Genomic DNA, 207,423 nt, shown 5'->3' with positions numbered 1-207,423 from the left:
CTGCAGAAGATAGAAATGAAGGGGCAACAGAGAAGGGGAAATTAGGATGTGTAGAGCGGTCAAGATTGGAAATTGATAGGGGGCATTTGGATAATTTGGTGTGAATTGAAAGGGGTAAGTCTTAGATTTTTTTGAGTTTCTTGTCTAGGTGGAGATTTTTTCTTTTTATCTTTTTGATGAATAATTTTTTGTAGTTATTATAAATAGAATTTAAAATTAAAAGGAGAAATAGGGGGAGATTGATTGGGCTAAAAGGAAATACCTTCTAGGATTATCTGCTTGTAATGTTACATTTATATATTTATAGGAAATCTATCAATTTAGCTCCTGTAGTTTTATCCAGTCAGCAAATAAGTCCCTGTGAAACAAAATTGGTTGATTTGACTTTGTATTTGTCAATTTTAGACAATTGGACCCAATTAATCAAATAATATAGTTGTCAAATCTTCTTTGCCACCACCACCTTTTAGGTGAAAAGTATAATCCTTCGATTCATGAAGATAGAATGGATGATGTCTCCTTTACACCTTTTGGAATCTGGATTTCTTGAATTGAAACAACTTATTGAGATTTCCTTTCGTTTCTCTTGCAATCTTTGTGCAAGTTGCTTGCATCTAGTACTGTTGGGAATAATTCCAACAATTCCATTTGTTCCTCAAGCATGTAATTCTTCCTTATATTTCATCAATATAACTAAAACTTTCACATAACAATCTCATTGTTTGAGATATATCATTTGACCAATGTTTTTAAAACCGATTTAATCTGACATATTAATCTAATCAAAATTAGTATTGAATCAGATAAAAATTGATTTAGTTAAATTTAATTGTCCCGGTTAAAACCTGAATAAAGCCTAATTTGATTTTTTTTTCTCTGAACAATGTTATTTCAATCTAAAATAATATTAAAAAGATATATTGACCCGTGAAGCCTTGACCGAGTCTTGAGCGGTTATTATAACTTATGGATTTGAGGGGTGTTCATGAGCTAGAGTGGGAAGATGAAAAAAGATTAGAAAAAGAAGTATAAATGCCACTAGAAAGAAGAACTTGAGGAGATACTGCCTCAGTGATATGCCTCCTCCCTCTTGAACACTAGGGTTCAAACCTTTGAAGTGATAGATGGCTTGTTTTGTACAGTATCCAAAAGATGGACTTATATAGGTGTAAAAAAGCTATTTAAAGGATTCTATGGCCATAAACTAAAGAAAAAGTGCTACTCCGAAGACAATTTAAGGGCTGAGCTCGAGAGCGCAGCGCTGAATAAGGTCATGGGCATTTTTAAGGGGTTTACTACCTAGAACTCGGGAGGCAATTTGCAGGTTGGCTTTAGCATTTTCAGAGGCTTGGGTTCTAAGCTTTATCGATCCCCATAATTGTTTGGTTGTTATAGGCTTTTAGCTGTTGAAAAAACGAACATTTGCTTTCGAAAAGCATTTCATTACGTCCCCTGTCCAAGTCCAACCGAGGATTGTATTCAGTGCGATCACAATTCACAAGACTTTGGGACGAAACAGAGCTCAAGTCCTGTTTTCATGGCCAACATTTCAGTGAAGCTCCAACGGTTATGATATTTCAACACAATTAAGTAGACATGTTACTACTGGCAAACTTATAGTCTTTATCTAATACAAGAATCGTTTCCTCAAGTTTTCTAAAATATCAAGACCTTCTGTTCTAAGTTTGAAAAATAAGCAAAGCAGCAAAAGTAGGCTAGCAAAATGCATGGAGTTCAAGTAACCTAAACTCATTTAAACCTTACGTTAAGACTTGGGGTTTCCGCCTCGAGGTTACAACTTTCAAGCTCAGATCTTATGGATGGGGTGGGGATTTGGGAATTGGTCCATTGGACCTACAGTTCAACCACACAAAAAAGGAGGTGCTATTTGTATGTGGTAATGTCGCGTTTGAAACCACGATTGGAATGAAAAAAGCACCCACACTTTGAAACGTCGAAGACAAACAAACTCGAAGAAGAAGGGAGATTACACATCCCACAACTATCATCTTCTGCATTAGATTAGAGTTAATTAAACAAAGCAAACTTCATTTAAAATGAAGTCCTTGCGCTTTCATGTTTGTATTAGATGAAATGGACAGAACTAGCACACAATATAAAAAATACACATCTTAATAGTAGATGAGAAAAAAGAGAGAACCACCTGATGATATATTCACACGCATCAAAACAGGTGTTACTACTGCAGCATCAAGCCATCCTCAAAATACTGGGTCGGTGTTTTTGTTAAAATTTCACTTTCATCAAAAAAGATCATGAACAACGTTATACGATGACTTTTATCACTATTTTGTCACTATACTACTATAAACATTCTAGGTCTGTGTATGGAAGGTCATTGAGCTCTCTAGCTGATGTGTAATAACCTCCTCTCTCTTATCTCAGTGCTCAATTCCATAAACTTGGCTTGGTGCCTCCGTTTATTCTTTTAAGGCAGCCACGTCTCTTCATTCTCTTCAGTTGGAGGGTTTTTGAACTTCAACTTCAATGGTCCCCCTCCCCCTTTTGGAAAATACAAATAACTTGATGATAGATTTAAACTGGCACCTTGAATGTTCAACTACCATAACATAAGAACTGAAGTCTTTGTCACACTATGAAAGCCATCCAACGATGGAAAAAACATATTCTATAGCTTAGTAAGATCATCTATATCTTCTGCACATCATTTTCCTTTTTTGAGCCTACATAGCACCTTTCCAAAATAGCACCATTTTACGTAGATTTTTGCATCAGTAGTGTTGTGCTTCAATGTACTCAATTGACTTTATCATGGTTATTAGGGTAACTGTAATATTATCTCTCTCTACTATATGATCCTAAATCTGTCAGATTTTAAAATGTCAAAGCGGGTTCAATTTACATCAAAGTTTGCAACTACCAAGACCTTAAGAAACCTGCATACTTTATTTCACTACAGCAGACAAATGGATATAGCAAGAAAGACATCTACAAAATATATTGATCTCCCAAATCATGGCTTCCCAGCAACAAAACAAGAAAAGGGTTGGCAACAGTTAATGAGGCCTATAGCAAAATTGGTCTTACTCAAGAAGTCGGATTATTGGCTTCAGTTACCCAAGAAGTCAGATTTTTGGCTTCAGTTACAGCAGCGCTGGCAGCATATAGTGCCATCTTTTTCACCTACAAAAATGGGATAGTGTTTTTGGAGTGAAGAAAACTCATTTAAATTGAACACATAATTCATAAATTCACATGCATGGCATTGATAAGCTTCCATTATGAAATGCAACTTAGTAGCAATCTCTTTTGAGAAGGATGACAAAAGGTATGCAATATTGAATAAAACATATGCAGCTAAAAGTCAATTTGGCGAAGCATATCATCAAGATAGCCATACAGTTCATGCTAGAAGTGGACTGGAGCATTTAAGGCTTGATTATTTTCCCAGCCCAAGGCATGCATATTTATCTATATGACAATATGCTTATTTAACAAACACCTAAGCTAACCATCCATGTGAATCAAGGATTCAAAAGCATGGAGAAAACATCTGACGTAAGCTTTTATAATCATACAACACTTTTGAGATAGAAAAGGAATGAAAACCAACTGTTGCATGCATTTTAAGGAGGTTGCATAACCACATCAGGGAAAATTCACCTCCAATTTGTCTTCCTTGGCTCTGTGGGTCTTTGGAAGCAAACGAAACTCCTCTGTCAACCGAATGCATTCTTGAACATTCTCAGGGGATACAAAATCAAGGGCCACTTTTATGCATGACTGAGAAAAAGCAAGTGTAAGATGGTGTTAGCCATGCATGCAACAAAATCTAGATCAAAACATTCAGTATAGCCTGACCATAGATGCTGAAAACATCCTATGTGACTTTCACGTTACAGGTTGTAATCTTCCTCAATCTATTAATTTAGAGTGTTCAAATTTAAAAATGCAAATCCATATCAATTTTAGTAATATATAGATAAGCTCATAAGTCTGCGACTACATGTCACTGTTTATGATTTTGACTTGAAACCTAACATATACAATTACTGGACTATTGAATAAGATATCCAATAAGGGAAGCTAGAAATATTCATCATCATATATATAAACGCTTAATGCAAGAAGAGCACAACCTGTCTATTCCTCACTTGATGAGGACATCCTGCAGGTATGAAAACAGCCTCACCAAGGTGCTGCTCAAATGTCCAAGGTTCAACATCTGCAAAGAAGATATAGTTCCACAATCTTGAAGACACCTTTGTATAACTAAACAGCTAATTCAGAAAAATAGTTTCTTACTGAACTCCTCCTTCAGCTGCCTTTTGTGTTTCTCACTTAGATAAAAGGTTTGGTCATGGATGGGATGAATAACCTGAAGCAAGTGCAGCACGTGAAATTAATAAATGATGTCAATGGAAATAATATTAGTTATGATTACTGTAGCAGGCAAAGATACATACAGTATTTACAGGCAGGCTACTGACATGGCGAAATTCTTTCTGATGCCTCTTCAAAAATTCAATTAACTTGGGCACATCTTGCCGACGGAAAATGTCCCAAACAGCACCACCATATACAAGTTCTGAGGTGTGGTTTCCTTCAATACAATCTCTGTTCACACTTTCATTTAAATCAGCAGAGCTCGTATCATATTTTTGCACCCTTGCATTCATTTTTGCAACTGGCTGCAAATTGGTATCAGCAGTCACCTCTGATTTAGTTGAAGAACATCTTATCCCACACACAATGCCATAAAATTCCCCCAACTCTTGGCACATGCTTTTTTGTTCTTCCAGTTTCTGTTCCTGGACATACAACCGCTCTAGTGAGGAGTCACTCTCGATATTTTCATCTTTTTTAGGTAATTCAGGATCCATTTTCTCAACTTTCCAGTGTCTTTTTCGTGGCTTCCTTCCAGATTTACTAGTCACTTTCTGTATCCCACCACAAACCGGATTCATATCTTCAGCTTCATGTTGCTTTTGTATTTTTTTTATAATTTTTCTTTGCCATCGAGGAACTTTCACTTCTGTCATATGAGTAAGTATATTGACCTAAATGCAAATTCGTTAGACAGTATGAATTTATGACATTAAGTAGCACAGACTATTCACATAAGGAGTCTGCATGAAATATCATGGTCAAAGACCTTGATCAGTAATCTACATTGAAGAAAAAGCTACGTGTAGACAGCTAGAAAAATCATCCAAAAAATCTTGATGTGAAAAATATTCTGAAAAAATGCATCAGGTATTCTAGCAGCTATGATTGGAACATCCCACAATCTAGCATTACCATTGGTTCTAAACAGAAAAAAAAACACACACAAATGAACACATGAACACAAGTCAATAACATTGAGCTTGAAATTCTAATCCAAAGGAGGCATACGAAACCCTCAATTGTTTATAGGTCATGCATTGCGTTTAAGAAATGTTCAACTTGAAGGAGAGCATTTGAAAAAATCTATATATGAAAAATGCATCAGGTATTCTGGCATCTATGATTGCTGCATCCTGCAATCCAACATTGCAATTGCTTCCAAACAGGAAAATTCAGTGAACAAAAGTTGGGAATGCAAATCTAAAGCACACATGTAAAAACCCTTGATTGTTCATAGCATGCAAAACTAGGAAGACAGGACATATGCAGAAATACCTTAAACATAAACATCAAGTGCAAGTTATCGGACAGAAATGTTGCATACCGCGTCAGACATGTCACAATGCAGTTTCGTCACTGAATCACCTCTACCAAGTTCTTCCACAAATCCATATGCTATGTAAGTTTTAGGCCCCAAGTCTGGCTTCAAAACAGCAGGAAGCTTTGTAGCCATATTCAGAATGCCAGATTTTGGATGGGTATACTCACTGAAGGGGAGCATAGAAACATACTCAGCACCATGCCTTGGCAAACATTCTTCAAAGAAATTTGATGGGGGCCAATCCTTCAGCTTCAGCATCTCTGGCCAACCATTCCTATAGCTACGACCCTCTAAATAGCCCTTGAAAAACTGGAAAATATTAACCTGAACCTGCACTATTAAGAGTTAATTACATATTATAATCCATATGCTATAACTAACAATTTTTCATTATTTAAACAATTATGTTTTAGGTGAACATATGACCCAACTGTCTGTCAGAACAGCTAGTAACATTGATCAATGAACACTCATGAAAGTGCTCCTGCAAAGGGACCTGTTATGACATGGAATGTAGAAATAAATTTCATTAGCAAAGTATGTATTCCAGAGAATTGTCCTTATCCACAATGGCCCATAGAAGGATACTTCACAGATTGAAATGAACTTCTGTGCTGCCATAAAACTCTTCATTTTTTTTTACCAAAATGTTAATGCCATAGGAGTACATATAAATCATGAGTGCATGCTGCTACCAACACTGCTTTCTTCAAACAGGAAAGAAAAAATTATGAGATCTCAAGAAAATCTTCATTTGTCGAAGCCCGAAGTGAACCTACCACTCTAAGCTACATGCAATAGACTCTTAATTGGGATACTGAAGAAAAACAAAACCCAAAAACTATCCAAATGTTAGTTCATTGGACAATGCCAGTATACATGACAGAAATTGTACAATGACACTTGCTGAGATCTATAAGTGGGGCCACCAATTTAATGCCCGGATTTTTCAAGCACCCCTTCCATGCAAATTCTGTCAGGCAAAAATCACTCTAATGCATTTAACCCAAATGCATCAATCAGAAAATGCAACAGAAACTGCATTCCAAAAAATAGTTTCCTCCAATCCTGATCTAGTTCTTAATCAGGGGGGAGGCATATCTGATGGACTGTTTAAACTAAGATAGGGAGTCCCTCCAAGTTTTCTTCAAGTAGCATTCAGCAAAGTGCATTACTAGCTCGAACTGTTTTAGCAATGAAAGAATTTTGTAAGATTGTAACAATCTCAAATGTTAAATTACATCAATCAGTCCTGAAGTTTGTTTAATTACAGAGCACCCCTCTTGTTTCTTTCCCCGCCATTATTGTTACTGACTACCACATGAAAATTCCCCAAAATTTGAATTTCAGGGGCAATTGATGGTCAATGTGAAGTGAGGTACAAGAGGGATGCTGGATGCAATTATAATAAACCTTTTAACAATGCTCAACCTAACTTACTCTGCAAACTTAAAATTGCAGATGGTTTTCCCATCAAACTTAGTCTAACGTTGAACTAAGAAGCTGTGGATTGAAAGTTTCATTGTTTATCTTTCTGATAATCCATAAAGGCATGTCTGTTAGAACAATACACAAAATGAAGATCAAACATGATAGCAGATTCCGCTAAAGGAACTCACTAGGCATTGCAATGAGGAAAAGGTCATTAATAAGCAAAACCAACAATTGCAAAAGCAGAAAATGCAACTTCAACATGCAAATAAGGAACCCCTACCTCGCACCAATCCAGGCAATCAATGGCTTTAACCCTGTGTGCTTCCTCTTTTATAATCTTTTCTGCACCTTTAAAAGCCCTCCACATGACCATTGGTTCCCAGCTCAGACCAGAAGTCCTTTCAAGTGCATGGCTAACTATAACAGGCTCACCTCTCATCCAATGCAATTGAAAATGTTCAAAGTCATCATCACACAACTGAAGTGCATTTGGGCAGTACAGAAAGTTATCATCACTGTTCTCCCTATAAGCTGCTTTCCTCACTGCAAAATCTTTAGATCCATTTTCAGTGGAACTGGTAGGATGGCACAAATAACATTCTTCACAAAGTCTTATATCTGGGGACTGATAGTTAAGAGTAAGTTCCTCAGAACTCTTAATCATCTCTTCAACAAAGTTAGCATCAAAGATACGTCTCAGGTTGAGTATCTCGGTACCACAGCCTCCCAGTTCTTTAGGAGGGCAAGGAATCCTTCCATCACTCTCTGCTCTCCAATCAGGAAACTTGCATGACATATCAGCTGTGCACTTACTTTCCAAATCAGACACTTGAGTCTTGCTACCAACTCCTTTTCCATTTTCATTTATCTGGTCATGAACAAGTGCACCTTGACTATCTACTCTTTCAAAAAATCGTTGGTGAGAAGATTCTGCTTCATTACCTCCAGGCTTAAATCCTATTCTGAGTTCCGAACAACAAGTGAGACAGAGATCATAGGAACAATCAGGATTGGGACAGCTTCTGTGGAAATTAACAATAGATGTACTGCAATTGTCACTGTTCAACAAGAATAATTACATAGTTACAAACTTTAACACAGAGAATATAGATAAAAGACACAAAGTGCTTGAGTTCTGTTGCTATCAGTGAACTTTAAGATGCTAAAGATAAAATAGATGGTGGTGATGTCCTATCCTAGCAATAATGTTAAACCTAGCAAATAAAATACACAATGAAGAAAGCAGAAGTTCAATTCATAAATGGCTCAAGGTCCAGTTCCAAGATATGGGAGGATGAGACAATACCAATATACTCGATCATCATCGTCAAGTAAAGATTTTGTTACATGCTCTTCTGTTAATTGGCTACCTACAAAACAAGAACAAACACGCCATTAAGCAACTTGGACCATCCATTTGTATACCAAGACTCAACTTTAAAAAACCAATAACCGCATCAAAATGTAATACCACGGATCCTGGAGTCTACATATATTTCAGAGTTCTGTTCCCTTTGAATATGCCTGAGGAGAGGTAAAGTCTTGTGTAGCAGGTAAAGAAGCTTTTGCAATTTGGCATTTGCATCAGCTTTATCATCACCAGCCTGTCAAAACCACATATCATTTGGCATCATGAAAATCTAAAAGTAGAAGCACATCAACAGAGACAAAATGAAGAAAACTTAAAGAAGAGAAAAACAAAAGGCACTCACGAGCACAACTACATCTTCCTTGAGGCATACTCTGCAATTGCAATTACCACGACAAAATGGGCATGCAATCTCTATCTCCTCGTGTGTTCTCTTAGGGTACCTAAACATTATTTCAAAATCAAATTTAAATTGCTAACCAAGAGTTAAATAGGATTAAATGAACACAAAAGTCATTCATTTCTATTTTGAACTGTTTCAAACTAAATTCTAATGTTAACTAGAAGAAGTAACTTCTTGACAGGAACATAAAAAATACTTCAAACATCAATTTTTTCAACTGTCCTGTTTATGAGTGAAAGAATCCCATTACCACTTCGCAAGGCACTCATAGCAATAGCGCTTTCTTTTGCAATTAGAACAAATGACAACACCACTCCTATTATTCCTGCAGCATTGGTGGCACATCAAGGTCTTCTGTTCGTTTTTCTTGTTGGCACCCTGATACATAAACCTCGTTAGAATGGGCCAATCTAAATCCTTCAATGATCACAATGTTGGTACACTGTAATTTCACATTAACAAAAAAAAAAAAATGGAAATTTTAAACTGTAATACTCTTCAGGACATAACTTCAGAATCTTTAGAAATCCCGCATGCAACAAACCACAGATGAGAACAGGAAATAGAATATTGGTATAAGGCTAGAATTAAAGCTGCTGCTATTATATTTAGGTGCTTTCAGTTCTTTATAGTATGTAAAATCTGCTTAAGAAGGTTCTGCGTACAGCATTTTAGAAACTAGCAATTTAATTATGTGCAGAAAAATTTAGGCACTCTTTAAAACAGACTTCAACATTCATATTGAAGCTCTCTGATTCCAAGTTAGAGCCTATGAACTTACACTCTATAAAAGAAGTCAATCCACACAACACTAAAATGAAAATGCAGAAAGCAAATTTTATTACCAGATATATCATTACTAATTCCAATGCTATTCTGTATTTCACAACTTGGTCCTTTACATTCCACTTTAACTGTAAATAAAAAAGGCCAATGTTTCATCAAGCATTTCAAATAGCTTGAATATAAATTGGTAGCCTCACCAAGCATTTTCCTAGTGTCTAAATATCTGGTAGCTAATACATCCATTTCAAATAGCTTATGGAACATGAATTTGGAAGAACTCACTAGTAAATTTGAATTTTCTGATCGGTTGTGCTTTGGTGGCCTTCCCCTAGGCCTCTTCTTAATATTGGTCAAGTGACCAGTTTGCTCAGCCAGAATATCCCTGTCCATTCCCAAATCTTCCCCACTTTCCTTCTTCATTCCATACTTCTGCCTTAATATACGGTCAAAAGATTTAGCTAACAGAATAGTTCTCTTACTCTTTAAGACTTTTCGTCTGACTTGCTTATTGTTTGGCCTTATACTTTCACCATCACCTTTGCCCATAAATTCTCCATTCTGTCTCTCTTCTTCTTTAGCAGCAATACTTAGCTTCTTTCTCCTTGAAGCTTCAGGTTGAGCACACTCAATCTTAGACTGGGGATTCGCAGTGCCAGCTTCAGTTGCTATTATCCTATCTTCCTCGCCTTCAAGCATACTCCCTTCACTCTCAGAACCTGCTAGACAAATAATACTATCCTCACCATCACTTTTACACTTGATTTTGCACTGGCCTAAAGGAGCTGCCCAACCATTATCTATACTAGTTAGCCTCAGTGTTTTCTCACCAGCATCATTACCGTGCATGGTTTCACCAGGCAATCCCTGATTACAACCTGCAAGAGTTTTCTTGTTCTTTGACCCCTTTGGACGGCCTGGCTTACGCTTAGGAATTCCCCCCTCTTCACTATGGCCAGTGGCCTCGCCAGTCAGTGCTCTATGTTTTTCTCCAATAAGAGTAGTCATCCCATTCCCTAAACCCATCCACCTAACAGCATTCTCACCATCATTACCATACATAACTTCACCAGCCAATTTCTGATTACCACCTGCAAGATTTTTCTTCTTGTTCCCTGAGCCCTTTGGTCGACCACGACCACGCCTAGACTTTATATTATCATACGCCTCTCCACTATGGCCAGTGGCCACGCCAGGCAATACCCAGTACTCTTCACCTAATCGAGCAGTCATCCTATTCTCTGAACCCATCAGACTAACTGTGTCCTTGCCATCATTACCACTCATAACTTCCCCAGGCAATTCCTGGTGACCACCAGCAAGATTTTTCTTCTTCACTGAGCCCTTTGGTCGGCCGCGTGGCCTGGGCATTCTAATTTCATTACCCTCTCTGCTATGGCCAGTGACCTCAACAGACAATACCCGATGTCCTTCACATGAAGAAGCAACCATCCTATTCTCTAAAACCACCTCCCTGATTACGTTGCCCGCATCTCCATTTCTATCCACAATGTCACTAGGCAATTCCCAACCATCACCTGCTGGATTTTTTGGCTTGTTCTTGGAGCCCATTCTGTCAAGACTAGGTTCTATGATTTCCTGACCATCTCCACTAACACCAGTGGCCTCACTAGGCAATTTCCTAGCTTTTTCACCCACAAGAGCAGCCATCCCATTCCCTAAATCGATCAGACTAGCTTTGTTGTCAGCACCTTCAATAGTGGCGTGACTACACAAGGCTTTATATCCATCAAAAGTAGCAGTCGTCCAATTCTCAAAACCCATCAACCTAAATTTATTATCAGCCCCATCATTGCTAACCATGATATCACCGGGAAATTGTTGCCTGTCACCAGCAAGAGATTTTTGCTTATTTTTCGAGTCCTTTGGTCGCCCTCGCTTACGCTTAGGTTTGCTTTCATCATTCACTCCAAAACTACTGTCAATATTATCATCAGCCATTGCCCCATCATTTTCCCCTAAACAAGTAGTCATGTCATTCACACAACCTGCCAGCCTGACTTCGTTATCACGACTTTCATTATAACCCACAATACCACAGGGCAATTCATGACTGCCTCCATTTTCTTCTTCATCTAAAAGAGTAATCCTCTCATTCCACAAAACCCTTGGTATATTAGTCTTATCACAACTATCAACACTCACCTTGGCTTCACCACTGGCAAGATTTTCCTTCTTCTTATTCTTTGAACCCTTGGGTCTGCCACGCCTATTTGGTGTGATGATCCCTTTACCACCAGTGACTTCATCAGGCAATTCTTTGTCCTTTGCATCTTCGAGTGTAGTCCTCTCACTCTCCAACTGCATTGATCTAGTAGTCCTATTGTCACAGTCAGTTGTATCCTTGGTTTCACCGGGCATTTCTCGATTATCTCCAGCAAGGTTTTCCTCCTTTTTTGAACCCTTTGGTCTGCCACGCTTCTTTGGTGCGATGATCTCCTCTACTTTCCCATTAGCACAAGTGCCTTCACCTGGAATTTCTCTGTCCTCTGCCCCTGCAATAGCAGTCTCACTCTTCACACCCATTAGTATCGTAGTCCATACAACACTACCAATACAACCCTTAGCTTCACCAGTCATTTCTTGATTCTCACCTGCAGTATCTCCATTATTCTTATTTTTTGATCCCTTTGGTCTCCCACGCCTTTTTGGTGTGACAGTCTCAGTTCCACCCTTGTTACCAGGAGTTTCATCGTCCTCTGCGCATAGAAGAGTAGTCCTCCCATTCTCCAATGTTGCCGGGGTAACAGACTCAATGCCAGCATTGTTATTGCCCAGAAAATCACCAGGCAAGCACTGTTTTTCTTCAGGTGCAACATCTTTTTGCTTCTTCCCTGAACCTTTTGGTCGGCCACGCTTTGCCTTTGGCCGCACAATCTCATTTCCAACTGATCTCTCAATACATTCTCCAGCACCAAGGATTTGCTTATCCTCCACTGAGTTATTCCTATTTCCTTCTCCATTGACACCACTGGTTTCACTGAACATTTCCATTTCAATCATCCCAACGTCACTACCATTTCCGATCACATTATCACCACCTAGGCCAAGTTTTACTTGACCTCGAGGATCATTCTTCTTCTTCGTTAAACCCTTGGGTCGCCCTCGCTTGCGTTTCACTGGAGAAACCTCTCCACCCTTGTCGTCACCACCAAACTCACTTGAATCGTCAATACCAACTGCTTCAACACCAAAAACTTCCTTCTTGTTCGTTTTCCCATCATCTTCAACATCATCTCCACCTCCATTCCTATGACATCCACTTTCAATCCCTTCACCCCCATTTTCACAAGCAGTTTCACCAAAAAGGCCCTGAATTCCCTCACCGTCAATACTAGCACACCCGGCTTCACCACACCAGCATTGAACCCCTTCACCACTAGCAGCCATACCTCCATTTTTACATTCACCAAATAGTCCCTCCATGCTTTCACCAGAGAGGGTTATATCACCATTTTTCCCATTGACTTCACCAAATACCCCGTGTATTCCTCCACCACTAGAACCCACGCCCACATTTCCAACATTAGCAGGACTAACTTGACAAAATAGGTCTGGGGCCCCTTGATCACCTAGACCCACAACACCATTTTCACTAGCACCCAGACCAGACTCGCCCAATCGAAATCCTTCACCATCCCAAACCTGAAAAACCTTACCATCCAGACCCAAAACCTCAGTACCACCACATTCTCCACCAAAACTATCTTCAAACCCTTCACCGCCAAGAACCTGCCCATTATTCCCACATGCAGTAGCTTCATTTTGCCAAAGCTGAAAGCTTTCACCAACATTACCAGCACCTACATCATCAAACCACTCCAAAACATCTGAATTCCCAACACTAAACCAGTCATGAACCCCTTGATCTCCAAAACCCACATGATCACTAACCTTCTGTTCCTTCTCTCCCGCCAAAATACCTGAATCCTCTTCACTTCCCTCCCTCTGTCTCTTCTTTCTCTGAGAACCCACTTCAACCCCACCTCCATTTCCACTCTTCTTCTCCATGCTTCTCTTCAAACCCCTCTCCACTGAATAAAGATGGTGTTTTTCACAATACGCTTTGCCACTAAAAGCTCTCTCCTTACACCTCCACTTGCCTGCACTTCTTGAACACCTCCTGTACCCATCATCATCATCAACCATTTATCATTCTTTGAAAGACAATAAAATCAAGAAACCGAATCTTGCAAGTTACAGAAAATCAAGGGTCTTTACTGCTTTCATTTGAAAATTGAAATTGACAAAAGTAACGCCCTCCTGTAGTAGCCTGTTCCTATCAGTACTGAAAAGTAAGTAACAGGTAATAATAAAAGACCTGTGTGTCCAACTGTTTTGGCAAAGTGGTATCCGTGTGTTGCAAAAACCAAGGTAGTGGCTTAAAATCAGGGGACTTTTGGTATTTTCGCTGTCTAGTTTCTCACAGTGTGACAAATGAAGGCAGGGACAATGAGGAGACAAGGTTGCTGTTTGGTAACACGAACATAAGAGAAAGACTCGGTGCTACTTCATTCCTTTTGATACTTTATTTCTTACCATGAAAATAGCTTGTTTGCATATATGTTTTTTTTAAATAATAAATATTAAAAAAAATTAATTGTTTTCATAATACCAAACGAGTTCTTAAAAAAGAAAAGGGATTTGATTTTATTGGAGAAAGGAGTGTAAAAGGAAGGATGAGGCGATCTCTACATTTTTGCAAGGTGGGTTTCAAAATTAATTGATTTGACGATGTTTTGGAGTAAAATTGATAATCTTTTCTTAAAAAAATGCTCATGGGATTAGATTTTTCTTCTCTGTTCCTACTTCAAATGGAAAGTGAACCCCGCACATGGCCCTTTATGATTCTCCAAACAAACAGGAAAGAGATGAGAGCATAAAGTAGAAGCATATGAGCTTAGGTTTTCATTTGTGATCCGTAAGGGTAGCTGTGGTTATTTTTTATTTTTATTTATTTAAAAAATTATTTTGATAACAATGTATCAAAATAATCTAAAAATAAAAATTAATATTAACTTAAAAAAATAAAAAATTTTAAATTTTTTTAAAACAAAAAATAAGTGTGAAACACAGGTTTATTGTTTTAAATAAAAATAAAATATTTGAAATTAGCCTGACTAGACGCGCTTTGATTTGCCCAAGCCGGTCTGATTCGGAAAAGTTAACCTTCGAACTAGTTGTGACTTGTGAAAGAAAATATAACAAGAGCTAAGGCCCTAGTCTACAAGTCAAGCGATGCTGCCCCACATGTCAATCCTTGGTTGGTCAGTGACTGACTCATTGAACGCCATTAAGGGTACTAGTTTGTTGTATCTGCACAAATCGTGTCGCATGATTTGACCTCCCACAAGAAGCCTTGACTAGTCAGCGGGACCTTTTTACAGAGATATATCTATATATATATTTAGGTGAACATATTACAAGATGGTTCCATGGTCTAGTGGTCAGGACATTGGACTCTGAATCCAGTAACCCGAGTTCAAGTCTCGGTGGAACCTTCATTTTTGCTTTCTTCTTTTATTGGTTGGAAAAACTATATTATATAAACCTGAATATAAACAAGCTTGATGAATTAGGAGAGTTGGCTCACAACTCAAAAAAACAATGATATGTCATTTTTTTTTTATTTTTGAATAAGTTCAAGTCTAGTTCCAGGTTGATCATGTAACATCCCATATCAAAAAAACAAAAATGTCGAGAGTCAAGACATATTAATGTAATTGGATACTTAACCTTGTAGAATGTGTTTTGAAACATGTAAACTGTCAAAAACAAAATAAAATCGTGAGGCATGAAAGTCAAGTTGTGCTGAGTCATAAAGAACAATATTCTACAAAAGAGGTGAGTCGGGCTTGCAAATCATGTCGGTTAGACCAGGTTTTAAAATAATAATAATAAACTATTAAAAAGAAAAGGTCATAGAAATTTAGAGAAAAAAAATAAAAAAAAATAAATTTTTTTAAAAAAACAGTACATTTTTATCCCAGCATCTCAGAAAATGTTATTTTAAAAAGTTAAATTAATGAAATAATATTTTAAATAATATAAATATAATTAACTTTTTACCATATATACTATTAGAGTGAGATAAATAAGTGTTTTATATATTTTTAATAAATTTGATGTTATTTTTACATGATAACATTTAATGATTTATTTTTTTTGGTTCATTACACTTGGATGGTTTTGATTCTTTCTAGAGATATGTAGTAATATTATTTTTGGGGGTGGGGGGGGGGGGGTTTGATATTTTATTTATAAGAGCCAAAATGATATTTTTAACTTTTTAAACAATGGAATAACATTGAAGCAATACAGAGTTGATGTAAATTTCCCTAAAATCCTTTCAGGAGATGAAAAAGCTCCAATACAAAGGCGATTTTTTTGGAACATCTACTACAAAAGCAATTTGAGAGACAATGGTCGAACGGAAAGTGTTTATTTATTTTTGTCTTCTTCCTTCATCTTCTTCTCCCACCTTCGTTTCTTATATGCCAGCAACATTTCAGGCATTTGCTCCATCAGTTTGGCAGTCTTTGCCCGTCTCTCTGCAGCAATCCTATCACACTTGTGTCCTTTCATCTTGGTTCTCATTTCTTTCCTCTCTGGATCATATGGCCAGTCTTCCCCTGCGAGGAGGACTTCCTTGCGAAGTCTAGCTCGTCGGCGACCGCTGATGTGGAGCGGTGTCCAGGCCCCGAGTTTCCAGTAACCCCACACGCCTTTGGTTAGCTCGTTCTTGTGCTTTGCCAACTTCTCTTTCCATGGATACTGGTACTCTGCAACTGCCTTTGCCACAGTTTTCACAGCTTTGCTTGCCATTCTTCCGGTTCGATAGCTTACTGCCACAGAAAGAAGAAACATCTGTCACTGTAATGGATATATACATTACTCTAAGATGCAGAAATGGAAAAAAGGGACAGGACAAAACTTGTGGAGAATCCACAAGGCAACTGAATTCTCTCTGGTAAAGTTCCAAGAATCGGTTTATTCATCAAATCTCAAATCATTGCTTGTAATTGAACAAGTAGTTTTTCCCTCAAATATCACTCTCATACCAACTAGATATTTAAAGAAGTACGCAAATGCAATTGAGGAGAACAATAGATATCACTTCATCAAAAAATAAAAGATTTTTAACTCGGCCTAGAAGCAGCAGCTCTGACAACAGAAGGATTGGCAATTGATACTAGCAGGAGCCAAACAACATCCATACTAAAGTTTCTATCAACAATGATTATTTTAACTACAAGATGAAAAAGAATCTATATTTCCATGCAACAACAAGAAGTTCCAAAATACAATTAAAAAAAAAAAGCTCATATAGTATCAAAAAATCAGCACATAACATCTAATACAGTTTTACCTCCTTTTCCTAGGCAATTAGATATAGCTAATAAGGCACACCAAGCAAGACGAATTACACCAATCAAATCCAATACAGAACCAGTTCATTTCATACTGAATAAGCAATTGAAAGTAATGCGATGGTTATCTAAAACACTTTCTTTCTTTTAAAAAATACTAGAAAGCAATTGAAAGTTTTTTTTTAAAAAAGGCTGTACGATTCAAGCCTGAAATCAAATACTAGAAAACCTATTTTTAACCCAACCTCTATGATATGCAGCTGGAAATGTAGACTAAATTGCTGACTTCCTTACTGATTTCCAGCAAGATCTAGAATGGTGAGCAGCAATAAATATAGACTAAAATTATGGTTTCCTTGCTGATTTTCAGCAGGATTTGTGGGCTGAATGTGGCCGGATTTTGAGCCACAACTCTTTGACTTTAATCTCTTTCAATGTCTAAGTTATGGCAGCAGTATATATATATACACATACACTATTGTCGTTGGTTGTTTACAGCTGTTGAAACATTATAAATTAGGCCCTAGAATGTATTCCTGGTCAGTCTTCAATATCATTTTGTAATCTCAATTGTTAGAGAAGAGTTTCTCTCTAAAGTTTTTGTATTTGTTCTTACTTCCTATGAATTCCAGCATTTCAACTTCCAGCTTTCCTTTTTATCCAAACTAGGATCGCATCACTCTAATGGGTCAATATAACTACACAAAAGCAATTACTAGCACAAAACAGTGACATGGATGCACTTCAAACCATTTAGCTGTATCAAATCTGTACTTTTCTTTTTCAGAAAACCAAAAAACTTGGGATTAACAACAAAAAATTAATAAATCATCAGCTAAAATTCTAAATCCACATTAGAAAGAAAAAGATATATCACACCCATTTCAAAAGTGATAACAACGTAATTCCAAAATTCAGTAAAGTAGAATATTAATCGTGGTTTTAAAAAAACTTCCATTTCATTTCGTTTTCCTTTGTTTTGTTTCCTCAGCAATAGAACAGAGTGAAAATAAAACACAATTAAGGAAAACATCGCAATGAAGAGCAAGAGAAAAATTGTGCAGTATCCATCAGGGAACCAAATATTCTCCGGTAAAATCTTCCAAGAACCAGTCCATCTGTAATCCTAAATCGACACTTGTACTTAAACACGGAATTAAGTTAACTGACAAACATCACTCCCATCCCAGCTAGCACTTTACATAAGCATGCGATTGAGGTAAATAACAAGAAGATTTTTAGTGTGTATTTTTAGCTCTATCAATTCTCTAGTTTTCATTTCCAGAAAACGGAAAAACATGGAACTGAGAAAGAAAATCAGAAGAAGCAACTAAATCAAAGCAGTAAGCAAAAATACAAAGCAAACCCATTTTAGAAGAGATAAAATCCATGTCAATAACCTCATAAGGGATTCAAAATTCAGTCAGTAAAGAAAGCGAGAGGGAGTGGAAGACTTACAAAGGAGTAACTGCAGAGTGACTGTCCCTGACCCCAAAGCTTTTTTCTTGTAGTCATAAGACAGAGATGATGTGGTTCTGCTACATACGGCGTCGCTTCAATGTTTTATTGTGTTTAGGGCTAAGCTGTTATAGACACGTGCCCGGAATTGAACTTTGGGTGTTTTTTCAATTTTGTCAATTTAACATATTTTTGACTTATTGTTTTATTTAATTTTCTACTAGATAAAAAGTTAAAATAAAATACAATATATTAAAATTCTAATATTTTTTAAGACTTAATTCTTAAATATTTTCATCGTCGAAATCAATTAAAAAAAATTAAATAGTTATAATATATTAAAATTCTAATATTATTAAACCTTAATTTTTAAAAAGTTTAATCATCAAAATCAATTAAAAATAGTTTATAATTTATTTATTTTTTAATTTTCAAAAGTGATAAAGGCCAATAAAAATGGTACAGAGGAAATATTTAATTGGTTGTTATAATTGCAAGGTCATTTGCCCTTTTTTATTATTATATTGACGATGATAGTTTTTTTTTTATCATAAATTTGTTTATTTAATTGGTTAATTTTTTTAAAAAATAATTTAAAACAAACCCTTAATTTTCTTACTTTCTCCAGACGAAGAAGTAATGAGAAGTTGATTTTTGTTTCGCTTTTCTCTTCAAGTTATTCCAGAAAGAAATTTATTTTATATATTTATTTTTGTTTTCCAAATAAATATATATATATATATATATATATTTTGAGAAAATAACCAAAAGAATATTAAATAAACACGAGGCAAGTGAAAAAATACTCAAAAAATTGGAGATTTTTGGCTTGGAAGTTGTCGCTTTTTTCATAGCATCTCCGGTCAACACTGATATCTCAGATTTGTAGGAGACAAAAATGTGTGAACAGAGGAGTGAGGATTATCGAACTCAACTCTGAGGCATCTCCAAGGATGTAAGCTTGAAACATGACAAGATCAAAAGCATAAATTGTGTTGTTTACAAGGCAAAAGGAGCATCACAAGTCAAGAAACAATAAGCACTTAAAAATGGATATCAACCTTTTTGTTCCTTTTTTTTTGGGGGGGGGGGTAAAAAAAGGGGGACTAGAAAGAGAAATACAATAAGCACTTGAAAATTTTCAGGTCAAGAAACAATACAGGATTAGCAGCCTTTGATGGGCAAATGACCTAAACTGCATTATTATGAACATGTACATACAACTTGGAGGATATAAAACAGACATCTACCAGTAAGAGACCAATACAAGTTAATGCTGATTGCAGCTTTTCCTAGTACAAGGATCTGCATCCCATGGACAATCGTGTGCTGGGATTTTCCTATGAACAAACAAGGGATTGGGAGTGACTCTCAATTACTTGTGATCCAGCACAACAGAATTTGCAGGAGCAATTGCTCTCAGTGAATCAAAAACTTCATGACTGTTCAGTCAAGATATTCTTTGCCCAGAAATAGGAAGGAAAATGTTTGATCCTAACAAGAGCTCGCAAACATGTTCACACTGAAGGTCATCCCATTTCCTCCATTAGACCTGAACTTTCTTCAACTAAAAAGTTATCTTGGTGTAAATCCTGTCTGCATCTGTTGATTCCATTGAAGACCATATCTCAGATTTATTAAACACAACTACTCAAGATTAACATTTTCCTTGTAAAAAGGACCTAAACTATGAACATGAACGCATGATCATTGCCTTGGAAGTTCATTCAACTGTTTTCAATATAGATAGAAGACAATGCAATAGAAGATGATTGATGTCCTACTTTTATCAGTCGAATAATTGTAATTTCATTAAAATAATAGTCAAGTGAAAATATTAGTTTCATTATTTGTTCCCCTAAAACGCAACTATCATATTTTTCTCGCTTTCTGGGGGGGCATTTCAAAGTGCAACTAGAGCTTGACATTAAATAGCACATTTTTGGTTTAAACTTTATATCTTACCAAGCCATGTGGCTGCACATTCGATGACACATGCACACGCAAAATCAAAGCATCTAAATACAACCGAGTGATATGTAGACTGTCAAATTTTGGATGATAAGATATGTTCAAATCATTACCTGACTTGCATATGCTGAGCTTTGAGCCAGAAATTTAACAAACTCTTCCTTCTTTCTCTCAAAACTTTGCTTTGCAGCATCTAATAGTGCTTGTTCTCTCTTCATATCCTCCAGCATTTTTTCCCTTTTCCATTTGGTCTCCTTGAGCTGCTTCTCGGTGTCAATGTAGTTGTCAGGCAGGGTTGATGTCACAGACAATTTTGGGAATCTTACATCCACATTATTCCTATAGATCATACAAGTTCCAGAAAAAGTATATTGCAGAAAATGAGAGTTCATTCATATTAACCAAAGACATATCTACAATAACAAATCTAAAACACAAAGCTTGGATGCGGTAGAAAAGGTCAACAAATTGAATTATGCATCGTGTATGATGAAAAAAAATCTTAAATTTTACTGTTCAAGCACACCTGGCATCGATAGTAAAAAGAACCAAATAAAGATTCCATGCACGTCATTTTCAGTCAAAGAAACACCCTTTTAAATAAAGAGTAGACATGTTTAAAACTAGTGATGTATTTAATATCATTTAAGAGAACGTGAAAACATCAGAATGAGAGAACCTAAAAGCTAAAATATACCAATGACACGAGTACTAAAAAGAATGGATTTGTTCTGGAATGATAAGACCCCACAATTTACAAAGCTGTAGAAGCATCATGCACACATTGGTGCTTCCACAAATCATTAATTAACCTTTTGAAGGCCACATAATAAGCCAAACTCCACAGCTTAGACAGCATAATTCAATTGTTATTTCATAATCCAGCATGATTCATGGGGAACCAACCACAGATAATGGGATTATAATTGATTACCTCAGAGTTTTAATGATATTGAGGATCTTTATTTTATTTCCTATATATTAGTCATACAGTTCTCTTCTTTCTTTTATTACTTATCTTTTTAGTTTTAATTATGACTTCTAATTTTCTGTTTCTTCTATTTTATTTTTTATTTTTTTGTGTGCGTGTGGATCTAGTTACGGTTGAGTGGTTATATATAAGAGCTGACATATTGTGTTTAAAGAACAGCCATTATGGACAACTGACTAATGAAAAATGAGAATTTGACAGACAATTTTTTCTCCCTGTGGTTTTTCTATTGTTTTCACCCTTTCTTTTCATCTTGTTTTTCTTATTTTCCTCTCCCTTTCTTCTATACCTTCCGCTTCAATTTCTTCTATATTGTCCTATGTCAACAATCCAGAAAAGAGTTCCCTTCATATTACCAAGATCCATTGTGAAGAGAGTAAAATGATGAAATTCACCATAAGATGCAATCAGGTAAAATTGCCTATTCAGGTATGACAGCAGGACCACTTACCGATTACCTAGAGAAAAGATACCAGTACCCTTCATCATTCCTCCATCCAGTGAAATGGCTCCATCACTTATACAAGGAAGAGCGAGTACCATGTCTTCCCTTGTTTTATAAACTTGCAGACGGGAGAACAGGTTATAAAATAGAGTCTCTCTAAGACCATATCCGCTGCCTGTGAGATAAAATAGGTTTGTGAATTCCACATTGATCATATTTACAGCAAAGCCAATAAACCCAGGTGGGCACTCCCCGTTAGGTAATTTTGGCTTAAGGAGATCAAGCCTCCTTTGTGGGTCATCCACCACAAATTCACCGCAATAGGGTCTGCAAAAGGGAAAGTGAACTGATAACGGAATTTTTACAGACTACAATACTGGATTGACAAAAGATGACTTTTGAGATTCATGCCTTAGATTTTCAAGACAAAAGACAAGAAATCGACCATCCAATTCCTTCCCATTAGAAGCACCAAGGCCGTGAAGGCCGGAGTCTTTATTTATCTGGCCTTCCTTGTCATATGTTTCTAGAGCTTTTACACCTTCATATGTCTTACAGACAATTGCCAGCATAGTCTCCACACCCAAGTACTCGGAAAAAAGCCTACATTCATTTTAAACACGGAAAAAGATAAATCAAGCATTGTGCACATTTCCAAGGATAGATCAGCAAGCAGAGAGGTCATTTTCATGCCATTTAAACTCCCAACCAGCATTGGTTCTCCTGTAATGATGTAGAACCTAAATTTCAACTTCTAAATCAAAGAACAGAAACAATATACTAATTCTGCATAAAACAGGAGCTCACAGATTGTTCTGAGATGATGGGTGATGATTCTCTTTCATTGTACTTGAGAACTCATATTTGGCATTTTTTTAAAATTAATTGGCACTATAAACATTAACCTCAGCTATAGTGATGCTGTAAGCAGTGTACAGTTCGCAACCTGATAAACATGCATAACAGATAGCAAGTAGATTCAAACTGACCTGCCAAGGTTATCATCATCTACCTTGCAAGCGTAGCAACAACACCAAGCACATCGTTGGTAAATGACAGATGTGAAATTTGAGTGCCATGGCTCATTTTCAGCCGGCACAAAATGCCCGCACCAGATTTTTCATGCTGTAGAATTTGTTCCATTGTTTCATCCTCACTCTGATTGGAGTAATGGGCATCATTTTCATTATTTGGCATTGTTGAAGAATGATATTTGCCAAGGGTAACTGGGACAAAAACCATCCGTAGAGAGAATGTGATGAGAGAGAAAAAAGGATAAATAGTGATAAATAGAGAGCCAATGTCCAAAATATTATATCTGTAGACTGTATGCACAATTTTGGAGTTCACAGCAACCAAAAAAAACAAATGACACAAGAACACAAGAATGGCAGATCCCATAGGTCTCATGGTATCTGGAGAACTCAAAACCCCAAGCAAGTGTTATTGTTCAATCTAATATCTTGGATGCAGCGTACACTCATAAATTGATTAAATTTTGAAATGGAAATGATAATATATGCTCAGAAGTACTTTCATCCAGGTTAGCAGCGTGGTGGTGATAGATACTTTTTAAGCCTTTTCACCAGCTTTCCACAGTCCAAGAAGGATTTATATTTCAAAATCCATGATGAGTGTGCAGAAAATAAGAAATTAAGAATACCTTGCAGATCAAGAATGGAATCATCTAATTTGTTTTTGTGACTCTTCAGAAACTTAATGTTGTCCTCATGATGTTTGATTTTCATACCCTAGCACATGCAAATCTTCTTGAAGTTTCTGCAGGGTCATTCCAAAGTTAGTACATAGACCATTCTCAATTACAAGTATCAAGAGTGAATAATTGTAAATATATTACAAGTGAGCTTAAAAAACATAAAAAATTCTGCATCTTTTTCATGAAACCTTCCTTTTGTAAGACATGTATGAATGTATATACTTGCATGCACGCACATACACAAGCAGTAGACAGATCCTAACCACAAGTAATAGTGATGATCATCATGAATCTTTTCAATTCTTTCACTCTAACTAATATGGCATCACTGTTTCTCCTTAGTTCAGAATTAAAACTCATAAATAACATTACTGTTTCTCCTTTGCCAGAATTAATTTACTAATTCCATTCACCAAACAGACCTGCAGCCAAGAATATTACAGCAGAATAAAATTTTACTTGAGAACCTTAGAATTGTAGTGAGGATGGTTTGGGCTTGTGGGAATCTTCCATCTTTTGCATCTCATCCCTCACAACAATACTATTTTCTTTTGATCCACTTGCATTAATGCAGATGATGCATCCTTGAAAAAAAAAAAAAAAGATGCCCTTGGTAAGAAATTGAAACCAACAATAAGAGGAATTTATTGTATTTGCACAGATTGTGAGAAAATTAGAGGACAGAACAGTCTGCCCATGAGCAGGCTCGTTTTTCTTCATAGGAAGATTGTCTATACATGATGTGAGGGCATTAACTAGCATCACTCTAAAAACAAGAAAGATGGAAGACAAAAACATTTTCTCCAATCAAGTAAATTAAATAAATTACAATTCTAGTATTTATAAATCCACTGAGCTATTTCCTACAAAGATTTTCAAGCTAAAAAATACTGGAATTTTCTCACTGGACTGATTAAACTTCAGAATGAGGAAGAGTAAAATGATAATATACAATTGACCATTGAAAAAGCTTTAGCTCCTCTCAATTTCCACAACAATACTCTAATTATTGAAGGAAATAAGTTGCATACCTAAGCAACAACAATTACAGGGAATGACATGAGTGCAACATTCATTTACTTTCTACTCCTCTCGTCCAACAAAAACTTCCCCCAACCTAAATGAATTTTCTTGTTTCAAATTTATACAATCTTTTCCCCCACCCAGTAAGGTTCAGTATGTTCTTGTTAAAATAAAACGTATCACTAACACAAACAACAACAAACCACTTGAATTTTTTATAATGTCACCTTGCTCTGCGAAACACCCTCAAAAACACAGATTCAACAAAAATTTTTTTTTTTTTTTAAAAATAACACTACAATTGAGAAGCAGGCAATCCCAGTTGATAGATTAATTAAATAAATTCAACAAGCTAGAATTTCACCAGAAAACTGTGTATAAAAACCAGTCAAGACCACATTGTAAAATATCCACATAAACGCAACTCCTAAAAAACAAATCCCACCATCGTAAACAAAATTCAGAAAAAATCGTTCTTAATAGCTTCTTTCAATAATCTAGTAAATGGGCTCTCTTTCATAATTTTTAAGCTTTTCAAGTCTCCGGTAAAGGGGTTCTTCTTTCCACTCAAGAAACTAGTAAAAAGAAAATAGCGATACAGAGAGAAGACTAAATTTAAATACAACAGGATTGTCTTTTTGGACCTTCAAATTGCTCAAACCACTAAAACATGTTCATGCATGAGTAGAAACCTTAATTAGGTTCTTGTTTGGTTTCCAAGAAATGTGGCAAAAAGACAAGGAAAAAAAAATGGAACTTTACACTGAGAAATAAGAAAGTTTAAGAACTTTGTTTAACTTTCCTACATTTTCTAGAGAAACAAACAGAAATTGAGAAGTGAAGCAGACCTGGGAATGGTTGCTGGGTTGAAACATTTTTTCGCTGAGTAGAGCTCTGACGACTCGTCACTCTCTGTCTGAGTTCTTCTTTTTTTTTTTTTTCTCTCTCTAGGGTTTTTTATTTATATTTATTTGGAATCTTTTTGGTTTGTGGCTATAGTACGCACAATCTCATTTACAAACGCATTTTCAGCCGATGATCGGTTAGAACATCCAATGATTTTAAGAGGATCGGGTTTTGACCGAGCAGACTAGTTCAATCAGCTTCAGTGGGTCAACCAGGATTTTCAACTGAGTCATCCTAGTTTTTTTATCTATTTTTTCTTCAATCTTGACCGATACAGCATCTGAGAAATGTCGAATCTCGAATCAACACGTCAGACACACACAGTGAGTTTAAATATTAAAAAAAAGGTTCGAATTTATAGAGTTTGATATAGCACAATGGGAATGCAACGCACCAAGAGTCTATTTCGGGGGTATATTTTGCTCATTAGTGGGCCATGGGCGGTGATGCGCAAAACATGGTTTTGAAGCATTTGGGCTTCCCTTGAGTTTGTATTTCATCAGGGCCGTGATATTGGCCTATATAAATATTAATCTAAAGTTTCTCTTTTTATCTACCAGCAAGTGTGTTTGTTTTGTAATAGCTGTTGTGATTGCGATTTAAAAAAAAAATTATTTTATAAAAAGTATTTTTAGTTGAGGTTAGTTTGAAATATGTTTAGTTAAAACTATGGTTGAAATTGAGGGTTGAAACAAAAAGTTAGTTTAATGTGTTTGGTTTAAAGACTGTTTTTTCAAATTAAGGTTATAAAATAAAAAAAGACATATATTAATATTAATGGTTTTTAATTGAAATATTATACATTTAACTACTGGTTTTTATTATTTCATTAAACTATTTGCAATTTCATCACGTACGAAATCTGGTGGCCGACAAAACTATAATTTCCATGGCTTTCTGAGCCGTTGGCAACAACTATCAAGTAAAATATCATCAGAAACAAAATTGGGAATTGCGATCAAATTCTTATAAATGCTACATTATCATGTAATCTCCTTCTAATATAATTAATGTAGTGTCATTAAATAATATTAGACACTAATTTTTCAATAAACACAATATTTAAAGATTTTTTTGGATTTTTTTTATTTTATTGGGTAAGACCCAGATACGCAGGTATTTAGATTTATATCGGACGGCGATCTTCAGCCATAAATAGGAAATACCTCCACTATTCACATACAACATGAAATAATTGGCATGCATGAATGAAGATCCAAACGGAAGAAAGGATGTATGAGCTTAAGTTAAAGTATTCTCTTTTAAGAGATGCTCTCCTACTGTGTTGGATGAATGGAAAAAACAAAAAAATACCACTGAGCACGGGCTTTAGAAATTTTATTTAAAGGGCCAAGTAAATCATTTTACAATACACAAAGAACGTAAAAAGACGGGTCTATCCCCACTTCAATTATAGTAATGATTAATTGACCACTATGAAAAATAAACCATGATACCCAGTACAGTAGCAGAACACTTGGTTTGGTTTGAAATGGCCAAAAATATAAAAAGAATACTGTGGATTATCCCAACGTTTTTCCACACAATTTTCTTTTAAAATTTTTAAATCCCCCTACCGTGCTTGATGAGGAAAAAAGGAACAAAAGACAATATATACCTTGATTTTGTTCCCATGTACCAAACTTAATAAGATGTAAAGAAAGTTAGCATCTCATGATTACATTTAGTTGTTGGAATACCTCGATCTCGTTTTAATAATTATAAAGTGGTTAGAAAATTAGTAGGATGCATTTTAATTTGTTGCTTTGTAATTCACAATCTTAAACAATATTTTTTAAGATTCAGTATAAACTACAAGGATTGGAAGTCCAACATCACTGTCCTACTTGTAATCTTGTGTTCTTTCCAATATATATGTATAATATATATATAATTTGAATAATGAAGTTTGGGATTCATTAATAAAAAAAAGATCTTATGGTACGTTGATCCATTCTTAATTTTATATATAATTATAATTATTCAGTATATACGAGACACTTTTTTCTTTACTTACACTTATATTTAAGGAGTCTTCAGTAACTTTTCCCAAAATCTTCTTTAAAATATTAAGTTTTTATGGTGTATAATATTTCATGTCTTAACTTTATATATTATTATATTATTTTAATTAATATGAATATTTGAATCATGTTTGCGCGTATCTTAACTAATATTGTTTGATTCTAAAATTAATAATTAATGTTAAGTTTTCTAGTGACTTTGAAGAAACTCGAACTCGTAATTAATTAGGAAATAAATTAACGGCCTGATCAATTAAGCTATTTATCATGTTATATTATATATATTTTTATAAATTATTTTGAATGGTGATTTTTTATTTTTAATAAGTTGAAATAATCAAAAATCTTCTCTTTCGATTAAACACCCTAGCTAGCTAGGGCAAATGGGCCCTTCACATAAAGGGGAATGCATCGTAAATAAATTTATTTTTTATTTATTTATATGGGTATCCGGGCCAGCTTGTGTGGTATCACGAACTAATCTCACAGCTTACTGAACATCCTGCAAAATCCAGTGAACATGTAAGGCACGCAGGATGACAGACGTACACTGAGGTTTGAACCTAGAAAGCAGAGAAAGGAAACAAGTCCTTCAACCGCTGGGTCAAAGACCTTAAATGCATCGTAACATAAATATTTAAAGAGAAAGGTTCTTGTCACCAACTCATCAATTTCCCTCGTCAAAGAGAAAGGTACACAGACGAGACTCGTCTCCTTCTTGTGAATTAATCCTCGCCTTGCTTCAAGATTTCTTTTAATGCAAAGCAATAAGCTCCATCTAACTTTGGATCTCTTCTATCCTCCATCATAAACTCAACTAGCTAATAATTAAGTCTAGTGGCTATGGATCTCTAAAGTTGGTGTTCTTAAGGACTTCAGCCAGAATATAGCTCAGTAGCAAAAAGCTTGAAAGCTACTCATGTGGTGGATCCATGTGCCCCTTAACACAGGTCAACTAGATAGCAAACTTGAATTATTATCAAACCTATATATATATATATATATATATATATATATATATATATATATATATATATGGAGAAAAAAAAAACCCAAAAAAAGTGCGTGCGAATTTTTAATTAATAATCTTCTCTTGAGTATGCAAGCAATCAAGCTTAATTTTAGTGGAAATCCAAAATTTAAATTTCAAGACCTTCAATTTTATTTTAGCAACAAAATCTAAAATGCATTGCTTGGTTTTTACTCAAAACATTGTTGCGTGAACGAAGGGAGGAAGCATTTTAATGAGATGGGTCGGCAAGTTCACTGTATTTGCCAAATGGGTCGGCAACTTCATGCAAGATCATGGTGTCAAATGGCTGCTCCAGATTTTCCTGTGGCAAATTCTTTGGTTCGGATCTAATATTGGCACGAGACTTTGTGGTGATCCGAAGGTGTTCCAGGTGACCGTGAGAAGATTTTCGGCTAGTTTGATACATTTTGGTTGCTTAATTGCTTAATTCTATCATTATTTTATTTTGGTTGGTTGGGTTTGGATTAGTGGATTCCGGTGAGGAAAGAAGGAGAAGTATAAGGGTGGTTTGCCAGGTTTTTTTTTTTTTTTAAAATTTTGATGGTAAAGTTGTAATATTTGAAATATAATAATAATCTTATAAATAATCTAATATCTTTTATTGATTTTTTTTTCCTTACACACATGAATTAAGATATAAAATTGTTATGAACTTAATTATATATTTGAGTTGTAAGCATGAAAAAAAATTACTAAATTATAGTTGGATATATATATATATATATATATATATATATATATAAGATTAATTTTCATTATTTAAAAGTTAATAGCTACATACTTTACCATTCACATATCTAGAAATTATATTGGTATAAAAAATTAATATGAAAAGTTTGTTTATAATTTATTTTTTAATAAAAATAAAATTAAAACAATGTTATTGGTAAATTTTCTTTTTAAAAATAAAATAATATTATTAATTTGAATTTCAATGATACACCAAAATTTCAATGGATTTCTCATTAATTTCAATAACAAAAGGGTTCATCCTAATTTCTTACATGATTATATCTATCTGATCTATCAAAAAATTCAAAGACAAAATAAATTCCTTCCGCTACATAGATATAAAAGACCATCATATAGTACATAATATTCATCAAACACCAATTTTTAAAATGAAATAGTAACTACAATCAATAATTAATTAGAGTACTCATAAGAACAAACCAGTCAAAACGTGATCAAACAATTTAATGCATGGTAAAAGAAAGATCAAAAATATGCAAAAAATACTAGCTTCACATTTAAATTTATATTTTTCTATGAAATAGTGTCAATTACATCTTTTTCTCTCCCTCATAGAACTTAACATCATGCTGTATAAGAGTATTTAAATCTTTTCACCAAACCTTCCATTTTTTATTTGTCATTATCAAACCAATGATGAATAAATAATGATTTTTTGATTTTTTTATCTTTGATTGTATAGTAAAACTGACCCTTAAATATTAGCCTTGAAGCAGCGATACGGCTCTCCAAAGGTTCAAACATTACTTGTTGTGTTGTTGTTGTGCAACCCATGTCACCAGTAATAAATTCGGTTTGTGTCAATAGACCTCTCCTTCCTTCAGTCCTAAAAATCAGGAAACTTGGCCTTTTTAGGTTGTTTGTTATTTTTGGTTTCTTCTATCTTTGCTCTTTGAATTTAATTTTTTTTGTTCTTGATTTTTTATAGATAATTTTTATTTGTTTTTATTTCATCATCGCTCAATCTCATTTTAAAGATATTATATCCTTCATGCGATCCTCTAGCTTCTTTGAATTTTCTAATTTTTTTTATTGGTCATTTTTGGTTGAAAAGTCTTTAGTTAGTTTGTTTTCATTCATTTATTTCAAGTTTAAATTGAAGATATTATATTTTTTTAATTATCATGCAGTGTTTAGTTTTAATACTAATCATTAGTAACTTCTTATTGATTTTTATTTTACCCGGTCAATTTGACTTAAGGTGTTTTTTTTTCTATAATCCCTTTAACTGGGATTGATTGAGATCAAGGCCGTCGATAATTTATTTTGAGGGTTGGATTTTTATAGTATTATCCCGGTTTCATTATCCATGTTATTTAGCAGGTTTAACTCCGGGTATCAACTCATTGTTTTAGTTGAATTTTATTTCAATTTCATCCTTCAAATTTAAGTTGATTGAGAATCAAGTTTAATATTTTTTTTTAATTTGTTTTCTATAGGCATTATCAAAGTATCATGACCTGAGTAGCAGATTTAACAAGTTAACTTGAGTTTACCACGAGTCGATTTAATATGTTGTGTCATTTTAAATTTTTTTTAAATATCGTCTTGATTTTTTTAAAAGTCGAACTATATTTTTTATCGGTTTTTCAAGTGATTTTTAGTTATGACAAGTTGATTATATCATATTAGATTAATTCTTATATAGTTTTTTTTTTTTCTAAAAAATGCATTACAAAACCTAAATATTTTTTTTTTTAATAATCCAACCGGAAAATAAAGCTTGGGCGATGGTATAGTATACTCTTAAAATTTTGAGGTGGTTCTTTATAATAACCTCAAAAAGGCGTTACAAAACCCGTGCAAATGAAAGTATGAAACCAAGAGAGGACCCATGAATTTTCATAAATACCAGCGCGTATTGCGCTGGTTGTAGTTATTACTCTCACAGTCTCACCCCCATCCCCCACATAGCTCCTCTCTCCGACTCTCTCTTCATCCATGTGATAAACTAACCCGTGAGGATTCCTCCTCCTCCTCCTCTCCTCCTCCTCCTCTCTTCTTCTTCTTCTTTGAACGAACAAAACCCTTCTTTCAAATGAAAGTGGACAATGAAAGATAGAAAATGTCAAATTAGCTTCCCTGCTAATCACTCATCCAAGTTTTTCTCAAGGTTTGGTTTCATATATATATATATATATGCTTTGTCTTTGCATGCGTGTGCACGTGTGATCTTCTTTTGTATGGCTGCTGAGTTTGTCGTTATGTTCTTGCATGCTTCATTTGATCTTCTCTTCTTCTCTGGGGCTGTTGCTAATCGTGCATTTCCACAGAAAGCATACTTAGTTTAACGGAAAGACTCTGTTTTTGGTCCTAATAACTAAGTTACGCAATTAATTTGCTTGTGTTCTTATGCTGTTCTTGTCTTCTTGTTTTTTGGGTGCTGAAAATTTGATCGATTGACCAACATGAAAGCTGATCATTCGGTGTAATCGGAAATGGGGAAGAAAGGAATGTGGATGTTACATCTGTGAAGAAAGTGTTCAGATCATCTCCCAAGGAATTACCAATAGAGAAAAAGGTAGTCAACTTTTTATTTTTTTTTTTATCATAATGTATGTACTTGCTTTTTGAAATATTATGTGGTGTTTTTTTGTGTATGCTTAAGTAATAAGCAAAGTTAATTATTATCAAGACTTGTTTTATACGATCATTTGGTACACCTAATTGAACTATAAACCTCGTGATCTAATCTGATAGCCTGCCTTTCAAAATTTTCATCATACGTTTTTCTATTATCCATAGTTAAATATTTCATTATTGTGTGTTCAAACCATCTCCTAATTAGCAAATAATTAAGAGTGTCCTAGATACATAGAGACCACCCACATGAGCAATCTTTCTCGACTCATTTGTTGTCAAAAGGCAATGAATGTTTGTGCTATATGAGCTATGTTCAGCTACTAGGGCATATTTAAAGGAAGACCTACCCTTTTAGTACTGTATCGAGGACATAAACTTGAAGGGAGCAGAAATGGGACCATAAAATGTTGCAATCTTTCATGACTTATTGTTATCATGCCACCGATGATATCCTTCTATCCATCTCCACCCACATGTGCACGGCCTGCTAGACCCTCTTCATGCCAAAAAAAAAAAAAAAAAACAAGAAGAAGAATCTTGCTGTGTTGCATTATTAATTTCTTTGTTGAAAAGGAAATTTTTGTTATGTCTGAAGTTAATTAATCTTAATAACTAATCTTGTTAGTTTATATGCTAGCTAGCTAGGTCATGATTTTATGATAATTGAGCACAAATTTGACATCGATGTAAAATGATGGGTGGCATGATATGTGTTTCAGAAAGACAATGTAGAGAAATGGCAACATGAGGCCCCAGAAGTTGTTTCATTTGAGCATTATCCTGCTGAAAGTTCTCCTGATGTTACACAATGATGAGAGCAATGCATCAAGTCCAGTAACTGAAGATAGAAACCATGTCTTGCTGTGGCAGTAGCAACTGCTGCTGCAGCTGCTCAAGCGGCAGCTAACGTTGTTCGCTTAGCGGTTATGGTCGATACTCTAAGGAAGAAAGAGCTGCCATCCTCATCCAATCATACTATAGGGCTACTTGTAATCCCTCTCTTCATTTCACTTTAATTAGATCGAAATAACATGGTTAATCAATGAGTTAACTCTCGTTGAAAACAGTCTCATATTTTAGCTGGTACTTTGAATCCTACGATTATATATATCCTATTGGTCCGACGAGCTCAAAAAGATGATGATGAGATTAAAACTCATCTTACAATATGTTTGTGTAATTATTTTTGTTTTACGAGTTAATTGGCCATGTATATTTTGCAGGCTCGGCGTGCCTTACGTGCCTTGAAGGGATTGGTGAGGCTTCAAGCACTTGTTAGGGGCCATAATGTAAGAAAGCAAGCACAAAATGACAATGAGATGTATGCAAGCACTTGTTCGAGTGCAGGCAAGAGTAAGAGCAAGAAGGCTTCAGTTAACTCACGAGAAGCTTCAAATGAAGGCCGAGGAAGAAGATGAACGGAGACTATCGGTGGTTGAAGAAATTATGAATCCTAAGAGTCCATTGAAGAGCTATAAATGGGATAGTAGGAATCGAAGTCCAGGTAAAATATTCAAGAAAATGCTTCAAAGAAACATGATGCTGTCATGAAGAGGGAAAGAGCCCTTGCTTATGCTTACGCCTACGAGGTGTGTAATGCATGTGTTCCGTTGTAATTAGCCCTGGCTAAAATTTGGCTACTTTTTCAACGTTTTCTTGACAATTTGAGAAACAAAAACAAAATAAAAACCTCATCAATGACTTGTTTGTAACTGGTTTTGTATTGCAGCAGCAGCAGCAGCAGCCATTACTCTCCCAAAATAGTCCAAACGGTAAAGAAATAGGACATTTTGTGGATGGAAGTGATCAGAAGGCTCAATGGGGTTGGAATTGGCTTGAGGGATGGATGTCAGCACAACCATATAATGTGCGTCAATCGGGTCCAAATGAAGGCTCCTATGTGACATTAAACACAACCACTGCCACAGCCACCGCCACGACCGATGACATGTCCGAGAAGACAGTGGAGATGGACATGGTCACCCCAACAGGCACGAGCAACTCTAACATGGGCATGCTAGATCCCAATCTGTCTTCGAATCGACACCAACGACAACTGAGTTCGAGCAATGTACCTAGCTACATGGCTCCGACCCAATCCGCGAAGGCAAAAGTGCGTAGTCAGGGCTCGACCAAGCAACAATACGCCCCAGGTACACCTCTGCGGAGTCCATTCACCAAGAAAGGATCAAGCATTAATGGTGGTTCAGGTTGTGATTCTTCTAGTTCAGGTGGCGGCACAACTTACCAGGCTCCGAGGAGCCCGAGCCCAAAAACAAAACGGGATGCGTCTCCATTCTAAAAGACATGCTGGCGGGTATAGTCCTGATTTCAATGGTGGTGGTGGTGGTGATTGGAGGGTGCCTCCCCTTGATGGTCATGGATGGAGGAATGATTTCGGTTGATGAGTGATATGAACTATGTATTATGGTGTGTTTATACAGTATTTATTGTGGATGTTTTTGTTAATGATGTCATAAAAACTCCAGTCCTTGAGGCTGTGTAATGGTATTGGGTTAAATATTTGATTTTTATACATAGAGTCATGGACTCTTGTGTCTTCAAATGAATAGTCCAATGATCAAGACTTGAAATTTTCAAATGATTCATTGAATAATTTAGATACTGAGATGAATTCTATTTATTATTCAATATAAAAATAAAATAGTAATTACAAATATTATATAAACATGTTTTGTCAATATGTATATATTACATTGAATTAATATATATATATATATAGTTAGTTAGTTAGGGTTAATGATATTTATGGTATTAAGTTAATTATCTAAAAAAAACACTTAAATATCAAGTTAATTATCTAAATATATAGTTAGGGTTAATGATATTTATGATATTAATTTAATTATCTAAAAAAATACTATATATATATATATATATATATATATATATATATATATATATACTAGCTTTGATAACCCGTGCGATGCCGCGGGTTATTTTTTTTTTTAATAAAAAATATTAAAAAAATAAAAATTTAAAAATCTTGAGTTTTTCTTCAAAGTTATACTCAAGAATCTTGGGTTTGGCTGCAACGCCTGACCTAAGAGTAATATTTATAATATTAATAATAAAATTAAACTTGCATGACCCAAGTTTAAGTAAGCTTGACTGTAACACCAGACACAAGAATATTGGATGTGGGTCTAGCTATAAGGTCATATCATAAAAGTGTGATAATTAAATAGATTAATTAAAAAAAGAAAAAAATCATCAGAAAGGAAAAAACTAATGAAAAAAAAAGAAAAAAAATTGAATTAATTGGGTTAACCCTTTAAACCAGGTTATCTCGTAAAACCTGGGATTTGCATCATAAAAGTTTAATAACTAAATACAAAAAAAAAAATGACTGGTTTACCCAGAATTAACTGGGTTAACCTATCAAACCAAGTTAACATGTCAAGCCCGAGATATGTGTCATGAAAGTCTAATAATTAAATAGAAATAAAATTAACTTTAACAAACTAAACTAAATGAAAAAAATAACTCGTCAAATCAGATTAACCCATCAAACCAAAGATTCGTATTATAAAAATATAATAACTAAATAAAAAAATATTTAACATTAACAAACTAAATCAAACAAAAAAAATTCATTAAAAAAAATTAAAAAGAAAAAACTAAAAGAAAAAAACAGTCATTTAATATAATACAATATAATAATAATTATAATGAAAAAAACATGGGGAAAGCTAAAGTTAAAGCTAAATTCTCAACCAACTCAATATTAAAAAAAAAATTAACAAAGATAATTTAAAAAATAAACATGTGGGAGAAATACTGCAGCCAAACAAAAATCATATAAGGGAAACACTGTAGTAATCCATAGTGTTTTTTTTTTCTTTTTAAAAAAAGTTACAAAACTAAGTTCTCAACCAACTTAATATATAAAACAAACCAAGATCCGTATAATGAAAGTATGATAACTAAATTAAATTTTTTTTCACATTAAAAAATTAAATTAAACAAAACAAATTCATTAAAAGAAAAAAAATACAAAAAAAGCAAAAAAAAAATCAATGGGCAAAACGGAAAAAAAAAAAAAAAAAAAAAGTCAAGTGTTTCACTGTGTGCACAATAATACATTAAATGTAAAAAATAGAAGAAACAAAAGTGAGGAGAAAAAAAAAACTACTATAATGAAAAACCACGCATTAAAAAATATATATAAAAAAAAAAGCTACTACAATGAAAAAACATTTTAAAAATAAAAAAGCAAAAGCAAAAGAAAAAAAAAAAGGAAAAAACAGCTAAAATAAACCAAAAACAAAACAAAAAAAAAGCTTAAATAAGTAAAAGGCGTGGGGAAGCTACAGTAGTTTCCCCACACCTTTTAGTATATTACTTAATAAAAAATAGAAGAAACAAAAGTGAGGAGAAAAAAAAACTACTATAATGAAAAACCCACGCATTAAAAAATATATATATAAAAAAAGCTAAAAAAACATTTTTAAAAAAAAAAAGCAAAAGCAAAAGAAAAAAAAAGGAAAAACAGCTAAAATAAACCAAAAACAAAACCAAAAAACAAAAAAAAGCTTAAATAAGTAAAAGGCGTGGGGAAGCTACAGTAGGTCCCCACACCTTTTAGTATATTACTTAATAATATGTTAATAGCGAGTCCATCCAACCCCACCCTTTTTCACGAGTTAAAAAATTATATTTTAAAAATAAAATCCTGTAGAATTAAAAAGAAATGTTAGGATATATATTGGGGTGAATTAATATCACTATTTTTAGTTCCAGAATAATGGAATTGAAAAGCAAGCACATGGGGACTTTAAATGCAATAATTTCTTAAAAATTAAGTAAATACTTAATTCTCTAATTTAATTAATGGAAAAAAGGACGATAATATAATAATGACAAGATTTACAAGAATTTTGTGGATTGTGCAAGTTTTTTACTAGTATTTTGGATTAAAAAAAATAATCCACGGGAAAAAACTTGACCAATAGAATACCTACGAATTGCAGGTGGTAGGGGTAACTACCATGTATCCACGTGTCCTTGTTCGAAGACAATAACTCTAGTGGGAAAGAGTTAGAGTTAGTTCAGAGATTGTACTGTGGTACTTGTAAAATATGGGAGGGACTTTTGTACTGAATCTTGGGGACATGAATTTTTTTTTTTTTTTTTTTAATTTTACACGGGAGGGAGGGAGGGAGGGATATTGTTACCGTCGTAAGTTAAAAACACGTGGAAAAACACATATATATTTTTATTCATAGTAAATAAAGGAGTTAAATATATATTTTTTGATTTATTTGTTATTTTAGAATTATTAAGGGTATCTTAATTTTTTTATCATTTTATACGGTAAAATTACTTTATTACTGTTAATAGTAAATAATCATTTAACTATGTTATAATTTTTTTTTTTTGTATTTCATGTTTTTTTCTATAATGTAATAAGCCTATATTTTTGGGGTCCTAGGGATAATGTAGTATTTTTAAAATCTTACAAAAAATACCGAAAAGCTATTAACATCGATGGTAAAAAATGTTATTTTACCGTGTTATTCAATTTGTCTAACCTCCTCTACTTCCTTTTATGACACATGTAGTTTTTAGATTTTTAAGGTGTCCCTAACATCTCTTTTTTTCTTTCTCTCTCTTTCCTCCTGTAAATCCTGGCATGACCCTACACATTTTCATATCATCATTTTCAAGTTATTTTTCTTTTGATTTTGTTTTTTATTTATTTTTTTATTTGTTTTATTTGAACTCATTTATTAAATTTTATTTTGTTTTCAATTGCATTGTTTTTTAATTTCTTAGTTTGTTAGATTTGATCTTTATTTTTTATTTTATTTTTATTTAAGATAGTTTTTTAATTTATTTTTCTTTTTAATTTCACCCCTTTATTTTTTTTGTCCTTTCATGTTCGTTTCTTTTGCTTTGGTTAGGTTCTTAATTTAGATTTTTTTTAATTTCATCGTTTAATACTAAATTTATTGACAATTTACATTCTTAATTATACCCATATTTTTAATTTTACAGATTGCAAATTTAAAATATTAATACATGTTTAGAAGATTCACCTTAATCAATTACTATGGGTTGAAACCATAGTTTTAAAACCCGGACCGGCCCGGTGGGTCAAACCGGGACCCGGCCAACCCGGGCATGGGACCGGTCCAGGTGGAGGCCAAAACCCGCTTGGGAATTGGCCCGGCCAGACCCAGCCGCCCCGCGCGGGTCGACCCGGCAAGACTCGGTCCCCACCCGCCCCAAACCCGTTGACTTTTTATTTATTTTTTTGCTACAACGACGTCGTTTTGATTTTTAAAAAAAAAAATTTGACCCAACCGACCCGGCGACCCAGTCAAAACCCGAAACCCGAGTCTTGGACCGGGCCGACCACCGGGCCGGGTTTTAAAACTATGGTTGAAACAATAAATTTACTAGTTGCTACAATGGATTTTATACTTATCCTCCTTCAATTTTTATGGATTAATTGTTTTTTGATTGAGCGAGTTTTGCTTTTTTAAAAAAAATTAAGTTACTAGAATTCTCGTAAATGCAGAACAACACTTAATTTGGGTCTAAGTTTATTTTTGTAAATTCAGTTTTAAATATTGATTCTAGAGGCTTGATCATCATCTTATGAGCAATTTGATCTTTTATTTAATATTGATAATAATTAAAAATATATTTTTTTTATTTTATAATTTGATATTATATTAGTTGGGAAATAAACTTTATAAACAATTTTTTTCTACCTTATTTAGAATTAATACAGTCTCAAACAAATATCCATTCTAGAAATAATACTCGAAATTAAAAACATCTAATTTTTACCATATAATTAATTAACAAATTAAAATTTAAACATAAACTTATCATGAGAAAAAATATACTAGTAAATTAATTTAAATATTATTTATTTGGAATCTTCAATTTCATATATTTTTATGTTTTTTTTTTTACGTATAAATAAAAGACCACACAAGCAGAGCCAAGATCCTAGAACACCATCAATCTCCATCTCCAAATTCAAAACATTCCCTTTTCACATCCATCAGAACACTTACCATCATTATTTTTAAAATCTCGTAAATATAACATCGAAAGTCAAAAACAAGATAACGAATTTATTTATCATTTTCCACATACTAAGTAATTCTTTAAAAGACGTGAAAAAACTAATATAGTTTTTCTACATATTTTTCTAATATATTTACTTATTAGTATATTATATTATATAACGTTTTTTTTCTTTTTATTTTTTTTTTAGTTTTTTTAATGATTTTTTTTGTTTGATTTAATTTGTTAATGTTAAATTTTTTTAATTTAATTATCAGATTTTCATTATACGGATTCCATGTTTGATGGGTTAATCTGATTTGACGAGTTAACCCAAATTTTTTTAATTATTTTTTTCATTTAATTTAGTTTGTTAAAGTTAATTTTTTTTCTATTTAATTATCAGACTTTCATGACACGTATCCTAAGCTTGATAAGTTAACTTGGTTTGATAGGCTAACCCAGTTAATTTTGGGTAAACCCATTATTTTTTTTATTTAGTTATCGAACTTTCATGACGCGAATTTCAGGTTTTACGAGATAACCTGGTTTAAAGGGTTAGCCCAATTAATTTAATTTTTTTTTCCTTTTCTTCATTAGTTTTTTTATTCATGTTGATTTTTTTAATTAATCTATTTAATTATTACACTTTTATGACACGACCTTATAGCCAGACCTACATCCAATATTTTTGAGTTCGGTGTTGCAGCCAGGCTCATTTAAACTTGAATCATGCAAGTTTAATGTTATTATTAATATTATAAATATTACTCTTACATAAGGCGTTGCAGCCAAACCTAAGATTCTTGGGTATAGTTTTGTAGAAAAACCTGAGATTTTTTAAATCTTTATTTTTTTTTATATTTTTTTATGCAAAAAAAATAACCCGCGATATCACGCAAGTCATGTAACTAGTTATAAACTAAGAACATGTAAATATATTTAAAAAATTATAAATTACAGACTATTAACTTGGTAAAAAAATTCAATTTTGGTTTTGGTTGTTGCAAGTAATATATATATATATATATATATATATATATATATATATATATATATTAGTGTTAATAAGCTAACTAGAGTGATTTCATTAAAGTATTTTTAAACCTCCATCTTACTTGAAAATATAGATTGGAGTTGAGAGGAAAAAAAATTCAATTTAATTTTGCGTTTTAAATTAATTTTTAAGCTTAATTTTTTTTAATTTGAATTAGATTTCAATTCAAATAAAAAATTATATCGATAGGATCAAATTTGGTTTACTAGAAGAATGATTGTTAAATTATGTTTAAATCCTCTTAGATTAATTCAAAGAATCTTAAAAAAATAAAATAAAAATAATAAAGATTAACTAATTTGAGTTAATTTAATAAATTGTAAATTAACTCAACTTATCCAAAATATTTAACATTTTATCCTGGATAATTATAATTTAAATTTTTCACGTGTAGAGTATGTCCATCTTGGGAAAGGATACATCACTGGGATTTGTACTTGCCTTTGAAATTCAATTAAATAATTAAGGGATTGTTTAAGAATGTGGTTATTTTTTAAAATATATTTTTTTAGAAATATATTAAAATAATATTTTTATTATTTTTTAAAATTAACGTACTAAAATGATCTAAAAAACCAAAAAAAATATTAATTTAAAATAAAAAAATAATTTTTTTTTAATTTTTTCAAAAGTATTTTTAAAATGAAAAAAATAAATAAGGCTTAAAGCGACAGTGTTTTAGGCCCCGTTTGTTTGTTGAAAAATAATTTTTTTTATAAAGTAAATTATTTTTTTATGTTTGGTAGTGTAATGAAAAATAAGTTGGAAAACACTTTCTAGTATTTGGTTATGTCATGGAAAATGAGTTAGAAAATAACTTATTAATGTTCTATTTTTTCTCAAGTTTATTAAAATAATAAGGAAAAAATCTAACAAATTAAAAAGTTGAATGAGAATGAAATTAAAAAAGAAAATAATTTCATACATTATATCAAATAAAATAAATAACGATTAAAATAATAGATATCAAATTTAAAAAATAAAAAAATAAAAGATGAAGAAATTAAAATAATAATAATTCACATTTCATAAGTTATTTCAAATAAAATAAGTAACAATCAAAAGAATGAGGACCAAATTTGATAGATAAAAAATTTCAATAAAAAAAATAATAAGAAAAAACAAATAATAATTATAAAATGAGGGCCAAAGTTGATATAAAAATTAAATTTTAAGAGGTGAAATTGAAAAATAAATATTCAAAACAAAAATATATATAGCAAATTTAATTTAAAATTTTGAGGATCAAATTTGATATAATCAGCAAATATTATGATAATTCTAAATTTTTTACAACTTCGGGAAAGTGTTTTTAGTCCAAATTGTTTAGGAAAACACTTTTTTGAAAACCAAACTAAATTTTTCTTTAATTGAAAAATATTTTTCGTTAATTAAATTTTTTAATAATAAAAAATTTAATTAAAATTTAAAATATAATTTTTTAAAAATAATTTTTCAGGAAACAAGCAACTTCATAAATTTCTTCAGAGTTTTAAACTTTTCCTTTTTATGGAAATTCCTTAATTCCAGAACTCAAACCCTGACTCCTTCAATGACTGCCACGTTTACACCTGCAGCTATACTTTTCTCCTTAGACCCTGCCACGTCTCTTTGGGACCCACACAATAATTGGTCCCACTAAAATTGTATACATTACTCAACATCACAAAAAAAATCCTCCCCAGCCACATTCCACCAATAATAATTGCCGCATTTCTTTTATACTTATGTGGCTAGATCATGATATTCAATTTAGGTGCTGTGTTACTTTTAAAAGTATTTTTTAAAAATATATATAAAAAATATTTTTATTTTTACTATTAACATAGCAAAATAATAAAAATTATTAATTTAAAAATTTTCAAAAAAATTCAAGAATTAAAAAAAAAACACCATCCCATTACATTTCCAAATAATGCATTAAAATATTTTAGGTAAATTTATGTTATGTCGATGATTTTGAATTGAGTTTACTAAATTAATATATTGCTCAATTCAATAAAAAAATGTATTTGAATATTATTTTTTATTGTGATAATTTTAATATTTCTAAAATGTTTTTTTTATTGATTTTAATTTTCTAATATTATAAAAAATATATATAATTTGATTTATTTTCCAGTTAAAAAAAATATATTTTCTTTAAAAAACAACACATTACAAAATACATTCTTAAATTAATTTTTGAATAGAAAATTTTCGGAACAATCCGTCAAATAAAATCGAATCCAAGCGTAGCATCAGATGCTGCCACATTTTATAGAAATGTGGACTACACTACTTAATGGGTCCCACGTATGCCATAAAGTTGGCCCCATTATCCTATTCAACACCCACGTCCACCGCATCGTCTTACTCTCACTCTGTCCAACCCATGCAAGAATTCCACGTGTGGTGTTTGTCAACGTGGCAAGCTCTTGAATTTCCATTTTTAAATAAATGCAGGATCCTATTTCGGGTTTCGCGCTTTTTCAGGACATCTAATCCCTCCCCACCCTCTCTCTCTCTCTCTCAGAATCTAAAAAATCTAACACTGCATGATACCTTCTCTTGGTATCAAAGTGTGACGCTTTATGACTTTATTCAGAGATTTTACTTGCCGTTTCAACCACTTGCATACCCCTTCTCTCCTCCACTCTTTAAAAATCTGATCTTGGTAACCCCCCTCTCCCTCTGTCTTCATTTTTTGATGGAGTCTCTTTGCATTGTTGGCAATGGAGGAGTGTCGACATGCCAAGCATTTACTAGATTAGATACTAGGGTTGGTTTTAGGCCAAGGGCTCAACTGGGTTTTGGTTGTTTTGTAAGGGAGAGGTATAAATATGGAAACTTGGTGATTGCAAGATCAGGGAGAAGTGAGGTGGGTAATTCAAAAGATGGAAACTTTGCTGTTGAAAATGAGAAAGAAGAGAAGCGTGGTGGTCTTATTCTAGGTCCTGAAATGGATTCTTCTGGTTCCGTTATTGGTTTTAACTTGATTCCTCCTTCTGGTATGGATACTTCTTTTACAGTAATCTTATCACAACTCAATTTTTATGGTTTTTAGTTTTTAGGATTGTGGGATCTTTAAATTTTGGATCTTTTTTCCTTATGGTGTTTCTTCATAAATTTTGAGGGTTTATGCCTAATTCTTTATTTTGCTTTTGGTGTCCTTTATTGATTATTATAATAAGTTATCGATCATTCCATATCCTTTTATCTTTTTAACGATTGCTCTTGCTTCTTCTTCTTCTTTTTTGCCTTTTTGTGATCAATATTTTATACGAATATATGGTATGTAGTTACTGAAGCAAGGATTGGGTAAAGTAGCAAGTCGCTTGATTGGTAGGGAAACTCTTATGATCATATTTGATGAGAAAATTGAGTTGCCAACAGCAATTACATGCTGTCATATTAAAGACTTTGTGAAACTGATCTAATTGATTTGGTTCTTGTGGTTTTCCAGCATGTCATTTTCTTGCATTTTTTATTTATTTTAAAATTAACACACTGGCATTGTTTGGTATGTGAATATATGGCAGAAATTTCAAAAAAAATAATAGTAACAATGGTTTCGTTTCTTTTCTAGAATTGCAAGAGTCATGACAAAATTCTCCAGTCTTTTGAAATTTCTCACGCGTGTGCTCAATTGTGCACAACTTCATTAGGAAATAGGAGTTGAACATTATACTTGGCTATCACTAATGTATTTTGAGCTGTCTGTGATTTTTTTCATTTCGTACTAAACTCGGAGGATATGGAACTCCAAATTAGTAACTTTCCATTATTGAACGCCCTTTCTTCTTTTCCATTTTGTTCCAAAGTCTCCTTTTCATATAATGCCATTCTTTGGGCCTTCCAAATACTATTTCTTTTTCTGGATTATAATTTTGTATGCTGAAGACCTGTCCTATAGCTTATTGCAAGATGTATAAAAATTGAACTGCAGGTGATGGTGAGGTTTTAGAGTCTCATGAAGATGCAACTACTGGTGGAACAGAAGAAGCTGAGGACATTGAAGGAGTGGAGAAAGTCAAAACCAGAGTAACTTACAATATTGTTTTTGTTACCTCTGAAGCAGCACCATATTCAAAGACTGGAGGATTAGGAGACGTGTGTGGTTCTTTGCCTATAGTGCTAGCTGCTCGTGGACATCGAGTGATGGTTGTCTCTCCTAGATACCTGCATGGTAGTCCGGCAGATAAGAATTTTGCTGGTGCTTCAGAGTTGGATTGTCATACAAAGGTTTATTGCTTTGGAGGGGAACAAGAGGTTGCTTTCTTCCATGAGTACAGGGAAGGTGTTGATTGGGTAAGAATTTTCAGCTCCTTCTTGATTTTAAATTTGTGGACCATTTTATATTTGTGCATAAATATGCAAAAGTCTTTCTTTAAAAATTATGTAAAACAGGAGAAACTTCATTTTGTGAAGTTTTTCTTGTTCACTCTTATTCAATTCTAAACTTCATTTTGTAAAACTTCTGTGATAACGATGAGTATTACACATCTTCACTTTAGGTGTTTGTGGACCATCCTTCATACCACAGACCTGGAAACCCATATGGTGATAGCCGTGGTGCTTTTGGTGATAATCAGGTAGCTTCATGATTGTTCCAGCTATTGGGTGATGTTGATTATCTTTTGGGCCCTAGATTCACAAACAATGACAAGCTTTCTTCTTATTTGGTTTTACAGTTTCGGTTCGCTTTACTTTGCCATGCAGCATGTGAAGCTCCATTGGTGCTTCCACTTGGAGGGTACACCTATGGAGAGAAATGTCTGTTCCTTGTTAATGATTGGCACGCTGGTTTGGTTCCAGTGTAAGTGATCCTGCTGTTTATCATTACATTTAAAATGTATATTGTACATTAATTCTTTGGCAAATAATCTCCTGTCATTTTCTCATCTCTTTCAAAACTTCCAAATCCAATCCCTGCAAGTTATAGATGTTCCCAATCGGATTTTTGTATTTTGTATTTTTTTTTTCTTTGGGACTGTTGGAAATTTTATTTAACATTTGTTGTGAGTGCAGTTTTTAATTTCGGAAATGGTAACTGGATTTTGATCGTTATATGTGTTCAGGCTTTTGGCTTCGAAATATCGTCCCTATGGAGTTTATAAGGATGCACGAACTATCCTTGTGATACATAACCTTGCACATCAGGTAGGTGCTCCTTTGATGTTTTGAAGTGATACAGAGCATGCGTGTTATTCTGCCTCTTGGGCTTCTTCGTAATGAATTCTTTTTATACAATGAGGAAGGTTTGTTACACTAATTCAACAAATTCATCTACATGTTAGGGAGTGGAACCTGCAGCAACTTACACAAATTTGGGATTGCCTTCAGAGTGGTATGGGGCCTTGGGATGGGTGTTCCCTACTTGGGCAAGGACTCATGCTCTTGACACTGGTGAAGCTGTTAATCTGCTAAAGGGTGCAATTGTCACAGTTGATCGGATTCTCACTGTTAGCAAGGTCTGTGATGTTAAGTTATCCTTTGCGATCATTTGTAGCTATAATCATTTGTCTGGTGGGCTGTGCTTTTGGAATAACTAAATTTTTAAATGTTGAAGTCATTGAACAGGTCACTTCTATGGTAGTCATGGTCATTTTCTGATTTTCTCTTTCCTTTAAAATAGTAATGTTGGTTTGTTTAGTGCAGGGTTATGCCTGGGAAATAACAACTGTTGAAGGTGGATATGGTCTGCATGAGCTGTTAAGCAGCCGAAGGAGTGTTTTGAATGGTATATTTACTAAAAATGTTTCCCAGGATTACTTTGTTGTGGATAAGTTCTGTATCAGTCAATTAACACATTTTAGTACACTGTAGTGCATTTCATGCTTGAATTTAGTAACACAATTTTTTCACCAGGGATCACGAATGGCATTGATATTTATGAATGGAACCCATCATCAGACAAGCACATTGCTTCCAATTACTCTGTGGATGATCTTTCTGGGAAGGTAGTGACGTCACATTTCCGCTATCAGCTGTTTTGGAACACTGTTTCCTTACCTGCTACTTTACAAGTTGCAGGTTCAGTGTAAGATTGCTTTGCAGAAGGAATTAGGTCTTCCTATTAAGCCTGATTGTCCATTGGTATGATATTTTTTCCTTATGCACTGTTCTGTAACAAAAATAGAAACTCCTCTACTGTTACTAATTGGAGTTGGATTTTGTAGATTGGATTCATTGGGAGGTTAGACTATCAAAAAGGAATCGACCTGATCCGCTGGGCAATTCCAGAGCTTTTGGAAGATGATGTTCAATTCGTATGCCAGATTTTCATTTATTCCATTTTTGTCTCATCCCTTGAATGCAGCATTGCTATCTCTCTACTGGCTGTTGTCATTTTTTTTCTTGCATAAATTTCATTTCAAACTCAAAGGCGTGTGGGAATTATATTTAGCATGAATTTCAGACCTGAAATGCCCTCAATCTCTAGTCATATCTTCTCGTTCTTCTAGGTTTTAAAACTGACATGCCTTTATTTGAATTGAAGGGAGAATAAATGCTCTCTTAAACCTCATTAGAGGTGCGCGATAGCATAGTTAATTTGTTTTTAAGATTTCTTCAGCATCAAATAGAAACGAGTTTGGTGTTTAGCTAAGGAGTGTATTTTCCTTCACAACTACTAAAGATGTACGGTATGTGTCAGGTGATGCTTGGGTCTGGGGACCCTTTGTATGAGGACTGGATGAGAGCAACAGAGTCAACCTACAAAGATAAGTTTAGAGGTTGGGTTGGATTTAATATTCCAATTTCTCACAAGATAACAGCTGGGTAATCCTTCTTTCCTGTTCATGTTTTACATATTGCTCAAAATATCAATGACACTAATTCAAGTCTGGAATAAACAGTGCTGACATACTATTGATGCCCTCGAGATTTGAACCCTGTGGGCTAAATCAATTGTACGCAATGAGATATGGGACTGTACCAGTTGTTCATGGCACTGGAGGGCTCAGAGTGAGTGAAAACCTGAAAAGAATTCTGTATCAGTTGTCCTTTTTTAGAGCTTGTACTAAATGGCTTGTACTTTGTGTATATCAGGATACAGTACAGGCTTTCGATCCTTATTCTAAAGGAGGTCTAGGTGAAGGGACCGGGTATGTGCTTTTACTTGATACTCATGCACTGCATGGTTTTCCTGGAAATTCTTAGTTGCAATTCTCAGTAGTCAGAGTTAGCCTTTTCTTACCCCATAGATAAGGAAGGAAAAAGGCTAGAGAAAAAGAAAACTATTCTGTAATTCATTGATGTAATTCATTGATTCAGAATTGCAATTTGTTTCAATCAGGTTCTGATTTGATCCCTCAAACCTATAGCCAGAAAGAATTGCCCTTGGTGGAGAAAATTTATATTTTCAGGAACTGAAGACTAATTAAAACTGGCAATTGACATGATTTCTACAAGAATTCATGTGCAAAGACTTCATTTTCCAAGCACTGTTCAATTGGATTAACCTACTTTTACTGATCATCCCCAAGTTTTGTGGCCAAACTTGAATTTCAGCTGCAAGTGGGGTGTTGAAATAGATCAATAGGTGTACTATTTCTTTTCAAATTAGGGAAGAAATTTCCACGTGTCTTCAAGATTTTTACCATCTTCTCTGTCTCTCCAAGGGTCTTTTTGCCCATTCCTTTATATTTTCAGCAAACTTTAACATGTTAAATTTTAGTGACGCCCCCTAAAAATAAACTGATGTGCATGTCAAACTGCACATGTGCCTGTCTTTCACTCATTTCTTCCTTTGTTAGAAATTAGAGGTTGACGATTTTCTACCATTTTCATGCATCAGTACTTAGAATTAGCTTAACTTTTTGTTTCATAAAGTACTCACACTTGCATGTGTTTATGTACCTGGGGAAAAGGTGAAATGTTACAATAGGCTTTAGAAAGTTGCGAATATTACTCGAAACTAGGAAAGTAAGATGCATGTATCTGTTATAATTAGGAAAGTAAATGAACAAATATTATTTTGTGCTATAGCTTCTGTTCTCTCATGGTGTAAATAACATCATTCTTTGAAGAAAACAAGTACTGCAATTATCTACATGAATTTAATTCTTCATTTCCCTGAATGTTGTCCAACTTAAACAGAAGTTGTGTTATGTTGACAGGTGGATTTTTTCTCCGCTATCAAAAGAAAGCATGTTGGCGGTAAGTTAATTTAATTTAACATTTTTTGGATATGGAAGTTGATTTTATTATACTTGCATAGCTCTTTAATCCATACCTGTATGTTTCTTTTCCTCAAAGAGTTCAACTGAAATCACCGCTTTAATGATCTGTTAATTTCCCAAGTTAAAATCACCTGCCATGCTTTGTTTTCTGTTGTCCATCGAACAAGGTCTGGTCTACGACAGATGGTGATAATCATATTCTTTTGGAACTTGAGGGTGGGAAAATTTGCTTACATGGTTGTATTGAGTAGATTTATAAGGGCTTCCTCTTGTTACCTTGTCCATTCTATTCGTTCTGTGGAACCTCATCTAGTCACAATGATGAAACAAAATTTTCCTCTCTCTAACTGTCTAACTGTCTCTGACAATGCGCGGCCGATTCTTGACAGGCATTAAGAGTTGCTATGATGACATACCGAGATCATAAATCGTCTTGGGAAGGAATAATGAAGAGAGGCATGGCGAAGGACTCCACATGGGAGAATGCTGCTGTTCATTATGAACAGGTTTTCGAGTGGGCCTTCATCGATCCACCATACATTAAGTGAGGGTACATAAGAGAAACATCGAATGACATATGAAAAGGAGACCAGAAACACCATTTTCGTGAAGAAATCAACCCGGCACTTGTCGAAACATGAACACATCAACCGACGATACCCCGGAAGCAGTTTTTTTATGCCACATGCTATGTGTGGGCAGTTATTTTTATGGTTATCCTTTCTCTTGAGTGATTATATTTTATTCTGCATGTGCACCCCATTGACAAATAGTTAAGTTTTGCACAGCTCACAGCTTCTTGTAATGTACATTCTGATAAAAACAGGAACTGATATAGATAGTTTTTGTTTATTGGCAAATAACATCTTAAACCAACAATAAATTATGTTTCAGTTGCTGCTAACTGTTTCTTGGAACCATCAGAAAAGAATCCTGTAACATGGCATTCGCTGCCTGCAGTCTGGATCTACCAGATGTAATATTAAACAGGCCAGGCTGTTGATTTTAGGGTTTTTTTTTTCTCCCTCTTGTCACAAGCATTGTTTATCAGTTTTACTTTGAGTTGGCTACTGGGAGGAGAGGGCGATTTGTAGCCTCGAGTGACTAACTTTATGTTGCTGACTGGCCAGGCAATAACAAGCACAGTTCATCCCTAGCTGTCATATTCTCCAATGTAGCAAGGCAAGTAGGCACCTGCGTTGCCTTGTGTTTTGCATGTATCTCTTAGAAAATGAGGAAAATCTTGGATTTCTTCTTCGGGATTCTCAAAATATGTTATGATGATTATTCTTTTCTTTTCTTTTGATCATGTTTTTGTGTCTGACTGACCTAACAAGTCTATATATATATATATATATAATGTAGTCGACTGTATTAAACCTGACCTAAATTTACCTAATTATCATTTATTCTTTCTTTCTTAATAAAAATTTTATAGTACTCGATGAAAATAAAAGGTTAAATTTAGAACTATAGAAAGTGATATTCTTACCCTAGTTGAAAAATATTTTTTTCTTTCTCCACATTTATTTTTTTTCAGAAAAATTACGAGTACTTACTTTCGATACTCCATTGGTAAACTTATCACTCAGGCAATTAGATTTTCTTCTACCAAGCTTTCTAATGAAATCAATATTCCCCTTTTCCCATAAGGTGAATGATTGCTCTGAGAGTAACTCTTTTTTTCTTTTTTTTTTTTTCATCTGATAAAAAAAATTAATTTCTTTCAAAACAGTAGATGAGACGAGGAATTTGTGCCAAAAAAAAGGGAGGAAAATGGTACAAAAACTAACTAATTAATGGAGGAATTAATGGAAGAATTTATGGGGACGAACAGAAAAAATAGCTTTCAATCATTGACCAGGTCACTGCACAAAGCCACAAACAATTCCTCTACACATAGCCTATCTGGCATCTTATCCCAAGGCTGTGAGGCCATCAAGTTCTTCAGCCCTTGATTAAGAAATTGACATGCCAGTTAAAAAAATAATAATTTGGAGGTTGAAGAGCAATGGGAATCTGTCAAGTTTGAATGTCATCTTCAAGAATTCTCTCTCTCTCTCTATATATATATATATATATATATATATATATATATATATATTTTGAATTTAGCAATTGAGACTTAATATATGATTGTATCTCTAAATAATACTTGTAGTTTTCGAACCAAGAGTTTTGAAATCCAGCCTGATGGTTGATCCTGCTTAATTCGGGTTATCAAGTTTTGACCGAATTCCCAGATCAATCATATTTTTTTATATAAATTAAAAATAATGTTGTTTTGGTAAAAAAAAAATAGTCAACGGGTTACAACCAAGTTTTTTTTCAGGTCGTCTTGGGTTGTGACTTTTTTTTTTTTTTAAAAAAAAACCCGGCTCGGTTGCATCTCTAGGTCAGTAAGAACTCCGTGTCGACCCGCCTAGGTTAAGTTTTAAAATTATAATCAAACCTATCTAATCATGTCAGGTTGATCGGATATACTACTAATATAGAATTTGATTTAAGCTAGATTTGCTTTTAACTTTTTAAAAAGCTAACTCGATCAATTCTGAGTGATTAACAAGTTAATTGACAGCTTGATTAACTTAACCAAGTGCATGTGAGACCTAATTAAGTCAACCCCCAAGATTTTATTTTTTTTTTCATCCAAAACAATGGTTTGTCTATTGTTTTTAAAGAAAAAATCTTTATATCCAAAACAATGTTATTTGTTAAACAAACTTTTATTAAAAAGATATCACTTTAATTTTTTTATTTAAGCTGCTGTAAGATAGATTTTTGCTTATAAAAAAACAGATCTTTATAAATAAAAAAACATGTTATTTTAATTTTTATAAAAATCAAAGGTTTGAAATATAATTATATACGAGATTAGTGCAAATAAATAGAAATTATTTGACCAACCAAATAATTTTTTTCCCATGATTAGATAAAAGACAGAAGACCATTATACCAACCACAATCACATGAACAAAAACAAAACTAATATTATATTAATATTAGTTTTTTCTCAATGAAAAAAATTGCAAATAACTCATCTTTATAATACATGGTACATAAAAAATAAACCAAACATATTATTACATAATAAATCAGTCATCTCTTGAATTTTTACAAGAGATGTGATGATTTATCTTAATAAACTTTCCCTGTGTGTGTTCTTTTTCTTAAATTTTAGCTTTGTATGTTGTGCCAAAGATTTGCCCAAACGAACCACAAAAGGAATATTACCATAAAAGTACATTGCTTGCTCTGTTGCATTTAATCATTTATAATAAATCTTGTTTTATTAAAAATTTATATGATTTTTAATTTTAATATTTATAGAATTAGTTGAGATATTTGTAAGTTGATTCAAACATTTATAATAATAATAATAATAATAAAAATAAATAAATAATTCTACTCTCTCTCTCTCTCTATTTTTTTCTTACCCTTTTGCTTGTTTGCAAAAGAAGAATAAAGTGATTTTCTGAAAATTCTATGAAAACACATATTTTCTTTTAGCAATTGAGTAAAATTTCTCTCAAGGCACTTTTTTTATGTATATAAAAGTATAATCTTTCTCTTTTTTTTTTTTTTTTCCAAGAAGATTGGAGACTTCCATGAAAGAATCCAAAAGAAAATTCAAATTCCCATCAAAAGACATGAGCCTCTCTCTAGTTTGCTCCATCTACTCATTTGGTGATTACTATGACACCATCTTGTGCTCATTGATGTATAGTATAAAATATTTTTTAAGAGTATATTTTAATTAAAAAATTTTAAAAACATGTTTTATTTTTATATTTTGACACCATTATATTAAAATCATCATAAAACATAAAAAAAAAATAACTTAATATTTTTTTATGTAAAAAAAATAAAAAATATTTTAAAAAGTTAAAAGTACCGCAGTGCCAAATATACATTTAACCATTAACAAATCATAATTTTTATGATCAAAACCTAAGAATTGCTAATTTATCAAGAGGTGAAAATTATGACATCATATTTCAAGTCTCACCTTACATGAATATGTAAGAATTCTCAGTTTTTTTTTTTTTTTTAATATCATTGTGGACTATCAACCAAGTCAATAAATGTTGTTATCCTTGTTTGAAATTTATCTTATCTACACTAAAAAAAAAAAAAAAATCATTAGCTCGAATTCCTTGTCGTGAAAGAAAAAGAAGAAGAAGGTTGCATGAATAACAAAAAGCCATACATATTTTGTAAAAGCAATGTCAAGGTCCTCATTTTTTTTTGTTATAGCTTAAAAGAAAGATGCATGTGCATGGTTATTAAATTCAATTCAATAAGAATGATCCGGGAACTTGACTTGAGTGAAATTTTAAAAAAAAATAAAAAGGAATTGATTTTATGTGATCCGTTTTATTAAAATCCAGATTAATTTCTTTTTATAAGGATATTATTTTGACTTTTAAAAAATTAAAATAACTATGGTTATTAAATTTGGTATAATAAAATTAATCTGAGACTTGACCTGAATAAAATTTAAAAAAATAAAAAGAAATTGGTTTTGTGTAATTCTGTTGATCTGAAACTCTAATAAAATTCAAATTAATTTTTTTTTAATAATATTATTTTAATTAATTTAAATTAACTAGAATTGATTTAATTAACTCAATGGATTTCATTTCTATGGGCTTGTGAAGGACTTTATTGAAGAATAAGGCTTTTTTATTTATTTATTTTTCTTTTCCCCTGTCATCAAGTCAAACAAGATGCAAATGAAAGCACCAAGTCACAAAATTGCTACATCCAAATAAGAGTTGAAAGGGTATTTATGTAATTAAAAAATTCAGACAGGGAAAGTTTAACGAAGATAGCAGCCATTCTATTTCTTGTACATATCAATGGTTTCAATTCTTTTCTTTTCTTCTCCATTTCCAAACCCTAGAGAGAGAAGGGAAAAACAATCAAAGCAAACAGGCTAACAAAAATCCAAATCTCCAAAAAATGAGAGAGAGATAATTTTTTAGAGATTCCTAAAGGAGAGAATTCCTTTAGAGAGAAAAAAAATACAAAGTTTTCAACTTTGCAATGCAAAATTCCTCTTTTTTCTTCAATTCAATTCCTTCCTCTTGAAAAGATCCTTCCTTTTCTTTTTTCTAAAGATCAACAAACCAAAAACCCTTCAATGATTTCCAATCCAAATCATGTTTTCTATGCTTGCATTGCTAAAGGACCTACAGTTCTTGCTGAGTTCTCATCATCAAAAGAATCAGGAATTGAAATCATTGGTCAAAGATGCATAGAGGAAACCCCACCTAACCATTCCATGTTTTCCCATACAACCCGCAACAAGACTTACACTTTCTTAATTGATGACCCTTTTGCCTATTTTGCTATTTTTGATGAGAATCTCCAGAAGTCTGAGTCTTTATGGTTTTTGAACCGTGTAAAGGATGCTTTTGAGGAGTTTTTGGGGGCTAAGATGATGAAAGATGGTGAAAAGATGGGTTCCTTTTGTTTCCAAGGTGAATTGCGGTTTGTGTTTAGACAGATATTGGCGCTGGATGCTGACTTGGTGAATGCTTTAATGGAGGAATCAACAAAGGATAGTAGGAATCCAAGCTTGGATTCGACGAAAGCGAAGGGAGCTGTGATTAGACCTTTGCTTCCGAAGCCAAGTAAAGTCTTGATGAAGAAAAAGAAGAGATCACCAGGAGAGGCTAATGGAGATCATCATGGTGGTGATTTGGATAATAACAAGGCGAGTGGTGTTGGTGAGAATGGAAGTAGGGAGTTTTCGGTTACGATGATGCAAAAGAGTGGTGGGTTTTATACGGGGGATGGCAAGCAAAAGGCTAAACAGATTTGGAAGAAGCATGTTTGGGTGGTTTTGATATTGGATCTGATTGTTTGTGCAGTTTTGTTTGGGGTTTGGTTGTGGGTTTGCAGAGGGCTTAAGTGCATTGATGGTTGAATTGGAGGTATTCAAATCCAAAGGGGGATACTATTGATATGCTAGTATATTGGGGGTGTTCTGCTTGTATATTGGTTATTAACATTGGAGCTGGTTAAGGTTTCTACATCAAAGACAGGGAAGAAGATATAATTGGATTCTAAGAATAATTATTATTGACCGGCTCGCAAGTTCCGTAGTGGCATCAATTGGTAAGTTCTTCAACTCTTTGTTCCATCAATTTCTGGAGAAATGACAGAGCTCCAATGTTTTATATGCACATCTTCTTGCAACGGCGGGGTGTGTATGTACAAGCCACATATATAAATTGTGCAGGCTTTTTTCCGATGGTGTCTTCTTCCCTTCGTTTTTAGTTGTCAATGATTCTGCTGATGTTCTGTTGCTCTCTTTGGTTGCCCGAGCAGAAGTTATTTTTTTCAGAATGTCTATGTTTCACTGGAACTTCTTGGATCTGGCTGCAATATATTTTTCTCTTCTCGTCTTTCATTGTTCTTTTTACATTGCCAAGTTTTCTCTTATTGTCTTATATCTTTTAGATTACCATTTAAATGTTTTTTATGGATGTTTATCGGCTGCTTACGGCAAAATGACAGAACAAGCTAGTTCTAAGTTTGCGTGTCTCGTTTGGCTATACATGTTGGATTGAACAAAGAGGCCAGAGCTTTACCTCCCTGAGTTTTTTTTTGCTCTGGGAGTTAGGTTAGAAGGGGTGTTGCAGTTTTCCACAATCTCATCCATGGAGGTATGCATGTTTTTCTTCTGTCAAAATGCAAGGAGTCCATCTATTACTGTCAATTCTCGAACGAATAGATTAAAGAAGTCCATAAACTAGCCTTGCAAAACTCTCGTCCTAATTCTCTTCGCCATCCATCTATTCTCTCGATGTCATCCATCTATCATGGTTTTTCTTTACTGCATGATGCAAGGAAATCGATGTTTAAAGTTGAAAAAATATGTTTCACGATATAAAGGTTGGTTCTTTTGAGACTCAGATGTCAGACACGAGCTGCCACTTTGGCAGCTTCCCATTCAATTTTTAGGCAATGGGAGATGAACATCTTATTGAAGTTGACATCAGACATTTTAAGCTCATGCAATGTCCTTGTAAACTTAAAAGGATTTTGGCATATTCACAGACAAGGAATTAAAGCTGTTCTTATCATTATTTCTTGATAATAACCGCGTGATTTCTACTCTCGGCGTTCTGGTACTGGTTCCCATCATTTAATTTAGCCACTATCAACAAAACCTTGGTCATTGCTAGGCTTTATTATTTCAGACTAGCCTCATGGTTTGACAAGGGGATTTATTCTTCATTGTTTTAGCTGACGAACTCGTAAATACACTGACAAATAACTGCTTGCAGAGAACCAGCTTTTTGTACTATTCTATTAAGATCCAAGGCAATTTGCAGTTCTACTATTGTCATAGGGTTTTTGCATTTCATAGAACTGTCGGGAGCGTGCATGGCAAGGTCATTTAGCTACTGTTATCCTTGACTTCATTAGATATTGCTTGTTCTGTTGTTCATGATGTCTTCCTGTATGGCTGAGATGCCCAAAACTCTTGCAGATATAGCTAAGAAACTGAGTTGATTGCATCCTTTTTCTAACCCCATGCATTGAATGACAGGGATGCCTCTAGGCCAGTTCTTGGTTAAAATTCCTGATCCCCCATTCCCATGTCCTAGTCAATGAGATAGATCTCGTCTCTGCACCTGTATTGTTGACACTTTCATGCGCGTAAAGCTATTTCAAGTTTCTTTCTGTGTATTTTGAGAGTCTGTTCTGTCAAGATCTATGGCATAAAACCATTCAAGTTTTTGGTCAGTTAACCCTAATACATATCAAGCAGTTGAATTCTTCTGTCTGCTTTGCTGGTTTCCTTCTCTAATTAGCATCCATACAGCAGCTAATAAAAGCTCTCCTCAGCAAGTCCATCAAACTTCGAAGTAGTGGTTGCTTATGGCTTTGCTGAGTTGTATTTTCTAATATAAGCATTCCAGCTTCTTTGGAAACGCAATAGTTGGGGTACGTTCATGTTTTATCATTTTCCAGTGCTGAGATGTTTCTTAGGTGAAAATGGGTTGTGTTTACTAATTAAATTTATCTTGCAGTTCTGATGCCAAGATAAAACCGAAGAGAAGTCAAGGAAATTCAAATAATTCTATTAACATATTACTGGAATTCAAATTAGATTAAACTAGGACAAAAGAAAATGTTACTTTAATACAATGTGACATCAAATCACTTAAAAAAACTGAAGAGATGCATTTGAGAAGCGACATCATCTTATTGCAGTATCTGCTTGTCCATATCCTTCATTATATAAGATCGTTTTGAAATGACCATGTCTTTGGGACCCTACAAGTCATAATACACCCAAGATACTTGAAAATCATCTGACAAATGTGCTGCTCTCTCCATGCCTTCTTGAGGCCTAGAGGCGACAAGAATTCAAAGATCCGGTGATCTAACCACCAAGCCATAACATTAATTACTAACCACAGTTCTCCATTGAAAAATATGCTATATTCAATGCCCCTCTCTGAGAGCTATCAAATTGTAAGAGGAGAGAATCAAATGAACAGTGACAGAAAAATCATAGGCATTACCTTCACTATATCTTACAGCACTATTGTGACAAATTGGTTTCTGCATACGAAAACATGCAAGTCACAGAGATGGGGATTTAGATTTATGAATTGGGCAAGGACGGACTCCATCCCATTATCCAAGACAAGAAATAAACTCAAAAAGAAAAGCCACTTTCAACAACACGATTGGCAGAAACTGCGTGAACACAAGTTGTTCTCATTTGTATCGAGATAAATATAATACAGTGTAAACTTTTCAACTGAACACCAAAACAAAAACAACGATCCAAAATTTGTAAGGGCAATATTTGAGGAGCAAAGGATGAGTTTTAGCTGTGTTCAAAAGAATACATCACCGATACAGAAACCACTTGCCAAATTTAACCACAAGGGGTGAGCTTCTTATTGCCAGCACCGCGAGGATGATCATCTTTCCAGTCATCAAATGCTCTTGCCTTCTCTACAGCAGCATCGTCATCATCTTCATCCTCTTCTTCGCTTGGTTTTAATTTCTGATCGTCCTTGTACCATGCAGAGTTTGCTTCTTCCATGAATTTAACGTTTCTCTCTTGCCATTTATTCATAATCTCCATCTCCTTCAACCCAGCTTCTTCTATACTCATGGTTGGCAACCTTCCAGATAATATTCAAATTATTATATCAGAATAAGAGGCTTATTATGAAAGCGAAAGGGCCCAACTATTCCCACTTGATACTTAAATATTTAAGTAATTAGAAAGGAAGGGATCAATGTTGGAAGTCTTCCCTCCTCCATTCCTAAGCGACAAAACCAAAAACACTATCTTTTGATGACAGGCATCCAATTTAAGTGTTAATAATCAGGGCATGGAAACACACCTATGGCCAGGTTGGAAGACCTGTGCTGTCATCCTTTCCCTTTCGTTTGATAGGCTTCCACCCACAATACTTGCTGGTCCGAATGTCACTGGCAGGTGCTTGTGATCATGTGCTTCTGAAACCTTTGCTCTCCCTTCTAAAACATCTTGAGCAAAAGTAGCACATGTGATAGGCGGTGCCGGTTGAGTATACCTTGCTTTTACTGCAGCATCACGATGCCAATCTTCAGCTTTCTTGGCACGTTCATCAAGAATCATCTGGGAAAAAGCTTTGTCCCCTCCCTGAAATATAAGTCAAGATAATTACTGCATCCATGTTAATGCAATAAACTCATCATCATGGACAGCTGGATGAAATAGGCATAAAGACTGAATTATACAGTGCTGCTAACCATGATTACAATAAAATACACAATAACACTATTAGGAATACTAACTTTCATGTCAGAAAAACCTTAATATTTGATGATGGAGAAGTAAAGAATCATGGCCACCTGATGATGCAAAAGAATGGAACGAATGCAACCTAATGATGAAATGGTGCAAATCTTTAGCACCATTATACTTTTCCAAGGAATAATCTCTACAATAATCACTAGAGCTGTAAATCTGAGAGTCTTCATCCAGTGCCTACTGAAAAAATAAAAATATCCTCTAAGGGATGATCTCTGCGCTAAAAAAAATAATTGCTGGTAGATATGTTCCATCACAGCTATTTACAAATAATGAAAACTCACAGGACAGTGGTACAGCGTATAGATCTCCAAAAAACACAACTACAAAAAACTCTGCCACTTCAGATTTAAATGTGCTAATACCTTTAGTTGTCTTTCCTTTACAGCTGAAAGCATTTCTTCCTCCTTCTTTAACATTTCCAGCAGATCAATTGCCTGAAGAATGGTAATACAGCAGTGTGAGAGTTGGATATATGAAAGACAAGTAGAACATGGCAGAGACTATAAAGAAATATAGGACCTACCTTACTGATAGCCAAAGAGATGGTAATAATCCAAGCCTGCAAAAAAAGAACAGTGTGATTTCAGCAACACTTCAACTTTGCGAAAGAAAAAAACTACAAATTACATGTACAGCTGCTTCTTTTTGTGAATATATGTAGAACTGTTAATAAACATACTACAACCAATTAACTCCATAAATTCTGTCAAGTTTTCAAGCATCTACTATTCAAGTTTGATAAAAAAAAGAACAAAATGAACACCTAGAAGCCAAACTACTTTCTTCATCATGGGGAAAAACTTATTTGTGCAACCTATCAATGTGAAAGTTGCATTAGCACGAAACAAAAGTGTACAATAATGGAAATACAAAACCAGGCTCTACATCTTATTCTCTGAACAATGCTAGGAATAATAACACTTTCACTAACACACTTGTGTGGCGATTATATTTCAGGAAAGCTTTTCCAAATCACAGTAATCTGACTAGTTGCATTTAACAACATTTCTATAATTTTGAAATGCAATAACTAATAAAACATCATTGGTTAGTAATGAAAATGATTAACATATTGGTACCATCAGCATTATTGTATTTCTTTAGAGCTGAGGATAATTATAAATGAAGTAGTTAAATTAACTGGTGCAAAAATGGGTGTACTGGACTGTTAGAGAATACACTGCATGAGCAAAACTACATTTTTGAAATCAAACAAAAACACTAGCATAGGGCTCACAGACTCAAACAAGCTACGACCAAGTATAACATCAAAAGCAAAGGCTCACAATAGTGAGACATGATGAAGTCATTATTTCTAGTTACAAGGCTGTCAAACCAATAGTCCAGAGAAGCATAAACATAATGAGTTGATTATACTGTTAATTTTCCTAAAGAAAACTTAGAAAGACTCGAACTTCAAATTAACATGTCAGTGTAAAAATTACCCTAGTGAGTGATAGGAAATTGGTTCAATATTGAACAGTTTAGAAAAAGCAACTACAGATGAGGTAATTATGGAAAAGTAATTTTCAATGCTACTTATACAGGCACACCCCTCCCACCAACTGCATGGAATCAACCCTTAAGCATAAAAACAATGAGTTAATTATACTGTTAATATCCCAAAGAAATGTTACAAAGGCTTGGAACTTCTAACAAATAGGCCGGTGCCCAAGTTTCCCAGGGGACTGATAGGAAATTGTCTCAACAACTACTAATGAAGTGCTCAAAAGCACAATTACAAGTGATTAATGTGCTAAAACAATATGTTTTAAGACTCCATAGTCACACTCCTCTCATCAACTATATTGAATCAGACCCTTATGCATTCAGCCACTCCAAATCTGAAGTGGTGGAAGTTAAAAATAGACTACAAAAATTTAAACTACTGTGCTAAAGTACTTCAGGTCACTTTTACAGCTTATCCTGTAAAGGCATAGATAACAACTAACCTCCCGCTCTTCTTCTCCATCGTCATCCAGCAGGTCTTCCTCCCCGGCCTCAACCAGAGTTGACACTGCTGCAGCTTTAGTTGAATGAAAACGCCGCTCTTTCTGCTCCTTTATTTTCTCCAGCTTTGCTTCTGCAGCTATTTGGCGTCTGTATCTGGCAATCTGTATAGAGGCACATGATGGGGTTGTGAGTGCAGGAGCTAAAAAAGCCCCATGTTGCAAAGGAAGCTCAACAAAACTATGATGCATCAGAGTAGTTTTGATTGTAAGAAAGTATTGACAAAGACTTGAAGCTACCTTTAGAGCCCTTCGATCTGCAAAAGTATTTGGAGTCCCTTGAGAAAATGTTTGCAACTCCTCCTCTGGTACAAGTTCCATTGCCTCACAAAATGAGAGGAATTCCTAGAACAAGTTGCCTTCATAAATATCAACTGATATATAACAAAACCTCAAAACATGCAGAAAACATTAAGTACTGAAGAAAAAATATATGCCCAGAAGCTCTGCTGGCAGCTGCTATGTTGGCAAGCAAACTTAAGACTATGTACTTCAGACAATGAACAGAAGTCACCTTTAACTTTGCCTGGGAAGCCTTTAAAATTTGTATCCTATCATCCTGAGCAATGTTTTCAGTCAGCTCTGCCAGATAAAATGGAACCTGCAATTGTGATAAGCTATCAAGTTAGAAATCAATTTTCTTACTGAATTCTTTCTGATGTAAAACTAGCAAGTTTACAAAGTTCATAAATCCAGCAGTTACAACAGCCATTTACATGTAGATTTCCAATTTGATCCCAGAAAATCATTTCCATCACTGTCAATTAAATGGAAAAAAAAAAAAAACCAAGCTTCAAAGTCTACATTTGACATTTAATTGAATGGGAATGAAAAGGGAAATTAACCAGCAAAAAGCCATTAGGTTATAAAAGATTCGAGCTTTGAGGTTCATTTCAAGACCTTCCTAATTCACCCCACCCACCCTACATAAAACATAAAAACTATCAACATTATAAGTTACCACATTTTTAGACTTCTCCTGTCTGAGCTAAATAACATTTCCAACAACCGTTCCAAATTTTTTGTGTCCCCAATTTAATTCCACATAGCACCATACCATAACAATCATCATACAACACAAAGCTAAAACCACTGCACCAACTTAGAACAACACTACTTCCTTCACTCCCTCAAGTGTTAAAACCTAACCACGAGTCCCTTGTATTTCAACCTAAGAAAGTAACTTCATGATATATTAACAGTTCCATTTTGATACTAAAAACTCATCATTAGGGATTATTTCCTACATTTAGTTCATCCAAAATTAATAATTCAAAAAGCAAGAAAAAGAAAACTTTCTCGTTTTTTTAACCAGCCCATCAATTAGAAATCTCTGAAGTTTCATAACTTGTTTTTTTTTAAAAAAAAACTAAAATAAAGAGAGAAAATGAACAAATTTAAACATTACCAGAATATACTTGAGATTGGTAGTGCTAATATCCTCTTTAGTCTCATTAGAAGAAAATAAACCCAATTTACTAATCATTTCCTCACAATTCTCCAGTGCTTCAATTCCCTTCTTCACCAATTCCTGTCAAAATCAAATCAATCAATAAAAACCCTAAAATCAATTAAAAAAAGTTACAAACTTTGAAAAAAAAAATCTAATGAGAAAATGTTATACCTTATCATTGGAACCAGATTCTGTTGCTTTTAGATGGATTTTTGAAGCTTGATCGAAGAGAGAAGGAAGGGGCAAGTCTTCCATTATCAATTCACCCACTAGAAAACGAAAAAAACTAGAATTTGATTTGGGGTTTGAATTTGAGGATTTTTATGCCAGGACTTTGAAGGGTAGAATTAGAAATTTGTTGTTGTAAATGATTAATTTCAAAAATAAGGATGAGAAGCCAGAGAGGAGAAGGGGCAGCTGCAAGAAATATATATAGAGAGAGAGATCTTGATTCTGTGTTCGTGCCTTAAATTGCATGTCATTGGAATCTCCACCCAGAAACTGCCACGTCATATTTTAATTAAAGTTTTAATCAGCAAGAATTTTTAGTTAAATTTCGTTTACTTATATTTCTATCACCCCAAAAAAATTTTTTATCAGATATTAGACAGGCCATCAATACTTAATGCACCCATGGAAATATTTGGAAATAAATTTAATTTTTTTAGGCCAGGAATATAAATTAAAAAGTTCACATAATAAAATTTGCTGTGTAATATTTTAGAAAAAAATAAAAATAATAAATTTTTAAATGTATTGTAAAAAACTTATAAGAAAATATAAAAAGTATAAAAATATTTGAAAAAAAAAAGAAAATTGATTTTATTGATCTAATAAATATATTATAGAATTATTGATCCTTTGTTTTTTTAAAAAATAAACTTATCATTCATTTCAGAGTGTGGCTAGGGATCTACAAGATTATATATAAATATTTTGATACAAACCAGATTGTGAGATGGATGGTAATATTTATTAAATGTAGTTAGATTTTTATAAATTAATGTTTTTGGGACCATGGGAATTTATTAATTAATCAAAATATTATTTAAACTTTAGATTTCAATTATAATTGAAAACAGTATTATTTTATCAAAATTATTAATTTATAGTGTATTAATTATCAAAGTTATATACAAAGGGTGATCTAAGTGAATATATCATGTTGCGTGTATAATCTTTTCCTAATTGACTATCTGGTGCTTATGAGGTCTAGATTGACACCGTTTAAAAATATAGTGCAAATTATATTTTATAAATTTTTATTTAAAAAGTTAGGTTTAAATTTATTTTTTATTTTATGTTTTAGATTATTTTAATGTTCTGATATCAAAAATAATTTTTTTTAAATAAATTTTTTTATTATTTTAATACATTTCTACACACCCTTAAAATGTGTGGTGTGCGCTTGATTTTCTATTATAATATAGCTTTTAAATTGTATTTTGTCCAAAAAAATATTATATTGATATTTTTAAATGTTTTTATATGATTTTGATATTAATGTTAAAAATAAAATAAAATATTATTTTAATATAAATTAAAAGCACTTTTCAGAGTCTGCTTAAGAACACAAAACACAAGAGATGTTGCTTTTCAAAATATTTTTTTATTTGAGAATAAATCAAAATAATATTTTTTATTTATTTTTAACATTAATTTATTAAAATAACAATAAATAACCACTAAAAAAATATTAATTTAAAATTATAAAAAATAATTTTTTATTAAAAAAAAAACATGATCTCATCACACAAATGCATCTCAAATTCATGCTTGAAAAGCCATGAGGTCCCCTTGTCGCTTCTTGTCTTCCACAAATATAGTTGTCTCATTGCTTGTCTAGCTATGTCTTTGTCTGTCTCGTGCTCAAGTTCAGAAGTACATTAACTTATTTTTTGGTGTGTTCACTTGTGGTCCAAGAGCCAGGGTGTCAAATATCATAGTACTATAGTTATTAAATGCTCCACAAAATCACGACTAAATACTTTAACTAAATCAAGTTTTAATTTCAATCGATTTTGAATTTGATCAGTCACGAGTAACTCCATAAATTGAATGGATTAAAACTCAAACTAGATTAGGTCAGAACTAAGAAATTTATTTTGAATAAAAATGATAAACATAGTTAAACTAGTCAGGAGTGAGTAGAAAAAAAAATTAAAAAACTGAATAAATTGAGAAAATAACAAAAATAAGCAAAAAAAATTGAATAATGAAAAAAAACCGGTAAATTGATTAGAATTTTTAAAAACCCAACCAGTTTGGTTTGGTTTCGGTTTTATAAGCCCGAAACAAAAAAAATCAAACCGAACCTAAACCAAAAAACCCTAGCCAAACCAAAAAAACCCGAGAAAAATCAGAAAAAAGCCAGGCCAAAATCCTAGTCAAACTGAAAAAATCAAGCCAAATAAAAAATTAGTTTTTATTTTAAAATAACCGAACCAAAACTGGTCAGTTTTGAACCGATTTCAGTTTTTTAAAAAAAATACCTAATTTGATTATACCTTTTTTTTTAATAAAAACAAAACCAATTAAAAATAATAACTCCTAAACCTAGTATTTCCATATAACTAGTAATTCATATATTGACTAATAATCCATTAATCCGAGCTTTTTATCGATACCATGAACTCATTATCACATCAGTTCACCGTATTAATATTATTTTCAAATAATTTTTTATATTTTTAATTTAAAAAATATTAGATAAATGTTTACATTTAAATTAGTAGAGTTATAAGAAATTGATTTATTACGAATTGGAATCATTAAAAAAAAAAACTTGGAAGTAAATATCCATTTACTAATCAGACTAAACTCTTAAAATAAAAACATTAACTACCATTTGGATTTGTTTCCTTACATCATAGATTAAGAGAGAATTTAGAAATACAAGCTAACTCATATTTTTTTAAAATTTAATTTTTTAATAAAAAAATAATTTTTTTTTTTTTAGATTGTTTTGTTGCGATGATCTCAAAAATAATTTTTTTAAAAAATAAAAAAATATATTATTTTAATACATTTCAGTATAAAAAACATTTTAAAAAAACAATTACACTCACACTTTCAAACAAACTTTACTAAAACAAATTTATGACATATTAGATACGCGGCTTAAGCTCTATCATGCCGATCTAAAATAGTTTTACGGCAAAAAAAAAGTTTTTTTTTAATTTGTTTTCTAATAAAAACTATTGTAAAAAAATTGTTAAGTCATTGTAAGTATTTTTTTTAAAAGTTGAGATTGAAGACGTGATTAAATTTAATAAAATTATATATTTTTATAATAAAAAATAAAAAATATAATTATAATAAAAAACATTGAAAAAAAAAAACTAACAAAAAAAAAAAAAAAAAATCACATAAACAACAAACAACAACAAAAGAACAATTACAAATCACATAAGCAATTATCATAACCCCGCAGGAAAAGTAAATGGCGACACAGTTTTTTTAAAATTTAAAATTTTTTAGTTTTATATGAATTTTTTTAATTTTTAATTTTTAATTTTTTTTTATGATAAAAATAAATTTTAAAAATAAAATATTATTTTAATATATAAATAATCTCTATCAAGGAGAAAGTATATTTTTCCACGTCTAGAACTAAAGAAGGCATGATTTTGTTGACTTTGTAGCTTGTTCTCTGCAAGGTCTCAATCACAGGCACAGTGGAAGAAAAACAGGAGAATATATTTTTACCTTGACTTGAAAGCCCCCATAACTCATACCGGTAATTCACAGTTGTAAGGTTGTTCTTTAAAATATTATTTATTTAAAAATATTTAATTTTTTTTTTAAAATTATTTTTGATATAAAAATTAATTTAAAGTAAAAAAAATTAATATTTTTAAAAAACAAAAATAATCATACACTTGTTCTTGAAATATTGAATGCGGTGATATAAAGGACATTCTTCAAATAAGATTCAATGTCTGGACTTTCTTGTGATGAATTTTTATCTTCCAAACTGTTTTTTATTATTAGTTTTATTCTCAAACTAGTTTGATTTCTTAATTAATTAAGATTTTCTGTTAGAATAATTTAATTAAAAAAAGTTAAATTTCTTATAAAATGATATCGTTTTCTAGAGTACTATCAGATGAAAATATATATTTAAAAAATAGATGAAATTAATTAGTCTTTAATTAAGATTTTTCTTAAGATTTTAAGAGTAAAGTTAACAAAAAAAATAATAATTCGAGAGCAAAAATCGAAACTATGTAGAGGCATTTTTGAAGCCTACCCTTCATCATTTAAGAAAAAAGAAAAAATCATGCTCAGCCTGTTTGAGGAAGACGGGATATTATACAAGCACTAGGATTAGTTTAATATATTCTAATAAATCATAAACACAGTATCAATATTTCAATGATAATAAGACAACAGAAACTAGCCAAAATGTCGTCGTCTTTGAGGCTGTTATCCTTCTAATGCAGGCAAGTGGTAATTTCCAGTGACTATATATCTGCAAGAGAGAGAGAGAGAGAGAGGTTGCTTGGTATACAATCAAATTAATGAATCCAAGAACATGAAGTCGAGGTTCCAATGGCGGATCTTGGAATGGACTTGTACAGCTTTTGTTGAGCAAGTTCATGCATGCTTTACAGGTCTCAACCAGGGAAGCAAATTGAGGAGGCGACCAATCCTTTTGGCCCCATGAAGACTTGGCTTCTCTTAGGTGGATTGATCATCATGATGACAGTGAAATACGTACTGAAAGTGATATTTGCAGGAATTGCCCCTCACCGAAAAAACAAATCTTATTACATGATTCTTTATGTTTCTTTAAATATCTATATCAAGTGGGTTTTTTTTAATAAAAATGGGAGGCGGGGTTTTCTTCTTCTTATTTTAGGGTAAGTTAGGGGCAAAGAGGTTTGACTTTCTGGTTCTAGCTAAAAAACTACTTCAAATTCGCAGATGCAAGATACGAATGGTAAAAAGGACATGACAGTGTGCTCCCTGTCAAGGTATTGAAGCTTCTGTGGTTCATATTTCTCGCGTTGAAACCATACAGGATATCATTGACTGATCTGTTAGAGGTTGGTGAGAGTTGTCATCAACTTTGAAAAAAACCATTTTCACATTGGAGGAATCGTATGATAACTGAAGAAATAGCTTTTTTTTATTTTTTTTTATCTCTCTTTTGTATTTTTGTAATGTACTGTACTGTATTGTATACTAGACAGGCAAGCCACATGGGATAAATACTGTATTCCAATGACTTTCTTGATGCAGATACGCTTCTTTTTGTCTTCTTCAACTCTTGGATCTTACTATATGGAAATGGTGAAAAGCTACTAGGAGTCCAGGGCTTTGGTTTCGCATGACGTTTGTCACATGATTTGAAGAAGGATAGAAAGGAAAAAGGGTACTGAAAAGTAGTGGAAGTGGGGAGTTCTTGGATGATCAGTTTCTCTCTCAAAAAATGGGAAACTTTTCATTGTTTTCTTCTATTCTGTTACACTATATCCCTTTTTAACTGATTTTGCAGCCTTGTACATGTGTAAGGATACAAATGCTTTTGGCATTCTCTGGTCATTTATTGTTCACATCATAATTGCAGTACAGGTTTTTCTGCAGCTGGGTGCAGGTGGTCCTTGAGGTCTCCATTGGATCATAAAGTTGCTGTCTTTGAGCTTAAATTTCTTTCCCAGAAGTCTTTGGCCTGTGGTTTTGGAGCTGAGGAATCTGTAATCCTTTACAGAAGTAAGTTCATCTGCATGATTTGTTCTTGAATTATGGAATTTCATGTTTCCTTTTGTATCTCTAGAAGTGTGCCACTGTGCATTACTGTTTCTCAATTATTGAGATGCTTTTTGCCTCAATTATTTGTGCTAGACCACCGAGTATATATGTGTTTTTTATTAGAACTTATCTGGGATTGCTTCTAATTAAAGTTGTTTCTTAACTTTTAATTCCCCAATTAGCATTTTGAAAGGAACAGAAGGGGATTTCTCAGAAATGGATGGAAAGGAGGTTTCTGGTTCTTATTTGATAGTCTCAGAAGGGAAGAGTGACAGCTTCTATCCAATGTATTTTGGTGTTTCTTGTGCTCTCTTTGCTCTCAAAGTCTTGACAGAGCCTGTTAAGGAAGACGATAGATGGTCAGAATTGTGCGATGAAATGCTTCGAGGAAGTGCTCATCTCTTGAGATTGCTTGTTTGGAAAATCCAGAGAGAAGGAGCAGACGGCGAACACTGTGAGCTTCTTCATAAGCTTGAGACTGCTGAGAAAGAGATCATGGAGCTGAAGAAAACAAGGAGTGACGATGCAAAAGCGAATGAGAAAGTTGCTGTTAGCATCTCTGCATCGCAAGAGCAGAGCTGGTTGATCGAAAGGAAGGAGCTTCGACAGCACATTGGAGGTCTTATGAGTGAATTGAGGGTTCTTGAGAAGAAGAATGAAGAAGCTATTTCTGAATTTAATGAAGAATTGAACGATATGAAACTTCTGGTGCAGTCCAAGGACAAGGCCGTGGAGGAAGAGGAGCATAAAAGGAAGGAGATCGAAGAAAAATTAGCGAAGACTGAAAAAATTGCAGAAGAATTGAGAGAAACAGCAAAGCGTAAGGCTCAAGAGCATTCTACTGATATTTTGAAGCACAAAACTGCCTTCCTTGAGCTCGTATCTAACCAACGGCAGCTTGAAGCTGAGATGGGTAGAGCACTAAGGCAACTTGAAGCTAAAAGGAAAGAGCTTGATGCAGTCTTGGAGCAAAAGGAGGAGTCAATGATGTTGACCCAAAAACTATCCATGGAGGTTGTGAAGGTGAGAAAGGATTTGGAGCAGAAAGATAAGATCTTGTCAGCAATTCTGAGGAAATCCAAGCTGGATGCAACTGAAAAGAAAATGCTCTTAAAGGAGGTTAAATTCTCGAAGTCCAAGAAGAAGAAAGCTGAACTAGAAACAACAGAAAGTTGGAAATCTGTTTCAGAGTCTAAGCAGGAGAAGCATTCATTGAGAAGTATGTTTTCTCTCCATACCAATCTGATGAGGTCAGGAGATCCTCCAACTAAAAGAGGGGCATCCCAAGTTGTAAAGGGCGGATCACAGTCAATTGATTATGATCTTGAGTATGAGAATCCTGAGTTTCAAAAGAGCTCGGAAGCTTCTTCGCCACTTTCTAACCTCTATTCACCAGAAGGATGTGATGAACTAGGTGAGAAAGTATCCTTGATTTAACATGAAACTCTAATATTTTGCTAGCATTGGGTATACATAGCTGAAATACAGTCCTAATGCTCAAGTTATGACATCTTTTTTTTTCTCCAGATCTCCTCTTTTCAATGTTTTCATTCCTTTCCCTGTTTTTCTCTTGCAAGCAATTGCAGGTGACGGCAAGCGGTCGGAAGGATGGGCTCGCTCGGAAGCAGGAAAGCACGCAGCCACCATTGAGAAGAGGCATCGTTTAGAGATAGATGCTTTTGCGGAACAAATGAGACTTAAAGATGAGAAATTAGAAGCTTTTCGCTGGCGAATGCTGAGCATGGAAGTAGAATCAAAGCGTCTGCAGTCTCACATTGAAGGGCTGAACCGGGATGTTTCACGGATCAGCCATGAAAACATGAAACTGGAAGCCTTGTTATTGGAGAGGCAAAAAGAATCAACCGACTTCAAAGACCAGCTCAAGGCACAAATAAAACCGCAGTCTCACCAACAGGCCAACTTAAGCTCATCTCTAGATGATCCAGCACTAGTCCATGATTCCATTTTGTCCAGAGCCAAGAATGTAAAGAAAGAACCAACAGAGAACAATCAAGAGGAAAGGGTACATCTGACGGAAACATCTCAAGAGAAGAATACTGAAAAAGAAGAAGAAGAAGAAGATGAGGAAGCCCTTCATAACCAGTCCAGAAATGTCAGCAAAACTGTCCAATCTCCAGAAAACGAGTTTGAGGAAGAGAAGGACGTCTCCACCCAAGGCTGCACTCAAGACGCAAGTGCGAGTCCAGTGGTGGTTGATACTGTAGAAAAGACAGCATTGACTAGCCAGTCATTGATGAAGACAAATAATTCAACATGGGGGATGGACCTCCATGCTCTTGGAGTTTCTTACAAGATCAAGAGGCTGAAGCAGCAACTTCTAATGCTCGAGAGATTGACAGGAAAGCAAGACAGTGGTGAACATTCAGGTAACAGTGATGAGGCAAAAAATGGGATGAAGGCCTTCCAAGCATTGATGTCTTTGCTCAATAAACAAGTCAACAAGTACCAGTCGCTCCAAGAGAAGACCGATGAACTCTGCAAACGCATGGTAAGCCCTACACAGCTGCTCTGGTGCATTTCAAGAGTTTCTGCATATTTTGGCTAAACTTCCTTTTATTTTCATTTCTCTCACTTGTAATTGCAGCATGATAATGATGCAGACGTTAGTCGCAGAGATTCCGGCACTAGCACTGCTAGGAAGAAGGGAGAAACTAAAACATTAGAGCAGTTCCTAGAGGAAACGTTTCAGGTTCAGAGATACATGGTGGCGACAGGACAGAAACTGGTGGAAGTTCAGTCCAGGATTGCATCTGATTTCGTCAAGGTCCCCGAGGAGCTTGAAAAATCTGCCGGCAGCTTTGACATGAAGCGTTTCGCTGACAGCATTAGAACTCTTTTCCAAGAAGTTCAAAGGGGACTTGAAGTTCGGATTGCTCGAATTATTGGTGATCTTGGGGGCACTCTAGCTTGTGAGGGAATGATTCGTATGAGAGGGTTGTGATATATAGCAACTATAAATGTTTATAAATATATATATACATATATTAGTTATATCTCCATGAGTTTAAGTTTTTCCTTACCATAATTTTAAAATCTTGCTCCTAAGTTATGGTTTTTGATTAGGCTATTAGATTATTCTAAATCCACCTTTAATTTTTTTTTTTATAAAACAAAACAATATTGTTTTTGTTTTTAAAAAAAGCAAATAATCAATGAATTATAACTGGATTTTTAAGATCACTAGATTAATCTAGATTTTTTAACCGAATATTCAAGTTTTTTTCTTTTCTTATCTTTTTTTTAAACAATATTATTTTAATTTTAGTTAAACAGGGTTTTAACCTGTTAAATCTACTGGATTTTAAAACCATACTCTACACCGGTCATGTGCCTATTGGCTATGCTAGCTTGCGCATTAGCAACTTACATACTAGGTCCAGCATACATATCTCTTTTGTTCCCAAGTAGGACCAAGCCCACACCATTCTCTTTTTTCATTTAGAGACGATTATAAAAATAAAAAAATTATATGGCTAATTATATAATTTTTATTTTTACACCAGTTTTTATATATAAATTTTAAAATTTAATTCTAGAAGTTAAAATAACATCATTTTTATTCATAAAGATCTGCTTTTTATTTATTTATTTTATTTTGCCCGTAAAATTTTATCTAAAAAATTTTAACTAAATAGTAAATACATTCTTTTAAACATATTTAAAAAATCGAGATCCTTGGGCTAACACCGGATTTTCCTCCTCCATGGGCTCCGACATCTCCGGGAAGATCTTGTCCCAATTAATTACTATCACTGATATTCTGTCGACCTGGTTTCCTCCGCCATCCTTTCTTCCGGTGAAATAATCCGTTTCTTTTTGTAAATTTCGCTATGAAAAATTCATCGCCAGGATATGTAATAGTGATACTACCAAATAGGTTCAATCCATGACACAATCATAGTTAGCCAGATCAACTAATCCGGGATTAATTCAGAAAAAAAACTTGGATTGTTGGTTTAATAAGTCAACCGATAAACTTTTTTATATATTTCTTAAATCATAATTTATATATACATAATCATTTATATTCTTATAGAAAAGTAGTAGTTAATTATTTAAATCATAAGTTTGTTCTCTACAAGTTATCTGTTTGAGTCTCACAAATCTCAAAACTATTAAAAACTTATATGGTTATTAATTTTAAAATTCATAAAATTAATTGAAATATAAATATATAAATAATGCGAAAAGAAGAGGAGTTGTGATGCTTTCTTTTGAAGAATTCTAAAAACCATGCGAGACTATTCAAATAGGAAGCTATATAGTGATTTAGAAAGGCACCAAAAGATGCCCCACCATGTCATAAACTTAGTCCATAGTCTCCATGAAAATGAGCAATGAATCAGTAGATGCTCTATTGTTTCCATATCTATTTTATACGAAGGATTTACTGAGAGCAGACCTGACTTAAAAAAGTTTTGGTATACATTTTGCCTTCAGCCACCAACCAAATAAAATTAATTAATTTGAATTGACTTAATAATTTATAAATTTATACATAGATTCTAAACTAGGTCAAATTCAGGTTAGGTATGACATCTTTTCATAGCACTATTCCCTCTTGTTATTAAGAACTTGTTTGATATTATAGTAGTAGTAAATTTTTATATGTTTCTTAAATTATAGTTTTATATATATATCATCTAGAGTTAATACATAATTAAGGGCCAATATAAAGGAAATTAAAAAAAATATAGAGATCTCTATTTCTTTAATTACCTTGACTTAATATATATTATTAGACTATGCACTAATATATACAAGTTGAACTATCTTTAAATCATAACTTGAATTAGTGAAATGTACACTTCTCGCTAGCCTGTAATCAATAAAAAAAAATGAAACAAAGTTGTAGAAAAGCATCTTTCCATGTAAGGTCGAACTTCATTAATTAAAAACTGAGTCATTTCGAGTTAGCCAAATACTGATGCCAAAAGCTGTGAGTTGCCATATTTTCTTTTGAAAATTTCTAAAATTTAATTAGAAATGCCCCACCATGTCATAAACTGAGTCCATATCTCCATGAAAATGAGCAATGAATCTGCAGAAGCTCTCTGTTTTTTCTATATCAATTATATATATACAAAGAGCATACTGCAGAAAGCTCTGTTGGTACAGATTATGCCTTGAACCGCCAACCAAATAAAATTCTGTATTTTTAATGAAGTTGTAGATATCCAGACGAAAGAACAGACACCATTGAATTCAATTTTGTCAATAAAAAAAAAAGAACATTCCTTAAATCATAGCATTATTTCTTAAACACTACACCATTAAACAGCTTTAATGATGGATTCATTCCTTCATTTTAAGGCACTTAATTCATCTATAACATTTTTATTGATGGCATCAACAATGGAATCCGTCTATCAGAATATTGATCGTTAGTAATTTTTCGTTCCATCGCTATTTTTGTTGGAAATAAAAAAAACAAAACACAAACGGAACACCGACGGTTTGAATCCCTTGATCATTCCATTGGTAAAATCATCTGGAAAAAATCAATGTCATCACATCGTTGCAACTTTTCAAAAAACTATATAGTCTATTAGCAATATCATCGGTATGGTATATACCTACATAAGTATTTCATCTGTGTATACTAATTATATTACCGACGGAAATGGATTATTTGTATATATCAATAAAATTAGAGGCAGAATTATTTTTGTAGGTAATTCTATTGGTTTTCGTTAATTTTCTGATAATGAAATAAAAATCTGAAAAATATATAATTTTAATATGTTTTTAATTTACAAGTTAAAAGTAAGGTTTTATCTTTATGTGAAGAGGCCAGAGGGCATGGTAGCTACATGACCAAAGTGTAACCGTCCACACCATTCTCTTTCACACTTTATTTCACCATATTGAACACAAATTTGCATGATGACTTTTCAGAAGGAAACAAAATTGACAAATGACGTTAATGGTCGTTACAATAATCCAATTAAAGCCCTAGATTTCTATAGCAGCTGGGACCCACAACCTTGCCCACCAATGTGAGAAAAATGACACTAGCCATTATCTCGTGAAGTAGTAGAAGCGCCAGCAGCAGCAGGAGCGTTTGATAGCTGTGACTCTCACCATTCACATTATTCAGTCAGTCACCACCACCACCACCACCACCCACCACACCACCAGCTCCCCCGTACATCTTGCTTTTACCGAACCCCAAAAAAACAAAAAAACCATTTTTCCAGCTATAAAATTATGATCTGGGCTGGTCTTATTTCTTAGAGAAATTTACTTTGCATCCATAGATATTTACATAAAAGAAACAGCTGGTACTGAGATGGGGTCTGGTGATGATCAGCTAGGTTATGATCCGAGTCCTACACCAAAACTCTCCTTGTTTTCACTTTCAGGCAAGCAACATGAGTCGCCTGCAGGGATGTTAACGCCGCCAATCCATACACTAGCCTCAGTTCCGTTCAAGTGGGAGGAAGCACCAGGCAAGCCCAGACCTTCTTGCGCCGCTCAATCCAAGCCCAAGTTTGCCAGGTGCTTGGAACTGCCACCAAGGTTGTTAAACGAGGCCAAGGTTAGCAACATGCCTTCTCCAACAACTGTCTTCGATGGACCTTACGTGCCTGCTCGCTCCTTATCTCTTGGAAAGGGAAGTTCATTTAGAACCCTAGAGAATTTGGGCTGCGGGGAGGTGAACAGCAAAGAGAGGGTTATATTTGGGTCTGGTAGGTGGGGGTTCTTCAGGAAAAACAATAAAGAAGTTGCTGCTCCTAGCCATGGAGATATCGGTGTTAATCATGGAGGTGAAGCTGTTAGAGTGAAGATCACAAGAATTAGAAGAAGATCAAGTTTCCTGGGGCTTTCTCATACAAGATCACATTTTTGGGTAAGTATACATACCCAACCACCTAAAAGTTCAATGATTTTGTCCTTTTTCAGACACCAACTGGATATTGCTGCTAAATATGATCACACATACACATGGATGCGTAATTAATATGTGCAGAAGTAATATAACTTTTGTTAGAATTCACATCAGTACTCTTTAGATTTTCTGAATTTCCATGTTTTTGCTTTATCCTTTGTTTTTGGGAATTGGAGGAGTAGCCAGGATCTTTCTGGCAAATAAAGCCATGGAGCTTGCTTTCTGATGCTATAATGTACGTAAATGCAGACAGACATCTATGAAAGCTTCAAGCATGCGGTCCCATGGACACGAAGGTAGACAAAGAAGATAGGAAACTGAGAAAAGAAGAAGAGCACGCCTTGTCAGTAGCAAAGTTCAATTTCTCCTTGATGAATTATTAATTGTGCAATCAAGTCACTGCTACCTCTTAATTTCCATGTGGTAGATCTAATTTTCTTCTGGGCCGTTGAATTATTTGTGTATAGAAAGATATCAAAACCAATAATGTAACGCTTGTTACTATCATTTGATTATGACTTGTTTCCTCAACTTAATTAACTTGATTATTACACATCAAATGTGAGTACCGTCCTTTGATTTGTCTTAAGCCCACTTGAACACTCTTCTATCACGAATTAAATTGGAGGGTCACGCGAGGATTTTTTTTTTTTTTTTTTTGTAGTGGAAGAATGATTTTAAAAAAGTGATTTTTTAATACTTTTGATGTTAAAAAGTTAAAAAAAAATTATTTTAATATATTTTTAATTTAAAACAGTTGAATTTGTTAGGCAAACCATAACACAAACAACATATCACCTGCTTTTATTTATTTATAAAAAAAGATGGTCTATCCCTTAAAAAAACAAACATAGCCCAATCAAGCAAGTCTAGGCTATGAAGCCCTCAACGACTAGCTTTATTTTTAAAGGTCAAAGTTAGACCTCACTTTTTTTTTTTCTTCAATATTTCTCTCTCTAATTTATCTTTCAACTTTTTTAAAAAATTTTATTATAATATAATTAAATAAAATATAGTTTTTAAAAAATAAAGTTATTATATCCCGTGAGTCTATGAACCAAGTCATGAGTTGAATCATGAAACATGAGTTAATCAAATATGTTGTCGTTTTGATATTCTTAAAACAAAATATCATTTTAATTTTTTTAAAAATATTAAGTTTAGTTTTCGACCTTTATTATATTTTTTTTTTATTATTATCATAATTACATTACTCAAATCAACAAGGTCGCTAAAGACATTATTATATCCATGTTTGTGCTTAAGTTTCTTTTTTTTTTTTTTTTTAATTTTTCTTGCATAAACAAAATATGGTCCAACAATTTATATCTAAAGAAAAAAAAAATTGAAGCAAACAAAATGATTTAATGATACACAAGAAAATAGATATAAAAAACAATCAAATCTAGAGCCTAGATGTAGGGTCATTGAAATAAAAAAAACATTGACAAAATAGACTGAAATAACATGTTGAAAATAGAAGCGGCAGCCCCAGTCTTCAGCATGGTAATATTGTTGACCCTAGCTCATTTAATAAAGGGACATGGCAATTTTGGTCAGTCAATAGACCGGGCTAGCAATTTTTTATTATTATTTATTTTTACCATAAGATCAGACTATAATTATATTTAAGTTCGAGTTAAATTACTATATATTACAGCACTATTAATTAAATTCTACTATTAATCATATTGCAGGGGCAGAACGATGAGGACAGTACTATGGAAATTAAGCTAAATTGATTAAATAAGTTGTTCTTATTATTATTATTTTGGGTGCAAAATAAATAAGCCGAAGGATTTATTTAAAATTTAGAGCTAGGATAGAAAACTTCACACAGAGTTTGTTGACACGTCACTTTCACAATACCTTGATTCAAGTGCTCATGAAAAACTATGTGCTGTAAAATCTTTGACTAATTTTTCATTTCAAAGAAACTTAGCTTTTCCTTTTACTCTTTTAGAATATGACTAAAATTAATTTTTAAAATATTTTTTATTTAAAATATATTAAAATAATATTTTTTTTATTTTTTAAAAATTATTTTTAATATAGTGCATCAGAATAATATAAAAACATAAAAAAAAAATAATTTTTTCAAAAAACATTTTTTTAAAATACAAAAAATAAATAAGTTCTAAACTCTATTTAATTATAATGCTGAATTCGGGTTTAATTAATGTATAAATTGAATTCATAAAAAATAGAATTCAATTATTTCTTATATTTCTCTCATTATCTACGCAAAAGATGCTAGATAAATATTAAAAAAAAAATTAACATTAATTTTTTCTATTTAGTATAATAACAGGAGTGGTTGGCCGATTTGTCAATTTTTGACATTCAAGGTTGTTTGAAGCATGAGATTTTATGAATTCGGACAAGAGTATTCCAAACAATGAGTGTGATTACATTAAAACAGAACATTTGTACGACAAAAGAACTTCATCAGTGCCATTTCACTTTTCTCAGAGGCAAGATAAACACGAAGAACACCGTAGCTAGCCCTAAAACACAGTAAAAGTGCCGACCAAGAAGAAGAAGGAATTAGAAATTAGCCCTAAAACAAAGGAAGTCAAGGATACGCTGCCGAGAGCCTTCTCTTCTTGTAATTGGCCTTGAAACAAGCCTGCCTGAGCTTCTTTGTTCTTTCGGTGAGCTCCAAGTCCGGCAGTTTTTCAATAAGCCTTTTGTGCTCCTCCAGCATGATTGTGTCGTGTTCGCCCAGCCCCATTTCCTTCATCACACCAAACAAGCTCACACTGAATCCTCTAAGAGAAAAACTTTGAAAATGATACAGAATTTAATGGAGATTTATTGATTAGAGGAAGCGCCTGTGTGCAAGAATTAACCATGCACGTACCTTGACATTGTTGATAAGAGAATTCAAGCTCTTGATCTTCCTATGAGGCCACCTCATAATCTTAAGTTCTCTGCATCTTTTTTTCAGCACAGTTAGTCCCACCTTCATTTCTCTGGCCGCTTGAGTGATTGGCATGTTGAAATGCTTTTGGATTTCTTCCAACTCCAGAGCAACCGACCTCTTCCTCCCGCTCATCTTCCTGCTTTCCTCCTCCTCCTCCTCCTCCTCCTCCTCCTTCATGCTTGAAGAGCTAGCACAATCGCTTTGGACCAAAAACATGGAGAATCCTTTCAGGTGATGATCACCCTTGATGACATTGTTGTCAAGATTTTGCCCAAATATTGAAGCATGGATGCCAGGGTTTAGCACTGGCTTTGTGTCGATGTAGGCATTTTCTTGATTATACCAAGACTCAAGATTACTTTCAGAAAAAATATCATCACTACTGATATCTTCAAGGTGTTTGAACTGATTGATGTTCTCGTCACAGGGCACCAAGGGTAGCAAAATCGACGGATCAAAAAGGCTTTCGAAGGAGGGGAGTTCTGAAATTCTGTGAACAGATAAACAAAACACAAGAAGAATGATTAAGGATCATGATCAGAAGTGATAAGAGGAAGAGCCTGAGATTTTAAACAAGAAGGCAGCATAAATTAAATTAATTATATAGTGAAGTACATTTTCGACAAGAAAGGGGAGAGAATCTTACTTTTGGAAGGTGTCTTGATCATCAACACCAAGATCCCAGACAATATCGAAGTCAGGTGGATTCTCCATTGTTAATGGAACAAGGAGTGTTGTTGCCTTGTTGAATTTATTGAGAAAAGGAATAATGGGGGAGGGGTTAATGCATGGGAGAACAGTTCAAGGATCAGAGGGTTATAAATTATGGTGGAGATTAGAGAAGTGATTAACATTAATTGAAACAATTAATTAAGCGCACCACGTCCATGAGAGTTACAAATCCAGTAGAATGAAGTTAATGATGAACAATTACCAATAATCACTATTGGGGGCTGCATGATCTATCTCTATTTAATGACTTTCTTAAGAATCATTTAATCTATTACGTGCCATGGCTATCATGCCCCAGTACATTCTCATTCATTCATGCATGCATGCATGCACAATACCAGCCCAAAAATATGTATTTCTTATAATATTAGCCCCACGATAATTTATTAATTTCATCTAACCTAATGTTTATAGTGTAGTTATTAAACATGATCCGGTCTAGCGAGTTAATTTCAAACCTGATTGACTTGCCTTTAATTTTTGAGTTGAGTGTAAAAAAATTAGCTAAAATTAACTTGACCGATCTGGCATGTCAACTTATAATCAATCAAAATTCAATTTAAATTTTTTTATATAAAAAAAATATTATTTTAACTTTTTTAAAAATAATAATTAAAACAACATGCCAATGTCAACTTACCTATTCCATGATCTTGACCAAGTTTATTATCTGTGGTTTAATTAGATGAATTGTTCATGATTGTAATCTTTTGGAAGATGGGTATATATAGGGAAAAAATTAGAAAAATTTGTATTGCATCATTTTGATTTCTTGAAAAAAATAAAAACTGTGATTTTGATAATTAATAGGCGTTAACAAAGGTTAACCCACTCAATCTGTCACTAGAGATTTAGATTGGATATTGGGTTTATTATCTACGGTCTAAATGTATCAATTGTTCATGATTATAATTCTAAGGATAATGGTTATAGAAAAATAATTAGTATTACTCAAAAAAAAAAAAAAAAGATTTATTTTTTCCCTTCTTTTTTAACATTCTCAAGGTAAGATTATGCATGGCATGGATAAAAAAACAGTAGATGATAATGATAGCAGAAGGAATCAATTAATTAATGAAAGGAAGTTACATGGAGATTAACGAGATTGAAGGATCATGAATTCACTGTTAAGATTTTCATCATTATCATCTTCTCTTCGATTCTTCTGGGATTTGGTGATTATTGACTGCTAATTATGGTCTCAGCCGTCACTGCCAGTAGTGGCCCAAGCCGTTACTTTCATCTGTACCTATCTCTTTGGGCTTCCTAAGCCACCTTTGTCAGAACGGAGTGCCTGTAGAGGGCTGGCTGAACCCAGGAGACCTTACAGCTAGCCACACCTGGGCTTGCCCCGGCTAGGGTTTCTTGATTTTGCTTTCGTTTACGAAGAAAAATCATTGTGTTTTGCCCACACGAGACTCGGCTACAATGGGCAGTCATTTCACCTTCTTTTTGGGTCGCCGGATTGCTATGAATCACGGCAGAGATCTGCATGCAAATAATACACAGATCCCACTGATGAGTGATGTGTGGGAAATCGAAACCCTATCTGAAAAGGGATCAAGGGCTAGGATCTGCCGTGTCAAGATCCGTTGTACCTTCCATGGAGTTTAGATCAATGCCCTACACTTCATTAGCATAATGAGATTGCATAGCCTTGAGCCCTTGACTGCTCTGGGTTCATAAAGTGAATGACCAAACTGCAATGAGTGGCATTAAGGTCACGTTCGTGTGGATAAGAAGACAGCAGAAACGCCACTCTTTTATCAATAAAGTGGAACTCATGCTCTCCATTTTGCCTGCATGGCTAATTATATCAAGTTCATCCATTTGATTTTATACAGTCTCATTGAAAAATTGTAAGAATCTGCGATGGAGTTTCAAAAATTATATTTATAATCAATTGTTATTGCATAAGACTCTAAACTTTGGTTATGTTTCGAGTATAATACGGAGTGATTGAAATTGTGTTTTACTTCAATCATAGTTTTAAAAGTGTCTAGTTAATTAAAACACACCATAGATTACAAGAATTTCATATTGAATGTAATGTGGTATGATTAAAACTGTTTTGCTATTGAAAGTGTTTAGATAATCAAGATACACCATAATTTGCATTGCATGAATCCCATTCAAAACTCTCTCTTGAAACATGGGTTAAGAAAAAGCTACAATTTTTTATATTTTTAAAAATAATATTTGAAAAACTGTAAAAACTACCACAACACCAAACATCCATTTTGTTAAGAATCAAGATAATATATTTTGTAGATGGTACAGAAATAACAATGTTTCGAGATTAGGCAAATTATTTTTTTGCAGAATCAACTATCCTCCTTGAGCTTATCAGGTTCTGGCTTTGTGTTAGCATGGGAGCCTGGCCATGTCTTTTTGGACAAAAATGAAAATATCTCACGGTTTAGGCATGGCCAGCAATGGTTAAAATTGGAATGCTTCTATCATGTTGTATGAATCGTACAATGATGCCTAAACACAATGGTACAGAAAACATCTGATGATTGCTAGGTGGGTGGCCAGCAAGGGAGGAGGAACATTGTTTAAAGAAGGAAGTTTGGAGCCCGTTATTGTTTGTCTCCAACAAGCACTTTGATTCAATTGCTTTAAATTCTTCTTTTGCACCATGCCTCGTGCATATTAAGGCAAAAGCAAAATAATATCTGCCATGCTCAAATAACAGCTCAAACCCAAGGATTTTCAAGATCCTGCATATGGATTAAGTTTACAAGAACATTCTACAAATGTTTGTGAATACTATCTCATTTCACGATGCCATTCCCTTTCCAAATTCCTCAATTGTTTTTGTTGAGAGTGTAAGGATGTCGACAAAAGCAGAAAATGATGCTCGGAGAAATCGCGCCTCAACTGCTTCGAAGTGCCTATTATCACAAGAAAAAACAAATGGTTGTAAGGTGAAGGGCTATCAAACTACAAGGTACTAGGCAATTTCATACAAGAAGAGAAAGGCATACAGTACATCAATACTTCAGAGACACCAAGTAAACAAAAGGTATGAATAGAAAAGGATAGCTAATTTAAGGAAATGTTTGAAGAAAGAATTATGGTGTAGTTTTATTGCTTCAAAAAATATATATAGTGAAGAGGATATTGTTGTATTGCTACAGCTATTATGGACCAGTTGCAACGAAAAAAGTGGTGGGGTTAGCTTGGCAGCAAGGTATAGAGCATCCAAAAATATATAGCAGATTGGTTCATGAGGACAGTTCATTTGTCTCCATGATTCAAGCAAATGAAATTCGGTTTTTACCAAAGTTACTCGATGTTTAATTGCATCTTCAAAGCAACAAACTGGACAATTGCCTGCTCCATCACCAGTTGCCAAGGAAGAGAGAGTGAAATACATAATACACAACTGCTATAATATGTGCGCGCGCAACACAGAATCACATGACTGTTATGCCTAAAGAGCTGAGTGAAGTAGTTAAATCTGATAAATTCCACTTCAAAGAGATATTGGATTGCCAACATGAAGCAATTTTACTCCAAAGTGCGATCTTGATTAGGAAAAAAAAAAACTTATTTATCAATTGGCAGTATACAGTGAAATTCTTTTAATTGGCAAGGAAACAAGTTTCGGAAGCTCCAAGTTCATATAAGAAAAAAATGAATAAACCTTAATTATCTTGCACATAATTAAAAGCAAAGGTTAAAATCAGTAAATGCCCAAAGTATCACAAAATTCTGAAAGCATTTCATTCTTGCCATCCTAGCAAATCCAATAGATTCAAACAATAATCTGAAAGCAAATAAGGATAAATGCCAACCATCATCATGGAAACAAACTTACACCGACAACTTCCCATCAGAGACTGACATCAGCCTCTTCACTTTATCAGGCTGCAACTGCAATGGGAAAAGAGCAAAATAAGGATCTAACTAAACAAAAATCAATGCAGAGATGAAAGAATGCAACTTATTCTAGAACATCAAACAGTATCTTCACCTCCTTATCGACAGCTAATGCTGCATAGATTATAGAAGCATTCTCCTCGGACCCACAATCTACTTCGAAGTCACTGCAGAAGACAATTTATTTTAGAACATCAAACAGTATCTTATAAAGAAATTTTCAAATGTAAATGAACCACTTATGACCACTGGTGCCACTTGAATAGAATAATTTAGTACGACACGATAACAAAACAGTTTACACGAGAATTCATCATATTTCCTTGGAGATTATTTCCTATATGAATTCATTCATCAAAAGTATAGCCATTACCTGATATTCTCAGTATCCTAGTATTGTTTGCTCTCATTCTTCAAACATGTTTAAGTCATTTATTCTTAAACATCAAAGATTTACAAACCACAATATAGATTTTGGAAATTTTGCAGAATTATGAAAATGCAATAGCGCATTAGCCATGTGCTATTAAAACTTAAATAACTTATCAATCATTGTCAAAATGCTGCATTTTTTTGCTCCTGATTTCTAAAAAATTGTTATCATAATGGAATCCACACGCTTCAAAATTAGAGAGACTCATTGACAGGAAAAAAAACTTTATCTGCTTCCACATTCTTCCTTTGGTTTCAAAACAAGTTTCCCTCCATGTAGCTAAATATATGACACCAAAATTACTTCAAGCAACAGAAAATTGACCTACTTTGAGCACCAATGGTAAAACTCAAAACTGATAACTATAAATCACAAGTTTTTCACAGTTTTGATGGCAGTTCTGCTCTATAAATGAATTTTGAAAAAAACCCACAAACAAGAAAGAATCACTTCACAGACCATGTCATTCAACACTACTCATATACAAAATACAGCACCAAAGATTCAGACTTTATTTACTTTACATAATTAACATGAAATATGAAAAAAACCCTAATCAATTCTCAAGTCAATGAATGCATAAGTAACAAAAAATTAATGAAAAGCATGACTATACACAAGATATTGCAAGTATAAGTATGACTTAGATGTATTGAGATAGAGAAACCAAAAAGAATTCCAAGGAACTATAAACACAGAACAAGAATTTAGTGAAACTCAAAAGGTTATGGTAACTAAAGAGAAAGAGAAAAGAGAGAGAGAAAATAACAGCTGAAATCCCATTGGGTATCCAAAGCAGCAGCAGCCATTACTTCTTTTTGCAATCACTCTCTCTTCAACACCCCCGTCTTTTCACAACGGGAAGAAACTGGAATTTTATGTCCAGCAGAGTTAGTCAACGTTGTCGTTTTATGTCCTAACCAAAAGAGGGGGAGACCGCGTTAAGACTTTGGAATTCGTACCATGTAATTTTCTTTTCTTTTCCTTTTCATTTTAATTTTATGATAAAAATATTCTCAATGAAAAAAAAATTAAATCATTTTCTAAGATGAATATTAATATAATTTCAAGTAATGTAATATTTTTGTTTTTCAGGAGAATGATATGAAAACATATTTAAAATTAGAATTAAATTGAATTTTTTTAAAAAATATTTTTTTTGAAGAAACACAGCACTGCCTTATACAAACTATGTAATTAAAATATTTGGGTATGTTTTATATATCTATATATATATATGATAAAGATATTTTTGGATTTATTTGTAAATCAACCTAGATTAAATTCCTCTCTAAATGGTTTTAATATTACATCTCTCCTATCAACCCTTGGGTTTTAAATTTTTTTAATACTATTTCTATAGATACTAACTTCAAGATTTGAACTTAAAAAGTCAAAAAATGGAGCAAACATCCTGACCATCAACTTAATCACTTGAGGTTGATGGTTGAGTGTAATTAATTGTTGGGTAAAAGGGTTTTAATGTGTTTAGGTCCTTTAGGGATGTTCTAAACCACCCTTTAATGAAAATTTAAATATTTTATTAGATAATATTTTTGAAGTTTTATTTTGGTTCTAGGGTTTTAATTTGTTGGTATTTTAGAAGTTTTAGATTAGTTTTAAGGTTTTTTTTGGTTGCTATAGTTTGTGTTAACTTTTTAATTTTTTTTTATAGAAATAATAACATTTTGTTTTATTTGCTTTTTTTTAGATTAACGTTGATGTCCTATCTAACTTGTGTGCTTCTCGACTAATCTCACGGATCCTAAAATTAACGATGATATAAATTTTCAATAACCTTGAGATTTGTAGAATTCAAATAGATAATTTTTAAGAAACAAACTTAGAGTTTGAACAATTAAGCTATACCTCTTATAGTTTTGATTTGCATTTTTATTTTTAGTAGTTGAGTGGTGAGAGAATAGAGGAGAGAGAATGCCTTGTATGGCTACAAAAATTGCTATAAAAAAAATTTGCATATATATGCTCATTATTTTTATATTTTTAAAATTCTAAATTTGACTCATTTTTAAATCAAACAATTAATGTAATGATTAAAAAACATATAAATAAGATAAGAGTATTTTATTGACCTCTCGAGTCAAGTTTTGAATTGATCCCTAAGGAGTCTAATTTTATCATAAAATTGAATAAACTTGTTAAGGTGAAATTATGAAAAGGGCATATGAGTATATTCCAGCAGAATATTTGGTAAGGCTGGTCCATCTCTGCCTTTGTAAGCTTATCATATGGTATATTACTTCACACACAAAAAGAATATTTTCTCTTTTACTGCATAATATTTTGTCTGGCCTTTACTATTTGCTTTCCTTCCTTCTTCCAAGCTCTACTTCTGAACCCAGAGAAATGGACACAAGATCCATCTTCATTTCAGGATTCAGAAACAACTTCCAGCCACCAAGTTCTTTTTTCTCTTTCAAAAGGTAATTAACACACACTCTTTCTCTAATTTGTGTTCGTTTTCTTATAATAATTCTATAACTATGGGCAAGAATTTCCTCTTTTTTGTTTTTGTATTGAGGGGATAAAGGGACATGAACTTGGCATGAAGCTTAGGTAGACATGGTTTAGCATTTCATGGTATGATGGTAGGCTAGTCTTGATTTGAAGTTTATTGGTAAGAAGAGTCTTCAATGCATATGATCGCTTGGCTTGAATCCTAATCTTGTTTGCTAATTTAGTTGCCTCCCTTTCTTCAAGTATAGACAAGAGAAATGTTATAAGAAGAATTATGACCCATTAGTCAAACCCATCAATCCATTCCATGTTCGCACTATGTGATCAAATGACTCGTAATCTTCTTGAAATCTTTACCCTTTAGGGCATGATCTTCATTGTTTAGGACTCTCTTCTTCTCTGTATAGTTTCCATGTCTGCCTTGCTTGGCTTGCATTTTCCATGTGTTTACTTGTGTCTGGAATGGAGCATTGCTCTGTGTTTGATTTTTTTTTTTTTGTTTAATGGAGCATTGCTCCCCAGCTCTTTGAATTAGCTAGCGCCTTATCATGATACCTTTGTTAAATGTAGAATTGAGATGGTGGTAGTTACTTGTCAAATAAATTTAGGCTTGCCTTGGCCATTGTTTCCGCTTTAATATACATCCCTTACAACTGGGTTAAAGGAAAATTTCTGAAAAACATGTGAGTCCATGAATCCATTGAATCCAATCCACTCACAAGTGAATGTGGATGCTCATGAACTGCGTGAAAGATAAAGTATAGAAGGGATAAAAAAAAGAAAAAAAGTTTGATAAGAGAAACGGAAACAAAAATATAAAAACAATTGATCTCTGTGACGGTTTTAAAATGAATTTCTGGAGAAGATGTTCTTCTATCTCAACTATCTTCATCAACCAGACGCTGTCATGGTGAACCGAGCTCATATAATAATTGTCAAGTGAGATGGGGATAAGTTTATTAGCAAACTTAATCAACTTTTACGCTTCTAGTTATGTAGCCATGCTGTGATATACTCAAATTTAAGCTTTTTATATATCTCAAAAAATAATTTGTTTGCAACATGGTGCACACACGGGAAAATGGAAAAAAGAAAAAGGGAAATCTTCTCACAAGGGGCTGGCATTGGCATGCAAAGCCAAATGGACCGTCACTTGTTTTGTGACTTCTCCATGTTGTTCTTTGCTCACCCTCTATTGTTTTTCGTACTCTTTAGTGGCTGATACAAGCCAATTTGTTAATACCATTGTTGCTCGAGAAAGATGATCCAAGGGCTTGAGATATTCCTTGATGGTGGCTTCAGGTCTCTCTATACAGCCTCCTGAATCACACTCGTAATGTTAATTTATGTCATAACAAGGCCATCTTTGCCTTGCTGCTCTTTATTCTGAACGTATAGTGCCCATGTTATGGTCACATGGAGCCGCAGCGCTGGGGGCACAAGTCAATAAACCCTGCAAAATGAACAGGAAAAAAGACCGTTTTTAGGTTTTACCTCTTCGAAGAAGAATGCCTTCAACAGAGACAGTGAGAAGCCAAGTTAAGTTACCGATAAAAAGGGGGGTTTATTGTCTGTAGCTCATGCGAGGGAAGGTCCAACTCTGGCAGGCTGCAGACTTCTTATAGCCCTTCGTATATACTCAAACATGAGCATAAAGAGACCAAAGACGGATGATATGCTCAGATGCAGCTTTTCAACTACGCAAACTGTCGAACAAGTGTTGTTTTTACCTAATAACGCTCCTCTCCCTGACCACCCTGTACCAGACAAACAAACAGAAAATATCAGCTAATGATCTTAAAAAGAAATGCGTTGCATAGTATCTGTGTGGATAGGACCAAACATTCTCTCTTCCACCAGGCTGTAGGCACAAAACAAAACCATGAACTTTATCAGTGAAGTCTTATCACTGGATTCTGATCACGAAGGTTTCTAGATGCATTCGCTATCTTCAACTGCTTTAATGAAAAGCAAGTTGAAAATTCATTGCCGAGGATATAGGCATCCCTACTAGAAGGGAAGTTAGGATGGTGCAGGCCAGGAATCAATGGGAATTCAGGAGTTGGCTATAAGGTGCCCTTCGGACCATCTCCCTTTTCTTTCCTCATCCACAGAAAAGAACAGGGGAAATAATATACTACAGCATGCTTATGATGGTAATCTCAACCATGGCTAACACAAATAGAAATTGAATGTGGATACTTACGAGAGCTTTTCCTGGGAAAATTACTCCAATCATGTGGGCTCATCTTTGTTTCTGATGCGTTAATCAGTTCATGAAGAACTTGATTGACCTGAAATTTTTTAAGAAAATCAATATTTGGATTTTTATATGTAGTCAAACATGATTAAACAAACCCCAGAATACAATCTCAGTATCCCTCGTGATGTATTTCTGACAGTGGTGAAATATTACAGACTAATTTGTTTGTTTACGTGGTATGTCCAAATTCACATAAAAAGTTATTTAGCATTCAAACAAATTCGTGAGTCATTAGCAACATGTATGCATCTACTGTTGTTCTTAATCCATTGCAATGTCATAATATTTCCAGTTTCACCGGAAAAAAATAAAAACTATTTCCTGATCAATGTTCATATTTTATTTGTTAACCTCAAATAATAATAATTCTCTATTGCAGAACTGTCACTGTTGCTGTAATGAAATGGTGAAGTCATTCCATATCTCTACATAAGATAGGAGGAATACCTCTTTGGTCCTCTCATGACTCACTAGATGCCCACCGTGGAGATCAACCATTCTAGCAACAGGCTGCAACTTCTCTGCAAGCCTCCTTGCATAATATATCGGAGCAATGATATCATGCCTAGCCATTCAGAGCACCTCAAATTAGTCATAAGCAGGTACAAGTTCTCAAGGATGTAGTTATTAGAATATCATTACTACATATATATGACAAAAACTATCCATCTTCTATTCTAACATGTAAATATTAAGAATCTACTAATGTATACACCTAGGGGGTACCACTCATTTAAGAAAAAACAAAATAATCTACTGGCTAAGACCACTAACCGTGGATTATATGAATTAGCTATGTACAAAATAAGTTATCTAAAAAGCTCCAGGACTCGCTAAAACATTGTCAAGTATGCTGCTTGTGTATGGTTTTGAGTTTTGGCATTTCCTTCAAAGAGGTGAGATATGCATTCTGAAACGACATGAAATACATGAAAAATGATTCATTTCCCATAATTCTTTCTTCAACTACAAGCTCATTTCTAATGAGTTAGTAGCTTTAAATATTTCATTTCCCCGCATAAAAAACATCTCAAAACACAATATGTAGGTAATAGGAATATTAGATAAATGATTTGGCAAAATAGTGTATTCCAAAGCAATAAGAAAGAGTGGCAGCTCTGCTTTCAGAGGATCACTATTACCTGCCATGTATGACTGATACAAGAAATCCAGCAGATCTGATTAATTCAATTTCTGTGCGTGTCATCTTATGTGTCCAGCAAGCATTGACCTGACCATCAAAACCATAACTAGACTGCATCCCGGTTGATGATATACCTTTGACGTATTCCTGAAACAAACAATTTTTAAGGTCCAGCTAGAGACATCCTTGTGAAATAATGGAGGGTCAGGACAAGCAGCGCAGAATTTAAATAAATGGATGATCAGAACAAGTAGCACAATCACAAACAATTAGCTGCGGGTCTTGTGCTGACTTGATATTAAAACAAAATCATTTAAAAGATTAAAAGTCTGTGGCTAAGGCTCATCTCATCTTGAGGTGAAACATCATTGCAATAACGAGCAGGTGACAAAACTTGCTAGAAGCAGGCTAACATGTATGTATAGGATCAATGCATCTACGGAGTTAGCATGCACCCCTGGATCATCTTGCATAATAAATGCTTTATTAGGGCTTAATTCAGGAATGTTAATGAAAAATAAAGAATGATGGTTTGACAACTTTCTTACATGAACAAATATTATCTGAGATTCGTAATTGTTTAGTTCTATGGTGTCAGTAACATTTATATAACAATATGACAATCAAACACTCAGAAGAAGCAAAGACCAGCAACCTCTACAGTAGTGAATGCAAGGTAAGAACAAATTTTAAGATTTAACTTTCCCATAAGATCATCATGCTTTTCTTACTTGATGCAAGATTGCTCTTCTTGTGCTAGACCCAACATACTCATCAAGATATTCCTGCACATCAAAATAAACATCATGTGAGTTCTTGCAGTCACAAAACTGACTTGAGAAATTATCAGAGAGTAAACAGCACAGAATCTATTTCAAGATTGTCTTCATACATTCCATTTGATCTTTCTAAAGGCACTCCTGATTTGAAGGAAGATATAGCTCTTTTTATTTTTTAATGTAGCAATAACGGCCAATATATAAATTTTCTAGAGCTACCAAATTCCTAGTCTGGACCTGATTATTTACCTTTGTGTAGTGAGTGTCCAAGTCAACGGCAGCCCTTTGCTCAGGAGTCTTTGCCTTGAAGAAACGGATAGCAACAGATATTGTTTGACGGTCAAGCTGCAACATAAAAATAATTCATCACTTCATGGTTCTTCAGAAAAGAAAAATGCACTTTATGGCTGTTGACCAGTGATTTCAAATAAGGTTGAGAGTTTATAAAACCAACAGATGTGAATTACATCCTGTTAGGAGAAATCCCCAGTACATTTGAGCATAAGAGATCCCTGACAATGCTATACATCTTGCACACCTCACAGACAATCTATAGAACTAGAGGAGACACAGTCTCTCCGTGTCCTCACAATATTGTAGTAACAAGTTTATCAATTGATGATCAGAACATCAAAGGTTTATCATATATTGTCATAAAATAAGTATCCGATATTAACAAACAGTGTTGTGAATGGTGTTATAAGCAGAAGGACAAGTGTTTGTTGATTCCATGATCTAAATCCCAAGAAAAGCTGTTATATCATTGGTTAATTCGCCAGAGGCTCAGTAGCAACAACGGATCTTCTTCAAACCTAGGTTAGGATGGGAAGAAAAGTTAGCTGCTAACTTGATTGTAATTTATTATCGTCAGCAAGTAATCCTGTATCAATCTTAATACATTACGATGTGTATATTAAATAAATTAGGTCGTTTTTTTCCTTTTCTCCTATAGCAAAGCAGGGGTGATGCCAAGTTGCAGGCCGTGGATTGTGACTTTTGAAGTGATTAGTGCACAGAAGAATAAAATAATAATGATGAAGTCTTGCCATAAAACACACAAACGTTTATGTAAATAGCCAGTGAATCCACACCCAAGCAATAATTTAAAAAGTTGCCATGTCTGACCCCCTCAAATATGCAATCAATGTTTTTATATTGAAGTGGAAATTTTTGACTGCCATAAATACTAAACAAGTAAACAGTGTGAATTACACGGTTTGACTAAAGGCAGGTCCATAGAGGTTCCGGAGCCAGGCAGTCCAAAATCAACCATTGACAATTTGACATGTTCAAAAATGACTCCCTAAAGCTTTGAATATTGTCCAGAGTTGGTAGAATGACCAAGTTAAAGTGCTAAACAGTTTCAATATAGTTATGCGGTTCAAATCCGACCTAACTTTGACCTAATTCACAGCTCTTCCAATATACTAAGCCATGAAAAAGACTTCATCTTGAGCAGCTTTAGGTGATCATAATAGGAACCATTTTATTAATTTGTGCTCCCTGCGCAAGAACCAAACAAAATTTCACAATGATGCCTCTAAGGCTTAGAAAGAAAGACAGTCTTCGATTATCTGTCACGTATCTCTCCTCCATGACAAGCTCCATCCAAGGAGTCTTTGCTCATCTGAATCAAGTAGTACAGAATTTGACTTGACTTGTATAATATAAAGCTAAGGTACTTGTCATTTTAGAGTGTGGAAATGTCTTGGTCTTCAATTTATGTAGTTCTGGATTCCTATGTTTGGAGTTATAGTAATTAATGGGGAACTTGTACCAAACATTCGACAAAACTTCTTTAACTAAAACATAAATACCAGGGCTTTTATTTTGCTAAAACTTTGACAGTGATACATAAGAAATTGAAGTGCACTCTTTCACACTTTCCTAAAATAATGAAAGTCACGATAGCTAAAAACATAACCAAAAAGGTGAAAAGGAAAGACGAGAGGCAATTCTAGACCCTCTCACATGAGAAACTTCGTTTTGCTTGTAAAACAACTAAAGTTGGGGACTGAAAATCATCAATCATACTACTTTCTTACTTTAATTCCTTTGCCTGATCATCTAGCAGCAGGTTAGACTGCTTCAGATGCGTGACAAATCTAGGGTTCTCAAAAACTCATATGAGGCAATACAAACTATAGAAGCCATATAGTTGTGTTGCCTTGGTATACAAGTGCCGACAAGCAGGGTTTTGCATCGCCTAACTACAATTCCCAGTATGTTCACCACAACCAATGACCAATCCTAGACCCTACATAGCTAATGTAGCAATGCCACCATATCCTACTCAGACTAGGACTTGGTGGAAATTTTCTACGATGAATCAATACTAGAAAAAATAAATATTCACTACAATAACAAGCACTTCTTGGAGATTTTACGTGGTCAAATTATGCTTGTAAATGATGCGGGGTGAATATTTGGAGTTTATGAAGCAAGCATTATACGGAGCAAAAGCCAGCAAGATACTTTTATCAAGTAAACTCTGGAAAGCACAAATCTTATCACCTAATATTGAAATAGATTCACATGTGAAAGACAAAAAAAACAGAAAACACTACTCAAATTCATTCATAAAAAAAAAAGGCAATTGCTTTCAAGTCCTTCTAAAGATGCAAGTATGTAGAACACAAAAGCTATAGTGAAACAAATGTTAATTCCTTCGACTTGATGTTTATAAAATTATGAAATTTAATAAAATCAAAATATTCATGTTAGAAAGAGAATTCAAAAGAAATGGAATTGTGTGCGTTTGAGGGAACTAAGTTAGTGTTCAAGAGTTCATAGGAACATGAAGACAACACAGCTGAACAGCAACACAAAGATATAATACCTTTGGTAAACATTCGAAACCTCCACCAGTTACATTAAGTAATGCCAAAGATAGAACTCTGTCCGGCACCATTACTGCTAACTTGCAAGCTATCATAGCACCTGTTTCAATAATAACATATCAACCAAACTATGAAGAAATTGTTGCGAGGCATTTGATTTCAGTTACATTACTTAATGCCAAAAACAAAATCTCAAAACTCGGAATCATGGACTCACCCATTGAATGACCAAATACATGAGCTTTTCTCCAACCTAGATGATCCATCAAAGCAATTGCATCTTTTGCCATTATTTTTGTTCTGCACTCAGCAATAAAATAAAATAATCTTCAATGGAACCCACACGCCTTTGCTTCTAAATTCAAGGCAACTACTTTTTTTTTTTCTATCCACACCCAATTACATCGCTAAGCAACACAAGCATCAAGAACTATTGAAGCCGAGTTGAGTAAGTCAAAATTCTTCTACTTTTTCTAATTCTACACAACTATTAAACTATAAAATTCCATTTCTTCCCTATTTTTTTCTCGAAAACCAAACAAACAAAAAATCAAGGTCAAAAGAAAGTTGTAAAGCAAATGGAGATTCAACAACAAACTTCAAAAAAGCAAAACACCATCATAAATCAAATAAAAACACAAAACCCAGATCAAAAAACACACCAAAACTTCCAAAAGAAATCATAAGACAGGGCCATGCATCAAAATTCAAATGACCCATCATAAAAGAATCAAACTTGAATCAACCCACATAAAAAAATTAACCATTAAACAACATTAGTGTGAGAAGACTCACGAATATTCAGAATTTTTGGTCGGCACAGAACTCCTTCCCATACCACGATTATCGAAGGCACAAACTTGAACACCATTACCACCATAGCCATCTTCCCCATTATCATCTGATTGATCAACGCCTCTCATTCCATCATCATCATTGGACCTCTCTTTCCCTGTAAGTGCCTTTATTTGTGGACCCCACGAATCATTTGTCCCAGCAAATCCTGCTCCCCATCAAACAATCCACAATTCATCAATCAGACAACCCAGTTCAAAACAAAACATAGGAAGAAAAAAGATTTCTTTTTTTATAATTGTTATTACCTATAATGAGAAGAACTTTTGTGGTTCCATGACCATGAGTTCTGTAAAAAATTCTGATGCCATTATTGTTGCTGCTGCTGCTAAGACTAGCAGCATCAACTCCATCATATAAACTGGCCTGGTGTTTAGCTACCTCACAAAAAGGCATGATGTTTGCTTCCTATACAAATACAAACTTTACAATATTGCACAAATGCAAAAACAGAGAGGAGATGTTCTCAGAATTTTGGACAGAAAATTCCAACGTTCCAGAAAATGGAGGAGGAGAAAACACAGGAGAAGATGTTTTGCGATTTCGGTGATGTTGGGATGTTTTTATTGGGAGTGAGTTACATCTTAGTCCCTGTAATGTCAATGAAATACTTTTTAGTCCTTGTATTCTATAAATCATGATTTAGTGCCTTAATTAGATTTGACTTCAATTTATTTACCGTTGTAGACCTTTTCGATTAATGTTAAAAGTGACAACTAACAAAATGAATATTGACATTTTTTTCACTTTTAGATTTTTTTATCTCAAAATATCATGATAAATATATTTGATGAATTTCTAAAAATTATTTAGAAAGTTATTTAGAAATTGATAAAAACTAGAAGTTATATAAAAAAAAATTGAGACTTTCTTTTAACACAAATAATTTTAAAATTGCACGCAATCCTACTTATTCCTGATAAAAATCACAACTAATTAAATAAGCTTAATTATTTAACTTAAATTTTATACTTTTTTAATAATTATTTAACTTGATTAATATATATATATATATATATATATATATATATATATATATATATAGAAGAAAACCGACCATGAAAATTCCATTGGCATCCCTAAACCATGGACATAAACGATAACGCAAGGATGAGGTGTGGGATGGACTAACTTATTAGTTTCTTACAAATACAAGGACTAAGATGTAATTTACCATTGATGAGGGGAGGTGGATGATAAGCTGGAGAGTGGACAGGTTTGGTGGGGCTGGAGATATAATAATCCGCCTCTGCTCAGACAAGAGAGTATTTAATTTGGGTTACGGCTCAACGTGGGGAGAAAAAAAAAAGAAGATTCCAAGTAGCTACGTCCAGTATAATACTAATTATGACCGCTCAAATATTTTTAATTTTTATAAAATTTTTTATATATTTAGGTTTTTTTAATGCATTTTTATAATTAAAAAAATTTAAGTTTAAATAAAAAATTATAAACGCATATAATCAAATAAATCAAAAAATATATGTGCAAATAAATAAATAATTAATTATTAATGATATTTTAAAATAAAATTTAAAAAATCGAGAAACATATATATTAAGATATTTAATCTTGAAAAACAGGATATATTATTCAACTGTATTCGCTAAATTTTTTTATTAAAATAATTTTTTTATTTAAGCAAATAATAATAAGAACATAGATATAAATTAAATTGATTGAATAAAATAAATAAATAAATAACATGTGTAAGACTACACGTATTAAAAATATTATCTAAAAATATTTTTTTTATTTTCAAAAATAAATTTCTTCCATACAAAAGATAGAAAAAAATATAAATGAATAAAAAAAACTCTTCAAATTTAAATGCATAACTAAAAAAATAATTATAATTTAAAATAGGATCTTCAAATAAAATAAAAAGGTTCTTCAAATAAAATAAAAGAGAAATCGGATACTAATTTAAATATAAATTAAAAACATCTAGAGAAAAAACTATAAAAATAAATCATTAGTTTTTTATTAAGAAAAAAGATTAGACATTGTTACACTTGCTAAGTCAGGGCAACCCACCTAGCTCATTTTGTCAAAGCTCATATAATTGAGCCCTTAATTGTTTTTGCAACATTTGCCCTAAATTTTTTTGAAAAAAGAATTAAATGCCTCATCTAATTTGTTCAGATTTCAACCATTATGATGGTTAAAAAATTAGGACTTAATTATTTTGCATGTTGTGGTAATATTGTAAATGAAATTATTAAAATAATTAAAATATAAATGTTTAATTTCTTATAATAAATATTTAACACGTGACATTTTACCTAAGAAAAAACATAAAAACTTTTAATTAAGAAAAAATTTAAACAAAGGAACAATTAATTATTTTTTAAAATACAAGTAACACAATTACAAACTAACTGCTCAAGTTACGAAATCTAAATCTAAATGCACAAGAAATAAATATATTTGAAAGTTTCTAGTTTGATTTAAAAGCATCACCTAGTACATGTAAAAGTCTTGGGAAAGCTTATGGAACTTCACTTCTTCTTTTTTCTTCTTCATTTTGAGCTCTTTTTTCTTTTATTTTTTTCCTTTTAGTTTGTCTTTTTTTTTCTATTTAATTTCATCATTAATTTTTTTAAAACAATAGTTTAGATTGCCTTTTAACCAACAAAGTCATAGTTATAATTCTAATTACTTTCAAGTAAACAATCGGTTCTGGGCTCTCTTCAGCAATTCAAAAATATTAAATACTGGGCCTATAAAACGGCCCATTAGGCAGCATCTTCAGATTTCACTCCAACCAACCGACAGATCACTCAAGAAGCTGCCGCCTCCTCCACCTGTCATTCCATGCGGGTCGGGTTAGTGGATCATATCTCCGACCACCAATCCCTTCTCAGTCCGGCTCACCGCCGTTGTTTCCTTCTTTGCGTACCTGGATAGGCTGGATTGGGTCGGGTGTCACTGATCCTCCTCTGGTTATTCGGGTCTTAGGTTTTTATAAAGATGGAAGACAGAGAAGCTGGATTACAAGACAGATTGAGCGATCTACCAGACTACATAATTCACGAAATCCTTTGTTTCCTCGAGATTAATCAAGCGATCCAAACTTCTATCTTGTCCAAAAGATGGAAAAACTTGTGGGCTTCTGTTCCAGACCTGAATTTCAACAGCAAAAGTTTTACAGAACAAAGGTTTCCTAAGTTTCTCCGAAGAGTGATGTCCAAACGGGAAGATTGCAACGTTCGGAGACTTGACATGTTCGCCCATTTGCCCATTCGTCTCTCATCAATGGAGGGTTTGATAAATTACGCAGTGGCTCATCAGGTTGAGGATTTTCGGTTTGTTTCTGATGATGTCCAACCTGTTTCTTTACCAGCATGCGGTTCCTTGAAGACCCTTTTCTTATCTCGATGTAAGTTTGGTGATTTGCGGACATCTTTTGGTTTCGGTTTTGTTAATCTGACCTCGTTGGACTTGTATGTGTGTTGGTTTTGTTATTCTGAGAATGATTTTGGTGACCCTTTTGCTAGTTGTCGGAATTTGAGGAGGTTATGTCTCCGTTATTGTCGGTTTCCATCTTTGAAAAGGTTGAAAATTACTGGGTTTGAGCTTGTTAGCTTAGAAATTCAAGGGTTCGGGTATGGTGATCGAGGGTTACAAGAAGGTTGCGAGGTTGAGATTTTTGCGCCGAATCTGTTGTCTTTTGTGTACAAATTCTCCAAACCAGTGGATTTCTGTGGGCTTCATTTTCCATCTCTTGATTATGTTGAGGTCCATGTTTGGCAACATGGTACTGATGAGGCTACTGACCATGACAAAAGAAGGGACAGTCTGTTCTTGATGACTATGTTTGAAGGCTTTGGGAATGCACAATCTGTCAAGCTATATTGTGAAACCATTCAGGTATTTATCTCTAATCTTTACTGCTGGTGATGACGAAGTAAAAAAGAAGTTTAGCAGCTGCTGTTTTGTTTATCTTACGTTGAATGAGTTTTGGTGTCCTGGCCTTTTTGCTAGGTTCTTGATTTGGTTGATGGATTGCTAGAACAACAACCTTCTCCCTTTAAAAGATTGAAGAAAGTAGATGTGCAATGTAATCGTGAATCATTCAAGGTACCTGCTCATGTGACAAACTACTTACTCGCTGGCACTATTGGGCAGGAACTACATCTAGAGGTAATTACGTTTCATTTCATTTTTTTTTACATATACATTACTTCACAAGTATAAGGGGTATGAGCACAATCGATGTTGTAATTTCCACGTCAACTTGGAAATCCATCTGTTCTTAACCAGGATGAGATTGGCTATGTTAAATGCATTGTTTTGTTGTGTGCTTGCTATCCTAAGGCAGAGGGATGATGTGGATCGACATTATTGGCATGCTTGTGTGAAACTTGCAATTCGAGCCTTTATTTTTCTTCCCCATTTTTTAAGAATTGATGGTCAATGTTTAACCATATCTGGTTGATGCTTCTGAATGCAAAGATTTTGTACGTGATATGTCTATGCTTGTTAAGTCTAGGTAGGTGATCGAGTGTTGGGATCAATCTCAACCCATTTAGGGTTTGTGACAGGGGTTGGCATGGCTCTATGTTCTCGAGTGTTTTATCTGTACTGTGTACCTTTAATGAGTTTAAGGAAACAATAACATGGATGCATTCCTTGCTTTACATTGACCTGCCTCCTTCGAGTAAACGTTTTTAGACTAGATTCGGGAACAAAACCTCTTTAGCTACCATCTAATAGACAATACAAATGGCTTAGCATTATACTGTCAGAGGTATTCCATTGACTTTGATTTGGTGCAAGTTAATTCTTTCCTTCTCTCTCACGAGTTACCTCAAATAATGGCATACCTTTCTTTAATTTTGACTTCCTTATTCATCCAGATTGTCAAAATCTGGCATTTTCTTTTAAATGTGCATATCAATCTAGTCTTGGTACCCTTTTATTTGCTTGTCTGTTATTCAATTCATTTGTCCTGACAATTTTGGGAAGTACAAATAAAAAATTTAGTTATGCATCACCTTTTATTTTGGGGAAGTCCTTTTTCTCTATTGGTTGTGCGTGTGTGTATTTACCTGTTTTGGATAAGCTTATATCAGTTCACCTGTATATGAGCTCTGCTCTTCAATTTACCTTCACTTTTGTTTGGATTGCATTGTCTGGTCAGATTTAATTTTCCATGGAGATTCTTACATTATGTTGGTTTCCAAATTTCGTTATTGAATTTCAACACTCGTTTTGTCTATGCTTGTTAAGCCATAAAGTCCTAGGTAGGTGACCAAGTTTTGTTATCAATCCCTGCTCATTTAGGGGTCATGATAGGAGTCGGCATCAGTAGATGCTGTCAAAGTGTTTTAAGTGCACTGTGTAAAACATAATGAGTTAAGGGAATAATATATGGATCCATTCCCTGCTTGATATTGACCTGCTTCCATATCATTCTCCATTCAGTCAACCTTTTTAACTAGAATTAGGAACGGAACCTTGTTACCTGCTATCAAATTGACATTACAAATACCCCAGCATTTTATTGTCTTAGGTACTCCAAAGACTTTGATTAGGTGTTCATAGATTCCTCCCCTCTCTGTCAGGCTATTGAGCTGATCGGAACATGCAAACTGTTGGTGGACCTTTCTTTTTCCTTTTTACTTTTTCCTTCTCTCTCCCCCTCCAATGCTGACTCCCCCATCCATTCGGAGCATCGAATCTATCATTTGCTTTTATATGTGCATATCTATTTAGTCTTAATACCCTTTTTTGCTTTTCTGTTATCCAGTTCATATTGTCTTGACAATGTTGTGAGTCACTGGCTGAAGATTTAGTCTAATGCATCACCTCTTCATCTTCTTGCAGGTGCCAACCTGATGATTAGCAGCTGCATATTTCATAGGAGTAGATTTTGGCGGTGATGGATAAATTCATACCAAACTTCCCTTTCCTTTTGCTTACCTTTCTTATTGCAGCAAAGGCGTCCATACATTGTGAATATTTTGTCTTGTCTCAGCAAGCAAGTGCATGGAAAGTTAGCTTCATCTTCATAACAACACTCCCAGAAAGGCTGAAAAGGAATGCAGGAGAAACCAAGTTGTGGACAATCGCTTAAGAAAGAAAACTTCAAGTTTAGTCACCAATCTATGCTTTTTGTCTGTTTTTTTTCGAAGTATATAGTATATACACAATCAATTTCCTTCCTTCAGAACCTCTCGCTAGAGGACATTTGTGAAGTCTATGCTGCAATGATTGTGCAGGTTATACTCTCTGATCTTTCCAGAGCTTTAAATGTTGCTAAAGTAGATAGTAGTAATTGCAAAAATCCTCCTTTTGGATTCTATTGTAAATTTAAATGAAAAATGAATGAAGAACTGAATGGTTACCAAAGAGATTGGTGGAGAGAGAGAGAGAGAGAGAGAGAGAGAGAGAGAGAGAGATTAGTGGACAAAAATGGTTGCCCGTAGTACTAGTACACTGCCCATAGAAATAAGTGACCTCGTTTGTTGAGAATGAAGACCAATTTTTTCAATATATGAAAATTATAACTTTTTTTTTTATATATAAAATAAAAAATATAATTTATAATATTAATATTAATTTTAATATTTAATATTTATGGTAATCTAATTATAAACTCTTAATTTTATTTAATCTAAGTTAAAAATGATCATAAAAAGTTATATTGTTAACTAAGAAATGAAAGCTTTTATATTAAATTTATAATACAAATTAAATATACAGCACTAGCTATATATAAAAGTAATAATTTTAATCTTTTATATAGCTAAAAAGTTCTATATAAAAGAAAGAAAATTATATTGTTCATGTCTTTTATAGATTTTCTAAAAAGGTCGAAAACTTATAAGGAAAAACCATAAAAAAACCTCTAAAATATATTTTTTCAAGCTTACTATAAATTGAAAAAAAAAGTACTTTTATAGTTTTTTTGAATGAAGAAATATTAATTTGAATATAAAATTGTAGTTTTTATTTTTCTAAACTCTTTTCTAAACACTTTAAATACTAAAATACAATATGATGAAAACCATAGGAACTGGAATATAGTTTTTATTTATTTTAAGTAATTATTATTTACTTTTAGTCAAGCTAACTTATCACTAATGTATGACTCTCACACACAGTCTCTCTCTCTCTCTCTTCCTTTCTCCTTTTAAGATTCTCCCATTCCTCCTGCTACCACTAGGGTTCTCCAAGACTCACACAGGTCAATCAAGCAGCAGCACAAGCAAAGACTTAAAGAACCAAGTCCTAGCAAGCAGATTGCAAGAAAGAATCAGACTTTGAACATTTTGACAAATCAAGAACTAGAGAGACAGATCTTTAGTGTATAACCTTTGCATTTCTTTGGGTTTTCAAGAACATGGAGAGATCTAGATCCAAGAGGAACTACTACTATGACCATCAAGATTATGACAATGACAACCTCAACAACAACAACAACAACAACATGGTTAGGACCAAACCCAGATACAACAACAACAATTATTACCGTCAACGTGGACAAGGAGGCAATAACATGTTCAACAACAACAACAGGTTTTCAAGAACCCAACAGCAGCAGCAACCGCAGCAGCAGCAACAAGACCCATCATCGACATTAATGGTGACAACGAGTTACAGAATTTTATGTCATGATATGAAAGCAGGGGGGGTGATTGGTAAGTCGGGGAGCATAATCAAGTCCATAAGGCAACACACGGGAGCGTGGATTAATGTTCATGAGTTGATTCCTGGTGATGAGGAGAGGATAATTGAGATTTCAGATACGCGTAGGAGAGACCCAGAAGGGAGAATGCCTTCGTTTTCGCCAGCGCAAGAGGCGCTTTTCTTGATACATGATAGGATTCTTGAGAATGATTTGCAGTATGGTGTGGTGAGTAGTGGTGCTGGTGGGTTTGATGAGGACGAGTATGTGGGGAGAGGAGGGAATAGAGTGGCTACCAGATTGGTTGTGTCAAGAATGCATGTGGGGTGTTTGTTAGGGAAAGGAGGGAAGATTATTGAGCAGATGAGGATGGAAACAAAGACCCAGATTAGGATTTTGCCTAGAGATCATACCTTGCCAAGATGTGTTTCCGTGTCTGAGGAGATTGTTCAGGTTTTATGTTTCCCCAGCTCTTGTGTTGTGCTTATGACTGACTATTACTGCTGCCTGGAACTTTTTTTTGAACAAAATGTTGGATGGAGCTTGATGTTGGTGAGACTGAAACTGAAGCTTGAACTGACCATATCAGGGGAGTTATTGGATTGATTTATAAATGACTAATTCAATTTTAAATGCAATCGGTTTAATGCAATGTTTGGGAGTTATGCAACGTTATACTTGAGTATTGAGCATTGACTTATTATTGAGGCCTAAGACTATCTTGGGTTTTCATTGAATGATTATAGGATGATTCTGACATTATGAAATTTATAGGATTTTAAAGAATTTATTACTGCTGTTGTTTAGATATTTGGCTTGATCCATTTAAAACCTGAAAAGAGATCAATGAATGGAAGATGATGAGTAAGAGCCGTCATTTGTTTAACTTGAGGGAATTGTGGCTGGTTTTGCTTTCTGATGTGTTTGGTGTCTTTAATTTTTTTATTAGAGAACCAGATAGTTGAGTTACTTTCATTAAGAGTTTCAGGATGTGAATTATTGTTAATGGAAGTTAAATTCATGACTGCACGCTTTGTATATTGGTTCCTGTGCTGTGCCTTGATATGATTGAATTTGTTGTAAAATGCATAATGTGATGTTATGTCAGGAAGGTACTAGTTTGAGATTTCTTTGTCAATGGAGGGTTTTGGAATTGCATGAAGCTATTGGTGTTTTTCCTCTCTTGAAGCAAATGTAAAGCCAGAATAAAATTTCTATTTGAATCATCGTGTTCAGTGCCTCATGCATTGCACTTTCCTGGCAGGTTATAGGTGATGTCAATGCTGTGAAAAATGCTGTCGCTATTATTTCATCAAGATTGAGGGAGAGTCAGCATCGTGACCGCAGTCATTTTCATGGACGAGTGCAGTCACCAGAACGGTTTTTGGATGAAGATTATGTTCCTCACATGAATACACGTCGTTCATTGATGGATGGACCACCCTCTTTTGGATCACGATTATCTGGCCCCAACTATAGAAACAATAACTATTCCTCACGAGCACCTGGTTTTCCTGTTGATGCTGGGGCAGATCCCATTGCTGACAGTGCACAGCCCTTTTATGTTGAGGACCTTGTGTTTCGAATTCTTTGTCCAATTGACAAAGTTAATAGAGTTGTTGGAGAATCTGATGGCTTAGTGGACTTGCTTCAAAATGAAATAGGTGTGGATGTTAAGGTTGCTGATCCTGTGTCTGGGTCTGATGAACAGATAATCACCATCTGCTCTGAAGAGGTACTCACCATCTCCTTGTTTCTATTTATTAGTATAGAGTGTGCTCAAGTGTCTATTCTGCTTATAAAGCTATGCTTGTCTTTTTAAGTGGTGCTCTATTCCTTCCAGTTATGCTTTACCACTTTGCTTCTTGGTCTATCGGTTATGTATTTACCCTTCCCTTTAATTTGAGTTTTATATTCTATTATATTTCGGTATTTTTTCATTTTTTTTCCTGAGCTCTGCAATGTCACTCATCTCTTCAATTTCAAAGGTTCTAACATATCTATTGGTTTACATCTATGCTCAGGGTCCTGATGATGAGTTGTTTCCTGCTCAAGAAGCTTTGCTGCACATTCAAACAGGCATTGTTGATCTTGTTGCAGATAAAGACAACATAATAACAACCAGGTTACTTGTCCCATCTAGTGAGATTGGCTGTTTAGAGGGAAGAGATGGCTCCTTATCCGAGATGGAAAGTTTAACTGGTGCAACGATAGAGATCCTGCCAAAGGAAATGCTTCCAACATATCTATCAGCGACTGATGAGCTTGTACAGGTTTGTCAAGCGACCGTATGAACACCATTGAAACAAAGACTTGTATATGCTTGATGTTAAATGTCACTTAAGACAACATAATGAATAAGCACTAATGAAACATAGACTTACATGATGCATGATGTTTAATGTCACTTAAGACATTTGGATGAGTGAAAATAACTTTCTGGTTCACTATGGGGTAGTTTTGTGACGGAGAATTGTTGTAACTGGCACAGTTAAGTTTTGATAGATGAGAGTCCCAAACTATCCTGTTTGGTGCATAAGTGCAGGACAGTTTCCTCATGAATTCATTTTCTAGCTGACTGTTCTTAATGCCTGTGGGTCAGAAGTGAACAAATGTGAGGCATCCCTCCATATGGATGCTTCTTCCCTGTGCTTGTGGTGTGTACTTCGTAACTCGAGGATGATCTTAAAGTATCATTTGTCAGTTGCCATGCATGTGATGAAAGATAAATGAAGTGTTGAAATCTGGGTTCCCATGAGATCAAATGAGAGCCTTGTGAATAAGACTTCTATAGTTTCCAAGTGTTGTTTGATGTTCTCTACAGATTCAAGGGGAAGTAAAGGCAGCTCGTGATGCTCTTGTTGAAGTGACGTCAAGACTTCGTAGTTACTTATACAAGGATGTCTTCCAGAAAGACCTGCCACCAACCGTGTCCGCACCAGGCCCTGCTGGGACTGCTGGAGGATTGCAGGCAGCTTCTTCAAATAACCCAACTCCAGCTCGTGAAGGTCACAGTGGTGGTGATCCTCCTGCAACCTATCAGAATGTGCAATCTGCTTCAACACCACAGCCATCGAAGGTTCATTTTTTTTGCTTTCTGTATATCTGAGTACCCATCTGCTATTGAAGAAATTGGATAAACATCTAACCAAATTTAATCTTGGTTCACATTTTTGATAATGTTCAGCAAATAAGACTTTTAAATTAAGGCTCAGACAAAGTTGAATTAGAACTTAATTTTTTTTAGCTTATCTTCCAAAGGTAAATTCAAAGCATATCTGTTCTGTTTGCTGCCTTCTTGGAGTGCCCTTATAAGTTTTGTAGCAAATAGCTTCCTTGTGCAGTTCCTGCCAGTCTTATGCTTGTTTTCTAATGGACTTTAAACCATTTTTGTTGGATGCAATTCATATAATCTATCAGTTGCATGATATAGCTTTTGGTCTTTCTAAAAAGAACAACATTGAGGAAAAGAAATCTATCATTAGATTTTGGGTGAGTGTCAATCGTGGAGCAATGTTTAAATTAATGAAGGAGCCGGGGTTGAGTTCAAGAAATCTGTAATTATAGTTCTTTTTATTTGAGATTTCTAAAAAGTGAGTAACCCTTGATTTTATAGGATGCTAGAGGATCTAGTGCTGAAACAGTGAAGCAGAATGAAAGCGAACACCGTGAAGATTTGCCTCCTCCTACAATGAATAGGTAGTCAATTCAACTATACTTTACCATGTTAGGCAGTGCGTTCTTTCTTGCAATACATTAGGCATATCTCAAGAGCAACATCTGATCTCCACTTTTAACATGCATCTTATCTTCCTGTTAGAATCCCTGTAACACTTGTCACTAGGAGTATACTTGAAGTTGTCATACCAGAGCCTGCAGTCCCCAAGCTCATTACGAAATCAAAAAACAAGCTTGCACAGATTAGTGAGGTGAGCCTACTCTTGCAGCAAGTTTCCATCGATTTATTTACTTACCTTAAGTCTATAGTATTTTTAGCTGCCCTCGTCATTATGGGTACAGTTATCTGGAGCCAACGTAACCCTTGTTGAAGATAGACCGGATGAGACAGAAAAGATCATACAAATATCTGGAACCCCGGAGCAGGCAGAGAGAGCACAGAGCTTGCTTCAAGGCTTTATTTTAAGCAGTGAGTCCCTCTCTATCTTTTGTATTTTCTACATGTCTGTGCATTTGGACATGCTTACTCATCTCTTGATCTTATAAATTCAAATGAAAAACTCGGTCCTTTTTCTTCATTTCAGTACAAGAAGATGGACCCTAGGCTAGTCACTGAAGCCAACGAACTTAGACTTGGAGCTGGCTTCAAATGGGAAGAATTCCTGATGTCCAGGTCTAATACCTAGAGAATCCATCCTGTCCCTTAGTTGTATGTAATTGATATGGTATCTGTTTTAAATCACAAATTTCGGGAGCAAGAATTTCGCTGTAAATGTAACTTGTTTGAGCTCATTGTTTTTCTGCAACGCCACAATTTTCCTGTATGAATTGCAGTTTCTCTGTTATTGTTTTGTATCTTAATGTATTTCCTTTGCATCGATTGTCATCAGCTGGATTTAAATTTTCGAATGTGTCCAATTGCTTCGTATTCCATCGATGGTGGATGGGAGTTTTTGTAAGAAGTTGTCGTAATATTTATTTTCCAGGGACAATAGCTCTCGTAATCATATAGCCTGAACCCAGTTGTAGCTTTTATCTAACAATTTGAAGTATTGAACTCGTAAAAGAGTTAGTACCTGGATCGGTAGTCAAGAAGGAGTTCCATTTTTGAGGTCAGTGTCAATAGAAATTTATTCTTTTCAATGCAGGTGTGTTCTTAAGATTCATCTAAGTAAAAAATTAATTTCATTTGATGCGTGCAAGTAAAACAACTTAACGTCTTTGTTTACCTGGGAGCTTGAAAACAACTTATTGTCTTTGTATATCCCGGAGCCTGTTTCATTTTCAGTTTCGTCTGAAGGTAAGCAGCTATGGTGTAAGCTCCCTTGATAACAACTTTTACAAAATAATAATAATAAAAAAATAAAAAAATTGAGATAAGCATATTAAAATGATTTTAAAATAAAAAATAATTTTAAAATATATTCAAAATTAAAAAAAAAAAAAAACCATTTTAAATAGCCTCTAGCTATTTGAGCCATGCTTGTGCTATAGAATGAATAATTTTATTTTTCAGCAAAATAAATGAATAAATATACATGTTTTTTGAACAGGTTTTTGGCCATAAAAAATAGTCCAAGTCAAAAATAAAAAAGTTTATAATGAAACTAACTAAATAAATCAAGAATTATTCAGGAAAAAAAAATATAAATTAAGATATTTGATTTTGCAATATGGGCTGAGCTGTGTATCTAATTGTATTTAATAATTTTATTTTTTAAAATAAATTGTTTTATTTAATCAAACAATAACATAAACATATACACACATGAAAGTGTTGTAATAAAATCAAAGAAAACAAAATTATATAAAGTTGAATATATTAAAAAAAAATTATTTGAGAACCAAGTAAAATATAGGTGGTTTTAACTAAAGACTAAATTAAAAAGTTAAGAGATAAAAGTGGCTATAGATATTTGATCTTGAAGATGGTGTATAAACTTGAATGTATTCAATAACTTAATGTCTTGGAACAAATATTTTATTTAATAAAAAAAAACACGCATAAGAAAGCAATTGAATAAAATTAAAAGAGAAAAAAAATTAAGTGGGTTTACATAGAATCATATTATAGTGGGTTTACAAAGAATCATATTGTATAAAAAAATCAAATAAATTTGTTAAAAATCTATTAAAATTGAAAAAAAAGAAGCCAATAAAGGATGAAATCAATAAAAATAAAAATAAAAATAAAAAAGATTAGGCGCACAAGCCTGGCTTGGGTGGCCAAGCACCCCTAGTGGCCTTTCAACCCAACCCTACTCGGCTTAGCTTAATTTTTTTTTTTTTTTTAGACAGATGACATATTGTTTGCTTTTTCTTGGATTTCGATCATTGTGGTGATTGGAAAATCCACGGTTATGATTTTTTTATGCATGTTAATATAAAAAAGAATGTTTAGAAAAAAATCTTATGTGTCTATCTTTTTAAGTTAGAAAGAACTCATCCTTGAGTTTAAATAACATTATCTTAGTCTCGTGGATGTCTAATCAAAACTCTCTAACCCTCTACTTCAATTCATTTATCTTAAAATTTATATAATTAAGAGGTACTAACAATTGACAAATTATTTCTTTTTTTATTTCTTTTAAGATAATAAATTGTAAGACTTAAACTTGCCTCGCGAATATATGCAATGAAGTCTTAATATCATAATAAAAGGTTAACAATTAAAGGTTAATTTGCTAAGTAGAGTTCTAAAAGCAATTTTATTTCTTTAATAATTTCTCTTGTTTTTCTTTATGGCTAGCTTTCAATATCAATAATATTGCTGGATTATCATAAAAAAAATCTTTAATAATTTCACACATTGATTTCTTGTTTTTGTAGAAAGATGATGTGTTGATGAAACCCTAGATCGGATGACATTGTTTATTCTACCATGTTTTTAAATTTTCGTCATCAATTTTTTGTTTTATTTTATCTTATCCTTGCACTTGATGATGCTTGCATCTATTTATATGACTCTTCTAAGATTGCAGGGAATTTAAAACGGATAATAAAGGAAAAAATTAATGGTGGATGACCATTTATTTTTCTATAATTCAATTATTTAATTTTGTAACCTTAATTTATTCACTAGCTATATCAAAAGACGGACTAGATTACAGCTGACGACGATCATGCATGAGCAAGGAGACCGACTAGGTTATGATATTCCAGCCCTGGATATATAGAAACGTAACAAAATGCAAGTATGATTCCTTTAATGAGTTGAACTGAGGAGAAATTTAAATTTAAATTGAAACCAAGTAAAAAAAAAAAAACTAGACATGTTCGTATATATTGTTTCTTCTTCTTCGTCTTCTTCTCGTTCTCCTAAACCCTAACCCTAACCCTAAGAATAATTGAGCTCTCATCAAGCCTAAACCCTAACACTAAAAATAAACTCCCATTAAAAATACCCTCTGGTTGCTTTCCCCTCACCGATCCTGTCCCTTCTCTTCGTTCAGTACTCTCTTTTTCTCTGATCAGTTTTCTAAGGAAGATCATCTTATATTCAAATGGGGAATTACAACTACTTTTGGCCTGAAGATATAATTAGAGAGATTCTGTCAAGATTATCAGTGCAATCTTTGCTTCGATTCAAGACTGTTTCTAAAATTTGGTTTGATGTCATTACAAGCTCCAACTTTATTGACAGCCATTATCAACATCCCTCAAAACCAAAACTCTTTGTTATGCTCACACAGCGGCGAGAATTATATAGCATATCAGTGCTTCCCGGAGGAATAAATAGAGTTGATGATCGCAGCATGCCATTCGCACTGGAAGCGGGTAAATATGCAGCAGAAATTGTGGGTTCTAGCAATGGTTTAGTTTGTTTAAGTGTCCGTTAATCAAAGATATCTAATGATCTTAACGCTCATATATAATGGAATCCAGCAACAAGGCAACACCGAGAGTTACCTCCTAACAGGATTTGTTACAGTCAAGCTCAAGGGTTTGGTTTCCATCACGGTATAAACGACGACAAACTGCTCCAAGTTGCTTACAGAAAGAAATGGCCAGCAGGAAGCTATGGTTCTTGCATTGAGCACAGGTTCTTGGAGAAAGGTGGAGGACACTCTTCCTTCATATGATTACGGTATTGCAAAACCGGTGGTTGTAAAAGGAGTGTGGTATCACATGGCAACAGCTGCTCGAGAAACACCATTTATTATAAGGTTTGACATGGGCGACGACACCTTCTCCAAGGTGAAAACTGCACCTATACCTTATCATTCCTCTCCTGAATATCTCGTTAAGAAAGTGAATTGATGGAGTACAGAGAATTGCCTGCAATTGGCGTAATCGAATATAATTACTGGATCCCATATCCTAGTTTATCTTTCAACATTGATATATGGTTAATGAACAACGAGCAGTCCGTTCCCATTTCTGATGTTGGCTTGCTGCCTTTAGGGTTCTGGGTCGATGAAGAAAGAATAATCTCGGAGAACTACAAGAGGGATGGCTTGAGCTTGTTTAATCTCTCGACCAAGCAATCGAAAGTGGTTGTGGTAGATGAAGCCAGAAGGTTTGGGAGTGCTCATAGTTAAGTGGAGAGCATGGTTTCAGTCTACCCTACCAGAAGTCAAGACAGGGACCCTACAAATTAATTAGACAGATCATTTTATATAGATCTTCTTTTCCTTTTAATTTTAATTTGTGAGAGTTTTCTGTTACTCAACTCAATCAATTCTGAGCATTCTACAGTTTATATTTGGACTTGAGAGCTTATTCAGGCTGCTAGAAATAAAATAATTTATTTAAGAAATGCAAGAAGGAATTATATTCTTAGCTAGTAATATCAGGTGAGCTCATGTCTTTGTATCCTTTAGTCTCCATATTATGTGTTTGATTTGTTTTCTTCTATACCTTAACGAGCAGCATGGACATATTATATTCAGATATCTTCCAAGAGGGTACCGTGTTCCCACTCTAGCTTGATTTTTCACCATTTTTTTTATTAAATAATATTTGTTTATGTTTTATGGTTATTTTTCTTTAATATATATATATATATATATAATAGTAATAATAATAATAATAATAATTAATACATGGATATACCATATTTACTCTCCTAAACTCATTCAGAACTTGTCCCCAAAAAGATTGACTGGCCATATTTTATTTTCCTCCTTGTCAAGTGTAGAAGTTGTGATCGAGTCTGAGAGTATATTTACAAAAGGTTGATACACAATCAACATTACACTTCACTAATAAACAAAATTAAGCTCCTAATTTAAGGATGTCTGAATCTTACAGAGAATCAGAATTAAAAATGTCTGGGATGCCCACAATAAAATATTCTCAAACCACACTATGCTCCACTCTGAGGCGAAAACTGAGGTGCTCGGCCAAGAGGTATCATGAGATCCTTCATGACCTCATACTCTTCTGCACTCATTCGGACACCATCCACCACCTATATATTTAGCCAACAACAAATCCAGTGAAATATACCATCAAAGGATTTCTTCTGTACAAAAGATTTAATGCTCAAGGATTCTGAAATGTAAATTCAAGCAAGACTAAAAATCCCAGTCTGGTTCTGCAACTACGCTACCTGGCTATTTCTTATGCAACGAGTTCTAATATTTCAATTTGATATAAAGAGTCGCTTTATTCTTCTATTCTTTATATTAAATACTGACCCAAAAAAGCTTCCAATATAAACATTGAATTTTGTCGAAGCTGATGTCTAATCAAAATGTATGATTCAAATATAACTTCCCGCTTTAATTCTGCAACAATTATTTTAGTTTCTAATCACATGTGCAAAGAATCTTTTTTTTTTTTTTTAAAAAGACAACCCTATTGTTTTAGAACTTCGCTTCAACATCTCAGCCTTAAAGTAAAATTAACAAGAGAATTAAACCAGATTTAAATATCAAGAGTATTCACCTTCTGAATCACCATTCTCCTATTAACCATGTATGAAATGAGTGCTGGGATCCTGCATACAGAGAGAGCTTCAATGAAGAGAAGCGCTATGACTTGCCACTGTTTCATTCTGAATGCTGGAACTGCATCAACAAAGGACATTGTACCCAACAAGTTCGCCTGCATAGGGGTTTCAAGTAGTCAGACCAATCACAAACAATACTTCTCCCAAGTTTGCAGGCGACAAATTAATATATTTGTTCATTTATTTCAACTCCATGATGCACAGAACAAATCCTATTGAGTGAAGGTCAAATTCTTATGATGTCCTTTCTGAATGGAAAGCAAGAAATGAAAATAAACTGTGTTTCCCATAATTGAGGACATGCTGTATTTTATCAAGTGAAACGTGGGATATTAACAGGTCAATGACAGACCTAATCAGAGCATACTTATATCCACAATTAGGACTATGGAACTTTGTTCAATCATTCAAACAGTGTGCTCAAATAATATTGCTCTATCTAACGTTTATTTTTGACCCTAGTGCATGGGTTACCCCTCTTATCATTTCAAAACAAATGAAATATAAACCACCAAATGCTTTAAAGAATATAATGTAACATTTATAATATCTAGGAGGCCAAAATCCATATCCTGTTGCCATGCTACTCTCACAATAGATTATACCCTTTATTGCTATAAAATAATAGTTTAAGAATAAATACCGCTCCTTGCTCCAATGTAGATATAGGTATTGGTAGCCTGAGATCAGCAACAACAACAGGGAAAGCCCGACCAAGACAACCCTCAATAGTTTTCTGGATTTCAAAGGAGCGACCATCTCCCAAGACAATCTTCCGAGGGTACTCCCTCCCATTAACCATCAAGTATTCCTCATGGGAACTTTCATCTTTACCGTATACATATGCCAAAGAGGATGATGTGACCCATGCAAACAGAGCCATCCATATTGTCGCGAAAGAGGATAACTGGAAAGACATCAGAGCATAGGAAGTGTAAATCTAAAATTGCAGACACTTGTGAGCTTAAAAAACAAGTATCAAGAGTTTACCTCCAAACTGAAACCTTCAGGAGGAGCATCATACCATGAGTTCTCGGGATCAAAGCATTCAGATTGTGGAATCCCAGGCTTTCCTGGCCACTTAATAGTTGAGGATTCTTCGTCAAGCACATCAACATCCTCCATGGGATCCCCTTGATCCAAATTATGTGGTTGAGGTAATATGACGAGTCCAGCTTCAGACACTGAACATAATTGCAAGACAAAACAAACTCAGAAAAATCTTATTTTGTCCACCAAAAAATTAATTTCATCAAACTTATGTGTAAGATGACATACGAGCATTACTGGCATCAGCATCTCCAGATGCAACAGCTTCAGCAGCCTGGCTCAAAGCTTTAGCACATGCTTCAGCTGATTCGAATTTTAATACATAACCATCATCTCTCTTGTCTATATTGTCTACAATCTCAGGACCTGCTTTTGTATCTTCCATTTCCCTAACCTCGCAAAGATCTCTACTTCCAGAACTACCAACTTTCTCATCAGCCCAAGTAACAGAGCGAGTTAATTTCTTCGCACCAGAAGTTTTAAGAGAGGGCTTGAGTGATGATTCAACCAGTTTAGCTGCCTTTTCAGACACAGATTTTTCTTTAGCTTCAGCAGTAATTGTAATGGAACTTGTTTGACAGGAATCAAAAGGTGAAGACAGCTCTTGACTGCTAAGCTCATCTTTTATGGCTCCTTTACTTCTATCTTCTTTCACCTTCCTTGATGTCTTACTACAATCAACCTTTCTAGTAGCAGAAGATTGATTCTCAGAGCTTTTCTGAGATACTTTTTCTTTCTGTTTCTGTATTTTTGTTTTGGAAGTAGTGCCTGCCAAACCTGAGGGACTTTTTGAAATGCTATACTCATCTTGAGTGATAATGATGGTGCTTGTGAAGTTCATGTCATTGATGAAAGATTCTTGTTTACTACTTTGTTTAGTACCTTTAGCTTTTGATCCTGTAACGCATAAATACAGTTCACTCGGAGATTTGTTTGACAAAATAATATTGAAAGGAAATGAAGATAAAAAAAATTAATAAAGAACAGATGGTAGTTGTGAGCGAAGAAGAATGTCATGAATAATGTAAATTTGGAAAAAAGCTTCAAAATGGTGTTAAAGGAAGGAAATAGAAGCTTCAATTCTTAGAGATTTCACATTTTAGGGCTCAAGTAAAATTGACAGAAAGCTCTACCCAATTAGCCTTTTGAAGCTAGCCAGCTTATTGGAATTTGATTTTTCATTCGTGAAAAAGTGATGCATAAGAGAAGTTCTAACTGAACATCAAAGTTCTAACACAACATCTCTGCAACTTAAATAAAAGTTTCATTCATTGCATGCTTGTCAACAATATGAATTAAATATAACTATAAGATTGAAAATAAATCCCTTGATGTCTTACTAGAATCATCCTTTCCACGAGCAGAAGACTGACCCTTAGAGCCTTTATGAGATCCTTTTGCTTTTGGTTTCTGAGTTTTTTTATCAGTGTTGGTGTCTGTCAGGCCTGAGGGAGTTTTTGAAATGCTATATTCATCTTGAGTGATAATGGAGCTTGTGAAATCCATGTCATCGATGATAAAATCTTCTTTACTACTTTGTTTGGTAGTGTTAGCTTCTAGCCCTGCAATGCATAAATAATCACCCTTCAGTAAAAGTAGCAAAATGGTATCAGCAAAAAACTTTTTGAATCCAAAAGAATGGGAGAAAAGATCTTACGTCAATAACTGAGAGCATTATCAAAAGAACAAGTCAAGCACTATGTAAGTTTGGAAAGAAACTACAAATGGTAGTAAAAAGGAAGGACATAAAAACTTCAGTTCTTAAAGATTTCACATTTTAGGGCCCATCAAAAATTGAAAAGTAAAGTAAAGTAATTAAAAAAATCTACCCAATTGAGCCTTTCAAAGTTAGCCAGCTTAGTGGGATGAGACTTTACTTCTTATGAAACCGATAAGAATAAGAAAACTTCAAACCCAATATCTCAGCAACTGAAGTGCAAGTTTGATTCTTTGACAAACAGTTCCATTTGTCGAACAGTTGTTCATAATACGAGTTAAGTGCTACAACACCTGAAAGATTAACCCAAAGAAAAGCATAAATACAATCAAAGATTTAGTACTAATACCTTCTTTGTGATTTTTCAATGGGAAGGACTTTGAATTACGATCCCGTTGTGGAACATACCCTTCAATTGCATTTGAAGGACCAATCCATTGTTCAAAAGAAACCTCTCCCTCAACTTTTTCTGTTTTCTCCTCGATCTTCAAATTTGAAAAACCCAAATCCCCATTCTTCCCCAGACTACCCTCAGAACCCAAACTAAAATTATCAAACAGCATCAAAACCTCATTAAGTTTTGCAGGATTCAAAACCAAGCATCTCTCTTCTTGCAAGCTCCCAGAAAAAGTCCGACTACTAATAACACAACTAGAAGAGCAATACATGTACGTCTCGTGTAGATCATAAACTTTATGCTCCTTCAAAGAAATGCGATAACGGCCCTTTTGAGGGCGATCAGATGGCAAAGAATTGCCACAGAGAGGGTAACCACAGAGGTTCGCTATCGTTCGTTCAGTAACAACATCTTCATAGTCACTGTGCGACATTATAGATCCTGCTGCAAATAACTGATCCTCATTTTGGATGCCCTCGAGAAGAGAAAGTTGTAATTTGTAAATAGTATCCTTAACAACAATTGATTGATCTTTCGCCATTGATGCTTCACATGCAAAAAATATGAAGTTGGTCTCACTGCAAAATTATCTTCAATTCACTTCCAACAAAATACAACTGGAAAAATTCTAAGCATGTAAAAACCAACTAACATTGTCAATATTTCATATGCAGACAAGATTAACAGATTCCGTTTCAATCACCTCAGAAATAGTTAATAGCGTTGAAGTTAATAATTTAGCAGAATTTCACAAAATTAAGAAAGAGCTAAAACTTTGAACTTCATTACTGAAACTATACCATACAAACGTCCACATATAACAAAGTTCAACAATTGATCAAAGCCTACCCAGCAAGTAGTTTCATTCTTCTATCTAGTTCTAAAGGTAAACAGCAAAAGAGAGTGAAACTTGCACTGGTTCCTAAATTAACGTATCAAAGCTTTTCAAAAACTGGTTTATTAACTAAGCTACTTAAGCAGAAACTACTAAACCTTAGCAAACATTTGGTGATAAATTGACAACGGGACGTTAAATTTCACTTCAATTTTAAAGAATTCAAACCATGGTAACTCATATAAACCCCAAATTAAAAAATTTCAAGTTTCATAGCGGTATTTTATCGAGCACTGAGTCTGCAATACAAAATCAACCCCAATTTTAACCACCAAAACCAAAAATAACTCAAACCCAATACTTATCCATTCAAAAGAGGAATAATGCAAAAACAGAAGCTCAACGAAGACTTTCATCACTTACACTCAAATCTTCACCAAAAGAGAAGTAAAAACAAGAAACCCGAATCCAGCTCACTAAACCTAACAAAACTTTCCCTCAAACCGAACAATCTCGCAAGGTTGTGTGTTTATATTAAGAATTCAAATCGATTTTTTGGCGAAAAAGATCACCTTTTGAATTAATTTTATTATGGTTCGTTTTCTCTTCTCCTCGTCTTCTCTCTCTATCTCTCTCTATATATATATATATATACACAAAGATTTTGATCATGAAACGGTACCGTACAATGTAGGCGGTTTGTCTTGGCTTATTTTACACGTTCGTTGCCTGCTCGTGTTTTTATTAGGGTAAACTTTATTTTGGACCCTATAAATGCAATAGTGTTTGATTTATACCCTTTTATTTTAAAATTTATCAGCATTTTGGTACCTTTGAATGTTTTTTTTTTTTTAAGGTTTTTAATTGGTTATTTTGAGATGATAAGAAATATTGGGATTCGGGGGAAACAATGAAAAGTAATAAAAAAAATAAAAATCATTATTTTGCTAGTTTTTATCTGATAGTAATGGATAAAAATATGAGCTTCCAAAGCACATTTCTAAAGAGATCTTGCAAACTCAAACAAACAGCCTTCAATTGGTAGCTAAATTTCTAAATTTACAAGACTTCCTTTAAAAAGAGAAAAAAGAATGATTAAAAAATATTTCCTTGAAATTCCCATTCCCATTTTATGATATAAGAAAATACACCTCAAGTAATTCAGAAAATAAACTAATTTCTAATTGATAATATACCCATAAAATATATAATTTTTAAACTTAATTAGATCAATTCAAATAAGGCTGGAATCACATATTAAAAAAAATTAACCTAGATATTTATAAAATAAAAAATTGAGTCATTATTTTTTTTTAATTCAAACTAAAATTAGATTTTGAGCTGACTAGATTAGGTCAATTACTATTGTCCTGCTTTTAAAATAATAACTTGTTAAAAGTATTTTTTTTGTGTTTTAAAAATTTTTTTAAAAAATATAATTTTATATATATATATAAATTATTTTAATGTATTAATATGAAAAATAAAATTTTTTAAAAATAAAAAATTATTTTAATATATTTTAAAATAAAATATAAAAAACAATAGCTATAATATTAATCAGGATTCTAAAAGTGTGTTTGAGAATATGATTGTGGTTGTTTTTTTAAAGTATTTTTTAATTAAAAATACATCAAAATAATATTTATATATATTTTTTTATTAATATATTAAAATGATGTAACTTTTTTTTAAAAAAATATTAATTTAAAATTAAAAAAAATATTATTATTATTAAAAAAAAAAAAACGATTTGAAATGAAATATCAAACAGCTATCTTATCAAAGCCGAAGACAACCTTGAACAGATTATCTCTAATGTATCATTTGAAACCAAAGCAGTGAAAATCAGGTCGCTCTGTCTTCTCCACAGCTCCTCGAAAATGGCAGTTTCCCTCCTCCATCACCCTCCTTTAAGCAAGCAACGGTACTCTCTCTCTCTCTCTCTCTCTTGTTATATATAATTCAGTTTTGCTGACACTCTTTTGTATGTACTTGGTTTCTGCTACATATATATATATATATATATATATATGTTTAGCTAATGACACTCATAGTTGGCTGAGATTAATTGGTTTGTCCAGCATAGGACTGAAAAAGAAAATACCCCTTTTCAACTATGGTTGAAGTAGGTGAGTTTTTTTGAGCTGGGTAATGATAGCTCAATGAATAAAGGTATCTTGGAATTGCAAAGTAGAAATTGCCCAATTCAAGTTGGTGTTTCAGAGAGTGATTGTTGTTGCTACTCTTTGAATTTGTGGCAAAAAAACTTATTTCTGGAGACCATATAGCTCAACTTTGAAGTTTGTGTGTAGTTGCTTCAATATTTTGTCGGAAAGCAGGCCTGGATTAGTATGCTTTTTCGCTTGCAATAGAGATTAAAGTTAGGCTTTCTCAATGATATAGAGACCAAAGGGAGGTTTCTTGAAAGTCTTGTCCTTGAATGCGTTTTTGCATATAAAACTGTGACAATTTGGTTGTAAGATGAAGAGCTGTCATGTTTAAGTTAGGGTATCACACAACCATTTTGAGATGGGTATGGTAGGGAATGATTTGTTGCAAAGTGGTTCATCCAAGCAGGACATTCATTCATGTCAGCACCATCAAAATGCAATGTCAGCTCAATTAAATTATTGCAGAAAAGCTAATTTAAAGTTGGAATAGGAAGTGATTTGTGATATGATTCTGAGCTTTCTTTAGCATACTTCTCAAACTTCAATTTATTTCCTTGTACCATTTGTCACAAATAAGCTCGATGAAGGATAAGAAATGTTGCTTCTGTCTTCCTTGATAATGTTCAAGTTGACTTGGTATTTTTGTACTTAAAACGGTTTCTTGATTGAAGCATATCTGAATGGAACATCACTTCCTGCCTTAATTCCATTATGATATGTGTATATTTTTTCTACACATCTACCTATTCATGTAAGATTTGTTGTTGTAAGACATAAAATTTTAAAATCCTGTAATCTCATGACGCTGTTTCATGGATGAATGGTTTGATATTCTTATCTGACTATTCCAGGATAACTCAAGCGTTTGTAGACTTGAATTCAAGGTCTTTGCAGAGAGGCATCACTTGCTTCTCAATTTGTCTCCAGAAGCAGAAATGCAGCATCGACCTATACATGATACCCACTACAACAGTTGCTCGACACTGGATGTTGAAAACTTTTGCTTCAGCTGGCTCATTAAATGCAGAAGTGGAATGTCAAGAAAATCACATTTCCTCTGGTTTCTCAACTTCTAATGACTTCCGGAGGTCGAAACTTACTCAAATACATTTAATAGACTTTCTTTTAAAATGATGCCTTTAATATTTTCCTGACCTTTTTAAAAGTTTGGATAACTTGTTTGAACAATATTTTGTAGTTGGTCTCGGACAAAGTTTGAGACTAGAACTTTTAAAATGGTCAAAGGCCTTAAATGACATTTTTGTTTTGCATCAGCAGGTCTAAAACAGTGGCTGACAGCTCAAGTAAACCCTCAGATGGTGTGAATGATTTTGAGAGACAGTTGCAAGAGTTGTTTGATGAAGTCAAAATGATGATCAAGATGGGAAACAAAAATGATGCCATGGATCTACTTCAAGCAAATTATGAATTTGTCAAAGAGCAGATCAATGCAGGTTCTAGAGGCATCGAAGAAGCTGCTACTCTTGACATCATAGCCTTGGGATACATGGTTATTGGAGACTTAAAGTCTGTTGGGTTTATCCTGAACAAGGTAACTTTCTTTTTCCTAGTCTGTTGTGTTTTCAATCTGATTCATGTGTTTGAAATCCTTTGTTAAACTTTTGATGTCTGTGGTATGTGTTTGTTGATCCTGCTATTCTGTTCTTAAATTCATGGCTTTTCTTTCCTTCAGTTTGTAATTTTCTTTTAGATTTTGTCATTTTTTGAACAGGCTACCTGTGTTGACCAACAAATATAGAAAACATAGATTTGTTCTCTTCTTATAAGTTATTAAGTTAATTCTAGCTCTCTAGTTTAAGAGAAAAAAATGAGTCTCTATTCGTGATCATGGGGTATGTTAAACATAGGAACATGTAAAATTTCTATGTCAAATTGTTGTCGGTGATAGTTCTTCTTTTTCATTGGCCTTGAGCCTTGTCAAATTGTTCATGGTTGCATTTTGTTTCTTATTCTTTGATCCTCGACAGTTTTTTTTTGGTACATTTATACATATTAAATCAATGTCTGGTAACCCACATTTATGTTGAAAAATGAACATACATGCTTAATATATCTCTTTGTTTCTCTTGTGCTTCATTTTCATGGATGGCCAGTTGGACGAAGTTGTTGAAGGTCTAAAGGATGATGAACCTCTTCTGGATTCAGTACTAATACATATGGGAAGCATTTATTCAGCTTTGGGGAAGTTTGAAAAATCCATGCTTGTATATCAAAGAGTTATTGCTATTCTAGAGAGAATACACGGTACATGCCTTTTAATTTAGTTTTCTCTTTTGCTAAGTTCGCTTGATAACTACTTGTTGTAACATCGTTTGTTTAGTTGCTCTTCAACAATTAGCAGAAGGTAAAGTCCAATGTTGAAGCTGGATGCGACTTAATTTTTTATTACACTATAGCAAACTTTCCATATTTCCTGCCCCCCAGCATACTAAAATTTTCTTGAAGTCCTGTTGTTGACAAAATTAGAATTGCCCAAGTCATGAGTGCAACTATAATTCATGCTGTTGCATTTTTCTTATTCTATTTATCCATGGTATGCTAATTGTGTTTGGGCTATATTCATGAACCAAATAACATCGTAGTTTTGTCAAGTTTGATGGAGTCTCAAATGGTTTGATCCATTGAAAATACATTGCTTTATTCCTGCTCTTAATGCTGCAATTAACCTTTGAGATTTCCTTAGACTCTTTAATAATGAGGCAAGCCCAAAACTTACAGTTGTCGTATGAAATTGCTTTCTTTTAGGGAAAGGCAGTGCTTTTCTTGTCTCACCATTGTTGGGGATGGCAAAAATTCTGGGTTCGATTGGAAAAGCTACCAAAGCGATAGAAGTATACCAACGTGTGATAAGTATTCTGGAATCTAGCAGAGGAGCTGAAAGCAAAGATTTGATAGTGCCTTTATCTGGTCTTGGCAATCTTTTGATCAAGGAAGGAAGAGCCACAGATGCAGAAAGTCTTTTTAATAGGTTACTTTACTTTCTGTTGGTGTCTGTATTTAATCTTCGAAGTTAAGTTATGACTATTCACCTCCTTGCTGTTCCTTTTTTTTTTTTTGTTTTCCTTCAGAATTTTAAGCATATATAAGGAGTCATATGGTGAATATGATGGAAGATTTGGTATGGCTTTGTGTTCGGTAGCCCATGTGAAGTGTGCAACAGGTAACTATGTGTAACTCTCTCGTTTTCACCTTCTCACACACTGAAAGATTCATCCATGATGGTGGATTTTAAACCTCCTGCTTTACAACAGTTTACTATTGATAAATACAATATTAACCTTGTAAACTCTACTGCTGCCACTTTTCCAAATTTATCAGTTAAATCAACTTAATTGCTCATATTCCAATGTTTTGCAGGGAATGCAGAAGAAGCTATTAATTTATATAGAAAGGCTCTTCAAGTCATCAAGGATGCAGACTACATGGCTCTAGATGACAGTATCATGGAGAGGATGAGGATAGATTTGGCTGAATTGCTTCACGTTGTAGGAAGGTAAAGCCAGATAAAACTAACTTTTATGTTGTATGATTGAGTAGGAGGGATTAGAAGCAGGTGGCGGTCTTCTGTTCATTGTTTTTTATTGCTGAAAAGCTTTAGGGCTTTGTTTCTTTGGTGGAGCTTGTCAAGCGATTTTTGTGTCATTTCGTTGTTCCAAAAAAAAAAAAAAAACTATATTGAATTTCTCAAAAAGGTGGCTAACGTATTTCCTTTTTGTTGTTATATGGTTTCTTTTAGAGGAAACGAAGGCCGAGAGCTACTAGAAGAATGCTTGTTGATCACTGAAAAGTATAAAGGAAAAGATCATCCAAGCTCAGTTACACACCTTATTAATCTTGCAACCTCCTACTCTCAATCAAAGAACTATGTCCAGGCTGAGCGCTTGTTGAGGACAAGTTTGGAGATTATGATGAAAAGTGTGAGACCGGACGATGCATCCATCACCTTCCCGATGCTGCACCTCGCAGTGACTCTCTACCGTTTGAATCAGGATGAAGAAGCGGAGCAACTCGCACTAGAGGTTCTGCGCATTCGTGAGAAGGCATTTGGAAAAGATTCTCTTCCCGTCGGTAAGCCTTCTTTCCCCTTTATAATCATCTAACTAGGCTATCTGATCAGTTAGTTTGTGGGTTCTGAGCAATGCTGATGTTATTTCTTGATATGTATGGCAGGGGAGGCTCTGGACTGTCTGGTTTCCATCCAGACCAGATTAGGGAAGCCAGAAGCTGAGTTGTTGGATCTTCTAAAACAAGTTCTAAAGATTCAAGAAAAAGAGTTTGGCTATGAGAGTGAAGAGGTTATGAGAACCCTAAAGAAAATTGTATTCTACTTGGATAAAACAGGAAGAAAGGATGAGAAATTTTCCATGCAGAAAAGATTATCTGTGCTCAGGATGAAATATAATCAAATGATGCAATATTAATGTTATAGCGGTTACATTTTTTGTTGGATGCATAATTTACTTTCATTGTTTCTTGTGGATTTCTTTATAATTTTTTATCCAATTTGGCATAATTTTAAAACCCGGCCGGTCTGGCGGGTCGATCCGGAACCCGGGGTTGGAACCTGGCCGGGTTGAAGAGAAAACAAGGAAAGGAAAAACTCAGTGTGACCTGGCAATCCAATAAGACTCGGTAAAAACCGGTTGCAACTCGTTGATATTTGTTTTTTTTTTTTAATTTTTTTTACTATATTTTGATTTTAAAAAAAAAATTTGACCTGAATAATCCGGTGATCCAGTTAAAATTTAAAATCTAGATATTGAATTGGACCAAGTATAAAAACTATGCAATTTGGTATATAATGGTGGAAAAAAAAACGAAAATGATTGTAATAATGGATTGAAGTTAAAAAAAATCTATAATAAAATCCGCCTCCTAGGTTCCACATTGGTGGGTACCCTTTTGATTAAAAATTTAAAATAGACCTTCTACTTATGTTAATTTGTTTTTAGAAAAGATAAATAAAATAATTATTTATTAGAGAGATATAAATCAAGTTTGTGTTTTTATTTTTTACTTTTTATTCTTTAATTTTTGGATGAGATAAAATCAATTATATGTTTAATTACATTTCCACTATAATCCAAGCATACAAAGCATTATAAAATTAATTATAATTTAGTTTTTATTGTTTATTTGAAACTAATCGAAAGTGTGGTTATGATTGTTTTTTAAAATATTTTTAATTTAGAAATATATTAAAATAATATTTTTTTATTTTTAAAAATTTATTTTTAAATCAAAACATCAAAATGATCTAAAAACATTAAAAAAATATATTAATTTAAAATAAAGAAAATTTAATTTTTTTTAAAATATTTTTAAAATACAAAACAAACAGGCTAACTCCTATAAACAATATAAAAAAATAATTAAATGTATTGACCAACCTAACCATCATCCATTAATTAGTTTTGTTAAACTAGAAGAATTAGATTACAATTAACTTCAAGGTAATAAAATTAATCACAATATTATTTTTAATCTCACAATTAATGATAAATTAATACTTCACCGGTTCTCAGTGAATCGCTGTATCGGTTTGGTTTATTTACATTTAAACCGGTCAAGTATAAAAGAAATGAAGAGTCTAATCTCTTCAAAACAGAGCAGAACAAAAAATGGCCGCCTCTGCTCTATCCTTTGCCTTCTCTTCACTTTCACCACAAAAATCTTCACTTTGCTCGTTTCCAGAGAAATCCCAGGTTTTTAAATCTTCTAATCCCGTCACTTATTTTTCTTTTTTCATTTTATGGCTCAGTGTTTTAATTTTTTTTATTCCAGGTAGTCTCAAAGTTGCAAAAAAACAGTAGCCGTGGTAGGCGAGTCTGGCGCCGGAGGAAATTGGTATTTACAATTATATTTCCTTTTTTTACCTTTTTTAAATGAGACCCTTGTTGGTATTTCTTGAAATGTGAACACTGAAACAATTTCATGATGAGATATATTGAAAATTTTGAACATTTTTCAAATAATTCTGAACCCTGATCAGGAAGTCTTGAAATGTGAACACTGAATCAATTTCTTTATGAGAAGAAATCTTGAAAGGTGGTTAACTTTCTCGATGAGAATAATGAAATGCCTGCTTGTGTTTTTGTTTGGGTTTTTTTTTTTCTTACCTCCTTATTAGTGCAGTTGTTTTTGTAGCTATTCCTTAGCTTGAAGTGAGGCACATGAAGATAAAACGTAATTTATGAATTTTATTGCCAAAAGAACTTGAATCTTGATGTACCAAATCTGATTTTTTTTTTTTTGGATAACACTCTTTGAAAAAGCAGAGAATGCTTACTGGTGACATACTAGTTTTTACCTAAACAATGGCCACATAACTAGTAGCATCACTGCATTTAAACCAAGAAACAAACTGAACTATGCTCAACAGAAGTTGGATTATGCTTACAGTGGAAAATGAGGGAAAGTTTTGCTATGCGTGGAATTTGGAAATATTGTGTCGTGATGTTAGAAAGTTTTTTTTTTTTTTTTAATCTCTTAAACATTAATGTAAAGGATTAATGGAAAAGTGTATGCCCTTATATAAAGGATTAGCAGGTAAATTGGTAAAATTAGATAACTTTCAGACTGCTGAGAGATTTTCATTCTCTCCATTTTTATCCCAACTTGTACGGAGAACCAAAACATGAGGCCAAAATGCAAAATTTTCCTTCCTTTTCCCACTCTTCCACTTTCTCTTCCTTTCCAAATAATCGAACAATTTCAATCACCTCAAATTTTCATTCCCCTCACTTTCTCCTCTCCCAAACACATTGTATATGATCAAGAGGTCCTAGGAAGGGAACTTTAGAGACCCCCACCCTTCCTTAAAGTTGTATCCAATATTAAGACTTAAGTCTCTAACCTCTTTGTCATACAAATCCAAGATTCTTATATTGTATTGAACAACAATCCTCGAGGGGAGGTGATGAGATAGTTACTTTGTAGTGTTTTTGAGAGTAAAGGAGGGGTATTTTTGGAATAATAATTTTCATTTGGAATTAGTGTAGCAAATCCAAGGGGAGATCCTCTGATTTGCTTTTGCATATTTTTTATAATTTGAATTTCATTTAGAATTCAAATCAATACCTTTAAAAGGATTCTAAATACAAGAATTGATTTAACCCTGTAAATTGAACAATTCACAAGGTTCCAAGTAGCCTATAACAGAAGATAGAAGTATTAAGAAATGAAGAGAAGCTAAAATTGAACTTTTAGGTTAGGGTATGCCTCCCTGCCCTTACATAGGATAAGTATTGCTACTATTTATTACTGTTAATATTATAGTTTAGAATGTGGGTTGGTCCCTTTTTTCATAGATGCATATATTTGTTGTTCTCCTCATGATAGTGTGTAAAGAACTAGACCAGATTTTCCATACTGAAAAGAATTTTTTCTGGGTAAGTTCTATAGAATTTTTGGCAATGTTGAGATTTTGAATTGGATAAAGCTACTAGGCAAATCTGATTCTTATAGCTTTCACTTTGTTACTTGTATTGGCTTAGGATTTCTTGTCTGTAAAATTCAGTCAAATCGTTTTTAAAACAGTTTTTGTTTCAAGTTTCTGACATATAATTATGTACTTGATGTAAACTGATAATTAGAATCAGCTTTTAGATAGAAGGAGTCTCATCTTTTATTTGTTTACAACTCATGACATTTGTTTTATTATCTAGAAACCTGCTTTACATGGCATTGAAAATATCAATTACAATTGTAATGAAATTCACAAAGTCGGTATTATCTTTATAGGCCTCAGTTCTTATCATGTGTCTATTTTGAAGTTAAAAGAAAACTGAAATGGAACTTCAGCATTTCAAGATTCCCTATAATGAAGTTATCTCAATATTCACATTACAAAATTTTGTCAAGAATTTTATCATCCAACATCTTGCCTTATTTGTTTATGATCTTGGTTCCTCTTTTTCACACGACATGCTTGTGTATGCTGGCTAGATGATATAGCAGTTGCCTGTGATTTATATGCTACATGTGGATAATTGTATGGGGTGGATTTTGGCAGCACATCCTTGCTGGAATTTTTATGGGCTGTAGAATTGGCCATGTAACATATAACCTTAATGCCTTATTTGCTCATGAACTGGGCTTAAAATGTTGTGCCTGTGGATGTTGATTAAAAGTGCTCGCTGTGTTTCAGACTAAGGAAGATGATCTATTGCGATATAAATTGGAGCGAGTTCCTTTCCTTGAGGAGCAGGTTAGAAAGATTAAAGACGAAGGAAAGTTATTGACAATGGATATCCACAGATTGTTACTATCAGAGGATAACAGGTTTGATTTTGTGAATGAGATTGCAGCTGAGGCCATAGAGTATGTTGAGAACAACAGAGATGACTACGGAGGAAAGAAAAAAGCCATTTTACATGTGCTTAGCAACCGTATGAACGATGCTGGGTATTCCCGTCCGGTGGCATATGAAGAATCTGACCCCTTCCTGCCAGGGCCTACTTATTTGAGGCAGGAGCTTGAATAGACTTTGATATTAGTTAGATCTGCCATGTTTAATAACCTTTGGCTAAAGGCTGTTATTATAAAAAAAAAATAAAGAAACATTAAAGGCAGTATTTTCTAATTCATAGTGTATTGGCTTTCTGTTTGATATGTTATTTGTTCTTGCCCTGTAATGAGATGTGTGCTAGCTCCTAAACGCTGATGATTTCTACAGAGTCAACCCAGAAAAGAATCTGAAGACTATGATCAGTGAGCTCCAATAAGTTTCTGTTTATCTACGCGGATTGCTAGCCGCTTAAACAAACGGGTTTAAAAACATGGTTGGATCCACGATTATTTTTTAAAATGGTAATGTATGGAAAAAATATTAAATTAATGTCCATTTTTTATATTTTCAAATGATTATAATATAATGATGTCAGAATTGTTGAAGAAAATTTAAGAAAAAAACTATAAAATGAAAACCTTTTCAATCCAAATACACTCTGCTAAATGCAGTACAAGTACAGCATCTCATCTTGGTAAACCTAGTAGTACAAGCAAATACAACCTGTTAAGATTGTACTGTTGTTTGCAGCTATTAGCCATGAGGTTTGCAACAGTAGTGGCAGCTGAACTGCATCATGAGTTCGTAGAAAAAGCGAAGTCCAGGTCCAGAAAGTTGCCAAAAATTAATTAGATCATGTATAGTGAAAAGCCACTCAGATCTTGCCATGTCATGATTCAGGACCAGAAAGTTGTGGGTCCAATCTCATGTGACCAAAGGTTAACTTCCAAAAAACTGAGTACCATACATGTAACCCCATGTAGAATCTAATCGTTAAATCAGTTAGAGGCTCTGCTTCATCCTCTTATCCTTCACTAGACAAAAATACCACCGCCAGGCCTCATCCCCACCGGACAACATCTGAAACTCCTCTAACTGAGAGCAACTCAACTCAGTAAATGGCACTGTTTAGGCCACAGTTGGAGAGATTCCTATCAACCAAACTCCATTGCGGCCACTCCAGTACCAAAACCCCCACTAAAAACTTATTTTTTGCTATCAGGCCTAAAAGCCAGTGTTCTGCTATAGCAATAGATGCCCCATCTTCTTTAACCGATGTTGCTGGGATCCGGTGGGGTTCTGCAAGCTTGCAAGGCGCACGTGAAGAGATGGAGGATGATATCATAATTCGATCAGACGGCCTTGAAGGATTCTCCTTTGCTGCTGTTTTTGATGGCCATGCTGGTTTCTCTTCTGTGAAGTTCCTCAGGTTTGACAAATTTTAGAAACATCAGCATAATCATGGATTCATATTTCTTGAGTTCTTTTGGTGTTGTTTCTTTATTCAGTTTTTGATTCATCATTGTTAGGGATGAGTTGTACAAGGAGTGTGTAGCTGCTTTACAAGGCGGTTTGCTATTGAATGGAAAAGATTTCAATGCTATTAGAAAAGCATTAGAAGAGGCTTTTGAAAGGGTTGATGCAAAATTGCTAGATTGGTATGCCTGTAGTGCTTTCTTTGTGCAAAAATTGCTTTTGATTGTAGAAAAATGGGCAGATAGTGAATAGTGTAATTCTATATTCTATATTATCGCGTTGAAGGTTTAGGTGATGTTTGATTTTGTAAAGGCTTGAGAAGGATGGTGAGCAAGACGAATCTGGTTCGACAGCGACTGCTATGTTCATTGGAAACGAAAAGCTAGTCATTTCGCACATTGGTGATTCATCTGTGGTATATATTCAATTCTAATGTTATTTCTTTTTGACAACATCAATGGAAAAACTGAAAATATGTTGGGTGATTATGAGCAATTTTTGCATAATGTTTCGCTTTTGATTCAGGTCCTTTCTCGTTCTGGAAAAATGGAAGTGTTGACTGATGCTCATCGACCTTATGGAAGCAACAAAATCTCTCTTCAAGAAATCAGAAGAATCAGAGAAGCAGGTGGATGGGTATGTTTTCTTGCAATTTCTGTAGAAAGTTCATCTAGTCTTCTCTTGACTGCTCTTACCTTCTTCCTTGCTATCACTATGATTGAAAAAGTGTTCAATTTGGTATCCCTTGTTGCCATTTCCTTGTTTTCATATAGGAGTATCCTGCTAATTTTAGAATCAAAAGGATTTCTTTTTCGAGATCTGTTAATTTTCTTGGCATTTTTCCTTGTTGTAACGATTTGAAGGCTGACCATTTCTTAGTAAAGTTTCTTAGACAATGATCCATAAAAGCCTTGTACTTTTGTGATCTGTGGAGAATTTCATCTAAATCTCCTGTATGCTTCTTCCTGATCAAGACCAAATCTTACGTACCTTATTGTCTGATGATTACTTTTGTAATTTTTCTGTAGATTGTCAATGGAAGGATTTGTGGAGACATAGCCGTATCTCGTGCTTTTGGTGACATGCGGTTCAAGACAAAGAAGAATGAGTTTGGTCCTTCTAATCTCTGACTTCCTTTTCTACTTTTGAACACAAGGGTTAGTTTGAATATGTCTTCTACCAGCACATACATTTCTTAACGATGTGATACATGAATAGGATGCTGGAGAAAGGAGTCAAGGAAGGGAGATGGTCTGAAAAATTTATTTCTCGGTAAGATCTTTTCTATATTTTCCATCAGTATGTTCATCTACTCTCCATTTTTGTTAACTGAACCTTGGTTATAAGATAGTTGTGGTGCATTTCAATTGCATACATAACATCGCAAGGCCTGATAGATCAGATTTAAAACCTGAAATAGCCCATGATTTGGGTTGGTAATGGTTATTCGATAAATCTACCTGCCCTAAGAACATGGCAATTGGAGCAAAAGACAAATCTCATTATTGTAGCTAACATCTGGCCTGTATGGTTCTAAGGTTGAATCTTCTCCCAGGAACTACAAAATGATGTTCTGTTGAGATAAGTTCATATGAGAAAAACCCTATGCCGCCACCATTTACGAATGGATGGATGACAAAAGCTTGCTGCATATGTATTAGCCAAGAATGATGCTCGATACAGTGACAAGATAAGGAATCATTGAATTTATGATTTGCAAGTTTTTTCAGAAGGTGAACTATTCTTCTGTTGTGACAGAGTACAATTCAATGGGGACTTGGTCATTGCATCTCCAGAAGTTTACCAAATAGCTTTTGGATCAGATGCAGAGTTTGTAATTCTAGCATCTGATGGTTTATGGGATTACATGAACAGGTATTTTATCCCATCCTCCAACTGTATTTCTTAATTGCATTCTGTGACATCTGTTTCTGTAATCTCTTGATTTTCATTCATAATCAGCATCTTGCTTAACTGTTTGCTATTGTGGGTAACAGCTTAGATGCAGCTGCTTTTGTCAGGAACCAACTTCAAAAACATGGAGATGTTCAGGTAATCATTATGTTGGCTATTGAATATCCAATGAATCCATTGCACTTGAGTTCTGAACCTGGAACAAGTTTTGAATGTCTGCATGGTTTTAGATGATACCATTGCTGTGCAGCGGCATTTCTAACTTGCCTCTCATTCTGCTTTCAGCTAGCTTGCGAAGAACTTGCCCGGAAAGCTATTGTAAGAGCTTAAATGGACAATTAGTCTTATTCGACATTATCGTTCAATATTTTACTAGAGACCTCAAAAAGCTTTGAATTCCTTGTATTGCAGGACCGGCGGACACAAGACAATGTTAGCATTATCATTGCTGATTTAGGGTATGCATGTTTTTGCTTTCATGCATCTTCGTCAACGCAAATTGATAATGAAAATCTAAACTGGTCTAAGATGTTTGAGATTTGCAAGCTTGTTGTTGCGTGCTTTTCTTTGATTATTGAGAAATGCAATAATCTTAGAATTCTGCCACTACTAATTATGTTCTGTTTTTGGTCTTTAACTTCTGCAAAGGCGGACAGACTGGCAAAATCTGCCTCTCCAGCAACAAAATGTTGTGCTTGAACTGGGCCAAGCTTTTGCTACCATTGGTATTGTCACACTTGGAATATGGATGTCATCCTTGCTTTCTTTATAAATGCTAGAGCTTCAGAAAGTGTATATAAATCAACATAGATTTCGACACATTAGTCCATAGAAATCTATATGTGTCAGCACCTTCATGCTTTTCTTCTAGGCGAAAGAACGATAAACATCTTGTCTTTTGAAATCTCATTTCCATAATCATATTGTATTACATTTAACTCTCTGAACAATACCTGTTGAACACACAAATCATACTGTAGCTTTGTTACATAAACATATCTTTGAATGTTAATCATTGAGGATCAAGAGAGAAAGAAGATAGGAAACCGTTTGAAAATGCGGTCCAACCTGTGTAAAAGCATGCTTTGTGATTAGTATGGCCCAGAAGAACCCTGACCTCTGTACTATCAATTCGCACTGTTCTATGGTGTTTCCAGAAGCCCAATCCAAGCTTCGTAGGAAATTCCATCCTCCTTGTAAATGTGACCGTACCATTACTTGCTCTTTCCTTGGCCATTTTTGCAACCAACCATTTCCCCATCTTCCCTATGTCTGTACTGTTGAGGAATCCGACTAGTGATGTATTGATAATTGCTTATTAAAAGCTAAGTATATTAGCACAATATTTAATGTGATTCAGCAAATTGCTTATATTCACGAGAGAGTCAATATTATTAGAGATAGATAAAAAAATGATTACAACACAAATAAAGGAAAATGATCACTTCACTCTACTCTATTCCTAGCTTTTATTGCTGCTCTTGCAACTGCTGCCATTGCAGCTCTCTCTTTCTCTTTACTCTTTTATACACGCTCATCATTCTCTTTTATTTTGCTCTTTCTCTTGGTGTCTATTTATAAACTTCAATGGCAACTCCTTTTACTCATTTGCCAATAATAATGATCACCTAACATTTACCTAATTTGTGACTTTTAGTTGCAGCATCAGCAACTCTCTTCGACAATAGCAGCTATCTTCTGCAAGAAGATGGGCTACCACGTAAATAGCAATATCCCAACATGTACTTACCTGCATTTCTTTACTTTTTCCAGCTTTCAGTGAAAAGCTGAAGCCAAGATAAAATCGTTGTCATAATAAACCCTAGTGTTTATTTGCTCAAACTTTGCCTTCATCTGACTTGGATTTGCTACTGTGACCTTTCCTTCGCGGTTCGCTGTGAACCCTGGGTAGGATTCTGTAAAGTTGGAGGCGGAAATGGTAGTAACTTCGCCTCTAGGAAATTCAGGGAAAGTCGACAGTGTTTGATAAGCTTGAAAAGCGAGGCCCCATCACCGAACACTACAAAAAGAAAGGCACCCATCTTGACTATAGTGCATATTGTTTCCGAAGCCATCTTTTAAGGCAAGAGAAAAACCAGAGAAAAGCCAGAGAAAAGCTGTGACGCAATATTTTCTAAGACAATATTTCTGATACGTTCAAATACTTCTAATGATCAATGGAGCTAAGTCTTGCACATTATGGCCTTGCAAACTTTCTGGGACAGCCTTGATAACATTGTAATAACTCAATCGGAAGCTTTTTCCATTTCTGTAGCATAGTAATGGGTAATCCAGCTTCATATAATCTTGACCTAAGTCTTTTTTGTTCTTTCAACCGTGGGGGCTCCTCTTTTATTGATGGATGTAAATCCAAGCAATGAGACCCTGCATAAGAAACATATATATATGTTATGTGATTTATTTTTTCTGGATAATATCCAAGATGATGCAGTTCATGTTCAGCACATACGTACCTTCCACAGTATTGACAGCAACAATACTATCAGATATATTCTCCAACACCCTACATTTACAGATAACATTAGGTTATATGTATGTATGTACGAATGTTTATGCTCTTCGAGCTTATCCCAGTCCGTTGGAGAAAATGATGTTGCTGCCAAACCGTTCGAGGACCAGTTTTCGATCCAGCAATTTTTCGTTGACATTAGCAGACAAGTTTCCCAGGCTTATAATTGAAGTGATCAAGTGTTTGTTTGTAATAAAATCTTTGCAAGCCCTTGTCAATTCCCGACTCCACCAAAAATCTTCTAATTTGTTAGAGAATAATATAAATCATATCCTGAGACTTCACCTAGAAGCTTAAACTATTAGGTTAAAATGATTCCTTGACATGGTATCAGAGTCTTGATGATCAAGCGGTCACGAGTTCGAATTTCATCATTCTCATTTATTTGATAAAAAAAATTAAACACAAGATAATGTGAGCCTATGCAAGTTTCAAGTTCAAAGGGCTCATTTGAGGGGGTGTTTTAGAGAATAATATAAATTATATCCTGGAACCTCACCTAAAAACTTAAGTTATTGGGTTGAGATAATTCCTTAACATCATTGATTCCACATGATTCTTGGATCGTACTTTCCTCCAAGTGGATGCAATTCTGCAAAAACAGAATCTGAGGAGCACATAAGTTGCATATATTGGAGACTTCACCATGGCAATGTTGTCTAGCTTGGAGAATTCTAACAAGCATGTCCTTGTATACCACAAGATTCTTAGTTTAATTTAGGAATGTATAGCTGCTCAAACTTGACATCAATTTAATCAAAGATACCGGCATAGTTGTGCTGGGAGAATATTATCATCAGCACTCCAAACTGTAAAAAATCCTTGAAACTTCCTAGCAATCCAGACTGTCAAAAACTTGTACCTGTTAGTGCTCCAAGATTAGCTAAAACCCAATATTTATGTTCAAAACAAGTTTCGACACATATCGTTATCCGACTAATGTTCTCCGGACCAAGTGCTCTATTTCAACCACGGTTTCAACCGCGGCATCACCGCCTAGATAAACGGGACCTAAGTATGTTCATCTCGGATACATAGCAGAGGTTCTTCTGTCACTACTAGAATTATTCTAGGTACAGACCCAGGTTATGGCATGTTGCAATTTTGTTAATGTAATTGGCTTGCTTGAAATGAGGACTCATCAAGTATACGGTGGCTACAACGCCGAGGCTAATGACATTGCAATTCTCTTGTTGGTTAGCTGTGGGTGACAAGGCAAGATTTTGGCACAAGGTGTGCAATGGAAGTGGAGGCCTTTAACTAGGTTATTTGTCACGGGCTTAAGCCTGGGAATTGAGTGTATAAAACACACCTGGAAAGGTGAAATACAAGTAATCTATATATATGAAGGAAAAAAAATAATATAAATGATGTACAGGTGCTCTGAATTTCCAATCCTCAAAGCAATGGCTAGAGAATATATATATATATAGTCATTGGAAGGAAGAAAACTCTTAAAAAGAAATTCAAATCTAATAAGATGTTAACATTAATATCAAGAGTGATTCGTTTTTAGGTCTTTATGCTTCTTAACATCTATGACAAATGCTCAAATCTCGAAAATACATGCATGGTGCTTGACTCATGCAGCTCTCCTTGACCTCACCCCTCACAGGAACCAGAAATTTTAAAAAAGAAGGTTAGCACTCCTAGCTTTTTCGTTGATAAAATGAAAAATAGAGGAGATTTTGTATTGTTCTGCTGCGTAGGGGCCATGATTGTATATCCCAGTATCTTCATCAATCACTATGTTTGCTGTAGAACACATTATGGTGAGATAATGCATGTTGCTCTTCCTTGGATTCTTTCTTTTATTAACGTAAGTGGGCTAAGGATTGAATTCCTTGAATTAATATATTGGTTAGTGAATTAAATAGCACCATTTCGATATAGATATGATAGGCACCAGCTAGCCAAGCAATTGTCGGATAATTTTTTTTAGCGCGTATTTTTCGTTTGTAAAACCATCTAGAAATTTATCAATGATGAGCTCACCGACAGAAACAAAAATTATCGATGAGTGTTTTGATAAATATTTACAAGAAAAATGAAACGAATAATTTAATAATAATATTATAAGCGGAATGAAACGAATAATATTTTCTAGCATGTATTTTTTATTTGTAAAGCCATCTATAAATTTATTAACGATGAGCTCACCAACATAATTGAAATTATTGATGAGTTTTTTTTCCGATAAATATTTTCTATTCATGATATCATTGATATAATAATTATAGATAGATTGTTGGTGTAAATACTGATAGAAACTGTAAAATATGATAGTGGTTGCTCATGATGTCACTTTTCAAGTGCTGGTCATGGAATCCACAACTCAATTATGTGAACTCTTTAAGCTCATCTCTTTAACTTCCATTTGCTGGAGACTCTCTTGTATGAAGTAGCAAAAGCCAGCTGCTTCATTATTTATTATTAGAACATGGGATAATAAGAAAAGCAATAATTGCTTGAGAAGTTCATACACAAACCACTGACATGCACGCATAGAATTATACAACGTAAAATCTTATCTTACAACAACAACAACAACAACAATACATTACTAAAGCACGAACAAAACCCCTAAAGGGAGAGTTGATGGTTCGAGAGGAGTCAAGGGATCCTGCCACCACCACCACCAGGTTTCGTCTTGGGGTCATGCTTATGGCTAGGTCCTGGTTCGTCATAATCCACCGTATCCAGCAAAAGCTTCCTTGTATTGATCATATGGATGCCATCCTTTACAAAGAGACAAGATCCTTGGGTCATTAAAAGAATGCATAAAAAAAGATACCCACTACTTGAAAGAAAACGGGATCAGCTAGCTAGGTATACCTTGACAAATGAGTCGTGGTGTGGATTCATGCCTTCCTTGAAGCCTTCAACCAAACCTACAAGTGAAAATAAACACTCCTTGTCAAGCTAATTCATTATCTTAATTTCGAGAATATGAGATACTGAAGGTAATGTTGTTGAGAAAACATATACAAACCCGAAGATGATAAGGGAGCAAGGAGCAAGAGGGACAATAAAAGAAAGGTCTTGATCCTAAGAGCAGGCGCCATGGCTAAATATCTTGAAGTTCTTTGTGAGGATATGAGCTATGGCCTGAGCAAGAATGGAGGAGGGGAGGCTGGCTTTTATGGCTGGTGGTAGAGAGTGCCATAAGAGCTCTATGGTGATGGTGTGCACCCACCCAATAGCTACAGAATGATGAAGAAATGCATTAACTTTTAGCCCACAACCCTAAAGTCAACTTCACTGTTTTTTATGCTGCATAAAAAAAAAGCAGCAGCACAAGTAAATGTCTGCATGTGTGGACAAAATTAAGCTCTTCTGCATGGCTTGAACTGTGTTAGCCATTTTCAGCTATAGGTGTGTTAGCCTTTTTTAGTATATATGTACTCGACCAGCCTTGATTTGCAGTAGAGTACAGCAGAATGTTGTACAAGAAGCAGCAAATCACTCGTCTCATGTCATCATCATTTTGCCATTTACTTTAATTTGAACCACATCCCTGAGATTTTTATATATTGAGTGGAAGCTACTGGAAAAAACTCCATGATCTAGTCTAGGTATTCTCCTGAATATTGATCTCAACACATGACAGAGATCAGAAAGATACAGTTTACATTTAGTTTTGGTGTTTTATCATTTAAGTATAGTCAGAAACATCAGTGGATTAATGGAAAGAGATTTTTTATAGAATTTTACATGTATAAAACAGTATGTTAAGAAAAAAACCGAGAAAAAATAATTGAAAAAACAAACCGAGAAAAAAATATGAGAAGAATAATTTAAAAATTATATATATATTTTTTATGTTTTGGTTTGGTTTTGGTTTTAGAAAATTGAGTAAACCAAACCTAATTTACCTAAATAAAACCTTAAAAAATCATATTTAATTTACCGAGCATATAAAAAATGAAAACCTAATTAACCCGACTAAATACAAGTTACAAAACCGCAACACTCTTACATCTCCTTCCACCTCTCCCCACTCTCTCGTCCATTGTCGAATTCAAATCTTAATCCATAACTTAAAAAAAGAAGAAAAGAGAAACCTAAATTCAAAGGTAGGTGGGAAGGATTGAGGACAAAAAGAGAAACATTTTCTCCTTCATTTCATCGTTGTGCCCTGTCCCACCATGCACTAAACAACCATCCATCCATCCATGTAAAACCAATACTTGAGACCCTTACGTATATATATTCTTAGAATTTTATATAGATTAGGGTGTCAAGTGATGATAAAACAGATATGAATCCTCTAAATAATAAATGACTGATCTTTCATAAAAAAAAATGAAATTAATTATTAGTATACCAATTAAAGCTTCAGAATTAATTTCCATTTCGAAGGTCTAAAGTTCAAACCTGGAAAAAAAGGAAAGGAGTAGAATCTTATAAAAAGAAGAGGGGATACCCTTATAATTTCCCATTTATCCATAGTTCAATACTTATATCTAAATTGCAATTTAATTTCATAAAATTACGAATGGGATTAGCCAAAAATCCAAAAATATTGAATCTCAGCCCACGAACAAGTCTTATAATGCCGACGTACTGTCTCACTACGTGCAAGCTTCAATGGGAGCCAGGCAAGATGGATATCCTGTGCATGCACCAAGTATTGATCAGTAGTGGATATTCTTATTCCATCCGTCTCCAAGATCTCTTTTTTCCGTGGTACCAAACAGCACTTTGATGAGCAATTAGTGCTTTTGATCCTCATGTTTCGGCTTTCATGACCTCTTGAAAGCAAGAAAAGAAGAAAAGAAGAAGATGGAGACAGACATGGCGAGCTAGTGGCCTACAGATGAAATCAAATGGAAAGCATTTTGAGAGGTAGGTTTTTGGTGAGGCATTAGCGCGCGGGGAGCACTAGCAAAAGAGGGGACAGCACAACTCTTTGAACTCCCAACACTAGGACCAGTACTGATTATTTTAATCATCAATTAAGACCAAAAAGTTCAGTACTTAATCATCCCTGAGGAGACAATATGATGGTAATGATGGTGTTTATAAGGTTGGTAATTCATGACTCATTAACTTGTTGAAAACTCTCTTCGATCTTTTGGAAGAGGTTCTAGGTTGTCGGACAACAAAATCATTGCTCTTGTTGTTTCACTTCAATGCCTACAGCTCGTTTATATATATATTCATGGGATGCTATTATAATGTCTTTGGTTTGAACATCAATCTGATGTTTTTTATTATTTCACTTCGGTGACTACTTTATCCCGACGAAATATTTTTTATCAGTGTTTTCTAATTTTCTTGTAGTAAATCTAATAATGATTGCTATTAATTTATTGAATTCTTACATAGTATTTGATTATTGTCTTGTCATATAATTAAGAAATAAAGATGGTGAGGATAAAGATAACATGTTTTTTTTTTTGTTTTTTTTTTTAAAAGTACAAAAACTCGGTATAAGATATAAGATTATTTCAAGGATATAATTTATTTTATTTTTGTTAGTCTATTTATCCAAATATATTTACATTTTTTGTGTATATATTTATTTTCTCTTGAAACACTAACTAAATATTAATAGCTAGTTTAATTTATACATTAATTTTATTCAAATTGAAAGATCATTAACATAATAGACATTCTCCATGATTTAACATTCGCGTCAAGACACTAAATTTAATTACAACTCAAATTCCATGGAATTGGGTCTTTGGTTTTGAGGTATATATATTCAATGGTGGAGAGCAACCAAATATAAAGGGGGTTATTGACGAGAAATGGACGTTTTCAAAGGACGTTTCTATGAAATAACATCAATTATGGGGAACCAAATAATAAGTAGCAAGAATTATTTTAAGTCAAGGAAAAGGTCACCATCCTCTCCCTTTGAGGACCATAATAAATTGATTTGAGATGTGTGGATATTAGCTAGGTGCACGTCTTATGTGTCGATCTTATCGTTGTTATAAAATAATATTTGTGTTCACATGCAAATTTTCATATGAGATGTGTTTGATGTATATAAATGGGACAATTTGTATGTTATCAGAGAAATATAGTATATAGCATATAGTTCAACCTTATAATAACTCAGATAATTTCCTTATTAAATTAAAAATAAAAAAAAATTATATACCATTATATGGGAGCAAATGTGCAATGCCATGACATGCATGTACTATATATGCTTATGAAATAAAAAAGGAATTTGTAACCAGATAAAAAAAAACTATAAATTTTAAATCCCATATCTAAATCATCAAAAGGATTAAATATATATATATATATATATAAACTAAGGATGTAATTTAATAAATTTTAATGTGATTTTAACTTTTGATTAATGGATTTGTTGTCCTATTTTTAAGCAATTTTAGAGTTTGATACTCAAAAACAACTCCCAATAAAATACTATATATAAGTTAGAGAAGATTTAAGAAATTTATATAAATAGTCATATATATGAAAAAAAATATCTTAATATATTTTCTAATTATAAATAAAATAAAGTTTATATATAATATTGATGTGTATTTTGTATATATTGTGTATAAAAAACAAATATCTGGATATTTTTTTTTAAAGATAAGACAACATGATTAGTGTTCACCTATAAATCCTTCTAGTATATGTGATATTTATTAAACAATAAAGATGTTTTTATCAAATTAATTACTTGGACACAGAATTCGTATTGTTGTGGATAAATGGCTGTAGAAGAAGAGCTAGAATCCATGAAATCTGTCGGTCGAAAGTGGTAGATTCTGTTCATTTAGGATGCTTACCCCTTTTTTTTATTTTTTTTTATTGTAATTCAATAATTAATTTTCTGATTGGGAAGAGGAGAGGAGAGGAGGAGGAGAGGAGGGAGGAAAGAAAATGTGAAAACACAGCCGCATTCATTGCTTCGTTAGATATCAATGGTGGCAGTCATATCACAATAGCTCACTCTGCCACCTTCTCTGAACTACCTTTAAAGTAAAACCTGCCATTCCTTTGGTGGGGGGTTTGTGGTGCACTTGGGGTATTTTTGCCTAAGAGCACTGAAATAATAATATAAAAAAACTATTAAATAAGTTTTTTAAAATATATTATTTAATTGAAATTTTTAATTTTGAAATTGTATGAACATATATTATCTTGTGCTATTAATTAGATTTTAATTATAAAAAAATAAAATTAATGCTATTCAAACTTATGATTATTTGATTATTAAGACTTTGATACAATAGTTAAAAATCATCTTAGTTTAAAAGCTTGTGCTATTAGATATGATTTATATTATTTTTTAAGATGAAAAAATTTAAGATTTTTATAAAATAATACTTGTGTAAAAATATTAGTGAAATAGAACACTTAAACTTGTATAAGTTCCCAGACATGATATTTTAAAAAATTATAATTAGGTAATAGGACATTTATTAAAAGTCATGTTCATGAAACATGACTTACCCTTAACATGCAGGTTACTTGACCATTTTACTATTCTACTTATTATTTTATAAATTGCGATATTTTGTGAATTTTTTTAATACAAACGGTGCCAATTTTTTTTAAAAAAATCTTGCACTAGAGATGGGTTCTAGTAAGCTATTAAAGGCTTATAATCTGATATGAAGCTCAAGTCATACATTGAATATATTAATCTAGATTAACCTAAAATGCCTTCAAAATTTTTTTATATAAAAAAAGTTGAAACAACATTGTTTTGAAGATTTTTTAAAAAAATCAAATTAAATTATGATCGAGTTATAGGGATCTATCAGGTTAATAAAATCAATTCTCAATCAGTTAAATTTAAAACTCAACGTAAGTTAGCAACCAACTCGTGAATTACTAAGTTTACATAACATGTTTACTAAAAATTTGATTTGATATGCACTTTTAGTAGGTCATGATTTTTATTTCTAAAAAAAAAAACTTGAGTATAAAAAATATTTTGATATTTATTTTTTTACATAATAAAAATGTAAATGAAAAGTTTATCCAAATATCTAATAATTATTTATGTAAATAAATAAATAAAATTTTGGATTCGAGGAAACCTCACCCACCGAAAAGCGCATTTTATGGGTTCAGGTGAAAGAGTAAAACCCTGGCTATCTCAAGCTCTTACAAGAGATGCATGCTCTGACTCGAATTCAAAACCTGTTGTGCAGATTTCAAGCTATTTGCCATCACGCTACGCCCCTTGCAGACAAATAAATAAAAATGATTGTTACCAATAATTAAAAGAGAAGCTTTGAAAAATTAAGAGATAGATGTAAATTAAGATATTTGGTCTTACAAAATGAGACATCTATCCGTTTGTGTCCACTAAATTTGTTCATTAAAATCAATAAAAAATAATAAAAATAAAAATACATATGAAACAGAGTGAAGAAAATAAAAAGAAAAAAAATATGCATGATTGAACATATAAGAAATATTATTTCAAAATAACTATTTTTTGTACAAAACAATACCTACTTGTATAATGTAAAATAAAAAATTACACACAACAAAACAGTTTTTTTTTCTTAAAAAAAAAAAAAACACAAACTTTGAGTGCATCTATTTTGTCTCATCTAAAGGTAAAGAAGTATTTTACTTATTTTAAAGTTTGTACAAAGTTAAAAAAAAAAACCCAACATGTTTAAATTTCATTAACCTTGGAGTAAAAGAGTATTTTTAAAATACAAAATAATATAATAAAACAATAATGCACATATTTAATTTTTTAATAATCAGTGAGTGAACATAAAAAACCAAAATACCTTCCATATCCAAGTCTATCAATTTCTCTAACAAGAGACACAAAAGTAAATTCCCTATAGGAATCCACGGTAAACTATGTATATTACTTATTCCACCAAATGTATTAAAGTTTTGTTAAATTATTTCAATAGTTTTTCGATTAAAAATTATTGTGAAAAAGGTATTTTGAACCTGTAATCAACTCCTTTCTTTAAAAAAATAATTACCAAAGTAATATTAATTATCAAATCATTTTTAAAATGGTATTCAAGAAAGATTGTCACGGAAGAACATTATATTGAAAATTTGGTTAAGAAAAGCTGCTGTAGAATGTGTGTCAGAGTATGTTTGGTATTGTAGTAATTGTCATGCTTATGGTTGGAAAAAAATTATTTTATAAAAAATATTTTTAGTTGAGGTTAAGTTGGTATTTATGTATATTTAGTTAAAACTGTAGTTAAAATTAAGATTGAACAAAAAATTATTTAATGTATTTAATTAAAAATGCTTTTGAAATTAAAGTTATAAAATGATTTTACAAAATAAATATTAATATTAATAGTTTTTAATTTAAATATTATAAATTTAACTATTATTATTACATCATGAAATAAATAATACTTTATAAAAAAATATTTTTAATTATTCCATTAAATTATCTACAATTTAGAATTGCGATCAAATTCTACAAATACTACATGTTCAAACGCTCTCAATCTAATTTATATAGTGTTATTACATTAATTTTTTAAATAAAATACAATTAAAAAATAAAAATAATATTTTTTATTTTACCTGGATCCAGTCCTGCCGAAACAATATAACATGGTTCATCCGCGCAAAGTAGCTTTGTGCTGCTTTCCTGCCGCCTGGTTTCAAACGCAAAAACACTATGGCACCCATCAATAGCAAACTATGTTTTTTCCTTTACACAGACACAACTTCACAACCAAACAGCCTCTAAAGCAGTGAGTACATTCCCAAATTATTTTAATATCTCCTAGCAATTGTTTGTGTGATGTTTCAGACGAAATCATTAACATAATTAGGGAAGGCATGGAACCCATGTTAAAATGTAAAATCCAAGCAAATTCGAGATCTTATTTTAATTTGTTTTTTATCAGAAGCTAAACTCAAGATTAAAGGTGACAAATTCAATATATTTTCAAGCAAAAACAAAAACAAAAACAAGAAAAGGAAACATCTAATGAGATTTCTGGGGCCAAATATCAAAAAATTGCAGAAATCCCATGGTGTTGCTTCATAGATGAAGCAAACAGGATACAATCGCAAGGCCGAATTCAATCCTTACAATGTCACCACAGTTCATGACATGACATCATACAAAAATATTACACATTCTGACAGATGAAACCTATATTTGTGAAAAGAAAGAAAAGGAAAAACGAGGGCAGAAGAGTATATGATTTAATGAATGCAACTATGCAAAAAGTATATAACATTTGACTTGAGACCTATGAAGACAATGACAAAAAAAAAAGAATAATGCAATGCAGGATTCAATACCCTCAATAATATGTTGAAGGCAAGACCCCCAACCATGTATACCAAAACAGTGCAACAGTTAAAAATACAACCTGACCATGACTGACATTATGATAAACTGTTACAGACATGAAGAAACAAAAAGAACCGAGGAGCAGAAGAAATCAGGAATGAAATCTGGGTCTTCTGTTGTGCAGCACCTAGGTGGCCTTCAAGTGTAACAAAACTTTGACCTGACACGCAGAAATCCACCCCAACAACCTAAGGTACTTCGGAGACGATGACCAAGGCAGTATGGTTAGTCTGACAAGAAGAGGTTCAACCATTTCAAGAAACAACAAACAGCCAATGACTCGGTGTTGACTGACTTGTATGTACTCAGCAAATCAGAAGTTGCCTCCCTCCCATTTCCACCAATTCTATTCTCTATACTCAATAATTTATTGGACTTTTTTGACAGACACCTTCACCCACTTCTTCAAAGCAACCCCCACCCACTTCTTCTCCATGACAGAATCGAGAACCCAAACTCACAGTGCTGATGCAAGAGTTAGTGACAACCTGAAGACCGGTGACTTCCATTGTCTGAAAATAGCAGACGACTGATGACCTGACACAAATGCAACCCAGGACCCCGACTCAATACACCCAAATGCATGCAGGGACTTCTAAAAGGAAAGAACATGCCGAATAGCAATAACCTCAAACTGAAATGGCACGACTGATGGCCAACTTGGCCCATTCGGCAGATTCCTTAATCATATGATCATCAGATGACAAACATTCATTTAAAAAGTCTTTGCTAGAGAGAGATTGCTGTATCAAAGAACCAGCATTACTTCCCAGTGTATCTGCTAAATCTCCAAGGACTCCAATAGCAGTTTTCATCACCACATCATCCCTGCATACAGAGAGCTTACAAGTCATTAACCAGAAAAACACTTGCACATTTTATAAATAATCAAAAGAAGAAGAAAGGGAGTATATTTCAGAAGAACTCACATGTCTTTCTCCATGTACATGCTATCCAAGAATTGCAGGATGTGAGGTGCATAAGGAATCAAGAGCTGAGTTTTAGGAGAATTCTTAAAACCTTGAAGAATTCCAGAATATGCCTCCAAAATTCCGTTTCTCAAAGAATTTGTGTACTCAGTAATTTCATCATCAGCATCAGCTGTGTGGGCAGACAACTCAGCAGCGCTCTGCAGCATGGGCATGGCATACATCAAGTACTTCTCAAAATTCTCTCCTATAGCCAGGGCAATGTCGCCAAAGCTAGAGAAAATGGGAGGCTTCACAGATCTATGCAACTGGTTGCTTGATAAGTCCTTGAGAAGCTGAGTCATAATACCATCACAATAAGGCAAAGTTTTATCTTCCAATGCCCTGCAAATATCCCCCACCACACCAACAGTAACCGCACAGACTTGGTACTCCTCAAAATTCTGAAGGCCCATTTCCAAGTACTTGTAAAACTCTGGCATGTATTTGGCAAAATCTGGACCAGTTGCATAGGCAAGGGCTCCAATAGCCAACATGGCCTCCTCGTGCACTGTTGCACTTCTACATGCAAACACCCTCAGGAACAGTCCCATTATCTGGTCTGCATATTGCATGAACACATACTTAGTTGGCTCAGAGGAGCCTAACTTCTGAATTATGACCTGTAAGCAACCACAGAGTAGCCCTTGCAATTCACCCTGCTTCTCTCTCTCATCAGAAGAAAGCTTCTGCCCTTCAAGAGTATTGTGAAGCTCCATCATGATGACAGGAACCAGTTGCAGCACCATAGGTGCGGTTTCATCAGTTGAGCACCTCACCACCTCATTCAACGTTTCATATGCAGCAGTCCTTAATCGGGACTCCCCAGCATCTTCTCTGTGGGTAACAGTAAGAAGTGCCTGGACAATTTCTTGGAAGTAAGGAGTGAGGGGAGATGATGGGCTCACCTCTTCATAACCCTGGGCAAGGAAATAGAGGGCACCACATGCCTTCTCTGCTACATTGGCAACGTCCTTCATGCTCTGAAGTAGCACAGTGACAATTTGTTGGCAATTTGCCTGAGTAATTATTGGTGTATCCACAGTTGAGCCATGAAGGAATTCAAAGATTCGACCAAGCGTCCAAGCAGTTGTATCCTTCACATGGTTATTTGGATCCTTGGTCAAAGCAGTAAGCATGAAGTTCAATGCAACATTAACAAGAGGTGTTAGCTTGTCAGGGGAAGGACCCTCCAAGATTGAGCCAAATGCATAAGTCGCTGCCTCCCTTTGCCTCCAATCTGGTTTTGTAATGTTCTCTTCAATGAATGGCATAACAAGTTGCACAATATCATCTCCCACGGTCCTTGCAACCAAACCAAGGCATGTTCCGCCAGCCATTGCAATATTCCAAGCTCCTTCATCCTGATCCTGATCCTCCTCTTGCTTAAGGAGAGTTTCCAACAGCATAGGGACCAGAGCAGGGAGAGCCTGTTTAATAAAGTAAAAGCAAGGAATCTCAGAATCCCCAGTGAAATCACCCCCATATTCTTCCAAGATATCTATCTCCTCATCACATATTGAACTCCAGAATTCAATTGCTTGAAGAGCTACAGGTTCATCATCTTCCCTCACAGCTTTTGCTGTGATGTTAAAGATATCCTGAATATAAGGAGCCAATTTCTCATAATATGTTGATGAAATAGAGACCAAACACTCAAAAGCAGCCTGTCGTATCTTCACTTCTGGGGACAGTGTTGACTCGCAGACCACTCTCATGATATAATCACGCTCCATATCATTACTGAAATTTGCTTGAGCAAATCCAAGTGCATTGTACAGTGCTCGGGTTGCAGCAAGCCTAACATCATTGTTTCCTTCAGATGCATTCATGCCCTGAACTACTGCCGTAAGTATCTTGTTTACATGGTCTTGATCTACAACATCAGGTGAGACTTCCTCACACAAATATCCAAGAGTCTCTAAAGTAGCTTGCTTGACATGAGCAGGTAACTGATGAATATTAGATAAAAGTGATCCTATCAGCTCCGGCCATTGTCGCTGAGGCAACTCAATCCCAGCAATCTTAGCAATAACTTGAGATGCAGTTGACCGTGCATCCGGTACAGGAGAAGCAAGGGTCTTCAACAAAAACGCCTTAATTTGACCCTTAACATTGTTGTCCAACGACAACCATCTTTGAACAAGCTCGAGCTTTCTATGTTGTTCCTTTGCATCCAGTGCATTTTTAAGTATTAAGCCCGCTAATTTACGGCTATCAACAGGCTTCTCATCATTTGCTAGCTCTCCAGAAAGGGAGAACAAAAAACCAGGCAGGTTTTGCTCCTGAAACTGTTTTAAGCTTTCTTCCGCATGCTTCCGCACATTCCCGTCTATAGATTGGGCATTCAATAGCACCTGGGTCACTTCCATCGCCATATTCTACCTGAAAGTATCAAACTTTCATTAGTCACACACATCCAAACTTCTAAATGTAGTTAATTTCACATAGTCAATTAGCAATTAATAACACATTTCAAAAGCGATTCATAACATACCATACCATAAACACACCAAAATCCAACAAAAAAATTCAAACCTAGCAAATCGAATCAATAAATGGAAAAGGCTCAAAAGCTTATGATGTAGATCACAAAATAATTACAGCTAAAATCAGTATAATTACACTCAATCTGTGAATTTAATTAAAACCCCAGAAATCATAATCAATCAAAATTCACTAAAAACAGAGCAGTATAAAAAAAAAGGCAAAAAAAAAAACAATTACCCCGATCAAATCAGATTCAGTAAAGCTTCAAAACTGAATCAAAATTCAAACAGATTCAATAAACCCAGTTAGAAATGAATCACAGTAAATCAGTGAATAAACAAAAAATTCAGATCCAATGTATTAGATCGAGTGACTAAATCAATATAATAAAACCCTAGTTAAGCTAACAATGAAGCGATTTCGAGAGTGAATTGAGAGAAATTAATTATCACCTGTGGAGAGTGAGAGGGCGAGGGAGAGAAGAGAACGGCGCTTTGAAACCCTAGGAGAGAGAGTTTTTAGAGAGAGAGAGAAAAAGGAGAGAGAGAGGACGCGGATGTGTGCAGCTGGATTTGAATACAAGGGCAATCTTAGTATGTTAAAAATGGGAGTTATCCTCTGCTACAAGCCTTGATTACTTAGTGGGTCCCACTTTTGCGGGCCTTTTTTGGTTTTAAAAATAATTAAAGGGCAAACTACATTCTGGCCCATCTAATTATTCTACAAGTTTTGATTGGGTATCAAGATTGATCACCTTCCATCCCTCAACTATGAAATTATTATACATCATAATCGTAAATATTTTTTTTTCATTTTAGAAATAATAAAAAAAATTTATCGCTAGCACTATGATGATCAATGAATTTACTATTTTCAATGCATTTATTATGTTTGAATAAAAAAAAGTTATAACAAAATATTTTCTCTTGAATTCATTAGGATTGTTTACTTAATTTTACATAATGAATTAAATCTTGAAACAAGTTATCTAATTTGAAAATATTATAATCATTAACAAAAAAAACAAATACGCGATAAATAATGCAATTAGGTCATAAAATTGTAGCTTTTCAGATTTTTTTAAAGGCTAAGCTTGGTATTAATTTGAATATTTTGGATATATTTAAATTTTTATATATTTCTTTGTCACACATAGTAAAGCTTATGAATTATAACTTTTAGGAAAAAATTCAATATATATATTCTAGTCTGAAAATATCATAATCATTGGCAAAATCAAAACTACCTAATAAATAATGCAATTAGGTCATAAAATTATAGCTTTTCAAATTTTTTAAGGGCTAAGCTTGGTATTAATTTGAATATATATATATATATATATTAACTTTTTATATCTTTCTTTGTCATACATAATAAAACTTATGAATTAGGACTTTTAGGACAAAATTCAATATATATATATATATATATAATCAATTCAAACATATTTGACAACGTGTGTGTTTGTTTTTGTGATTTAACCTCTATTTTATCTAAAAAGTATCAAATTGATTTCTTATAAAAAAATTTTTTATAATTTTAATATGCTAATATCAAAAATCAAAAATATCAAAAAATATCAAAAATATCATTTTAATTAAAAAATATATTTATAAAAACTTTTTCCACCGCATTACCAAACACACATGGCAATAGCTGATATTGCTTGGCTGGAAGGTAGAAACTAGAGAGTGTTTCAATTATGACATATAGTGATGTAATTAAAATGCTTAGTGGATTGGAGGCCTAAGTGAAAAATATATGATAGTTGGAGGGCTTGAATGTAGTTTGCCCATTGTTGAATAATCGCTAGTCAAAAGTTTAAGTGAGAATAAAAAGTCATCCTATAGACGAATATGATTGGTGATTGGAGAATTATTGAGGTTTAGGTACGGTAACTTGGTGTTTGGGGAAAGGAAGTTAGGGTGTGGGCTCCAGGTGTAGTGTGTTATGCCAATGGTTGATATTGTTTGATGATGGTGATATGTGTGAATCGAACGGTGGTGGTTAATTTGGGGTGGCTTTGTGGAGTTGTGACTTGGGTCCAGATGGTTTGATTCGTAATCCAACTTTTTTGGCTTCTGATTTGGAAATGCAATACGAATTTTTTTGTTGAATTTTTTTCCCATTTTTTTTTTATTAAAAAAAACTAGTATTAGAAAGCACGTACCTTTTACTTTTAGAAAAACATAATATGAGGGCTGGCGGTGTGTCGGACAGCTCTATTAGTTTATTTTTTTAAAGAAATAAAACTTATGTGTTGCAAGAATGTTTTAAATAAAACAATCAACGAGATATAATTTACAAATTCATTAAAATATGGTGGTTTTATTTTAATTACACAATAAAAAAAATAGTCGAGATACTAAATGAACTAAAATTCTTAAAAGAAAAAAATCAGAAAAACTTTGGGAAAAAATAATGTAATTCAATTTTTAACAAATTAAATATTGATAAAATTAGGTGAAAGAAGATGATAAAAAACAGTCTGAGTTAACCCGAGTTAGTATAACAAACATTTAACTTAGATAATAAAGACAAGTTAACTTCAAGTTAACCCATCAAATTTTATAGCTCATGTCATGAGATCATAATAATATTATAGACAAGAAATCAAAGAAAATTGGAAAAATCCATTTAAAAAAAATAATTTTGAACAATGAAAACAAAATAAGCAAATAAGTTGGTAAAAAAAAAAGTCAACTCGTGTTAATTTTTCAAACTTATGACCTAAGTTATTAAATTAGATGCACCATACATTAAAAAATATTGAAGCTCAATTCCCAACTATTTAAGGATGAAATAATAATAAAATATATATGAAAGGATCCAAACCTAAAAATAGAAATTAAAAGAAAAAAATAAAATTAAAATAAAAAATAAATAAATTAGAGAACAATCATAAAATTTTTATTGAATTGTGAAATTGAAAAGAAAAGGCACTTTAAAAAAGGATAAAAAAAAATCAAAAGAATATGGATCAAATTATATATATATATATATATATATATATATATCATAAATTTGGATTGAATGATGAAATTAAAAACAAATAAAAATTTGTTTCAAAGGTTTAAGCAAAAAAATAGAAATCAAAATAATTAATAAAGAACCAAATTGAAAAAAAATAATATATCATCAATTGAGATTGAATTATGAAATTGAAAACAAATAAGACTTTTACCAAAATTAGAAATCAATAAAATATTAATCAAAGTTGAAATACCAATAACTAAAAAGATAATTTTAAAAATTTGAATGGTCAACGTTATTTTCAAAGGGAGGAGTGGGAAAAGTGCAAAGAGAAAAAAAGCTTTGTTAATGATAATTCATCACATAAATATTGTCATGCACCACCCTAATATAAAGAAGACGCTGTAAGAATTCCAATGATATAGTGGAATGGTGTTTTTAAGTACTAGGAGACACCACAAATACTATAAGAACTTCACTCTACTTGCTGGAAGCATAACTTTAATGTACCAATAATTTTTTTATTAAAATAATATTTTATGTTAATTAAAAAAAATTATCATCAACTAACTTGATAATAAAATAAAAATGAAGTTGAAAAATTAAAAAGATGTTGGACGTAACTTTTTTTTTTGTCTCCTAATTGTTAATCAATCATTTTATTATGCTGAAGAAAAAAAAAAGAGCCCTTGCAAACAAGTTAAAAAGATTTCGAGGGTAACAAAATAATTTTGTTGTACCAAAAAATTAAAAAGATACATCCATCTTAATCAATCTTATAATAACTAATTAAAAATACCAAGATATTCTCTATATCAAGGCTATCGGTTTTTTTAAAAAGAAAAAATAGTAATTATATTGTTGATATGAATGGTGAAATGTCTCTATGATAATAGTATTTTTGTTTTTTGTTTTTGTTATAACTTTCTTATTTTATATTTTTTTTTAAAATGAATTTTACAAATTACAAGAACATAATGGAAAAATATAGAAAAGATGGCAATGCATTTGATTAAAGAGATAGAAATAAAAACATAATATAAATCTGTTTGAGGTAAAAAAAATAAAATGCATGAGATGTATCACCTTTATCTCTACTATTTTTTTCTCTCATCATGACAAAGACAGGAGGGATTTTCGAGCCATGGCCATGACCCTTTCCTTAATATTTTCTAATTTGTTGTTTGTATTGATGAACAAAATCGATAGACTTGCTAATTTTGGACATAGGAAGGAGACGAGAGTTCATCCCTTGTAGATTTGATCTAGTTTAGAGCTTGAGTAAATTGAGTTACGAGAATAATTATAAATCACATCATTTTGGATAAAAATTACAAAAAAATAAAATAATATTATTTTAAATAAAAATTATTTTGAATTTACAAGGTCTTATTCAAATTTATTCCTATTAACTAGATTACAAGATAATTCATAAAATCATTTGAATTTAAATAAGCTAGTATCTAAAATGATTTAATCGAGTCGGATTAAACTACAAACCAACATATAAAAAAATTGACTGTTGTGATCACGCAAAAAAGAAAAAAAAAAAAAACTTTTTTTTTTTGTTTGACGTGGGTGTCCGAGCCAGTTTGCGCGTACCTCGACTAATCCCACGGGCCTTGAAGTTAACGACCATGTAAGCCTCCAGTGGTCATCATATGAGCAACCACAGGGCTTGAACCTGAAACCACTGAGAGAGCAAACTTTTTTGTCTCAAGTTCTTACCACTGGGCCACCATCTAGATAGTTAAAAAAAAAAAAAAAAAATTCTTGATTAGGCAAAAAGTAGCATCAATAAGAACATGGATATTATTTTTCTTTGCATCTAGATCGATGCACCATGCTACATAGACTTTGCTAGACAGCATCGAAGAGGATATGTTGCTGGGCAGCCATGTGAGCTTTTGCAAGGAATGAAAAAACCACCACATATCTTCAAAATCATAAAACTTTACAAGGTGGTATCTCGAGTAACAAAAGAAGAGAAAACTTTCCATGGCGATCGAGCTTCTACTTAACATCTAATGGAGGATAGAACATTTTACAGTTCTTCATGGAACTCATCGTCAAAATCTTCATCGTCTTGGAAAAATGTCCCATAGAATGTGTATTCATGATTCAGCATTTCATCTATAGATAAATAACCATCTCCATTGTCATCAGTCTGGATCATGAAACAAAAGCATCAATTAGAAATTGTTGACTACATATTCATGAAAAAAAAAAAAAAACATGAAGGAATAAATAAAACCAAAAACTCATTGAACCAACTAATCCACAAGAGACTTCTCTTTTATATATGAAAGCTAGCTCGGCTGAATTTCTTATCAAGTTAAATAGAAAATAACCCGATCAAACCTGATCGACTTGTGACTTATTTAACATGGTTAAATTATAAGTGATACCATACTGGATTTTTTCTAAAAGAAAAAACCAAGTACAATATGCTTTTAATTTTTTTTAAAAATCTAGAAGTAATATCATTTTTTATTGATTAGGGTTGATGCATGCTCATCAAATCCTTGATTCAGGTTTTTATTAGATGGGGTTGGATTTTATAATTATGCTAAAAACAACAAAAAGAAGGGATTAAACGAAGTTATGAATATAAATTTAAAGATCTTCATACTAGCAAGCATACCTCATGAATCAAGTAGCGGGTGTAATGCTTAGCATACGATAGTTCTCCAGGCTTGAGGTACGGGATCATGGGTATCAGCTCCTCCTCCGACAAAAAACTGAAAACAGTACGACATTAATGTGAGGTTACATTACCCGATCGACATGAACGTTGATTAATGAAGAAACGAAGGGGGAAATGTTCTTATAATTAAGGCCAAGAGATGAATTAACAGACTTGTCCTTGTTCACATCAAGCTCAAGAAATTTCTCTTCTGCAGTGCCAACTCTTGCCACATTAGGTTCAAATTCTGCGTAGCTCTTGTAATTACCATCGTAAGCGTACATAGAGAACTCTGCTAAGTTGAGTTTCCCGTCAAGATCATCATCCATCCGCCTGCATCTTCAAAGAAAGATATGATCATCATGGAATTACTTGATTTCCCAGGAAGCAATTAAGAAACTATTAATAAGAAGAATTAAGAAAATTATAGAATCAACTTACTTGAGTTTATCTCTCAGAATCCATTTTTGGATATCTTCATTGTTACTATCTTCGGGATGCAAGAAGCTGCATAATTAACCAGAATGATTTCTGTTAATAAGAGTTCATGAACAATGTCAACCTCCAAATCTGGTAACCCTAAACAAAAAGAAAAATATTTTACTTGTTAAACTCATCGAAATCTAGGGTTCCATTTCGATCAACGTCTGCATTCCTGAATTGTTGCATCCACCATCCAGCTTCACCATGCCCCATTTCATTTCTCTCTATCAAAAACAAGGTGGCACACAGCAAAATCAAAAACATTCATTCACGCATAATCAGAGCATGCAAAACCCAATCAACCACAATAGTTATATATAATTTTTTTTTTTTTTAAATCCATGTATCAAGAATTGATTATGAGCATGTATAGGCATATCTTTCACCTATATCTTCATTGGAAAATTGAGGCAAATGTTCCTTGAAATCAATTGCTCCATCTCCATCCTTGTCCCGAGATTGGATTTCTCTGTGTGTCCTATAAGCTAAGCGTTCTCTAGCTTGCTCAACATTCCATGCCTCTAGCTCCTCGAAGCTGATCAACCCATCTCTAGGTTTCTTGTCTAACAATGGGAATAAAACAAGTAACCTTAAGGTAATGTTTAACCTTCCATCATCACTTAGATACTCATCAGCATCCTCAACCTCTTTGGCAAAGCCATTCTTTCCCAAATTTATCGCATCACCCGCGCCGGCGTATCCTTTTTCCTCGGCTAATCTCTGCATTTTTACGACTAATGGATCAAAATCTGGCATCGAAAATCTGGAACCAAGACGGCGGTTGAGGCCAGGAGTGGTACGACGGCGGTTGTTGATGGGAGAAAAGGTTATGAAGACAATAAAGGCTATGGTTATGAGGACATAAACCACCACCCTTCCCATCTTGAAGCAGCAGAGGAGCTAGTTGTCAAGTCAAACCAGAGAAGATTATTGCAAAAACAGGCAAAGAGAGAAAGGGTGCTGATTTTTTTTCCTTTTCTTTTCTCGCTCTCATATTTTCTATGGCTTCTCTATTTGGAGGGGAAAACAGTTATTAACGGTTGGTTTGGAATAAATTTGCCATGTTCTGATTTCTGTGTAGCTTTTTTCTTGCCTCCAAAATAACTTGAAACTATTAAGAAGGTTATTATTCTATAAAAAATTGTGGAATGCCAATCACCAAAAAACAATATTTTGTTTCTTATCAAAATTTATGAGTCAGGGAGCATAATGTAATTTACTTTTTGGTTAGTCTTTCACGTCTGAAGAGATAAATATATAACAGTGAGATAAAATAAATATATGTTTAATATAATTTTGAAATGAATTATTGTGCTCTCTGGACAAGAAATATGGGAGAGACATATAGATCCCCAATATCTCTGTTTTTTTACCGTCACAGGACAATACCGCTATCATATTTCTTTCTTTTCTAAAGTTAAATTTAGCACAATATATGAGAAATGGTTCACTATAAATAACTCTACAAATCAATTTTTTTTAAATGAAATTAACAGCTACACAAATTTCAAAAATTTAAACGGATTTAAAATATATATTTATATTTTTTGGAATATGTTAATTACGGATAGTTGTAAATTGTAAGTTAATTGATTGCCCAAATTTGTGGTTTTAGCTAGCTTAGCCCATAAAAATTATTTTACATACCAAATGATTTGACAGAGAATTCCATTCATCTTAATAACGGGTAGATTTGTGCCCAATAAAACCCTCCAAATAAAAATCCTGTTGATACTAGAATAATATAAATTTAAGTTATTTGATTAAGATGATTTTTTTAATATAATATCAGAGTCTTGATGACTAAACGGTCACGAGTTTAAATCTATCATCCTTATTTATTTGATAAAAATTAAATATAAGGTAGTATAAATCTATTTAAATTTCAAATCCAAATAACTTTTATTTGAGGAAGTATATTAAAAAATAATATAAATTATATATTGAATTATTAAGTTAATCGTAGTTTTTTTATTAGTAAAGCAGCTGTTGATCCTTAGAGAACCATCTTTAATGTCAAAACACTTACAGGAAGAGTGTATATATGAACTCCCTCCCTCCCTCTCATAACTCTTTTGAATTCTTGTTTATGTCTGTGATGACTGTTGTGTGTGATTGAAATTATAATCTGTGTTTGTATGTGTAGTTTTGGTGACAGAGAGGTTCAAAAGGACATGGAGCTTTCTCCATACAAAATTGTGAACAGGGACGGAAAGCCTTACATAGAAGCCAAGATTGAGGACGAGGAGACCAGGGCTCTCAGTCCTGAGGAGATTAGTGGCCATGGTTCTTACAATGAAGAAGGAGACAGCCGAGGCATTCTTTTGAAAGAAAATCAAGGATGCTCTTGTAGCTGTTCCAGGTGAAGTAATCATGTTTTTCAATTCGAGGGAGATTTGATATGGGATTGATATATAGTATGGTTGAAGATTGGATTTAGTGATCTTTTTTTTAACCCTACAGCTTATTTTGTAGCTGTTCCAGGTGAAGTAATCATGTTAATATTGCCGGTTTGAACGTTGTGAGGAATATTATTAGTGAACCAAGAGCCGCTGCCATGGCCTGTGGCTTGGACAAGAAGGGTGGTGAAAGGAACATTCTTGTATTTGACATTGGTGGTGCACATCCGATGTCAGTATCTTGACCATTGATAATGGCGTTTCTGAAGTTCTTGCCACCAATGGAGATACTCATCTGGGTGGTGAGGTTTTCGATCAGAGAATCATGAGTAATTTATTAAGTTGATCAAGAAGAAGCATGAAAAGGACATCAGCAAGGATAACAGAGCTCTTGGAAAGCTTGGGAGAGAATGTGAGCACGTCAAGAGAGCTTTGAGCAGCTACCATTAAGCATGTGTGCAATCTTGTTTAGCAGTATAATTATACTTATTTTTTAAATAACTTTTCATATCAAAATACATGTTAATGATTTTTTTTATTTTTTTTAAATTATTTTTGAAATCAGCACATTAAAATAATTTGAAAACACTAAAACCATATTAATTTAAAATAAATAAAAAAATAAATAAATATTATTTTTAAAATACAGAAACAAACATACTAGCAATACAGATGATTAGAGAAAATTGTCTGAAAATGTCAAAGGTAAAACACACAATCCTTCACCAGCAAGAACCACGCTGACTTTGATTTAGAATAACCATTAAACATTATGATGAACAGAGACAGATTTTAAACGGATAAAACATTTTCTTTCTTTTTTATGGAAAATAACAAGGCAGTCAATTTTACAAAGAAAATATTCCTACCATTTCATGTCTTTGTGCCTTTATGGCGAGAAACCCAATCCGTTTTGCAATTCTGGGAAAATCACGAGCATATACAAAAAGGTTCCATCTGTGTGTGATACACAGAACTCGGCAGACATACGAGGAAAAAAAAAAACATGATGAGGTTTGCAACCGAACTATAAACCAATCATGTAATGGCAAAGAGGCATAGCATATCGCGTGCCATTTAACGACCCTCTAAACTCAACCTTCATGTTTTTTACATAAACGACGTGAAGGGAAGAGAGAAGAAAACATGAGGGGCCATGGCAGAGAACATGATGTCATCAGTAATTTGTTGCTAAGATGAACAAAGTTCAAAGGTTATATGTAGCCATATACATCTGCGGGGAATTTGTCAAGAAGACTTACTGGGACGAACCACGAAATAAACAGGCAGCAGGTCGGTCTATGCTGCGGAGCGTTGCAGGCAAGGCCAATCTGACTCGCAGAGATCATGAGCGGACTGCCCATCGTTGTCCTTCGCATCTGTATCTGCATTTTGCTTCACAAGATATTCAGCAATTGCTTCTCTCTCACAGACAGCAGCATAATGCAACGGGGTTTGGCCTTCATTATCCTGCCATTAAAAAAAATTGAACCATTAGCACTAATCAGAATAGCAACAAAACAAAAAGGAAAAAAGAAAGAAAGAATCTGCTTGGCAGCTCGCCATAAAACATAACGCAAATTTTAAAAACAAGTTTACAGAAACCGCCCAAAGAACCTATGGCACCAAATAACTTTTCTTTTCATTTTTTTTGTGCAGCGGGAGAGAAATCAGGGCGGACTCTGTCTCACATTAACCGCCTGAAAATGGGACCTAAAATCAACAAACACTAGAGAATGTGGGCAAGGAACAATCATTTTCAAGACCCCAATAAGGAATGCTCATTTCTATTCTTGAGATGGAAACTTCAGAAATTAAAGCAAAACATAAAGGGACATTTATGACATTAATTACTTCAAAACTACAAGTACTTTGATCTGAAAGATATTTAGAAAGTAATAGTACCAGAGAATTGAAGAGACTTCAAAAGAGATGCCTAAAACATCTATTTACCTTTGCATTTATGTCTGCATCCTTTCCAACAAGCGCCTCAGCAATATTAAGATGACCACGATCTACCGCCCAATGCAAAGGAGTCCGACCCTCACTATCTACAATAATCACAAATGTTTAGAAGGAGTTAATCATCTCTAAAGCCCCTAGGTTCACATGAAGGTCCACTGAGCTAAGAAACTGTCCAAATCCATGCTTTTGATGCACAAGTACAGCACAGGAAAGACAAGGAGAGACATAAAATATGGACGCAACCTGTTCATAATACTAAAAAATCAGCAGAAGCAAAATAAAACATTCTTTGTCTAGTCCTCCAATAAAAAGCATATATGACAAGTCAGAGCATCCTTCAGCATTGCAGATAGGTCTCAATAAGTTGGATTCCCAAAAGAGCTTGATGGATTTTCATAAGTGCAAGACATCTCATTGGTTTGGGGAAAAGAATAAGCAACACGCAAAACAGGGAAACAAGTAGAAAAGGATGCCAATGTGCATGTTCTAACACATGATATAGTTCCGAGTATTGTAAAGCATTGCCTAAGCTACTCAATTTGCATATGATTGCATCATTGCATGGCGCCTGGTATTGCTGATGCTCTGGCAAGTATAAGCTCAATAATGACTCATTAAATTGGACAAGCATGCTCGAAGGCTATATTCAGCAACAGCTCAATTTGCATATACAAGTAGCACCTAAGCAATCAAGGTGAAAACTTTAGGCATGGCACCAATATAATATCATTCAGTTATTTCAGTGTCAAAACACATGACTGGGGAAAAGAACAGACAATGGAGAAACAAACCTTTCAAGTTCACAGAAACACCACCATCAATGCATTTGATCAAATTATTCACTTCTCCTTCTCTGGCAAACGCATGAATGGCATCCATTTTCCTGAAAACCAGGAATATCAGACCATTAAGCTTGTTTTGGGCGGGCCTATGATTAACATTTAGAAAGATACCCTTGATGAGGGTACCAAAAACATGTTCACTAAATACCATCTACATATTTAACTTATTGTTGACATTATTCAAGCAGACATAGACTTCATCATTTGACACATTTAACACACCCCTTTTCTTTTATGCTCAAGTGATAGAAAACATTTTATTAACATTCCTATTCATTCAATGAAATCAAATAATACATTTTGCTTGCATATTATGGATAACAATAGTCATGAATGCACCAGGATTTTAGTATCAGAATCAATAAAATGAGATAATAAAAAAAAAATTGTGGATTCTAAATTTGCTTAGAAAAGAATTTTGACCCTGCCACATGGGAAAGGGAGACCTGGAAATGTCTTTCACCAGTTGCGTGGTTGTGGGAATATACTTCAGAGTTTATCCATTGCAAATTTTCAAGCACCGATCAAATAAAAAGCTCATTAAAATCAATCCCACGCAGGAAAAGTTCAACCCAGATCTAATAAATTTATGCAAATCCTCAAGCAGGTAGCTAATAAGTCAAGCATTGGCCAAATATGGCTCATTGTAACAAAATTACCTAGCTTTAAAATCATATTAACACGTGAACTAGAATTATAAATGAATTCCAATCCCAATGCTGAAAAACAGCATTTCTGTCAACCATTTCCTAAATTAGACATCAGGGGATTCAGAACAACTGGATGCAGCACTAAAGTGCTCCCACTCCACACTAAAGCGACGAATCCTGCACCTCACTTTCAGTAGCACCATCTATTAGAAATTTATAATTTCCTCGAAAACAGTCTCTCATCGCAATGTATGGTACCATTATAAACCAGAGTAGCTAACTAGGTGTGAATACAGTTGACAATGTGTACTTGAAACAAAAAATTTCTCAAGGAAACCTGATCAACATTTTACCAGATATTCCACCAAGACTCGCAAACAGGAAAAATGCCATGCCATGACATTAGAGCCAACGAAACATGAACTTTTCTATACTTTCTACATGCATGCTAGCATACAATCACATGAGGTCCTGAATACCACTCAGAAAGGAGCTATTTGAGTGATCATATGAAGACCTAAAGTCCGCAGATTAAGTAGGCCTTCCACATAGAAGTTAAAAAAACCTTACAACTCTGTTCCTGATTCCTCCTCATAGACGAAAGTGCTGAAAACCGGTCCCATTGGCCCTTTGCCATCCTTGCTCGGTCCAACGCCATCTCTGTCTTTGCTCTTGTATCATCATTACAAGTATAACATAACAAGGATAAGTCAAATGAAAGAAAGTGCATTAACAGGACAGGGCAAAGAAAAGGAAAAGGTTAAATAAGAAGACTAAACCTCACCATAGCTGAACCAGAAGCCCAGGTAGGGTACAGCTCTGTAATAATATCAATGTACTTCTGCATAGCATCTTCTGGTGGCATAGCACCCAATTTCTGCCATGCTTGCCTGGTATAAATCACCCAAAGATTCAAAATCAATCAGCCACCATACCTTCAGATAAAAAACACAATATTCACCCCCCATCAACTATGCTGTAGGAACTGACATACCCGATTAATAAACAAACAAACAATAACCAGAATCAACTAAAAATATCTTCCAAAGAACCACCAACACATAGCTATCCTTTCAAGTAAATATCTCGAGAGTGCTGCGCTATCATTAGTAAAACCTTGAAGCAAATCTACCTCATTTCAAATACTTGAATTTCACCTATTTTCATCACAAATTCCAGTCACACCCTACTAAATACACAAACAAACCCATCCATTATCCATCTAGTTTAAAATACCCATTTGAATCCCCTTAAAAAAACAAACACATAAATAAACAAGCCCGCATGCTTACCAAAATCCAACCCACCCACATTACAGGCAAATTACAAAAAAAAATAACTTCCTTTAGCTGTTTCTTACCTCTAGTATTAACTTAACCTCCTAATTTAACCACATTCAAACCCTAAATTACAATTCCGATTAATCCATCATCATTTCACCAACTTGTTACTTAAAAAAAAACCACAAAATGAAAACCCACTAAACATAATTCGAGAAATTACCATTTGGCACGGGCAGTCATTTTGAGAGCAGAAGGAGGCGCGCTAGTACAAGGACCTTCAGTAGCAATCTTATAATACCCATAAAGCTGCAACTGTAAATCACTCGATACCTTCAACGAAACCCGATCCGCCGCAGCTGCAGCCACAAATGCCGTAGCTGCACTAAACATTTCATCCAATTCCGTACTCTCAACACCTTCCCAATCATCATCATCATCATCACCACCACCACCACCACCGTCACTCCCTGATACGCTCTCGTTTCGCACACTGCCTTGTTCTGCAACCACCGAATCTACGTCACCATGAGAGTGCTGGTAATGATGGACTGCGGGGGCGGGGGCGGGGTCGTTCGATTGGGGTTTTGGGTTTCGGGTGATATGGAGATTGTCGTTTTGGAAAGAAACGACGATGGAAATGAGTTTGGCGAGGAGGTATGAGAAGAGAAGACCTATGAAGATTGATTGGAGAAGGTGTTGCCAGTCTGCCATTGAAATTAGAAGATAATTAAAAAACCCTAACCCTAGAATTGATCATCAATCAGCAGGTGAACAGAACATCCCCACGCACAGCTGTATGTATCTACGACATGCGAAACCTCAAACAACGTTGTGAGGGAACATGCGCGCGCAGCTGTAAAACAAGACAACGCAAAAACAAACACTCACGAATGCACAGCGCTGCCCATATCTTTCTTTCTTTTTTATCGAACTTTATTTTTTCTTGATTTTTTTCCTACAAGTTATCAAATTATTTTTTTTCTTCTTTATTTAAAAATTCCAAAAATAAATTAATCATTGCATGAAATATAATTTAAAGTTGTGATTAAAAAAAATCTAAATAATAATAATTAAAATAAACAAGAAAAAAAACAAGTAGTCTTTTTTTCATACATAAATTTTATTTTGTTATTTAAAGTTCATATTTACGCAATATTTGATTTATGTTATTTTTGGATTTTATGTTATAATATCTAATTTTAAATATTTTATAATTAATTTTTTAAAATAAATTTATTAAAATAATTATATCATAGTTTTCAAATAATATTAAATTTTTTATGATAATATTAATAATTACTTTTTAAAATATACAAGTGTTAAATTAGAGGGTTTGTTATGGGGCTTATTAATTTAACACGTGTGATTTCAATATATTACTATTTTTTAGATATTATTGACATCAAATTAGACAACCATTATTTATAACTTATTAGATTTTTTTGATAAAAAATCAGATAGCACAACGTATTAAATTGAAAAAATATTAATAGTAAAGGTAAAATTTAAAAATCTTGACAAACACTTGGGTGAAAGTGAAATGATGGGTTATACCTTTCTCTTCTTGATCCCACAATTTCAAAGAAAGTTGAAAAATCTTAAAAATTAAAAAATCAAATGGTTTAGGGTTGAATTTTAACTAAATCATGCCTAAATCAATTAAATTAACAGATCAACTCAAATTTTTAATTGAGCATAATGAGTTTTTTAAAAAAAAATTAACAAGTTAATCCAAATTTCTAACAGAGTCAAATAATTTTTTTTTCTTTGACCTATATTAAATTAAGACTCCAGATCAACCTAATATCAAATCGATATATGGAACTACTCGGATTTTGCAACAGTGCTTTAGGTTAATTCAAAAAATTATTGTCATGTTTTTGTTTCCCTTCTAATTTTTCCCGTAGCCAATGTGGTCAGAATTTAATCTAAGAGGTACAACCATCACCAACCTGATAAGTGGCCCGTTGGTAAGATCTTGGGATCAATAAGTTTTCTTTTTTTATGATTTCAGGTTCGAGTCACGTGCTTACTAATATGATGGCTACTAAAAGCTTATATGGTCGTTAATTTCAAAACTCGTGGGATTAGTCGAGGTACTCGTAAACTGGTTCTGATAAGTGGCCCATTGATAAGATCTTGGGATCAAGAAGTTTGCTCTTCTTATGATTTCATGTTCGAGCCATGTGCTTACTAATATGAAGGCTACTAGAAGCTTATATGGTCTTTAATTTCAGAGCTCGTGGGATTAGTCGAGGTACTCGCAAGCTGGTTCGAACATCCATATTAATAATAATAAAAAAAAACTATTAATTTTTTTCTTTTGCTTAATAATGAATCCATTATAGATGACAATTAACTAATATTTAATGACAACCAAAGGACAATGGCCAGATAATAATAATAATAATTAAAAGGGAAGTTATAAACATTGTTGGCTAGGACCCGGTTTACTATTCATTACGAGTTTTGCTTTTTCCAAAGAAATCACGTGTCTTTGTTCTTAGGATATTAATTTTATCTCTGCATATGGATACTATTACTAGTTATTAAATGATTGTTTAGAGATATAATTATATAATTTTTTAAAACACGATAAAATAATATAATTATTTTCAAAATAAAAAATTTATAACATGTCAAGTCTAATCTATCCTTTTATGATGCTTCCAGTCTAATTTTACGTATTTATAAAAAAGACTTCGATTTGTATTTACTTTTCAAACTTTTGACCCAGGTTATTATACTGGAAGCATCATAAAAGGATAAATTACGAGGCTCAATCTATAGAGAATAAAATGTCAAATGCTGAAATCATGAAAAAAAAAATTAATTACACAAAAAGATATAAAATAAAAAAGAATATCAATTAAAAGAATGAAGGTGAAAATAAAAAAAAATATTTTTTACAAAACTAGGGCAATAAATTGTTTTGATTGGATGGTTAAGTTGAAAAGAGATATAATTCTAACCTAAGGACAAAAAAAAAAAAACCAAATTAGAAAAAATAGTACACTATAAACTTGGATTGAAAGATAAAATTGAAAACATTAAAATGTTTACAAAAAGATCATAAAAGAAAATAAGGAATCAAAATATAAAGGATCAAATTGAAAAAACTTATACATGACAAATTAGAATTAAAGGATTAAATTAAAAACAAATAAAATTTTAACAAAAAGGCTTAGAAAAAAAATTTAAAAATAAAAAAAAATATTGAAGTTGAAATACAAACAAAAAAAAAAAACATGATAACGCATTCAACGACATAACAACAAAGCAGTTTGTTACTTGAAGGTGTGGTGTATGTTGCTTAAAAAGCGGGGGTATCTCTTAAGCTCCAACAAATTATTAGAATTAAATAATATTTAATTGATATTAAAAGATAAAAATATTCTTAATTAATCTAGTAATTAAAAAAATTAAAATAAAATAAAGAAAAATATCAAAAGGCCTCTGCATTCAAGGTTTAAGTTTATTGATTCCAAAAGTATACTCGTCAATTTACTTTACATTAATAAATAAAAAGATAGTTGTGCCCTTTTTTTGTTAGTGTTATAAATTTTTTTATTTTGGGAATAATTATATTATTTTATCGTGTTTTAAAAAATTATATAATTATATCTCTAAACAATCATTTAATAACTAGTAATAGTATCCATATGCAGAGATAAAAATATCCTAAGAACAAAGACACGTGATTTCTTTGGAAAAAGCAAAACTCGTAATGAATAGTAAACCGGGTCCTAGCCAACAATGTTTATAACTTCCCTTTTAATTATTATTATTATTATCTGGCCATTGTCCTTTGGTTGTCATTAAATATTAGTTAATTGTCATCTATAATGGATTCATTATTAAGCAAAAGAAAAAAATTAATAGTTTTTTTTTTATTATTATTAACGTGGATGTTCGAACCAGTTTGCGAGTACCTCGACTAATCTCACAAGCTCTGAAATTAACGATCATATAAGCCTCTAGTAGCCATCATATTAGTAAGCACATGGCTCGAACATGAAATCATAAGAGGAGCAAACTTCTTGATCCTAAGATCTTACCAACGGGCCACTTATCAGAACCAGCTTGTAAGTACCTTGACTAATTCCACGAGCTCTGAAATTAACGATCATATAAGCCTCTAATAGTCATCATATTAGTAAGCACATGGCTCGAACCTGAAATTATAAGAGGAGCAAACTTCTTGATTCTAACATCTTACCAACAGGCCATTTATCAGGTTGGTGATGGTTGTACCTCTAGATTAAACTCTGACTACATTAGCTAGGGGGAAAAATTAGGAGAGAAAACAAAAACATGACAATAATTTTTTGAATTAACCTAAAGCACTGATGCAAAACCCAAGTAGTTCCATATATTGATTTGATATTAGGTTGATATGGAGCCTTAAATTGATATAGGTGAAAAAAAAATTATTTGTTTACTATCGTTGCTATTTTTTTAATTCATAATTAAAATAAAACCAATTTATAAGAAAAAAAGTGGACTTGCGGTGTGCGTAGTCCCACTTCTAGGATTACCTATTAACTATATTATATAATAATATCCAATGGTAAAATATTACTTATAAACCATATTATATAATAATATAAAGAAAATCTTAATTAAATAATATTTAACAGGAAAAAGAATTACTTCTTCACGGGGAAAAGTTATAAAGAAGAAGAATATGCATTGCTTGGCAAGTGGGGAAAAATAACCCAACCCTATTTGGAGTACAATATTTGTAGACCTGTTGTCCTATCTATACGTATTGTATAAGCATTATAATGAGCGTTACAAAGCCAGTAGACGTAATGCCTAAGCGTATATTTCCTCCTCGTTCTTGTTCTATATATATCCCAATCAAGGTCACAGAAGTTAATCTTCAGAGCCAATCCTCTTCTTCATTGCAAATAATCCACTGCATGCACCGATGTCTTCAATACTTGCAGCCTGGAATGGAGAAGATATAGCAAATTCTTGTAAAAGAGTTTCTATAAAAAACAAAAGAGGTGTGAGTGGGTGTATTATCATGAGTGCAGAAAGAAAAGGGACATACTTGGATCCACAGTGGAAATCTCCCCAGTTTCGAAATCGCAATCGAAGCGATTCTTTCCCGTGCCTTGATAGCATGCATTCATGGCGAATGCTGCGTGTGCTCTCACCATGGGCAGGAAGCACTCACCAGCTTCTTGAATAGGTTTGCAGTACTGCATTTCCAGGCCACACAGATGATCCATGTTTCTCTGTAGAGCCTCCAGATCTGCTCCTGTTTTAGGAAGGCACCGCTTTTTTTCCTTTAGGCCCTCCTCATGAACCTGGACTCACCGGTGCAGTCACTTGGTACCAGGGAAGGATTCGTAAGAATGGATGATTTAGCCTGTCAAGAAAGAATTGCAAAACCGAACTTCGATCAAAATTTTACGTACACGGTGATCGGAGAGTTAATTGACATTAACTAATAACTAACAAAGCATGTTGTCACCGTGGTTAGAAATTATTAGAAGCCAGATTGTAAGGACTGAGATATATGTAGCATGGTGGAATTTGCTAGCAGCAGCTACCGTTGACCTTAGGATTCCAATATCGTACACTGGAGTCAAGTCCGACAGGAACAATCCGAAATTCCTCTCGCAGGTAGGCCCTGGCTTGAGATCTTCATTAAAAAGTCCGAAAATGTAAGTTTCGAATGTCCGGTTGGGCATGAGCGGGGTGCCAGCTCCAGATGTTACATGCTGCATCAGATTCCTGTTGTATTGAGCTGCACTTTCTGCATCAACACCAACTTGTGATGAATCTCCTAGTGATGGCCACCCGGTTTCGGATATGACAATCTCAATATCACTAAAACCAAGAAGTTTCATTGCTGAAAAGACAGCATCTAGTTGCGCATCTAGCATGTTTGTGTAAGAAAGGTTGGTGTTTTCATCAAACACGCCTGAACTAGTCCTAAACAGTGCATAATCGAGAGTTTCAGGAGAGGATCCAAAGAATGGATAAGGGTTAATCATGAATGGTGAATTGGTAGCTCTAAGGAAGCTAAGCAACGGTTTAAGAACATGTGTATCATATCCTTGTCGAAATTTCCCACCGGATGGCGGGCTTGAACTTGAGAGAATGCCTAAAGAGTGAGGGGTAGAGATTTTGATTCTACGGTCTAATGAAGCACCAACTAAAGCTGCATGGAGAGTTTGCATAGCAGGAACCAAGCTTGCTATTAACAATTTGTTTGCTGTTGATATTACTTCATTGCCTACCAAGATTCGGACAATGTTGGTGGTCCGCACATGAGGTTGGACATTGGACTTCAGCCATTCTTGTGCAAAACCTATGTTGGTAAGGTGAGGGATTTGATCATTTGTCACTGTGACTGTGACTGCAATGCCTGTGTGAGCAAAGGCTCGTAGCATTTCGGTGCTGGCATCAAAGAGCCTAACGCGGTTGACAATGGTGGATTCTAAAAGAAAATGGGCTACCTGTGCTGGTGGAGGCAGGTTGTTAGCCACCGTGCCGTAGTTTACTCCAATACTTCCTTCCACTGCTAACAAAATAGCAACATTGATATATAATAAGTCATCCATGAAATCCTAAGGTCGCCATACAAAGAGGAGGAAGATCAGGCATATTTATCCATACCTTGAATATAGAGAGTTGAGGCCGCAAGAAGTAAAATTGTGGTGACAGTTGAAGCAGAAAACGTAGCCATGGCTTTCTCCATGTTCGTGGTGAGGAGAGGTGAAGGTTGTGAATTGTACTGCATGGAGTATAGCCAAGCTCCATTGAAGAAGTAGACTTGAGATGCTTTTCTTTCTTCGTAGGGGAGGTTTTTGTGCTGTCTGGCTGCTTTTTGCCGGTGAGTGAGAGAACTTTTTAGCTGTTGTATCTGCCTGCTGCTTTAGATGGATCTTAGAATTTTAGCTTTGGCTTTTAATCTTATTCCATATCAGTTTCTGATTTGATCCAAACTAAAATTACTTATCAAATATAATATAGACGTAGTTGATTAGATAAAAATTGAGCTTCAATATTTTGATTTCAATTTATCTTGACTAAATCTTCATATCACAATAAAATTATTCAAATGTGATTAAAATTGTTTTTTAATATGATTTTTGTTTGGAAATAAATTAATATAATGTTTTTTTTTTTATTTTTAAATTTATTTATGATATTATTACATCAAAACGATCCAAAAATACTAAAAAATAATATAAAACTAAAAAGAATTTCAAGAATTAATTTTAAAAACACAGATGGAATGTAATGAGAAACAAGATCGATCTAGATAGCATGCTCCACAAATTTGAAAGGAATATATATATATATATATATATATAGCCCCCCTCCCCCCAATATAAATGGGTGCCCTCCAAATTGCTTTACTTGGACAGGCAGGTAAGAATATACCCTTAATTACTTACCAAAATGGAGAAGGTATATACTACAAGAACAGCATTCTTCTTCAAGCAACTGACTAGAAGGGAATATCTGTCAATTATAGATCTAAATAAAATAGACTAATTAATGGCCACCATTCTTAAGAGATTTCATCATTTTTTTTGTTAATATTAATTTCGCAACAAGATTAATTGAAGTGCTTGGATTATTTCGAATAAACTCACCTCCGGCCTATGAATTCCAACCTTTTGCCCTCAATTAATTAAAATCTTGGCTGTCATAAAAGATATGTTTCAAAATCTGAAGAAAAAATGATCTATGCTAGAATATTTTAATTAATTAAACATGAATTTTTTATTTGTATAAATCCAGAATATCTTATCAAATCAGCAGTTAGATCATAAGATTCAAATAATTCAATAAAAAAAATTATAAGTCCAATTAATTTTTCTTGTAAATTACATTTTTTTTCTTGTAAAATAATAAGATATAAATATAATTGACTCGAATTCGATTCCTGCATTCCCTAATATAATCAACACCTTAATTAATTCTTTATCTTGAGGATTAAGGGAAAAAAATCCCTAACAAATATTCATTGAGATAGATGTTGTTGTGCCCTAATGTTTGTTAATTAGTTTTTGTAATTGCAAATGCTCTCAACTTAATCTCAAACAAGGCATGTCAAGAATTGGTGAAACTTTATTATTCAAATTACAGGTTGCTTTATTATATCAGCTTCTTCAATTTTTTTTTTTTCAAGGTTTCATAAAACAACAACAAAAGAGACATTAGGGCTAATAAAAAAAATAATTAGTTATAACAAATTAATATAATTATATAAAAAATATATAATAAACACTACAAAACTAATACTAAATAATAAATAAAGGGCATATGTTCTTATTTTATTCTAATATTTTATTTGAAACGCTTCGTAATCTTCAACAAATTCCTTGGTTTATAAATTATTTGGAATATTTCGTGATTCGCACAACATAATTAATTAAAAAAACCATCCATTTAATTTCTTTCTTCATCATGAATCATTCTAAGCGTCGAGGACAAGTTATAATTAACTCATAAAATACTAATATAAACTTAATTAACCATACTAATTAATATTGAACACAATATATTAAGTTTTGGAATTACTGACTTTTCAAGTTATTGCTACCAAAGTGATACTTTATTTTATGTTGATTTTGCAAATTTGCTAGTCTACCATAACATTTCAAACATATATATTAGGTTATCAATAATCTAGCTGTTATAATCTTAAACAAAAACCTGAGCTTCTTTAAACAATCAAGGAATCAAATTTGATATCTTTCAAGTCCAAAGTTAAGCTTGAGTTTGATTGATCAAAGCTTGAACATGACTATATATACTGATCAAACGAAGAAATTAACTTTTTATTAGAATTAATTAAAGATATTATATCACTCAAGGCTACCCAAGAGAACATCTGGAAAATCCATAAAAGGAAGTAGAGATTACACTGAAAATGAAAACATACAGCTTTCATAGCAGAAGATCAGAAGCTCATCAAGAAACAGGAAGGTGATCAACCATTTTGAAGCAACAAGCACATCAGCATTTGTCCTTAGTAGCCCAGAACAAGAACCAGAAATGAACAGACCATATAAAGCACATCTGATCTCGGGAACATGCATGGCTTCAGCAGTGACCGTGAAATTACACACACACACGCTAGTATCATCGGATGTAAACAAAAAACATCCCGGGACAGTATTGACAGTTCAGGAAAAAAAATAGAATTTGAGGTGGAACCAGCATAAGGTCTCATGGTGACAAAAGGATTATAACAAAACTGCAGAAAGCCACAAGAAAGAGATCTGGAGCAAGTCTTTGATCGGCAGAACTGAAGATTCTAACCATTTTGAGAATTCAGAAACCTGTGATCAGAAGCAGAATTAGTTCCATATAAGCAAGCGCAGATAACTTCAATTCAGCACATCAGACAATGAAATCTCATGGAAAAATATGCTTAACCAGTCCATCAGATTTCATCAAGACAAACTAACCATGATCCCGGTGACAGACTCGACAGAATACATGCTTAGAGAAACAAAACAAAAGTATCTTCCTTGATCAGGAGCAGTCATCATCATCAATGGCATAGGCATTAATTGTATATAGATGGACCTCATGATATGATAAGGACAGGATAACAAGACAAGGAGGGAGGGAGGAAAAGGTGCGGGAAGGGGGGGGGGGGTGGAGAGAGAAGCCACCTGATACATCACCATAAATATTCCGTACCTAGATGAACCCCCTATTTAGCAACTAAAACACAGGAAAAGAAAGAAAGAGAGGAGGAAAACCCTAAACCTTGTTTTATTGCTAGACTCTTGTGAGCAAAAATCAGAAAACTACCTTTGCATGTGTGGTGGATAGGGAAGAAAAGTACAGCAACTTATCTGATAAACTTTGAGCAAGCAGTTCTTCCTCTTATTGAAGCAAGACCCTAGTAGAAAAATATCCTCTTCTAATATTTCTTGCTCGAATGAGCATCTCAGAAACAGTAGATACCAGCAACATCATAACCATACAAGGCAAAAACATATGTTCTTGTTCAAAAGGCTACTGTTGTTGGAATACTCATTTGAGCAAGAAACATTACAAAGAGGACAAGCTAGCTCCAATTCTCTCTGTCTCGCCACCTGTGGAGCTTTCACAAGTTGCTGCGACCATTTAGAATCCAGGCATGTTGCTATAAATAGGAGGCCTACATGCATGGATCTAAAGCAAAATTTCCAAAGTACTGACAAGGGACACAAACCTACCCCCTGAATGACCAACCTACTTCCTTAGCTAGGGCAAATTAGGCCATTCTTGCTGAGGGCAAATGCATAGTTACATAAATAAAAGCAGAAAATGGTAGCAACTGAGAGATGGTGTTACAACCAAATTGGTTGGAGTTGGAGAACAAATTGTGGCTGGGAAAATGGTTGGAGGGTGCTCTATATATATATATATATAAATTTGTTGACACTTGACAGTCAGTTTAAAAGAAGAAAACAGAAAGGAATTGTAGTTGATCATGGAATGGCAGCTCGCAAGTATAGTTTTTAAGCTCAACAACCATTAGAATGACCATGGAAGTACAGGTTAAGCCAGCCAATTTTTACTGTAGTAAAAATAAAAGGTTACATTTCTGAAAGCTACCATTCCAAATTTTCAAAGTTCATGGTGGCCCAGATAACAACAATTCTCTGTATCTTTTTCCATGTAAGATCATATCATCAAGAAATAGTGGATGTGCATGATCAGAAGACTTGTTGTTTGCCTACAGCTTCTATCCAATGAAATAATCCTACTTTCCTGGCCTTTCAGATTCACTGATGCCTAGAAACAAAGGCCACTGATCCATATATTTTTTTCTGGTTTGTTTACTCCACTGGCCTGAGATTCTGTCTGATTAATTTGTCTTTTGGTTTTGTGTGTTAGTTCGAAAGCAAGATTTTGATGGGAACTTATATAATTTGATGTACTGTGCAGTGGAATGACATAATATATATATATATATATATATCATTAGTTTCTGAAAGTTTCAAATTAGTTCCACAGAGTGACTAATTTCCAAGTGATTTATCTCTTGTAATTCTATATTTTTCTCGAAGTGAGTGCCAAGTTGTAGGACAATCTTTTGTTGACAGGTGAGCCTCACGGACCACCCTTCAGTTCTGTCGGGGAGTAACAATTGGTACACATTGCACATTTTTAAAGACACGTTTGTTTTTATATTTTAAAAAATTATTTAATTTTTTATTTTTTTAAATTAATATATTTTTTATTTTTTTAAAAATTATTTTTAATATCAGCATATTAAAAATAATTTTTAAAAAATAAAAAATATATTATTGTAATATATTTTTAAATAAAAAACACTTTAAAAAGTAATCAATAACCATATTTCCATAAGAAATTATAAATTAAATGAAAAATCACTCTTTTATTATTATTATTATTATTATTATTAAGAAACACTTTAAACTACGTGGGACTTTTGTTGAATATATAAGAATTACATGCATGTGTGAAAGAAGATCTATCCATTTGATATGTCTAAGAAATTATTCCATTAAATATATTCTTTTTAGAATTAGAAATATATATATCATGGTATATATATTTATTTTCAAACTAACATAGTCATACATATATACACAACACACACACACATATATATATATATATATCATGGTATTTATTAGTGATAGTATATAATAGGTTTACATAATAAAAAAAAAATCATTCTATTCACATAGAGTTTCTTTCATATCTCAATTATAACATAGTCATTTTATTTTTTATAAATAGCCGTTGAGCTTTTCAAAAATAATCTCTTAAATGATTACCTTCTAATTAATACATTCGATTATTATAACACATATATATATATATATATATATGTATATATCATGGTATTTATTACTGATAGTATATAATAGGCATACATACATACATACATACATATATGTATGTATGTATGTATGTATAGGACCCCATACAAGTGTGAAATTAAGAAAATCTTAACATATTCAGCTGATATTAAAATTTTATTATATGATGGATTATATGGTAATCATAGATTCTCAATGATTTCTTTTATAAAACTACGCCAAAATCATTCATTAAACTAGAAACAAGTTCTTCCTCTCTTCCATGTACGCGAGACATGTCACAAATACACAATTATTAATTGTACATGAACCAAATGACATGAATGTGAGAAATACATTAAAATAATCATTGCAAAACTATATACACACACACTTAAAAGATGGTTGCAACGTGTTTGTATTACGTTGAAAAATAATATAAATTATATTTTAGAATTTTATCTAATAATTTAAATATTATGTTAGTTTAGTTTTTAACATAATATCAGAGTTTTGATGATTAAGTGGTTATGAACTCAAATTTTATTATTTTTATTTATTTAATAAAAAATAAATATAAAGTAATATAAATTTAAAATAAAAAAATTTAACTTGAGAGAATATGTCAACGAGAGTCATGAACTCAGACGTATACTATGATGTAAGCATCTTCACAAAACGATTGAAAAGGGGTAGGTGTATCCATTGATTGCAAATATCCCTCACTCAAATTGGAACACATACGAGAATGTAGAGCCATTAGAGACACCTACCCTCTCCCCTAGCTAGCTAGAATCAAAGGAAGCATGTATTGATGATGATGATGATGATTTTCCCTCTTCTTTTCCATCCTTCTTTCAAGAAATAAATGTGATCCACTCGTTAGTTTCATGCCTCTTTTTTTATGGAAGAGATTATCCATACTTAGTTTATGGTGTAGGTTTTTTTTAGGATATTTTATTACTTGGATAAGGATTTTTAGCATAATTTATATATATTTGTATCAATAACCCTTGAGAAATGCTATATAAAAAGAAGAAGAAGAAAAACTCAAGAATATTGTGAACTATATATTTAAGCATGTTCTTGAAGTGGAATCCCATAATGGGTCTCACTAATCTAATGTTTTAAGTGAGCGATGGCGCTTTTTTTTTATTAGACCTCCAGATATTATTTTTAAACATATTTTTTTATAAAACTTTAATGATAGGAAAATCCTTTAAATTATATATTCTCTATGTAGTACTCATTTTTTTATATTCGGCTACGCTATTACTATCTCTCTTTTTATTTTATTTTCATATACTTTGTTTTGTTAAGTTTTTGTTATATTGCATCAATTCCACACAATTTCATATTTTTATATTGCTATAAAACTATATTTTTTTGTTTTCACATAATATCACCTGGAAGATTTTATAACACACAGGGTGTTTGGGAGTGTGGTTGCTGTTGTTTTTCAAAGTGATTTTCACTCAGAAAAGCATGTCAATAGTATTTTTTTTATTTTTAAAAAATTATTTTTGAGATCAGCACATCAAAATGATTTAAAAATATCAAAAACATATTAATTTAAAGCAAAAAAAATTGAATTTTTTGAAAAGCATTTTTCCACCACAAACACCAAACACCAAAGTAGTTCAGTATTGTGGTTGCCGGTGAGGTTCACCCGCAACCATAATTTTTCTTATTTGGTTAAGTGAAAGCCACAATTATTTTTGGTAGAACCCACCATTTATTAAGGTTGTGCCGCAGGTTTACTCGAAGCTGTATTTTGCTGCTTCTTACGCGCGGAGAAATCACTGAATAGTGGAGTCGTATTCACGTGCCAGCCAGACCAATCCAGTTTAAAGCTAAAAATGAACTGAACCGAGTCCGACACAGTAGAATAAAAAAAATTATAAATAAGGAGTTTAAGAAATGCGCTTAAGAAATCATGAAAAATGTAATCCTTGTTGGATAGATTTCGTACGTGATGAAATTGCACATAGTTTAATGGAACAATAAAAATTATTTGATATCAATATCATTTATTTCATTATGTAATAATAGTAGTTAAATCTACAATATTTAAATTAAAAACCATCATATATATATAACCTCAATTTGAAAAGTATTCTTTTAACCAAACACATTAAACTATTTTTTTGTTGAACCTCAATTACAGCCACAGTTTTAACCAAACATATATTTTTACAAACCAACCTCAACAAAAAATATTTTTTATAAAATAATTTTTTTCAAACCACAACAACAACAGCTGCCGCAATACCCAACACTATAATTTTCAAAGTAGTTTTTTTTATTATTATTATTTATTTTATTTATAAAATATATATATATAAATTTCTTTAATTTCATCTTCCTTTAACTTTTTATCTATAAAATTTAATTTTTATTTTTTTTATTATTTATTTTATTTAAAATAATTTATAAAATTAAAATTTTTTTCAATTTGCGCCGGTTGATATTGCATCGATTCCGAAACATTCGTTCTGAAATATTTTGTAGACTAACTGTTGATAATTTGGTGGGCCTTAACGTAGTTTGCCAATCAAAATAAAAGTTAGATGAAAATGCGCATCCGGGGAATCGAACCCCGGTCAGTACCGTGGGAGGGTACTATGATACCACTACACTAGATGCGCGTTTTCGATTTCAGGGAGCCAATTATAGTAAAAATATATTAATTAAAGTAAGAATCGTTACGCAGGCTTATTGATCATATAAACAATGAAGCTATTTTTTTTCTTTCAATTCAGCCATTTTTTTTTTTTTTTTCATTTCTTTCATCTTTATTTTAATTTCATTTCTTTCCTCAATTTCATTATTAAATATTTTTTTATCAATCATTCAAGTTATTTTTTGAACCTATCACATCAATTCAATTAGGTTAAAACAACTTTCAAATTATTTAATTTTAAACATTTTAAGGAGTTGGGATGACCATTTTAAGGAGTTGGGATGAAATTAAATCGATATATTTTTTTATATCAATTTTATCTTGGATGTTTTTCACTTGTCAACCAAAATGTTTTTAGATCAACCAAGTCTATTGAGTCATATATAAATAACTTTCATGTAATTTGTTTTTAACTCGATTATAAATAAGAAGTGAGGTCAAAAAATTTCAAGAAATATCCATTAAGTTGAGTTAAATAAAAATATCAAATAATTTTTTATAACAATAATATTTTTTTGTTATATTTAAAGATATAATAATTCAACTCGCGTTATAATAGTAGTATATACACTAGTATCATCTAACTACCTGGCTCTCATAGCCAGAAAAGCTATTAAAACTTCACATGAATTGGACTCATAGTTTTCAGTTCCAGAATTATTATTTTTCAAGCACTTATTATCGAAGAAATACCTTCTTCTATGATATTTTAATGAGGGTTGAAAGGATTGATAGTTGTGTTTTTTTTTCTTTACTTTTTTTTCTTTTTTTTTGAGGGTTGAAAAGGAATAGTGTGTTTTGCAAAGCACTAGGGCTACAAAACATGGTACATGGGAGGAACAAGAACCAATGGTTAGTCTCATTTTGGTAGCTTTCTTGATGTTAATTTTGTGATCAAGTTCACTAAGACTAAAGGTTATCTAATCTTATTACAAATACGAATCATAGTTTGTCTTTGTCAAAAAAATAAAAATAAATTATCTCTAATTAATTGTATGTTTAGAAACGTGGTTGTGGTTGCTTTTCATTCCGAAAAGTATGCAATAATATTTTTTTTATTTTTAAAAATGATTTTTGAGATCACTACATCATAATGATTTGAAAACATTAAAAATATATTAATTCCAAAAAAAAATTTAATTTTTTTAAAAACATTTTTGAAACGCAGTGCCAAACACACTTAAGAATCACAAGCTTAGATTGTGTGTTAAGGTTTTAATAATTATTTTATATTACAAAGAAAACTACAATTCATAACGATATTAGTGCAGGTAGAGATAAATATGTAACAAGTTGAGCCAGGATAATACCAATAAAAGTTTAATTGTATAATAATATTAATAAAAATTTAATTGCCTCCATACACTTGGGTCTAGTACTAAATATCTTGGATCTAGCATGGCCGTTAGATAATACTTGGGTTTAATTTACCCGCCAAACAAAGTAATATATTATTTTATATTTTAAAAAAATTATTATTGACTCGTTGCGAAGCGCAAGATAATACGCATATTATACTCCGAAAGATTTAAATAAACAAGATATATCTTATATCAATTTGGAAACACTCAACGTGATTGTCAATTTCTAAAATTTAAGGGCATATATTTATCTCGATGGAGATTAAGGACATGATATAAACTTGAGCTCATCAGCAGCCCAGCTCACCCCTTCCATCTCTGGACTGATTGATGTATTTGCACAAATCTTCTTCTTAAGATCAATGTAGCCGGCAATGGTGTCCTTGAAAACAGCATCTTCCAGTTGAGCTTCAACAAATGTGGAGCCTGAGTACTGTTCTTAAACACAGCCCCTTCGAGATTTGCTTTTCTGAAGTTGACTTGGTATTAGAGGGTGATTGGGTATTGGGATTGTATGCCAATAAATTTTTTGTTGTGTTTGTTTTTTTAAAATGTTTTTCACTCAGAAAACATGTCAATAATATTTTTTTTATTTTTTAAAAATTATTTTTGAGATTAAGACATTCAAAATAATTTAAAAACATAAAAAACATATTAATTTAAAGTAAAAAAAATAAAAAAAATTTAAATTTTTTTAAAAATACTTTTGAAAAGCACTCCTAAAATATTGATAGTCTACTCCTGCAAAATATTTTGAGACAATTGTTATCCTATGCTATGATGTCCTTGACAGTTACATTTCACGTTTTCAAAATAAAACAAAATAATTAACTTTAACCCTATAACTCAATAATTAAAAAAAAAAAGTCAGATCCCGATTGGTTGAGAGTTGAGACAACTATTTGATTTAGTGGACGAACATCTTATTGTTTCGGAAAGAATATTGATGCGGATGGTTTCCATTTTACTGGGCCTGGCCCAAATTCCCAAGAGGGCAAACCCATGGACATTATATAAAGGAAATAAGACAGAAGGATTGGCCCCAATTACTTGAGATATAAAAGCCTAGCCCATGCTTGAACAGAACAAGTAATCCAGCCTATTAGGGTGCTGAAGAGGAATACAAGACCCCTCAATCGGTTTACACTATAGTTTGGTGATTCTAGCCTACCGTATTCCAGCCCAGCCCAGTATATTATTTGCTCAATTATACCATTTAAGGCCCTTTTTATTTGCCCAAAGTAATTTCTTTTTTATAAAGTGGATTTCATAAAAAATAAATTCCTGAAAATTATATTATATTTTAATGTTTGACATTTTCATATAAAATAAGTTAGAAAATATTTTTTAGTATTTAGTTATAGCATGAAACATAAGCTTGAAAATAATTCCGTAATATTTTAATTTATTTTTTCAAGTTTATTGAAAGAATAAGATCAAATCTGATAAATAAAAAAAATTCAATAAAGATGAAGATAAAAAAATATTTAATTTTATAAACTGTTTCAAATAAAAAAATAAAATTAAAAGAATAAAAACCAAATTTGATAAATAAAAAAGTTGAAAGATAATAAAATTAAAAAAAATCTAATTTTATAAATTATTTCAAATAAAATAAACAACAATCAAAATGATAAGGATCAAATCCAACATATAAAAATATTAAAAAAATATTAGATTAAAAAACAATCTAATTTTATAAATTATTTCAAATAAAATAAATAATAAAAAAAACAGAGACCAAATCTGATAGATTACAAAATTTCAACTAGAAAAAATACAAGAAAATAAATAACAATCAAAACAATGATGATCAAAGTTAATATAAAAAATAAATTAAATTAAATTTAAAGTGAAGAAATTAAAAAAAAAAAATGATTCGATTCACAACATATAACAATAAAAAAAATTCACTTTTTTTTCTTTTATTTTAGATTCAAACTAAAAAAAAAGAAGATAAATTTATTAGAAATATATCAATTAGAATGTGAATAAGCTTGTTTAATATTCAATTGATAAGAATTTAGTATTGATATCCAAAAAGGAGCAACAAGCACCTTTTAAGGGTTTTAAGAATTTCTTAAAGTTTTCATTTTAGCGTAGTTATTAAACTTAATATAAGTCATGATAAGATTAATTTAGATCAACTTAGAAAAAAATTAAAAGGTTAAAAAATATATTTTTTTTTAATTAATAAGTTTTTAACTGGGTCAATTTAATTTTTTTAACTGAATTAAATTATTTTAATTTTTTTTAATAATTTTGCGGTTTATTCATCAACCACGACACAAATATCTATAGAAAAAGGGTAAAATATTTTATTTAGTTTGTAATGACACAATTTTTCCTTACATGCATAAATCAACTCTAATGACCCCATGCATCTTAAGCTGGTAATATCGATAATTTAATTATATTCAAAGCTTTTAAGACAGAGAGAGAGGATTCTTTTCTCACACATCTGCCCAGCAGAGAATGCCTAGTCGGTGACATAAAAGCACAAAACACAACAGAAACACATGTAATTAACTATTAATTTTTTTATTTTTTAAGGTTCATTAATGAAAAGTAGAGAGCAAAAACCTATGTAGAGTAGGGATTGCCAAATGCTATGTTTCTTTGTCGGGTACATTAACAAAGTTCTTGTCAATCCAATAATAACAATAAAAAAACCCCAAATCCCAGATCCCAAATCAAATGATGTTGATCAATTAGGGTTTACAGCTCAAGCTTTACATGATACAACAGAGGCCTTGTCCCTAAAAACCAGAGTCATTATTTTTGTCTCCTAATTAAGGGACTTCCGTACTCTTTGTAAAGTGCTAATTATCTTGTGTTAAGAGTTAAGTATATGGCCCATCAATGCTTTAATTATATCCAACCACCATCAAATTATGGCTCTGTTTCTGTACTTTCTGCCCTAAAAAATGGATTTGGGAGGTAATGTACCAAATATACATTAAGAGGAATCCAAGGTTCCTAACCCATTGTGCGGTACAAAGCCATGTGGATGTTTCACGTTAAGAAGAACAGAACAGGCACAGAGTTGTATTATTCCTTCTTATAATGATTCTCTTAGCTTGATGACAAAGTTTTGAAATTGGAATCCCCATCATCAGCCTCCTGTTCTTGTTTGAAGCTCCCTTGAAATGATTTAAGGCAAGTTCTTGTCTAAGAAAAGGAGAGGGGTTTAGTCTTGATAATTGGCAGTGGTGTCACCTTCGTGCCATAGCCTGGCCTACCAACTAAAACAACAAACTAGATCATGCTTTCTTGATTCTTGCTTGTATCTGAACCAATCAGTTCTCGCGAGTGTAGGGCAACGAGGTTTATAGTTTATCACAACCATGTTTCTTTACTTGTTGATGCATGCTGTGTGATGCCAACAGATTGCTGATTAAAGTGCCTTGAGCTACCATGAATTTGCTTTTTTGGGTAGCTTTTAGCTGATGCTGAAATGGGGTTAGCGGGCAATAATGGCTCCTGACAAGTTTTTGTCAAAAAAACACGAATCTAGGGCTTGAAAATGAAGCCATGGTGGTTGAGAAAGAGACAATTATCTGGAGACAAACCGTAATGCTCATCAATTTTCGTTTTCTCATTTTCCAGGCCACTTCCCAAAACAGATTACAAGGAAAATAACCTCCGAACAGGTTTATTTACATAGCCACAATTGCGTATGCTAAACTCAGAGGCCATCTCTTCTACATTTTCCAAAGATAAATAGCCTCAAAACTAATCTGAGTGATGTTAGAATGAATTTTAGAGATACAATATACAAAATTCTGTTAGCGAGACAAAAAAAGGATAAGCAGCGCTCGAGCAATGATCATAAGCAGTCAACCGCGTGCCAGAATCCTCGTAATTTTAAAAGCCAGAAGCTTTCAACTGGAAATCCATTCACCAAGCTAAAAGGGGGGACTCACATTCGCAAGCACTTGGCTAATCAAACAAGTCATTCAGCTGAAAATGAAGCAGAATACAACCCCACCGTCAAGCTCAGGTGAAATCGACCCTACCATGAAGCCTGGTATGGCAGACAAACAATTCAATCATTCAGATTGGCCAACTAGTTATAATGGCAGAGTTCCCCACCATTTTTCTCCCAAATAAACTGCAACCACCAGCTCTGGATTCCCTCCTCCCATTTTAGCTAGCCAAAGAAAGAGGTTAAGCAAAGGTCCCACAAGCACCTCCATTATAAAGAGAGAGTATGGCAAATTGGCCTCTCCTAACACATGACTCGCATCTTTTTCTGGACCGGCAGACACCAATTTCTCATGCAAAAAAATACCAGCTAATTTTATAATTAAGCTGGGCATCAAGATAAGCTAACCTCAGCCTCTTGCTCACCCCAAGCTGGATAATCATCGCAACCATAGAACTGTTACCACTTGTCATATATGCTTCTTTACAGCGCACTGTGATCCAAGAAGGGCCCGCCCTGAATTCTCAAACATTCATCTAGAATGCATTAGTCATTAAAAGTAGAGCAAGCTGGCAACTTTCAATGATGTCAAACTCAAAGCTAATTGGTCACCTACGCAGCACCAGATTTTGTGGCATGTAATCCCATCAAAGGGGGCACTAAAAATCCCAAAGAAAGGATCAATCCTGATTCTCTGAAGCACTGCAGTACCACCATAGCATCAGTCAGCAACCGGTAACCCATAATTGTGGAATGATTTTATTCTTCCATCCCACCCTGCAGTCACAATGACTAGACCCCATGCGTGAGAAGCGGCAGTGCTCTGGCATGATTTTTTCAGGAACTTGCACTGGGATTTGTGCATTGTTGGGGAGGCAGGTAATGGGCTCGATGGAAGCTTTTCCTCTGGCCAAGTAGCAGAACCCTTGGGAAAAGACTCTATGAAATATTCTTGGCTCAGAGAAAAACTAGCCAGGGAAGAAAGAGGTAGAACTTCCTGTGAACTATTGTCTGAAACACGAAATCCCCATCCATTCTCTGAACCCCCATATTTCATTCCACACCAAGGTATTGCAACAGATGCATTGGCAGTGAAATGCTCATAAGACCTAGAGTTTTTTGATCGAGGAGTAGAAGGTTGTTCCTGATCAACGTAATTCCATAAATGTACACTGGAATCCTCGCAGGTTGAGACAATATGTTTTCCATCCAAGGTAAAAGATGCAGATATCTGGTTTGCTGCATTGCCTAAAGAACATAGAGAAATTCAAAACTTTAAGTTCAACAGAGAAAAGGTAGAAATAAAAAATTGTGCTGTTTAGATCACTAAGATACTACACAGAGTTTGATATTTCACATGTTTCATATTTGAGTTTCACAGCATGAAATCTACAAGTACTAGGCATATCTAGAAGCAATTAACATTTATCACTAAAGCATCTGACTTGTCTGAAGCAGCAAAATTATAAGATGATTTTGAGAAAACGATAAAGAAAAGGAGCTAACAATACATACCTTTATATTTGCCTATCACATCAAGTCCTTGGAGAATTCTGACTTGTGAATCAGCACAAGTCACCATTACTTTGCTCGAGTCTTGTGGGGAAAACTGAAGTTGAAGGCATATAATGAGGTAAAACAGTAAGCAGCATGTACAGTAAAAACACAGCGAAAACATCATTGGAAGGCAAAAGATAGTTTACCTGGAAGCCAGTTATTCTTTTGCAAGGTGACTTCTTTTTACCAAGTAAGCAGATCTGCGCATCAAGTTGCAAGTGACTGTCTGCAGCGGGTGAAAGAAAAGTCCATTTAGTTAATATGTATTTCAACTTAAATGCATTAAACTCAAAGTTGATATGAGGCAAAACTAGATTTTTATTACCATGGAACCTAATTTATTATGAACTTTATTTGAGATATGACCCATCACCCATTCAAATCCATTATTTATGCACAAAATCCATCAAACACAATTGCAGGAGTTCTTTACAGAAGAAACAAACACCATTTGGCTTAGGTGCACGAACCACACATTCTTAATGAAATGAACTTGCATTCAAAACTACTAAAATTGCATAGGTTACAACCAGCAAGATCTCCCATATGACATGTAATTCAACCAGGATAGAGCATACTGTCAAAAAAAATCTACCTTTACAAATGAAAAGTAACAGCATTTTGACTCTGTCCTACACATAAAGAATGCAGTAGGTGCTAATTATCAGAATATGCATACCTGACATATTATAAAAGCGACAATTGCCTGTCATGGAGCCAACAATCCCTCCCTACAAGAGAAAAGTTTTTCTATCAGGGCACTTAACATGGAAGGATACACCCTCAGATCCTCAATTCCATAGGATAAAAGAGTTGCGAGAAAACTGCCAAACCTGCCCATCTGGACGATAACACACTGCAGTAACTATATCTTTTATATGAGTCCAATCAACAACTTGGCAACTATTGACTGCCCATATGCGAACTTTTCCGTCTATTGAACCACTCATGAAGTGATTATCATCCACAGGGTTAAACTGAACACAGGTTACTGCATCACATGCAAAATAAATAAATAAATAACGAAATAAAGAGGAAGGTAATTCAACTTGACGAGCAACTAAATTAACAAAACATATGTTGAGAAGAAACTTAAAATTAGCCAGAAGCGCACCATAATTGCTATGTGGGAAGACCCTGAGGCAACAGTCACATCCCACTTGCCATAGACGGACAGTTTTATCCTCTGAAGCTGAAAGTAAATGCTGCACCAAGAAGAATTTCTGTCAATATTATGGTTTGTTTTCTTCACGATGTTAGAGAAATGCATCCTTAATGAAGCAACTTACATTATTCTTGGACCATGAGAGATCCAAGACATCTCTACTGTGCCCATGGAACTCGTGCAATGGTTTCTCCAAAATCCGGAAAACTTTTGGAGGGAAAATGACACATGCAGAATCTGATGTTTTCCTCATGCTCCTCATTTTAGCTGTCTTCTCTTTATCAAAAAAGAGGGGTTTGAACTCGGGTAGCTGGTTCGCCGTGAAGTATATGCAGGATGGATCTATTTCTGGAATGTCAAGTTCATTTGATCTCTCACCCTCCAGTACTTGCCACACACGCACAACTCCATCCTGACCAGCACTTGCAAGGTACTGCCCATCAGGACTAAATTTCATGGTTAGAATCGAACCCTCATGGGCCTGGATATCTTGCCCTTTATAAAGAGCTGAAAGTTCCTTTGTTCGCTTCCCACTCCGGCGAACCTTAATCCTTTGTACCCTGTGCCGCAGAAGCGCGTCATCATCATCATGTCTCAATTTGTCAGCTTCCTGTGGCCTATCCACGATGCATGTTATGGAACGGATTCTGCTCAGCCACCCTTTCTTAAGTCTCCTTGGAGTATCCACTAAAGTATTTGGTTCCCCAACTTCTTTCTGCATAAGTTGTTGAAATGAGGGATATGACTCAGAAGTTTTCTCAGATTCATCTGCTGTTACTGACTGTTCTGAGCCCACTTCACAACCTTCATTTGCTTTCCCATCCTGCCCCAATTCATCTACATTGCACATCATTCCGCCGCCCGAAACCCCATCTCTGCAAACAAAATTCTCCACAGAACCCAACTCCGCTAACAAATTGGATTCACCATTAGACCAACACGACATCATAGATCGAGTCGAACAAGATTCATCTTCAAAACATGACTTTCTCAACACAGCCCCACCGCTTTCTCTAATTCTATCACTCTCTCCTTCCAAGCTAAATTCTTCTAAATTCCTATATCCATTTTGATCTACACCGACTCCCATCCAATCAAAGAACTTACTCCGCCGTTCCTGAACACTTCCAGGGCTCTTAATCCACAGTTCATAAGGAGGACTCCTAGTAATGGAGTTATCAAAACTAGAATGAGAATCAAATATCTCAATGCTATCAGACTTTGCATCAGAAATTGATGCAATGTCTTCATAGGCATCAAAAAACCGGTACTCTTCTTCACTCAAACTTCCCATTATTCTTCGAGTTCAACCCATGAAAGCCCTTCTCAAGGAAACATGCTAAAACTCTATCCCTCAACACAAGCAATCCCAAAATAACTACAAAAAAAAAAAAAAAAAACACAAAAACCAAGATCAGCCTCTAGTTTCCATACAAAAAACTTCTTACATCGAACAACAATGATAACATTAACAATAAAACAAAAACCAAGAGATCCAACATGGATCCCAATCCACACCCATTGAACCTAGTCCCTTTCATAAATTAAAAAAAAAATAGTTCCATACTTGAACAACCATACCATCAAACAAGAACTCCAAAAAATTCATCTTTTACTAAAAAAAACAGAAGCTTTTGCACAAAAAAACTCATTACAAAAAAATGAAAACCCATTTAACATGAAGTAGAAGATCATGTGATTGCATTAGTAAGAATGAAACAGAATCATGAGTTGAAGATTATCATTAAACAAGCAAAAAAAACCTCGGATTTTTTCGAATAAAATTTTCAAAAATAAAAAAGGAAATGCTTACATGGGTTTGTTTTGTTTAAGAGATTTCTCTGAGAGTGAAGAGAGCATAGATCAAAGCACCCATTAAAATTTGTAAGCGTTTTTGGTCTCTCTCGCTATATATGTGAAGAAAGCAAGGCAATCCCAGTATAACAGAAGGAGAAAATAAAATAAAAAAGAGAGAGAGATAGGTTGCACGAATAAATTTTAAGAGAAAATAACGGAAGGGTAAAACAGGAAACAAAATAATACCCTTGGTATTCGTGAACGGATGGCCCGAGGAACGAGATTTCGAGACGGAGCTCTTTTAACTCTCTCTCTCTCTCTCTCCGGTTCCTGTAGTCATGTCCCGTGTTGTTTTTTATTTCGAGGGTTTTTGTAGTCGCGGTTGAATTGTAATTTTACAATTTTTTATTTTTATTTTATATTATTTTAATATTTTGATATTAAAAATAAATTTAAAAAATAAAAATATATACTATTTTACTTTTCCAAGCACTCATTTCTTTGTCTGAAATCCAGCCTTTCATTCTAATCATCCACCTTCTTTTGTTTTTTCAATGCTCAGCTCCAGTGATCAGTACATTGATCCTAAAACTAACAACATTATGAATATAATTGTCAAACTTTATTTAACAATTGATTTTAAAAAAATTTTAGATTATTAGATATTTAGGTCACCTGTTTTAATTTAAAATAATAGTGTTTTTATCTTCATTGTGGAGTTTGATTACGACAACGTTGTCCTATTTGTTTTCCATTTCAAAAGTGTTTTTAAAAAATTTTAAAATTTTTATTTTTTTTATTTCAAATTGATATTTTTTTGTTGTTTTCAAATTATTTTGATTTACTAATATTAAAAATAATTTTTTTAAAAATAAAAATATTATTTTAATACATTCCTAAATAAAAATTATTTTAAAAAGTAAGTCATTAAAATTTTTTAACAGAGTGGAATAGATTTTGTCATTTGGTTAAACTAAAAACTTGGTTTTAATTAGATTTAAAATTTAAAATCTAAAATTTCCTGAATCAAAATAGATAAGGCAATTTGATCTAAATACAGAATTTTATTTTTATCTCGAGATGTTTGCTTCAGGAAGAATTATGTAGGTGGTTTATCAAATAAAAAGGACTGGATGGCAAAATCGTACGATAAATAATATAATATATATATATATATTTTATTGGTCTTTTCTCATGAATCACTTCTGCTGGGACTTTTGGATTTCTCAAAAATCACTTCTACTGTTTGATTTTTTGGATTAATATATAATAAAAACATCGATATTGACTTGTGATTATACATACACTCGTTAATATGATTGGCTATAGTTTAGATTATAGTTAGATTAACAATTGACATGTAAATAATGCTAAACTATTATTTTTAAGTATTTAATTACTGTTTCAAGATCAATAAGATATATTCTTGTACATTTTTTTTTAAATAATAATATAAATTTACTTAAAAAAAAATATTATGTAGACATGTTTATTTTATATCTATTTTTCCATTCTTCAAACTAATAGATCTTGTTTTTTTTTTTTTTTTTGCGTTTCAAAAGTGATTTTAGAAAAAAATAAATTTTTTTATTTTTTTATTTTAAATTAATATATATTTTTTAATGTTTTAGAATCATTTTGATGTACTAATATCAAAAACAAATTAAAAAAATCGTTGTGTTGCATTTTCGAATGAAAAACACTTTAAAAATCAACTGTAACCACACTTTCAAACGAGTTTATTTTTTTTTTTTGTTATCTCAGGATATTAAAATAATGTTTGATTATTGTCAAAAAGAGACAAAAAAAAAACATGGATAAAAACATATTTAGTTAAAGAAATATGGATAAAAATATAAAATAATTCTTTTATTAAGATAAATTTAAAATTAATTTATGCACTTTTAAAATATAAAATACAAAAGAGATACATGTTCATTGACAAGTAGATTTTATTTAAAGAAAATAATCAAACGTTGTCTTTAACGAAGACAACCTATGAGACTAATAATCAACAAATGTTTTGGCATGCTTTCATATCCAGTTGGTTCAAAGACTTTATCCATTTTTGGAACAGATAAAAAGGTCTGGATAGTTTAAGTCATTTTATATTTATAAATCTACTTTTTTTTTTTAGAAAAAGGAAGAGTACTGAAAGATATTTTTAAAGCATCAATTGTCCAAGAATTAAGAATTATTAATCTAGTTTTTAAAATAATTTTATTTCTTAATATCAAACATATTTTTAAAATACAAACAGCCTCTCAAGGCTATCATTACCTAGACCTGTTTGAGAGTGATTATTTTTGCATTTTAAAAGCATTTTTTTTTAAAAAAATTTATTTTAAATTAATATTTTTTGTGGTTTTAGATATTTTGATATACTGATATTAAAAATAATTTTTTAAAAATAAAAATTATTATTTTAATATATTTTTAAATAAAAAACACTTTAAAAAATAACTTAACTACACTCGAATTACATTATCTCCTTTTATCTCCAGTCTCAAAGCCACTACAAGCTTTTTATTCAAAGGTCAAACTTCAAATTTTGACTTGGAAATTTAGAGAGGAAGATGTCGTTCACTAGTAAAATATGAATTTTTTTTATAAAAAATATCTATTAATTAAGAATTTATTAGAGGTATTTTCCATTTTGTGTTGGATGACAGAGACCATGTTAGGTGAACCAAGTGGCTCTTCTACCACCTTTCTCATTTGCAAGGCGAGTCTAATTTGTTTTCGTTGACCTTTCTTCTTAAGAAGGGACTCTTTTTTTGCCCCTTTGACTCACGAACTACTGTAAGGGTCGAATTTTCTATGTGATGGCTTGATTTGTGAGACAAAATAGAAGAAAATTACTCCCAAAGGTTGAACCATGCCACAAAAAGAATTTTTCACAACCTTTATACAGCCATTTTCAACCTTTTTTTTTAATCTATTTTCCATACCAGCCCACATTACAAGGAAGAAAAAAAAGGATGCACAAATTTTTTAAACCATAATTCTTGTGTGGTATAAACTATAGTTTTGAAACCCGGCTCGGCAAGTCGATTCGGGACTTGACCGACTTGAGGTAAGAACTGGGCCAGGTTGAAGAAAAAATAAAAAAAGAAAAAATCCGGTGTGACCTGACAAGACTTAATCAAAAACTCGATTGCAAACCGTTGATTTTTTTTTTTTACTAAAATGATGTCATTTTAATTTTTTTTTTTTTAAATTGACCCAAATGACACGGTCAAAACCCAAAATCCAGGTCTTGGACTGGGTCAAATCTAAAAACTATACTATAAGCAAATCCAGATCTAGTAATTTTTATTTTATTTGACAAAGAAATCAAGCAAAAGTTTCAAGAGCTACCAACTTCTTTGAAATTAAAAAAAAAAAAAGTTAAAACATCCCATTCTGAATCTTAAGAAATTTGGATAGAGGAGATAATAAAATTCACAAATTAATAGATAAAACTATTAAAAATTAATTTCAAATAGTATATCGTTAATGTTTGTCGGAACTAAAATTTTTAAATTTTTTAATAATAATCGATCGATTTATTAATAACTAAATTTATAAATTACATACACTTTTTTTTTTTTATGAAATAAACTCTAGACTTTAAATTTTCATAATGAACCCTTTCCATGTGTATAAATTGGAAAATATTTCAAGAGTACGTTCCCACCACTATAAAATTTGTTTCAGATCTAGCAATTGAGAAAATATTCTTCAAGATATTGAAGAATGGGATCAAGATTTAGCAATTGAGAAAAGATTATTTATTCTCATTATAGTACAAGATTAAGAGAAATAATTAATTATTAGACACTCCACATTTGTACTCCTCTATTTTATATAAATATTGCATCAGTATAAAGATTATAAATAGACGTCGTCTTTATGTTTATAAATAAAGTATTTAAAATCTATTTTTGATCGAGTTTTAAAAAAACAAAAAAATAATAATTCAATACAACAATTATATAAATGTTACCCGATCAAAACTTGGGTTTTATTACCATGCTCCAAATACAATTTATTATAATTGGTTGCTCTTTTCATTGATCGGGGAATTTATGTCAAAACTAAGCAATTAATAATGTTAATGGAAGGATCGGGTGAGTGATGACCGTCCTAAGGCGGAGGAGTCAATGGCCGGAGGCCGACAAAAATGGTAGCAATAATGGGTCGGCCATTTATGAAGAGCATAAGACTCCTATGTTGTTCTTATTCCTTTATAATAGTATTTTTGTGGTTTATAAATATTTAATAAATGTCACCATTGTCACATTTGCCCCCCACCCCTCCCCTTCCCCATTTGCTCTTTACAAAGAAGCATGGGCATGGCGAGCTTTCTCTTACACTGCCATGTCTGGCCTTGTTCTTTGCCCAAAGAACCCTACCGGACTACTGGTCAAGACTGCTGATGATCTGACCTCCTTAACAGGGCATGGGGCGTGCATTTGCCCATTAATAAGGGCATTATTGCAATTATTATCTCACTAGCTGTTCAAATTTCATGTTTGTTCATCACCAATGGGACCCCATATATATTTCCTTTTTATAATAATAATTGATTGGATTCTTAAGAGGTATATGTGATCAAGAACAAATTCTTATATATCTTGTCAAGGCAAAAGTGAAATATTTAAAATAGGATCAATAATTAGAGAGTGATTCTCCCACCATTAGTCAGGATCACATGATCATTTTTAATAATTAGCAAGAGAGTATTAGCAATAATAGTCAATAATGAACTTAAAAATAATAAGACTATGTATGTAATATACGGGAAAGTTCACTATTGACTCTTTTATGGTAGCTAATTTTCACTATAGAATTTAATTATTGTTTACTAGTAGATTTTATAGATTATGTAAAATAATTATGGAGTTAACTCATAAGCAAGTGAGAGGTACTAGATTCCAATACTTTAATCAAAAGTAACAATATATATATATATATATATATATTTTGAAAATTAGATTTTGTATATGCACATTGTTTTTTTTTTATTTTTATGCTCCCTTCTAATTAATACAAAACCTCTTATTTCTTTCAAATATTTAGGTAAATAAAAAATATCTTATTTAAAAAAAATTAAATACCAATAAACAGCTTGTGGTGAGGTTTTTTTTTTCCTGTTCTTTTTGTTAAAAAATAATATAAATCATATCTTGAGATCTTATCTAATAACTTAAACTATTGAGTTGAAATGGTTCTTTGGTAAGATATCAGAGCGTTAATGATCAAGTGGTCACGAGTTTGAATCTCACAACCCTTATTTATTCGATAAAAATTAAGCATAAGGTAATGTGAGTCTGTGCAAGTTTCAAGCCCAAAGAGCTTTCATTTGAGGAGGGTGTTAGAAATAATATAAATTATATTTTAGGACCTTACATAACAGCTTAAACTATTGGGTTGAGATAATTATTTGACACTTTTAATCTTATAATTAAAAATAAAAATCAATCTAACAATTGATTACTACTATGCAAACCATATATTTTATCGGATAAATATCTCATTCAAACTATTATCAATTTGTGTAATTTATTTTTTAATAGTTGGACCCCCTCGCGGGACTCTCATCCAATGGATGAATTGAAGAAAAAATCTATTGTGTTGGAATATTATGAATGTAACAAGAGAAAGTTGACTCCTTGATTGTGTGAAATGCTCTAGCTAAGTGAATTTTAAAATGGGAAATATTCCATTAAATTCAACCAAAAAAGTGTTGATCCTATATGGATCGAGTACGTATTGCATCGATTATGGCAGCAAAAACACAGAAAAAAGATGGGACATGAAAGGTCATGCCCAGCTAAAGGCACACCTAGCTAAGAAAAGCAATCGATAGGGCCATTGTAGAAGCAAAATTAAAGGTTAAGTCGGCACTTATTAAGTCTGCTTTAACCGGTTTAATTATGTCTTCATTAGAAATATACAAAACCCTAAAAGTCAAAAGGCAAAAGGGATGCTTGTTTCCAAATGATCGAACAATTTACTTCAAGGTTTGGTGATGAACCCTAGCGTGATTGTTCTTCTTTTTATTTTTAACTCTTTCCACTTTGTAGAGTAACCGACCACATCATTATATCCTGGAATTTGTTTGGTCTTTGTCTTAATGCACAAGAGACGTTAATTTATTTGTACTTTGTTGAAAGGCCGGCCATGACACACTGAATCATGCCAAAATACCCATTTTTATTTTTTATTCAGTGCTATTTGAAGGTGTTTTAGGATGATTTACCATATCAATCAAGATTAAATGCTTTTTTCAATGATTTTTAAAATATTTTCTTAATTTGTATTAGTTCAATATACTCAGGGAACAAAATTCTTTTAATCAATACTATTTTAAGATAAATACAAAGTAAACCTCTTTAATCATGTAATTTACCTATCCCTTGAGATTTAGGGCAAAGTACTCTTACATAATATTGATATATTATACACCCTATGATGAAAAAAAAGACTAATGATTACCTTGGAGGACTAAACTGCTCATGTTTGCCTCGTATCAAGACAAGAAGACATGTTAATAATACAATGTTCCAGCTAATTCTACACCCAGCCTTGCTTTTACAACTTTTCTGTGTGGTAGCAAGCACACAAGGTCATACTCGTTAAGAGACAAATGTGTCGATGCATGGTACGCAAGTCAATTTTGATTGCTTCTCCTGTTTTTTTTTTGAGTGAATTAACATACATATAATTTAGTCATATAAATTTGATGAGTTCGGACAACGAAGTCAAAGATAATTCTCTAATAACATAATCACCATGATTGTTCAAGGCCTTGAAAAGTCTTTAAGTTAGGTTTAAAAATGTTGTTTTTAATGTCTTCATTTTTTAGTTAATTTTAGATTTTGATTATTTTTTTCCCATATTCTCTTTCTTTTTCTTCTCCAAGTCTGTTTCTCTGATAATCACCATAATCACCATGATTGTTCAAGGCCTTGAAAAGTCTTTAAGTTAGGTTTAAAAATGTTGTTTTTACTGTCTTCGTTTTTTAGTTAATTTTAGATTTTGATTATTTTTTTCTACCAAGCTTTGAAATCTTTTGGCTGAATCAGAGAAACAGACTTGGAGAAAAAAAAGAAAGAGAATATGGGAAAAAAATAATCAATGCTAATTTAATTATGACAACAAAACAAAAACTAGAAAAAAAAAATAACTAATTAAAAATTTGGTTGTAGTTGTTTTTTAAAGTGTTTCTCAATCAAGATATTTTTTTATTTTTAAAAAATTATTTTTCATATCAACACATGAAAATAATCTAAAAATACCAAAAATATATTAATTTAAAACAAAGAAAAAAAATAAAAAATTTAAATTTTTTTAAAAACATTTTTTAAAACTAAAAAACAAAGGGCTTTCTACATTTCCAGCTTCGAGGTACAATTTTAGGATTTAACAAGAACTATAATTTTTATCCAAGCATCAAGACCCATATAAAAAGTATGGGTGATTAAATATTCATACCATGGAAATCAATCATATTACAATTAAAGTCCACAAAAATAGATTAACCATGCGGAAATTAATTAATTAAGTTACGCTTGCAATAATTAGCACCACATGCAAAAGTCTAAAAGGGCTTGTCGTCCACCGGATATTGAGCTCCTGATAATGATGGTTTTTCTACCTTCTTTTTTATGTCATTCGCCTTGACACTGGCAAGCTCCGATTGATGATATGCACGCTCACACTGCTTCTATATAGTGATTATAAATTATTTTTGTTGTTTTTTTTCCTCATAAAATTCAGTGATTTGATTTCTTGATAGGTTTCATATCAAGAAAAATCTCGATTTTCGACAATCAATTGCCGACAGCTCAAAATTTCTGAAAGAAAGGAGGGTCATATATATATATATATATATATATTATGGAAAATATACAGGGAGCACGCTTATATATTACGTTATGGGGGCTCATCAATATCGTCATGCATGAGCACAACTCAAGATATGTAGAGTCCATGTAAGCAGAATCAATAATTAATACCTCTAAGATATCCAGCGAATTCCAAGTTTCAAACAGCTTCCCGTGATTTTTATTAAAAGTTCCGACATGGTACAATGCTTTTCATGCACATGAATGCCACGTGGGCATGTTTTGCTAACAAAAATTAGGGCAAAAGTTGGTGTACCAACGTCTAAATATTAGGGTAATTAAGTAAGCGGGAAGCTAACAATTTATATACAACATGCACGGCCATATATATATTTTGGAATTATGGGATGTTTCTCTTCTTCAATAATTTCGGACAACAAGATAGATTCCATCGTATTTATGACGAGTATGATCATGAGTTGTAAAATTCTAAAGCATTTCTTGTGAGTGGACATAATTTAATCCATGGAAGTTGCCTTCTTCTTAAGCAACAAATCATTCTCTGGAAAAAACACACGCACAAACCCAAGATTCTAGCCCTAATAATGTCCATACAGTTCATGGTAATGCATGGGTGGTTTGCTCTTGTTGTTGAGAAACAGCACCAGATTCTGCTAATGGTTGACTTGTATTTATGCTTTTTTTTTTTTCCTTCAAAACCTCGTCTTTGACAATATTAGATGATGATCCCAAGGCTTGAGTTGCAGGCCCCACAAGAGCTCTTGTTTTGTCAACAATGTCCTAATTTATCACATCCCTTCCAATTTTGGTGCTCCGTCGACAGAGCTGGATAGAAAGGTAAGAGCTAGCTTAGGGTTTTGGGGTAGAGAACAGAGAGGAAGCACCTCTCTCTTTGTGTCCTTGTAAAGCTAGGTCACGTATTTAGGGTATGTGGCACATGGATGGCTCCTCGACAAGTTACTTGATAATTTATGGTTGCCGACATGATTAAATTATAAGATATAAGTAGGTGACAATATTGTTGAAATTTGATAATGTAATTCTCAATAATTTTGATTCGAAGTCTTATTCATTAAAAGAGGGAAAATCACGTTATGGCCGACAATTGAAGTAGTCTTACCTAATTTATGTTTGATACTATTAATTATTTGGCTTTTCTGGATAATAATCGTTTGATCAACAACATTAATTGCATGCTAGCTCTCACACAAGTATTAGCTCGTTAATCATTGTGATTTACAATTGACAATATAAATTAATCAATAGCTTTAATTAAATAACTAATATATATATATATATATATATATGTAATTGGAAATCTAAGAATTTAATTTGGGATATTTATTTTCTACGTTTTTTTTAATTAAGCCATGATGGCATATTGTTGCATGAGTGCAAATCAATATGGGAATAAAACAACAAATCCCTATCGCTGCTTGTGGTCACCATAATTACCTTCATGATGTAACAAAATGACAAAAGGATTGGCCATGCTCTGCTCCTCTCTTCAATATTGCAAGTAGCCTCCCATGGCGTCTAAGATCTGCCCAGGAGGTATACAAGAAGCCAAGCCTACAAAACCACTTGTAGAAAAGTTAGATTGCGCCATTAATGTATTTCATTCAATAATGAACGTATCTAGACCTAGTTTGCCTGTGAGTCTTGCAGTAGATCCATGGCGTCTGCTCGGAGTCGGAGGTGATGATCTAGCTAGGCTTGTTGAAAAAAATCTTGCATTATTTAGGCCTAATAATAGAAACTATATTGTACAAATCGATCAATTAGATGTTTTGATATGCAAAATAAGTCATGTGTGCATGGAGATTTTCCATCTTAATTATCAACACTCAAATAATTAATAAAGAGAAGGTGGAAGAGTGAATCATAACTTAATTCTATTCTATTAATTTTTCGTCAGACGTGAGATGTGGAGCTATGATAATTAAATTTTTTCTCATCAGTTTTTGTTACTAACTTTACTAACTGGGAAATTATTTTTTGAAATTAGAGGAATTAGATAGTTTTTTCTTGAAAATGTAGGGTTTGAATTGTAATTCACTCTAGTTATAAAAATGCTATTAGTAATTTTTTGTGTCCAGAATTAAAATATTTTGTTATATGATTTTCAGGAAATAATCTTCTCCATGCCTAAAATATCTTCGCAAAAAGTTTTTGCTATGTGTCCAAGCACGATGCCCGATGGGAGCACTTCAAGAATATATGAAGAATTCCTTCTAAAAAAAGAGAAGAAACAATGGCTAGCTCCCTCAAAAAGGATTTTTTAAAAAAAGTATTGGCATCTTATATATTTCTATCTTAGTTCAAGATTTTTGTCACTTTTTATTTATGAAAAAAGTGGCGATGGGGATATTTTTATCAGACCATTAATTATCTTTATGTTGAAGAAAAGACCCACACATCCTTCAATCATGGCATTTTTTTGAGTCCGTCCTCGATGGATGCAGGCATTCTTTCAGTTCTATCGAGATATGAGTTGCAAAGTTAGGGCACACTGGTCCCTCCTGCATGCAAAACCATAGCTACTAAATTAATTCTGTAAATAACTAAAATATTGCAAATTTCATATTTTTTTTTTAGCCAAGAAGGGAGGGGGGGGATTAAAACTATAATTGGATGTACAAAAATTTAGATATTACATGCATTGCATGCCCATAATCAAGTTGACCTAGCACCAAAAAAACATAAATCTTTGTGTTATAGATACAATACGAGGAAAAATGTTTTTTTTTTTTTTTTTCTGGGTTCTTGCTTTCAAAACGTGAAAGGGAAAACATGATAATGATATTGATATTTGTGCTGATGGACCTAAGATAATCCGTAGTACTGCGGCTGGATTTATGCATGTTGAAATCTGAGAAAAAAAAAGGTTGTGTAGTAGACAGTTTTCCACCAAACAAGCTAGTGGGGTGGGTCTTTGATGGTTGCATTTCTCTGAATAGTGTTTATGAGTATGGGCACCCACTGCCTACTTTTATCTTTATACTATAAGCATGCATTGCCTTTGATCTTTACTCACCTTTTTTTTCCTCTTTTTTTAAACCTTTGAAATTGAAAGGCGATCACAAATTCAGTGAATTAGGAGTTAGATGATGTATAAATGTATCTCTTGGTTTTTGGAGTGTATCGATCTTGATATCCTTACCCTCTTGATTCTTCTCATGTGCTTGGCCGATTGTTTTCACCTATATGTATGTCTCTTAAAAAGAAATTAATTAAATTGGCTTTACAAGTTACTATATATATATATTTCAAACTTTTGTGTAGGGTCTTTTTTTTACTAGGGTCTTTTTGCATGATTTAATTGTGGATTTAGTTTTGTTGGATAATTTTCTATCTCTCTCAAACTTTTATGTGTTCTTCTCTGTTAACCCTTGTACTTTATAGATATAGCAATTGATTTAAGAGTCTCTCATATTTCAAAAAAAAAAAAAAAAAAAGGAGATCAAATGAAGTTAATGCAATATTTTGAGAATATTATTACAATATATTCTAACACAAGAATTGAATTTCTCATTTTATCTTTGTGTTTTTTATTACAATATTATAGCAATTTTTGTGTTTTTCATCTTCTTTTAGAGTCAGTTTATCTATTAATCAAAATTAAACTTATTTCCGAATGATTTTAAAAAAAAACACCCATTTCACACAAGTCCATGTATTATAAAAGATTTAATATTAAAAAAAAACTAATTTCAAAATATGATTAAAAGACAAAATATAAATCTCTCATCAAGCTATCCATCCATGATTTCATCTTGTTTTTGGAACCTTTAATGTATGGTGCGGGCAACATTTATAATTCTCTATAATCTAAGGTACAATAATTAAAGCTTTACCATCAACTTGTACTAGTCTAGCTAGAACCGGAGACTAGCCCTTGAACCCCATCTATGGAAGAAAACGATGGCCTCGATCAGCATAATATTGTACTGACCTAGACTAGCATTGCCAGAATTATAAGAAAAAGAAGTGGAAAATGGTAAAAGCTGGCTATAGACCTAAATTGCTTAGCATCTTCTACTAGAAAGATTTGTTGAAGATGAAGGAAAGTGATGGGCATGAAGAAAAGATCTCTGCACTACTTAAATACGTAAGAGAAGTTGATGCATAACAAGAAAAGATTTAAGAGAAGAAGTGAGAAAGAGAAGAAGCTAAAAAAAAAAAAATGGTCAAGGAAAGAGAAGAAAGAAAATAAATAATGGACATTGAAAAAATATACAACTCTCAAAATTTTATTTAATTCATCCAAAATGAACGGTAATGTTAAGGAATTATATATATAGATAATAAAACCTAAATCATAATTAAATTTAATTAGGTTTAAAACCTACTAAATAATAAGAGTAAAATAAAAGAACATAAATTAAAGACTAATAATAAAACTCAATAACTTGATTTTGGCTATGATATTTATGGGTTGTGTTATCCTTCATCATTGATGATCATGCACACCATCATTGATGATCATGCACACGCACAACTTATATCTTGGGTTCCATGTCTCCAACAACTTTTCTAGAGTTGAAAAAACTCGATCATACAGAGTGTAATTCAAGATAGCTTTAATAATACTTCTCAAAAATCATGATCAAGCTATTGTGATATCTTTTTGATAATCCAAATATAATTTTAATCTTGATTTCTAGCTTATAAACTGGGATTCGTTGAATCTTACTATTCAAGATAAAAACAACTTGTGCATTCAAAATAGCATTATTTTTTTTTTTGTGTGCCAAATATAAAAACAATGGTGTAAGGTGTTTCAAAAGGATTGTCAAGAATATAAGATGTTACAATTTATGTATGGCCAATTAGTCCTTTACATTAAAATTAGAGCTAATATGAAATTCTAATGGTAGAATAATGACATAAATATTTTGCCCAATTATTTGTAATATTTTAGATGGTTTAGCACTACTTGTCAATAATTTTTTAGAGATTCTAATTTATATTATAAAATAATATTCGATATTAAATGCATCATGATTCCAAGTAAATCAGTATTAAATTTATATTATTCATTACTTGAATTTGTTTTATAATTTTAATATGCAAATCATAAACTATATATGCAAAAGACATAATTAACTCAAACATTCTAGTATAAGGAGATATGAAAAGTTATGACCATGAATATCATATAACTCAAAGTGTAAAATGAAACAATTACTTTTTGAATCCTGAATGGATATAAATTAAACATAACCTAATAAATTGAGATTATTTTTATTTAATTTGACATGAATAAAGGGTAAAAACTCAAGAAGCTCTGCTTAATATTTATGCCATGTCAAGTATAAAAAACAAGGCATCAATAAGGGTAGAAGGTTGCTCAAAATCTATGACATGTTAGATATCAAATACAGGAGGTGAAAAACCAAGAAGCTTAGAGGGACAACAAAATCTAAAAAACTCTTCCAACTATGCATTTACCTCATCAAGAAATTCTGCTAAAGAGTCCTCGAAATTTTTCTACAACTAACTAAAAAAAGATTCAATAGACTCTTCATTATAAATGCTAGGCTAAGGTACTTTTGGCAATGCTGTGCGGCCAAAGCATTTTTTTTTTTTTTTGTTTTTTGCTAGCGAAACACAGGTGCAATCGCAGCGTACCGTGTTGTCAAACGGAAGGAGATCATCTTCTTCACAAAGAGAGCTCAAATGCCATGAACAAAATATGTACATCATAGTTTTACATGAGGATCATGGAAAAGTAGACAGCCAAACAATTTCTGTTAATTGGTTGTATGACTACTTCCATTTCTGTGAGGACAATAAAACCTTGAAGCCTTTTCTCGGGATCTGAGTTCTGATGAATATCTCTGCTAACATATATATATATTTGCCTGGCTTGACCCTTAATACCTTGTAGTGACACCCAAAGAGAAGTTCTGATTTTTTGCTCTTAGGACCACAGTTGTGGTCCTGTGGGGGTGAATCTGATCCATAATCTGATTACAGTATCATATTTTTTTGGCTATAGTGTGGTTGCAGGACCACAATTGTGAGGGTGCATCTGATACAAAATCTGAGGGCATGCCCCTTTTTTCCACCATAGAGTGATATGTACTTACGAAATAATCTTTGCCAGCTACTATGATCATGGCAGACCCTAAATTTGGACCACTCTTGAGTTATGTTTTTCACTGAGAAGCAACAGGGTGGTCCTGAGTTTATGATCAAATAAAGATCGTAAGTTTTGCAGGAAATGTGTGTGTTTGTGTGTGGGTGACAGTGCTGGCTGCTTCTGTACAACTTAGTACGAGTATTACATGAACTTCACTGTCAATCATCATTATCATATAAATTATAAAGCATTGTGATGAGAGCACTCTGCAGATCTTGTTCAAATGGAAGGTTTTTACTGGGAAACCATATTGCTGTCGGTTGGTTGAGAGGAGACTGGTTGGGTAGGAGGTGCCAATAGGCCCATTGTAAAGATACAACTCTTAAAATGCTGAACTTTTGGCCTTGAAAGACCAAGCTTTAGTAGTGCGAGGCTGTAGGCCAGAAATGGCACCATAGGAGTCAGATGCCTGCATAATTTCAATCCGTTAAAACACCAGCTATGGTGGGTTAAAAAGACTTGTTCTTAAGATGCCTCGTGGCATTTAAGAAAGCTACGACATATACTACAACATGTCTATTGACTGTTCATTACAAGTTACCTATTTTTCTAGATTAAGATAGTGTTGTTAGGATGGCGGCATCTCAGGTTGGTTCTATGTCGGGACTGAATCTACAGCACACATGTTTTATATGGCATCTCAGGCTTGTCATTCTGACTCCAAAACTTCCATGTCTTGCAGTACTCTGTGTGTTCTCCAACTATTTGGATCACAGCTTGACACAAAATGCTTGTGATTTGTTTTTAAGAAAATGATACGTACGGCAGAACTCAGAACTGTCTGGTGGTAATAGCAGCGAGTATCACACTATAGCTGTCTTTGGCTCCAGGCAAGGCACGACCTGCTGCCTTTAGGTGCTTCAAAAAATAAGTATACAAAAGTGTGTAGACATTCCTGTTGCAGAAGTCAGAACCTTTTCACATTTACTAATGTCGAGAGGACTACAACATCTGATTAGCTTGTTAGTTGATGTCTTCTTTTAACTTGGGAAATCAGATTAAACAAAATGCTCTGTAGGGTATTCATGTTCATATCCATTGTAGTCATAGTATAACCTCTCTCCCTTTGATATATCTCTGTTTGCAATCAGCAAAACCCGGCATTCACCATTAACATCATATCTCACACATTTTAGATTCTGCTTCCTTTTCCCTTCCCTGTATCAAAGGACACAGTTCTTATGAGATTAGACCAAAGTAGTAACTGTTTTCTAAATGCAGTCCAACAAAATATTAAATGGCAAATGCAAGACTTTAATTGTGCAGAACAGAAAGGCCTCCTGCAAAATTTGGATTCCTAAACAGGCGCGTTCATGCATTTATAAAAGAGTCCTGCCTTATTTTTTCGTGCTTTGCAAAATGTAGGAGCTCAAGTTGGGAGATATTCACAATTAACTCAATTCCAGGTTCAGTGTTCTCTATACACTCTTGACACTTCCTTCCCATGATATATGATCAAGTGATAGGCACAGCAGACGACGCAAAATGTCATAACAATATCTGCCAAAATGCATCAGCAATGAACCCCTATGCTACCCAGCCTGCCTAACTTACAGGTTAACCTTGAAATGTCTACTTCTAATTCCAATTGCCAGTGGCTTTTATTTCCAAGGCATAAAGCAGTTATTCAAGGGTAGAAAATGAAGTGAACTTACTGCGTGTGATTGTTGATACCATTGATAAATCGAGCTACATTCCCGCGCTTGTCAGGACATATAACAAGGCTTTGAGAAGGATTTGCAGCATGAAGCAATGTCATCATGCTATCCCCGTCATCATTTTCACGGTTCTTCAAGTAATCAACATCTCCAACATACTCAGTGATAATTGTCAAGTCTCTTATGAATCTATCTGCCTCTACTGTGAACCTGTTACAATCAAACAGGTATGCTAAGCTCCTGATCCAAATTTATTAACCACAATGAGAACAAATTAGTCAATTTTGAAAAGGCTTGGATACTATATACACATACCCTTCCTCGGGATCAAAAGCAACCATAAGAGGCGGCCATTCACCTCTATTCATCATTCTTTTGCACAAATTTAAGGTTTCGGCATCTTCTTTTGTCAAGACCTGTAAAACAAATCATACTTGGGTATCAGTAAACCTGAACTCTATAATTACTAAACAGCCAACCAAGTCAAGAAAGTAAATCAATCAAAATAAAAAACAACTCCGATGAAGAAAAGAATATGCAATCCCTCCACTTCAGTCTAGTCTTCTTAAAGTGATGAAAAGGAAAATTCTTGAGACTATTAGCCAATTCACATGCATGTGTCTATCTACAAACAACATAAAATTCAGCTTAACTGTTAAAAATGCATCCATAGGTAATTAGAAGCTGGTGATGACACACTTGAAAAGCCCCAAGTGTTCCAAAAATCTCGATAAACCCATTCATTGACAATTCCAAATGGGTAGTCTAATTTCAAATACTCAAATGAAACAACATGCATACAAAGTATCATTATACCAGTTACTATCAAGCCATAAATCAGATCTAAACACTAAAACAACTACACTTTGTCACTAATGTTAACAAATTCACTGAAACATCTCTCTTTTTATTTTTTAATATAGATCAATTGCTTTCCCAATTTTTACCTGCATTCCTCCCTTCTCAAGAGCTGGTTGATTTGCAGATCTCAGTGCCATGCCTGGTCGGTAAGTTAGTTCATTGCTAAATTCTGTCCCGGAGGCCGTCAATGCTGTTGCAAGTGATCTCATTTGTTCCAGTCTCCTCTCGGAATCTTCACTCGGATTGAATGGCAACAACTTCCTCCTCTTCTTCGACATTACTAAACTACTAGATCGCTTTCGCTTCTTCTGAATATCTATATATATATATATATATATATATATATATATATATATATATATAAACAGAACACAATGTAATCAATACCAACCCATCAATTAAAACGAAGTCAACAAATCCACAACCCAGTATTTTTTGTTTACCTTGACTTAGCTTCTGAGTTGATTCTGTGGACCGTTTAATGCGAAAGAAATCAATGATTTTTGTTTGAACAAGAGGAAATGCTGTTCATCCAAAAAAAAAATTCAATTCAACAATTTGAGACAAAAGACAACTCTCATAACCAAGAATAAATTATTTTTCACAAATAATATCATGAAGAAGATTAACAATTCCAGGTCATCAAACGCCAAATAATTGCTAATACAATTTTCACTTCCTAATTCTGTTTATAATATTCCTTTCTTTTACCTTTGTTTTCCAGTCAACAATTCTCAACCCGGATTACAGAAAAACCCAAAAAATCAAATCCCTTTACAAATAAATCTAAATCACAAAATAGCAACCCCATTTCACAAAACCCAGAAATCAACAACAAAACGTCATAAAAATATATCTTTATATATATATAAAAGGAATGAACTTACACTTGGGCATCTTTTGTTTGGAACAGGAAGGACAAAACCAGGAGCCTTTAGGGACAGAGACAAGGATAGGTCTTAAACAAAACAAATGAAATCCTTTATCACATTTATCACAAAGAAGTAGCTCTCCTGGTGACTCTCCTGACCCACATTCTTCACAGTAAACTTCACTGTAATCATCAGCATGCTTGGATATAAATATCGGCTTTGGAGCTTGACTTCTCTTGCTTCTCAGTGCCATTTTTGCTGTAGAGGAGAGGGTTTTTTTGTTTTTTTTTGTTTTTCTTTTTTTTCTGGGTTTTGTTGGGTTTTTAAATGTGGAATGTGGAGCCAATGAGAGTGGTTGGCGGGCTATTTTGGTTTCGCGGGAAATAGGGTTTTGGCGCGCGGGTTAGGTATTTGGGTTTGGAGCCAGGGTTAATGTTTTTGATGGCAGGCCTCCGTTTGTTTCCCCGGTTTGGATCCAATATAAATAAGTACGAAATTTTTATTGTTATATTTTGATTTAATATATTTTTGGTGTCGTGATCAAAATATAATTTTATTTAAAATTGAATAATTTTAAAAAAAATTAGTATTTTAAATTATTTTAATGTATTAATATTAAAAATATATTTTTGAAAAAAAAAACACTTTATAATACATGCACTTACTATTAATTACTATGCTTCCTATCCCTTTTTACTATGGTCTTCACAATGTTATTTTTTTTTAGTCATTATTAAACTTTATTTTTTCTAATTTTATTTTTTTATGTGATGTTTATAGTATTTTTTTTGTGTGTGTTTCTGTTATGTACAATAAGGAAATGGTACTTGTTATATGTAATTTCTTTTGATTTATTATAAATATCTTGACTACCAAAACTTGGCCAAAAAACAGAGGTTGGAGTGTCATGTTATTGATACAGGTATTTCAGTTTCAAGCTAACGTTGTAGCCTATGATCTTTTGAACATGCATGTATTTCACACTACGTTGTCAGATTCCTCCCCCTACCATGAACATCACAGATCCAATCAAGATCAAGCAAAAAGAAGCAGCTACAAGAGATGTAAAAGACAACATGTAAGATATTTGGATTGCATGTTTCCCAGATTCGATCTCAACTTGCTCAGTACCTCCATAGACAAGAGATCAGAACAGATTCTGACACAGCTCCTCAGGTCCTTCTGGGCAGTGGGATTAGGAAGCTAAAGCTAGATCTCTATGCTTTTGCCTCTTAAGCTAGGTCAGAAAACTTACAAAACGTAAACTCCTTTGCTGCGACAACGAAGGTAAAACAAAAGAAAATGTTAAGATATATAGCTGCGTGCAGTAACTTATGTGCGAGAATTTACTCCTGGAAATGATGGCGAGCTCAAACACCAGGCTTCCACCTACAGGGAGATCAGAGGTGATCAGAAGCCAACAAGGTTTCAGATGGGTATTGTGTGTGTGTATATATATATATATAGAACACGAACAAGATACACAGGAAATTTAAAGGAAAAGTAAATTGTGGAAACATGGTTTCTGCATAAATGCTGCCTTCCACACGTATGGTTTCTCCATGAAGATCATCTTCAAATCATCAGGTACTGCTAATGACTTTCCCCTGTATTGCACTTTGAAGGACTTTGATCTTTAATTTGAAGGGAGAAGGTTGCTAGCTGTCCTAGCAACCCGAGAACCACAGACACCAAATTGTAGAAGAAACTAGTGAGGAGATGTAAGGACTTCAACTTGGTAAGAGATATGGGATCATTAACCATTGTGATAATATATTTTTTCTAATAACTTAATAATTTTAATATTAAAATAATTTTTTAACATGATATAATTTTAAATTTTATAACAAGATATGCGAAATTTCATATTAAAAAAACTTTTTTAATCTAAAATTCTTGTCTAATAATTTATTCTTTGTTTATGGCTTTCTTCAAATCCACGAAATCAACTATAATTATTCTATGTAATCTTTGTTTTCTATAATGAAAATATATAATTAACAAGGTTGTTTGACTATCATTAATATTCTCTTTGTTGGTCTTTCTTTCCTTTTCCTTTTCTTTTTTTCTTTTTTTTCTCATCACTTCTTTTCTAACTTGCAATTTCATGAAGAAATCACTATGAGAAGATGAGGTAACACCAATAGCAAGAACAAAGAGAAGCTCTAGCTAGGTTGTGTTTTTATAGCAAGACTAAATGTAATAGGGAAAACAATTCGTTAGGAGAATCAATTTTGAGATTTTTTTTTTCATAAACTATTTTTTTTTCATTTAAAATAAAATTATTGAATATTCATAAAATTATTAGGGAAGGTTTCTAAAAAAAAGACAAAAAAAGGGAAAAGTAATGAAAAGATTATAGGTTTATAAAAAAATAAATATATGAAGGGGTCAAAGCCCAAAGCTTTTATTTTATAAATTGGGCAAAGAGCCTACACCTTCTCTAGTCCTACCACTTGCTTTCCTCATGGATCTCCCAAGCGAAAAGCCCCTCAAAATCCACCTAGTAAATTCAACTGAGTCTCCCGAGTTCACTCACCTGACTCAGTCCCTGACTCGCTCCTCAATCATCGGTCTGGACGCCGAGTGGAAGCCAATTCGAGGCCAAACCCACCAGCCCACTTTCCCAACTGTGTCACTCCTCCAACTCGCTTGTCAACTCGGTCACGACTCGGACGAGTCAGAAACTTTCCTGCTTGACCTGCACTCAGTCCCTTTACCCTCAATATGGGAATTATTGAGAGAGACTTTTGTCTCTCCTGATATTCTGAAATTGGGTTTTAAATTTAAGCAGGATTTGGTGTACCTGTCCTCAACATTTTGCTTACAAGGATGCGATCCTGGTTTTGATAAGGTAAAGACTCGATTTTCCTATTATGTGTTTGATTTCCAAGAAAATAACCTTATTTTTATTATTTTTAAGTACTGTTTTTGTTTGTATGAGGTAATTACTGAATTTTTCTATCATGGTTGTTTGGTTTCGGAGAAAAGAACCATACTTTCACTGCCTTTTAAGTACAGTTTCTGTCTAGTTTGATATTATCCTCTATTTTGTTTGTCATCTATCTATCTGGAATAGCTTAGAGCTTATAGTGCAATTTCTTTAAGCTTAATTTATCATTATGAATAGGAAATAACAATAGGCTAGTATCTTGACATACAGTAAGTGCAATATTGATTAGATGATTTACTGGATAATGATGTGAATTTGGTGTTAATCCCTGTGTTAGAAAGGAATCGAATCAGAAGATGGTTATTGGTTTTTCAATTTCATTTCGTTCAGCATAATCTAAGATGTAATGGGAGATTGAGGAAATTTGTGGTCATTGATTAAAGAGGATTGATTGGACTTTGTAATTTTTTTATGCAATTGTTGAACACTGGCTGAATAGGTGGAGCCGTATCTGGACATCACTAGCATATACTATCAGATGCAACATAAGCAACAGGGAAGGAAGGGACCGAAGGAAACCAAGAGTTTAGCAACTATCTGCAAAGAAGTACTGGGAATTTCTCTTTCAAAGGTATGGTGATGAATGCACAAGTTTTTGTTTGAAACTCTGAATGACTTATTTTGAGATTTATGGCTCCTATGTTATCCTGTACTGGAAATGCGCTGTTATTAGAATGCCTGTTTATTTTATGTTATGGAAATCTTTGGGATTTGTTTGTTCTATGTATAATATCAATTCTCGATGCTTATTCTCAAACTTTCACCTAATTAGCCAAGTATAAATGGAAAACAAGCACAGTCTGTATAGAAGTATGGTGAATGAAATGGCTTTGATTTGCTGTAACCGAGTTATTAAAAATCTTGATGATTCAGCTTTATTCTGCATTAATTGTGAAGACAAAACTACTTTTCTCTTTGGTCAAACCAGTTAATTTTTTACCTGTTGATATTTTGTTTTTTGCAATATTATAAATTTGCATTGCTTTTATTAGTTTTAGCATCAATTTTTTAGTAGTCTATTTCTGCTTAAAATCTGTACCAGTTCATAGTTTATAAATTTACCCTTGCATAATGCATGAGATGAACAATTATTGCACTAGTATATGATAACTAAGGACTTGGAATGAATGCCTTTCTAATCTAAAGTTGCACTGCTCTACGAGGACCAAACCATTAAAGCTATCTCTAAGCTGGTTTAGATTGATTTCAATTTCAATAAAATGATTACAGTGTATAAATCGCGGGATATGGATTTACTAAATAGACATGTAACTTGCTGCTTTCTTGTGCTACTTGGAATCTCTAGATTCTCTGTGGTGTTCTAATAGCGCACAACTCTATGCCTGACTTTCTTTTTAGGCATGGATGCTACATCTATAATTAACTTAATCAAATGATATGCTTCTTCCAATTCTCCTAATGCATTCTGGAGGATTGAGGAGTTGACTTGTCGGATTCCATAGTTCCTGTGGGGCTGGATTTTAATTACTGTAATTTATAACTGGGTTGTTAATTTGTAAAATCCATGTCTTCTTTAGGAACTTCAATGTAGTGATTGGTCACATCGTCCTCTTACAGAAGAGCAAAAAACATATGCAGCTACTGATGCACACTGCTTGCTCAAAATATTTAGTGTCTTCCAGGACAACATTGTCAAAAAAGGTTCGTGGTGGTTGAAAGGTTCATACTTGTGACTTTACAATTTGTATAACTTGCTGAATTCATAGTTTAGGATAAATTCAGTATGATTTGTTCTCCAGTTTGTTGACTGGTACTTCAGAGCATACTTGTTTGAAATAATGTTTTAATGCACATTGGATGAGCTTGGAAGGAAACCTTCTTCTGTAGGTAGCTAACATGTAAGCCTTCCCTAGAACTCCATTAAAATTATACTGGCCCAATTGAGCAAAAACACAGGTTGAAGCAAGTTATTCAGATACCATAAGCAATGTTTGCAAACAAGTATGTGGATGATGTGCCGCACAACATAGCTCAGACTTCTCTTGTACTTTTGAGTGCATGGTCTCAGTCAAATAGAATTAAAATATGGGATTTTCCTGTTAACAGAGCAGGTGTATTTACAAATTTTGAGAGATTAGTGATGGTTTGATCTCTCTTCCTCTGATGTTTATGAGGCCTATGGCATTGTTTGAACTGGTTGTAAAAGTCTTACTTGTACTGCAGGCAATTCTTCTAACGACATGGTGGAACTGCATTCTTCTGGTGTAAATCTTGGGTTGAAAGAAATTCTTGAGAAGCATGATATTGATGATAAAATTATTAGGATCAAATATTCTGAAGCTTCCCATATCTTCCAAGCTACTGTTTCTTCAGAAAACTGCCAAAGAATAGCTGAGGTGGATGTGGCAGTTTCCAGGACATCATCCAGAAATACCATGCCTATGAATGAATCTCTCCTGAAGATAGTGAGAAAATATGGTGAGAAAATTCTGTTGAGAGAATCTGACAGAAAACCAAAAGCTGCCAGAAAGAAAGCGAAAAAACACTCTTCACTGGTTGCAGTTACCAGAGAAAAGCAGCTGGACAATACTGGTGACTGGCAAGGCCCTCCACCATGGGACTTGTCCTTAGGTGGTGATGGATGCCCTAAGTTCCTATGTGACGTGATGGTAAAAGCATTTCTACTTTTTTTTTCTGTTGTTTTTTCTATTTCTTCCACTATAAAATTTAAGCTTCCAAAACGAGGCCAAATTCCAATAAAAATGGTTTAATTACATGCCAGTTTCCTGTGCTTGCAACGGTCTGCAGTCCACACCTTTAGGTGGCAGCCTTTCCTGACAAGGACAGGGCAATTTTGAGATAGGGCTCAATTTAAAATTATATCAACTAAAAATAAGAAATAAATGCATTATCCTATAACCATTCTAGGAAAGAGAAGTCTGTATTTCTGCCAGATGTAGTAATATTTGCACTCTTTTGGTCATAGTAAACAGAATGCTAAATAAAGTATTTGCACAGATTGAAGGCTTGGCAAAACATTTACGGTGTGTGGGTGTGGATGCAGCAATCCCAAGTTCAAAAAAACCAGAATCCAGGTATTTAGAAGGATGCACATGATTGTGTGTAGTTATTTATTATGTCTTTGAATATCTTTTGGCCATGAGAAGTGAAAGCTATTCACTCTGTTGTTCATTGTATTCAGGGAGTTATTGGATCAAGCATACAGGGAACAGAGAGTGCTTTTGACACGAGATGCTAAGCTATTGAGACACCAATATTTGATAAAGAATCAAATCTACAGGGTGAAGAATCTTCTTAAAAATGAACAACTACTTGAGGTACATAGTACATGCAAACATACAAGGGTGTGCAACTCTAGTGAAAAACAAATTAGCTTTGCATTTAGCACCACAATTTTAAGTTGGCTGAACTTCAAAAACATTTGATAATTCTGCAGCAAGTACAAGAAACAGGGAAAAAGTCATTTCTTGTGAATTGCCTAATGGTTGATTTTGCATGAAAGTCTTTCACGGACTAGCACCATTGTCTTCATTTGTGCTTAAGGTTCTTCTCACCGTACCGAGTCTCTTTTTGCATATTATAATACAACTAGACGTCAATGGTCTACCTTTTTGGTATGTGTGGTCAATATGTCCATGACAATCTAGGCAATGTTGTGCTGTTGTAAAGGCAGAGGATGAATACATGCAGTTTATTTTTTGTTAATTGAGAGTAATGAAACATGATTGTAGAGGCTAAAATTGAAGAAGTTTGCAGGTAATTGAAACTTTCCAATTACAAATTAATGAGGATCAGCTGATGTCAAGGTGCACGAAATGTAATGGGAGGTTCATTCAAAAGCCACTGACAACAGAAGAGGCAGTTGAAGCTGCAAAGGGTTTCCAAAGAATTCCCGATTGCTTGTTTAACAAAAATTTAGAGTTCTGGCAGTGCATGGAATGCAATCAACTTTACTGGGAGGTAGTGCCTAGTAACTCAGTTCACTCCTGCTTGTTTTAATTATCTTCCAAAAATGGTTTCATCACTTTCTAAGTATCAAACCTTAAATAGTTGAACAATCTTTGAAGGAGGAAGCTGGTATTGTCTAGGAAACTTGTAATATGCATCTGGTACTAGTCCTCTATCCCCAGGAAGCCATGTGAAAGTTTTCTGTGCAGCCTTCACCTTACAATTCACAGAAGCAACATGAATGCATTGAGCATCTAAGGTGGCAATTAGCATTAGATATTAGATATAGTGATCATAGCTTGAAGTACAGTGCAGAGAATGAAATGGGACAAGGTGCTTATGAGACTATTGATTTGTACCAATACAGGATTGATACAATTCAAACATCCTTGTGAAAACATTGAGGGTAGGGACTCACTGGACCTTTTAGGAGCTGTGTTATATGTACTAATGAGACAGCAGTATGTTCACTTTAGCAACCAATAAAGTGCTTGCAGTTTCTTGCTCTTGTTCAATAGGTTGACGTTTGCATACCATAATTCCTCTGAGGAATCACTACAGTATTAATGTTCCATTAACAAAGGTGTAGTTTCTATACTGATTACCATTATGACTGAAACAGATTCATGGTCATTGCTGGGCAGAAAACCCTGTCCTGTGATTTGGTTTATATATTATGCCAAGCATGCATGCATGCAACTTGACACGTTATACTCTCCCGTTTGGTTATTTCAGTTTCCAGTCGTCTTTATCTTATGATTTTATTGTTATTATAATTTGCGCATGCACAGATACATGTATCTAGATTTTGCTAACTTGGATGATGTGCTTGTTAATATCACAGGGAACACAATACCACAATGCAGTTCAGAAGTTCATCGATGTCTGCAAGTTGAATGAGTAACTTGAAATTATCATTAATTTTCACCAATTTTTGTGCAAGTTCATGAGTAAATTATCTTGTTTTGCTCGTATCTTGTCATTCAAGTACAGAATTTCCCTGATCTTATATGTATTTGAAAAGCAATCGTGACTTGAAGATAAAGGTTTTCCAACACCCTTTCTTGTCTTGCGAAGATGCCTATGCCTTTTCTGTGATCGTTTTATCTTTTCCCTTCCAGTGTGCTAAGAAGCCTGCAACCGATGGCATAATTCAAGATTAGGATTAAAAGGATAATCATAAAAATTGAAGGCACGCACAGATTTAATAATTGGAGGTTTTGGAAGGAAACAAGGAAAATTCAGGTAGGTTGAAAAAAAAAAAAAAGGTTTCGATGGCCTGGTACCATAACATACAAGATCAAATAGTGTTTGTTTTGCAAGAAAATGAAGAAAAGTTAGGGGAAATGAGGAAAAGAAATAGGATTTGGAATAAATTAATATATAATTATTTTGTATCCCAACATTTTTTATTTCTTCCTTTTCATCATCTCTCCATCTATTTTTCTTTCTGTAGGTGAAAAAAAAGCAAGACCATAGTATCGCACAATATTTTTTTAAGTGTGCTCAGCACTGAAGTTGAATATGAATTTTTTTGTTTTAAATTAATTTTTTTAGTATTTCTTAATTGTTTTGATATTA

General features: G+C 33.3%; 25 protein-coding genes, 1 long non-coding RNA gene, 2 other non-coding genes and 1 pseudogene across 45 annotated transcripts in view; 13 read left to right on the top strand and 16 right to left on the bottom strand.

Moving 5' to 3' along the window:
* The window catches only part of LOC118057137 (CLP protease regulatory subunit CLPX1, mitochondrial), a 7,453-nt gene extending 7,335 nt beyond the window's left edge, over window positions 1-118 (bottom strand). Inside the window, exon 1 of one of the 2 annotated variants that reach the window (XM_073404831.1) lies at window positions 1-118. This exon is cut by the window's left edge and continues 700 nt beyond it. The gene's annotated coding sequence lies outside the window, so the exon portion shown is untranslated. The other variant, XM_073404830.1, reaches the window with a different exon arrangement.
* A 2,021-nt stretch (window positions 119-2,139) lies between these two features.
* On the bottom strand, window positions 2,140-14,187 carry LOC118057135 (uncharacterized). Of its 5 annotated transcripts, none has more exons than XM_035069625.2 (13): window positions 9,967-14,177; window positions 9,149-9,276; window positions 8,839-8,938; window positions 8,598-8,730; window positions 8,433-8,496; window positions 7,407-8,184; window positions 5,696-6,022; window positions 4,449-5,042; window positions 4,288-4,360; window positions 4,122-4,207; window positions 3,646-3,765; window positions 3,070-3,165; window positions 2,140-2,581 (listed from the first exon to the last, which is right to left on the bottom strand). In XM_035069625.2, the coding sequence occupies exons 1-12, from the start codon at window positions 13,849-13,851 to the stop codon at window positions 3,070-3,072; spliced, it is 6,384 nt and encodes a 2,127-aa protein (XP_034925516.1). In that variant the 5' UTR covers window positions 13,852-14,177; the 3' UTR covers window positions 2,140-2,581. The 5 variants fall into 5 exon arrangements, with proteins under 5 accessions (XP_034925516.1, XP_034925514.1, XP_034925513.1 ...); XM_035069623.2 differs by having other exon boundaries at window positions 2,140-2,568; XM_035069622.2 differs by having other exon boundaries at window positions 2,140-2,523.
* A 944-nt stretch (window positions 14,188-15,131) lies between these two features.
* Window positions 15,132-15,203, top strand: TRNAQ-CUG (transfer RNA glutamine (anticodon CUG)). Its single transcript has one exon. It is a non-coding gene; the product is annotated as a tRNA-Gln (tRNA).
* A 777-nt stretch (window positions 15,204-15,980) lies between these two features.
* Window positions 15,981-18,667, bottom strand: LOC118057134 (uncharacterized). The gene is made up of 2 exons (XM_035069620.2): window positions 18,531-18,667; window positions 15,981-16,547 (listed from the first exon to the last, which is right to left on the bottom strand). Exon 2 carries the CDS (start codon window positions 16,525-16,527, stop codon window positions 16,144-16,146), a length of 384 nt encoding a protein of 127 aa, XP_034925511.1. The 5' UTR covers window positions 16,528-16,547; window positions 18,531-18,667; the 3' UTR covers window positions 15,981-16,143.
* A 967-nt stretch (window positions 18,668-19,634) lies between these two features.
* LOC118057133 (protein DEFECTIVE IN MERISTEM SILENCING 3-like) lies at window positions 19,635-23,731 on the bottom strand. Its single transcript, XM_035069619.2, is given in 7 exon segments — window positions 19,635-20,132; window positions 20,615-20,840; window positions 21,944-22,264; window positions 22,349-22,540; window positions 22,927-22,954; window positions 22,957-23,163; window positions 23,601-23,731. Coding segments are annotated over 7 exon segments (1,086 nt in total). The 5' UTR covers window positions 23,686-23,731; the 3' UTR covers window positions 19,635-20,105.
* A 9,438-nt stretch (window positions 23,732-33,169) lies between these two features.
* LOC118057159 (protein IQ-DOMAIN 21-like) lies at window positions 33,170-34,452 on the top strand (annotated as a pseudogene).
* Window positions 34,453-42,588: 8,136 nt separating this feature from the next.
* LOC118057132 (starch synthase 1, chloroplastic/amyloplastic) lies at window positions 42,589-49,149 on the top strand. Its single transcript, XM_035069618.2, has 15 exons — window positions 42,589-43,070; window positions 44,009-44,370; window positions 44,577-44,654; window positions 44,754-44,878; window positions 45,141-45,222; window positions 45,360-45,533; window positions 45,721-45,802; window positions 45,931-46,022; window positions 46,096-46,158; window positions 46,242-46,331; window positions 46,718-46,842; window positions 46,920-47,028; window positions 47,113-47,168; window positions 48,183-48,222; window positions 48,635-49,149. Exons 1-15 carry the CDS (start codon window positions 42,770-42,772, stop codon window positions 48,791-48,793), a joined length of 1,938 nt encoding a protein of 645 aa, XP_034925509.1. The 5' UTR covers window positions 42,589-42,769; the 3' UTR covers window positions 48,794-49,149.
* Window positions 49,150-53,084: 3,935 nt separating this feature from the next.
* Window positions 53,085-54,661, top strand: LOC118057131 (phytolongin Phyl2.2). Its single transcript, XM_035069617.2, has one exon. The coding sequence runs from the start codon at window positions 53,392-53,394 to the stop codon at window positions 54,178-54,180; it is 789 nt and encodes a 262-aa protein (XP_034925508.1). The 5' UTR covers window positions 53,085-53,391; the 3' UTR covers window positions 54,181-54,661.
* Window positions 54,662-56,926: 2,265 nt separating this feature from the next.
* On the bottom strand, window positions 56,927-61,972 carry LOC118057130 (PP2A regulatory subunit TAP46). Its single transcript, XM_035069616.2, has 9 exons — window positions 61,723-61,972; window positions 61,507-61,629; window positions 60,613-60,699; window positions 60,339-60,443; window positions 60,042-60,203; window positions 58,613-58,648; window positions 58,452-58,523; window positions 57,635-57,915; window positions 56,927-57,409 (listed from the first exon to the last, which is right to left on the bottom strand). Exons 1-9 carry the CDS (start codon window positions 61,804-61,806, stop codon window positions 57,157-57,159), a joined length of 1,203 nt encoding a protein of 400 aa, XP_034925507.1. The 5' UTR covers window positions 61,807-61,972; the 3' UTR covers window positions 56,927-57,156.
* Window positions 61,973-66,021: 4,049 nt separating this feature from the next.
* Window positions 66,022-70,341, top strand: LOC118057115 (uncharacterized). 6 transcript variants are annotated; one of them, XM_035069586.2, is made up of 5 exons: window positions 66,028-66,530; window positions 66,799-67,269; window positions 67,491-68,722; window positions 68,886-69,817; window positions 69,914-70,341. In XM_035069586.2, the coding sequence occupies exons 3-5, from the start codon at window positions 67,525-67,527 to the stop codon at window positions 70,268-70,270; spliced, it is 2,487 nt and encodes an 828-aa protein (XP_034925477.1). In that variant the 5' UTR covers window positions 66,028-66,530; window positions 66,799-67,269; window positions 67,491-67,524; the 3' UTR covers window positions 70,271-70,341. The 6 variants fall into 6 exon arrangements, with proteins under 6 accessions (XP_034925488.1, XP_034925477.1, XP_034925476.1 ...); XM_035069585.2 differs by having other exon boundaries at window positions 66,028-66,602; XM_035069588.2 differs by having other exon boundaries at window positions 66,028-66,931; window positions 67,144-67,269.
* A 2,998-nt stretch (window positions 70,342-73,339) lies between these two features.
* LOC118057124 (uncharacterized protein At4g00950) lies at window positions 73,340-74,736 on the top strand. Its single transcript, XM_035069611.2, has 2 exons — window positions 73,340-74,182; window positions 74,471-74,736. The coding sequence occupies exons 1-2, from the start codon at window positions 73,622-73,624 to the stop codon at window positions 74,519-74,521; spliced, it is 612 nt and encodes a 203-aa protein (XP_034925502.1). The 5' UTR covers window positions 73,340-73,621; the 3' UTR covers window positions 74,522-74,736.
* A 1,897-nt stretch (window positions 74,737-76,633) lies between these two features.
* On the bottom strand, window positions 76,634-77,861 carry LOC118057158 (uncharacterized). Its single transcript, XM_035069666.2, has 3 exons — window positions 77,794-77,861; window positions 77,085-77,637; window positions 76,634-76,958 (listed from the first exon to the last, which is right to left on the bottom strand). The coding sequence occupies exons 1-3, from the start codon at window positions 77,859-77,861 to the stop codon at window positions 76,797-76,799; spliced, it is 783 nt and encodes a 260-aa protein (XP_034925557.1). The 3' UTR covers window positions 76,634-76,796.
* Window positions 77,862-84,477: 6,616 nt separating this feature from the next.
* LOC118057129 (uncharacterized) lies at window positions 84,478-89,806 on the top strand. Its single transcript, XR_004688911.2, has 3 exons — window positions 84,478-84,644; window positions 87,321-88,893; window positions 89,124-89,806. It is a non-coding gene; the product is annotated as an uncharacterized lncRNA (long non-coding RNA).
* Window positions 85,691-93,083, bottom strand: LOC118057121 (uncharacterized). 2 transcript variants are annotated; one of them, XM_035069606.2, is made up of 11 exons: window positions 92,808-93,083; window positions 92,500-92,707; window positions 91,922-92,004; window positions 91,704-91,804; window positions 89,114-89,209; window positions 88,817-88,870; window positions 88,084-88,232; window positions 87,389-87,506; window positions 86,885-86,972; window positions 86,227-86,435; window positions 85,691-86,131 (listed from the first exon to the last, which is right to left on the bottom strand). In XM_035069606.2, the coding sequence occupies exons 1-10, from the start codon at window positions 92,953-92,955 to the stop codon at window positions 86,257-86,259; spliced, it is 1,224 nt and encodes a 407-aa protein (XP_034925497.1). In that variant the 5' UTR covers window positions 92,956-93,083; the 3' UTR covers window positions 85,691-86,131; window positions 86,227-86,256. The 2 variants fall into 2 exon arrangements, with proteins under 2 accessions (XP_034925497.1, XP_034925498.1); XM_035069607.2 differs by lacking the exons at window positions 85,691-86,131; window positions 86,227-86,435; window positions 86,885-86,972 and having other exon boundaries at window positions 87,326-87,506.
* A 2,234-nt stretch (window positions 93,084-95,317) lies between these two features.
* LOC118057123 (F-box/LRR-repeat protein 25) lies at window positions 95,318-98,918 on the top strand. Of its 2 annotated transcripts, XM_035069610.2 has the most exons (4): window positions 95,318-95,941; window positions 96,060-96,432; window positions 96,547-96,705; window positions 98,392-98,918. In XM_035069610.2, the coding sequence occupies exons 1-4, from the start codon at window positions 95,907-95,909 to the stop codon at window positions 98,401-98,403; spliced, it is 579 nt and encodes a 192-aa protein (XP_034925501.1). In that variant the 5' UTR covers window positions 95,318-95,906; the 3' UTR covers window positions 98,404-98,918. The 2 variants fall into 2 exon arrangements, with proteins under 2 accessions (XP_034925501.1, XP_034925500.1); XM_035069609.2 differs by having other exon boundaries at window positions 95,318-96,432.
* A 732-nt stretch (window positions 98,919-99,650) lies between these two features.
* Window positions 99,651-104,751, top strand: LOC118057119 (RNA-binding KH domain-containing protein RCF3). The gene is made up of 8 exons (XM_035069602.2): window positions 99,651-100,648; window positions 101,460-101,930; window positions 102,220-102,468; window positions 103,020-103,274; window positions 103,812-103,894; window positions 104,016-104,124; window positions 104,216-104,342; window positions 104,458-104,751. The coding sequence occupies exons 1-8, from the start codon at window positions 99,911-99,913 to the stop codon at window positions 104,475-104,477; spliced, it is 2,052 nt and encodes a 683-aa protein (XP_034925493.1). The 5' UTR covers window positions 99,651-99,910; the 3' UTR covers window positions 104,478-104,751.
* A 4,207-nt stretch (window positions 104,752-108,958) lies between these two features.
* Window positions 108,959-114,479, bottom strand: LOC118057117 (putative RNA polymerase II subunit B1 CTD phosphatase RPAP2 homolog). Of its 3 annotated transcripts, none has more exons than XM_035069598.2 (8): window positions 114,252-114,479; window positions 112,946-113,571; window positions 112,220-112,441; window positions 111,108-111,776; window positions 110,820-111,013; window positions 110,473-110,736; window positions 109,766-109,924; window positions 108,959-109,286 (listed from the first exon to the last, which is right to left on the bottom strand). In XM_035069598.2, exons 2-8 carry the CDS (start codon window positions 113,532-113,534, stop codon window positions 109,182-109,184), a joined length of 2,202 nt encoding a protein of 733 aa, XP_034925489.1. In that variant the 5' UTR covers window positions 113,535-113,571; window positions 114,252-114,479; the 3' UTR covers window positions 108,959-109,181. The 3 variants fall into 3 exon arrangements, with proteins under 3 accessions (XP_034925489.1, XP_034925492.1, XP_034925490.1); XM_035069601.2 differs by having other exon boundaries at window positions 112,253-112,441; XM_035069599.2 differs by having other exon boundaries at window positions 112,946-113,539.
* A 1,137-nt stretch (window positions 114,480-115,616) lies between these two features.
* On the top strand, window positions 115,617-120,498 carry LOC118057120 (uncharacterized). 2 transcript variants are annotated; one of them, XM_035069605.2, is made up of 9 exons: window positions 115,617-115,755; window positions 116,854-117,090; window positions 117,281-117,554; window positions 118,117-118,267; window positions 118,769-118,991; window positions 119,092-119,183; window positions 119,381-119,516; window positions 119,760-120,091; window positions 120,194-120,498. In XM_035069605.2, exons 1-9 carry the CDS (start codon window positions 115,712-115,714, stop codon window positions 120,442-120,444), a joined length of 1,740 nt encoding a protein of 579 aa, XP_034925496.1. In that variant the 5' UTR covers window positions 115,617-115,711; the 3' UTR covers window positions 120,445-120,498. The 2 variants fall into 2 exon arrangements, with proteins under 2 accessions (XP_034925496.1, XP_034925494.1); XM_035069603.2 differs by having other exon boundaries at window positions 117,278-117,554.
* A 1,121-nt stretch (window positions 120,499-121,619) lies between these two features.
* Window positions 121,620-124,585, top strand: LOC118057125 (protein PLASTID TRANSCRIPTIONALLY ACTIVE 7). The gene is made up of 3 exons (XM_035069612.2): window positions 121,620-121,728; window positions 121,808-121,870; window positions 124,173-124,585. The coding sequence occupies exons 1-3, from the start codon at window positions 121,645-121,647 to the stop codon at window positions 124,506-124,508; spliced, it is 483 nt and encodes a 160-aa protein (XP_034925503.1). The 5' UTR covers window positions 121,620-121,644; the 3' UTR covers window positions 124,509-124,585.
* A 700-nt stretch (window positions 124,586-125,285) lies between these two features.
* LOC118057122 (protein phosphatase 2C 57) lies at window positions 125,286-128,641 on the top strand. The gene is made up of 11 exons (XM_035069608.2): window positions 125,286-125,742; window positions 125,843-125,971; window positions 126,102-126,204; window positions 126,315-126,425; window positions 126,818-126,897; window positions 127,008-127,061; window positions 127,548-127,664; window positions 127,787-127,841; window positions 127,989-128,021; window positions 128,115-128,161; window positions 128,352-128,641. The coding sequence occupies exons 1-11, from the start codon at window positions 125,432-125,434 to the stop codon at window positions 128,473-128,475; spliced, it is 1,164 nt and encodes a 387-aa protein (XP_034925499.1). The 5' UTR covers window positions 125,286-125,431; the 3' UTR covers window positions 128,476-128,641.
* A 4,038-nt stretch (window positions 128,642-132,679) lies between these two features.
* LOC118057128 (uncharacterized) lies at window positions 132,680-133,380 on the bottom strand. The gene is made up of 3 exons (XM_035069614.2): window positions 133,226-133,380; window positions 133,069-133,124; window positions 132,680-132,972 (listed from the first exon to the last, which is right to left on the bottom strand). Exons 1-3 carry the CDS (start codon window positions 133,296-133,298, stop codon window positions 132,847-132,849), a joined length of 255 nt encoding a protein of 84 aa, XP_034925505.1. The 5' UTR covers window positions 133,299-133,380; the 3' UTR covers window positions 132,680-132,846.
* Window positions 133,381-140,347: 6,967 nt separating this feature from the next.
* LOC118057114 (importin subunit beta-1) lies at window positions 140,348-144,572 on the bottom strand. Of its 2 annotated transcripts, XM_073404845.1 has the most exons (4): window positions 144,438-144,555; window positions 144,223-144,255; window positions 141,457-143,880; window positions 140,348-141,355 (listed from the first exon to the last, which is right to left on the bottom strand). In XM_073404845.1, the coding sequence occupies exons 3-4, from the start codon at window positions 143,871-143,873 to the stop codon at window positions 141,157-141,159; spliced, it is 2,616 nt and encodes an 871-aa protein (XP_073260946.1). In that variant the 5' UTR covers window positions 143,874-143,880; window positions 144,223-144,255; window positions 144,438-144,555; the 3' UTR covers window positions 140,348-141,156. The 2 variants fall into 2 exon arrangements, with proteins under 2 accessions (XP_073260946.1, XP_034925474.1); XM_035069583.2 differs by lacking the exon at window positions 144,223-144,255 and having other exon boundaries at window positions 144,438-144,572.
* Window positions 144,573-149,002: 4,430 nt separating this feature from the next.
* Window positions 149,003-151,009, bottom strand: LOC118057113 (uncharacterized). The gene is made up of 6 exons (XM_035069582.2): window positions 150,514-151,009; window positions 150,249-150,351; window positions 150,086-150,151; window positions 149,819-149,977; window positions 149,603-149,699; window positions 149,003-149,125 (listed from the first exon to the last, which is right to left on the bottom strand). Exons 1-6 carry the CDS (start codon window positions 151,007-151,009, stop codon window positions 149,003-149,005), a joined length of 1,044 nt encoding a protein of 347 aa, XP_034925473.1.
* Window positions 151,010-153,522: 2,513 nt separating this feature from the next.
* On the bottom strand, window positions 153,523-158,187 carry LOC118057111 (acyl-CoA-binding domain-containing protein 2). Its single transcript, XM_035069581.2, has 6 exons — window positions 157,487-158,187; window positions 156,768-156,873; window positions 156,554-156,654; window positions 155,283-155,374; window positions 154,480-154,577; window positions 153,523-153,996 (listed from the first exon to the last, which is right to left on the bottom strand). The coding sequence occupies exons 1-6, from the start codon at window positions 157,975-157,977 to the stop codon at window positions 153,826-153,828; spliced, it is 1,059 nt and encodes a 352-aa protein (XP_034925472.1). The 5' UTR covers window positions 157,978-158,187; the 3' UTR covers window positions 153,523-153,825.
* A 3,747-nt stretch (window positions 158,188-161,934) lies between these two features.
* Window positions 161,935-164,139, bottom strand: LOC118057110 (glucan endo-1,3-beta-glucosidase). Of its 2 annotated transcripts, XM_073404726.1 has the most exons (4): window positions 163,903-164,139; window positions 162,789-163,807; window positions 162,326-162,575; window positions 161,935-162,219 (listed from the first exon to the last, which is right to left on the bottom strand). In XM_073404726.1, the coding sequence occupies exons 1-4, from the start codon at window positions 164,024-164,026 to the stop codon at window positions 162,206-162,208; spliced, it is 1,407 nt and encodes a 468-aa protein (XP_073260827.1). In that variant the 5' UTR covers window positions 164,027-164,139; the 3' UTR covers window positions 161,935-162,205. The 2 variants fall into 2 exon arrangements, with proteins under 2 accessions (XP_073260827.1, XP_034925470.1); XM_035069579.2 differs by lacking the exon at window positions 161,935-162,219 and having other exon boundaries at window positions 162,459-162,646; window positions 162,752-163,807.
* Window positions 164,140-171,650: 7,511 nt separating this feature from the next.
* Window positions 171,651-171,721, bottom strand: TRNAG-CCC (transfer RNA glycine (anticodon CCC)). Its single transcript has one exon. It is a non-coding gene; the product is annotated as a tRNA-Gly (tRNA).
* A 4,973-nt stretch (window positions 171,722-176,694) lies between these two features.
* LOC118057109 (uncharacterized) lies at window positions 176,695-181,804 on the bottom strand. Its single transcript, XM_035069576.2, has 8 exons — window positions 181,581-181,804; window positions 179,892-181,145; window positions 179,717-179,807; window positions 179,436-179,593; window positions 179,282-179,333; window positions 178,749-178,828; window positions 178,561-178,654; window positions 176,695-178,293 (listed from the first exon to the last, which is right to left on the bottom strand). Exons 2-8 carry the CDS (start codon window positions 181,059-181,061, stop codon window positions 177,767-177,769), a joined length of 2,172 nt encoding a protein of 723 aa, XP_034925467.1. The 5' UTR covers window positions 181,062-181,145; window positions 181,581-181,804; the 3' UTR covers window positions 176,695-177,766.
* A 13,780-nt stretch (window positions 181,805-195,584) lies between these two features.
* On the bottom strand, window positions 195,585-199,270 carry LOC118057108 (histone-lysine N-methyltransferase ATXR6). The gene is made up of 6 exons (XM_035069574.2): window positions 198,975-199,270; window positions 198,531-198,611; window positions 198,174-198,403; window positions 197,542-197,642; window positions 197,224-197,436; window positions 195,585-196,726 (listed from the first exon to the last, which is right to left on the bottom strand). The coding sequence occupies exons 1-6, from the start codon at window positions 199,210-199,212 to the stop codon at window positions 196,567-196,569; spliced, it is 1,023 nt and encodes a 340-aa protein (XP_034925465.1). The 5' UTR covers window positions 199,213-199,270; the 3' UTR covers window positions 195,585-196,566.
* Window positions 199,271-201,367: 2,097 nt separating this feature from the next.
* Window positions 201,368-206,899, top strand: LOC118057107 (uncharacterized). Its single transcript, XM_035069573.2, has 8 exons — window positions 201,368-201,813; window positions 202,352-202,483; window positions 203,451-203,574; window positions 204,097-204,542; window positions 204,892-204,968; window positions 205,076-205,211; window positions 205,651-205,854; window positions 206,687-206,899. Exons 1-8 carry the CDS (start codon window positions 201,427-201,429, stop codon window positions 206,744-206,746), a joined length of 1,566 nt encoding a protein of 521 aa, XP_034925464.1. The 5' UTR covers window positions 201,368-201,426; the 3' UTR covers window positions 206,747-206,899.
* The last annotated feature ends 524 nt before the right edge of the window (window positions 206,900-207,423 follow it).

Source organism: Populus alba, chromosome 15 (assembly GCF_005239225.2).
Source record: "Populus alba chromosome 15, ASM523922v2, whole genome shotgun sequence".
Classification (NCBI taxonomy): domain Eukaryota; kingdom Viridiplantae; phylum Streptophyta; class Magnoliopsida; order Malpighiales; family Salicaceae; genus Populus; species Populus alba.
Note: the sequence above shows the minus strand (reverse complement) of the source record. Positions and strands in the feature narration are given on the sequence as shown.

What these genes read in the sequence shown, in the direction of transcription:
- LOC118057135 (XM_035069625.2), bottom strand. Translation starts at nt 13,851, where the DNA reads ATGGTTGATGATGATGATGGGTACAGGAGGTGTTCAAGAAGTGCAGGC. An exon ending in TATGAGTGCCTTGCGAAGTG is followed by an intron (nt 8,939 to 9,148) that starts GTAATGGGATTC and finishes AATAATGTTTAG; the next exon opens with GTACCCTAAGAGAACACACG. An exon ending in ATTGTGACATGTCTGACGCG is followed by an intron (nt 5,043 to 5,695) that starts GTATGCAACATT and finishes ATTTGCATTTAG; the next exon opens with GTCAATATACTTACTCATAT.
- LOC118057134 (XM_035069620.2), bottom strand. Translation starts at nt 16,527, where the DNA reads ATGGCAAGCAAAGCTGTGAAAACTGTGGCAAAGGCAGTTGCAGAGTAC.
- LOC118057132 (XM_035069618.2), top strand. Translation starts at nt 42,770, where the DNA reads ATGGAGTCTCTTTGCATTGTTGGCAATGGAGGAGTGTCGACATGCCAA. An exon ending in TTAAGCCTGATTGTCCATTG is followed by an intron (nt 46,159 to 46,241) that starts GTATGATATTTT and finishes TGGATTTTGTAG; the next exon opens with ATTGGATTCATTGGGAGGTT. An exon ending in TGGAAGATGATGTTCAATTC is followed by an intron (nt 46,332 to 46,717) that starts GTATGCCAGATT and finishes GGTATGTGTCAG; the next exon opens with GTGATGCTTGGGTCTGGGGA.
- LOC118057131 (XM_035069617.2), top strand. Translation starts at nt 53,392, where the DNA reads ATGATTTCCAATCCAAATCATGTTTTCTATGCTTGCATTGCTAAAGGA.
- LOC118057130 (XM_035069616.2), bottom strand. Translation starts at nt 61,806, where the DNA reads ATGGAAGACTTGCCCCTTCCTTCTCTCTTCGATCAAGCTTCAAAAATC. An exon ending in CTTCCCAGGCAAAGTTAAAG is followed by an intron (nt 60,444 to 60,612) that starts GTGACTTCTGTT and finishes AACTTGTTCTAG; the next exon opens with GAATTCCTCTCATTTTGTGA. An exon ending in GTCTTCCAACCTGGCCATAG is followed by an intron (nt 57,410 to 57,634) that starts GTGTGTTTCCAT and finishes ATTATCTGGAAG; the next exon opens with GTTGCCAACCATGAGTATAG.
- LOC118057115 (XM_035069586.2), top strand. Translation starts at nt 67,525, where the DNA reads ATGGATGGAAAGGAGGTTTCTGGTTCTTATTTGATAGTCTCAGAAGGG. An exon ending in AGAAGGATGTGATGAACTAG is followed by an intron (nt 68,723 to 68,885) that starts GTGAGAAAGTAT and finishes TTCTCTTGCAAG; the next exon opens with CAATTGCAGGTGACGGCAAG. An exon ending in ATGAACTCTGCAAACGCATG is followed by an intron (nt 69,818 to 69,913) that starts GTAAGCCCTACA and finishes TTGTAATTGCAG; the next exon opens with CATGATAATGATGCAGACGT.
- LOC118057124 (XM_035069611.2), top strand. Translation starts at nt 73,622, where the DNA reads ATGGGGTCTGGTGATGATCAGCTAGGTTATGATCCGAGTCCTACACCA. An exon ending in ATACAAGATCACATTTTTGG is followed by an intron (nt 74,183 to 74,470) that starts GTAAGTATACAT and finishes ACGTAAATGCAG; the next exon opens with ACAGACATCTATGAAAGCTT.
- LOC118057158 (XM_035069666.2), bottom strand. Translation starts at nt 77,861, where the DNA reads ATGGAGAATCCACCTGACTTCGATATTGTCTGGGATCTTGGTGTTGAT. An exon ending in GATCAAGACACCTTCCAAAA is followed by an intron (nt 77,638 to 77,793) that starts GTAAGATTCTCT and finishes ATCTGTTCACAG; the next exon opens with AATTTCAGAACTCCCCTCCT. An exon ending in CTCTTATCAACAATGTCAAG is followed by an intron (nt 76,959 to 77,084) that starts GTACGTGCATGG and finishes GGTGTGATGAAG; the next exon opens with GAAATGGGGCTGGGCGAACA.
- LOC118057121 (XM_035069606.2), bottom strand. Translation starts at nt 92,955, where the DNA reads ATGCCTTTTTGTGAGGTAGCTAAACACCAGGCCAGTTTATATGATGGA. An exon ending in AAAAGTTCTTCTCATTATAG is followed by an intron (nt 92,708 to 92,807) that starts GTAATAACAATT and finishes GATGGGGAGCAG; the next exon opens with GATTTGCTGGGACAAATGAT. An exon ending in TTTTCCCAGGAAAAGCTCTC is followed by an intron (nt 86,436 to 86,884) that starts GTAAGTATCCAC and finishes TGTCTGGTACAG; the next exon opens with GGTGGTCAGGGAGAGGAGCG.
- LOC118057123 (XM_035069609.2), top strand. Translation starts at nt 95,533, where the DNA reads ATGGAAGACAGAGAAGCTGGATTACAAGACAGATTGAGCGATCTACCA. An exon ending in TATATTGTGAAACCATTCAG is followed by an intron (nt 96,433 to 96,546) that starts GTATTTATCTCT and finishes CCTTTTTGCTAG; the next exon opens with GTTCTTGATTTGGTTGATGG.
- LOC118057119 (XM_035069602.2), top strand. Translation starts at nt 99,911, where the DNA reads ATGGAGAGATCTAGATCCAAGAGGAACTACTACTATGACCATCAAGAT. An exon ending in TGTCTGAGGAGATTGTTCAG is followed by an intron (nt 100,649 to 101,459) that starts GTTTTATGTTTC and finishes CTTTCCTGGCAG; the next exon opens with GTTATAGGTGATGTCAATGC. An exon ending in CCTCCTCCTACAATGAATAG is followed by an intron (nt 103,895 to 104,015) that starts GTAGTCAATTCA and finishes TCTTCCTGTTAG; the next exon opens with AATCCCTGTAACACTTGTCA.
- LOC118057117 (XM_035069598.2), bottom strand. Translation starts at nt 113,534, where the DNA reads ATGGCGAAAGATCAATCAATTGTTGTTAAGGATACTATTTACAAATTA. An exon ending in CTACATTGGAGCAAGGAGCG is followed by an intron (nt 109,925 to 110,472) that starts GTATTTATTCTT and finishes ACCCCTATGCAG; the next exon opens with GCGAACTTGTTGGGTACAAT. An exon ending in GGAGAATGGTGATTCAGAAG is followed by an intron (nt 109,287 to 109,765) that starts GTGAATACTCTT and finishes CTAAATATATAG; the next exon opens with GTGGTGGATGGTGTCCGAAT.
- LOC118057120 (XM_035069603.2), top strand. Translation starts at nt 115,712, where the DNA reads ATGGCAGTTTCCCTCCTCCATCACCCTCCTTTAAGCAAGCAACG. An exon ending in ACTTCTAATGACTTCCGGAG is followed by an intron (nt 117,091 to 117,277) that starts GTCGAAACTTAC and finishes GTTTTGCATCAG; the next exon opens with CAGGTCTAAAACAGTGGCTG. An exon ending in GCAGAAAGTCTTTTTAATAG is followed by an intron (nt 118,992 to 119,091) that starts GTTACTTTACTT and finishes GTTTTCCTTCAG; the next exon opens with AATTTTAAGCATATATAAGG.
- LOC118057125 (XM_035069612.2), top strand. Translation starts at nt 121,645, where the DNA reads ATGGCCGCCTCTGCTCTATCCTTTGCCTTCTCTTCACTTTCACCACAA. An exon ending in CGTTTCCAGAGAAATCCCAG is followed by an intron (nt 121,729 to 121,807) that starts GTTTTTAAATCT and finishes TTTTTATTCCAG; the next exon opens with GTAGTCTCAAAGTTGCAAAA. An exon ending in TCTGGCGCCGGAGGAAATTG is followed by an intron (nt 121,871 to 124,172) that starts GTATTTACAATT and finishes GCTGTGTTTCAG; the next exon opens with ACTAAGGAAGATGATCTATT.
- LOC118057122 (XM_035069608.2), top strand. Translation starts at nt 125,432, where the DNA reads ATGGCACTGTTTAGGCCACAGTTGGAGAGATTCCTATCAACCAAACTC. An exon ending in TTCAAGACAAAGAAGAATGA is followed by an intron (nt 126,898 to 127,007) that starts GTTTGGTCCTTC and finishes ATACATGAATAG; the next exon opens with GATGCTGGAGAAAGGAGTCA. An exon ending in TTATGGGATTACATGAACAG is followed by an intron (nt 127,665 to 127,786) that starts GTATTTTATCCC and finishes TGTGGGTAACAG; the next exon opens with CTTAGATGCAGCTGCTTTTG.
- LOC118057128 (XM_035069614.2), bottom strand. Translation starts at nt 133,298, where the DNA reads ATGGCGCCTGCTCTTAGGATCAAGACCTTTCTTTTATTGTCCCTCTTG. An exon ending in TGCTCCCTTATCATCTTCGG is followed by an intron (nt 133,125 to 133,225) that starts GTTTGTATATGT and finishes TTTCACTTGTAG; the next exon opens with GTTTGGTTGAAGGCTTCAAG. An exon ending in ACCACGACTCATTTGTCAAG is followed by an intron (nt 132,973 to 133,068) that starts GTATACCTAGCT and finishes CTCTTTGTAAAG; the next exon opens with GATGGCATCCATATGATCAA.
- LOC118057114 (XM_035069583.2), bottom strand. Translation starts at nt 143,873, where the DNA reads ATGGCGATGGAAGTGACCCAGGTGCTATTGAATGCCCAATCTATAGAC. An exon ending in ATGTACATGGAGAAAGACAT is followed by an intron (nt 141,356 to 141,456) that starts GTGAGTTCTTCT and finishes CTCTGTATGCAG; the next exon opens with GGATGATGTGGTGATGAAAA.
- LOC118057113 (XM_035069582.2), bottom strand. Translation starts at nt 151,009, where the DNA reads ATGGGAAGGGTGGTGGTTTATGTCCTCATAACCATAGCCTTTATTGTC. An exon ending in ATTTTCCAATGAAGATATAG is followed by an intron (nt 150,352 to 150,513) that starts GTGAAAGATATG and finishes TGTTTTTGATAG; the next exon opens with AGAGAAATGAAATGGGGCAT. An exon ending in ATTCTGAGAGATAAACTCAA is followed by an intron (nt 149,978 to 150,085) that starts GTAAGTTGATTC and finishes TTGAAGATGCAG; the next exon opens with GCGGATGGATGATGATCTTG.
- LOC118057111 (XM_035069581.2), bottom strand. Translation starts at nt 157,977, where the DNA reads ATGGCAGACTGGCAACACCTTCTCCAATCAATCTTCATAGGTCTTCTC. An exon ending in GGGCTTCTGGTTCAGCTATG is followed by an intron (nt 156,655 to 156,767) that starts GTGAGGTTTAGT and finishes TGATGATACAAG; the next exon opens with AGCAAAGACAGAGATGGCGT. An exon ending in GAGGAATCAGGAACAGAGTT is followed by an intron (nt 155,375 to 156,553) that starts GTAAGGTTTTTT and finishes CCTGGTTTTCAG; the next exon opens with GAAAATGGATGCCATTCATG.
- LOC118057110 (XM_073404726.1), bottom strand. Translation starts at nt 164,026, where the DNA reads ATGCAGTACAATTCACAACCTTCACCTCTCCTCACCACGAACATGGAG. An exon ending in CTCAACTCTCTATATTCAAG is followed by an intron (nt 163,808 to 163,902) that starts GTATGGATAAAT and finishes CTATTTTGTTAG; the next exon opens with CAGTGGAAGGAAGTATTGGA. An exon ending in ACCATGCTACATATATCTCA is followed by an intron (nt 162,576 to 162,788) that starts GTCCTTACAATC and finishes CAGGTTCATGAG; the next exon opens with GAGGGCCTAAAGGAAAAAAA.
- LOC118057109 (XM_035069576.2), bottom strand. Translation starts at nt 181,061, where the DNA reads ATGGGAAGTTTGAGTGAAGAAGAGTACCGGTTTTTTGATGCCTATGAA. An exon ending in CTTCCCACATAGCAATTATG is followed by an intron (nt 179,594 to 179,716) that starts GTGCGCTTCTGG and finishes CATGTGATGCAG; the next exon opens with TAACCTGTGTTCAGTTTAAC. An exon ending in AAAGAATAACTGGCTTCCAG is followed by an intron (nt 178,655 to 178,748) that starts GTAAACTATCTT and finishes CTTCAACTTCAG; the next exon opens with TTTTCCCCACAAGACTCGAG.
- LOC118057108 (XM_035069574.2), bottom strand. Translation starts at nt 199,212, where the DNA reads ATGGCACTGAGAAGCAAGAGAAGTCAAGCTCCAAAGCCGATATTTATA. An exon ending in CAAACAAAAGATGCCCAAGT is followed by an intron (nt 198,612 to 198,974) that starts GTAAGTTCATTC and finishes TTGGATGAACAG; the next exon opens with CATTTCCTCTTGTTCAAACA. An exon ending in TTGAGAAGGGAGGAATGCAG is followed by an intron (nt 197,643 to 198,173) that starts GTAAAAATTGGG and finishes TTTGTTTTACAG; the next exon opens with GTCTTGACAAAAGAAGATGC.
- LOC118057107 (XM_035069573.2), top strand. Translation starts at nt 201,427, where the DNA reads ATGGATCTCCCAAGCGAAAAGCCCCTCAAAATCCACCTAGTAAATTCA. An exon ending in TGGGAATTTCTCTTTCAAAG is followed by an intron (nt 202,484 to 203,450) that starts GTATGGTGATGA and finishes TGTCTTCTTTAG; the next exon opens with GAACTTCAATGTAGTGATTG. An exon ending in GCAATCAACTTTACTGGGAG is followed by an intron (nt 205,855 to 206,686) that starts GTAGTGCCTAGT and finishes TTAATATCACAG; the next exon opens with GGAACACAATACCACAATGC.